This window comes from Marmota monax, unplaced genomic scaffold, assembly GCF_021218885.2.
Source record: "Marmota monax isolate L192 unplaced genomic scaffold, Marmota_monax_Labrador192_F-V1.1 WCK01_AAM20220418_F8-fsc00102, whole genome shotgun sequence".
Taxonomy (NCBI): Eukaryota; Metazoa; Chordata; class Mammalia; order Rodentia; family Sciuridae; genus Marmota; species Marmota monax.
The window spans coordinates 722071-1010428 of record NW_026692494.1 but is presented as its reverse complement, the minus strand read 5'-3'; the positions used below and the strand labels follow the sequence as shown (position 1 = coordinate 1010428).

Genomic DNA, 288358 nt, shown 5'->3' with positions numbered 1-288358 from the left:
CATGGCAAGCTCAATATGTAAAAAGTAAAGTCTACTTTCCTCTGGAGCCTCTTCTTTCCACGAATGGAATCCCCATCCTTCCGACACCCACACTGGAAACTGCAGCCTTTCTTCCCTCCTTACTTCCTTGGCCAAAGTCGATGAGTTGCTCTGTTCTGCACGAGTTGGACGATCTCTATAGTCGTTCCCACCCACTCCTCTTCCATTTCTGAATTCACAGGTCTTTAGCGAGTGCTCACAGATCCTTTCCCTTTCCTCCACTAGTTTCATCTTCTTGAAGGTTAGTATGTAGCATGTTGTTCTCATTCAGTTACTCATTAGCTCCTGTACACGATGAACACCTAATCATGACTACCCCAGAACAGGACCTGGGCTTAGTAGTGGGGACAATGATGTGAAAACACACAGAGAATCGAAATCAAGGGTTATTTGCTCATGTTTGTGGCCAGTGCCTTGTCTGGGATGTAATGACACACACAGTTTTTCAATGCATGCATGAGAAAACAATGGTTCTCTTTTTCCTACTTGCCTTCTCCAGTGACAGCCACTGTTCTTAGTTCTTTGCTAACTTGCTAGTCACAGTCACCCAAAGAGGTTGGTGCTGCTTCACATTAGAAGAAATGGAGGCACCATGAGACTCATAAAAATCAGATGACACTTCCAATAGGGTAGGTGACAAAATTCACCAAAGGAGTCCGAATCCAGAGCATGTATTCCTCACCTGTGCATTTCATGAATCATGAATGAACAAATCCATTTGTGGTTTAGGGAGGGAGATGAACTCTAAGGGTCATTTCTTTAATTATGCAGACGTGGTCTTAATAACGAATCACCCTGAGGATTACAGAATCACTCAGGAAACACAGTCAGGCACTGATTTTCAGAAATTCTGGGGTCTACATGATATCCTTGAGTTGCTCCCTATTTCCCACTGATCAAGGTCCAAATATTGAACTCTACCTTCAAAAGTCTCCTGGATCTTTGGCAAGTCTATACTTGGCGACTACCCTTCCCCTCTCAGTGTTCCTCCAGCTGCTTGGGAGCAGATGCTGATTCTCTTCAGGGTCCATTCTTTTCTGCTATTTCCACCTTACATTCTATAATATTTAATAGTGTCCTAACATGTGCCAATTACTGCAGTTGGCACTTTACATATATAGCATATCATCCTAACAACAAATTGTGATCCCTGATTTGCAGAAGAGGTGCCCGGGGCTTTAAGAGGAGACAGGATGAGTCTGAACTCCCACAGATTTTTCAGGGGTTGAGCTTGGATCCTAATGCATGTCTGCCTGGGTCCACAGCCCACAGCCTTTTCCCTGAACCATGCAGCCGCCTCGTGGTCTCTCTCCTGGAATTCCTGTCTCGGACCCTTCTCCCTCAAATCCTTCTACAGGTCAATGTCAAAGGGAGTTTCTTATTCTGTGTTCTGACGTCACATTAGAAGTTTATGTCATGCTGTGGTAACACGATGTGAAAACATCCTTTTGACCAAAAGAACATTTTAATATCCAAAGACGTTTTTAATAACCAAAGAAGAGCCAGTAAATATCCTTTTATTAAATTACTAACTGAACCAATCAGCTGATCTGACTTCCTCCCTCCCTGACACCCGAGTTTTTGCCCACTCACTCTGTCCCTCCTCATTCTTTCAAAGCTCTTAGGAAAAGTCTGGGGAGCTGGAAGATGCAGGTGTTGCCTTCGTCTTCTCAGTGAGTCTCCACTCAAGGAAGCACCACTCCAATCCCATCTGGTGCCCTAGACTCTAAGGGCACTCAGCCTGGAGAGATCAGAAATCTCCAAGGCTTTCACAGACTCAGTGTTGGGAAGAGCCCAACTCTGGTCTCGGGAGCTATGGCTGACAGAACCCTTCTGTTCTCTGCTTGGAAAAGATGGCCCAGTTACTAAAAAGAACAATGTGACAAAGCATGTTTTTTTGGAAAAGGTTTGGTAGCATCGCCACTGGAGGAGGCCAAGCTGAATGGATGAGTGGCCCCTGGGATAGAATCTTGTGGCCTCTCGAAAATTCTGTGAACCCCTCTCCAGTCTCCCTCCCTGACTACTTACTGGGCTCTCTTCTTTCTTCCAGACACCACCACTCAGGCATTCGTTAAACTGGCTGGGTTTCCTCTCTTGTGAGGGACGGCAAAGAGGCTGCCTCTTTGGGCCAGAAGGATGCCTCGTGGGTGCACGAATTGGAATCCTCCTGGCCCGAAGAAGGGAAGCAAAGGTGGGGAATAAATTGTAGGAACTGAGGGAATATTTACAATTTCTGAGCCAGCAAAAGTCAATTCCCGAGATGCCTTGTTAGACAAATTGTCCAATTTCACCTCGAGTCCCTGAATAGTTGCTTCCTGTGGGGCTGAACTTGGCAGCCAAAAGACTACATGGACCATCTTAGGTCTTCAGGAGGTGACTTATGGACAAGTTGCCAACTTTCTCTGCACCCTCTCCTCTGGGAACAAACTCTGCTCCATTCCTAAACTCCCTTTCTAAGGCTCAGTCCTGTCATCCGAAAAACTCCTTTCTTATTTGCAACCTCTGCCCCATCCCATCACTTAAAGAACAGGAAGCAATCCACACATCTCCCAGCGGCCTGTCACCCAGCAACCAGGCTGCCTGTCCTCACTTGGCCTCTGCAGTGGCCTCTCTGTAAAGGCATCGGGGCTTCCTTGCAGTTCTGCTGAAGCAGGAAGTAGGTTCTACCTGATGGGATCCCACAGAGGGGCCTGGCTGCCTGAGTGCAGCCGGATGCTCCCTGGGCATTGCTACCATGGGACATTCTGGGCGTCTCTGCTTTTGCAGGTTTAGGAACTCAGATTTATGAAGTCACCCAGGAATCATAGGGTTCTGTGCTCATTCAATGAACACTCTTAGAAGTAGTCAACACATGAATCACTAGTTTTTAAAAGGCTTTAGTTACGTAAATACCCCAATATAGACAGAAATAAAGCACAGTACTAGTTTGAGCCCTATAAAATTGCCCATATTCTTCTATCATTTTGGGCCAACAATATTCACAATTTTTCACATAATCCACTTAATATAATGAAATTCCACATGCTCTTCACTCAGTTTTAATGCATAGCTCTTATGAATTTCACTGGAATTTTCTTACACTTTATATTCACCCGTCATGTTTGTCTGCGTCACTCTTTCTAGAACCTCCTGTTTGTAACATTGCAGTGCATCTCCTTCCAGATCCTCGCTCTTCCCGACAAGGCATCCACCCAGCCTGTAAGTCCACATTTATTCTCACCTAGGACACCTCATTTGTCACACTCTCTGGGCCATCAGATGCATCATGCCTGCAATCGTGGAAAATGAGGATCTTTTTATCCTACCTTTGTTTATTAGCTAGAATATTTCTACCAAAAGAAACTTCCATTTATTAACTCATTGCTCTGAAATCTGATTTTCTTGTAGTACTGGGGATTGAACTCAGGGCCCTCTGCATGCTGGGCAGGTGGTTTACCCCCCGAGTCACGCCCCCAGCCCACTCTGCCTGCTTTGAGGGACTGTTTATATGGGACAACAGCACAAGTGCTCTTATATGGGACAACAGCACAAGTGCTCTCTCTCCTCTCCGGACTCTTTCCCTTTGCCTGATGGCTTTCAAAACAATGATTTGGTTCCCCAGCCTCTCTCAAGCATGACCAATGAGTGAGCTTCCTTTTCTCTTTTTTAAGCTCATTATTATAAACTCATTAGTTTGAACCATTGATCACTTGTCCTGCTGGTTCTCATATTGTCTTGTAGTTTTTCAGTAAGAGTTTTTCAAGCTGCCCCCACCCCCGGAATTCTTTAAAGAGCTCCAGATCTAAAAAAAAAAAAAAATCATATTTCAAAACCACAATGTGGCTTCCAGTTATGTTTCTTGCTTCTTGGTTGATCATTATTTCTAGGCTTTAAAATAGACAAAGTCAGGAAATAGATATTTAAAGACAAAATATATCAAGTGTTCAGGAGATCATTTTAATTCAAATTAGGGGTTATAGGGCCTTTTTCTGAGACAAGATTTTGCCATGTTGTCCAGGCCAGTTTCAAACTCTTGGGCTCAAGTGATCCTGCTGCTTCATCCTGCTGCGTAGCTGGGACAGCTGTGCCAGCATAACTACTTGGCCATATATATGCATTTTTTGCAGTGCTGGGAATTGAACCCAGGGTCTGGAGCCTGCTACGTAAGCACCTGCCATGACCTGCATCTCCAGTTCCTGGGATTATTGGTTTTTAATTTAAAAATTGCTTTTTTATTCAAACTGGAAATCCTTTGGATGTTCTTAAATTCTTAGTTCCCAAGACAACAAATTAGCAGCATTATTTTATAATTTCCCTAAGTCGGTTGCAGCAAAACAACATCAGCATTCTCACCAAAAATAGACTGCTAAAAAAATAGATTTATTTGGGAAGATTAAAAACATTCTAAAAAGAATGTATCCCACTAAGAATATTCAGTTAAGTTATGATAGTTTTAAAGTATCTAAAGAAATTTCCTTTCTATTATAAAGCCTCCAATGAAACATACAGGTTACTTGTTTCATTTTGACTTTTATGTTTAAGTGAATTGAATCTAATAAATGTATAAAAACCTAGCAGGTTTCCCAAATTACATTCACAAAAAGAAGAATTCAGAGATGTCTAGATTATCCCTCTTCCATTATATTCTATCCTCCTCCTCAGTTCAGTTCTTCATAAGTAACAATTTTTATTTTTTCTGGTTTCTTCCATGATTGTATTCTCAATAAAAGCAAATTTGTAATATTGTTTGGATCCTTGGTACATTTAAAAATTAAGTGATTTTCTTACTGTTGAGTTTTAAAAGCTCTTTATATATTTTGGATAGCAGTTCTTTCATCAGGCATATATTTTTTTTGAAGATATTTTCTCTCAATCTGGCTAGTTTGCTCACTCTATTGCATTGTGTGTGTGTGCATGTGTGTGTGTGTGTGTGTGTGTGTGTGTGTGTATGTGTGGTACTGGGGATTGAACCCAGGGGTGCTCTACCACTGAGCTTCATCCCCAGTCCTTTCTGTTTCTTTATTTTGAGACAGGGTCTCACCTAAATTGGCCAGGTTGGCCTTGAATTTTGTGATCCTCCTGCCTCAGCCTCCTGAATTGTTGGGATTATAAGTGTGCACTACCAAACCAGGTATGGACCTGACTTGACAGCAAGTTTTGTAAAGCAGAAACTTTTATTTCTTGATTTTAAAAATTATTATAATTCTGAATACATATTATTCAAAATAATGAAATTCTCTGTGCTCTTGCTATATACATATGCTGATCGTATCCACCCATCCTTCTCTCCCCTCTCATTCCTTCCCCATCTCACCCTCCTCTAAGCCCCCTACCTGGTGTCGGATAATCCCTCTTCTACTTTCAGGATGTCAAATTTTTAAAGTTCTTCGGTCCTCACACATGAGAGAGAACAGGCTACACCAGCTTTCGGGGTCTGGCTTATTTCACTTAACATGATGTCCTCCAGTTCTACCCACTTTTCTGCAAATGACAAGATTTCATGCTTCTTTATAGCTGAATGCTATTCCATTGTGCATCGATGCTGCATTTTCTTTATCCATTCCTCTGTTGATTAGCACCTGAGCTGATTCCATATCTTGGCTGTTGTGAATAGTTTTTCACGTGAGTAAGCAGGCATCCCTTTCACACACTGACTTCATTTCTTCATTTCCTTCAGCTTTATACCCAGTGCTGGGATATTTGGATCAGAGAGTGGCTCTGTCTTCAGTCTTTTGAGACCTCTGTGCTCTTTTACACAGTGCCTATACTAATGTACACTCCTACCAACAGTGTAACACGGTTCCTTCTGCACTTTACCAGCATTTGTTGCTATTATTATTTTTTGATAGTAGGGATTTAACTGGGTTGGGATGGTATTTCATTGTGATTTTGATTTGCATTTCTCTGATGACTACAGACATTGAGCATATTTTTCATCTTTTTTTTTTTTGGAAAATGTCTATGCAGATTACTTGAACATTTTAAAACTTGTATTATGTGTATTTTTGTTGTTGAGATTTTTTGAGTACCTTATATATTACGGTTATTAATCCTTTGTTAGAAGGATAATTAACAAATATTTCTCCCATTATGTAGTTTGTCTCTTAAGATTTTTTTATTAGTGCATTATATTTATCCATGATATTGGGTTTCATTTTGACATATCTTTACCAGCACGGGATGTAATTTGCTCCAATTCTGTCCCCAGTTCTTCCTCTTTCCCTCCCCCTCCCTCCCCCATTGCCTTTCCTCTACTATTCTGATATTTCTTTTATAGTTTTTTAAATTAGTGCATTATGGGTATATATAAAAGTGAATTCACTGTGGTATATTCATATTGAGTATATATAGTTGGATTATCCCACCATTCCTCCCTTTTCTTGTCTCTCCTCCCTCCCCCTCAATCCCTATCCTTTGCTCCATTGACTTCTATTTTTTAAAAGATGTATTTATTTATTTTGAGAGAGAGAGAGAGAGAGAGAGAGAGAGAGAGAGAGAGAGAATGAATTTTTATGATATTCATTTTTTAGTTTTTGGTGGACACAACATCTTTATTTTATTTTTATGTGGTGCTGAGGGTCGAACCCAGCGCCCTACGAATGCCAGGCAAGCATGTTACCGCTTGAGCCACCTCCCCAGCCCATGACTTCTATTTTTAATGCTTCCTCTGGGTACAGAAGCTTTTCAGTTTGATTTTAACCCCATTTGTCTCCTTTTGCTTTTGTTCCCAGTTCCCTTGGGTATCACATCCCAAAACCATTGCCTATATTAAAGTCTTGAAGTGTCTCCCCTAAGTTTTCTTCTAGTGGTTTCATGGCAGGTTATATGATTCTGTATGTCGAAAACCAAATGCTTCACCAGATTGTGTAAGTGAATCCCATAGAGTTGCAGAATACAAATCAGCACACAAAGCAAATGCACTTTTGTACACCAATCACAAGACTGCCAAGGAAGACCTCAGGAAAGCCCTCCCATTCACATTGGCTACAAAATTAAAATACTGAATAAAAAATTTAACCAAGGAAGTAAAAGATCTCTACAAAGAAAATGACACAACACTGATGAAAGAAATCAGAGCTGTCATATGAGCCACAGTAACCAAAGCAGCACAGGGCTAGCATAAAAACAAGACACGTGGATAGAACAGAATAGAGATCCCAGAAATAAACCCGCACATGCGCACCATCTTATTCTTGATAAAGATGTCAGTGACTTAATCTGGAGCAAGAACAGAGCTTCCAATACAGGGTTCTGGGCCAATGATCTCCATAGGTCAAAGGCTGGAAATGAACACTTCTCTCTTGCTGTACAAAAATCGGCACAACATTGATCAAAGACCTAAATGTAAGGCATGAATATCTGGAAGTACTAGACAAAAACTTAGGGGTGTGGATAATAATAGTGTGGATACGACCCCTGCCATAGTTAATATGAATTTTCAAATTGATTGGATTAATACATGGAGAAGACTAAGAGGCTTCAGGTGTGTCATTGAGGGTGTGTCTAGAATGATTGGCATGTGGGATAGCCAATTGAAGTGGACACCCTCCCTAAGTGTGGGCGGCACCATTCAATAGGCTGGAGGCTTGGATGGACAAGTCGAAAAACAAGGAAGCAGCAGCAGATAGCAGCTCAATTCTTCCTGCGGGTTCTTGATTGCTGTTGCTGTCACCTGAGGACATCAGACTCTTGTTCCTTCACTCTTCCAGAGGACTCTGCCAGTGATTCTCCAGTGAGTTTCCAGAATCCTTCAGTCTCGGGCTGGGGTAGAATTATTGATCTTACTCTGAGGCTTCAGCCTGTTAGACTACTCAGCTACTGGTTCCTCCAGCTGTCCAGCCTGTAGACGGCTACTGTGGACTAGCCAGCTTCTGGTTGTGTAAGCCAATCTAATAAATCCCCTTGTTATAATCAGACCTCCCATCGGTTCTGTTCCTCTATAGAACCCTGACTAATACGACCCCCCAAAGCACAGGAAACAGAAGTAAAAACAGACAAAGGGATTGCATCAAACTAAAAAGTTTCTGGACGATGCCCGTGTATTTATAATTTGAAGTCAGCAGCATTAAAGAAACAGATTAGAATGTTCTGGGCAAAATGTAGAGAACAAAAAATCAAGATTCAACAAACAATCGATGACAATTTGGAAGAGACACGTTGAATGTTTGCCGTTTTCCATCCTAGCCATCTCTATCATTGTATTATGTATTCTCAAGTGCCTGGGCCTTATTTTCACCCCCAAATTGAATCAGTTTTTCTAATATCATGACATAGGTAGAGATGCTTTTGTTTATAGCCAAAAGGGAACACTGTCATTTCTTAGTGTAGTGCCATGCGTTACGAGTGCAAGGTCTCAGAAATTATGAGCATGAACCACGGAGAGAGCTGGGGGAGGTACTGGACATCTGGGGTCAGGAAATCTGTCCCTTGGTATTCTTTACTTTCATAGTCTGGGTCTTTAAGGATGTGTCCTCCTGGGAGGAGAATGATAATGAAATAGCTGCTCTAATGAGGAGCTCTGGATATTGAACCCCAGGGATAAGAACTGCAGGAGTCCTCCTGGGAAGCCAGGAAGCAGCACCTGCACCGCCTCCTCCCAGAGATGGGCCTTCCTGACCGGGAGCCTGCTGCCTCAGTCGACCTGTTGACCTGTGCTGAGAGCAGACCTTCCATCTTCAGCAGCCAGGTGAGATGCTGAGTGTCATCAGCTCTAAACACAATGTGGGAAAAAGTGTTGCTGTCCAGTAAAGAGCATGGGAAGGAGAGTAGGTATGAACACCGAGGATAGGACAGAAATAGGAAGCAGAGGTGAGCACTGAATGTTGTCTTGGCCTCAGAGTATACAGGAAGGATAATCTTTCTTTTTTGTTTAAAGAGCTGGACATGAAATTTATCTGCAGTGCTTGTTCAGACACGTCTTGCTGGTCCACAGCTTCAGATCTTATCATCAGGAAGGTCTGGGTCATTCCAAGATTTTTCATTTCTACCAAGTCACCATCTGATACTCTTTTTGGTTGTATAGACACCATTCATCTTATTTTATTTTTGCCCCATATTTTTCATAACATTCACCAGCAACATGGAACCCAGAAACCACACAGCTGTTTCAGAATTCCTTCTCCTGGGACTGACAGAGGACCCAGCCCTGCAGCCCCTCATCTTCAGCCTGTTCCTGTCCATGTACCTGGTCACCATCCTGGGAAACCTGCTCATCATCCTGGCTGTCAGCTCTGACTCCCACCTCCACACCCCCATGTACTTCTTCCTCTCCAACCTGTCCTTCAATGACATCTGTATGGGTACTACCACGATCCCCAAGGTGCTGGTGAACATCCAAACTCAGGATCAAAGCATCTCATACACAGGCTGCTTCTCCCAGACCTGCTTTGTCTTGATTTTTGGTAGTTTAGAAAATTTTCTCCTTGCAGTGATGGCCTATGATCGCTTTGTGGCCATCTGTCACCCCCTGAGGTACACAGTCATCATGAACCCCTGCCTGTGTGTCCTGCTGTGTCTCCTCTGCCTGCTCCTTAGCATTGTGCATGGCCTACTCCACACTCTGACGTTGCTGCGACTGTCCTTCTGCACAGACCTGGAGATCCCCCACTTCTTCTGTGAACTTTCTCAGGTCATCAAGCTGGCCTGTTCTGACACCCTCATCAATAACCTCCTGGTGTATTTAGTGAGTATCATATTTTTTGGTGTCCCTCTCTCTGGGATTATTTTCTCTTATATCCAAATTGTCTCCTCTATTTTGAGGATCCCATCAGTGGGTGCAAGGTATAAAGCCTTTTCCACCTGTGGGTCTCACCTCTCAGTTGTGTCCTTATTCTACGGGACAGGTTTTGGTGTGTACATGAGTTCTGCAGTGACTGACACTTCCATGAAGACTGCAGTGGCTTCAATAATGTACATTGTGGTCCCTCAAATGCTGAACCCCTTCATCTACAGCTTGAGGAACAGGGAAATGAAGGGAGCTCTGAGACATCTCATCAGTGGGAGTCCTTCTCTGGGATTGTGTCATGGCTTTAGGTTTGGGTCTCCGGAATGAGCTAAAGTGACAGGATGCCTGCTCTTGCATCATCAAGTTCCTCCAAAATGACAAGCTAATATGGTGTCTAAATACATGGCAACTTGGATTTCAAACCTGACTGCCATTTGTCCAGGTCTGTGATATCTGTTTGGCAAATGATTTCAATCTCATCTCTAAACTGCATTGTGTTGTTCTGACTCCACAGAAGGAGAGCCCAAGTTGGGTGTTCAATTTTTAGCAATTATTGATGGATCAGTTTTGGAAGGAGGAACACTGGAGGAGTAGGAGAATAGGGCAGGGAGAGGTCTCAGGAGGGCTGTGTTACTATCTGAAGAACAACTTATGCCTGATCCCACGGTTAGGGCCAGGTGGGTCGCCCCCCCCCACAGATGGACCTAATGTGAAGCAAATGTACTATTTCACAATCTACTAAGAGGTTACTGAGACTCATCCTGGACTATGGTATCCACATGATGGAGAGATTCACAGTGGGACGTTCATATATGTACATAGGAACGTTATTTCAGATCCCTTCCACTGTCTTTCCTATTCCTATCCCCCCTCTTCCGTTTATTCCCCTTTGTCTGATCCACAGAACTTCTAATCTTCCCCCTGCCTTGTTGTGTTTAACAAATTTATGTATTGAAACTACTATTGTGAAATTAGGAAAACTAGGAAATTTCTAAAAAAGACAATGAAACTTTCTTACAGTACACTCTTAGTCCATAGTCATTACAGGTATTGTTTTAGAAACATCTTAATATAACATTAAAGATGTATTTGTTCTCCCTGACCTATACATAGAATTGGGACTTTAGTATCTATATTTTGGAGTACATTCTCTTTATTATCACTTGTTTTTATACAGGATATGGACAAATAGATATCTTTAGAATTAAGTTGTATTTTTTTGAGTGAAATTGGTGTCATTCTTCCCCAGATTTTTTTTTTTTGCGGGGCACTCAACCTCTGAGCCACATCCCCAGCCCTATTTTGTATTTTATTTAGAGGCAGGGTCTCACTGAGTTGCTTAGCACCTCACCGTTGCCGAGGCAGGCTTTGAACTCGTGATCCTCCTGTCTCAGCCTCCCGAGTTGCTGGGATTACAGGCATGTGGCATTGCGCCCGGTCCCCACAATGTGTGTTAGGATAATGGGACTTGTGAAGAAAGCACAGTCCAGTACAGAGGAGAGGCGTCTCTATATGTGATTAGCACTTGAGACAGGTGTGAGCAGGAAGGGTGGAGGGAGAACAGTGGCACACTTCCGTGTCTCAGGCAGAGGACATCAGCCAGTACTAGTTGAAGGGAGTAAGGGACTTGTCCAATTCAAGGCCTTTTCCTCAACTCTCTATCCTGATAATCTTTCATAACAGGGACATCACACTCGCCAAGTGTGAGTTTCCTGCTAAGCCCTTTGTATTGACTCAATGTGTTAAGCCCCTGCCTCCAACGTGATTGACATATGCAGGTGGGCTTTGCTCAGCCTCCTGCTCGTCTCTGCCGTCTTCTTCAGCCTTCTACTGCAGCTGCACCCTGAACCCGGCTGTCAGGGGCTTGTGTCTTGCTCATCCTAAGACCCATTTTAGGATATACACTAACAAACTGTCATTTTTCCTTTAGTTCTCCCCCACAAAAACCCTGCATATTTTATTTTCTCATTTCTCTGTTTGGAAAAAAAAATATGTGCAACACATCAGCTTAAAAGATAACGGTTTGCAGAAGGTACAGAGGAAAAAGGAAAACAAAAACCTCCTAAAAATCAAAGGGAAATCCATAGAGGAAAGGGAACATGGAGTGGGAGGTGAGGAAGGAGGGGGAAGTGATGGGGAGTGATATTGGCTAAACTGTGTTGTTACATCCTGTGCACGTACAAATACGTAATGCCAACTGTCATCAGTATGTGCAACTATAATGCACCAATGCGAAGATGGAAAACATACACATAACTGTGAAATGTTGAAAGTCAAATAAAAATGTTTTTTTTTTTTGTGAAATAAAAAAAAGATAATGGTTTAATCTTCAAGCAATATTTGAAATATTCAAAATCGTAGTCAGACAGCAGTTTTGGCTTCAGGAGGTATGTTCTCAGATCAGGAGCGTGGGTCCTGCTTCCACACTCCACCTGGCTTCATCCTACCCACGTGGCCACAGAGCTGGACGCCTTGGATGTTAAAGGAGGCTTAAAGGTGTTTCATTCCAGGTGGGAGTTTTCAGAAGGCTCTTGATGGAGTCCTGTTGACACCTGAGTATTCCTGATCTGGCACTAGCATAGCTTACTTCAGAAGGCCACCGTGAGGTGTGATATCGTTGCTTCAAACGCCCACGAATCTTTCCTAAATGCAAAACCCTTTGTAGACCCCTCATCTTGCTCTAGCTATAGTCTCAGAGAGATCTCTGTATTTGTTCTACCCATTCTTCTACCATATTTTTCTGAGGTCATTCCAATCGGGCTTTGGTCTAATTACTTATGTGGCACGTCCTGGGTTGTCCTCACCCATCAGCAGTCAGCTCTGTGCTCCTTAACTCAGCGTACTGACATCGGTGCTTCATATTATGGAAAGCATCACAATCCCATCCACCAAACCAACAGTGATCTTGGTTAAATTGTTTCTTTGGGACTTTCTTGAAACATTGAGGTGCTGTAAGTCCACAGTCCTGGTTTTGGCAGTGCTCAACTCTTGAGTTCACTCATATTTTTCAAGTAAAAAGCACTGTGCAGAAGAATAAAACTAGACACTTATATGTGATTGGTTACAAATACCCACTCAAAATGGATTAGCCACTTAAGTGTAAGTCTCAAAGCTATCAAATTACTAGCAGGAAATGTAGTAGAAATCCTTTAGGACGTTGGAAATAAAACCCCTATGTGTCATCAGTTGAAATATTCACTCAAAATGGATTAGGCACTTAAGTGTAAGACCCAAAGCTCTCAAATTATTAGAAGGAAACAGAGTAGAAACCCTACAGGACATTGGCCTGGGCAATAATATTTTTTTAAGTCTCCAAATGTACAGGTTACAGAACAAAAATTGACAAATTGGACAAAGTGAACCACAGAGTGGGAGAAAATATTTGTAAACTACATGTCTGGCAAGGTGTTAATATCCAGAATGCGTATGGAGCTCAAACAACTTGACAGTAAAGACACCAATAACCCAATTAAACAATGGTCCTATGTATATATCTGGCAGTCCGCATCAATCACATGGATTAAAATCTTCCGTGGAAAATATAAAAAGCAATCTTAAGGGTCAGTCGACATCAATCTTACATGAAAAGGCTGAGCATTTGCCTTTTTGCCTTACATTAGCTAATATTAATTATAGTATTTACATCCACATATGCTACATATTTTCACTCCTAAAATAGCTACAAGTCTTCCTGATATCAGTAGTTATGTGGAGATGATTTCATTTGTAGTTTAAAAGGACCACTTTAGGGGCTGGAGAAGTCTCCCAAGCGGTAGCACGCTCTCCTGGCATGTGCAGGGCACTGGGTTCTATCCTCAGCACCACATAAAAATAAAATAAAGATGCTGTGTCCACCAAAAACTAAAAATAAATATTAAAAAAAGGAGAACTTTACTTATTAGAGAAGTGGCATGTGTTATGTAAGCAAGGGCCAAGAAACGGAGATGAGCAGACACCATGGTGACAGCTGGATGGCTGGATGCCTGGCCCAGGGGTCAGGAAATCAGCCTGAACTCCTCACTGTATATTCTTGGTCTTTAAGGATGTGCACATCTGGGATCAGGATGATAGTAACATAGCTGGTCTAATGAGGAGCTCTGGATATTGGGCCCCAGGGAAAGAGAGGCTGCAGGAGTCACATATGACTGCCTCCCTCAAAAAGCCCTGCCCAGCCAGGAAGCAGCCTCTGAGCTCCTCCCAGAGATGAGCCTTCCTGACCAGGACCTGTTGAGTTGGTCGGGCTGTCTGCATTTCCTGTGGGCACATCCTCCATCTTCAATATCCCAGGTGAAATATTGATCACTATTGCTTTTTAAAAATGTTTTTATTAGTGTGTTACAATCATACATAATAGTGAGGTTCATTTTGACATCATCCCATACTGAAAGTCCCTTATTTTTGTCACCAAAAGCTTATCCTTGTCCCCGATGCCAATCCAATAACAAGGACTAGATTTTGAGAAAAAGGAGGAAGTTTTATTGCTTTGCTAGCAAAGGAGAAACAGGACACTCTTGTCCCAGAGACTGTGTTTCTGCATCAGGGGGGACAGGGGGTTTTTAAAGAAGCTATTCAAAGGCTGCATTTCAGGTGTTTCCTGTCCGGGGGTTTGTAATTTAGGAGATAGTCATTTCTTTTTTGAATTTAATTTTATTTGTTCTTTTTAGATATAGTTGACCAGGGAGATAGTCATTCTTAGATCTTCTGGTGCCATCCCTAGCGTCTGAATTCCTTGGTTCCTGTGTGTGTCACGGGGGTGTGCTCAAGGACAGAGAACTGGGCCTAGGATGGGAAAAGGTGATCCTGCTTCCTGCGAGGGTAGGGAGGGGGAAGAGGGAGAAGAGGAATAGAAAACACAACATCCATTTAAATAAAGCCTCAGGGGCAGAGCAGACAGTCAGGCAGGACGCTGCAGTTGGTCAATGTTACTCTGTCACAGTTAGTGCTGGTATCATTGATGTTTCCTTCTGATTATTCTCCATGACCAGCATTTCCAGAGGTAGTTCCAGTGCGTTACATGCTTCCTGATATTTTCATTTGTCGTATTGGGGATGTTTTCTTTCTTTCCTCTTCCCTCAACCTCCCCAACATGTTACTTCTTTTTGAGGAATAAATAGCCATGCCATCATTTGTGACAGGGGGAGAAAAAAAAGAACCCAATAGGAAAAGTCAGTGTGAGGGTGGCGAGGATGTGGCGAGCACTGTGGTGAGCACTGCTTTTGTTCAATTCATTTCTTATCATGAAAAATCCCCAGGTTTTTTCCAGCTTCACTGAAATATGATTAAATATGATTTTATTTGTTTGAGGTGCACAGTGTGATGCTGTACCAACCTTGCAAAGTCATAGTCAAGCCAATTAACACGTCCTGTTGGGTCATCCAGGTTCCTCGCTCAGCTGGAGACTCTTCCCCATGCACAGACACAGGCTGGAGCTTGGATCACACTCGGACTGTGTGAGTCCAGTGTCACATTTAATGGTAAGTGCTACTGCAGCCAGACACTTCGGTCTCCCCTAAAGGCCACGACTCTAAGTGACTCTCCTAGTAGGGCTCTGATTATCTTCTAAGTCTCTTATAAAGGTAGGTTATTTTATAATCTGTGTTCTGAATACCAGCATATGGCTATTAGTTTTATCTGTTTTCTTAGAAAATTATGCTTATCACTTTTTATTATTTAGCTGACCCCCTCCCTTTTTTAAAATGATACGCTACTTATTACCTCATGGGAAGAACTCTCTTAGGATGCAACAGAGTCTCATAGATAGAGTTGCTCAGCTTCTCCTAGAATTAATTGCTAAAAGAGGTGGCTTACATTTCTAAGGGGAAGTCTTAAGAGCAACACATCTAGAGGCAACTTTTTCTAATCCTTGTTCAGTTCCATTGGGCTGGATGCTATCTACCTGCCATAAGTTACTTTGTGTTTTGAATATAACCCTTGCTGCTCGGTCACTGCAATTTATTTTTTAGAGGGGCATGTTTCTTTCTCTTCTCTCCCTGCTCCTCCCTAATCTCTCCCTTTCCCTAATCTCAGGGAAACAGGATTACCTTTTTGAGCCATCCTAGGCACAGCTATCTGTCCTTGAGCACATACCCACAACAGGAACAAAGTAATCCAGACTTTGGGGATATACCAGAAGATCTCAGAAATGACTGTCTCCCAAATTAACAAGTGAATTACAACTCCAATGAGAATAAGAACCTCTTTAAAAGTCCCCTATTCCTGCAGATGGACAGAATCACAGTCTTTGGGACAGGAGTCCCCCCAGTTTCAATAAACTTTCTTTTTCCTTTTCCTCAAAACCATGTCCTCGTTATTGGATTGGCATTGTGGATCAAGGACCAATCTTTCAACAATAGTGCTAGACACACCTTTGCAATCCAGGGAAAGACTTAGAGGCTTTGGTTAGAAAGGAAATATTAAAATTGCAAAGGTAAATTATGAGATCTGAGTGATCATTTAGTAATGCTAATTCTGTGCTATCCAGGGCATTAACAGGTTGATCAATAAAATCAACTCATCAGTGAACACATCTGAGTTCAAATCCAGTGTTTGCCAAGTACTCACTGTTTATTTCACATTCATGATGAAGCCTCACCTTGAGTCCCTTGTGGGTAAATGGGGGTGATAGTAAGAAGTAACACATCTGCTCTTTGACATAAGCTTCAGAGATTCCGAAGGCAAGGAAAAGTGTGGGAACCATTGCTTTAGAAGATAGATTTCGTGATTTTATTCTCATCTTTTCATTTAAGGCAAAGAATAATTCTAATTGAAAAGCCATGTCTTATGTTTTGTTTAATTCTCAGTTCTTAGCACAATACATGAGACAGTTGATGTCAATAAACCTGTGCTTCAAGGGAGTGGAGGAAGAGGAGTGAGGGAAGGAGGGAAGGAGCATGGAGGAAGAATTAGAAAATAAAAATATTTGAATATTCACTTGGCATCATAAGAAGGTTCTGCACTGAATATACATATTCTCAAAAGTCAATATATATCAAAACTCCCAGAGGGGCTTTTTAAAGTGTAGAAGTGGGTCCTTATCCTCAGAGTTCATGAGGAGTCAGTCTGATTAGGGAACAAAAAACCTGTACTTTTAACATGTTTTCAAATGCTGCTGCTGCTGGTTCATACATTTTAATCCACTCAATATTTCCCTCCATCAGATTCATCAACAACATGGGGGCTAGAAATGAAACAGATGTTTCCAACTTCCTCCTCCTGGGACTGACAGAGGACCCAGCCCTGCAGCCCCTCATCTTCAGCCTGTTCCTGTCCATGTACCTGGTCACCATCCTGGGGAACCTGCTCATCATCCTGGCCATCAGCTGTGACTCCCGCCGTCACACCCCCATGTACTTCTTCCTCTCCAACCTGTCCTTGGCTGACATGTGTTTAAGCACAAGCACGATTCCAAAGATGCTGGTGAACATCCAAGCACAGCAGCACAGCATCACCTATGCAGGGTGTCTCTCCCAGGCCTGCTTCGTTTTGGATTTTGCAGGCTTGGAAAATTGTCTTCTTGCAGCAATGGCCTATGACCGCTATGTAGCCATTTGTCACCCTCTGAGCTACACAGTCATCATGAATGCCCGCCTCTGTGGTCTGCTGATTGTATTATCCCTGGTCATGAGCCTTGTGAATGCCCTGCTGCTCAGTCTGACGGTCCTACAGCTGTCCTTCTGCACAGCCCTGGAGATCCCCCACTTCTTCTGTGAACTCGCTCAGGTCATCAAGCTGGCCTGTTCTGACACCCTCGTCAATAACCTCCTGATATATGTTGCAGCTGTCCTATTTGGAGGAATTCCTCTCTCTGGAATAATTTTCTCTTATATTCAAATTGTCTCCTCTGTTTTGAAAATCCCATCAGTTAGAGGAAGGTATAAAGCCTTTTCCACCTGTGGGTCTCACCTATTTGTTGTCTCCCTGTTCTATGGGACAGGTTTGGGGGTGTACATTAGCTCTGCAGTGACTGACTCCCCCAGGAAGACTGCAGTGGCTTCAGTGATGTACTCTGTGGTCCCTCAAATGCTGAACCCCTTCATCTACAGCTTGAGAAACAGGGACATGAAGGAGGCCTTGAGGAAACTCTTTGGTAGGATAGGTTCTCTGCTATGATGTGCCATTTTCTTTGGATTTGGGTTTTAGAGTAAGGTCAAGTGACAGGAATCCTGGTGAGCCAGAATGCCTGACTCTTTTTTTTTTTTTTTTGTCAAATGGCCAGATGAAATAAAAGCTAAATATATTCCATCTTGGGTTTGTTACCTAACCCTGATTTTCTTTCTAGATCAGGGTGTTTGACAAATGTCTCGACTCTTTAAACTCCATTTCTTTGTTCAGGTCATAGAGTCAGAGGCTGAGCTAGGTGTTCCAGCTTTAGTGGTTTTAATAGATACAAAATATTTACTAACATGTAAATTTTTCTTGACAAATAGCAAAGACACAACTTATAGGTTTCACTGTGATGTGTAATCAGAACAAGTCAACTGGGATATCAACCACATTCCTTTTGTTGGGGACATTCAGAATCTTCTCATTTTGAAATATCTATCCATCATTGTCAACCACAGTTGTTCTACTTTGCTATGGAACAGTAAAGAAGTCATTTTTCCTGTCCCACTGTGCCTCTGTACCTGCTAACCCTCCCTTTCTCCCACATCTTCTGAAACTCTGGTCACCACCAAACTCTGGTCATGAGCTTTAAGCACCCACATATAAGTGAGAATGTGTGGTATTTTTCTTTATGGGCCTGACTTCTGTTCACCCAATCTCTTCTGGTTTCATTCATGGTGCTGCAAATGATAGAATTCCACCTTTTAATGTCAAAATAATAGTCTACTCTGCATTCCACTTACTTTGTCCATTCACCCATTGATGGGTGCCTGGTTTGATTTCCTCTCCAGTCTACTGTGAAGAGTGCTGTAATACACAGGGAGTGAGATGTCTCTTGTATGTTCAGATAAAATCACCGCTGAATACATACCCAGTAATGGGATTGCTGAATCCAATGGAAGTTGTTTATACATTTTCTAGGGAAGTTGCACACTGCATGCTATAAGGAGTGTAGCAATTGACAGTCCAACCAACAGTGCATAAGAGTTCCCCTTTCTCTGCATTCTCACCAGCATTTGTTATTTTTTGTCTTTTTAATAATAGTCATTCTGAGGTGAGATGATATTGTTGTGTTTTGATTTGGGTTTCCCTGATGATTGGTGAAATGGAACTTTTTTTCTCATACAGTTGTTGTTCATTTATATATCTTCTTTGAGAGATGCCTTGTCAGGTCATTTGTACATTTTTAAATGGGAATTTTTTTTTGATGAGGAGGAGCTGTGGAATTTGTTCTATATTCTGGAGAGTCTTAGGGATGCTTTTATGGGTCAGTCTCAGAGGCAGGAATGTAGTAGAGGGAGGATAGGTCAGAAGAAGGCCAAAGAGGCTGTTGTCATATCTGGAGGCTGGCTTCTGTCTTTATTGCATGTCTATGGTCTCATCCATTGAACCCCAGGAGAGGCCCATAGTGCAGAGAAAGAGCTACATTCTGAACCCTGTTTCATAAATATTGGGACCAGTTACTAGTGGACCATATTCTTCTGAGGGTAATATCAGCATCTAATGTACTCAGTTAGATAATTAGATTATCTCAGAATTTGAGATAATGTTAAGAATCTGAATATATCAGTGAGGACACTAAAGTTTCCAATAAAAAGGGAACCTGACTCAAACACTATAGAGAGCTCATACTAAAGAGAACTGACTGGTGATTGTTGACCACCACTGATGAATGGCCACATGAGAACCTCAGAGTGGGCATATACTTGAATAGTCGTTCAGTCTACCATAATGTGGGTCTTCCTAGGACTTGCTCTTCCAGGGTCACCTGGTGGTTGCAGCAGATACTGGTGTTACACCTAGATGTGGCTGCCAGAGACAGAAACCTGAGCGCCCTTCGCTGGGTCAGTTGATAATAACATTTCCATCGTGTCAACCAGATGACATCTCTTTTATGAATCATTTTACGTCACTTAAAATGATATGTGTAGGTTCTAATTCCCTCAGTAACTTAAATGATGAGAAGGTGAATGTTGCATACATAGGAGGAGTGTCTTGGGGAGTGGTGGCTTGTCCTTGACTATCTGGGTGGGCCTGGAACTCATTCCATTACAACCCTGCTGGGATCATTAGGTGCTGTTTATAGTCATTTGGTGATTCTCTGTGCTTTGCTTGGGAACTTGGGCCTTGACAGGGAACTCGTGGCTTACAGAACTGTGGCACAAGGTATTTCTCTTCTTTATAAATGAAACTTCTCTGTGGTATTCTGTTATAGCAGCACATAATAGACAAAAAACACTGTTTCAGGATTTTTTCTCTTCTGTGTTTAAATTTTGATTTGCAGATCTTATGTGAGTGAGAATGAAGTTCTCTTCTTATTTCTGTCTGTGAGCTCATATTTTTCTAATATAGAAGGCTCTCAGTGGTTTCTACCAATCATCAATCACCTCTCTTGTCCTTCATTAAGTTTAATGATTCCTTTTCTTGTAATTTTTTTTTTTTTTTGATACCAGGGATTGAATTCAGGAGCACTCGGCCTGAGCTACATTCCCAGCCCTATTTTGTATTTTATTTAGAGACAGGGTCTCACTGAGTTGCTTAGTACCTCACTTTGCTGAGGCTGGCTTTGAACTTGTGATCCCCCTGCTTCAGCCTCCAAGCCACTGGGATTAGGTGTGAGCCACTGCGCCCAGCATGATTTTAATAATAAAAAATCCAGCCAAGAGGCAGCAAGGTAGCATGGCTCACTTGCTTCCTGGTAGATTTTCTGAAATCTTTAGCTATTCTATTATAATCCAGACATTTTAATAATTTCTGTTTAGCCACATTTCTCCAATATGGAAGTTCCACTTTTGCTCCAGGCTTCAACCACCTAATCTCTTTGAGAATGTTTTGCCCTATTACATGGAGGCAGTAATATTTTTTCCATAATTTGTTGAGCACTTTGATCATCCCAATCATTTTTTTGGTATGCAGAAAAATTTGTAAGTTGTTTTATGGGAACTAGCTATATCTTTTAAAAATTTATCGATTATTTCATGTGTTCGAAATTACTGGTGGTAGTAAGGTGTAGACTGACATAATAATGCCATCTTGTCTCACGTCATTTTGAAATAATATATCAAAGCACCACTGATTAAAAAATCAGTTCAAATAGAAAGGGTTAACATGCAATGAAATGTATGATAAACTGAGAAAATGATGTGACTCCATTTTTGAAAACCCAGCTTCTACCTCAAGGCCTGTCCAAAGGGAGGGGGCATGGCCCTTGTCCTTGGAAAAACCCACAGAGCACTCCTAGACACATAGCCATCCTGCCGAGTTGTTTGTCTGTAAATTGCAGGAGAGATCTGTGGCACCAGGTGTCACTGACTCAGTTACGCTAGATGAGGACCCATAGCATCCCCCTAACAACCACCAATCAGCGAAGACAGGGAAAATACCTGAAATTCCAGGTGACTCCCCCCCCCCCGCCCCGCCCAGTAGTCTTGGTGATTGATAACATGTTAGGAAACCTTGTGGATTAGCGCATACAAACCAATCAGTTAAAATGTATCCACCTCTTGAACTCACCAATTACCCTTACTCAACTTGTTCCCGCCAGTGAATGTGCTAATCAATGTTAAGAATTGTTGTTTGATTTCCCGTGGTATGAAATGATTTGCTGTGTGATGTTGTGACACATAGAGTATCCCCCCAAAACGTATAAATCCTCACTGAACTAAGGGCCGCGACTCACTCCCTGGGACTGCTGCATTGGAAATGGTTGTGAGTCCAGGCTCGAGCTTGCAATAAAGACTCTTGTGGGATTGCATCGGATTTGGCTCCTGGAGGTCTGTTGGGGTCCCACTAATCTGGCATTACAAAACACGTGAAAATATTGAACTCTTTAAAGTGAAAATTTGTAATTAAGTTTCAAAATGGAGAAGTGTCTTCACCTAACTGTGGTTGAAACCTGACAGTGTTTACTGGATAAACTGTCTTGCCTGTGATGTAATTTCCCAAAACTTTATAAAAATCAAGTCATGAGTTCATGGGTTGAATTAATTTATTTCCCCTGATGTGAAATAAAATGTAAACTAGCACTATTGTGATGAAAATTATATCCACATTAGTTACAGATTGTAGATTGGAATCTGATGAATTAATTGCTCAGAATATAGATTAAGTCTCAGGAAACATTCAATGATACTTAAGAAAAAAAGGAATGTTTCCATATTTACATTATATATATAGCTATATCTTAGCTATATTTACAAATGTATTTTACATACACACATAGAAGAGCTATGCTCTGCACATAAAACTAGAATTAGTATTCAGAGAGGCCATTCCTTCTACTGAGAATGAAAAAGGGAGACTGGGATACAGACGAGGGTGGCATGTGATGAGACTGGCAGGCGGTGAGAAGTGGATGAGTCACTTGGTTTTGCAGAGTGAGGGACTCAGCCATATTGAATTCTGTTTGTAGAGTCTTGGCCTTTAAGGATTTCCAGTGCCATAGGATTCAAAAACTAATAACAGCCTTCGTGTAATAGGGAGCTTTGGATATTAGGTCCCCAGGGATACAGAAACTGCAAATTCCCTGTGACCAGTCAGGAGACAAGAGCTGGGAATCCCCTCAGAATTCATCTATTTGGCTTGAGCTCAGAGTCTCACTCTGTCCCTCTGCCTTCCTGAGGACAGATCTTCTGTGTCCATCCACCATCCAAGGGAGATGACCAGCACCACTGCACAATGATGCCAGCCAGGTAACCTGAAGTCCCTTAGGCAATGGGAAGGAAGCAGGAATTGAGTACAGTTTGATCCTGGTGATGCTGCTGTGAGGAAAATACCTGAGTCTGATCCAGACCAAGTCTCCCAGGGCTCTTGTGCCTGGCTGTCTTTCACCACTGTGATATGTTCTTTGCTACCTTTGTAAACTCATTCAACACAGCTCTCAATCTGGTGGTCTTCTCTATGTACATAATGACAAGAACCATTTTCTTCTTGAGCATAAACCCTCCTTTTTCAAAATGGATGAATGTGACCAAATTCTTCACCATTTTCTTTGCTCTTTGGGTGGTGGAGGGGAGATGTGTCAGTCAGCTTCACCTTGTCTCTATCACCTGTCCTACATCTTTTGGTGGAGGAACTTGGGTGTTGTCTCTGTTTTTTGGCTGTGAGGACATGGAGGGGGGATGCAGAGACCTAGGCAGACTCAGTAAGCTACTGCTCTTATCTACTTGTTTGTCATTTTAAAACCATAGACTATTTTTAATTGTAACAGTGACACAGAGTGTGTAATAATAATTTAAAATATACCACCATTCACCCTTTCCCAGAACTCATAAATGCTGATGTTCTACTAGTATCAATTTAATCATTTTTATTTAAAAATTATATGTACTGGGGTTGGGGTCGTGGCTCAGTGGAGGAGCACTTGCCTAGCATGTGTGAGGCACTAGGTTTGATTCTCAGCAACCCATGTAAATAAATAAAATAAAGGTCCATTGACAACTAAAAAAAATTTAGAAAAAATAATATGTACTGAAGGGCTCATTACACATTTCACTGTATTCATTGTCTCAGAAGCAAGATCAATGCAACAAATTTCCTTGTGCATTTTTTCAGATTTTATATGTGTCCATCCGTATATGTAGGGTAAAAGGAAAACTGTATAACATCAATGAGGCAGAAAATGGAGAAATGAACTTAGATGTAAAAATATAGCAGAACACCATGTGGTAGTTAAAGTTAATAAAATTATGAACAGCAATTTTTAAAAATCACATAAGGAAGTCAATTGTAAAATGACATGAACAATAAGATGCTTATAATATAGACCTTTGTAAAACAAAATACTATAAAATTGCTTGTGGAAGAATAGTATGAAATACAATAAAAATATGAGGAAATCACATGTATGTGTTTGTTAAGTTATAACTCTTTACCCTGTGAACAAAAGGAAATATAATGGTATGAACACATTCCTCCACATACATGTTTTATTTATTGCAATGATAAACCCTAAAATGAAAATGGAAAAAGGTTCAAATTTGATAATCAACTGGTGGATACTCAGACCTGTGTGTTATTTTGTGTACTTTTTGTTATGGTAACATTTTCTACAATGGACCAAAAGAAAAATTCTCTGTAGAGGTTTGTTAAATATTTAAACATTATTTTCATGAAGGACCCTGTGTATCATCCGTGTTCTACTCTCTTGTAACTTTTCAATGTTTATATTGATTTATACATCTAATTTGTTTTCATCATTTAAATCATTTTATTTGTATTATGTCCATGCCAAATTAAGAGTGATGCTATTAATACTGATTTCCTTTCCTCTGGACATGACCAAGACTCCCATGAGGAAGTTAGCACATGAAATATGCTGCCCTTCAAATTTGCAGTTATAATTCCAGGGATGTTCTGTTTCTCTGTCCTCTTTTTCTCATGTGTCCCAGGGACAACTTTCTTCCTAGGCAGAAAATATGCATGTGTCATGGAACACAAAATGTCCCAATGGGAAGTGTCATGGTGAGGTCCCCAGGTGCAGTATGAGTGCTGGCCCACTGGGTCTGTCCATTTCTCATCACTGTAATAACAACTCTGTGAGTTTTATGACAGGCCCTGTGATAGGATGAGGGCATTGGGGCTATTTAAACAGCTGAAGAATTTTCTTCTATTTACAAAGCAAATGCCAGAGTATGGGTTTCATTTAGAGTGTGTGAGTCCAAGAATTAACTGGGCTGAATTAATGTGTCCAAGGAAGGAGGTGAGGGACAGAGAGGATGAAAGGAGAGATAAGGAGAGGGAAGGATTTCAATATTCATCTAGGTTAAAAATACAGAAGAGAGTTTTTCCAGAGCCCCATTCTCCAATGTGGCCATGTGTGGGAGGGAGAGCTTGTTAAATGGCGGATAGCTGGACTTCATCCCTGGAGCTAGTTGTCGTAGGTATGGAATGGGGTCCAAATATTTCTAACAAGTACCTGGGTGATGCTCCTAATGCTGTGACCCTGAACTAAGGATTTTATTGTCCTGTCACCCATCTTTTACATCAGATTCATCAGTGACACCAAACTCAGAAACCAAACAGCTGTTTCAGAATTCCTGCTCCTGGAACTGACAGATGATCCGGCACTGCAGCCGCTTCTCTTCAGCCTCTTGCTCTCCATGTACCTGGTCACAGTGCTTGGGAACCTGCTCATCATCCTGGCCATCAGCTCTGACTCCCACCTCCATACCCCCATGTACTTCTTCCTCTCCAACCTGTCCTTTACTGACATCTGTATAAGCACAAGCACCATCCCCAAGATATTGGTGAATATCCAAGCACAGAGTTGGAGTGTCTCCTACACAGGCTGCCTCTCCCAGATATTCTTCCTCATGGCTCTTCTTGTCTTGGAAAATTGTCTCCTCACAGCCATGGCCTATGACCGCTATGTGGCCATTTGTCACCCCCTGATGTACACCATCATCATGAATCCTTCTCTCTGTGTGATGCTGGTTCTGATCTCCCTCTTCATCAGCACTGTGAATAGCCTCCTCCACACTCTGATGGTGCTGCGTCTTTCCTTCTGCACAGACCTGGAGATCCCTGACTTCTTCTGTGAACTTTCTCAAGTCATTAAACCTGCCTGTTCTGATACCCTCATCAATCATATTTTGATTTATTTTTCCTCTGTCATATTGGGTGGTAGTGCTGTCTTTGGGATCATTTTTTCTTATGCTCAAATTGTCTCTTGTCTTTTGAGAATGCCATCAGCTGGCAGAAAATATAAAGCCCTTTCCACCTGTGGGTCTCATCTCTTTGTTGTTTTCTTGTTCTATGGGACAGCTTTTGGGGTGTACATTAGCTCTGCAGTGACTGAGTCATCCAGGAAGACAGCAGTGGCTTCAATGATGTACTCTGTGGTCCCTCAAATGCTGAATCCCTTTATATACAGCCTGAGGAACAGGGACATGAAGGAAGCATTGGAAAAAATATTTAGTAGAATAAAGTTTTTAAGGTAATATTCATCATATTTAAACATGGTTTATGAATGCAGGTAAATGATCATTTAGCACTCTCATGTAAAACTTTAATTCTTTCCCTATGAGTTAAACCATTTTCATATGGAGAAAGGTTTCCATTTTTTTTGAGCACTGTTAGGTTTGAAAAATAAAGACTGAGCAAGAGAAAATAGAAACAGGAAAGATTAATGGCCATCATTTTCTAAGGTGAAATGTTGTCTGTATGTCAGAATGATCTCTCCATGTATAGAGTGTAAACAATGAATTCTTACAGGAGAATCTGAGAGCCTGGGGCAGAGCTGGTAGTTGGGCAAAGGAAAAGTGTTCAGCACCACCATCCCTGGACAGCTCCAAGCCTGGATTCCATGATGTCTTCAAGTGTAGAGGTTTTCAGTCTACATAGCACCTGTGGGGGTGAGTCACCTGAGGAGTACATGCACACTGCAGGTTCATAGGCATCCCCCCAAAAAGTACTAAGTTTGAATCTTTGGGGGATTGTTGCAAGTATGTGCTTTGTAAGTAAGTTTTGGTTGAGATTCTGATACTGTTTCAAGTTGGAGCATATAGAAATTAATATTTCAAGAACATGACAATGTATTCGTAATATGCAACATAAAAGACCCTGGTTTCAATTTCTTGTTCATACATTATATACTTGGTATGTAAAACTTATCAGTAGCTTAAAAATCGTTGTAGTATAATAAAAACATACATGCAAATCAATGGATTAAGAGGAATCATGAAGTATTTTTGGAGAGTTCTCCACTCATATTTCTTTGTGGTCTCTAATATTAATAGTTTTTCTGAATTTTCTTTTCATTATTTAAAAAATATTCTTTAGGAGAACAGTAGAAAATAAGAGAAGACAAACTAAAAAGTTTTTTCTCAGCAAAAGAAACAATAAGAGAGGTAAATAGGGAGCCTACATCCTGGGAACAAATCTTTACTCCTCACACTTCAGATAGAGCCCTAATATCCAGAGTATACAAAGAACTCAAAAAATTAGACAATCAAATAACAAACAACCCAATCAACAAATGGGCCAAGGACCTAAACAGACACTTCTCAGAGGAGGACATACAATCAATCAACAAGTACATGAAAAAATGCTCACCATCTCTAGCAGTCAGAGAAATGCAAATCAAAACCACCCTAAGATACCATCTCACTCCAATAAGATTGGCAGCCATTATGAAGTCAAACAACAACAAGTGCTGGTGAGGATGTGGGGAAAAGGGTACACTTGTACATTGCTGGTGGGACTGCAAATTGGTGCAGCCAATTTGGAAAGCAGTATGGAGATTTCTTGGAAAGCTGGGAATGGAGCCACCATTTGACCCAGCTATTCCCCTTCTCGGTCTATTCCCTAAAGACCTAAAAAGAGCATGCTACAAGGACACTGCTACATCGATGTTCATAGCAGCACAATTCACAATAGCAAGACTGTGGAACCAACCTAGATGCCCTTCAATAGACGAATGGATAAAAAAAATGTGGCATTTATACACAATGGAGTATTACTCTGCATTAAAAAATGACAAAATCATAGAATTTGCAGGTAAATGGATGGCATTAGAGCAGATTATGCTAAGTGAAGCTAGCCAATCCCTAAAAAACAAATGCCAACTGTCTTCTTTGATATAAGGAGAGTAACTAAGAACAGAGTAGGGACGAAGAGCAGGAGAAGAAGATTAACATTAAACAGGGATGAGAGGTGGGAGGGAAAGGGAGAGAGAAGGGGAAATTGCATGGAAATGGAAGGAGACCCTCAGGGTTATACAAAAGTACATACAAGAGGAAGTGAGGGGAAAGGGAAAAATAATACAAGGGGGACAAATGAATGACAGTAGAGGGGGCAGAGAGAGAAGAGGGGAGGGGAGGGGGGATAGTAGAGGATAGGAAAGGCAGCAGAACACAACAGACACTAGTATGGCAATATGTAAATCAATGGATGTGTAACTGATGTGATTCTGCAATCTGTATATGGGGTAAAAATGGGAGCTCATAACCCACTTGAATCAAAGTGTGAAATATGATATATCAAGAACTATGTAATGTTTTGAACAACCAACAATAAAAAATTAAAAAAAAATAAAATAAAGAAATTGAAATAAAAAAAAAAGAAAATAAGAGAAGAAGTTGGGGTCAGGGAAAGGAAGGAACATATCAAAAGGGTGTATACTTGGAAACAAAACTGAGCAAATTATATTATGTTCTTCTAAAATATATTACAATGAATCCCAATATTATTTATAATTATAATGTACCAATCAAACTGAATAAAAAGAGAAGTAAAGCATTGTTAAATTACTCTGAGTCTTATGAAATTGCCCATAGTTCATTGTGCATCATCCCTATCATTTTTGTGGGAGTCATTTGCTTGTTTTAAAAATGTTTTTGTTAATGGATGGTAGTTATACACCATGATGACATTCACTGGGACATATTTGTACATGAATATAATAGTTCTGGTTGTTTGTCTGTCTGTCTGTCTGTCTGTCTCTCTCTCTCTCTTTCTTTCCTTTGCATGGGATGCTGTGGATTGAATCCCAGGCCTCATGCATGCTGGGTCAGTGCTCTACCACTGAGCTGCACCCCAGCCCTCAATTGCATATTTTTTTCATGCTTTCATGTAAACTTGCAACATTTATGAGATAGTTTTACTAAAGAAATTGCCTCATTTTGAACTAAAGACTTTAATCTTTGTGTATGAATTCTGTTTATGATTGTTTTTGCATCATTGTGCTTTGAGATTCAAACTTGCTGTTCATTGAGACACCAGTTAATTTCTTTGAATGGAATATAGTTTTACACTGTATATGTTAAAATATGTTCATCCTAGGCTGGGGTTGTGGCTCAGTGGTAGAGCACTTGCCTACCATGTCTGAGGCATTGGATTCAATACTCAGCACCACATAAAAACACATTTAAAAAAGCAGTATTGTGTCCATCTATAACTAAAAATATTTTAAAAATACAGTTATCTTGTTTGGTGTTGATGCAATTTTCATTGGGTAGTTTTCTTCTCTTTGTGGATTTTGAAAAATATGGGCCTTGTACATGCTCTACAAATGCTACCACTGAGCTATATCTTTAGTCCAAATTTTTGACTATTGTGAATTAACATATTTGAATAATCTTGCACATGTCCCCTTCTGGAAATAAGCAAGAGTCTTACTGTTGGAGTGGAGTTATTTTGTATATGGGAGCCTCTCCTCTCCTTTGGGTAGTTCCAAAGTGCTTTCCTAAGTAATAGAACCAATTTATATTCCTAATAGAATATTTTTGTGTTCCAGATAATTACGAGCACACAAAGTTGCTGGTGAGCATTTAAGTACATGATCAGAGATGCTGGAGAACAAAACTGACAAATTTATACTTTGTGCCTGTAAAACATATCACAATGAAGGCTGAGGATATAGCTTAGCTGGTAGAATGCTTGCCTTGCATGCACAAGGCTCTGGGTTTAATCCCAGCACCACACACACACACACAAAATCACAATGAATCTCAATATTATGTATAATTATAAGTGCTAATAAAACTCAATAAAAAGAAAAGTAAAACATCGTTCAATTACTTTGAATCCAATGAAATTGCCCGAAGTTGATTGTGCAACATCTCCATCAGTTTTGTAGGTCTCCCATGCTTGTTTTCAAATGTTTTTATTAGTGAATTATAGTTATACACAATGATGGGTTTCACTGGGTCATATTCATACATGGATATGATAATTTTGCTCTGTGTGTATGTGTGTGTGTGTGTGTGTGTGTGTGTGTTGTGGGGGGTGCTTGGGATTGAATCTCAGGCAAGTGCTGTACTACTGAACTACACCCACAGCACAGATCAGGCATCACCTACTCAGGATGTCCCTCCCAGATCTCCTTTGTTTTCAATTTTGCTGGCTTGGAAAACTGTCTTCTTGCAGCAATGGCCTATGACCGCTATGTAGCCATTTGTCACCCTCTGAGCTACACAGTCATCATGAATGCCCGCCTCTGTGGTCGGCTGATTGTATTTTCCCTGGTCATTAGCCTTGCAAATGCCCTGCTGCTCAGTCTGATGGTCCTACGTCTGTCCTTCTGCACAGACCTGGAGATCCCCCACTTCTTCTGTGAACTCGCTCAGGTCATCGAGCTGGCCTGTTCTGACACCCTCGTCAATAACCTCCTGATATATGTTGCAGCTGTCCTATTTGGTGGAATTCCTCTCCCTGGAATAATTTTCTCTTATATTCAAATCGTCTCCTTTGTTTTGAAAATCCCACCAATAAGAAGAAAGTATAAAGCCTTTTCCACCTGTGGGTCTCACCTGTCTGTTGTCTCCCTGTTCTATGGGACAGGTTTGGGGGTGTACATTACCTCTGAGGTGACTGACTCCCCCAGGAAGACTGCAGTGGCTTCTGTGATGTACTCTGTGGTCCCTCAGATGCTGAACCCCTTTATCTACAGCCTGAGGAACAGGGACATGAAGGAGGCCTTGAGGAAGCTCTTTGATAGGACGGATTTTAGAGTAAGATAAAGTGACAGGAATCCTGGTGAGCCAGAATGCCTGACTCTTTTTTGTCAAATGACCAGATGAAATAAAAATTATATATGCCATCTTGGGTTAATTACCTAACTTTGCTTTTCTTTCTAGACCTGTGAGGTTTGACAAATGGTTTCAACTCTTTAAACTCTATTTCTTTGTTCAGGTCATAGAGTTAGAGGCTGAGCTAGGTGTTCTAGTTTTAGTGACTTTAATGATATAAAGTATTTGTATATAATTTTTCTTGACAAATAGCAATCACACATTTTTATAGACTTTAGTGTGATTATAAACAGATTAGGTGAAATGGTATATCAACCACCTCGAATATTTTGTTTTCAAATATTTATTATTTCTTTTTGTTGGGAAAATTCAGAATCTTTCATTTTGAAATATCTATCAATTGTTGTCAACCATAGTTATTCTACGTCACCATAGAACATTAGAAGTCATTTCTCTCATCCCACTGTACTCTGTACCTGTTGACCCTACCCTTCCTTCCACATCTTCTGAAGCTCTGGTAACCACTTTCTGCTCTCTCCTCCTATGAGACTAGCATTAGCACACACACATGTAAGTGAGAATGTGTGGCATTTTCCTTCTGCTCCTGACTTCTTTTCACCTAGCATCTTCTGGTTCCACATGCTGCTGTAAATGACAGAAATCCACTTTTTAATGTCTGAATAATACTGCACTCTGTATTCCACTTCCTTTCTCCGCTCACCCGTGACTGGCACCTCATTTGATTTCTCTCTTGGCTACTGTGAAGAGTGCTGCAATATTCAGGGAGTGTGATGTCTCTTGTATGTACTGATAAAATCACCTCTGGATCCACAGCCAGTAGTGAGATTGCCGAATTGTGTGGATTTTCTATTTACAGTTTTTTAAGGAGGTTGCACACTGTATTCTGTAATGGGTGTGATGGTGACAGTTCCACCAACAGTGTATAAGAGTTCCCTTTTTTTCTACATCCTCACAAACACTCTTTATTTATTTCCTGTGAAATAATAATCATTCTGGGGTAAAAATAATATCTCTATATGGTTTTGATTTGGGTTTCCCTGATGATTAGTGAAATGGAACACGTTTTTCATGCAGTTGTTGTTTATATGTATATATTCTTTGAGAAATATCTAATCATGTCTTTTGTACATTTTAAAATTGGATTTTTTTGAGGGGGAGGATTTGTTCTATATTCTGATAAGTCTTAGGATGTTTTTATGGCTCATTCTCAGAGGAGAGATGTAGAGAGGGTGGATAGGTCAGAAGAAGGCCAAAGAGGCTGTTGTCATATCTGGAGGCTGGCTTCTGTCCTCATTGCAGGTCTTGGGTCTCATCCACTGAACCTCAGGATAGGCTCAAAGGGCAGAATGGGAGCCACATTTTGTACAAAATTTAATAATTATTGGGACCAGTCACTAGTTGGTCATATTCTTCTGGGGGTAATATTAGCATCTATAATACTGAGCTAATTAAGATATTTGAACTTTGTCAATGAGGACACTCCAGGTTCCAATAAAAAGGAAGCCTGACTCTAATGTGCTCAAACACTATAGAGAGTTTATACTGAAGAGACTGGTGATTGGTGAAAACCAAGGAGAACTGGCCACATGATAACCTCATTATGAGAATCTCAGAGTTAGGGCAAGTACCTGAATAGGGAGCAGACTGTCATTCAGTCTACCATAATGTAGGTCTTCCTAGGACTTTCGCTTCCAGGGACACCAGGTGGTTGTAGCAGATTCAGGTGTCACCATTCAGGTGGTTCCCAGGGAGAGAAACCCAAGCATCCTTCACTGGGTCAGTTGATAATAACATTTCCATTTAGTCAATCAGATGACATCTCTTTCATGAATTGAATTATGTCACTCAAAATGGGATGTCTGAGTTCAAATTCTCTCACTTGTGCCATTAGCTTAAATGACAGAAGGGTAACTGTTGCATACATAGGTAAATTATCTTTGAGGAGGGGTACCTTTCCTTGACAATCTGGGTGAGCCTATAAATCATTCCATTAGAATACTGATGGGATGATAAGGTACTAATTAGTCATTTGGTGATTCGACCTTTCAAAGGTCATATTGAAATGCAAATGTCATTGTAGTAGTTTTGAGAACTGGGGACCTTAGAGGTGCTTAGGCCAAGAGAGGTCTGCCCTCATCAAAAGATCAATGATGCCATACAAAGGGCTTTCAGGGGGGTTTGTCTTCATGTGCTGTGTTTCCATGTGAGAACACATTGGTGTCTTCTGCAGGATGCCACATTCAAGGCACCAACTTGTAGGAAGAGACAGGACCCTTAGCCAGACTCTAAACTTCATTTTCTTTCTATTTTATGGAATAGTGAAGCATTGATATTAGCTCTTCCTTTAAAATCTGGAGAAATTCTACAGTGAGTCTGTCCAGCCTTGGGCTTTTCTTGGTGGGGAAACATTATATTACTGGTTCAAGCTCATTATATGTTATACCCCTATTTATGCTTTTCTGTCCTCTTTGTTCCATCTGGTAGGTCATACATGTCCAAAAATTAATCAATTTCTTCAAGATTTTTCATCATGTCCAGGATTTAGAAAATTTTGTATTTTCTCACTGAGTATCTATGCCATTAGCATGTAACTCAAATCCCTCATCTAATCCTATGATTCAGGCATTTGGTCTTCTAATGTTTTCCCAGAGATCCCCATATCATTTTATCAAAGTTTCTTTTCTATGTTCAATACTGTCTGAAGTCATAGATCATCTACCTTTTCTTCAATACCTGATATTCTTTCTTTCACTTGATCTAGCCCACTGGCAATACATTCAATTGAGGTTTCTTTGTTTGTTTGTTTATACTGGGGATTGAACTCAGGGGCACTTGACCACTGAGCCACATCCCCAGCCCTATTTTATATTTTATTTAGAGACAGATCTCACTGAGTCACTAAGTATTTTCTTTAAAATCAGGACTAAGACAAGGATGGCCACTCTCATCACCTCTAATCAATATAATTCTCAAAACTCAGTTAGAATGGCAATCATCAAGAATTTAAATAATAAAAAATACTCGTGAGAATATGGAGGGAAAAGTACACTCATATATTGTTGGTGAGACTGCAAATTAGTTCAACCAATTTGGAAAGCAATATAGGAATTCTTGAAAGGCTAGGAATGGAACTACCATATGACCCAGCTGTTGTAACCCACAGTATTTATCCAAAAAAACTAAAATCAACATAATATCATGATATAGACACATCAGTGCTTATAAATGTACAATTCACAATAGCCAAATTATGGAATCAGGCCAATTGTCTGTCCACAGATTAATAGAGAATAAAATTTTGTATATATACACAATGGTATCTAAGCCATGAAAAGGAAGTAATGGCATTTGCTGATAAATTATAGAAGAGGGAAACATCAGGATAAATGAAATAAGTGAGACCCAGAAAGTCAAGGGTCAAATGTTTTCTCTCATATGTGAAAGCTACAGCAAAATAAGGAGAAAAGTGTGGTGGGCAGTTACATGAAAATATAAGACAGATCAGTGGAGTAGAGAAAGAGAATTCAGGAGGCAGGAGGAGGGATGGGAAAGGGAGGGAACTTCAGAATAAAATTGATCAAATTATGCTCTGTACACATATAACTATACCACAGGGAGTTCCACATTTATGTATATCTTCAAAGAACTAATTTTGAAACAATCAAGAAATACAAGACGGACCAGAAGAGTAGAGGGGAAGGAGGAAAGGAGAGGAGGCGGAAGTACTGGGAACTGAAATGTTGCAAATCTTGATCCATGTATGTGTGATTATGTCAAAATAAACCCTAATATCATGTGTAAGTATCATGTACTAATAAAAATATTTTAAAAGACATTAAAGAATTTAACAAGTTCAAAATGACACAATTTATTTAATGAATTTTGCTTGCTTACCTAATAAAGGTGACAAAATCATGCAGCTGAATCCTGTGAAAAAGCCAGTGTGTTGGCACACATGACCCATGACTATCCATTTCAAAGGATTCAGGGAAATCAAAAAATATTGAAAATAATAAATATAAATTTCAGTGGAGCTGTTTCCTGGAAGAGGAGAGAGGAAGATGGAACTGCAGGATTCCTTACACATATTCTATCTTTATTTTTAACCTGATTTTCTGTATGGTTTTTTGTTTTGTTTTGTTTTTTGTTTTGGTGGTGCTGGGGATTGAACCAGGGCCTTGTGTGTGCTAGGCAAGCACTCTACCAACTGAGCTATAACCCCAGCCCCTTTACGTTTTTATTACATTACAACACAGTTAAGCCTGCAGGTAAGTTTTATACAGTAAGTGTATAATACTTGATGGTATGTTAATTGAGGCACATAGGAATGCGTTCTCTTTTGTGCTGGAAACATTAATACCGGTCTTCCCACACTTGAGAGCCTCAGAACCTCACAAAGGGCTTATTTATGAATCACTACTTTAGACATCTCCACAAAGATTCAAGCTCAACAGTTCTTGAGTGAGATCAGTATGAACATGGTCCTCAGGCGACACCCCTGAAGGTGCTCTGTGGTCACCAGGGGAGGAAGCTCTGCTCTGGAAGAGACCACAGGGATGGCAGGGAGCTGTCCACCGATGGTGGTGCTGAACACTCTTCATGTGCCTCACCTCTTGCACCAATGACAGGATCTCACATTCTCCTGTGAGATTTCATTTCCACACCTGGAGAGATGGCTCTGAGAAGCCTTTTCTGTTTGTTGGGAAGTAATGATCTTTAATCCTACCTGCTTGTTTTCTCTTTCACTGCTTTTTTTTTTTAAAAAACACCTAATATCTCCTCTAAAATGAACATCTTTCTCCACAGAAAAAAATGGTTTTCCTCATGAATACAACATTAAAAAGTTTTGCATGACAGTCCTAAATGTTCACTGGATGCACTTTGGAAATCTGGCTTAAATCTGATGAAAATCACCTGAAGAATGTTAGTCTACTTAATTTTTTCCTCAAAGCTTCCCTCATATCCCTGTTTCTCAGGCTGTAGATAAAGGGGTTCAGCATTTGAGGGACCACAGTGTACATCATGGAAGCCACAGCAGTATTCCTGGATGACTCAGTCACTGCAGAGCTAAAATACACGCCAAAACCTGTGCCATAGAACAAGGAGACCACTAAGAGATGAGAGCCACAGGTGGAAAAGGCTTTATATTTTCTGCCAGCTGAAGGCATTCTCAACAGAGAAGAGACAATTTGAGCATATGAGAAAATGATTCCAAACAGAGAACTACCAGCCAAAATAATAGAGAAAAAATAAATCAAAATGTTATTGATGAGGGTGTCAGAACAGGCAGGCTTGATGACCTGAGCAAGTTCACAGAAGAAGTGGGGGATCTCCAGGTCTGTGCAGAAGGATAGATGCAGCACCATCAGTGTGTGCAGCAGGGCATCCACAGTGCTGATGAAGAGAGAGATCAGAACCAGCATCACACAGAGAGAAGGATTCATGATGATGGTGTACATCAGGGGGTGACAAATGGCCACATAGCGGTCATAGGCCATTGCTGTGAGGAGACAATTCTCTAAGACAAGAAAACCCAAGACAAAGAAGACCTGGGAGAGGCAGCCTGTGTAGGAGATGCTCGGATTCTGTGCTTGGATGTTCACCAGCATCTTGGGGATGGTGCTTGTGCTCAAGCAGATATCAGTAAAGGACAGGTTGGACAGAAGGAAGTACATGGGGCTGTGGAGGTGAAGATCAGAGTTCACAGTCAGGATGATGAGCAGGTTCCCCAGGATGGTGACCAGGTACATGGCCAGGAACAGGCTGAAGATGAGGGGCCGCAGTGCTGGGTCCTCTGTCAGTCCCAGGAGGAGGAATTCTGAAACAGCTGTTTGGTTTCTTGGTTCCATGCTAACAATGAATCTAAAGCAAAAGATGGGTGACATGACAGGTAAAGTTCTGATTCCTGGGCTCATGCAGCAACAGCATGACCTAGAGACTTGTTAGAAATGCTGATATGTGGATCCCTCAGCAGGACTACAGAGAATGACTCTGGGGATGAGGAACAGCAGTGCATGATTTAACAGACTCCCTCGCGTGCTAATGTTTGAGGATTGCTGTCCAAGCTTCTCTCTTTTAAATGAAAATCTAAATGAATTCAGAAATCCTTCCCTTTTCTATCTCCTTCCTTACCTTCTTCCCTGTACACATTTATTCACCCTAGTTTTTATTGGGAATTAACTTTCTCACACCTGGTGAAGAGTGATGAGAATGTAATAAATAGAGATGACTCTTCTGTTTCAGAACTATTGTATGCTTTCAAAATATATATACACAAAATTACGAAGTCTGTCACATCCTTAGTGAATTTATCTCTGTATGGCGGTAGGTGGCATATGATTGAAAGAAACAAAAATAACGAGGGTAGAACCGAAGATGTGTGGGCTTGTATAAATGCACAGAAAGCAACAATTTGTGCTCAGAAGACAACAACATAAAAGAGCTTTAGCTTTGGTTTTTCTTATGGGAACTCCCTGTAGAACGTGGATCTTCTTTCAGAGAGGAGTAGCCATCAGAGCGTAGATAATTTGGGGGAATTATTAGATTCACACATGCTGAATTATTTTTATCCTCTAGCATTTGTTTTGTAAGAGAAACAAATTCTTTAATTGGAGGTAGAGGACCTGCAGTCTATGATTCAACAATCCCTCTGAATGTCTTTGATGTATGATGATTTTTTTAAAAAAAATTTTGGTACCAGGGGTTGAACCCAGAAAGCTTAGCCATCGAGCCACATCTGAAGCTGTTTTTATTTTTTATTTAGAGACAGAGTCTTACTAAGTTGCTTAGGGCCCCTCTAAGTTGTTGAGGCTGGCCTTAAACTTGCAATCCTCCTGCCTCAGCCTCCCAATCCACTGGGATCAGAGTCATGCACCATCCAGGCAATGTATGATGCATTTTAAGAACCACTTCCTTAAAAAGTAAAATAAATAAATAAATAAATAAATAAACCCAAATCATGGGTACTGTGTACTCAAGTAAATTTTATGATATTTTCCTCTGCTGTTTTCTCCCTCCATCCGTTTTCAATCATTCCTCTTTTCCCTCCACTCTCTTTAATAATGTAAATTTGATTGTTTGCCAGCCCTCTTTAATGTGCAAAATGCTGAGAATGAAACAAAAGACAAGGCATAACTTTTCAATCAAAATTATTCAAAGATATTTTTAAAAGGCCAGAATGAAATTTTGAATTATTTTCTATAGCATTTGTTCCCTTTGGCTTGCTTCAGACTATCTGTAGGTCTTGTCAGATTACACATGTGTTAGTTAGTATCGTCCTCATTAATCCACGAGGACACTACGGTCAGGTGAGTTTACAGCTTGAATGTGAGATCCACAGAGACCAAGACTGGCTTGGGCTCAGACTACTGCATTGATCCTGTCTTAAAGGGGAAGATGCTATACAGCATTTACCATTGGGTGTCACATTGGTCTCACACACTCTGAAGGTAATCAAGACTCTCTCACATGCTTGTGAAGGGGGAAATCAACAATTATGAGAAGCCTGGATGTTGTATTTGTACAAGGCAAACTATGTGGTGGATGTGTTAATTAACTTGACCGTGGCCACTAACTAACTAACTAACTATATATATAAAATCTCCAAACATCACTTTGTACACCTTGAATATATGCAAATTTGATTCAATTATGCTTAAATGAAACTGGAAAATCTTTGGGGGATGTTTCAAGATGAGAAATGGATAGAACAAAGTGCCTGGAGCAGTGCTTCACTTATCAGACTCTCATACTGACATTTTCTGTTGGGTTCTTTATGGAAAGTCATGAACAGGTGGCACTATTCATTCATCAGAAATGGGCCATGTGTCAGGGAAGTTGAAGAAAGAGCAAAAAAAGGGACCATCCCTAGTCTCATGAATGCAAATATCAGGGAAGCATTTAAAGTACCGGTAAAACTACCTCTGGGAATGATGGTCAGGTAGAAACAAAAAATCAAGGAAGCATGATTGATATCAATATTCGTTTAGTATGAACATATGATGAAATCCATATGAATTCAAATTTATCAGACAGGTCTGGGGTTGTGGCTCAGTGGTAGAGCACTTACCTTGCATGTGTGGGGCATTACGTTCCATCCTCAGCACCACATAAAAAATAAATAAACAAAATAAATGTATTCTATTTACAACTAAAAAAATATTTAAAAAAATTTTAAAAATTATCGGATAAGATAGATACATGAATAACATTTTCCAAATATTAAAGGACTTTAGTTACATGATTGGCTTCAAGAGAATGTGGTTCAACATCTCACCTGGATATTAAAGATGGAAGATGTGTCCTCAGTAAACGCAGGCAGACTGAAGAAGTCAATGGAATCCTAGTTAGGAAGAGTTACTGGGAAGAGCTCAGCTGTAGCCTCCTGACTGGGGCAGGGAGGTTGAGTGAGGTGGTCCCAGGCTGACTTCTATAGTCTCTGTATCCCTGGGGCTCAATATCCAAAGTTCCTCATTAGACCACATATTTTACTAAGCATCCTGATCCCAAGAGTGAATGTCCTTAAAGACCAACTCTGCAGAAGTGAGGGATCCAGGATGGCTGACTCTTGACCCCCGAGGCCATGTTCACACTACTCAATCCTCTCCACTGTGTCTGCTCAACTCCATCTTGCAGACCATGCTCACCTAACATGGGGCATTCCTCTAATGAATTCAAGATCTCCTTTTAGGTCATAATCAAAGTCATCTCTATTTAATTAATGCTTTTAGGAATCTTGGCTCCATTTTAGCTGTGACTATGTCATTTATATGTGTGTATAAATAACATATTTATAAATATTTTCTAAATTTCTTTTAGTCACATTTCTGTTGCTGTAGCAAAAACACGAGGTAGATCATTGAAACAAGGAAAGGCTTATTTTTGCTCATGGTTTTGTGTTTGTTTCATGGTTGTTTTGGCTATTGTTTTGTGCCCATAACAACCCTGTATATCATAGAATAAGTGTATGGTAGAGGAGGTGTTTGGTTTGGATTTGGAATGTCCTCCTCTAAATCTCCTGTGTTGAAATCCTCCTGCCTCAGCAAGGTTCAGAGGTGGCACTTTTAGACAATGGTTGGTAAAAGAGGACTTTGACCTCATTAGTGGATACTCTATTTGACAGATTAATTTGTTAATAACTGGACGGATTACTGGGAAGCAGGATATAGCTGGAGGAAGTGAGTCACTATTGGCATTCCCTGGGAGGGATTATTCTCCCTCTGCCGTCCCTGCTGCCCGGATGTCACAAACTGAGCACTTTTCCTCTTTCAGACCCTTCCAGCATGAAATGTTTGCTTTGGAGCCAGCTGACTATGTACTGAACCCCCTACACTGTGAGGCCAAATAAACCTTTACTTGTCAAACTTGTTCATGTCAGGTATTATGTCCACAACAATGACAATCTGACGAACACAGATGTTGGAGTCATTGCTGTGACTATACCTGACCCTATTGTACACAAGCTTTTGGAACTCGTGAAAAGAGTTTGTAAAATGTTGGAGGTGCAGGATAGAGAAGCTGTAGAATGTAGTGAACAGAGTTTAATAGGAATTTCTGTGGGAGCTCAGAAGATGAGAGTCTCTTTAGAAATGTGAACAGTGAAGAATATGCTCACAGTGTTTCAGATGGAAATGAGGATTCTAAAGGGAATTGGACTGAAGTCCATTTATGTTACATTCTGTCAAAGAACTTGTCTACATTTTGTTTATGTCCTGAGACTTGAGGACACATGAGGCTAAATTTAAAAGTGTTGGACTAATTAAGCTGAAGGAGGAAATGACAAGACATCACAGGATTCAGGCAGTTGCATGAGTATTGTTGGGTGCTTTAGTCAAGTTTAACATTAGAAGCAGGAATTAAAGAGAACAAAAAGGTTTGAAAATTGTGTTTGGACCCAAAAGCATGTATAAAATTGGGGCTCAGGAATGTGATGCTGCTGAAGACATTACTGCCACTACAGAGAAGTTAAGTACTTTGCATCCTGACAATAGGCAAGATGTTTTCAGAGAATCTCAGAATCGCCCATACACTGCTCATCTCAGGCTCAAGAGTACAAAAATAAAACTCACTTGAAATTTTTGCTGTAAGAGGAGATTGGCAGCAGCCTGTTCACACAGGGTCACCTAACAAGTTTTCCATTCAGGATTCATTTTCCCATGCACTTGAGCTGCCCAGGCACTCAAGTCCACTGCAGCTGTGATCCAAGGTAGCTACTCCTCAAGCTGATGACAAAAGCCACATGGTGTCTTGAAGGAGACTTTGGATTTGGACTTTTTTATTTTTTTAAGCAATGTTGGAACTCTGAAATCTATGGGGACTCTGGGAGATAGAGTGAATGCATTTTACATTGTGAATTGGTCATGAACATTTGGGGACAAGAGGTAGAATATAAGGTTTGTATTTCAAATGTCTTGTCTACAACCCAGTTGTGCCAGGTCAGTGGGGTAGATTGAAGAAAGGCCAAAGACAGTGCATGGAGGTGGCATGGGAGACACATGATCTATGAAGGAAAGCTTACAAGAGATCAATGACTGCGCAAAGAGGAGTTCAGTATTAGCAGACTGAACCAGAAGCACCTCTGTGCCTTACAGTGCTTACCAAGCAGCACCTCCTCTCCCTCATTGGGAGATTCTGAAGAAGCAGCTGCTGGACAAGTGACACATTTCATCTCCACAGTGGCCCAAGTTCCACCCAGGTCCCCACTGTTAGTACAGAAGCAGCAATATCACTAGAATTTAGTTTATTGAGTGACCAGCACTCCGAGGAGCAAATGTCCCTGTTTACATGCAAGAAAGCAGCTTCTCCAAATAATACTCACTTCCTCTTGTTCCCAATGTGCATAAGAGAAACCCAGTGTCCTTCAAGATAGAATGTGACTGGACATTCAATCCCACTCTTGCTCTCTTGTTTCTTTATCTTGTCTAGGTTTGGGGGAAGAAAAAGGGAGCATACAGGAACATTGGGTTTTGTGGAGCCCCATTTCTTTGATATTATGCATACCCAAAACTCAGGCATTGAAAGGCTGGTCCCCAATGCAGCCATGTATAGAGATGGGACTTTTAGATAATAATGGATCATAAGGGCTCTGACCTCATCTGTGCATTGATTGGTCCAATAGCCAGAGGAATCATAGTTGAGGATTACTGGGAGGTGGGACTGAGTTGGAGGAAGCAGCTCACTAACAATAAACATTTTTAAAAAGGGCTGAGGATGTAGTTCTGTGACAGAGCACCCTCAGTTTCAATTCCTAGTACCATAGAAGAAAAAGGCAAGGGTGATGAATTGATTCTGCATCTTGGTTGTTATTTCCATCATTGCGTTTCTGAGAGTCCATGTTTCAAGGTTCTGCACCTGTATTTTATTTCCAGTGCTCTCTGAGTTTACATGATATGTGCTTACCATCAAAAACAGTCTTTCTGATGTGGATAAAATTTGAGTAGCTGTTTCTGCTATTGTAAATGACACTTAGTATGTGCTTCCTTATTTCCTGGTGAAAATGATGATCAGTTGTATCTTTCAGAGTAACTGATTAGCCACGAGGGTCTAGCTTTCTTCATGTGAGTTAGAGGGATATAGAATTTTTCAAATTCAAGTTTATCTCCTCCACCCCATAGTGTGATGACCTTACATTCACTTGGTGACATCACCCTTACCAAGCATGAGCTGCTACCTGAGCCTTTTGTACTGATTAAATGTTTTAATTCCTGCAAGTCCAACAGCTTTTGAACTATTTAGACATATTTGCCGAGTGTCCTTCTATCTGTCTTTGAAATATTCCTTTTCTATTGACTCCCATAGGTGCACAAGCAGCCTGGACACTGGTGTTGGGAAATTTGTTTTTTTTTTAATCCTAATAGTTGGTATAAGACACAATAGCAAGTTGATATTATTTTTGTCAGTTTTTTCCCAAATGTTTGCTTATTTTATGTTTCCTTTGATTCCCCTGTTTGAGTTTAAAAATGTGCAACCTATGTTCAATATCATTAGCTCTTGGGAAAATGTAAATAAAACCCACAATAGGATGCTCCAGGGAGAATGAAAATTGTGAAAAAAAAAGAGAGATAGGAAGTGTTGGTGAGGATATGAAGAAAGAAGACTTGTATCCTGTTGAAGAGAATGTGAACTAATACAGTCATTATGGAGACCAGCAGGAGGCTCCTCAAAAAGCTAGAGATACAGCCAACATGCACTGGTGTATTTCCCCTGTGTTTTCCTCTAGCAGTTGTAAAAATTTCTGGCCTAATTGCTTTGATCTATTTTAAGTTGACTTTTTTGCTGATTGAGAGACAGGAGCTGGGTTTACTCTTCTATATACAATTATCCATTCTCCCCACCACCATTTGTTTAAAAGGCTGTCTTTCACTCATGTATGTTTTTGACGCCTTTGTCAAGGATTAGATAACTGTATATGTGTTGGTTTATCTCCTTGCCTTCTATGGTTTTCCGTTGGTCTGCATGTCTGTTTCTGTGCCTGTACCATGCTGTTTGTATTACTATCACTCTGTAGTACAATTCCAGGTTGGGTATTGTGGTACTTCAGCATTGGTCTCTTTGGTCAGAATTGCTTTGGCTACTCTGGGTCTTTAATTCCTTTTATTAATTTTAGAATTGAATTCCTAATTCTCTGTAGAAGGCTCTTGGCAGTTTGCTGGGATTACATTGAATCTGTAGTTTGCTTTTGGTAGTATGGCATTTTGAGAATATTAATTTTGCCTACTGAAACATCTTCTTGTGACCTCTTTAATCTCTTTTTCTAGTGTTCTGTAATTTTTCTTGTAGAGGTCTTTACCCTCTTTGGCTAGTTTTATTCCTAGGTATTTTTTAAGGTCATCTTGAATGTAATTCTTTCCCTTGTTTCTTTCTAAATGGGTTTATTGATTTGGGGTAGGAAAACAATTAATTTCCAATATAAATATTGTGTCCTGCTCCTTTGCCAAATTTGTTTATCAGATATTCTGTTGGATTTTTTAGTGTCTTTTAAGTATAGGACGACCACTATAAATAGGGATAATTTGACTTATTCCTGTCCTATTTGTGTACATTTTATGTCTTTTTCTTGTCTGGATAAAATTTCAAGTACTGTATTGAGTAGATGTAGTGAGATTGGACATTGGTTTTCTTCCTGATTTTAGAGGAAATGTTTGTAGTTCTTCTGCATTTAATATGATGCTGGGTTTGGGTTTGTTATATCAGCCTTTGTTATGTTGAGGTGAATCCCTTCTTTTCCTATTTTTTTCCGGCTTTTTATCAGCAAGGTGTTAAATTTTTTAATTAAATTATTTATTTATTCTAATTTGTTATACATGATGGAAGAATGCAATTCATTTTATATTACACATATAGAGCACAAGTTTTCAAGTCACTGATTGTACACTTTGTGTCTTCATACATGTTCTTAGGGTAATGATGTCTAACTCATCCCACCATCATTTCTATCCCTCCACTGCCTCCTTTCCCCTCCCTCCCCTTTGCCCTATCTAAAGTTTCTCTCATGCTCGGCACTCATTGCCATTATGAGTCAGCATCCTCATATCAAAGAAAACATTCGGCCTTTGGTTTTTTGGGATTGGCTTGCTTTACTTAGTATTATATTCTCTAATTCATCCATTTATCTGCAAATGCCATGATTTTATTCTGTTTTAATGCTGAGAATGTTCCAATGTGTGTGTATATATATATATATATATATATATATATATATATATACCAAAGTTTCCCTACTCATTCATCTACTGAAGGGCATCTAGGTTGGTTCCATAATTTAATTATTGTGAATGGTGCTGCTATAAACATCACTATGGCTGTGTCCCTGTAGTATGCTGTTTTTAAGTCCTTTGGATACAGACCAAGGAGTGAGATAGCTGGGTCAAATGGTGGTTCCATTCCAAGTTTACCAAGGAATCTCCATACTGCTTTCCATATTGGCTGCACCAATTTGCAGTCCCACTAGCAATGTATGAGTGTGCCTTTCCCCCCACATCCTTTATGTTATTTGTATTCTTGAAAGCTGCCATTCTGACAGGAGTGAGATGAAATCTTAAAGTAGTTTTGATTTTCATTTCTCTAATTGCTAGAGAAGTTGAACATTTTTTCATATGTTTGTTGATTGATTGTATATCCTCTTCTGAGAAGTGTCTGTTCAGTTCCTTGACTCATTTATTGATTGGGTTATTTGATTTTTTGGTGTTAAGGTTTGTGAGTGCTTTACATATCCTAGAGATTAGTGCTCTATCTGATGTGCTTGTGGTAAAGATTTTCTCCCATTCTGTAGGCTCTCTATTCACCTCACTGATGATTTCTTTTGTTGAGAAGAAGCTTTTTAATTTGAATCCATCCCATTTAATGATTCTTGGTTTTAATTCTTGCACTATCGGAGTCTTGTTAAAAAGGTTGGGGCCTACTCCAACATCATACAGATTTAAGCCTACTTTTTCTTCCATTAGACGCAAAGTCTCTGGTTTAATTCCTACGTCTTTGATCCACTTTGAGTTGAGTTTTGTGCATGGTAAGAGATAGAGATTTAATTTCATTTTGTTACATGTGGACTTTCAGTTTTCCCAGCACCATTTGTTGAAGAAGCTATCTTTTCTTCAAAGTATGTTTTTGGCATCTTTGTATAATATAATATAACTGTAGTCATGTGGGTTAGACTCTGTGTCCTCTATTCTGTATCGTTGGTTTACAGGTCTACTTTGGTGCCAATACCATGCTGTTCTTATTAGTATTGCTCTGTAGCATAATTTAAGGTCTGGAATAGTAATGACACCTGCTTCACTCTTCTTGCTAAGGATTGATTTGGCTATTCTGGGTCTCTTATTTTTCCAGATGAATTTCATGATTGCCATTTTCATTTCTATAAGGAATGTCATTGGGATTTTGATTGGGATTGCATTGAATCTGTATAGTGTTTTTGGTAGTATGTCATTTTGACAATATTAATTCTGCATATCCAAGAACAAGGTAGATCTTTTCATCTTCTAAGGTCTTCCCTAATTTCTTTCTTTAGCATGTTGTAGTTTTCATCGTAAAGGTCTTTCACCTCTTTTGTTAAGTTTATTCCTAAGTGTTTTTTTTTGGAGGCTATTGTAAATGGGGTGATTTTCCTAGTTTCTCTTTCAATGGATTTGTCACCGATGTACAGAAATGCCTTTGCTCTATGGATGTTGATTTTTATATCCAGCTATTTTGCTGAATTCATTTATTAGTTCTAGAAGATTTCTGGTGGAATGTTTTGGGTCTTCTTGGTATAGACTCATATCGTCTGCAAATAGTGATAATTTGAGTTCTTCTTTTCCTATCCATATTCTTTAATTTCTTTTATCTGTCTGATTGCTCTGGCTAGAGTTTCAAGAACTATTTTAAATAGAAGTGGTGACAGAGGGCATCTCTGTCTTGTTCCAGTTTTAAGAGAGAATGCTTTCAATTTTTCTCCTTTTAGAATGATGTTGGCCTGGGTCTTAGCATAGATAGCCTTTACAATGTTGAGGTATATTCCTGTTATACCTAGTTTTTCTAGCGTTTTGAACATAAAGGGATGCTGTATTTTATCAAATGCTTTCTCTGCATCTGTTGAGATGATCATATGATTTTTGTCTTTGAGTCTATTGGATTGATGAATTACATTTAATGATTTCCATATGTTAAAACAACCTTGCATTCCTGGGATGAACCCTACTTGATCATGATGCACTGTCTTTTTGATATGTTTTTGTATTCAATTTGCCATAATTTTATTGAGAACTTTTGCATCTATATTCCTTAGAGATATTCCCCTGAAGTTTTCTTTCTATGATGTGTCTGGTTTTGGAATCAGGGTGATATTGGCCTCATAGAATGTGTTTGGAAGTGTTCACTCTTTTTCTATTTCATGAAATAGTGTGAGAAGTATTGGTGTTAGCTCTTTTTTTTTTAAAGTCTCGTAGAACTCAGTTGTGTATCCATCTGGTCCTGGGCTTTTCTTGGTTGGTGGGCTTCTGATGGCATCCTCTATTTCCTTGCTTGAAATTGATCTGTTCAAATTGCTTATATCATCCTGATTTAGTTTGGGCATATTATATACCTCTAGAAGTTTGTCGATGCCTTTAATATTATCCATTTTATTGGAGTACAAATTTTCAAAATAATTTCTAATTATCTTCTGTGTTTCTGTAATGTCTGTCACAATATTTCCCTTTTCATCACAGATGGTTGTAATTTGAGTTTTTTCTCTCCTTCTCTTGTTAGCCTGGCTAATGCTTAACAATTTTATTTATTTTCTCAAAGAATCAAATTTTTGTTTTGTCAATTTTTTCAATTGTTTCTTTTGTTTCAATTTCATTGATTTGAGTTCTGATTTTAATTATTTCCTGTCTCCTACTGCTTTTGGGGTTGATTTGTTCTTCTCTTTCTAGGGCTTTGAGATGTAATGTTAGGTCATTTATTTGTTGACTTTTTCTTCTTTGAAGGAATGAACTCCATGCAATGAACTTTCCTCTTAGAACTGCCTTTATAGTGTCCCAGAGATTTTGATATGTTTTATCAGAGTTCTCATTTACCTCTAAGAATTTTTAATCTCCTCCTTGATAGCTTTTGCAACCCATTGTTCATTCAATAGCATATTATTTATAGTCTCCAGGTGTTGGAGTAGCCTTTATTTTTTAATTTTAGTATTGATTTCTAATCTCATTCCGTTGTGGTCTGATAGAATTCAGGATAGTATCTGTACTTTTTTGTATTTACTAATATTTGCTTTGTGGCATATGATATGGTCTATTTTAGAGAAAGATCCATGTGCTGCTGAGAAGAAAGTGTATTCCCTCGTTGATGGATAATATACTCTATATATGTCAGTTGAGTCTACATTATTGATTGTATTATTGAGTTCTATAGTTTCTTTGTTTATCTTTTGTTTGGAAGATCTATCCAGTGGTGAAAGAGGGTGTTGAATTTCATTAAAAGTTTCTCTGCACCTATTGAGATGATCACATATTTTTTTCCTGATACTATTCATGGGGTGTATTCCATTTATTGATTTCCAACTTCCTGCATCCCTGGATGGAAATTGTGTTGATCATGATGTATAATATTATTGATGTGCTTCTGAATTTGATTTTCAGATATTTTGTTAAGGATTTTTGCATCTATGTTTGTTAACAGTGGTCTACTTTATGCTACTCTATCCTGAACTGATTTTTAAAATGGACATGTATGTTTCGTTCATGTTCATCAAGGACATTGTTTCATAGTTTCTTTCTTTGATGACTCCTTCTGGTTTAGGTATCAGTATGATACTGGCTTTCTAGTGTTAATTTCTATGGAATAATTTCAGGAATGCTGGTGTTCATTTTTCTTTAAATGATCTCGTAAAATTCAGCTGTGAATCCATCCGGTCTTCAGCTCTTCTATGATGGAACTTTATTTTAATTACTGCTTCAATCTAATTGCTTGTTATTGGACTTTTCAGAATAATATTTCCTTGATTTAATTTGGTAGGTCATATATGTTTAGAAATTTATCCATTTTTGGCAGATTTTTCCAATATTTTGGTATATAAGTTTTCAAAATAGTTCCTACAGATCTTCTGGATTTCAGTGTTGTCTGTTGTAATATCTCCTTTTTCATCTCTAATTTTATTAATTTGAGACTTCCTTCTCTTTCTTTTGGTTGGTTTGCCTAAGAGTTTATCAATCTTGTCCATCTTTCAAAAAGCTAACCCTTTATTACATTGATCCTCTGTACTGTTTCCTTCTTTTCTATTTAAATTTGGCCCTTATCTTTATTGTTTTTATCTTGATTTATCGAAATTATTTATCACAGCAGCTACAAATCAACTCACACAATATCTTATCTAATATTTACAAATACATCATACTCACATGCAAAGGGAATATCTTTATACCTAAAATTTAATAAGGCTTTCTGAAATCATTAATATAAAAGAGATGCTTTTGTTTGTAACTTAAAAGGAAGACTGGAAAAATGCCTGGTCTTGCATGATCAGGGCCCGTGCAATGCAGCTGAGCAGAGACAGTGCAGAGAGCTGAGTGGTGCAATCATGGCCCCACGGGGTCAGGAACCAGCCACCCTGAATCCCTCACTCCTGCAGAGTTGGTCTTCAAGGACCTGCACTCTTGGGATCAGATTGTTTGTAAAATAGCTATTTTAATGAGGAGCTCCGGATGTTGATCTCCAGAGATACAGAGACTCTAGGAGTGACTGTGGGACCGCCTCATTCAGCATCCCTGCCCAGCCAGGAAGCAGCACCTGGGCTTCCTCCCAGAGATGAGCCTTCCTGACCAGGGTTCCACTGCCTCATTCAGTCTGTCCTCATTTCCTGGGGACCCATCTTTCATCTTCAATATCCAGGTGAAGTCCTGAACCACATTCTTCTTGAATCCAGCAAGGTAATGGTAGCTCCTTTAGTTAATGCTTTGGAAGTGTGATTCATATATTTAATTAATTCACTTTCATTTTTTAAAATTGTTACACTATAATTATTTCACATTCATATATGCACACAATAGAAATTTTAATTTAGTTATGATTTAGTTCATTTTATTGATGCATATCCATTATACAGAATGGTGGATTCCTTTGTTGCTCATTCAGACATACATGAAAACACTGTTTGATCAGTTTTCTTTCCCAACACCTCCCCACACTCTCTCCTCCTCCCTCCCTGTGACACCCTTCTTCTACCTTAACGGCCACCCTTCTACTTTCATGATACATTCCTTTCTTCTCTCTACTTTATCCACATGAGAGAAAACATGACACTTTTTCTCTGAGTGTGATGTTTTATCTTAATTGTTACCTGATTGGATTGAGAGACACATGGGAAACGTCGAGGATTCAGGGACTTCTGGGAGTGCCAATAGCATTTGCAGTAACAACCGACCTGTGGGCGGGCAAACTCAGGGGGGACACCAGTCCTGAAGGAGGGCAGCACTGTCCAGTAGGCTGGAAGCCCAGATGGAACACAAAAGGAAGAAGGAGGAAGCTGCGTGAATATAAGCTCCATCATTTGGGGACCTCAGACTCCGCTCCTTCACTCTTCCAGCACAGACTCCCACCCGCGTTTCTCCAGGAATCCTCAGAGATTCAGCCTGCTCCTGTGTCATTGGTCCCTCTTAATCTGAGGCTCGAGCTTCCTGGATTGAGTAGCTACTTTTCCCTCTGGCTCTCCAGCATGCAGATGGCCACTGTGGGACTATCTCGCTTCTGTGTAAGCCAATCTGATAAATCCCCTTTATGATTAAACATGTCTATATCCAGTTGGTTCTATTCCTGACTAGAACACCCTGACTAATACCCTGTCTGATTTATTTTGCTCAAAGTCACTTCATTTTAATTTGTATGTATTTTGTCATTTGCCCACGCCAAATAAATATCGTAATCTCTCATGTTTCCCCCCTATTTTTCTAAATGACCATTAAGCCAGAGGGAATTTTACCCATTAAGCACCTCCCTGATATTTGTGTTTCTTGTGCTAGTTTTGTTTCCTTGCTTTCTGCCTTTCTCAGCTTCCCAGACACATTGTTTCTCTCTGAGAAATGGATACTTCCAAGGTCAATAGTTTATGACAGTCAAGAGAAACCAATAGAAGATATCAGTATGAGAGTCCCATGTGGAGATCACTGTGCTGGGTACTTTTGTTCTATGTGTTTCTCATCATGAAATATTCCCAGTTTTTTTCCCACATTCATAGAGCAAAATTGAATAAAATTTGTGTGTGTTCATGGTGTACAATGTGATGATCAGGTGCACATTGTATATTTTGCAAAATGCTGACCACCGTCAAGTTAATTAGCATATCCAACGTGCAGTCCCTATCATAGAAACAGAACCTCAGGCTTCTCATAGAGTTGATGACTTTGCCCTTCACAAAGCATGTGATGAAATCTGGATGGCATTCAAAGTGTGTAGGACCAAGATTGCACCACACGGTAAATGCTGTCATAGCATCTTTTGTCTCCCTCAGAGGACAGAGACCATGGCTCTGTAGTAAGCTCCTAGTTGGACCCTGATGTTCTTATAATTATATTTATTTTATAAGGTTCTTTTCTCTGAGTATCATAAAATCATTATATTTTGATCTGTCTTCTTAGATGTCCATTTTCACTTTTCAGTCCTTTTGTGTGTGTGTGTGTGTAAAATTTATATGTCACCTATCAGTTTAAGAGAATTCCCTTAGGATGAGATAGAGAATTTAAGAGATTAAGGAGCCTCTCTGCCCTTAGAATTAATGGCCCAAAACAATGACATTCAGTGCTGTGGAATAGTTCATCGAGCTCAAGAATAGAGACTGAATTTTCTGTCTTCCTCAGGTAACAGGGCTGGGTACCATCCACCTCAGAGATGGACATACTTTGAAGACAAGGGAAAGACTAGAGAATTTGATCAAGAAGAAAATGTTAAAATTGCAAAGAAAAATTATTAGACCTGACTGAGCATGCAGGAATTCTAGCATTCTGTACTGTCCAAAAGCATTTACAGAGATTGATTCAGAGTCCACCCAGCATTCGGACTATCTGGGCTTGGCCCCTGTCTGAGCCAAGCACCCAGTGTGGGTCTTACATCCATGATATAACCTCACCTTGCCTAAGGGTCCTCAGGGGTAAGTGGAGAAGATATTAAGGAATGAGACATCTACAACCAAAAACTCCTGAGACAATTCTGAAGCAAGCCACAGCCATGGAACCATTTCTTTAGAAGACAGATTTCAAAATTCCATTCTTTTTTATATGGCTTAGAAAAATCTTGAATTGAAACTATATATTTTTCTTGGCTTCATTCTCTGCACTTGGGATGATGCATGAAGCGGTGTTGGTGGTCAATAAAAGTTTATTTAAATAAAGGGCATGGAGGGAAAAGGAGGGATGAGTGAAGAAGAGGAGATGGAGAAGCGGTAGAGGAGACATGTGAACACTGAGTTCACAGTAACTATCAGAAAGGCTTTTTTTTTTTTAAGGTACTCATTCTCAAAATTCAGCATACATCAGAGCTGTTTAGAGGGCTTGTTGAAATATATACCACCATCCTCCTCCTCAGCATGTATAATTAGTAAATCTGGAGTGGGGACAAAGTAGGGACAAAGAAAGTGCCTTCATTCCTATAATCTTTCCAAATACTGTTCCTGCTCTGCACATTTGTGTGTGTGTGTGTGTGTGCGCAAGTGAAAGATCTTCATTTTTTTGGTTCTAATTAGTTATACATGACAGTAGAATGCACTTTGGCACATGATAAATAAATGGAGTATAACTTCTAATTCTCCTGGTTGTACATTTGAAGAATCACACTGGTCGTGTAATCATGTATGTCCAGTTAACTCTACTATCCTTCCTACCCCCTCCCTTCATTCCCCTCTGCCTAATCCAAAGTACTTCTGTTTTTCCCTAGGCCCCTCCCTACTGTTAATTAGTATCCACATATCATAGAAAACCTTAGGCCTTTGTTTTTGGGGAGATTGGTTCATTTCACTTAGCATGATGTTCTCCAACTCCATCCATTTACTGGCAATTGCCATAATTTCATTCTTCTTTAAAGATGAGTAGTATTCCAGTGTGCACATATACCATAGTTTCTTTATCCATTCATCTGTTGAAGGACACCTAGGTTGGTTCCACAGTTGAGCTATTGTGAATTGAGCTCTGCACACATTTTTTATCCGTCTGCTTCATTCTTCAGATTCACCAGTGACATGGGACCCACAAACCAAACAGCTGTTTCAGAATTCCTTCTCCTGGGACTGACAGATGACCCAGCCCTGCAGCCCCTCATCTTCAGCCTGTTCCTGTCCATGTACCTGGTCACCATCCTGGGGAACCTGCTCATCATCCTGGTGGTCAGCTCTGACCCCCGCCTCCACACCCCCATGTACTTCTTCCTCTGTAATCTTTCCTTTAATGACATCTGCTTAAGCACCACCACAGTCCCCCAAATGCTGCAAAATATCCACACACAGGACCAGAGCGTCACTTACGCAGGCTGTCTCTCCCAAGCCTGCTTTGTCATAATTTTTGCACTCATGGAAAATTGTCTGCTTGCAGTGATGGCTTATGACCGCTATGTGGCCATTTGTCATCCCCTGAGGTACACAGTCATCATGAACCCCTGCCTCTGTGTCTTGCTGGTCCTGGTCTCTCTGCCCATGAGCATGGTGGACGGCCTCCTGCAGAGTCTGATGGTGCTGCGGCTGTCCTTCTGCACAGACCTGGAGGTCCCCCACTTCTTCTGTGAACTCGCTCAGGTCATCAAGCTGGCCTGTTCTGACACCCTAGTGGATAACATTCTGATCTATGTTGCAATATGCATCTTTGCTGGTGTTCCTCTCTCTGGGATCGTTTTCTCTTACGTTCACATTGTGTCCTCTGTCTTGAGAATGCCATCAGCAGAAGGAAAGCACAAAGCCTTTTCCACCTGTGGGTCTCACTTGTGTGTTGTTTCTTTGTACTATGGGACAGGTTTGGGGGTGTACATTAGTTCTGTAGTTAATGACTCCCCCAGGAAGACAGCAGTGGCTTCAGTGATGTACTCTGTGGTCCCTCAAATGATGAATCCCTTTATCTACAGCTTGAGGAACAGGGACATGAAGAAGGCCTTGAAGAACCTCATAGGAAAACTGGCTTCTTTTCTATGATTTGCTTGAGACTCGTGTTTCCAGAGTCAGCCAAAGTGAGGGGATTCATGGTGAGCCGATGCCTGATGCTTCTGTCTCCACTTTCTTCTAAAATGACAAGAAAATATAGTGACAGCTGCTTTTCAACTTCTCTTTCAACTTCCCACTGCTTTTTGTCTTGCTCTCTGATGTTTGACTCAGGATTTCAATTCTCCAAACACGAATGCTTTGCATTGGTTTAAAAAAAGCAGACCCTGAAGGAGGGGTCTAATTTTAGCAAATCATAAATATTTTTAGCGAATGTGGTGCCTTCTGTAAAGTAGGGAAGTTGGAGGAGGTGAATGGTGTCACATGGAGAGTGCAGCTTCCCCAGATCCTGTGGATGTGAGGAAAAGATATTGAAGTGCATTTGTACTCAGAATTCGTATTTCTCATTGTTTATGATGTTTGCAAAATGATTTCAGTCTTGAATCTCTGTGTAATTGCTCTGAGTCCATCAAATGCTGCCTGGGTCAGGGGTTGAATATTAGTGATATTTTATGGATCAGTCTCAGAATAAGGAGAGTTGTTGAAGGCTGGTAGGGCAGGAGAAGATGTATGCAAGGTCAAGGTCATGTCTAGAGACTATCTTCAGCCTGATCCCATGGTTAGGGCCACGTGTGTTGCACCTCTCACAATTAGACTGACCCTAAGGCAAATGATGTGGCTATTCATACTCAGGTAGGTAATCACTGAGATGTTCCCTGGAAGGCTGCATCCTGATAAGGTCACACCCCATCACCCTTCTCAGTTTCAATATTTATAAAATTCACATCAATTGAATATGTCAGTGTCTTGAAGTTGTTTTGTGGTACTTGGACACTGTGTGAAATGTCATCGCTTCTCATAGAAAAAGAAACCCTAACTCTGATACACTGAGACAAGGAGGAGAAATATTGTTCATGTAGAGAATTTCCGATGTAGGATTATGTAGCTCTGGAGATGACTGCTTCATTGTATCCCACGTGGGGTGGTCTCTGTGATGGGCTTTTTCTCCTCTGTTTTCCAAGTTGGTTGCAGCTTTGCAAAATCCCACAGAAGCCATCTATGTCACCGAATGAGTAAGTGAGGACCCTCAAAATGATAACTTTCTGTCCCAAATCTCCTCACTTGTTCAATGTACATACGTGATAGGAGCATTTCATGTTGAAATGGATTTTATTTTTTGCAGAGAATCATCTTATTCCAGATAATATAGATGAGCCTTAACTGTAATTTCGTATATCATTGTAAGATACACAGAAGTGGGAATAGAAACTGGATTAAGGCAGGCTGTTTTGATTGCTTATAATTTAAAAAAAATTTAAATTTGTTTTAATTAGTTAGACATGATGGTAGAATGTACCATCTATGTGTGATAGTTCACACATAGATGAGACATAATTTCTCATTTTTCTGAGTTTACATGTTGCAGAATCATGTTGGTCATGCAGCCACATATATACATACAGTAAGGATTTATGTTTCATTCTACTGTCTTTCCTATCCCCACATCCCCTTCCCTCCCCTCCCTTCACTTCTCTCTACCTAATCTAAGGTAACACTATTCTTCCCTAGTGCCCTCCCCAACCCCCGTGAATTAGTATCTGCATATTAGAGAAAACATTCGGCCTTTGGTTTTTTGGAATTGGCTTATCTTATTTCACTTAACTTTTTGACCTTCAATGTTATAAATGGATTCTGGGTCTTGGTGGCACTTCTGGGGGGTCCCTTATCTTACTGGGTTTAGCAGGTGTTCATTCCTTTTCAGTCCCATTCTTAAATGATGTGAGGTTACAACAAAAAATAATTTTGCATAGTCATTATTGATAGTTTGAATAAAGCTGGTTGAGCATTCTCTTGCATGTTTCCCGATGGAGTTTTGACATGGTTTTGTTCCTGCTGATGGAATTATTGTCTGTAAGGGTATAAATTACCGCTTTGTGCTGTTAGGTGGAATTTTCTTCAGGCAAGTGGTTGAACTAACTTGCCTGGCCACTAGGTGACGCTGGTGTTCCACATAATCAGTGAACTTCCATCTCCCAGACCATCTTAGTGGTGTGAAAAATGGTTTTGCTAATTTACTTTTTTTCTGCCGCTACTCATTTATTTTTGCTTTTCCATGTATTAAATGAGCCACTTTCGCCATTTTGGATGAAGATATTTCCTTGAGGTGTTTGTCTTTCCTGTTAATATACCGAAGGTCTTTATTTGACTAGAGTCAACCCCTTTTAGTCATGTGACTGCCAAGTCTTAGTTCATCTGTTTGACTCATTTACACCAGCGTTACAGTGAGCAGTGGAGGCCAGGTGTTCCCTTTACTAGGGTTGAATATGCCTGTATTTCCTCCAATGCTGTGGGCTTGTTATCTCGGTCCTTGTTTCTGATGCCAATCCAGTAGTGAGAACATGGTATTGGGAAAAAGGTTTTGTGCTTTAATAGCAAGGAGAAATACAGATAACTCCTGTCCCAAAGGCTGTGATTCTCTCCATCAAAGGGAGCAGGGGACTTTTAAAGAGGTGATTCAAAGGCCACATTCCATGCCTTCTCTGTCAGATTGTAATTCATTCGTTAATTTGGGAGATGGTCTTTTTTGAGATCTTCTGGTGCCATCCCCAAACTCTGAATTATTTGGTTCCTGTGGTGGGTGTGGGTCAAGGACAGAGAACTCTGTCTGAAATGGGGAGGAAAGGTAATACTGTTTTCCTGAGATTAGGCAGTGGAGAGATTAGGAGGAGGAAGAAGAGAAAGAGAAAGAAACATGTCCTTTTAAACATAAGTCTCAGTGGCAGAGCAGCAAGGGCTATGTTCAAGGTATAAAATGGACCAGTGCTACAGGCTTAATAATTATAGGAAACAAAAGCTGCAATTCTACATTATAAAAGGTTTAGAGTTTCACACGTAGTTTAAAGGTGTGGACTTTTCTAGTGTAGCAGCGGGTCCACTTCACCTTTAGGATAGAGTCCTCCCTGCTCTCAGGTGATTTTAAAGGGGCTTGTTTTTATTTTCCTCTCCTCCCTCTCCCCCTCCCTAACCTGGGGGCAGGGAACAAGATTACCTTGCCTTTCCTAGGCCTCCTTATCACTTCTTGAGCACACACCCACTACAGGAAGGAGAAGTCACTGGAAAATCTAGGACAGGACTGTCTCCCAAATTAACAGGTGAATTTCAAGGTACCATCAGGGCGCACCTGAAATGTAGCCTTTGCACCGTTTCTTTGAAAGTCCTCAGTTTTCCCTGATGGGCAGAATCTCCGCCTCTGAGACAGGAGTCCCCTTGTTTCTCCTTTGCTAGTAAAGCAATAAACCTTCTTTTTTCTTTTTCTCAAAACTGTGTCCTCCTTATTAAATTGGCACTGGGGACAAAGACTGAGCTTTCAGTGACACTAGAATTTGTTTTGTTTGTTTGTTTGTTTGTTTGACATCGGGTACAAATCCACAGATTTTTTTTTCCAATTCATCAATAAATAAGTTGTTTATTTATGTGCTCATATTTTTCTGCATTCTCTTGTTGGAATAATATCTCTCTGTAAGGATGGTCTTAGCCTAACTGTTAGGATAGCCTTAGCCTAAGCAACTCCATTTTAAAATAAACCTGCAGTCCCACCAGGCATAAGCCTTCAGAGCCTCCAATATGTCAATCAGGCATAGCCTGATAAAGACAAGTCACTTTCCACAACCCAGATATTAGTCAGGGTGAAGTCACAGGTGACTTGCCTTTGCCCTGATAAGAGTCAGAGGTGCAAGTTCAGGGTGGAAATCACCAAGCCATATGTCCTGGCTCTAAAATATAAGACACCACTAAGAACCCTGGTAACAGCTGATAGGGACCTAAAGGGTGAGAAGAAGCCCCCAAATTTAGTATAAATGATGGAGCAAATGAACACACATTAGAGCCACCTGAGAGCCTGATGAGGACCTGGACTGACATCCAACTCTTTTCATCATCTGCCTGATCCTCTGCGTCATCCTCACAGCTCTCAAACTCTGCAGTAGCCTCCTGACCCTAGTGAGAAGAGCGACTTCTCCTACAACCATCTCCTCAGCCAGCTGTCAACTCCACCCCAGGAGAAGCCTCCATCGGTGCCTGACCTGATAACTGGTCTGAGTGAGGGTGCATCTGCTGGATTGAAGACCTAAGACTTGAGACTTGAGTTTAGCACACAGAGGGAATGTCTGTAATGAGTCTGTCATGATTAAGTGTGTTTGCAGTGCTTAGAATTAGAATTGTTTGCTTTGAATTGATTCTATTGCAGTGCCCAGCATTAAAGATTGTCACTGATTATATTGAGTGATTTCAGTGAATAAAATACTGAAAGAGCAGAACCATCGACATTCTTTATTTCTCCCCTCGACTGTGTAAGTTGCACCTTTGCCCACTGCGACACTCTCCGTACCCTAATGTCTTACATCTTTTATTATATTTTGTATTATAGTATGCCAACCTCCCAAAATTAAGGTGACTGTGGTAACAATCCTTTGACATTCTTTTCCTTACAACCACAAATGTAGCTTTTACCACAGGTTAACAAATTTTCTGTTAGTATGCAATTTCATACAACAATAGTGAACACTGATAATTTAAATCTGGGGTCTGTAGTCTTTAGGAAACATGTATATTGAAGATAAGGCCATGAAACTGGGAACAGTTGGTAGAGTCACTTTAAAAAGGCAATGGAACATAGTTATATGGCATACTTAGTTCAGATGATCACACAGAATATTTTAGAAATTGTTAAGGATAATAATAAAAATGGATCAATGTCCACCATCTCATACATATGATTATCACTTTAAATTTCTGAATTTGTTAGAAGGATTATATTCTCTATATTGTCACTTGCAATTATAAAGGGAATAGGTAATTGCTATTTTTTAAAATACATTGCTTTTATTTTTAAAATACATTACAGCGGAATGTATCCCAATTCTTATTACACATATAGAACAATTTTTCATATCTCTGTATATAAAGTATGTTCACACCAATTCATGTCTTCATACATGTACTTTGGATAACAATGACCATCACATTCCATCATCATTGCTAACTTCCTGCCCCCTCCCTTCCCCTCTCACCCCTCTGCCCAATCTAGAGTTCATCTATTCCTCCCATGTTCCCCCTCCCTACCCCACTATGAGTCAGTCACCTTATATCAGAGAAAACATTTGCCATTTGTTTTTTGGGGATTGGCTGACTTCACTTAGCATTACCTTCTCCAATGCCATCCATTGATCTGCAAATGCCATGATTTTATTCTCTTTTATTGCTGAGTAATATTTCATTGTGTATATATGCCACATTTTAAAAATCCAGTCATCTACTGAAGGGCATCTAGGTTGGTTCCACAGTTTAGCTATTATGAATTGTGGTGCTAAAAACATTGTTGTGGCTGTGTCCCTGTAGTATGCTGTTTTTAAGTTCTTTGGGTATAGACTGAGGCAAGGGATAGCTGGGTCAAATGGTGGTTCCATTCCCAGATTTACAAGGAATCTCCATACTGCTTTCCATGTTGGCTGCACCAATTTGCAGTCCCACCAGCAATGTATGAGTGTGCCTTTCCCCCAGATCCTCGCCAACACTTATTATTGTTTGTCTTCATAATAGCTGCCATTCTGACTGGAGTGAGATAGTATCTTAGAGTAGTTTTGATTTGTATTTCCCTAATTGCTAGAGATGATGAACATTTTTTCATATATTTGTTGATTGACTGGATATCCTTTTCTGAGAAGTGTCTGTTCAGGTCCTTGGCCCATTTATTGATTGGGTTATTTGTGGGGGTTTTTTGGTGTTTCCTTTTTGAGTTCTTTATATACTCTAGAGATTAGTGCTCTATCTGATGTGTGAGGAGTAAAAATTTGCTCCCAATATGTAGGCTCTCTGTTCACCTCACAGATTGTTTCTTTTGCTGAGAAGAAACTTTTTAGTTTGAGCCCATTACATTTATTGATTCTTGGTTTTAATTTTTGCACTATAGGAGTCTTATTAAGGAAGTTGGGGTCTAATCCCACATGATGAAGATTAGGACCAAATTTTTCTTCTATTAGACGCAGAGTCTCTGGTTTAATTCCTAGGTCCCTGGTCCATTTTGAGTTGAGTTTTGTGCATGGTGAGAGATAGGGGAGGTTTAATTTCATTTTGTTGCATATGGATTTCCACTTTTCCCAGCACCATTTGTTGAAGAGGCCATCTTTTCTCTAGTGCATGTTTTTGGCACCTTTGTCTAATATAAGATAATTGTAATTTTGTGAGTTAGTCTCTGTGTCCTCTATTCTGTACCATTGATCTACCAGTCTGTTTTGGTGCCAATACCATGCTGGTTTTGTTACTGTAACTCTGTAATATAATTTAATGTCTGGGATAGTGATGCCACCTGCTTTACTCTTCCTGCTAAGGATTGCTTAGCTATTCTGGGTCTCTTATTTTCCCAGATGAATTTCATGATTGCTTTTTCTATTTCTATGAAAATGCCATTGAGGTTTTGATCAGAATTGCATTAAATCTGTATAATGTTTTTGGTAGTATGGTCATTTTGATAATATTAATTCTGCCTATCCAAGAACAAGGTAGATCTTTCCATCTTCTAAGGTCTTCTTTGATTTCTTTCTTTAGCATGTTGTAGTTTTCATTGTAGAGGTCTTTCACTTCTTTTGTTAAGTTTATTCCCAAGTATTTTTTTGAGACTATTGTAAATGAGGTAGTTTTCCTCATTTCCTCTCAGAGGATTTGTCATGATATACAGAATGCCTTAGATTTGTGGGTGTTGATTTTATAACCTGCTACTTTGCTGAATTCATTTACTGGTTCTAGAAGTTTTCTGGTGGAGCTTTTTGGGTCTTCTAGGTATAGAATCATATTGTCATCAAATACTGCTAATTTAAGTTCTTCTTTTCCTATACATATCTCTTTAATTTCTTTCATCTGTCTAATTGCTCTGGCCAGTGTTTCAAGATGTTAAATAGAAGTGGTGAGAGAGGGTATCCCTGTCTTGTTCCAGTTTTTAGAGGGAATGCCTTCAATTTTTCTCCGTTTAGAATGATGTTGGCCTGGGGCTTAGCATAGATAGCCTTTACAATGTTGAGGTATGGTCCTCTTATCCTTAGTTTTTCTAGTGTTTTGAAGGGGTGCTGTATTTTGTTAAATGCTTTTTCTGCATCTATTGAGATGATCATATAACTCTTATATTTGAGTCTATTGATGTGATAAATTATGTTTATTGATTTCCTTATGTTGAACCAACCTTGCATCCTTGGGATGAATCCCACTTGATCATGGTGCATGATCTTTTTGATATGTTTTGTATTCAATTTGCCAGAATTTTATTGAGAATTTTTCCATCTATGTTCATTAGAGATATTGGTCTGAAGTTTTCTTTCTTTGATGTGTCTTTGTCTTCTTTGGGGATCAGGGTGATAATGGTCTCATAGAACGAGTTTGGAAGTGCTGCCTGTTTTTCTATTTCCTGAATAAATTGAAGAGTATTGGTATTAGTTCTTCTTTAAAGGTCTTGTAGAACTCGGCTGTGTATCCATTGGGTCCTGGGCATTTCTTGGTTGGTAGGTTTCTGATGGCGTCTTCTATTTCATCACTTGATATTGGTCTGTTTAAATTGTGTATATCTTCCTGATTCAATCTGGACAGTTGTATGACTTAAGAAATTTGTTGATGCCTTCAATATCTTCTATTTTATTGGAGTGTAAGTTTTCAAAATAATTTCTAATTATCCTTTGTATTTCTGTAGTATCTGTTTTGATATTACCTTTTTCATCACGTATGCTGATAATTTGAGTTCTCTCTCTCTTACTCTTTGTTAGGGTAGCTAAGAGTCTGTCAATTTTATTTTATTTTTTTCAATGAACCAACTTTTTGTTTTGTCAATTTTTTCAATTGTCTCTTTTGTTTCAATTTCATTGATTTCTGCTCTAATTTTAATTATTTCTTGCCTTCTACTGCTTTTACTATTGATTTATTCTTCTAAGGCTTTGAGACGTAGTGTGAGGTCATTTATTTTTGACTTTTTCTTCTTTTAAGGAACGAACTCCATTCAATGAACTTTCCTTTTATAACTGCTTTTACTTTCATAGTGTCCCAGAGATTTTGATATGTTGTTTCTATGTTCTCATTTACCTCTAAGAATTTTTTAATCTCCTCCTTGATGTCTTCTGTAACCCATTGTTCATTTAGTAACATATTGTTTAGTCTCCAGGTGATGGAGAAATTTTTATTTTTTATTTTGTCATTGATTTACAATTTCATTCCATTATGATCTGATAAAATGCATGGTAGTATCTCCACTTGTTTGTATTTGCTAAGAGTTACTTTGTGGCATAGTTTGTGGTCTATTTTAGAGAAGGATATATGTGCTGCTGAAGAAAGTGTTTCCGCTTGATGCAGGTTGAAATATTCTATAAATGTCAGTTAAGTCTAAGTTATTGATTGTGTTATTGAGTTCTATAATTTCTTTATGCAACTTTTGTTTGGAAGATCTGTCCAGTGGTGAGAGAGGTGTGTTAAAGTCACCCAAGATTATTGTGTTGTGTTCAATTTGGCTCTTGAACTTGAGAAGAATTCGTTTGATGAACATAGCTGCACCATTGTTTGGGGCATATATGTTTATGATTGTTATGTCTTGTTGGTGTATGGTTCCCTTGAGCAGTATGTAGTGTCCTTCTTTATCCATTTTGATTAACTTTGGCTTGAAGTTTCCTTTATTTGATATGAGGATGGAAACCCCTGCTTGCTTCTGCAGTCCATGTGAGTGGTATGATTTTTCCCAACCTTTCACCTTCAGTCTGTGGATGTCTCTTTCTATCAGATGAGTCTTCTTAGGCAGCATATTGTTGGGTCTTTTTAAAAAATCCAATCTGCTAGCCTATGTCTTTTGATTGGTGAGTTTAATCCATTAACATTTAGGGTTACTATTGAGACATGGTTTGTATTTCCAGTCATGTTTGTTTATTTTTGTTATTTAACTTGACTTGATTTTCTTCTTTGATAGAAGTTTTTCCTTTAGGGTACTACCTCCTTCTGCTGATTTTCTTTGGTGTTTTTCATTTCCTCTTCATGGAATATTTTTCCAAGGATGTTTTGTAGTGTCTCTTTTCTCACTATAAATTCTTTTAACTTTTGTTTATCATGGAAGGTTTTTATTTAATCTTCAAATCTAAAGCTTAATTTTGCTGGATACAAGATTTTGGTTGGCACCATTATCTTTCAGAGCTTGATATGTGTTGTTCCAGGATCTTCTAGCTTTCAGGGTCTGTGTTAAAAAATCTGCTGTTATTCTAATTGATTTCCCCCTATCTGTAATCTGATTCCTTTCTGTTGTGGTTTTTAAAATTCTCTCCTTATTCTATATGTTTGGCATTTTCATTATAATGTGCTTTGCTGTGGGTCTGTTGTGATTTTGTACATTTGGCGCTCTGCAGTCTTCTTGAATTTGAATTTCCAATTCATTCTTCATGTTTGGAAAGTTTTCTCACATTATTTCATTGAATAGATTGTTCATTCCTTTGATTTGGACCTCTATGTCTTCCTCTATACCAAGAACTCTTAAATTTGGTCTTTTATGCTATCCCATATTTCTTGAATGTTCTGCTCATGGTTTCTTACCTTTATCACTGTGTGGTCATTCTTTACCCTATAGGTTTGTAGTGCTCTTGTAGGGTTCCAAGACCTCTCCTTTGTGGGGAAGGACAATTGGAACATATATATTTATGTTAACAGATCACAATATCAACAATATACCACCTATGAACAATTTGTTGTTATTAAGACGTTTTCAATTTAGTCTTAATGTACAGAAATGTTGGATTCAATCATTATTTAAAATATAATCAGTATTTTTGTAAAAAGGTTTACAATTTCTGAGAGTGGACAATGAACTGGGGGTGGGGCATAGGACGATGTGCTGAGGAGGTAGGATGTGATGATATAGAGTTAATACATCTTAGGAAGTGTGGAAGGGAAATCTAGTGTAGAGGGTTAGTAGCAAGAGAACAGACTGGAAGTAATTTAGGGTAGGCACGTATGTAGGACGACAGTAGAGCACATAAAACAGACACATATGTATTTAGAAAAATACAGGATGTTAAAACAGTAAAAAGGGGAAAGAAAAATGAAAGAAGAAAAAGGAAAAGAAAAAAAATGACATATACAACACCTCTATATTATACTATTCAGATGACTCAGTCCTCAAAGCCGTGTTTCATGCAAAGTTCTTGGCTTCACATATGTTGGGGTGTGAGGGCCGGAGGATAGAGGGGGAGAAGCCAGGGTTGTAGCTAGCTTTAGAGCTCCATGTCTGTCCTGCTTCTCTTCTCCTCCAGTAGGTGGTGTCGTCTTCTGTAAGCTGGTGTCTCTGCCCTTGGGATGGTGGAGGTAACCAGGTGGGAAGCCTGGTTCTGGTGCAGGGCACCTGGGACAAGGAGTGGCACCGTCAGCCCTGCAGGGAGACTGCACCTCACAGGTCTCTTTCTGGTACCGCTGATATAACTTGAGTGTCCAGTCCTATCTCCCTCTCTACCTGGAGGTTTCCCAGCTCCTGGTCTCTCTGATGGGCTCCAGACTTTAGCCCCATCTCCCTCTCCCCTGGCAGTTCCCAATTGAGGAACCTCTCACCCCATGGCTCCCGTGGGTGGCTCCTTGGTCGCACTGCACACCTGTGTTGGGCAGCTACTGTGTTGGGTCACCACCGCTGGGGAGGGGGGAAGGTTGGAAGCCTGGTACCTGGCCACTGGAGATCCGATCTGGGAACTGCCCCCAGCTAATATGGCGAGAATGTGGAGCCAAGATGGCGGCGGCCTGCTTTCAGCACCGGGGTGTCTGGGGAGGTGGGGGGAGCCTGGGGAGGTGGGGGAGCTTGGGGAGGTGGGGGAGCCTGGGGAGGTGGGGGAGAGACTGATGAGGTGGGGGAGCCGGGGATGGCGTTGTGCTGTGGGTAGGGAGCAGCTGAGTGACCTGCGTGGGAGCCGAGAGAGGTCTTGGCCATCTGCAGATGTGCTGATAGGTGATTCTGCTATGGCACTCACCGAGCCTTGTGTGGGCTAGAACTTCGGGCTTTGGGTCCTGCTTGAATGCCAGGCATCCTAGTTAAACTCTGAGGCCCAGAGCCCTGCTCAGGGTCACAGTGTTGGTGATTTATGCGGAGTGGACAGGGGTCCTCTACCACTCTCAGAGATGCAGTATTCGACAAGGTGAGATCTGGATCATGGAGCAGATACAGAATGCTGCCTCCCTCTGTCCCGCCATCTTGAGAAAATAGCGTGACTTCAATTCTCTAACCACAATTTCTTAGCTGGGGTCCAGTGACACAGAGCCTGTAGCAGGGGTTATAGTGACAGCATCTTTCTTCATGGTGTGGTCTCAGAGAATAACAAGTTGAGATGTCAGTCAGGGCAGGGATAATATTCAAACAAAGCAGAGAGAAAGGAAAAATGGAGAGTTCAATCAACAGGTGCAAAGGTATTGTTTGATAGGAAGAATCACTTCTTGTGTATTATGGCACAGCCAGGCAAATATAATTAACAGCAATGTATTATTTGTTGGGATAGAAAAATGTATAAATACCATTCTAAATGAGGAGTAACAGTCCTGCCTCTAATTTCTGCATTCAGCAGTTACCAGAGAGGATTGACTAGGTCTTCTATGCAAAATTGTAAAGAATGAAAATTCTGAATATATAGCACATATACAATGAATTTTAGGATGCAGAAACATGAATATTTGCATTTTTTAGCATGATTGCTATATATTTATGTTTCTATTACTTATCTGAATATGTAGAATGTACACACTTGAATTGGAATCATCCTTTGTGATGTTATGGCATGATATCACAAAAAAGAGATGCTTTTGTGTAAAGATGAAGTGCAAGTTGGGAATTCATTGGAAAAGTGCCATGTAAAATGTGTGCCAGTCCATCTAACAGCTATGGCAAGCAAAAATGGAAAGAAGGGGATGTTGTGTGCTGGGCCTCAGGGGTCAGGAAACAAGCCACCCTCAATTCCCCATCTGTGAGGACGTATGGAGTTTGTCTTGAAGGATGTTCTCTCCTGGGATCAGAATGAGAGTATGACTGCTGGTCTAATGAGCAGCTTTGAATTTGAGCCTTAGGGACACAGAGATTGCAGAAGTCAGGCTAGGGCCACCTCACTTGACAGCCCTGCATCAGTCAGGACACAACATCTGGGCCTCTTCCTAGAGATGATTCCTCTTGAACAGGAGCCTGTTGACTCAGTTAGCCTCTCTGCATTTCCTGAGGACAGACCATCAGTCTTCTATATTCAGGTGAGAGGCTGAAGTCTTTCCTTTCGAAGTCAACCAGGTAGCAGAGTCCTTTAGCAAATGCTTTGGACTTGAGGGCAAGAATGACATTCAAATTTCATCTTGGGAAACAGGAAGGGAAAATAAAAAACAAGGGAGAGAGAAAAGAGTCCCCTATGCATCTTGTGTCAACTGTGTGTCATCCTCTTGCCACATTCTCATAGATATGTGCACGAAGTGCTTTTCTGCTGGTCTGAAATTCAGCACAGTGATGATGATGGTTATGGAATATTCTGAAATTTGCTGAATTCTTGTAGGGATATTGGAGAGGGGGGTTTATGGTGTTCTAGTTGCTAGGGCTGCCATAATCCAGTACCGTAGACTAAGCGGCACAACATAAAATTATTTTCTCTAAGTTCTGAAGTCTAGAAGTCCAAAGTTCAAGGTATCTGCAGGTGTAGTTTGCTAACACATTACCAAGTTTTGCTGCTGCCATCTATACATTTTATTACCTTTATACCCTATTTTTGTCTTCAGATTTTTCAAAAACATGGCAACTACAAACCACACAGCTGTTTCAGAATTCCTTCTCCTGGGACTGACAGATGACCCAGCACTGCAGCCCCTCATCTTCAGCCTGTTTCTGTCCATGTACCTGGTCACCATCCTGGGGAACCTGCTCATCATCCTGGCTGTCAGCAATGACTCCCACCTCCACACCCCCATGTACTTCTTCCTCTCCAACCTGTCCTTCAATGACATTTGCTTGATCACCAGCACAATCCCCAAGATGCTGGTGAACATCCTGAGACAGGATCAGAGCATCACCTATGCAGGCTGCCTCTCCCAGATCTGCTTTGTCTTGATTTTTGGTGGTTTAGAAAATTGCCTGCTTGCAGTGATGGCCTATGATCGCTATGTGGCCATTTGTCACCCCCTGACATACACTGTCATCATGAATCCCCACCTCCGTGTCCTGCTGGTTCTACTCTCCCTGCTCATTAGTGTTGTGCACGCCCTCCTCCACACTCTGATGGTGCTGTGGCTGTCCTTCTGCTCAGATGTGGAGATCCCTCACTTCTTCTGTGAACTTGCTCAGGTCATCAAGGTGGCCTGCTCTGATACCCTCATCAATAATGTCCTGGTATATCTGGTGGCTGGTCTATTTGCTGGTGTTCCTCTCTGCGGTATCATTTTCTCTTATGTTAACATTGTGTCCTCTGTCTTGAGAATGCCCTCATCCAAAGGAAAGCAGAAAGCCTTTTCCACCTGTGGGTCTCACCTGTCTGTTGTCTCCTTGTTCTATGGGACAGGTTTTGGGGTGTACATTAGCTCTGAGGTGACTGACTCTCCCAGGAAGACTGCAGTGGCTTCAGTTATGTACTCTGTGGTCACTCAGATGCTGAACCCCTTTATCTACAGCCTGAGGAACAGGGACATGAAGGAAGCCCTGAGGAAGCTCATAGGAAGGACAGCTTCTCTATGACGTGTTGTCAGTTTCTTTTGACTTGTGTTTCTAGAATACATAAAAAGAAAAGAAAACAAACAAACAAACAAACAAACAACAACAACAAAAACAGTATTCTGGGAGAACCAGAAGCCTAATCCTTTTGTCCCTACATTTTTCTAAATGACTATATCATGTAATGACCAGGTACATTGAACTTGGATTGAATCTTGATATTGCTTCATGCTAAGTCTGTTAGGAGACATGATTCCAAGTCTCTTAACACAGTTCCTTTTCTGAGGTCTGCAGCAGCAGTGTCTGATTTTAAAAAGAGTTTTGTGGTGCAGTAAATTGAAGAGGCAGACAGAGCAGTGATAGTATTTAAACCAAGCCCTAGTCAAGGCTTGCTAACTGTTCCTGTGCTTGGGGTCATATGAATTGCTGCCTGAAGTTAATCCTAATATTCATAGCCTATCAGTCAATTTCTGGGACTTGTTATTGATAGTCCATATCATTTAAGACAATGATAGCATCTACCATATTAAGGTCATTATCTATAAGTTTTCATAATTTAATGATATAAGTGGGTTGAGATGATTATTTGATTTATGAACCTGATACAGTTCATTTGATTGCTTTATCAAGATTCCTTTAATCCTCAGAATAAGATTACCTAACAGTCACACTCAGACATCGAGCCACACTAGAACCCCAGTGCCTTTTCCTGCTCATACTGATACTTAACGTCTCCCTGGGTCATCCAGGCTACACTTCTGCAGTGGACTGGATGGTGGCCTTCAGCACGGGAGCAGTCCTGTACCGCTGAAAGGTAGTTATATAAGAAAATGGGCCAATGCTACTTTTTTGGAGAGGGGATTTGCAGAGGAGGAGTATTTCCTGGATTGTCTCTGTGAGCCAAAAATGTGACCATGTTTCCTTTTAAGGTAGACAAAAGAGTAGAAGACACTGAGACAAAAAGTAGGCAGGTTAATCATGGACACTGATTTTGGATTGATGTGGCTTGGATTTGATTGATGGGCAGTAGTTGATCATGTTTTAATCTACAAAACTGACTTTTTCATAGGACATGAATGCATTCTTTTTATGACCCCTGGAGCTATCCCTATACAATTTATTACATAAAAGTACTTCTATATGACCTCAATAAATTCAGACTTGATGAATGGATTGCATGTCTTCCTGTTACCCTCATCACTGTCTTTCAGAACCGATCATGTCCAGCAGTTAGTTGTTTATTATCAATGCTCCACAGTGCTCACTGTGCCTGGGGACATTAAGAGTAAGCAGAATTCCTGAGGTTGGTGAATTTGGGTGTCTATTTTTTTGCTATTGTGAATAAAGCTGATTGAATATTCTCCATGGCTTATGAAGGAAATCAAAGGTAGCTTTTCACTTGGGGTGGAATTGTCAGCTGTAATAGGGCAGTTCATCATGTTTTAGTTTTTCCAAAGAGTTTTCCTAAAGGGTTGAACCAGTTACTTTCCCATTAGATATTCCTGGCATTTCACATCATCCTCAAAACATTTTCATTTACTCTGATAATCTAGTGTGTGTAAAATACTGTTGAATTTAATATTTATCTTATTGTGTTTTGAGAATAATTTTACATTTTATGTGCCACTTATTTTCTCTTATGTGGTACAGGCATCATGATATTTCCATGTGCTAGATTTTCTAATTTAAATGTTTTTATTGGTGCATTATATTTCTACACAAATAGTGGGGTTCATTTTGGCATAATCATGCATGCGTGGAATAATTGGCTCCATTTCAGTCCATAGTATTTTTTCTTACCCTTCCCTCCTTCCTCCCCCTGTCCCCTTCCTCTTCTCCACTGATCTTCAATCCTATTTTTAAAAATTAATTTATATTTTAGTGCATTTGGGATGGTGCATTAAAATATAATACATTGCTATTTAAATACATTGCTATTTAATTTTTAGTATTGAGTCTCCTTTTCATGGGTGTATGGTATTTGAGATGCACACAAGTGGTGAGTTTCAACAGGTTTAATTTGTCAATATTGTCCCTCCTGGTTTGTGCCTCTTTGGTCTTGATTTTGAAACCCTTGCTTGCCTCAGTACAGGATTTAAATTCTTGTTTTTCCAGTTGAGACTGAAACCACCTGAAATTTATTATTACCTTATGTGAAATAAAGATGGAAATTCATTTTTATTCCTTTGCATCTTTCACTAAGCAGTTCAACCATTCATTGTAATGCCAGTTAACCAATAAAGCAACTGTATACTTATGAACTGACATCTGTCCAGACTCTCTTTTCTGAATTATAGGATTGTCATATTTTCCTCTGTGCTATATTCCCAGGCCTCAATGACAGCAACACCTCAGGTATTTTTAGTTACAATCACAAAGGTACATCGTATCACAGATTAGTGGCTTTTATCACATGAAAAAGAGACTTAATACTAAAAATTAATAGCAATGTATACCAATCCAAATGTTTTATTCTAAAAAATTTTTAGTTACAATCACAAAGATACATGGTATCACAGATTAGTGGCTTTCCTGATGATTTGAAATTTTTTGCAAAAATATTTATAACAAGGACTTGTAATTTATGATATGTGTGCTCATAGGTGTATATACATATGTACAAATACAAATATATAGTATGAATTTATATATATAAAATTTATATACATATGAAATTCACTATGCTGAGTGTTTAGAATTGGCAGTAGAATTCTAAACAAGTTGGTTTAACATTTAGTACAGTTTGAGTAAAGAGAATATATTGTGTTATTGCATATTATAAAGCTGCTCTTTATAATATGCAATAACACACTCAAGTTTCATGGAACCATGCACAGAATCCCCTAAATGCTTACCTTTTTATGGTACATTGATGATATTTTATGAATTTGTCATATGTATACATATCCATCTATCCACCTGATATTTTGAGATGAAATGTGACAATACTGTGTGTAAGGATAGTTGTGACTCTAAAGACACCTAGGAAAGAGGATAGAATCCAGTGGAGCTGGAAGGAATGTCTGTGTGTGTGGAAAGACTTGTGATGGGCAAGAGCAGAGGAGGTGGAGGGAAGAGGGTGACACTGTCTGGCAGGTTAGGATGGAGGATCAGCCAATACCAAGCTGGGAAAGGTCAGGAATTCCCCAGATTAATGCCTCCTTTCCTCAACCAGTTATGCCACTAGTGTTATGTGAGATCATGGGTAAAATGGGGCACACAGGCATACCTGACTCATATTTTTAGATTCGAAATAACTTTTATTACAGTATTTTAATTCTTCTATGTTATTGTTAACATCTTAGCATGTCTAATTTATAAATTAAATTTTATCATAGGTATGCATGTCTAGGAAACAAAATATATGTTTGTTTTAAATTATTATTATTATTTTTTTGCAGAGATATCTGCAGTGCCATTGCCACTGGGCGTCTTGAAGTGCATTTACCCTGCATGATAGGGGACTAGTATATCTGTCATGTGAATTGAAAAGATGATCTCTACTAGGACAGTTTCCAGCAAGTGACTATGTAGGCTGACTCCTGAGCTTTGCCTTCCCTTTTCCCCACACAGACGTTCAAAGAGGAGGCTGGCTGTCCACTGCTGGCCCATGTGTAAGCGGAGCCCTCCCTCTGCAGCTGGCATAGTAGGGGGTGCCATCCCCCTTCCTATATTTGAAATTGCCAAGGAAAATGGCATCTTTTGTGTAGATTGCTTGAACTGTTCCCACTGGTCCCTGCTCGCACTGTGTTTTCACCTGTGTGCTCCTGAATGGCTGTCCTGGGCTGGATAAATCTCTTCTGTGAAATGACACAGCTCAGTGGGAAGAATCAGCCCCACATATGCATGGTCTGTTGTTGATCCCTGATGCAAAAAAGAAAGAAAAAAAGACCACTGACTCCAATTTTAAATCAAATTAAAGCATGGTTGTATTTGTGTACACATAGAGAGCTGATCAGCGGCTCTCTACTAACACGGGCTAGAGACCAGCAACCCCAGCTGTCCAGCAATGAGGTTTTATGGCACAAAACATTGAAAAGGGGGGTGTCTTGAGAACTTACACATGACAGGATTTTGATAAGCATAATACAAAGACAGATGGTAGGTTAATGATCCATATAGCTTAACATTTCAAGATAGGGAATAAATTTAGATCCCAACATCAGAATTCATGAGGCACCACTGAGGTTTCAGATAGGGTTGTTATCTAGTCAGGGGGAGCCAGAATTTATGAGGAACCACTAAGGTTTTAGAGAGGGTTATTATCTGGTCAGGGAAAGCCAGGCATGGGTGAGTTCAAGGCACAGGCAGGAATTCCAAACAAGTTTAGAAATCACAGTAATTTATAGTAAAACAGAAATTACCTTTTCATGACTTTGTGATGAGATGGATCCCAATCTTAAGATGAAATTAGGCTGTGTTCATCACACTATGGTCCCTCATGTCTCTTAGGAACACGGATGCCAGAGAAACCTTGTGGAGAATATTGAGCAAAATAAAATTCTTCAGGTGATTGATTTAAGGCAGTTTCCCAGAGGGCATCAAGTCAGCATGTAAATTACTCATTTAAAAATTGTAAATGTGTGCTTATGAGGAAAACCATTTTCTGTGGAGAAATGTTCCCATTATTGGAGGAGATATGTGGTGTAAAAAAGAAAACAGCCAAAGAGAAGACAGAAGTCTGATGAATTTCCAACAAATAGAAAAAAGTTCCCATAGTCATGTCTCCAGGTGCACTGTTGAAACCAATGAAATTCTCACAGAAGAATCCGAGAGGTTTTCTTTGATGCAGGAGGTGTTCGTCTATCACTAGGAAAAGCATTCAGCACCATGATTAGTGGACAGCTCCCACCTCCACTGGTGCCCACAGAGCAAATGCAGGGGTGAGTCACCTATGGACTTTGTTCACACTGCAGTTTCATTAATCTCACCTAAAACTGCTGAGTCTGAATCTTTGGGGCAATGTCTGAAATAGTGATTCATAAGCATTTTGTGTGATTTTTGAGGCTGTCTCAAGTCTGGGAAGATAGGTAACAGCATTTCAAGAAGAGAAAAGAATGCATTTCTGATATACAATATGCCTCAAATGTACCTAATCAAATAACATATGTTTAATGTATAAACTTATCTGTAGTCTTTAAATTGTAGTACCTTAATGAGAACATACCTACAGACCACTGGTTTAAGAATAAACATAGAATATTCTTGCAGCATCCTCTAGCTGTTAGCATCTCTATCAAATTTTATATTGATCATTTTTTTATATTCTTTAATTAGTTTGAATCCTTTGATACTGTGTGTTGCTGATCATGTTTGTCCAACAACTCTGTCATTTTATAGGATTCAACCACATGTTTTTATCACCCTGTTGGGGAATGCACGGATTCATTTTCTTTTAATGCTGTGTAAAACACATAATATGTGGTGAAAATTAACTTGTCATCCTTTCTGATGTTGATGCTAGTGGTCTGTTCTTGTGTGAATGTTTTCTTTATTTTTGTTTTTGCTGCTTGGTATCATACACAGGGTCTTGTGTGTATTGAGCTTCATCAGAATTGCAAGCTAAGTTTTCTGCCATTGTGAGCAAAGGTGTTTGAATGATCTTGTGCATGTTCCCTGGTAGAAACGAGTGAGTGTTTTCTATCTGGATGGAATTATTTGGTACACAGGAGCATCCATTATTTTGGGGCAGTTTCAAAGCATTTTCTAAGTGGTTGAATAAATTTATAGGCTTTAAGAAATATCTTTTATTTCAAATAATTAGCATTTTGACTGCCTTCCAATGTGGTGCATGTAAGATATTAGTTAAATTTTTGTTTTTCTTATGAGTTTGAGCAACTTCTCATGTAATAGAGGATTTACTTTTCCTCTGTAAAATATCTACCTGTGTTATTTCTGCTCAATTGCCTGTCATTCTTAGTAGTTCATTAGAGTTCTTTATTTTATTTGGATTAATTTTTTCATTATGTTATAGTTAAAGCTTCGTCCCGGGGTTTCATAAACTGACTTCCAGACCACTCACGTATAATCGAATCAAGCCTTTACTGAAGCACACTGGTGGCGACTGACCAGAACATAAAGCTGTTCCCCTGATCAGCCCCGAACAATTACAAGGGCGCTCCTTATAAGCCTGAAAACCGCAAAAGGGATGTTTGGGGGTCTAACCAATGCAAGCAAGCCAGGTTACAGAAGCAGGAGAGTGCAGTCAGACGTGGGCTGGAATGGTGACGTCTTGACCAATGATAAGCTGCATAAATGATCACGGTCTCTTAGGGTTATAATGCAGCTGAAGACTTCCTGTCCCCCTGATGTCACTGCTGTGTCACATTGTAGTGCAATGCATTCCTCACGTTCTCGTGGTGATGCTGCTGTCAACAAATCCACGCTGCTGTCAGTTGAATAAAAGTTGTGCACCACAGAGAAGCATGTACTCTGTGATGCTTGATCATGGTGGTAATTGGATATGTTACTGGTTTAGGCAATTATTATAATCTACTTTTTAATCAGTGCATATTAAGAATACAGAATAAGGGGTTTCACTGAAGCATAGCTGATTGTGCCTAGGACATCTTTTGTGCATTTCCAAGCCATGTACTCCTCCCTCTGATTCCTTTCCTCTTCTGCCATAGTGTCCCTTCTACTTTTATGCCATCTTTGTGTGTATGCGTGTGTGTGTGTGTGTGTGTGTGTGTGTGTGTTCCACATATAAGAGAAAAATTAAATACTTGACTTTCGGAGTCAGACTCACTTCGTATCGTTATTTTAGAGTGTACTATTTCTGCTTACAAAGATCATTTACTCTAAGACCATGTACTCTATTGTGCTGGCAGGAGCCTTGTCGACCTGAGCTTACTGCATCTCTTGATTGCATACTTTCCTCTTGGGCTTGATTTTATCTCCCATTGTTTGTCCATCATGGCCATGGGAGCGACAGGCTAGGCCATGTGGCCTTGTGCATATAGGCCATGTCATCTGGTCTTGCACAAGTGCACCCCATGATGTTCACACAATGAAATTATTGAATGATGCATTTTTCAGAATGTGTCCCCATCATTAAGGGGCACTTGACTACATTTGGGTAGATTTGAAAGACTCCCCACTATCATAGAGGATGCCCCCAGGAGCAATCAGACAAGAATCTCGACTCTTTTCCAGTGTTTGCTACAATGCTCATTTCTCCTGAGGAAGAGTTCAGAGACAGGGTGGTCCAGGGAGAAACCTAGCGGGTAACGTCTCACTCCCCTGCTGACTTCTTCCTCACAGTGTCCCTGAGGCCTGAAGGTCATCAATGGCTACATCAGTGCAGGACCAAGTTGCACACAACAAGAAACAGGACTCACTGCCTCTCTCTGCTCTTCATGAAGCACAGATGATCTTTACAAGTTGTCATCCTAAAATCTTTTTTTGTAGTTTCATCATTCCCCTGGTCCTTCTTTCATTGGTGCATATGAATTGCACAGAACAACGGGTTGCACTGTGGCATATTTGTGCAAGTGTCTAACAAACTTAAGAACACGCAATATTTGTGCAGATCTCTTCAGTACAGTGTGGTAATTCAATATATTACACAACATATAGGGACCATATCAGGGTAATTAAAATGTTATCTTCTTAATCATTAGTCAATTCTGTGTCGTGGGAATGTCTGAACTCCTCTCTTGGCCTATATGTATTTTGAAATATGTACTACTTGTTCTAGACTATTGTTATTTTACCGTATTTTACTACAGATTATTAGAACTTAATCCTCCGATCCAACTGTTTTTTGGTATCCATGATACAACCTCCCTACTTCCCCTCCTTCCTACCCTTCTTGGCCTCTGTGACCACTAGCATACTTTGTGCTTCCATCAGACCAACTCGGTTAACTTCTGCAACACATGAGTGACAATATGTGCGATTTGTCTTTCTATACCTGGCTTATTTCACTTAACATGCTGGACTTCATTATTTCTCTGGCTGAGAATATTCCATTTTATACAGAGGTCACAATTTCTGTTTCCATTAATCTTTCAGTGGACACCTTTTAAAAAAATATTTTGTTTTAGTTGTAGTTGGACGCAATACCTTTATTTTATTTTTATGTGATGCTGAGGATTGAACCCAGTGCCTCATGCATGCTGGGCAAACGCTCTACCACTGAGCCACAACCCCAGCTCCTATGGACACCTTTTTTGAGTCTGTACCTTAGCTATTGTAAATAGTGTGGTAAAAACAAGGAAATGCAGGTATCTCTTTGATATTATGATTTTATTTCCAATATATACATATACTACTGTATATATCTCTTTATATTTTTATGCACATGTATGTACATATATACACATATGATATTATATATCATATAACATTCATAATAAAAATACAATTATAGGTTACATATCATTATATGTATATATATAATTAAAATGAGCTAGGTTAATGGGTCATATGTAGGTTATATATTAATATACATAACATTGTAGCTTATTTAAATCTTATATTATAACTGGTAGAATACACATAGTATTAAAATAATTTAAATATATGTAAATTTAAATTTAAAATAATATTATCATTCACCCCAGAAATGGATAGGAAAAGTCATTCCTCTTGAAATGTTTCTTGTGACATTTCTGAGATGTTTTTTGGGTTGGAACTGTAACTTACTAGTAGAGTATTTGCTTAGCATATGTGAGGCCTTGGGTTCAATCCCCAGCATTGCATAAATAAATAATGAAAATTAAAATATCTTATTTCCATTCATGTGTATACCAGATTGAATAGAATCCCTTACCCTTTGTCCCCAAATTATGTTTGCCCCGGCCCTCAGAAGCTGACCTTTTGGGAAACAGAATCTTTGTGGATATTTTATTTTTTCTTTTGGATTAATAATAATTTCTGCACTGATTACTGAATCTTTTCATGGAGTGCCACGTGGTAATCAATACACTGTCTGAAGCCTCTATCCTGATTAAAATCTTTATATTGGTACTAGTATAAAGGGGAAATGCCAATTTCCTCTCCTGGTGCTAGCACACATCATGGGCACTGCTCCTCTCCACCACGTCTTGACATCTGGGAAGTCAGAAGGGAAGACCCAGAGCAGCCCAGCAACCCTGGCCAGGAGAGCCACGGTGCAGGCACCTCAACAGCCAACTGCAAGGTGTGCGACAAGGCAGTGATGATGATGCCAGCTTGGTCCTTGTGTAGAAATAGACACGAAGACCAGTGAGAGAGCAGAAGACAAGGAGTGAGCCCGCATGGCTACAGCATCTGATCTTTGACAAAGGGGACCAAAGAAGGCACTGGAGGAAAGACAGAATCTTAAACAAATGGCACTGGGAGAACTGGATATCCATATGTAGAAGAGCGAAACTAGGTCTCCTCTCTATCCCTCTGTGAAAATCAATTGAAAGTAGATCAAAGAACTAAGTATAAGACCTGAAACTTTGAAACTGCTAGAAGAAAACATAGAGGAAATGCTTCCAGATATTGGCAGGCAATGACTTCCTGAGTAGGACTGGATAGCCCAGGCAACAACAGCAAGAATGGACGATGAGGCTGCATCAGGTTAAAAAGCTCGACTTGTTTTGATCAAACTCTGTTATAAGCTCGTGCAAACAGGCAGTTATGAAACCAAAACTGAATAATAGTTAATATGCACCTGTAAAAAGAAAATGTGGTTTATATACACAATGGAGTTGTACATTACGCTTAAAGAGCAATGAAATCATGCCATTGGGTGGAAAATGGATGGAACTGTAGTTCATCATGTTAAGCAAAATAATCCAAACTCAAAAAGGCTGGGATCACGTGTTTTCTCTCAAACATGGCAACCACAAAAAAGACGATATGAAAATAGTAGGGAGATTATTAGAGATGAGAAAGGGGGTTTGGGGAGGGGAAGGAGGGAAAGGTGAGGTAGAGATGATTAAAATAGGTTATGTTTACGTATGAATATGCCACAATGAAATCCAACATTCTGTAAATTCCATATAATTCCTGTGTACTAATAAAAGCAGAAAAGTAAAAAAGGAAGATTCCCAACATGGTTCCAAGATGATTCTCTTTCATTTGTCTCTGTTTGGAGGGAAACGTGTCCAGCCATGTACGTACTCTGTCAAGACCCAACACCTCTACCTTGTGTAGAACACCTTTACTCCTTCTTAGCCAGGTCCCCGGCTTCGGAAAAAATCCCATCTCTTTTTTGCATGATTCATTTTCCTATTTGACGACTGCACTTACAGTACCATCTGCTGTCCACAAATTTCTCTTGAAATCAAACCTCAAATCCTCTCCAGACCCCTCATGCTGCTCTGCTCCAGTCTGATCCTCTTGTCCCTTTGTCACAAAATTCTCCCAAGGTCTCTATACTGATGCTCGGTATTTCTCTCCTCCTATGTTTTTGTGGGTTCAATCCAGTGAGGCTTTGTCCTGATTTCTCATCTGGCAGGTTTGCAGCTCCCTCATCTGTGACCAGTCAAGTCTCTACTTCTGAGTGCACTTCACTGACTTCTGGTGCTTGATGAGGTAGAGAATGTCCCAGGCCCATCCATCAAGCCAGGAGTGAGCCAGGCTACTTTCTTCCTTGGAGGCTCCAAGTCCACAGTCACGCGTCTAGGCAGCAATCAACTCTCAATTTCACCATATTTCTCAAATAAGGAAGTCCTTTCTATGCCCTTGGGGACTAGTTTAAGTCATGTAGTACTCATTGCCTGCAAAGAGGAAGGAGATGAATCTGTGGAGTCCCTTGGCTCCTGCCTATCCCCTCCATCACGTTGGAGTTATACTTCAGTGTCTGCAAAATTCTTGTCTTTACATCTTCTCTTTCTGGTGCCTGGAATAGTTGATCTTATTCTGTAAGGCAGTGGGTGTCTTTGTATATTTTATCTCTTACACATATTTTTGTCAAGTGAGTATAAGCTTAAGAAGGACACCACAATACCATATGGCATAAAATGCCATAATTTTAAAATAATATATCTTATAAATCCATAAGAAGATAACATGTTGTGAAATAAATTGACCAAAATGTGAAAACAAGCCCTCAAATGTGAAAGATTTTAAAATGTAAATTCACACAAAGCACCATCGGCACCTATTAAATGTTGGCTGAAACCTGACCATGCTCTTGGTGACTTTGTCATTGAAGCAACACCTTAATTGAAAATGCAGAACCACAGTCTCAACTCACAATTCCCCAGTGGGAGGAAAATTACACTGAAGTATTGTGATGGAATTGGAAAAGGTATTCATAAAACTCTAGGGAGTAATCGCCCTATCTCTAATGTCTGCACTCGGGTTTCATCAGAGCAAATAGATGAAAATCTTCCATAAGAAACAATGACAATGAAATTTATAGGTCAGCAAATACTCAGTGACTTTTAAATAGAGACACCTCGTTTGTATTTTTACAATACCTTAGCTATTATTTTTATTTACTATTTCTAATTACACAGGACATGGTTTCATTTTATTTCTATTTCTGCAGCTCTGAGTAAAGACACATTTTTGATGATGTGCAGAGAATGTTTGTAATGTCTGCATATCACTTTCTGGTAGCAAAAGCAGGGTCTGTGTGTCAGGAACCATTTTAGACTATAATTGTACTCAGGAGACATTGATCTAAAAATCTAAACAGAAATTTTAAAATAGTTTGCAATTACCGTGAAGGCAGTTAACATCATGTTGGCTACGTGCCCAGCCCAAATCTACTTTGTAGTGCAAATGATGAAATAGATTGTACATATTCCATTACACACACTTGTACAATAGTTCAAAATGACGGAGTCTTTGGAAAAGTTGCATTTTATATTAGTCAGATAATTTGAACATTCTCTCTGCTGTTGAAATCACAAGAGTGATATCAGAAGTTCAATATTGGATACCGCAGATGACGACTGTTATTTTTTCCTCAGTGAACAAGTCATTGAAACTTTTCTTGAACCATTACCAATATGTAGAGAGGTGAGTCTACCTTATCAAGTCCGCTAATATAAATATTAAGCTACAGATTTTCATTTTTCACCCTATAGTGGAAAAAAAGACAGGGTGAAACGATCATAAAATACATAGCCCAGCATCATCAGCATCACATGGGAACATGTTAGACAATCACCCTGACTTATACCTTGGCTTTCAGAGTTGTGAGGGAATAAATTTCTGTTAAGTCTCCCAGTCTCTGGTTCTTGGTTGTGGCAGGACTAGCGACTCATACTCACAAACCACTTCCCCAATATCTCTACCAGTATCAAAATAGATTTCAGAATATTTTGTAAGTGCCATCATGTTTGGGAAGAATCAGGTTTCTGTGCTGCAGCAAATGGAACCAGGCAATGGCAGCTGTGCTGCTAATTGGGGCCACGGATGTATATTTTTCCTTTTTATAAGGAGAAGTGTCTTTCCGCATGCTACACGAGCCACTTTTTTTTCCCCTTCCGGAAACTATGTAATTGAAATATTTCTACTGAGGTGTCTATTGTTTGCCAATTTATCAAAATTCTTTAACTAGGTTGATCCTTGGAGTTGCCAATTTGTCACTTAGGGCTCAGGCCTGTTTTGCATCAGCTGTGCACCATTTGGTGGATGTACACAGTGCTCAGTTAGAATGAATAGCGAGGCTCTATTTTCCCTGATGATTTGCCTCAATGATTCTTGATGGTGAAAGAATTACTTACACCAATTTGAAAAATTTTGAGCATTGCCTTTTAAACCACAAAACCTCTTAGAGTTTCTTTTTGCCTTTGAAGCGGCAGAACTTCACATTTCTCTCTTCTTTCCAATTCAGCAGTATGTCAAGTGTCCGCTTATGTGGTGGTGTTTTTCTGGCCTGCCTTGCTGGTACAGGAGAGTTGTTGCATCTTTCCCAGTACCAATGGCTCACACATTCACTGTAACACACCAGCCCCTAAAATCAACCTGTTTGTGGTAATAAAACTAAGATTTTTCTGTTACAACTTCAAAGCAGCTAGTGCCTCAGGATGACAGCTTTTCTGTTAATTTGCAATTTTCTACAACAATGTTGATGAGAGACACTCAGTTCACATCTGTGACCCGTACTGTTTACAAATACATGCACTGAAGCAAAGACCCTGAGATGGGGTAAGGTTGGTACAGGAATTCTACAAAAATAATGAAGCATGCTTACCTGGCATGCTAGGTCCTCATTGGTTACACATAGCACTTTCAAATTGTTCAATATCCTAGAAAACACGTAACCATATTTATGGAGCCGGTCCTATAATTGCCCCTTTGTATTTGTGCATTTGGGGGGAAATTACCGTCTCTATAATAGCACTTGCATTTATGCAGGAAATTGGTAGACAAAGTTGATATAACAAAGCTTGTGTTTCTATCACAAATGTTTAGTTTCACCTCAAGCTGGCTTGTTTGTTTGTCGTGATGGGTTTTCTTTAGAAATGCTTAGAAAGAGATGTGTGACTCCACTACAGAGAGGTGTGTCCATGCCTGAGTGCGCTGGAGTAAGGTGAGAGCCGAAAAGGGGAGGGGAGAGCTGGCTCCTCAGGTGTCTCAGGGTGAGAAAGGAGACAGGGATCTGTGGAACTCTGGCCCTTTCCACAGCAGCCACCGATGATCATGGCTCACCACGCTCCCCGCTGAGTGTGCATCAGGAAAGTCTCGGGTTCCTAGCCCCAGGGGCCTTTGCTCCCCGTTCCTTTAGGGAGAAGTATTTCATGGTTAAGTGGAAACTGTTCAGGATGCCTCAACAACTAAGAGCCGTCACGCCTAAGGCCTCAACACCACGCGCTCTGCTCTTGACCGTGGGTCCTGCTTTGACACTGCTGCTGGCGAAGCGCCACTTTGGTGGACAGAGAACGGAAGGTCTTGAGAACCGAGAAGGTCACTGTGGCTGTTTGTGGGTGGGAGTTTTCAGGAGTCACGTGCTATTTGGGAACTCATCAGAAGTCACCTCACATCGGGGTAGATGTTCCTCTTGGGAGTCTGATATCTTGACTTCAAAGAATACGAATTTCTCTTCAAAAAATGGCTCTGTGGCTGGGTCTGTCGCTCAGTGTTAGAGTGCGGGCCTCCCCTGTGGAAGGCCTGGTATTATCCCCAGAACTGCAAAAGTAAAACCCTGCCTGACATCTCCTCTTGCCCTCACCACAGCATCAATGTCTTCTCCCTTATTCAAGACTCCTCCAAGTGACCCTTGCACTCACTCCCCACAGCTGTTCTCCTCTCAGGTTTCCTAAGGTCAATCCAATGACAGCTTTAGCGTGATTTCTCCTGTGGCAGGTTCTCAGTTGGTCTCACCCAATAACTTCTCCACCCCTACATGGAGTCCCCTGCCTCTGCTCAGTGGTGGGCAGACTGCCAGATATCCACAGACAGTCAGCAGCAAGCTCAGTGAGGTTCTTCCTTGGAGGCTTTTCTGAAACTTTCAGGTGCTCCACTCCACAGCCATGGGTGCAGGAAAAGCTCACGTTCACCACGTTGCTCAGGTATGGAGACGGCCTCTGCTCTGGCACACTACTGTCCTCCTGGGACACTGTGTCCTCAATACCATCAAAGATGAATCCACAGAATTCCTTGGCTTCTGCTCACTTACCTTAGTATATTTGATTTTTTTTTGGTCTCTTGAAAGCTTTATCTTGCTTTTACATATTGCTGTTTTGGGGGGCTGTCAGTATAAACATTGACCCTTTTGAAATAACTCCACTGATATCTTTTATATACTATTCCCATTTTTTAAAGTGGATGAGGTTAACATGGTGAAGAACGTCTTCATATAGTCATCCATTTAAATAATACATCTTGCAAATTGTAAATTGTTATGTAAATACTTAATATAGTCTAAGTTTCATTCAATGTGAAAATATTGAAGCCTTTATATATAGAATGTTTTAAAAAGAAAACTAACACGGAGCTCCACCTCCACCTGTAAAATGATGAAATCCCGTCCAGTGTGCTGAATATCTGGGCACAGCTCATGGTCCTGCCTTGTGTTAGTTTTTGTGATTGTTTCTGTATTAAAAGCAATAAGCCGTAATTGTACCTCAAAGTTGTGTAATGTGAAGGAACAGAAACTGAAATTATTTGGATGGGATTGAAAACGACATTAATGAAATGGTGAGCAGGGAGTAACAGCTAAGTCTGTATTTTTGGCCATCAGCAGTGATGAAAGAGAATATATTAGAAGCTTCTTTGAAAATTTTAAGAAACAAAAATTATAGTCCAGCAAAGAGCTGTCTGAGCTGGGGGAACACCCTGGGTGTTGGCAGTGGTGCAAAGTTACAGTTGGGTATTCGTCCCCTAAAGGCCCCTGTGTTAAGGCTTGGTCTTCGTGATGTGGCACTACAGGGAGGCGTTGGGGCCTTTTAGCTGTGGGACATAGTGGAAGGAAGTTGGGTCCCTGGGCACTGCCCTTGAAGAGGATGTTGGGACGCCAGCCCCTCTTCTTGCCCTCTTTTCACATCCTGGCTGCCATGAGTGGACAGGCCTCCTCCGCCCTGCTCTCCTCTATGATGTCCTGTGCTGTCACTGGCTGAGAGCAACAGGCCCAGTGACCTTGGAATGATATTCTCAAACCATGATCCACAATGAACCTCACGTAGGTGTTTGTTACAGCAACAGAAAGCTGACTGTGAGAATGCCTTAGCTAGTATCTTAGAAAGTGTCATCTACACCCACACAGAGGAAATGTCTTCAAATGATCGAAGCAAGACTCTTGAAATGATTACTTAAAATGATGACTTTGTAATTTAAAGGAGCCCTGGACATTTTTAGAGAGAGGCCAGGCCCAAGCAATGCAGCTGAGCAGACACAGTGCAGAGAGCTGAGAGGGGCAAACATGGCCTCAGGGGTCAGGAATCAGCCGCCCTGAGTCCTTCCCTCCTGCAGAGTTGGTCTTCAAGGACGTGCCCTCTTGGGATCAGAGCATTAGTAAAATAGGTGATCTAATGAGGACGTTTGGATGAGCCTCCAGAGGAACAGAGACTATAGACGTCAGTATGGAACCACCTCACTGAACAGGAAGCAGCACCTGAGCCTCCTCCTGAGATGAGCCTTCCTGTCCAGGACCCTCTGACTCCTAGGTCTGCCTGCATTTCCTGAAGACCCATCTTCCAGCTTCAATATCCAGGTGAGGCTTTTGGACAGCATTCCTATTTAAACTAACCCGGCATCTAACATCCATATTTAATGTTTTGGAAGTGTAATCCATGCGTCTCGTTCATTCATTGCTGAAGTCATTTGAGTTCCTATTCATGTCATCACATGTCCTCGCCTCATGTGTATATGCCCGGCCCAGGTCTCTGATCTCCACCCTCCTCCATCTCACAGTGCATACTCCACGTTCCCTTCTTATTCCTCCACCCGACCATCAATTCCAGCATTTGTTGCATCACAGTAAAAGCTTCCCTGATTTTTGCAAGTATGGTGTCAACCATATTTTCTCTGTCCTCGCTCATCAGTTACTCTGACCCACTCTTCCTTCTGAGGAATGAAGAGGGTGCTGAGCCACAGTTCAGGACTGTAAACCCGGAAACACAAAGGAAATATCAGAATGGGGGACCCACGTGGCGATAGTGTGCAGGGTGCTTTTGTTGGATACATTTCATCACGAAACAGGACCGTGGTATTTTTACAGATTCATTGGAGGATAATTCAGTAAGATTTGTATAAATGCAAGGTGTTCAATGTGATGGTTGGATCCATGTGTGCACTCCCAAATGATTTCCACAAGCAAAGCAACTAACACATTCAACAGGCAGCTGGTTTCTGTTCAGGTGGTGATTTCCCCCTCCACAGCTTTTCTAGAGCCTGGATCACATTCAGAGAGTGTGCTTTCCATCCTGCACCTGATGGTAAATGCCGTCAGACCCAGTTCTGTCCCACTCTGCAGACGAAGGCCATTGCCCCACCGTGACACACCAGGTAGGTCCCAGGTTGTCCTGTGAGGATGTGTGGACTTGTGTGTTAGGAGAACCCCAAAATTGTTTCTATATGCATCACTTTTGTTAGGAGCATATACATTTACTTTTATCTCATTTTAATGTTTTAAAAATTTCTTATGTTGTCTATTAACTTAAGAAAGACCTCCTTTAGGATAAGGTAGAGAATCTCCTGGTTTCCCTTAGAATTAGTTGCTAACGGGGCTGACTTACATTCCTGGGGTGGTGTCTTCTGAGTTTCGAGTGTAGAGGCAACATTTCCTAATCTTTGCTCAGGTCCACCAGGAAGGATGCCGTCCACCTTCTGTAACTATTTTTGTGGGTAGAACTGGACATATATTGAAGGCAAGGGAAAGATCAAAGGCTTTAGATAGGGGAAAGAATAAAATTACAAATGAAATGATGAGATCTGAGTGGCCAATTAGCAATGTTAGTCCTGTACTATCCAGAGGCATTGACAGATTGCTTGAGAATCAACTCAACAGTCAGAATATCTGAGCCCCAATCCAGGCTTGGCCTAACCTGCACTGTGGATCTGACATCCGTGATATAAACTCACCTTCCCTGATTGTCCTCCTGGGTCAATCAGGACGATAATAAAGCACACGAAATCGACAAGATGATTTTGAAGCAAGCCCAAATTAGGGGGCCTTTGCTTTAGAAAACAGATTTCCAGATTTTCAATGACTTTTAGAGTAAAGGCATGAAAAATTCGAATTCAAAAGTAATATCTCATACTTTATTTCATTTGTAGCACTTAGCACAGTGCCTGAAACAGCATTGGTGTCTAGTAACCACTTATTTCAATGAAAAAAGTGGAGGGGGAGGGGGAGTGTGTAAAGAAATGGGAAAAAAAAATCAGAGTATTCACTTGGGTTCACGGTAACAATGAGGAAGCTTTTGTTTTTAAGTTTTGTTCTCAAACTACATCAAACATCCCAAGGGCTTACTGAAGCACAAACTGCTTGTGCTTATCCTCAGGGTGATTCAGCAGATAACTGGGGCTGGGGACGAGGGATGTGCATTTCTGTCATCTTCCCAAGTGCTGCTGCTGTCCGTACTGTTGAGATGTCTTCTCTCATATTTTCCATAAGATTCACCAGAAACATGGAACCCGTAAACTACACAGCTATTTCAGAATTCCTTCTCCTGGGACTGACAGAGGACCTGGCTCTGCAGCCTCTCATCTTCAGCCTGTTCCTGTCCATGTACCTGGTCACCGTCCTGGGGAACCTGCTCATCATCCTGGCTGTCAGCTCTGACTCCCGCCTGCACACCCCCATGTATGCCTTTCTGTGCAGTCTGTCCTTTAATGACATCTGTTTAAGCACAAGCACAGTCCCCAAGATGCTGGGGAACCTCCAGACGCAGGATCCGAGCATCACCTACACAGGATGTCTCTGCCAGATGTTTTTTGTCTTAGTTTTTGCATATTTGGAGAATTTTCTCCTTGCAGTGATGGCCTATGACCGCTATGTGGCCATTTGTCACCCCCTGAGGTACACAGTCATCATGCTGCCCCACTTCTGTGTCCTGCTGGTTCTGGTCTCCGTGTCCATCAGCACTGTGGACGCCCTCCTCCACACTCTGATGGTGCTGCGGCTGTCCTTCTGCACAGACCTGGGGATCCCCCACTTCTTCTGTGAACTCGCTCAGGTCGTCAAGCTGGCCTGTTCTGACACCTCAGTTGATAATGTCCTCATCTATGTTGCAACTTGCATATTTGGTGGCGTTCCTCTCTCTGGGATCATTTTCTCTTATGTTCACATTGTGTCCTCTGTCTTGAGAATGCCATCAGCCGAAGGAAAGCATAAAGCCTTTTCCACCTGTGGGTCTCACCTGTCAGTTGTGGCCTTATTCTACGGGACAGGTGCAGGGTTGTACATGAGTTCTGCATTTACTGACTCCCCCAGGAATTCTGCTGTGGCTTCGGTGATGTACACTGTGGTCCCTCAGATGCTGAACCCCTTCATCTACAGCCTGAGGAACAGGGACTTGAACGAGGCTTTGAGGAGTCTCATCGGAAGGATAACTTCTTTTCTGTGACGTGATGACTTCTATTTCCACGCCTTCATGGTCTTTCTCCATGGTCTAGGGTCTCAAGTAAGTCAAAATGACAGGATTCCCATTGGGCCCAAATGTGTCAAACTTGTCTTTTTTTTTTTTTTAAAGAGAGAGAGAGAGAGAGAGAGAGAGAGAGAGAGAGAGAGAGAATTTTACTATTTATTTTTTTTTTTAGTTTTCGGCGGACACAACATCTTTGTTTGTATGTGGTGCTGAGGATCGAACCCGGGCCGCACGCACGCCAGGCGAGCGCGCTACCGCTTGAGCCACATCCCCAGCCCTCAAACTTGTCTTAATGCATATTTCTCAAAGGGTGAGGTCAATAATCATTATGACTTGTCTTGAACCCTCACTTTTTCAATTTTTGTCTAACTTTGTGAGATTTGTCTCATGATTCCAATGAACAGAACACACTTCGTTTGCTAATGTTTCACAGAAACGATGCCTGAAGCCCTGGGCTGCTGGTTTTTGACAATTTCGATGTGGTGCCCTCCAAGAAAAAGGCAAACTGTAGAAGATGATCAGCCAGGAATCTACTGAATCTTACCTGTGGTCATATGTGGCGAATTGGCTCCAGCAATTCTTACGGTTGAGGTCACATGAATCACCTTCAGATTTAGTCTCATGTGAGGCAAAACGCTGCCCATTCTCAGTCTAAGAAGCAACTAGTGAGAGCTTTTACTGATCCACAGCAACCTTGAGATAACAATAGCATCCTCAACATTCAGTGCCTTCTTCTGTGAACTTGGCATAATTAGATGCTATCAGTGGTTTGAGATGATTTTGACATAGCCAAGACTCATCAGTGAAGTGACCCTCGGTCCCAATAGGAAAAGAGAAGGCTAATAGCAAAATGCTCTATCAATTGAGTTACCTTTCCTCATAAGGATGTCTGAAGTATGGAATGTTCTGGAAGTGTAGGGCTCTCTTCAGTCCTCCTTGAGGTGGCATCTTCCTAGGACTGGTTCCCTTCCAGGTCACCAGGTGGTAGCATCACCTGAACAAGAGGCTATGAGACAGAAAATGGAGAGTACTTCCTGAGGTCCACACATAAGTCATTTCCCCCATGAACCAACTAGGCTGATTGAAACTCTCCAGTAGACGGGATGATGGCCTCAAACTGGTTCCAGAGCCTGTCCCACTGATCTGTGATTGACTTATATGATAATCAAGTGAATGTTGTGTGTTTGGGAGAAAAGGATTTGTGGGGGAGGAGTTTTTCTTGATTATTTGGGTGGGCTTTGAGTGTAATCACTCATCTCACTATGAAATAGAGCAAAGTGGAGAGGAAGAAGAGAAAAGGGGGCACATAACACTGGAGATACAAAGGGATTGGTGCAGCCAGTAGCTGATCATTTTGCCCTACAAAAAATTCATTTTTATAAGATTATAGTGTGTTGTAATCACTGCTTTAGAGATCCCTATACTAAAAAGAATGCTTCCTTTTGACCTTGTTAAAGTTGAAATCTGATAAATGAATTCCATGCCTCATGGTTGCTATCACCCTGCTTTGCATAATCAATCATGTTGGGTTTCATGGTTATCCATTCATTTTCAAAATCCCTATTTATGTATTGTGACATTAAAAATCAGAGACACTGTGGTGTTGAAATATTAGCATATATTTTTCTGCTCCTGTGAATCAGGTTGTTTTAATCTTCTCTATGGCTTATAAAGGAAATAAAAAATTTATAAACCTGGGATGAACCTATTGGCTTTAACAGTAACTACTCACCTTTGGTTAGTTCCAAAGGTTTTTTCAAAGTGTTGCTCCATTTTACTTACCAAGCAGATATTCCTGCCCTTCCACATCATTCCGCAAATATTTTTACTTAATCTGACAACCTAAATGGTGTAGAGAATCAGATGTGACTGCGAGCTTGAAAACGTAATGCTTACTGTCCTTGATGGGGCTGGCCTGCAAATGGGAGGTTCCTTCAAGGTTTAGATAAGGTAACAAGCAGACATGCTTGAAAACAAGGTGTCTGCTGTCCTTGGGAGGACTTGCCCACAAACGGGATGTTCTGCTAAGTGGGCTACCAGGGTGCTGAGAAAATTTTTTATCTGTTCTTAACCAAGGGCAGAGGTCAGTATGCTCCAAGCCAAGAGTAGATTAAGCCATGAGAAGTGAGTCACTTCTGATTAGAAAGGAAGACTTCTGTATGCTATGTTTAATTAGCTGAAAGACCTGACTTATTGCTGTTGGAAGGCTGCCTTCTTTGTTCACAATACTATAAAAAAACTGCTGTATACAAAAAAAGGGGCTTTTTTCTTTGGCTTCTTCGGCTTCTTCTTTCTTCCTCATGGTGACCTGCGAGTAAGTTATTTGCAACAAAATGGTGTACAGTATAATTTAAATAAGTTAAATTTCTCTTACACAGGGAATCAGTGTCACTTCTGATAGAACTGGACTTGTTTTCTGTCTTGTGAAAACTGTGTACTATGTTTCCATTGAGCTTTTTATCTTTTTAAAAAATTAATTCCTGATAGTTCTTTAAGTAATCTGTAATAGCAGTCCTCTTCATTTTTCTCTTTATATATCACAATTTATTCTTTAGACCTGTCTCCTTTATCATATGTGTTAGTGTAGTTAGTAGATACACAAAGGTGTTTTGATTTAATTTGTCATTTTTTTGTTCATATATTTACTTTTTAAAAAAATTATGTTTTAAATTAGTTTTATATGACAGTAGAATGCATTTATGCACTTTGATGTGTCATACATAGATGGGATATCATTTCTCATTTTTCTGAGTGTACATGTTGGTCATGCAGTCACATATATACAAACAGTAACAAGGTCTGTTTTATTCTACTGTCTTTCCTATCCCCAATTTCCCTCCCCTCCCTGCCCATCACTTCCCTCTTTATTTTATTTTTCTGACAGTATTTTTCTGGACCTCACTGCTCAGGAGGTGTTGGTACTGAAACGCCTACTTTGAGAACACAGTAGTCGTCTTGCCTTTCCCACTTGAAGCTGAAGCCATGGAAATTTACTTTTCCCTTTGGTGTGAGAAGGGAATGACATTCATTTTCATTACTGAGCACCCTTCATCAGACAGCCCAGCCTTCACTGTAACTCCAATTCAGCATGAAGAAGCGCCGTGCTCAGGTGTTCATGTCTCCTGGACTCTCTTTTCTAAAAAGGGGCTCTGCTGGATCTCTCCCTGCATAACCTCACATCCTTGATGACTGCAGCTAACAGTCAGCAAAGCTGAGTTCCCTATGGCAACAAACAATCCCTAGAGATTTTTAGTTACAATCACAGAGGTAACTTGTCCTCATATCAAAGTATTTTCTGTTAATTTGCATTTTTGGCAACAATATTGATAATTAAGACTCTTAATTTACATCTATGATCTCTAATTATTACTTGCAATGTTTTCATGTGCTACGACTCTGAAGTTGCAAAAGTGCAGGGGTAAAATTCTAAAAAGGAAGTGAAATGTCTATAATAGTCCATTCTGACTATGGACAATATATTAGAAGCTTTTGCTTATGGAATGCAAAAGAAGTTCCAATTTCACAGAGCCATACATAGGCTCAGCCTTAAAAGGTGGGTATTTTTATGGTTCTTTCAGTACCCAATCAGTTACTAGACAATTAGATATTAAGACAAATAGTCTCCTAAGTATCTCTCCCAAATGTCCATTTGGCATCCTCGTATAAATGCCTAATAGACATTTTAAAAAATTAATGATTTTAAGATATTTAGTCTTAAAATCAGCATTTATATGGGAATCATGGTGTTGACCTTCCAGTGTGCTGTGCTCACACAATTTCTGGTCCTCTTTGATGGCAATTCCATTCTTCCAGATGCTGAGCAGTTTCTTCACTGAGCATCAGCCCCCAGTCCTCTCTTTCTTGAATGCCCTAAGCACCATCATTGGGAAACCCCATTGTCCACACTGTTGAAATGTACCTGCATTCAGCGAAAGGCCTCATCTCCACAACTGCTGCTCTCTCTCCGTCCCTCGGGTGCGCCCCCTCAGGGTTTGTGCAGGAGGCCAAAAGAGTTGGCTAATGAGGAGCTTTGGATATTGAAGCCCCAAGGGCCACGGAGATGACAGTCTGCCTGTGACCACCCACTCCACGCTGGCCCAGGTGAATATGTAGTCCCCTGGCCCTGGGCTCAGCCGCATCCTTTCCGCACAGGAGGCAGGTGCTGCACTGTGTCCATGTCCCTGAGAACAGAGCTTCCACCTTTCTCCTTCACTGCAGAGAAGAGCCATGTCAGTGCTCAGTGTTGGCACCAGGTAATCTGAAGCCTCCTGGTTTATGTGTCCCTGTGGGGACAGGTCTTTGTCTGTCAGTCCATCTGGGGCAGTGGTGAGGTAAAGACCTGAGGAGGAGGAGCAGAACTAGGTCACCTGCAGGGTGTCGCCCTGACTGTGCCTCCTCTGCACAGGTTTGCCACCTCTTGTGCCCCAGCACCCAGCGGCTTTCCTCCCACTAACACCTCACTCTGCCCTGAGTCCAGCGCTGCCTTCCACACCCACAGCACTCTGCTCCTGCAGTGGTTGTGATTTGTTCTCGAATTCTCTAACCTTTTCTTTCATTTACTTTACTAAGGGCAAAGGTCTGTGGCCAGCTTCTAGTAACTTTTTCCTTCCTGGCTCATAATTCCCTTATCAGACCAGGTCTTGACCAGCACTGCCTCCTGTTCATGAAAATACTGTGGAAGAGCAGGTGGAGAACACGGGCCATCCCAAGGGTGATTCAGCTTTATCTTGGCATTAACCTATGAAATGTTAAAAAACAGAGAAGCACAGCGTAACCTGAGAACTAAGCATGCATGTATGATTCAACAGTGTGGATGTCCCGCCACCCATGATCTTTTCATAAAATAACAAAATAGCAGGCTTCAGTGTAACAAAGAATCTGTGTTCCACTCCATTCTCTTTCCTTTTTCAGAGACAAAAACTGTTTTTAATTAAATTGTCCTTAACGTGTTATTTTAAATTCACTTTTTCTTTGCACTTTTTAATGTGTGTATCTTTATATGGATGTGTGTGTATATGAATATAATGTTCAATAATTAAAATGACCATCGGTCAGAGAAAGGAAAATTAAATTGTGATTTAATAAGGCATTGGTAAGGTAGATAAGGTCTTGAACAAGAGAAAATTGTACCAACACTGAGAAGTGATTAAACATGTTATTTTTTTCCAAATAAGAAAAGATCATGTGATTTACATGAAGTTTCTGTGATTCTAAAATGCTTTTGTTAGTGCGTTGTAGTTAAACATAAGAGTGAGATTCATTTTGACATAGTGTTACACGCATGGATTATGATTTGCTCCATTTCAAGACCCAGTACTTCCTTTGTTCTGCAAGAACAGAGAATAATGTATATCAATTTCACTATTCTGATTCTCTTGGGGAAGAGAAATGTACATCCTTCTATTATTAAGGATATGGAAAATGAATACATGTTACTTATTTTTCAACAATAATAATACAAATAAGGCAATATCTATTAATTAAATGTGTATGGTGCACACCCAGTTCCTCATTCATAATAATCTGGATTTTGAATATGTGAGATGTTTTCATAATTAAAGAACAGAGTCTCTGAGTTGGAATCTTTTTTTAAATCCATTACAATTTATTTTATTCTTTTTAATTATACCTGACAGTAGAATGTATTTTGACATCATATGTACATTGAGTTGAAATCTTGATTGAAGGAGTTATTATGGATCTAGGTATAATGTTGTTTTTTTATTCATTTACTGTTCATTTAAGGATTGGAGAATTTTCAAGGAAAAAGCTACTTTTTAGTTGCATGTTTACTCCTATTAGTTGGGTAGAATAGGGATGGAGGTGGTATTTAAGAAATAAACTTTGAACAGGCAGATAGTTGGGAGAGTGGAAGTGAGAAAGACAGGAGACTGAGAGGGAAGGGAGCAGATCACAGGAGGTGAGAAGACTATCACCTTTACTTCACCCCATAACACAGACTCTGTACTTTCCTAATACAGAGGCTCATGCATCCATTATCTGTCCCATCACCTGTATCTTCCCTGTCAGTCTCTCCAACAGCACGGAATCAGAAAAGCATGCGGGCACAGTAGAATTCCTCCTCCTGGGTCTCTCAGAGGACACAGACCTGCAGCCCACCATCTTTGGACTGTTCCTGTTCATGTACCTGGTCACATTGGTTGGCAACCTGCTCATCATCCTGGTCATCATCTGTGACTCCCACCTCCACACCCCCATGTACTTCTTCCTCTCCAACCTGTCCTTCAGTGACATGTGTTTCATCTCCACCACGGTCCCAAAGATGCTGGTGAACATCCAGAGACACAACAAGATCATCAGTTACACAGGCTGCCTCGCCCAGGTCTGCTTTGTCCTGGTTTTTGCTGGAATAGAAAACTGTCTTCTTGCAGCAATGGCTTATGACCGTTACGTGGCCGTCTGCCATCCCCTCAGGTACACAGTCATTATGAACCCCCGCCTGTGTGTCCTGCTGATTCTCTTGTCCTTGACCATCAGCATTACGTATGCCCTGCTCCAAAGTTTGATGCTACTGAGGCTGTCTTTCTGCACAAACCTGGAGATCCCCCACTTCTTCTGTGAAATTGGTCAGGTCATCAAGCTGGCCTGTTCTGACAACCTCATCAATAACATCCTGGTATATGTGATGACTAGCCTGCTGGGTGGTCTTCCTCTCTTTGGGATTCTTTTCTCTTATGTTAAAATTGTGTCCTCTGTTCTGAAAATGCTGTCATCTGGGATAAAGTCTAAAGCCTTTTTCACGTGTGGGTCTCATCTCTCAGTGGTCTCCTTGTTCTATGGGACAGGTCTTGGTGTGTACGTTAGCTCTGCAGTCACAGACTTACCCAAAAAGAGTGCAATAGCCTCCGTGATGTATTGTGTGGTCCCTCCAATGCTGAACCCCTTTATCTACAGCCTGAGGAACAGGGACATGAAGGAGGCCTTAAAGAAACTCATTCAAATGTCTTCCTTATGATTGATTAGTTCTGTGCTTTGTGCTTTCACTTCAAAAGTGAGTCCGTGTCCAAGAGCACTGGATGAGCCACAGAGATGTCTTCTACCACTAGCCCCTTCTCTGCTCTGTGTATTTCTGCTAGTATTTAGAAATTGATTTGGGTCTTCAATAGTTTGGAATTTTGAAAACTCATGTGACCTTTTAGAGTTTAATTTCATGGTCAGCTTCCATAGAGGCAGAATATAAGCAAAGGGTTCTTGCTATAGCGATTTTGGGGTATTTTTTAGGAGGATGTGAGTGACAGCAGAGAATTAGGACAAAGGATGGAGCTAAGTAAGCATCTCAGTACAGGAGGAGGACTAGCCTCTACTCAACCCATGTACACGGCCATTTATGGCTTCCCCAAATGATTGCAATCTGAGTTCCTGTTTTATAACTCATGATATTCTAAACTTTGTCTCCAAGGGTGATAATTACTCTGCCAGTTTCTGTTAAGCTGATAAGAGGTAACTCTACAGAGAATACAGGAGCTATGCAGTGTCCGTCAACAGTGACAGCAGGTCAGTTCCGTGTCCTCAACATGCTACTTACAGAGCAAAACCACACCCACTAACCTTGGCTTCCTCTTTCACCAATTTGGCCTAAATTCCAAGTAGCAGAATTTGACCTAATGATGGAATGTTTGAATTTCATGAATGAGGATGGCTCTATTAGCTCACACCATGAAGCTGATCATCCCAAGTTAATGAAATTTCACAAGCTGAACCTCCACACACAGTGCAACCCCTTCATTCACTCCACCTCCTGTTAGTTTCACCCTAACCCTGCACCTCTGGTCATTGAAAGCCTGGCTCAGTTCCAGGGGTCATATCCCAACATTTTCCAGAAAACAGAATGCAGACTCTGTTTTCCTTAGGTTATGATGCAACAGAGAGCCAACCATCTCATGGAGTTATTCAGAAAACATCCTTTCCCATATCCACAATCCAGAATCAGGACCTTTGCTCCTTTGTAAACTAATCACAGTTTGGTGAATAGGGTGGTATTCTGGGGTCCCTACAATGACAAACTCACCCATTTATCTACAGCCTGTGAAACAGGACATGGAGGAGGCCCAAACTCACCAAGGCATAAATCAATACATGAATAATATTAATATTAATAATAATAATTACTAATAATAAATAGAAGATCAGTAGAGTAGAATGAGCAGATCAGGAGAAGGAAGAAAGGAAAGGGAAGCTACTAGGAAATGAACTGAATCACGTTATACTTGGTGCATGTCTGAATATGGCATAATGAATCTCACTACTGGGTATTATTTTAATGCACCAATAAAAATGGTGAAACACTCATCAGAACATCTTCTACCTTGTTGTTCTTGTGTCACTTGATTTGTACGTTGGCTTCTTATTGATTGCTTTCTTCTGTACTCATGAATGAATGTCAGCATCAGTCAACGGGGGCTGCTATTGCACAACACCGTAGCCCGGGAAGGTTCAATAGTGGACATTTATTTCTCTAAGGACTGGGTGTTGTTTTCCAAGATCCAGGTATCAGATGATCCAGACCCTGGTGATGACTTCTTGTGGTTTGCACACTGCTACCTGTTTGTGGTGTCTTCTCTTAGCAAGGACAGGAATTTCTGCTCTCATCTTCTTGTTACAAGGACATGGATCTCAGGGTGAAGTTCCATGACTTCACAAAAACCTTATTAATCTAACAAGTCCCACCCCTATGGCTATCAATGTGGGAATAAACCTAAATGATCAGAAAAGCTCTTACCTGTTGTAAAAGTCCATTTGTGATTAAGAATAAAAAAGGTTTCAGAGCTTTATATTACCACGGCAAACTTAGTTTCAGCTGACTGATGTTCTACAGTGACAAAGGGTTGTGATTTTGGAGCACGACAAGGTATAACAGTACTATTGCTCAGAAAAGACATTCCACAAAACATCGACCTCTAAATGAAGTTTATTTCTGAATTGAAATTACAGTGGACAGATGGATTATGTGGTCAAAGGTGCTAAGAAATAAAAATGAATTTGATTCCTTTCTTGGGTCAAAGGCAAAAATAAATTTCATGTGGTTTCAGCCTAAACTGAAAAAGGTGAAACTAAAAATTCCTTATTGGGAAAAGCAGAAGTTTCAAAATTGAGACCTTCTGACCACAGAGCATGAGGGGAAGTATTCACTAATTAAACCATGGGAACGTTGCACACTGTGGCCAGCTAGTGAATACCACGAGGTACAAGCACAACACCACGCTGTCCTAAGTAAGTAACTGCAATCTTCTATGTTTATGTATGTGATACATATATAGGATGACTCTTCCAATTATATAAAGAACAATTTCAAATTGCTTTTTAAGATAGATGAACAATTCAGTGGATATATCATAGATACATACTCCCCAAGAGAGAAAAATAAATGGACACTAATATGTGAATGCACTCTAAGCCTCTTAATGAGATAAACAAATTAATCAACTCCCATTTGCAACCTTTAGATTATCAGGGTAATTTAACTATTAGAGAATAATATGGAAAATCAGGAATATTTATTGAGAAGATAAATTGATTCAACTACTTAGCAGATCCTTTGGAACTATGCAAAAATGAAAATCCACTCCACTACAACCCACAAATCCACCCCTCTATAAAACCACCTTTTTTCCCCATGTCAGACATGGAGAAGAATATTGAAAAGACTTTATTTACAAGAGAAGAAAATAGATAAAACATTCATCACCATCAAAAATATTCCTCAGTTTTAATGTCACCATAACGGGCATAATCTTATGGAATATTTGGAATAAGAGAGTAACTGCCACACCCAAGAGCACAATAGATTCTGAGGCGAAGTGATGAGAGTAACAGGGAGATATGGAATCCATCCACTAAGTTTGAATTGAGACACATGAAATGGAAGCACTTTTATGTAATAAATTGTACAGTTATATCTGCACTGGAGATGCAAAGGCATTAGAGGTCTATGGGAATGACAGTTGTGTAAGGGAAAAACAATCAAATACCAACCACATCAATTCCATCATGACCTGTGTGGTTACCACATGTTCTTTCCTGTGCTTTCTCCCTTCTGGAATCACTTGATTACTGAGAGCCCAGATCATCCACTAATGCTCCTCCTCCACAGATTCCCCTATTGCAAACAAGTGCCTTGCACCAATTTGTCATGTAAGTTAGTCACAGTGACTGAGACAGCAGCTGGACACTGAGGGCCACAACTCTATGCACCTCAGAGATGTGATCTGCTTCACCCATGGGAAGGTTTCCCACCAGTGGACCTACGGAAGGACACTCAGTTTCCTGTCTCTGAGATCATGTCCAGGTGTGACACCTGATGGCGGCACGTTCTGCAATAACCTGGGGACCAAGAGAACCAGTCCCAGGACGTAGCCCCTTCGTGGAGAGAATCACTCTGTTCCAGTGTGTTCCCTGTCTCTGAGTCATTGCAGGAAAACTCGAGTTATTGTTTGAGCTTTTTAACAATTAGGTTTTCTCTTCCTTATTAGGACTGAAGACATCTTCACTGATGAGCTTCATGACCTATCACCACTGACATCATCTAATTATGCAAATGTTATCAACAATGAAGCTGAGGGTGGTGGATGCTAGTTCCACCTCAGGTGGGCGAGGTTTGCCAGGACAGGGCTCAGTGTTTATTTCCCAGGTTGTGAATGTTTACTACTTTGCCTCACATTACACTAGAATGTACTTCTATTAGCCCTAAACACATAAGCAGGCAGAAGTTATATATAAAATATAACAATAACTTTGTTTAAATTTTCCTTGCCATCTCTGAACCTCACATTGCCTACAGCTGAGGATGCAAAAAAAAAATGTTTAAATTGGAGCCTCTTCCACAGGTTCTGCATCTACAGAAGCCAAGCAAGGAAAGATTATTTGGAGAATCGAGTCAGAGAGCAGGACAAGAGCAAAATTAGTTTTAAGCCAATTTAAAATGGACCTAGTCATTATTTGATCATTATAGAAAACTATGGTTTCACAGAAGGTTCACAAAGAAAATTGTCAATTAGATTTGCTGTAGAAACCCAAATTCAATTCAAATAAAGCATAATAGAAAAGAAGATGTCCTACTAATGAGCTTCCTCAAGGCCTCTTTCATGTCTCTGTTCCTCAGGCTGTATATAAAAGGGTTCAGCATTTGAGGAACCACCGAATACATCACTGAAGCCACTGCAGTCTTTCTGGGGGAGTCAGTGACCTCAGAGCTAATGTACACCCCAAAAGCTGTCCCATAGAACAGGGAGACAACTGACAGGTGAGACCCACAGGTGGAAAAGGCTTTATACTTTCCCCCAGATGATGGCATTCTCAAGACAGAAGTTGCAATGTGAGTGTAAGAGAAAATGATCCCTGAGAGAGGAACACCACCAAATATGACAGCTGTAATATAGATAAGGATGTTGTCAATGAATGTATCCGAACAGGCCAGCTTAATCATCTGAGCGAGTTCACAGAAGAAGTGGGGGATCTCTAGGTCTGTGCAGAAGGACAGTCTCAGCACCATCAGAGTGTGCAGCAGGGCGTCCACAGTGCTGATGCACAAAGAGGACAGAATCATAAGGACACAGAGGCGCAGATTCATGATGACTGTGTACCTGAGTGGATGGCAGATGGCCACATAACGGTCAAAAGCCATTGCTGCCAGGAGAAAGTTTTCCATTCCAACAAAAACCAGAGCAAAGTAGACCTGGGTGAGGCAGCCTGCGTAACTGATGGTCTTGCTCTGTCTCTGGATGTTCACCAGCATCTTGGGGACCGTGATGGTGCTTAAAGAGATGTCAGTGAGGGACAGGTTGGAGAGGAAGAAGTACATGGGGGTGTGGAGGTGGGAGTCACAGCTGATGGCCAGGATGATGAGCAGGTTCCCCAGGATGGTGACCAGGTACATGGACAGGAACAGGCTGAAGACGAGGGGCTGCAGTGCTGGGTCCTCTGTCAGGCCAAGGAGCAGGAATTCTGAAACCGTTGTTTGGTTTCTGGGCTCATGTTGTTGGTGAATCTCAAGGAAAAGATGGGATGAAAAGATCATAAAACATATGGACTGCATTAGGAATATTATTTGGGAAGATGATAGCAATGCAAATTCTCAGTCCCTCCATCAGACTCACTGCCAATAAACCCTGTGGATGAGGACTGGCAGTCTAAGTTTCAACAAGCCCTCTGGGTGACTTTGATGTGTGCTGAATTCTGAGAACCATTTATTTTTTAAAAAAGCTTTATCATTAATACTGTGAACACAAATGAATGTTCAAACATTCTCCTCTGCCACTCTCTCCTCCCTTCCCCGGTCACTCACTTCTCTTTTTCTTACCTCATTTACTGAAACAATTGTTTTACTGAACCCCTACCGTTGCACATACTGAATTAAGTGCTGAGAATAAAGCAATGCGTAAGGCGTGGCTTTTCCCTTAGAATTAGTCTGTGCCTTCAAGCAAACAGTAAGACAGGAATGGTGGTGTGATCTCTCTCCTCTTTATCCAAAGTTCACCAACTTTGGATTCTCTCTGAGTCATGTGATGATCTTGTCAAACTGCTGACATGTTAGTCCTCACTGCCACTCCATCTTACCTACCCATGAAGACCCTTGAGTAACGGGAGGTCATCTTGGGATGTGGGATGTGAAATGGGTGCTTGGCTAAGACGAGGACTGAGCTCAGGTCGTCTGAGTGAGGGGTTGACTCTCCACTAAGCTCTGCTAGTGCTCTGGATAGCACAGAACTTGTATTCCTACGTAGTCACTCAGATCTCATAATCTACCTTTGTAATTTTAATATTTCTTCCAATGCAAAGCCTTTAGACATTACCTGCCCTCAGTGTTTGGCCACCTGTACCCAAGAAATTAGTTGTGGCAGGTGGATGGCATCCATCCAGGTGGGCATGAGCAAAGGCTAGAGAAGCCCGCATCTATACCAGAAGCTCAGAAGACTCACCCATGGAATTGCAAGTTCTCTCCTTTGCAAATAGTTCTGTGAGAATTTGGGCAAATGTTCATGAGATTCTTGTTCTCATTTTAAGGTTCTTTGCCTTAAAGTAAAAAACATCAAAATGAGAGACATTTGGAATCCATAGACTCCTAAGAAAAGAGTAAGACTACATACAGCTTGTTCTTTGGAAAACAGAGACCAGATAACACAGACATATTTATTAGATACTCTTAGGATATCAGGTTGCTCCTAGGATTGTGCTGGTAGGTAGACCTATTGTCTCTGTCTACACGAGGAGACAGACATGTCTGACTGATTTATCATTAGGTGACACATTGGTGTAAGTCACACACTCTGAATATGATCCAAGTTTCTGAACCTGCTTTTTGAATGGGAAAAAGCTTCAACTGCATGAGCATCCTGGATGTTCCATTTGTACAATGGGGACTGTGATGGCTGTGTTCATTAGCTTGATTGTATTCATAGGTTATTAACCATCATCTTGAACATCGTAAATATCTGCCATTCAGTCATGTTTCAGTGACGCTTGAGGAAAAACAAAAACTGGGGAAGAGAAGTGAATAGAAAGAAAGCACACAGCTTAGTGTACAGCAGTGGGAACTTCACACCCCCACTTTTCGTGGGCCCTTTATTGTTTTTTTAATATTTATTTTTTAGTTATAGTTGGACACAATACCTTTATATTACCTATGTATTTTTATGTGGTGCTAAGGATCGAACCCAGGGTCTTGTAAATGTGAGGCGAGTGCTCAACCGCTGAGCCACAACCCTAGCCCCCTTTACTGTTTCTGGCCTGAACATTGGAACAGGGCACCTTTTTTTAAAAAAAAAAAAAAAAACAATTTTAGTTGTTAACGGATCTTTATTCAATTCATTTATTTATATGCAGTGCTGAGAATCAAACCTAGTACCTCACACTTACAAGGCAAGTGCTCTACCCCTGAGCCACAATACCAGCCCGAACACAGCACCTTTTACTGCTCAGAAGGAAGCAATGTGTCAGGGCATGTGAGGATAGAAGAGAGAAGGAAACCATGCCTTACGTGGTAAATGCAAACCCAGCATAGTGCTGCTGTGGAAGGTTGGTCATGGAGGAGCAAGAAACCAATATCCATTGGCATTGCACTTGGGATGAAATATATAACAAATTAAATGAACTAAACAATAAAGGATATGGGTATGTGAGCCACACCTAAATTCATTTTCCAGTGTATGAACAAAGGTCTGCATATTACCTGGTTGGCTTCAAGAGGAACCATGTTCAACACCTCATCTGTGTATTGGTGGTGGGCGATGCACACCCAGGAAGTGCGGACAGACTGACTGGGTCCACAGGTCCTGGTCAGGAAGGGTCATGTCTCTAGAAGGAGGCTCCAGTGTTGCTTCTCCACTGGGCAGGGCTGTGGAGTGGGGTGGCCACAAGCCGACTCTCTGCAGTCTCCCCACCCCTGGGGCTCAATATGCAAGCTCCTTGTTAGACTAGCAATTTCACTACCATTCTGATCCCTGGGGTGCATATCCTTGAAGACCAAGGAAACAGAAGGGAGGCTTTCAGGCTGGCTTGTCCCCTGGCCCCAGAAGCCAGGTGCAGATCACCCAGTTCTCTCCACTGTTTCTTCTCTCCTCCATCATGGTGCTTTGATTGTGAGGCCCATGGCAGTTTTCTAGAAAACCCCAAATATATACTTACCAGCAAAGAAAATGTAGCTATTGCATATCATGTAGCCCATTTTTCTTTTAGATGTGAAAATATAGTTTATGAATATGGGTATTACAACCCTGATCAAAAATACAACTAAGAGGTTATAATAAAAAAAATACTCAGAGGCATCTTTTTAATGTCATTGATGATTCCTGATCATTAATTTTCATTTTCTATATATTGACCAGAAGATTCTAACCTGTGATTAATAATGATAAAAAATGATTTTTTAATCATTATTCATTGTAGCAAGTATAGACAAGGATACTATTTCCTATAGGCATTTTACAAAATCCTTTTCTAATTGAATTACAAAGTATACTTTTATTCACATTAAAGGACTGTAAGATAAAATTACGGTCTTCAACTTAAAATGAGATGTTAATTCAGCTACAGAATCTCTAAAAGTCAACAATAAGCAGATGTGTCCAGATGCTCAGTAGATTTGAATATATATGCACCATCACTTAATAGGTGGGGACGGAGCACCACAGTAGTGTACATTTTTAAACCATTTACACTTAAGCACCTCAATATTTTTATATGTTTATCAATTTATTTTGCTGCAGGTTTCTTGCTTCTCAATGAGTCTATAAAACCTTGTCCTGTGGTGTCTTTTTTCACTCTCCTAATTACTTTCCCTTAAAAATATAAAAAATAGATGAGATTTTCAAAGACATCAGTGACATTATTAAGAAAGGTGAATTTTTCCACGTATCTTACAGAGAACAGTAATAGGTAAAAATATACTGAAATTTCCAGGTCACAACAAAAATTTTTTTTTTCGTCTTGTGGTGAGCAGCCAAAGCCAAAGGGTCCTATAGATTATGTCCTTTAGTGAGAAAATTCTTCCTCCTTCCAGGCATTGAGGACACAGTGTCCTAGAGGACCTGAGTGGCCCGGGCATGGGCAGAGCTGCTTTGTGGGAGAAACACGGCTCCACTCCAGAGAGGAGCACTGCCAGACCTAGGACCGCAGACTTGGATCACATGACAGTTTCAGGACAACCTTCAAGGAGGGCCCTAACCCAGCCCAGTGGGGCTCGGTGGGTGGGGTCGTGACCTTCTCCACCAGCAGGAAGCAGAGTCAGCAAACCCAACTGAGGAGCAGAGACCTGACTGGAGACCGGCTGTGGCCCTGTGAGAGGAGAAGCCAGGACAGAGCCTCTTTGGACAAATTCAAGACAAATCTTGAAATCTAGGAGGAAAAATATACCCTCTACCCACACAAGTGCCCCTGTAGCTGGTGCAGCTGGTGAGGACACCATTGAGGAAGAAGGGGAATGGACGGCTGCACACCTCAACACCTTTGAGTTGAGGAGGAGTTTTAAATATTTAAACACAAGTTACATAGCAGGGGCTCACTCGTTGACAGTGAAGTCCTTGCACCGTAAGGTGGGAGCCAGGATTGACTCAGGAATTGAGACATTGGAGAATGTTGTCTTCTTTCCCAACCTGATGCTGGTTGATCCCTCATCCTGAGAAACCCTGGTTCCGGTATTTTTCCTCCCCCTCTTTTCGTTCATGTCTGTCCTGAGGAACTCTCACGCATAGGTACACCTTTTATTTGTACATGATTCTTATCTTTTTTCCTTAGGTTGCTTTAGAGTCACAACAACCTTTACACAATATCAGGAAGACTGACACACCCTTCAACTCAAAACTAAAATGTAGCTATAGAAGACAGTTACAGTATATAGTTTTAGTTATACATAGTATATATAGATATTGTTACAACTAGTTTTTGCACAGTTATACATGAGTTACATGTATACATGTGAGTTATACAAATAGTTATAGGTAACTATAACCTAATGCTATAATTTGTATTTATAATAAATAATAAAAGTAGAAAAGGTGACACAATAAAATGCAACCATAGTGGGTTATTCTAAGTACGGCTAAGTATGGCTAAAAGTATGATTTTGGATATTAAAAGAAGAGTTTCTAACATATTCCCTCTAACCAAATTGACTAAAAAGCATACATTTCACCCCTTTTTTTGGAATTTTTGAATTTCTCTATCAAGTATTCATTCTAAGTAATAATTTATACATTTACACATATGTACACAAACACATTGGCACACACACACACACACACACATACCCAGAAGGTCCTACACCCAAATTTTGGGTCTCGGTTATTAATTTTGTTGCACAAAATTGCAAAGTATCAGAAAAGCCATTAACCTGGGGTACAAGGCACACTTGTGATTGTAACTAAAAAGATGATTTATTTGTTACCTTGTTAAAATCGGTTTTATCTGGCACAGTGGTGCTTGGTGGCACACGCCTGTAATCCCAGTGGCTTGGGAGGATGAGGCAGGAGGATCACAAGTCCAAAGCCAGCCTCAGCAATTTAATGAGGCCCAAAGCAAAATATTTAGAGACAGGTCTCTAAATAAAAAGTATAAAAAGGGCTGGGGATGTGGCTCAGTGGTTGAACATCTCTGGATTCAATCTCCAATACCAAAATAAAAAAAAAATAAAATAAGATAGTTTTACCTGTCTGAGGTGCGGCAGCAATGAAAGCCTGTGATATTAGGGAAGAGAAAGATATAATCCTATTGTTCAGGAAATAGTGTCCAGAAAAACATTAACTGATAAGTGAACAGATAGAGCATATAATGGGAGTATATGGAAATTAAAAGAAAAATTTGATGCGGTCTCACAGCAAAAGCAACAATAAATTTTAGGTGGTTTTAGCCTCAATTGCAAAGGGCAAGACTAAAAATCCCTTACTGAGGCTATTGTTGCTTTCAGTGCTAAAAATGAAAAATTAAACTGAAAAATTAAACTCTAATTACACTGAGCACTGGGGGCACCTACTAAACACTATGAAGCACAATTCTAAAGAATAAATTTGCAGAATGTATTTAAAGACAAAGGACTGTTATTCCAATTACTTACATGAATATTGTGAATTAACGATAGATATGCAGCATGATGGACATATCGCTCACGTGTATTACTTCAGAGAGGAATCCAATGGCCCATAATACATGGAAAGGCTCATAACCTCCTAACATTAAACTGTAGGTGAACAGTTACACCCTTTGAATTGTCAAAGCAAATGGAAGTGTTTGGGGGATGGTGCAGAACCCCAGAATACCTAAGGGGAGGGTAAGTTGGTTCAATTCTTTGAAACTACCCAAACATGAAAACTGTTCTGCTACAGCCAGCACTTCCACACCAAGTATGTGTCCCAGGGCGTGGGGTTCAATCTGAGGGCACTGGCCACGTGTGCCTGTACAATACCACTGAGCTACGTCCCCAGCCCTAAAACTATTTTTTATTCACTTTGAGAGTCATGGTAGAGAATATTCAAGAAGTTTATCCAAATAGCAGAAAAATGGACACCAAACCTTGTTCCACATCAGAAAAGCTACGTATGTTTAATGTCACCATATATAATGTGTAAAAAATACAGAGCACCCAAATCAAGAAATAACTCTGAAACAAATGAAAGGGTCATTTCTGAAGCACGAAGATGAGACTTGCATGAAAAAATTGGAATTCATTATGTGACATGTTGTGCAGGGTTGTCATGAGGGTGATGAATATGGATTGGATTGCTGTAAAAATGACAGTTTTTCCAGGCAAAAGTGACCCAATACTGGCAATCAGATACTGACTTCATCAAATCAGTTTTCCACGGTCACAGAGCCTCCTCCTGGGTTCTGTCTTCTCCACTCCTGTCTTAGGAAGAGACATGGGATTACATTTAGATCCCTCCCAGATGGTCCACTAAGTGCTCCTGCTCTGCCAACCCCCTTGTTCCCAACAAGCAACACTCGTCATTCATCCCACACTTGGATCACAAGTTGACATAGTTTGAAGACCACCATGGAGTCCACCCCAGAGATGCCACTGGTTGGTACATGGGGAATTCCCTACCCAAGACACCCAGGAGTGGGCTCCCAGATTGCTGTCTGTGGCATCGGGTCCAGGTATGACAACTTCATTGGGAATTGAATGAATGAAGTTCTGCTCTCTGTGCCAGCTTATTTCCTACCTCCGATATCTTTGGAATGAAAGGTTTTTCTCCTTATTGTCACAGTATATTAAAGTCATGTTTTTTTAAACTAGGAATGAAGATATCTTCATTGATGGACTTCAAGTATGTCACAGTCATCTCAAACCACTGATCTGATCCAATCATGACAATTTTATAGACAAGACGTTGAGTATGGTCAATGCTATTTTTTCCACAGAAGCATATGGATGCCAGTAGCAGATCTCAATTTTTGCTTCTCAGGATATGAATGTCCACCCCTTTGCTTGCATTAGCTTGACACTAGGATACAATTCTAATGGCCCCAGCTGTGATCAGTGGAAGCGATTCTCTTAATATGGCCAAGCGTTGCTTAAATACCACCCTTATCCTGCCATCCTTCACTAACTTGCCTTCTTCTGAGACTTCAACGCAAAGAAAATTCTAAGACTGGAATCCTTGCTTCAGGGTCCACTTCTGTGGAATCAAAGCAACAAAGTTATCTTTGGGGAGAGAAATCATGTGGCAAATACCACAGAACTAGACAAAAAGCAACGCCAGGTTTCAGGACGATTTAAAATCTGTCGCAGTCTGGCTGGGCACAAATCACGAGCCACTGAAAATCCACTTGGCCATTATGTGAGTTCAGTAATTTAGAAGAGTATAGTGACAGAAGAGTCAGGAATTATAGCTCATCACACATGTTTTCACTGTTAACTATTCTAGAAAGCCAGTTTTAAAAAAAAGGGCAAACAACACATCATAGAACAGCTCTCCCACTGATGAGTTTCCCCAAGGCCTCCTTCATGTCCTTGTTCCTCAAACCATAGATAAATGAATTCATCAACTGAGGGACCACTGTGTACATCACTGAAGCCATTGCTGTCTTCCTGGGGGAGTCAGAAACTGCGGAGCTTATGTACACCCCAAAAGCTGTTCCATAGAACAGGGAGACAACAGACAGGTGAGACCCACAGGTGGAAAAGGCTTTGTGTTTTCCTTCTGATGATGGCATCCTCAAGACAGAGGACACAATGTGAATATAAGAGAAAATGATCCCAGAGAAAGGAATACCACCAAATAGGCAAGCTACAACATATATCAGGATGTTATCAACGAAGATATCTGAACAGGCCAGCTTGATGATCTGAGCAAGTTCACAGAAGAAGTGAGGGATCTCCAGGTCTGTGCAGAAGGACAGACGCAGCACCATCAGAGTGTGCAGTAGGCCGTCCACAAGACTAATCAACAAGGAAAACAGCATCAGCAGTCCACACAGCCAGGGGTTCATGAGGACTGTGTACCTGAGTGGATGGCAGATGGCCACGTAGCGGTCATAGGCCATCACTGCAAGCAGTCAATTTTCCAAGCCACCGAAGACTAAGACAAAGCAGACCTGGGTGAGGCAGGCCGTGTAGGTGATACTCTTATTCTGTGTTAGGATGTTCACCAGCATCTTGGGGATGGTGCTTGAGCTTAAACAGATGTCAGTGAGGGAAAGATTGGCAAGAAAGAAGTACATGGGGGTGTGGAGGTGGGAGTCATTGCTGATGGCCAGGATGATGAGCAGGTTCCCCAGGATGGTGACCAGGTACATGCACAGGGATAGTACAAAGAGGATGGGCTGCAGGTCTGGATCCTCTGTCAGTCCCAGGAGAAGGAATTCTAAAACAGCTGTATGGTTTCTAGCTTCCATGTTGGTGATGAATCTGAAGGAAAAGAAAGAGTCAAGGGCTGGGGTGTGGCTCAGTGGGAGAGCGCTGCCCAGCATGCGTGGGTTCAATCCTCAGCACCACATGAGAATAAAATAAAGATATTGTGTCCACCTACAACTAAAAAATAAATATTAAACAAAGAAAAGAGCCAAGATATAATAAGATATAAGGACTCCAGTGAATGGAATCTGTTACTGCAGAGAGATTGAGGCAGGAAGAATGAAAGCTGGGCGCGTCTTGGTGCTGACCCATGAGAACATGCCTGGGAAGATGACATTCCACAGGAGCCGAGTGGGCCACTGCTTTCTCTTCATCTCACTTATGTTCTTTCTTGTTGCTTCTGCAGGATGAGATTTTCATAAAACACTGCACTCACTTCCTGACCATTAATTAGGGGGCCCTGTGCTCCCTGATTGGCCCCAAGAGCAATGAGGTCGAGCATCCTACCTGTATACTGAAGATGGAAGATGTGTCCTCCAGACGCGCAGACACACTCAGTGAGACACTGGGATCTTGGTCTGAAGGTTCACCTCTGGGAGGAGGCTCCGGAGCTGCTTCCTGACTGGGGCAGGGCCGTCCAGTGACATCACAGTCCAGCTCCTATTGTCTCCATATCCCTGGGGGCTCAAAATCCAAGGTCCTCATTCAACAGCTATTTTACTGTCATTCTAATCCCAGGAGTTCATGTCCCCAAAGACCAAGACTTTGGAGGTGAGGAGTTCAGGACGGCTGATTTCCTGACCTCAAGGCCAAGTGTTCCCATGTTTCTGCACACCTAACACACACCTCTTCTATGACACAGTCCCGTGTTCCTTGTAAGTTACAAACTAAGTCACATCTATCTATCACATTTTATCTCAAAATCAGTTGCCCATTTTAGGTGTGAGAATGTCTTATAGATTCAGGTATAAATAGTGTCATTTTAAATGTTATCTAAATATTTAAAAATACAGGAACTTAGGCACGTCTTTTCTTAATTACAATTGGTGTTGACTGAACCTTAATTTTTGCACAGAGAATTATAATCTGTTTTCTATGATCACAGCTAATGGTCCAAAATACAGACAGACCATGACAGCTTGTTCAGAATTTAACGTTTTCACAATGGTTTCAACAGTCTTTTTGACAGAAAGAGACTGTGAGTTGAAATTATAATTCTTCATTTCTTAATGAAGTAATATGTTAGTTAATTACTAAATTACCAAAAGAAAAAACTATGCAAATGTGTCCATAAACTCAGCACATTTGTTTAGATTTTGGACATCTTTTAAAGGGTGAATGAGTTATTCATATTAGTGTTCACTCCAAGGGCTGGGGATATAGTTCAGTTGGTAGAGTGCTTGCCTCGCATGCATAAGGCCCAGGGTTCAATCCCCAGCAACACACACATACAAAAAAAAAAAATCAAGCTTCCTTAGTGTTCACTCCAAAGACATTTTTAGTTAAGGGTTTTGATATTTTCATGTGTTATTAACACATTTTACACCATGTTAACTCATTCCATATAAATTTCTAATTTTCAAGTAGCTGATTTTGTTTTTACAAGATAGCATTGTGATTTTTTTTTATTTTATTTTTTGTACTAGGTGTTGAACCTAGGGGCATTCAATCACTGAGCCACATCCCCTGCCCTTTTTATTTTTTTAATTTGCAGATGGGGTCTCACTACGTTGCTTAGGGCCTTACTAAATTGCTGAAGCTGGTCTGGAACTTGTGGTCCTCCTGCCTCAGCCTCCTGAGTCTTTGGGATTACAGGAGTGCGCCAATGTATCCTGTGCATTGTGATATCTTTCTTTACCGTCTTAACCCCATCAATATTTACACCAATGAGTCATAGTTAAAATGAACAAAGACATCGATGGAATTTAAAAAGGTCATTTTTTTCTATGTACCGCACAAAGAGAACAGCAAATATTAAAAGAGGATAATGTTTTACAGGTACCAATAAAGAACTTGACACAATTTGTCAAGAATAGAAGTAAAAGGGGCCGTGGATGTTTCCCCATAAACAAGAAATATTTCTTCTTTCTAGATATTGAAACCTCAGTGTTCCAGGGGACTAGTTGCTAAGGGCAGAGGTAGAGCTTTCTTTGTTCCAGAAGTATGGGCTAACCCAAGAGTCAGGCATTGCCTAAACCCATGGCTGTGGACGTAGACCACCTTATGGTTGCAGAAAAATCTCCAAGGAAGAACATAACCAAGCTTGCTATTGACTTGGTGGATGGATTTATGATATGGTGTTCTTCATATCTTCAAATATCCAAACTCAGTTAACTGAATTCAGGAGTAGAGACCCCATTGGTGAGGATGAGGCAACTATGACCCTGCCAGTTAAGAAATCAGGTCAAAGCCTTATTGTATTGATGGATTAACTGATGCATCATAGTTATACATAATGTTGGAGTTCATTTTGACATAATTATAAAAGCATGGACTATAATTTGCTCCACTTCAGGCCTCAGTACTTTCTCTTTCCCTTCCCTCCTTCCTCCTTCTCTTCCCCTTCCACTGCTCCACTGGTCTTCCTTCTACTTACTTATGGCTTCTTAAATTTGTGCTTTATAGATACACATCAAAGTGCAGTTCACTATGGTATAATCATACATGTACATAGTATAATTTGGTCCATTTCATTTCCCACTTCTTCCCTTTCCCCATCCCTCCTTCCTCCTCCTCCACCCCCTTCCTCAGCCCCACTGACATCTCTTCTTTTCATGGGTTTCCTTCTCTTTTCCCCTTGGTTTGCTCGGGTGTCAGCATATGAAAGAAACATTTTTGCGTTTCTGAGACCAGCCTGTTTCACTCAGCATGATGCTCTCCAGCTCCATCCATTTACCAGTGAATGACATAATTCCATTCTTCTTTATGGCTGAGTAAGACTCCATTTCTTTATCTAACCATCTTTTGAGGGACACCTAGGCTGGCTTCATAAACTGGCTACTGTGAATCGCGTTGCTATAAACATTGGTATGCATATATCACTGTAGTATGCTGATTTTAGTTCCTTAGGATGAATACCAAGGAGTGGGATAGCTGGGTCATGTGGTGGTTCCATTCCTTGTCTTTTGAGGAATTTCCATACCATTTTTCAGAGTGGTTGTAGTGATTTGCAGTCCCACCAACAACATGTAAGAGAACCTTTCTCCCACATCTTCAGCACTTATTATTATTTGTATTTTGATACTTGCCACCAGAACTGGAGTGAGATGAAGTCTTGGTATAGTTTGGATTGGCATCTTCCTGATTGACCTCAGGAGATGAACATTTCTTCATGTATTTGTTGGACACTTGCATTTCTTCTTGTGAGAAATGTCTCTGCTCATGTTCATCAAAGCACCACTGACATATGGGCACCCTTCCTTCTGTACTAGCTTCTGCTTTTCTTTCAAGGTATCTTTAGAGTCACAACTATACTCACAGGTGAAATCAGGAAATATGACATTGCAATTCAACTCAAAATAAGACATGCATGAAGGTATCAGCATATAAATACAAGTGGTAATGCACAGAGAGTACCATAATAATGCAACCCCATCAGGCTCATTCTATTTATTGCTCAGTGAAATTTTAATTTGTTTTTGAATATTATAGGCAGACTTTTCTAATCATAATGGACTAAGCATTTAATCAATATTTTGCTTCCTTTTTAGAATTTTACTACCAAGTTTTCCAAATTTCATAGTATTGGTGCATGTATGTGCTGGTTCGCGTACACACACACACACACACAGTCACAGAGTAAAACTGTGTCTTGTTTATCTGCATTTTTACAGAAAATTCCAAACTCTCAGAAAAGAACTTAATTTGTGATACAAAGCCATTTTATGATTGTATGTAAGAAACTTGAGGGCTTGTTTTTTACCACAATGAACTAGATATAATTGATTGATGTGTTGAGATCAGTAAGACAAGAGATATTGTTGCAAGAATGCATAGTCATCTTATTATTCAAAAAAAGAGAGTCCAGGAAAACACTAACTCATGAATGAATGGCTTCTTTATTGCCAAATTGGCATTACAGTGAATGGAATGACTATTTCATAAATCATGCTAAAATAAAAATGAATTTGGATATCTTTACTCTTATCAAAGACAAATAAATTTCAGGTGGTTTCAGCCTCAATTGCAAAAGGAAAGAGAATAATTTATTTGTTGAGGTGATTAGTCATTTCAATGTCAAGACTTGCTGTGTACAGACCAAGAGAGAAAATACTGACAAATTAAAACCTGCTAAAACCAAGCACTTTGGGACATCCATGATATAGTATAAAGCCCATGGCAAAGGAGGCACACTCCCCCAAAATAAAATTTTACTATTACAAACTACAAAGAATCGCTATTCCACATGCATAAATAATTTGTCTATTTGGAAAAGAAAACGACAGGCAGTTCAATGGAAATATCATAAACATTTATTTAACAAGGGAAGAAAATAAATGGCTCATAATATGTGAGAAGACTCTCAATGTCATAGTAAGAAATGTAAATTAATTAATGTTTTACATCCATTAGATTGTCGAAGTAAATAAAATATTCTGCACGTGATGTAAAACACAAGGAACATCTAATTAGAACTTAAATTCACTATACCATTTAGAAATATTCTTCATCCAACCCCAAAGTTACTATGCAATAGCTCGTAATTTCACGATGTATGTCAAAATACATTTATTTCCTCCAGAAGACACAGAGGAGAATATTGACACAGCTTTGATCACAACATAAGAAAAACAGATACCCAAATTATGTCCACATCAAAAAAATGCCCCTGACCTTCAAGGTCTCAATACACAACTCAAACATAGAGCACTGAAAATAGATGGATAACTGCTAAATGGACAACAGCAGGATTGATGGAGAAGCTCAATGACGAGAAGAATGTGACACGTGATTAATCTATTCATTACCAGCGGTGGACATTGGCACATGATTTCTATTCTCTAAACGTATTCTCTCTGCCTGTGTTCCACAGAAGCAGACCCTAAGGCAGAGTTTCTAGTTTCAGCAATTTTTCTGTGGTACATTCTCAGAAAAGGCAAGGTCAAAATGAAACAAATTTATGAAATGAAAAGTATAGGAATATCTGCAAGGGTGATAAAAATGCCCTAGAGTGGAAATCACAATGGTGCACTTAAAAAAATAATTGAATACTGGAGGTCAGTACTGGCTGGCTCAATACAGATTCCGTCTCCATGGATACAATGCGTCCCACTTTTCTCGGTGTCTTCTCCACTTTTATCTTGTAAAGAGACATCATTACACTGAAGGCCACCCAGGTGAACCAGGATACATTTCTCTTCTGCAAATCCTCTTTCCCCCATTATCATATGAGTAACATTCACACCTTTATCACATAAGATAAGCACAAGTTATTGGGACAGGATCTGGGTGCATTTAGAGGGCAACCATTCAGTCCACTACAGAGATGCAATTTGGTAGGTTCACAGAAAAAAGGACCAAGGGGAGGACCCTCAGCATTCCATCTCAGGCATCATGCCCAAATGCAACACCTCAACTTATTCCTACTCCTGGGTTTCTGAGGGAGAACCAGCCCTGGGATGAGCTCACGTTGGGGAGGACTGAAGGAAGCCCTGCTCTCTGTCCCTGTAGATTCTCTGCTCACACGTCCTTGATGTGAACGATAACTCTCTTTGTTGTTTCAGTTTATTGTCATTGGATTTTACTTCTTATTAGGAATGAGGGCATCTCCCTTGATGAGTTTAAAAGATCTCGCAATCATTTCAAAACAGTAATATGGAATTAAGCCATTTTAATTATAGAAATTAAAATGGAGATGGTAGATGCTATTACTACCCGAGAAAGATATTTGCTGCCAGTAACTTGTTTCAGTAATTGCGTTATGTAATCCCTTTACCTCCCATTAGTATTAAGTCTAAGGAGGAAATTCACTTCAACCTAATTAAGTCATCAGGTGAAAACTATTGTAGGGGTTCTGTGTTTGGGAGCGGGATCCCTGATGACTTCATGGCTGTGGCATGTTTGGTGTGCCTGAGAAAGTTTCTATGCAAAGGCATAGGTTACCTGGTTGCTATGGCAATGCTAGAGTCTTATCAGCATCAACCTTAACCTTAGGCACATAACTCCTGGGATAGAGGAACTTGCTTGCTAGATAACTACAAGGTTTCCCCAAGCTCCTGGAGCTGCCCAACTAACAGTGGACCTTCTTGAGAGTTGCACAAAGCTCCTGACACTGCATATTGTAACTATGAAATGTAACTGCAGAATAAGCAGCCTTCCTGATATACTCTAAACAATAATGTGGTTGTGGTACTAATAACCTAATGTAACCTATTGGTATAAATAAAGGTGGCCGCTTGGACAAAGAGCTACTCTTAAATACAAGTGATAATGCACAGAGAGTACCATAATAATGCAACCCTATAGGATTCATTCTATTTATTGCTCAGTGAAATTTGAATTTGTTTTTGAATATTATAGGCAGACTTTTCTAATACATTCTCTGTGATCATAATGGACTAAACATTTAGTAATCCTGTCATTTTGACTTAGTGGAGAAATCCTAGTGCAAAGCAAATGACTCATTATAGATGAGCCAATATCCTGCCAGTGAGTTTCCTCAAGGCCCCCTTCATGTCCCTGTTCCTCAGGCTGTAGATAAAGGGGTTCAGCATTGGAGGGACCACAGTGTACATCACTGAAGCCACTGCAGTCTTTCTGGGGGAGTCACTAAATACAGAGGTAATATACACCCCAAAAGATGTCCCATAAAACAAGAAAACAATAGACAGGTGAGACCCACAGGTGGAAAAGGCTTTGTGCTTTCCTCCTGATGATGACATTTTTAAGACAGAGGATACAATGTGAATGTAAGAAAAAATTATTCCAGAGAAAGGAATACCAACAAATATGCAAGCTGCCAAATATACCAGGATGTTGTGAATAAGGGTGTCAGAACAGGCCAGCTTGATGAGCTGAGCAAGTTCACAGAAGAAGTCGGGGATCCCCAGGTCTGTGCAGAAGGACAGTCGCAGCACCATCAGACTGTGCAGCAGGCCATCCCCAGTGCTGATGATCAGAGAGACCTGGACAAGCACAACACAGAGGCAGGGGTTCATGATGACCATGTAGCTCAGGGGGTGGCAAATGGCCACATAGCGGTCATAGGCCATCACTGCAAGGAGAAAATTTTCTAAGAGACTAAAAACCAAGACAAAGCAGAGCTGCGAGATGCATTCTGCATAAGAGATGCTCTGATTCTGTGTCTGGATGTTCACCAGCATCTTTGGAATCATGCTTGTGCTTAAGCAGATGTCATTCAAGGACAGATTACAGAGGAAGAAGTACATGGGGGTGTGGAGGTGGGAGTCTGAGCTGATGGCCAGGATGATGAGCAGGTTCCCCAGGATGGTGACCAGGTACATGGACAGGAACAGTCTGAAGACGAGGGGCTGCAGGGCCGGGTCCTCTGTCAGTCCCAGGAGAAGGAATTCTGAAACAGCTGTGTGGTTTCTAGTTTCCATGTTGTTGACAAATCATATGAAATTGATAGGGTGAAAGCTAAAAATTAATGGACCAGCAGGTGCAGCATCACCTGGGAATAGGTTAGGACCACCTGGTAGACTCCTTAATCTTTAGATTTTTAATACTATTAGTATGGGAATTTCTATTAAGACACCCAGTCCAAGGTAATTGTTTACGATACTCCTACCAACTAATATACTCACCACAATCCCTGCTCAACACGCACAAGAACACAAACACATTTCAGAATATTTTGTAGGTCATTATGTTTAAGAAGCAGCAGATTTATGCTGTGTAGCAAAAGTGACGTCTCCTTGAGGAAAGTAGGAGACTGCAACATTGAGAACTGGGTGGGTATCAGTTCACACGTCGGGGAATTTGTCCAGAAGACGACAGTTGACAGGAGTGGGCTAGGGAGACTGGCTTCTCATCATCAGGGTGTCCTCTCCTCCCTGCTTCCCCAGGAAAACATCTGCTCTGCTTTCCAAAGCTTGATTAAGGCTGTGTGTTCCCCGTTTGGGTGGAAGAGGGGTGGTGTTGAACATCTTACTGAATGTTTTCTGTGGTGCTGGGGATGGAACCCAGGGCTCACAAGGGTTTAAGTGCTCTACCACTGAGCCACATCCACAGCCCATCTTACCTGAATGTTGCAGATATGTGTCCTCAGGAAATACAGACTGATTAATGAGTGGATGAGATCCTTATCAGGAAGGCTCATCTCTGGGAGGAGGCTCAGGTGCTGCTTCCCAGATTGGGAAGGACCTTTGTGGGGAGTGGTCACAGGCTCTAGTCTCTGTGTCCCTGGGGCTCAATATCCAAAGCTCCTCATTAGACCAGTTATATCACTAGTATTCTAATCTCAGGAGAGCATGTCCTTAAAGACCAAGAATGGAGGCGAGGAGTTTGGGACAGGCCAGATGTTCCCATTCAGTTCTCCCCATTTTTCCTGCCCATCTTCATTTCTGAGTCCTTGAACATGTAACACACACCACTTATTATACATTCCAATGTTCCTTTTGACTTACAAACTAAACCATCAAGCCTGGTTCTTATTTTAGGTATCATAATATGTCTTATATATGTGGGTCTAAATGGTGTCATTCTGTTATCTAAATATTATAAAATACAGACCCTCAGGGATGGCTCTTCTTAGCTATCATTGATGTTAATTTTTGCTTTCATATTGAACACAGAGGATTATAATCTATTTTCTAGGATCACTGCTAATGGCCAAAATTATAGACAGGACCATGACTCTTCATTTAGAATTTAATGAACACCTGCTTCAATTTTATCACAATAGTTTTCTCCACATACAGAGAGGATAGTTAAACTTATGGTTCTTCATCTATACATGAAGTTCTAATTCAAATTACAAAATCTTCCCAAGGTAGTGTGTCCATATATTTAGCTCATCGGGTTGGATTTCAACCATCGCTTAATGGAGTTGGTGTTCTACATTGGTGTTTATTTTAAAAAAAAACTTTCATATTTGGGGATTTCTCTATGATTATATGTTTATCAAGTTACTTTACATTTAACCTCTTTTCATGTGAACTTATAATTCACTGGATATATTTTTTTGCAATTTGTGAAGAGAGAGATTGTGATGGTTTTCTTCAATGTCTCAACTCTATTAATTTTAAAAGGAGAAAGAGTAAAAAAAACTGTAATAGGTCTTCAATAAACTTTGGTTTAATTTTTAAGAGAAACTCATATACATTGGATGCTACTATACATGATCTCATCAAATCAGAAAAATATGATGCAGAAGAGAGATGAAGGGATTTCTAGAACTATGTCTTAGAATGAGTGAGTTCAATGCAAGATGGGAGTATTGGATTTAATTAAGTGCACACATTTCTCTCAATAAAATACAGAAAGCAATTTGTCCTGGGAACAAAAAATAATTTAACGTTTATCAATAATACAACTCTCCATGGAACATCACCAGCCTCACAAAATTTTATACAGACGTTCTTCCCAACATTCAGGAGAACTGATTTCAATTAAAGGGCAATTTCAGAAAATATGGGTAAGGAATATGCTCTATATTATCCTCAATTTGAATGTCATATATAGACAAGTTTAATACACAAAAGGGAAACCCAAATGTACTCTGACTGCAGATTTTCTGGCAGAATATTAGAAATAGGAGTCTGGCAAAGATAGAGAGTGCGACCATTTTTCATTTGTTTTTCTATCAAGGAATGCGAGGTTGGTTCTATCTCTACATAACTACATCATGTGCTCTTGACTACAGAAGGTCTTTTATCAAACATCATCTTTTCAGTGAAGCATCTCATTGTCATCCTGTTTAAAATTAGAATAACTTTCACATCATCATATTTCCTAACACATATAATCCATAGCGTCTCTCAGCACTGAAAAGAATGTGATTTTCATATGAAAACAGGTTTGGCTACCAAGAATAAAACAGAAACAAAGTTTTATACTGACAGGTTATTAGGATGTGTAACTGGGATGAGACCCTGTAGAAGAGAAGTGATTGAAAATTGACTAGGCTGAGGGATAAATTGTGCTGGGATAACCAGCATCTCCCAATAAGTGTCCTCTGACCTGCCAGGGGATAGAAAATGGAGATGAACCTTCAGATTTGTCCCAAATTAGGGCAACTGAGTCAGGTCCTTAAACTGCACAATATTACCATGGATGCAATTTGGGAAGGGGAAGTAATCTTGGTTGCAATCTCTTTTATTTTATAAAATTAATTAATTAATTTATTTATTGGTGCTAGGGATTGAACCTAGGGGCACTTAACAACTGAGCCACATCCCTAGCCCTTTTTTGTTTTAGCAAAATAGGGTCTTGCTAAGTTGCTCAGGATCTCCTGATCCTCCAGCCTCAACCTCCCAAGGGTCTGGGATTTCAGGTGTGTGCCACGGTGCCCGGCGCAGTCAATCTCTGCTATGGAGGCATTCCCAGAGGGGTGTAAGAGGAAGGGCTTTCTGCTAGCAGCACCCAGCTGTTGTGGTGATAAGTCCATCTCTCCTGACAGGACATCCAGATGTCTCATGTCATGACCGTCATGCTTGTTTTCCTTGTGCATTGCCTATTTCTCCTCTCATGGACGAATCAGGATGTTTGGATGAGGGCACTGGATAGATGGGCTTGATGATCCGATCTGGGTGAGTTTGCAGAAAAGGGCATCTCCAGGTCTGTTCAAAGGGCAGTCACAGCCCCATCTGACACATCAGGCTGTCTGCAATGCTAGCCAACAAAGGCCAGAACCAGCAGGACTCAGACAGGCAGGGGTTCATGGTAACTGTGTACCCAAGGGGTGACTGATGGCTATGTAGTCATCACCATGTAGACATGACTGCAAGGAGAACATTTTCTAAGGCAGTTGAAATCAAGACAAAGCCTGACTGGGAGAGAAATCATGCTTATGTGTTGCTTAGACCCTGTGCTTGGGTGTTCCCAGCATCTTTGGCATTGTGCGGGGGCTTAAATGCTCATGTAACTGGTGGTCTTGCTCTGTCTCTGGATGTTCACCAGCATCTTGGGGGACCGTGGTGGAGATGAAACAGATGTCAGTGAAGGACAGGATGGAGAGGAAGAAGTACTTGGGGGTGTGGAGGTGGGGGTCAGAGCTGTTGGCTAGGATGAAGCTGTTGTCAGGTTCCCAAGCACCGTGACCAGGTACACAGACAGGAAGAGTCCAAAGAGAAGGGGCTGCAGTTCTTGGTCCTCTGAGAGTCCCAGGAGGAGGAACTCTACTGCACCTGTTTGGCCTTCTGGTTTCATGTTGCTGAGGAGGAGGATGGGGAAAGTAAAGGTCATGTACCAGAATGAGTGTTCAAGTTCCCTTATTTTGAAAACTTTTCATATATATTTTGGGAAGAGAATATTACTAGTCTCTCTCTCTCTCTCTCTCTCTCTCTCTCTCTCTCTCCCTCTTTTTCTCTATCCCTCTCCCTCTTTCTCCCTCCCTCTCTTTTCTCTTTCTATCCACAAGTAGTGTCTACACTACTTGATTGCCCAAAACTTTTAATGGAATGCCCACTCTTTTTCACATTGTACAAATGACTAGAAGAGAATGAAACTGTAGCTAGACCAGGAGGTATAGTACACATAAGGTTTATTCTTTGCTTTTCTAAAGAGAAAATTCTGACTATTTGACATCATATCAGACTTTGGAGTTGACACTCTTTTCTTTCTGTGATACATGGGAAGATTGACTTCTAAAAATCATCTCAATGATATCTCTGCACATTTTATGTAAGATTAACTTGTTATCATATTTAATGAGTTTAATATAGTGAAGAAAGATGCCATCTTGCCAAAAATCTCAAAGAACATACCGTGAAAATTAGAAATTCATACAGAATGAGTGAACATGGGGTAACATGATAACACATGAAGGTATTGAATCCTTCAGTAAAATGTTACAAAATGAACATTGATGTGGAGCTCCACCTCTGACCACATGTACTGAGTATGTGCAGATTGGCACAGTCTGCCTTTTGGGTTCTATTTAGTTATACATAACATTGGCATTTATTTTGACATACTTATAAAGGCATGAAATATAATTTCCCCATTTCCCTCCCCTTTTCTCCTAGCCTGTTCCCTTTCATTTTTCTGGTATTTCTTTTTATTTTTTTCTTCTAGTTTTTAGTTATTTTGTATTTTTTTAAATTTTATTTTTTATTTTTTAGTTAGTGTTTTGTGAATATACATGATGATGAGATTCATTGTGGCATGCATATATGTATACATAGGAAAGTTAGATCAGATTAATTCCCTGATTCTTAGTTCACATTTAAAATGTCATAATTTATACCTGTATATATGAGGATAAAAATATGTGTGTGTGTACACACACTCACACACACACATATATATATGTATGACATTTATAAATATGTGTGTGTGTGTGTATATATATATATATATATATATATATATATTCTCATATCTAAAATAGAAACCAGGCTTTAGGAGTAATTAAATAGATAGCTGTGCCTTAGTTTTTAACTTGGATGGAACACTGGGATTTATTATAGAGGAGGTAGGCATTACAAGTTCAAGGTCTGGGAAGTGGGGATGGGCAGGAACCATGGGGAGAACTGAATGATGAACAGTTTCCCTCAGGGGTCAGGAAATCAGCCATCCTGAACTCCCCACCACCAGAGTCTTGGTCTTTAAGGACCTGCACTCCTGGGGTGAGAATGACTGTGAAATAGCTGGTCTAATGAGGAGCTTTGCATATTGAGACCCCAGGGAAATAGCATCAGGATGCAGCATCTGACCTCACTCCCAAGCCCTGCCCTGCTCAGGAAGCAACACCCGAGCCTCCTCCCAGAGACGACCTTTCCTGACCAGGATCCCATTATCCCTCTGGTCTGTCTGCACATCCTGAAACAGATTTTCCATCTTCAATATTCAGGTAAGATGTTCAGCTTCTTTCCTCTTGAAACCAGAAAGGGAACACAAAGTCCCCTAGATAATGCTGTAGGAATGAGGGAAGACGTGTTTTGAGAATTTCATCCTGGGGAAGCAGGAGAAAGCATGTGCAGGAGACGATGAGAAACAAGATCCATGCCCAGCAAGTCAGTCTACACCCCTTAACCCTTCCCATAGGCCCTCACATGATGTCACACAGCTCCTGTTCTTCCACTGGGTGCACAAGCACATGGGCCATTTCCTTCAGGCAGGAAATCTTCCCTTTCTCAATGGTGATGACTCTCACAAAGCACTCTGACATTTACTCAAAGTCTTATTTGGTGTTGGGAATATTAGCTGTCAGGAATGCCATAACCACCTACCACAGACTAGTGGCTTTGCAACAGAAGCTGATGTTCTCAGAGTTCTAGATGCTGACGTGCAGAGATCAAAGTGTCTCAGGAGTGGTGTTCAGACACATCCCCACGTTGGGCTGCTGCCACAGATCTATGTATATTCACCACCTTGTTTGCAACAGATTGATCAACATCATGGAATCCAGAAACCACACAGCTGTTTCAGAATTCCTTCTCCTAGGACTGACAGAGGACCCAGCCCTGCAGCCCCTCATCTTCAGCCTGTTCCTGTCCATGTACCTGGTCACCATCCTGGGGAACCTGCTCATCATCCTGGCTGTCAGCTCTGACTCCCACCTCCACACCCCCATGTACTTCTTCCTCTGCAGCCTGTCTATTAATGACATCTCCTTAAGCACAACCATCATCCCCAAGATGTTAGTGAACATCCTGAGACAGGATCAGAGCATCTCCTACATGGGATGCCTCTCCCAGGTCTGCTTTGTAATAGTTTTTGTTGGTATGGAGAATTGTCTCCTTGCAGTGATGGCCTATGACCGCTATGTGGCCATTTGCCATCCACTCAGGTACACAGTTCTGATGAACCCCTGCCTGTGTGTCCTGCTGGTTCTGGTCTCCTTGTCCATCAGCACTGTGGACGCCCTACTGCACAGTCTGATGGTGCTACAGCTGTCCTTCTGCTCAGACCTGGAGATGCCCCACTTCTTCTGTGAACTTGCTCAGATCATCAAGCTGGCCTGTTCTGACACCTTCATTGAGAACATCTTGATTTATATTTCATTTTGCATCTTTGCTGGTGTTCCTCTCTCTGGGATCATTTTCTCTTACATTTACATTGTGTCCTCTGTCTTGAGAATTCCATCAATAGAAGGAAAGCATAAAGCCTTTTCCACCTGTGGGTCTCACCTGTGTGTTGTCTCCTTGTTCTATGGGACAGCATTTGGGGTGTACATTAGCTCTTCATTGACTGACTCACCCAGGAATTCTGCTGTGGCTTCAGTGATGTACACTGTGGTCCCTCAGATGCTGAACCCCTTTATCTACAGCCTGAGGAACAGGGACATGAAGGAGGCCTTCAGAAAACTCCTTTGACATACAACTTCTCATCTATGACATGGGGTCTCCAGAGTAAGTCACAGTGAAGTGTTCCTGCTTAGCTAGAATACCTGACACTTTTGTCATTACATCCTTCTGAGATGTCGAGATAACACAATGACCACTTGCATTTCGACTTGGTTGAAACCTTACTTTTCAGGTGGTCTAGGTTGGTGATGTTTGACTTATGTTTTCTATTCTCTAAACTCATTTTCCTTGTTCAGGTTTCACAGAAGTGGAGTCTAAAACAGGGGTTCCAGTTGTAGTGAATTTCTCTGTGTTGCACCCTCAGTAGATGGCACATTAGTGAAGCAGAACAGGGAAAGGATGGACACAGGAAAGCGTGGTCACATCTGCAGAACAGCTTCCCCTGGAGATCTTGTCCAGGGCCATCCCAGCTGCCTTCCACTGTCGAACCTGCTGTGAGACAAAGGGTGCAAATTTGTAACCCAGGAAGCAATTCCTTGGATCTCTTAGTGGTAACTCATATCTGTGTGAGGCAAAAGAGCATCAACACACACATTGTCTATCTGAGAAACTGGCATAATTAAATGATGTCAGTGGTTTGAGATGACTGTGACGTAGTAGAACATTTAAATGAAGATGATTTCTTTGCTAATAAGAAAAGAATACCATGCATATGACAGCTCTACCAATGAAGAGAGTCACCTTCCATTCCTAGATCCTCAGAGTCTGGGAATGTACTGGGACAGATGTGGAGCTTCATTCAGATCCCCATGAAGTGGCCTCATCCTAGCACTTGTTCTGTTCCTGTCCCCAGGCCATAACTGCATGGGCGATGTCACATCTGGACGGGATGCCTGAGGTGACACTCTGAGAGTCTGCTCCTGGTGACTTAACTAGGAAGTCATGGATCATGGGTCAGCCACATTGTATCCTTGAAGTGGACTGAATAACGGCCCTCAGAATATCTCCAGATCCTGTCCTGTTAACATGCAATATATGTGGGATAAATGGTGACTGTTACTTGCTTATAGAGCAGGAGATTTTACCTGATTCTGTGGACAGGCTGTAAATGCAATCCTGTGTTTCCCTATAGCAGAGCAGAGGACACACAGCACACAGGAGGCACTGTGACCAGAGGTGGGAGTTGGATGGATGGAGTCACTATTGATGCCAGTATTTGATCACTTAGGCCCCACAGAGCTGTCGATTACTAGACTCTTATGGATTTGTAAAAATCAGTCCTTTAGGTATCCCTCTTATTAAATAAATTAACTACTATTGAAGTTCAGATTTAATACGTGAATTCCATGACTTCTTGTTAGTCCTGTGATTTTGCTTCAGAATCAGTCATGCTGTTGGGTGTGGCAGTGATTCATATATTTTCAATGCTCTGTAGTTGCATATTATGTGTGATGAGATTAAAATATGGAGCATTTCTGGCATTGATGAAGTTTCGGTGACTTTTTTTTCTTTTATAATAAAGCTTATTTAACATTCTCCTCTATGTCCTTTGAAGGAATTAAAAGATAATTTTGTTATTGGGGTAAAATTATCAGATCTAAAAGAGGAGCTTTTCAATTTGGGTTAGTTCCAAAAAGTTTTAAGAGCTTAAATCTGTTTACCCCACACTTGAAAATTCCTGGTGATCCACATCCTCCCTGAAGCATTCCTTTACCCTGACAGTCTAATGGGTCTAAAATAGCATTCAATTAATTTACATTTTTCTTATTCTGTGGCTGAGAATTCTTGTATACATTAAGGTCTATTTATTTTCTTTTCTTGTGAGATAGATGTCTATGATATTTCCAATGTTCTGCTTAATATCTCATTCAAAGGAGTTCTTTATGCAATATCATAAAGAATTATATATTATTGTATATATTATACATATTATTATTATCACATATATAAGGTATATATTGCTATGTAGAATGGCAAGTGGATTGCTTGGTTGTATGTGATAGTATTTGTAGATACTTACCCCTATCTAGTTTTAACAGGGTTTAATTTGTCAGTATATGCCCTCATTATCTCTGCTCACTATGTAGTGATCTTGAAAACCTTACTTCCTTTTCAACTTAAAACTTCTACCATAAACCCTGCTGAGATTTTCATTGCAATTTCACTGAATGTACTTATCAATTTAGGGCAATTGACATTTGACAAAGCTGAGTCTTCCAATCTGTGCATTTATTATATGTGTCCTTATTTTTAGACTTTCTTTAATGTTCTCCAACAGTTTTTATAGCTATCAGGGTACAAACCTTTCACATGTTTTTCAAATATATCCTTAAGTATTTCATATCTACAAAAAAATTTAAAAACTAATCCAACATCCATACCTGTCTGAAATAAACAAAATCCCCAAACAAACACCCCTCAGAAAAACAGAAATAGGAGAGATCTTCCTCAGTCTGATAAGCTCACATATGAAATCCTTCAGCTACCGTCACACTTACGGAAGTTCTCTGCACCCCTCTGCTCAGCAGCGTTGCCTGAGCCCTGCTCACACAGCACACGGCATCTCTCTAATGAATTCCTGGGCTCCTCTTCAGTAAAAAGACATCTCTAATAACGATTTCAGGAAGCCTTATTCCATTTCAGATGTGAAGAAATATACTGTATATAACTGCATGGATAATTTATGTATATAACTGCATGGATAATAATAACTGCATGCTGATAAATATTATATTAGATATTGTGTTATCAGCCTTTATGGGTTATCCAAAACTTCAGATAAATCAGTCTAAAATGAGGAAAGGTTTATTTTATCTCATTTCAAAGGTTTTATTTTATTGTCATTTCTCCTGTTACTTTGAGCCTGGGATCATGCAGGACATCATGGAGGGAATGTGAAACAGAGGAGGCCACCAGGAAGAGAGAGAGAGAGAGAGAGAGAGAGAGAGAGAGAGAGAGAGAGAGAGAGAGAGAGAGAGAGAGACCTAACTACCTTCTGCTATACCCCACCTCTGAATGGTCCCACCACCTCCCAAGAGCACCACAGTGTGAAGAACAATCCTTTAACAAACTGGCTTTTGTTGGACCAATATCCAAACTATCACATGGTAAAAATGCAAATGCTCAGGGTGTTTCTTCTTGACCTTCATTGAATATTTGATGAACTGTAATTTTTCTACCCTATATTTTACAAATATTCCAATATATTTTCATTGATCATTGCTAATGGTGAAAAACATCAACAGGCTGTCTCTCCCCATGCATGGTTTTAAGAACACCATTTGCAATTCCATCATAAATTGCATTATTTAGTTTCATTTTTGTTTTATTATGCTTTTCTTCATATTAGGGGATTGTGAGGTGAAATTATGGTTCTGTATGTCTGTTTGTCTTTTTTGACTCTCTAATATGTTTGTCTGTCTTTTAAAACTGCTGCATTATGACAAGATATACCAGTGGGATTCACTGTGATACATTTGACACACAGAGAACATGTGATCAGTTTCATTCCCCAGGATCTGCCCTTCCCCTTCCCTTCTCCCTCCTCCAATCCTCTTTCTCGGTTCTGCGGGTTTCCTTTCTATTTTCAAGTAGTTTCTTTTTTTAATTAAATTTTTAATTTTTTAAATTAGTTATATGTGACAGTAGAATGCATTTATGCACTGTGGTAGATCATACATAGATGAGATATAATTTATCATTTTTCTAGTGTACATGTTGCAGAATCACATTGGTCATGCAGCCACATACACACAAATAGTTTCATTCTACTGTCTTCCCTATCCACATCCCCTCCTCTCCTCTCCCTTCACTTCCCTTTACCTAATCTAACACTATTTATCATAAAGTTCCTTTTTATGCTTTTTTCTTGATAGTGTCCACATGTGGAGGAAAACACATGACCCTTGCCTTTCTGTGTCTGGCTTATTTCACCTAACAAAGTTCCTGACATTTTCTTGCAATGAGACAATTTCTTCTTCTGTATTGCTGACTTAAACTCCATTCTGTATATACATGAAATTTTCTTAGCCCATTTTTTTCTTTCATTTTTCATTTATTTACTTATTTATTTTTATTTTTAGTGATTTATAGTTATTCAAATAGCAGGGTTCATTTTGACATAATCACGAATGCATATTACATAGTTTTATCCATTTCAATCCCCAATACTACAGCCTTCCCTGCCCTCCTTCCTCTGACCTCCTCTGACTGCCCCCCTCTACTCTATTCATCTTCCATTTAATTTGTTTTAATTAGTTATACGTGATAGTAGAATGCATTTATGCACTGTGATATATCATACATATTATATTCCATATTTTTTGATTATGTCAAAATGTATCCTAACGTTATTTTTAATTGATGCATTATTTTATATATAAACTTGAAATGCATCGTGGCATATTCATACATTCACTTAGTATAATTTGGTCAAATTCATTCTCTAGTTCTTGGTCCCCCACTTCTAGTCTATTGATCTCTCTTCTATTTTTGTGAGATCCTCCTTCTTATTCCTTTTTTTCTTTAAATTCCACAAGTAAGAGAAAGCATTTGACCCTTGACTTTCTGAGTGGCTGACTTCACTTATTTGATGTTCTCTAGTTCCATCCATTTATCAGAAAATAACAGAATCTCTTCTTAATGGCTGAGTAGAACTCCGTTGTGTGTATATACCACCGTTTAAAAATCCATTCGCCTATTGATTGGCATCTTGGCTGGTTCCACAACTTGGCTATTGTGTATTGTGCTGCTATAAACATTGGTATGCACCCATTAATATAGCATGCTGATTTTAATTACTTTGGATGATTATTGAGGAGTGGGATAGCTGGGTCACATGGTGCCATTTCTAATCTCTTGAAGAATCCCCATACTGCATCCAAAGTGGTTGTACTAACTTGCATTCCCTTAAAAAATGTATTAGAGTATCCTTTCCCCCACATCATCACCAGCATTTATTTATTATTATTTGTATATTTGATTATTGCCAATCTGACAGGAGTGAATGGGATGAAATCTCAATATAGTATTGATTAACATTTTCTTGATTGCTAGAGATTTTGAACATTTTTTCTTATATGTGTTGCTATTTGTGTTTCTTCTTTTGAAAAATCTGTTTAGTTTGTTTGCCTGATTACTCATTGAGTTAATTTTTTTCTTTTAGTGTTATGTTTTTTGAGTTCTTTATATGTTCTGGATATTAATCCCTTGGCAGAGAAGCAGATGGCAAAGATCTTCTCCCATTCTGCAGGCTCTCTCTTTGCATTCCCAATCATTTCCTTTGCTGTGAAGAGCTTTTAAATTTGATAGCATCCCACTTACTCATTTGTGGTTTTATTTCTTGAACTTCAGGGGTCTTGTTAAGAAAGTTGACGTCTGTAACAGTAGGACGGAGTGTTGACCCTTTGAGAAATTGCTCTTTGTAAAATGAAAAATCAGTTTCAAGTTTCAGCAAGATCAAATTTGTCTACAAGACACCGATAAAATAAAACTATAAATAACTTGCAGAAAAAATTAGTAGAGAAGAGGGAACGGAGCAGAGGGCAAGGTGGGCAAAGGAGGAAATGTTGGGAACTGAATTAGAGAAAATTATATTCTATGTTTTTGTGATTATGTCAAAATGTATCCTAATGTTATATATAACTGAAAAGAATCAATTAAAAATTTTAGTGAGTTACACTGGAATTTGCCTTTATTAAAAAGTTGTATTTTAATGGCATATTTACAGAATTATCACTCACTTTATCTCTTGCATTAATTATCTATATTAATAAATATAAATTATAGTTATAAATATGTGCCTATATTAATATGTGTAAATAGACACTCTTTACATGTACCTTCAGATGTCTATATTACTGTATATAACTATAGAAACTATCTTTTATAGTTTGTTTTTGAGAGGAAAGGCAATAGTTTTCCTGAGGTTGTGTTTTAGCTTTGACTGCAGTGATGCCTGGGGACAGAGGACTAGGATCCACGCAGAAGGAAGCGTGTCCATGTAGCTCAGGATGTGGGATCAGCCAACACCATGCTGGGAAAGGTCAGGAATCCCTCAACCAAATACCACCTAGCGAGGGTCTCACAGGCAGCAAGTGACTACCAGGCTCAGCAGCTGGTGCCTATGAGCTATTTCAAGTTCCTGGAGGTGAAGGTTGTGGAGGTGTCGAGGCACATCCTGCTGGAGGCCTGTTTTGTGTCGAGGTCTAAGTGCTGGGCAGTCTTCCTCCCCCTTGTCCTCTCCCAGCTGCATCAGCTGCCTGGACTCCCGTCCTGGGAGACTCTGCTTTCGACCTCCTAAGAGCTGGTCTAGGATGCAGTTACAAATATCATTATTTCTTCAGATTTTCAATTCTCTGCATATTTATCTTTCCTCTTATTCCTCTGTTTTGGAAAAAAAATGTGAAACCTGTCACCTGAACTCATAGAGACTTGATCTTCAAGAAATTACTGAAAATAATGTCTGACCAAAATAGTAGTCATGAGTCCTAAGGTTTTGGAAGCAAGTCCTCTGACCCAGAGTGTGGGTGCTGTCTGGACGCTGCCCCTTGGTGGACAGGTCCTACGAGGACAGCGAACTAGAGACCTTGAGAGCTGAGTGTACCTGTGTCTCAACTCAGGTGAAAGTTTTCAGTGACGCTTCAGTTTTCCTAATCTAGTACTTCTCAGAGATCAGTGAAGCCTGACATCCTTACTCCAAATGCATATGAACTTCCCCTAAAAATAAACAAAGAGATCTCAAACTCTCATTCTGCTCCAGCTGAAGTCTCTCCTCTCTTTGTAACACAACTCCTCAAAGGAGATTTCTCTACTCACCATCCTTCGCTAAGTGGCTGAGGCTGGATTTGAACTTGCAATCCTCCTGCCTCAGCCTCCCAAGCCACTGGGATTAGAGGCATGCACCACCACAATTGGCTTATTATTCATTCTTTTTTAAGTGAATGGAATTGGAATGAGGAAAAATAATATTACAAGTCCATCTTGTCATAAACATCAAATATGTATCTTTTTTTTTTGTACTGGGAATTGAAACCAGGGGCAATTAATCACTGAGCCACATCCCCATACCCTTTTGTAAAAATATTTTATTTAGACACAGGGTCTCATTGAGTTGCCTAGGGTTCCACTCATTTGCTGAGGCTGGCTTTGAACTCACAATCCTCCTGCCTTAGTCTCCCAAACCTCTGGGATTACAGGTGTGTGCCGTTGCACCCAACGCAAATAATGTATCTTCAAAATTTTAAATTCATGTAGAAACAGGAAACAAGTGATAAAACAAGTTGATAAGCTTAGGGAAATACTGCTGTCCTGAAATATGAAAGGTTTTAAATGAACACTAACATGGAACTCCGTCTCTGCCTAGTAGAACATGCTTGAGATCCAGCCAATTCCACTGAGTGTATGGACGCATCTGCCTACTGCTGACTTGTGCTGAGTTTGTATTTGAATTAACACCCCATTTTAAATTGAAGGACCGTAATCTCAGTTCACAGCTTCCTTATGTGAAGAAAAGTGAACCGTGATGACACAGCTATGATTAAAGAAATAGATGAGAATGTGCTAGTGCCCCTCAACAGATGGACAGATAAAGAAAGTGTGGTACATATACACAGGGGAGTTGGACTCCACCATAAAGAAGAATGAAATTATGACACTTGCTGGTCAACGGATGGAACCCGAGAACATCGTGCTAAGTGAGATCAGCCAGACTGAGAAGGTCAAGGGTGGAATGCTTACTCTAATGTGGGGGAGCTAGAGCAAAGTAAAGAAAAAGGTGGGGGAACCCCAAGAAAATAGAAGAGGGACCAGTGAAGCAGAGGAAGGTGATGGAGATGGAGGAGGAGGGAGAGAGAAAGCAGGGGCTTCAGAATGACATGGACCAAATTATACTATGTGCAATAGGAATATATCACAGTGAGCTTCACTTTATGTAATCTATAAAGCACAAATTAAAAATAACAGACGGAATGATCATTAGAATGGAGGAAGTCGAGCAGGAGGAGAGAGGAGACAGGGGAAGAGAAGTACTGGGGAGTGAAGTGTCGCAGATGTGTGTATAATTATGTGAACATGAACCCCAATATTGTGTAACTAACTATAATGCAGCTGTAAAAATATAAAAAAGATTGTGAGAAAAAACATTAAGGCTCAAGTATCATCAATGACAATAATAGAAGCCTATTTTTGTATTTTAAAACCTCTCAGCTATATTTGTAGTCGTGTCGTTTATACTCCGTGTATATTTTCACACCTAAAAGCAAATCAGGCTTCCAGATATCATGAATAGATAGAGACACTTCTTTAAAGCTAAAGCAGAAGTTTCCAATTTATTAGAAAATGCTTTGTGTTGTGTTCACAGGCTACAATAAATGGAGGGAGGGAGAATCAGTGCAGAGAACTGGGTGATCTGCACCTGGCTTCTGGGGCCAGGGGACAAGCCAGCCTGAAAGCCTCCCTTCTGTTTCCTTGGTCTTTAAGGATATGCACCCCAGGGATCAGAATGGTAGTGAAATTGCTAGTTTAACAAGGAGCTTGCATATTGAGCCCCAGGGGTGGGGAGACTGCAGAGAGTAGGCTTGTGGCCACCCCACTCCACAGCCCTGCCCAGTGGAGAAGCATCACTGGAGCCTCCTCCTAGAGACATGACCCTTCCTGACCAGGACCTGTGGACTCAGTCAGTCTGTCTGCACTTCTTTGGTATGTACCTTCCACCACCAATACACAGATGAGGCGTTGAACATGGTTCCTCTTGAAGCCAACCATGTAACATGAAGTCCCTTTGTTAACACACTGGACACAAGATTTGGTGAGATTCATATATGTAATTCTTTTATTACTTAACTCAGTTTCATATGTTTCAGGATATAATCCTGCCAAAAGAATATTGGAATTATTAATGTTTCTTCACTCACTTTTCTCCATGACCAGCATTCCCAGAGGGGAGTTCCGCAAATAAATACTTCCCTGACATGTGCATTTATCAACTATGTTCTCATACTTCTTTCCTCATCTGTCCCTACACCTTGTTTTTTCTGAGGAATGGGAGGTGTCAGGAATAAATATTTATGACAGAAAAAAATAGCCCACTAGGAAATATGTTAGGGTCCCACATGCCGTACACTGAGCTGACAGCTTTAGTTATATTCATTTAACATCATCCTCCAATTTTTTCAGCGTATTCATGCATAACTTAATGAAAAACATATATTTCAGATGTACAGTGTTGGGATCCCATATACAAATATACTTCAAAATGGTTAGCACGATCCAGCTAATTAGCATGGCCATTGAACATGGAGAACACCGGGTCTTCTCTTACAGTGAAGATGTTTTCCCTTCACAAAGTGTGTTCTGGAGCATAGATTAGAATGTATGAGCCCAATATTATGTCTAATTATAACAATCTTGTTTCACCCTGTAGAGAGACCACTGGTCTACAGGGACATTCCTGGTAGCACACCAATTATATGTATCTCATAGATATGTAATAATTCTGTGTTATGAGGTCTCTGTTTTCTGAAGAACATAGAATCAGAAATTTATTTTTATCATTTATTTTCATCTGTTTTCTTTCTTTTTTTCATATTTTATTTAGAGATAGGCTCTCATTAAGGAACTTAGGGCCTCACTAAGGTGCTGAGGCTGACTTTGAACTTGTGGTCCTTCTGCCTCGGTCTCCTGAGACGCTGGGATTACAGGGTATGCCACTGTGCTCTTCTGTTTTCTTAGGAGTTGTGCACATCAGTCTTTCTCTCATTTAGTTGCTCTATTTTAAAAATCCTATGTTCCTATTACCTTAAGGGAAGAATTCCCTTGGGATGACACAGAATCCCATGGATGGAGTTCCACAGCTCCTCTTAGAATTAATGCTAAAGGAGAATGACTCGCTGTTCCACGGGTCAGTCTTCTGAGCTCCAGGCCTAGAGGCAACATTTCCTTGTGTCCACCTGGATCCATGCCACCCACTAATTTCATGGGGGAGAAGTCAAAAACCCTTGAAGGCCAGGGACTGTCTTTACGCTTTGCTCAGGAAGTAGATGTTAAAAGGACAAAGGTAAATTGTGAGGTTGGAATGATCATCAGGAATGCTGCTTCCTGCCACCCAGAGTCATTGGCAGAGCCTGGTCAAGATCTAGCTCCTCAGGGAGATATTCTGAGTTTGTCCCAGTCCTTGAAGGCACTCACTGGGTGTCACACATCCAAGACACAGCCTCACCTTACCTAGGAGTATTCACGGGTAGATCTGGCAAGGTCTTCAGATGATTTTGAGAGACTCCAGACTTTGTGAACCACGGATCAAGTAGACGGAGCTAATGAAGTCATTATCATCTTTTTGTTTATTTGAAGGCATGGGCAATTCTGTCTGAAAGCCTTATCCTTTTCTTTATTCTCAACATTGAGCACAATTCATGAGAAAGAATTGGTACCCAGTCCAGAGTGGCTTGTATAAAGGGATTCCAGGGGAAAGGAAGGCTGAGCAGAAGGGAGCAAATGAGAAAGGAGAAGGAACTACTTGGATACCCGTGAGAGCTCATGATACAGATGATGAAGTGTTTGTTTTTAATGAACTGTTTCTCAATGTTCAGCTTATATCAAAACCATCTGGAGGGCTGGTCCTCATCTCCAGAATTTATCGCCCATAACTCTGGAGGGGGGCTAAATCTTTACATTTTTTTACACCTTCACTGATGTTGCTGCTGCCGTCCATTCATGTTATTATTTTTTAACTGTATCTTATCCGTCAGATTATTCAACTACTTGAAAGCTAGAAACATGTCTGTTTTCTCAAAAATTCTTCTCCTGGGACTGATAGATGACCCAACCCTGCAACGAATCCTCTTTGGACTGTTCCTGTCCATGTACCTGGTCACAGTGCTTGGGACCTGCTCATCATCCTGGCCATCAGCTCTGACCCCCACCTCCACACCCCCATGTACTTCTTCCTCTGCAGCCTCTCCTGCACTGACATTGGCTATACAACATGCACCACCCCACAGATGCTGGTCAACATCCAAATGCAGGATCAGACCATCACCCATGTATGCTGCTTCACCCAGGTTGGCTTTATCATAATTTTTTAAACTCATGGAAAATTTTCTCCTTGCAGTAATGGCCTATGACCGCTATGTGGCCATTTGTCACCCCTTGAGATACACAGCCATTATGAACCCCTGCCTATGTGTCCTGCTGGTTCTGGTCTCCTTGTCCATCAGCACTGTGGACGCCCTGCTGCATAGTCTGATGGTGCTACAGCTGTCCTTCTGCTCAGACCTGGAGAAGCCCCACTGGAACATGCATATTATCCTCATTTATGAATCTACCTGAGAATATTCTAAGGAAATATAATCAGGAAATACACTTAAAATTATGATGGGAACAATGATATTCCAAGCATGTAAGGAAATTTCAATGTGTTTCCTTGTATTAATATATCAAAAAAGAAAACGATATGATGTTGACCACCTATGACTGATACTAACTTTAAAAATGCATAGTAAAATATACATGAACCTTACTTATAGTCCCATATATGTCTTTGTAGAATTTAACTATTATTTCTCTTTTTAAAAGTGAAGAAGTTTATCATGGTGAGGAAAATCACTATGATGCTATCTTCTCATAGATTTCAGATGATTCCTGTTTGTAGGTTGTTCTCTTATCTGGCAAGCTTTCTATATTCTTTTATCAGTTCTAACAGATTGGGGGTTAATTCTGATTTTTCCTAGGTAAATGGTTATGTAACCTCAAATAATGACAAATTTAAGGTTTTATTTTCATAACTTCTAAACATGATGTATTAGACACTAGCTAGTCAGTCTCACCAGCAAAGCATTAAAAGAGATCCTACTGGTAGAATGACACAGACATGGTTACCTTATGTACATATATGACTGCATGACCAATGTGATTCTATAACATGTACCATCAGAAAAATGAGAAATTATACACCATCTATGGAGGATGTATCAAAGTGCATAAATGCACTCCACTGTCAGGCATAACTAGTTAAAACAAAATAATTTTTTTTAAAAAGAGATCCTACTAAAATCAAGGAAAAAAAAGAAGCACATCCATTATCATCATTTAGTACTTTTCTGGAAGAACTAAAACTGGACAATAAAAGCAATAAGAGCACAAAAGCTGGAAAAAGAGGCAAACTATATCACTTACAGTGGATATGGATGTACACATAGATAGCAGTCTCAAGAAATCATCTTTTTTTTTTTGACTTAAAAGAGTTCTGGAAATCCTCCTGGTTCATTCCACTGATAGGATCTGAAAGTGGGCTAAGTAATCTGAACCCAACTGCCTCTGCCCGAGTCAATTCTTGGAAAGACCAGGAATTTTTCCATAAAAAGGAGACCAGCAGAGTAGAGGGAAAGCCCTAGAGAAGGGAGGCGGGGATAGACAGGGGCGGTAGTAGGGCATGACATTGACCAACTTAAGTCGTTACCTTGTGTGCATGAAGAAATATGGAACAACAACCCCGCTGTTACATATAATTGTAATGCAGCAATGAAAATTTGAGAAAAATAAATTTAAAAAATAAATTGAAAAATTAAAAGGGTCTTTTCCCAAAATAAAGAATTTATACATTACAAATGAATCAGTCAACATATGCAATGCTAAAGCCTTTAAACGTAAAAGAGTTTAAAATGAACACTCACCTGGAATGCCACCTGCGCTGATTAAGTGATGGATGAAATCTAGCCCAGTGTACTGAGTGACTGGAACATCTCTGTAGCACTCAGTCTCACTGATTTTGTCATGAAGTATCAATTTTTCAAAAAAACATAATTTCAAGGTTACCTAATACAAAAAATGTATCGAAAATGTCATGATGGAATTGTAATGGTGCTACTTATACTCCATGCAGAAAATAACAGCTCTGTCTACATTTTGATAGTCAGCAGTGATAAAAGAGAGTATATTAGAATCTTTGTAAAGTATGAGAAAAAATAGTTCAACAAATATTTCATAATGATTCACACGTGTGTTAAGTATATCCCCTTGTTACCGGAAGTAGCTTTACACCTAAAACTGAATCAGGCATGCTGAAATCATTGATTAAAATGTGATGGTTTCCTTTGTAGTTTAAAGGAGGACTGTAATTCTTTAGAGTGAGGCCACCTGCTGTGTGAGTAGGGGCGGGGCAATGAGCTGAGCAGAGACAGTGCTGAGGGCTGAGTGGGGCAAACAGGGCCTCAGGGGTCAGGAATCAGCACCCTGAATCCCTCACTCCTGCAGAGTTGGTCTTCAAGGACCCCGCACCCTTGGGATCAGAATGATAGTCAAGTAGCTGCTTTAATGAGGAGCTCGGGATATTGAGCCCCTGGGACACAGAGACTATAGGAGTCAGGGTGGGGCACCCCACTCAGCAGCTCTGCCCCAGCCAGGAAGCAGCACCTGAGCCTCCTCCCGGAGATGAACCTTCCTGACCAGGTACCACTGAGTCATTCAGTGTGTCCTCACTTCCTGTGGACACATCTTCCATCTTCGATAGCCAGGTGAGATGCTGAACGACATTCATACATAAGCCAAACAGGTATGTGAAGTCTCTTAATGCTTTGGGAGAGTGATCCATGTTTCAATTCATTTAGTATTTACTTCATCTTAATACCTATGTATTTAAACATATTCCAGTGCCAAATGAATATTGGTCTCATTGGTGTTTCCTTATTTTTTAATCTGACAATTCCCAGAGGGAGTTTTAGAATATTAAATAATTCCCTGATATTTTCATTTACCATTCGCCTTCTTTTCTGTTTTGTTTGTTTGTTTTGTACTGGAGATTTAACCCAGGATCTCACTGAGTTGCTTAGGGCCTTGCTATGTTGCTGAGGCTAGCTTAGAACCTGTGATCCTCCTGCCTCAGCTTCCCAAGTCACTGGGATGACAGGCATGCACCACCACACCTGGCTCTTTCTGAGGAATGAATAAACACCATTTGTGATTGTTCACAATAAAAAGAAACCAAGAGGAAATGTCAGCGTGAGGGTCCCCTAAGACAAGCAGCATTTGGGTGCTTTCCTTTTAGTCTTTCCTCATCATGAACTGTACCCACTATTGTCCTTCTAGCTTCATTGTAGTAAAATTGAAAAAAAAAATAATGGACATGTGAGGAGTACAAATAATGGTTAGATATATTTATGCACTGGAAATAATGAGCACAATCAAGTAATGAACACCTCCCTGATCCAGTTTCCAGCACACAGGTACCTACAGGTAGAACATCCAGGCTGTCCACAAAGTTGATGTCGGTTGCTCCTCACAAAGGACATTCTAGAGCCTCAGTAACATTTGGAGTGTGTGACTGCAATATTGCACCAAGTGGTAAGTGCTGACATGCCCAGTTTTCTTCACATCCTGAAGGCAGAGACATTGCTCTACAGGGACATTCCTGGTAGTACCATGACAATGTCCATGAACAAGTGTGTGTTATCTTGCAAGCTTCTGATTTCTGAATATCAGGGAATGTATTTTATTTTTGTCTGTTTTCTTACATGTCTATGCATTTCACTTTTTCTCTAAAAATGACGTGACACCTATAGAATTAAGGCCACAACTCCCTTAATGAGACAGAGGATCTCAAAGACAGAGTCCCCCAACTTCCCTTAGAATCAATTGCTAAAGGAGACAATGGGTGTTTCTATGGGGAGTCTTCAGGGCTTCAAATATGGAGGCAACATTTTCTGATATTCACTCAGATACTATCCACCTGCTCTAATTAATTTCACTGGTAGCAATCGCTACTTTGAAAGCAAGGGAAAGACCAAAGGCTTTGGTAAGGAAGAAGTCATTAAAATGTCCAAGGAGAATCATGAGAACTGAGTGATCATGGAGGCATGCTAGTTCTGAGGCTTTGCTGGCAGTGACTCAAGAATCAACTAGGCAGTCAGAGTATCTGAGTTCCAACCCAGTTTTGACCAGCATGCACCGGGGATCTCATATCCATGATATAACCTCACCTTACCTAAGTGTCCTCGTGTGTAAATGGAGATGATAGTTGAGAATTAACACATCCTCGGTTTGGAAATATCTTTAGATGATCTGAAGCAAGACAAAGCCAGAGAATCTTTGCTTTAGAAGGATTTCAAAATTCCATTCTCACTTTTTAATTTTTACTGTCATGAAATGATTTTGAAACCTGACACCTTCTACTTTGTTTCATCTCTATACTTAGCACAGAAACAGTGTGTATTCAGTAAATTTTATTTTGATAGAGGGTGTGGACAGAAAAAAGAGGAATGAGTAAAGAGATGTGGAGGGAAACATTTTCAGAGGGATACACCTGAACAATCACTTGAATTCAAATTGCCCACTGGAAAGCTTTTTTTAATTGGTTTGCAAAATTCAACATGAATAAACCACCCAGAGAGCTTGCTGCTATTCCTTATCCCTGGAGGGTACCAGTAGTAAGTTTGGAGTGAACCAAGCATCTGCATTTCTGTCATCTTCCCAAGGGCTGCTGCTGTCCATAAAATTTATTATCTTTTCACACATCTTTTCTATCAGATTCATTAAGTACATGGAACCAGCAAACCACACAGCTGTTTCAGAATTCCTTCTCCTGGGACTGACAGATGACCCAGCCCTGCAGCCCCTCATCTTCAGCCTGTTCCTGACCATGTACCTGGTCACCATCCTGGGGAACCTGCTCATCATCCTGGCTGTCAGCTCTGACCCCCACCTCTACACCCCCATGTACTTCTTCCTCTCTGCTCTTTCCTTTAATGACATCTGTTTGAGCTCAAGCACAATCCCAAAGATGCTGGTGAACATCCAAAGACAGGATCGGAGCATCACCTACACAGGCTGCCTCGCCCAGGCCTGCTCTGTCATCCTTTTTGTAGTCTTGGAAAATTTCCTCCTTGCAATGATGGCCTATGACCGCTATGTGGCCATCTGCTACCCCCTGAGGTACACAGCCATCATGAACCCTCGCCTCTGTGTCCTGATGGTTCTGCTCTCTGCGTTCATCAGTACCATGGATTCCCTGTTCCACACTCTGATGGTGCTGCGGCTGTCCTTCTGCTCAGACATGGAAATCCCCCAGTTCTTCTGTGAGCTTGCTCAGGTCCTCAAGCTCTCCTGTACCCAAACCCTCATTGATAACATCCTGATCTATGCTGCATCTTTCCTATTTCTTGGAGTTCCCCTCTCTGGAATCATTTTCTCTTACGTTCACATTGTGTCCTCTGTCTTGAGGATGCCATCATCAGGAGGAAAACACAAAGCCTTTTCCACCTGTGGGTCTCACCTGTGTGTTGTCTCCCTGTTCTATGGGACAGGTTTGGGGGTGTACTTTAGCTCTGCAGTGACTGCCTCTCCCAGGAAGATTGCAGTGGCTTCAGTGATGTACTCTGTGGTCCCTCAGATGATGAACCCCTTTATCTACAGCCTGAGGAACAAGGACGTGAAAGAGGCCTTGAGGAAGCTCATGGGTAGGATGGCTTCTTTTCTGTGATGGGTCCTTGCTTTGGATATAGGTTTGTAGTGTAAATCAAAGTGACAGAATTTCTGGTGAACCAGAATGCCTCTCTCCTCCATCAATACAGTTTTTTAAAATAATGAGACAAAATCCTGACCATATGTACTTTAAACTGCCTCGAAACCTGAATTTTCTTTTATGAAGAAGATTTCAATTGTCTGAACACATTTCCCTTTCTTGGAGCTGTGGACTTTTCCGATTCTGTGTGGCACACACTTAGAAAAAGGCAAGCTGGAAGACACGAGTGTTTTGGGAAATAATGAAGCGCCCCGTGGTGGGATGCAGAGTCTGTTTCCCGTTATCATATGGTTGGGAGGATAGATGACAGCTAAGTGCATTTCTACTTGGACTTCAAACTTGTCTTTGGATTTTGAACAGTTCTGCAGTGTTTCCAAAATAATTCAGTCTCTTAACTTCAACATCATTTCTTTGATTCCACCCAGCAGAGCCTGAGTTGGGTAATTTCTTTTACTTTTGTGATATTTTATGGAGCAGTCTCGGAGGACAGAGAGTCGTAGAAGGTAGACAGGGCATGGAAAGGTTTGCACAAGTCAAGATCATATCTGGAGACTGTCTTCAACCTGATCTCATGGGTCGGGAGGGCTACATACATTGTATCTCACAGGTAGATCAAATGTGAGGCAAGAGAACCGCACATTCATACTCAATTACATAATTACTGAGGCATTCCCTAAAAAAGCGCATCATTATAAGGTCATGCTTAGTTTCATTATTTATAAAATCCACGTTATTTATAAAATCCACATAATAAGATTATCTCAGTGACTTGAGATGGTTTTGTAATTTGGGGAAGCTGTCATTTTACAAAGAAAACGAAACTCTGATAAACCTAGACAATGGAGGGAATTATTGTTCCTTACCAAGAATTCAGAAGTAGAAATGTGTAGTTTCAGGCATTTGGGCTTCACTGAGCCCTACATGAGGTGACCTCCTGCCAGGACACGTGCTCCTCAGAGTCTCCAGGTGGTTGCGCAAATGCGGATGCTGTGCCTGGACATGGGGCCAGAGCCAGAAAGATGAGTGCCCGTCCCTCTGTGTTTTGGTAACAGCTTTCTCTATGGAGTCACACAGAAGACATCTGTGTCCTCAGTGAATGGTGGCCTCCAAAATGATGCTTCCTTTTGCTAAAGCCTCTTATTCTTGCATATAGACCTATATGGCAAGTGGGTGAGTATTACTTATTTGGAAGTGAAGGTTTATAGAAAATGATCTTTTCCAGATTATGTGTCTGGGCCTTCATGTAATTTCATGCATTCTTACAATACTTACAGAGGTAAAGAGAAATTTCATTAGTGGAGCCAGAGTTTTTCTAAGTGCTGGGGAATCCAGGGCTCCTTTTATATAGGCTGCATCTGTGAGTTTTAAACAGTTCTGCAGTGTTTCCAAAATAATTCAGTCTCTAACTTTAACCTCCTTTCTTTGATTCCATCTAGCAGAGCCTGAGTTGGGTAATTGGGAAATCAAAAGGCTGCTTTTGTATAAACTCAGTGCATTAGTATCACCCATATTTATCTGCCTGTAGAATTGGTTATATCCATTTGCTTTTTGACTTTGCTATAGTTTCAAGGTCATGAATGATTTCTGGGTCTTTGTTGCCATTTTCATCATTGCATTTCTGAGAGTTCATCATATTTGGGGTTTAGTCCATTCATTTTCATTATAAGGTCATGCTTAGTTTCATTATTTATAAAATCCACATAATAAAATCATCTCAGTGACTGGAGATGGTTTTGTAATTTTATGTGATATGTAGTAACAATAAAAATAATGTTAATGATGAAATTTAGACAGTCACTTTTCTGCTGTTGTGGATAGAGTTGAGTCAATATTCTCTTTCATGTTTCCTGGTAGAAATGTAAGATGGTTTTATTTGCGGGTGGGTTTATTGAATACAAGTTTGCAAACTTCCTCCTTAGAGTAGTTCTAGTGAGTTTTCCACAACTGTGATAATAAATGTTTGTGGTTTAAGTCACCTAGTCCAAGATATTTTGTGAGAGCAATTCCAGCTGATTGATAAATATACTCACCCATGAATAGAAAAAAATCAATCCCAGAGAGATATGTGTGGAGAGGACAATGTGATGTGCTGATTGAATTCCAGAAGTACTGAGAATAATTATTTTCCTAGAAGTTATTTTTATTATTCATTCATTCATCCACAAAAAAATCATAATATAGCCAGGTCCTATTCTGGACACTGAGGACATAACAAAACTTGGTACAAATCCTTGTTCTCAGGGAGAGTTCATTCATCTATGAAGGCAAGAGCTGGCAGGTGACATGGACACTAATATACACCAGGATCTGCTGTCAGGGGGAGGGAATTACTGCCCCACCCTGGGAGTGCACCTGGCAGACAGCCGTTCATTGGCAGCCCAGTTCTTGGACTGCCTCAGTAGAAGAGAGAGACTGCACCCAAGTTCTGCAACCAATGACTAATCAATGAAACATTAAAGGCCTGGCCCATTTGCCACAAGTTGGGAAACTTCAGAAGGTACCTCTCATCTCCATAATTCCAGTGGGCACTGACACTGAGAGAATGTCACAGTTCAATTTCTCCCTTTCATTGTTATTATTATAGAATTTTTATTGTATAGATTTTATAAAAATTCCATTGGTTCATAATAGCTATACATATCATTATAATTTATTTTGACATAATTATAAATGCACATAGTAGAGTTTTCTGCAATTAAGTCCCCTGTACTTTCCCTTACCCTTCCATTTCTCCTCCCCCTATTTCCTTTCCTCTACTTTTATATTTCTATTTATTTACTTTGGGAAAAAAATAGTACCTGTGGATATACATAATGGTGAAATTCACTATAATATATTCATACATATACATTGGAAAGCTGTTTTCCTGTTATCCTATCCCTTCTTCCTCCCCTAAATTCTCTTCTATTCCCTTGATCATTCTTTCATTTTGATGTCATTCTTCCCTGCATTTCTTCCCTCTCTTGGTCTCTCTATCCCCATCCATCAAAGTTTAGACTAGCTTCTTCATGTTGGAGAAAACATTTGACCCTTGACTTTGTGAGTCTGGCTTACTTCACTTAGCATCATAATCTTCAGTTCTATCTATTTACCAGCAAATGTGTTAATTTCATTGGTTTATCCCTTTCCTAATCTTGATTGCATCCTGTTTCTTCCATAGGAATAGAATTCATGTACACACCCTAATATATTTCCCCAATAGCCCAAGAAAATTATAGTCTGTTAGATGCTGACTAATGCATCAGGAAGTAGGATAAGAACATATTAAAGTATTGTACTTTTTGTAAAGTGATGGCGTAGGGGAAGCTTCATTGAGAGGCTGATGTTTGAGCAGAACTGAAAAGGGTTCAGTGATGACTGATGTGATTCTGTAGAGAACGAACCAAACTTGCATTCCTGGAGCAAAACCAAACTTGAAAGAATCCATTATCCCTTTTCATTCCTTGCTGGATTTTATTTTCTGAAGTCATTTTAATAATTTTTAGGAGGCAGGGTACTTTGGTTTATTACCTCAGCGTATTAATCTTGTCTGAATTGGGCATCCATCTTACAGTGACCTAATAAAACAATTTGCATGCAACTTGGCTTTGTAGTGATATTATGAATGAATTCACACCTGAGTTTAATGGATAGAACCATACTTTCAGCTTACAGTCCCCAAAGGTGAAGAAAACTACCCATTGAAAATATTGGGACTGAATTGGAAAAGTATTCATAAATGATAATTAGGAAACAATAGTCCTTTTTAATGCAGCCAGAAGTATCAAACAAAACCAGATGAGAATCTTCTGTACAAAATAAGCAGAACAAAAATTAAGGTTTAAGAAGAATTAATACACTTAAGAATAGATATCTTTTTATGCAATTTTGCAACATCTTAGACCTATTTACAATTCTATTGTGTGTGCCTATGTATATGGAAATTATATTTCACACCTAAAATTTAATTACGCTTCCTGATAAGATGAAATGGATGGGGATATGTAAAATGGGAGGTGGATATTCATCATAAAATTCAATGTGTTTGGTATTCAAGGTATGTGAAATGGAGGTGAGCAGAATCATTGGAGAAAACTGGATGATGTATGCCTGGCCTCGTGGGTCAGAAAATCAGCCATCCTGATTTCCTCTCTTCAACAGACTTGGTCTTTAAGGACATTCACTCCTGGGATCAAAATAATAGTAACATTTCTGGTATAATGAGGAGCTGTGGATATTGAGTCCTGAGGGACACTGAGACTGCAGGTGTCAGCGGTGAAAACCTCGCTCAGAAGCCATGGGAATCAGGAGGCAGCAGCTGTGCCTTCTCCCAATGATGGTCCTCCCTGATCTGGAGCCCACAGGCTCAGAGTGTATCTTCCATCCTGAGGACACGTTTCTGTCTCCACATGCAGGTGAGGTGCTGGGTCCTTCTCAGGGAAGTCACCCAGGAGCTCACTGTCCCTGAAGGCTTTGGACACTAGGGCAGGTGTTTTGCTCCACTTTCCTCCCAGGGAAGCAATGAGGAGCATGCAGGCAGAGGATGAGGAGAAGCAGGTCCCCGGGAGGCTGCTGCCTGACTCCAGCTTCCTGAAACATTCTCTTCACCAATATCCAAGCAGTGCCCATTCTGCTGGGCACTTGCTCTCTCTGGACAGCTGCAGGAACATTTTCCTCCAAAGCAAAATCTGTCACTTCTTGGTGATGGTTCTTTCAAAATATTTTCACTTTTTTATTTTTTATTTTTGTGTGGTAGGTGGGTTTTTGTCAGTGTACCAGTTTGTGAGGGCTGCCATAAGAAAATGCCCCAGACTGGGTGGATGAACGAGAGAGATTTATTTTCTCACAGTCTGGAGACTAGAAGTATGAAGATCAGGGTGTCAGCACGGTTGGCTCCTCCCGAGGCCTCTCTCCTCACCTGGTAGCTGACTGTCTTCTCCCTGTGTCTTCACGTGGACTTCTCTGTGTGTGTGTCTGTGTCCTAATCTCTTGGGAGGACAGCAGTCATATTGGATTAGGGACACCCTGTGACTTTGTGTGAACTGATTGTTTCAATGCATTATCTCCAAATACAGTCACATCTTCTCTAAATGGGAATTAATATTTCAACATTTGAGTTCTAAGAATAGAGAGTTTAGCCCATAGCAATTATTCCCTTTGCTGGTTCTTGGTGCTTTAATGTACAGAGAGCTTTTGTTCTATCCCTCTAGCAGGACTATGAGGGCTCTAGGCTCTGAGGTGTAGACACAGAGGGGCTCAACAAGAAGCTTTCTAGTCCTTATGGTTTGCTTTCCAGATCTGCCAAATATTTTGAATTGGAATTGCAGAGAGAGTTCAATTAACACCACTGCAAACATGGCCACTCATCTCCTTTTTTTCACAAAAATCCAATGTTAACATTATGTTCTATCCTTTCAGATCTTTTTAAAAATGAAATAATAAATTAAGAAGCATATCAAATTCACCACCTTGGTCCCCCAACCCCCCATTTCATCTTTTTCCCTTCTCAGGAGTGCCATCTTGAATGTGGGCGTGTCCACTGCACATGGCTTTATATTATATATGTAGTCATGAATACACGTAGTAACCAGGACACCTGTCAGTTAAAGAATGTAAAAGTAAATTAAGTTGTAAAAATGTAGTGGAATATATAACAAGTCTGTTATGTTGTAAGTCTCTGTCGTTTGAAGGGCAAATGTTTTTATTTCCGTCTGTCTTCATAGGTGCCTCTGAATTTCATTTGTCATTTAGCTATTATTGTTTGCTCTCTTGTTTTAGATAGTGATACATTACCCAGCTCCTTCAGGGAAGAAGTTCTCTTAGGAGAGATAGAGAATGCATCAAAATGTACCACTTCTCTTAGAATTTATTGCTAGAACACACTGCTTGTGTTTCCAATGGAGAATCTCATGAGCTGCACGCTTGAAGGGGACATTGTCTCATCTTTGCTCCTGTCCACCTGGTTGGACATCCTCCACCTGCTAAAATTAACCCTGTGTACAACAGGACACACCTTGAAAGGAAAGGATGCTTGGTCTTTTTTCAACAAGAAACAGCTATGATTCTAAAGAAAAATCGTGAGACCCATGGGAACAGTTTGGAGCTAATCTTGTACTGTCCAGGGGCACTAGACAGACTAGTTAAGAGAGTCATTTTTGCAGATGACTGGAGTGTGACCCTGTCCTTGTCCCTGCCAAATGTTCTATGTACTTTGTACATGTCCTCACCGGCCCCTGAGGCTGAAGCATGAACTAACTCATCTGTAATTTGGTGAGCTGTTTGGTGAGCTGTTTGAATGATTCTGAGGCATGCCCAAGTTAGGGACTGTGGTTCTAGAAGATAGATTCGATGTTTGTCCTCATCTTTCTTTTTGATTCAATGCATGGACTAATTCTGAAGGAACAACCATGTCTTATGGTTCTTACAGTCTAAGCACTTGACACATGTGCAAAAAAGGTTACTTATGAATGTAGGTATTAGAGGGGAAGATGGAAGAGAAATGGAAGCAGAAAGAGGCCAAAGGAAAGATCAGAATATCCATGTAGGTTCACAATGGAAATCAGAATTTTTTCTTTACTTTTAAGGCACTGTTTTAAAAAAATCAAAAAAACTTAGAAATATCGAATTCATGTACACTGTGTGATAAAACATAGACCACTGCTCCTCATCCTCAGGTCTTTTCAAACATTCTCTCCAGAGTGGCATGGAGAGTGTTCTACCATTCACCAGGTGATACCATTTCTGCTTCTCCAGGAGGTATTCCCTTTATTCTTACTCATCTTTTCCATAAGATTCATATCTAACATGGAACCCATAAACCAAACAGCCATTTCAGAATTCCTTCTCCTGGGACTGACAGAGGATCCAGCCCTGCAGCTCCTCGTCTTCAGCCTGTTCCTGTCCATGTACCTGGTCATCATCCTGGGAAATCTGCTCATCATCCTGGCCGTCAGCAATGACTCCCACCTCCACACCCCCATGTACTTCTTCCTCTCCAACCTGTCCCTCACTGACATCTGTATGGGTACAACCACGATCCCCAAGATGCTGGTGAACATCCAAACACACACTCAGGGCATCTCATACACAGGTTGCCTCTCCCAACTGTGCTTTGTCTTGATTTTCAGTGGTTTAGAAAACTGTGTCCTTGCCGTGATGGCCTATGACCGCTATGTGGCCATTTGTTACCCGCTGAGGTACATGGTCATCATGAACCCGTGCCTCTGTGTCCTGCTGGTTCTGGTCTCCCTGCTCATCAGCATTTTGTATGGTCTACTTCACACCCTCATGGTGCTGCGGCTGTCCTTCTGCACAGACCTGGAGATCCCCCACTTCTTCTGTGAACTCGTTCAGGTCATTGGGCTCTCCTGCTCTGATACTCTGGTCAATAACCTCCTGAAATATTCAGTGGGTATTATATTTTTTGGTGTCCCTCTCTCAGGGATTATTTTTTCTTATGTTCAAATTGTCTCCTCTATCTTGAGAATGCCATCAGGGAGTGGAAGATCTAAAGCCTTTTCCACCTGCGGGTCTCACCTCTCGGTTGTGTCCTTATTCTATGGGACAGGTTTTGGAGTTTATTGCAGCTCTGCAGTAAGTGACTCTTCCATTAAGAATGCAGTGGCTTCAGTGATGTACAATGTGGTCCCTCAAATGCTGAACCCCTTCATCTACAGCTTGAGGAACAGAGAAATGAAGGGAGCCCTGGGTCAGCTCTTCACTGGGATACCTTTGCTGTGACTTTGGGCTTAGGACTAGAGAATGTGTTAAAGGGACAGGAATACTGTGAGCCAGAATGCCTGATGCTTCTGTTACTGCGTTCTTCCACCACGACTAGATAATGTGATGTGTAAGTTCATTCCACTTGTACTTTAAACCTGACTGATTTTGTTCACATGTGATTTTGTCAAATGATTTCCATCTCAAGGTTCCATTTTGTTGCTGTGCCATTATGGAAGCAGAGTCCGAGTCTGTGGTTCAATGTTAGTAATTGCTGAGGATCAGTTTCAGAAGAAAGAGTGCTGGACCAGTGGGTGGGTCAAGGGCGGGTTACAGAAGGCTGTGTGAGCGTCTGCAGACTAGCTTCCTGACCTGAGCTCATGGTCAGGGCCAGGTGGGCGTCATCCCACATGTAGACCTACAGTGAGGACAAAAACTGACATTAAATACTCCATTAAATAACAAGTGAGGTTTGCCCTGGAAAACTGTGTCTTTCTGATGTAGTGTTACCAGCCTCCCTACTCAGTTTCATTATTTACAAAAATTACACAGTTTTGAGATATTTGAGATTTTGGACTTTATCTGTGAGTTGACCTTCTGTTGACATAAGATTCTGTTGTCATAGGAAAATGAGACCCTCACTCTAATAAGGTGAGACCATGAAGAGAACTACTGTTCATTGCAATGAGTTGAGATAGAGGGAACGCATAGTGTCAGGGATTAGTGCTTCATTGAGTTCTACACGAGGTAGACATTTCCTAGGACCCATCTCCTCAGAGTCCCCAGCTGCTATAATTTGGGTCTGAAATGTGCTCAATGGCCAATGTATTAAAGGCTTGGTCCCCAGACTCTGATGCTTTCTTGGTGTCATGATTTAAGAGGTGGAACCTAGTTGGAAGAAGTTGGGTCACTTACCTGTGCTCTTGAAGGGGAGAGAGGGATGCCACACCTTCTTCCTTTTTAGCCTCCTGCCGTTTGCTTTACCAGATGCTCCCAACGTGATGTGCAGCCTCATCACAGGTCTGTTTTGTCTTAGTTTTCGTTGACATGGAAAATTGTCTCCCTACAGTGATGGTCTATGACTGCTACATGGCCATTTGTCCTCCCCTTAGGTACACAGTCATCATGAACCCCTGGCTGTGTGTCCTGCTGTTTCTGGTATCACCATCAGCATGGTGGATGCCCTGTTGCACTGTCTGATGGTGCTGTGTCTGTCCTTCTGCACAGCCTGGAGATGCCCCACTTCTGTGAACTCACGCAGGTCATCAAGCTGACCTGTTCTGACACCCTCATTAATAACATCTGGATACATGCTCCACCTTGCATATTTGTTGGTATTCCACTCTCTGGGATAATTTTCTCTTACGTTCACATTGTGTCCTCTGTCTTGAGAATGCCATCATTGGAAGGAAAGCATAAAGCCTTTTTCACCTGTGGGTTTCACCTGTCAGTTGTCTCCTTGTTCTATGGGACAGGTTTGGGGTGACTGACGCCCCTAGGAAGACTGCAGTGGCTTCTGTGATGTACTCTGTGGTCCCTCAGATGCTGAACCCCTTTATCTACAGCCTGAGGAACAGGGACATAAAGCAGGCCTTGAGGAAGCTCGTCAGAAGGACTGTTTCTCTTCTCTGACACGTCATTTGTTGGTTTGTAAAAGAAGTCACAATGACAAGGTTCCTGATTTCCAGAATATCTGACTTTTCTCACTACATTCTTTTAACATGATAAGGTAACTTAATAACCAGGTACATTTTAACTTGACTTGAGCCCTGGCTTTTCTCTCTGTCTCATTTTGTGAAGTTAGATGCAGAATTTTAATCATCTGAACATAACTTGTTTCACAGAAGAAATTGGTCAGCTCTCATAGAAAGAGTACCTGCAGAAGGGGTTCTAGTTTTAGTGAATATATTATATTGTTGCCCTCTAAGAAAAAAGCAAGTTTGAGGAGAAGGGCCAGGTAGATGCTAAATCAGAGCTGGGATCATATCTAGAGAAGAGACCCCACGTGATCATGTGCTTGGGGTTGTGTGCATTAACTCCTAATTTTAGTCCTACTGTGAAGCAAAGCGGTGGCTATTCCCAGCCGACAAAACAATTCTGAGACCTTTTCAGAGGCAAAAATAGAATGTTGATTATCATCTTCTACAAGCTCAACATAATTAGATGATCTCAGTGGTTTGAGATCACTGTGAAATGGTTGAAACCCACCAATGAAGTTTTCTTCAGTCCTAATTTTTTTTAAAAAAAGGAAGTCTAAGATGAGTATGCTCTGATAGTAAAGAGAATTATCCTTCCTTACAGAGACTTCTGAGGTATGGAATGTACCCAAAGAATGTACAACTTTCATCACTCTCCATGAGGTGGTCTTTTCCTAGGCTTCATTCTCTTTCAGGTCAACAACTGATAGCAGGAAATTCAGGTGTTGCACCTGGACCTGATTCTAGAAATAGTTAACCAAGTGTTCTTCCTTGGATCAATGGATGGGTAACATTTCCATGGACCAACCATACTGCATCTCTGCAGTGAACTGAATGCTGGTCCTCAAAATATGTTCAGATTCTGTCCCAATAATTTAACTTTAACTTATATGATAATTGGGTAAACATTACTTGTTTGAGGAAAGAGGATTTGCTGGGAAGGAGTTTCTCCTGGATCACATTAAGTGTAATCCCGTGTTTTCTTCTAAGACGAGTGGTGAAGACATGAGAAAAGGAGGAGGCGTGGTCACCATGGGATAGCATCAATACAGCCAGGACTCGATGGCCAGTATTTAGTCACTATTGCTCTATACACTGACATTTTCACAGGACTCTACTGCATTTTGTCACCCCGATAGATCTCCTAGTACAATGTATTACATAAATGTGCTCCTTTTTGATCCTGTTAAACTTCAAATTTAGTACATGAATTCCATGTCTATAGTTACTCTCATCCTGTATTTCAGAATCAAAAAAATTATGTTTATCAAATATTTATTCATTTTCAAGCACCATTTCTTAAGTTTTTATTGTGACATTGAAAATAAGAAGTCCCTCCTGGGTTGTAGAAATTTTGATTATTATTATTATTTTTTGCTATTGTAAATCAAGCTAGTTAAATATTCTCTCTCTGTCTTCTGAAGGTAAGAAAAGTCAGTTATATACCTTGTGTGGAATTATTGATGATAGGAGAATACGTATTAAACTATTCACTATCAGGCAGGTCCAAAGTGGTTGAACTGTTTTACCTCACCAGTAGATATTTTGGGTGTTTCTCTTCATCACCACAACTTTGTCACTTTTCCTGACAATCTAATGTGTATGAAACTACAATTAATTTCCATTTCTCTTTTGATGAAGTTCAGAGTTGTTTTATATAGAATGGGTCATGTTTCTCGCTTATTAAAAATGTGTATTTATTCTTTTTTTTCCATTGAGCTTCTTATCCATCTTAAAACTAATTGCTAATGTTTCCTTTATAATTGTAATTATAGTCATTTTTATTCGTGTATATTGCAAACTTATTCTTCATGTGCATGTCTCCTTTTGCATGTGTTTAGTAGATGCCTACAAATGCTTAGATTTAATGTGATTTATTTCAGATTCCCAGTTATATTCCCAGTTATATTTCCCAGATATATTCACTATTCAGTTGACACTTCTGAATTCATTTTAATGTATTCTGTTTGTGATATTAATAATACCATGAATACCATCAATCCAGCCAGAAGTCTGTTGCTTCTGAGTGGCTTTTCTGAAATCTTCAGCTCTTTTAAGTCCACATATGTGAGTTCAGGCTGTGTCTAACACCTCTGTTCACACACTTCCCTAACCCTGAAGCAACCCTTTGGCTTTGCCTTTAAGCACCTAAGCTCTTCCTGTGCATTTAGACTTTATTGCCTGGACATGGTAACTTCTTCCTTCTGGGCATAAATCTGTTGAGTTCCTTGGCTTCAACCTAAGCACCCTTTATGTCATAGTGAATTTTGTGGCATACAGGAGATTTTGTCTTGCTTTATGAAATAAATTATCTCTTTTTACATTTTTTCTTTCATGAATTTGATGTAAATGGGGGTAAGGGGTAGTCTGACATAACAATGCCATTTTAAAAAAAATGATGTTAAACTTTAATAAGTTAACATGGTTACTCTGTAAAAGGCACTTTTAAGAAAATGAAAAGACAAGAAGCTGTCTGAGATAAAATATTTGTAAAACACATATTTTACAAAGGATTCATGTTCAAATACACAAATGAGTCTCTAATTATAACAAGGCAAAAACTAAAATAGGTAAGTGGTTTGATTTGACACTTCACAAAAGAAGCTTTAAGGGTGATGAATGAGCATATGTAAAGATGCTAAACATTATTACCAACATGGAAATAAATACTGAAACCACAATGAGACAGTACTATATACCTATAAAAATTGACATCAATATCAGCTGCTGGTAAGGATATAAGACATCAGGAATTATGATACATTTCAGATGAGAATGAAAACAAATATCATTACTTTTGTAAACAAGCAATTCTTTACAAAATGATGAATACAACTATCATAAAACCAAAAAATACTGCTCTGAAGTATTTGCTTGAGAAAATGAAAGTAAATGTCCATTTAAAGATCAATGTACAAAAGTAACAGTAGCTGTAATCAGCTGGAATAATATAGTGCCCTTCAACCCATAAATAAAAAAACTATGGTGCTACAGTATAAGGGAAATGCCACTTTACAAATCAAACCAATAAAAAGCAACAAACTACCAATTCCCGCAATATCATAGACAAATCTGAAATGCATTATTTAAATGAAATAAGCTAGACTTAAAAAGATATATAGTATATACTTAAAAAGATATATAATATATAATTGTATTTAGGTAACATTCTGGAAAAGGACAGATAAAATGTTGCCAGTGTCTGAGTTTGGGTAACAGGATAATAGACATATTCTCTATCTCAACAATACTGATGGAAAATTCATGCAATTATACATCTAAAAAGGTCTATTTCACTGCATGTAAATTATACCTGCATAAATATGATTTAGAACAAACTTATTAGAAAAGAATAAGGAGAAAACCCTGAGAGTTGAGCAAAAATGTGTTTTGTTTTATTTGTCATTGTTTTGTTTTTTGACTATGGTATATTGCTTAAAAAATTTCATTTGTTGAAATTTTGAAATAGTAAAACTGGGACTTCACATAAATAATTCTAAAATACATCCTCTCTCTCTCTCTCTCTCTCTCATCTATAGAGAATTCTAGTGATCATGTTGAAACACAGGTTTCATTTTCAAAATTCAAGTTCAGTAATAATGCCATTTTGACACAACTGGTGTGAGATTATATATATATATATATATATATATATATATATATATATATGTCATATGACATTTTTATAATCTTAGCTACATATGCAAATATATTTGTATACCACGTGTAAGGCTGCTACACCTCAAGATAGCACCAGGCTTAATATATGCCATTGATTGTGTCATATGATTATATATATATATATATATATATATATATATATATATATATATATATGAAATTTTAAAAGTTCTTAAAGAAAGATTTAGCATGCAGCAAAAGATATCTATAAATGCAAGATAATATTGAATTCATTTAATATAACATTTTTAAGTATTAGCACAGAGTACTGTCTTCACTTGTTAATTATGATTGAAATCTTATTGTGTGATCTGGGAGATGGATAAACAGCCAGCAGACAACTGCTTGGCCATTGTTGTCATAATGTCTCATAACTACAGTAAAAATCAAGTCCTAAGGTTCACCTATGATCACCTGATATGAAGAAAAGTTTTTTCCAAAACTATTGTGTTGAAATTTGAAAAGGCAGTTATGAAACTAAACAGGGATTACACACATATCTCTCTTAATCACAGTCAGAACTGACTACAGAGAGTAGATTAGAATCCGCTGCACCAAATACACAGAATGAAGATGCATTCTCAGTAAACAATCAGTAGCTTTGAGGTAGAAATTCCTTTGAGTGTTGGCATTTTTACAATCTTAGCTATATATGTAAATATATTTGTATATCCATGTGTAAGATTAGGCTGCTACACCTCAAGATACCATCAGGCTTCAGATATGCCATTGATTGTGTCTAAAAATGATCTCTGAAATTGAGTTAGAGAAGGGTGGGACATGCATGGGACATGAAGTAGAAGTCAACAGACAGGTGACAAGAGGGGGAGAGGAGTGCCTTGGCTTGGCAAAGCAAGAGATCAGCCATCCTGAATTTCCCTTCTAGATTATTAGTCTTGAAGGAATTGCATTTGCTTAGGATCCAAATCACAGTATCAACATTTCCCTTAGGAGGAGCTTTGGAATTTGAGGCCCCTGAGAAACAGGAACTACAGATACCCTGTGTGTGACCAGTTAGGAAACAACAGCTGAGGGTCCCTCAGAGATTATGCTGCAGCACAGAGATCAGCGCTGCACTGTCCCTCTGCCCTTGAGAGGACATATCCTCTGTGACCACCCAGGAGAGGACAAACATCTTCCATCAATAATACCAGCAAAGTCCCAAGGTCTCTTAGACTGTACTTTGGAAATAAGGCAGGAGTCACTAAAGTTCCATACTGGTGAAGCTGGGAGGGAAATACAAGCAGAAGATGGTCAAAACCGAGTCCTCCTTAGGGCCCTTTCCTAGCTGTCATCATTGAGAAGCTTCTTTGGCTCATCACAAAATTCCTCAGTGCAGCTGTAATTCTGCTAGTGTCCTCTGTCTGTACAAGGGCAGCAATCTTTTTGTTCTTGAGCATGAATTCTGCCTCTCAAATAGAATTACAAAATTGTGGTGTGGAGGAGAGGTGTTGGTCAGCTTCCCCTTATCTTTCCTCCCCAAACCCCTCCCTGCAGGACTGGGATGTCCTCTGTGTGTGCTGGAGATGAGGAATCTGGGAAGGAAGCACAGGCCTGGGCTGACCCAGGAGCTACCTTCCTTGTCTTAACAGTTCCTCTTTATGAAAACAGAAAATTTTAAATGAAACTATTGCACAGAGTGTAAAAATAACTTTTATTTTTAAGATATGATCACTTACCCTTTTCCAGTTTAACCAATTTGGAGGTTCTACTACCTGAGCTTCACGTATTTTCATGTTATATATTTATATTTATTGAAGGCACAATTACATATTTCCCTTCACTCCTCTCCATCACTTCCTTGACGCAAGAACAACCTGGTAAATTTCCCTGTACAAGGTTTCTTATTGTGTATGTATCTATGTATAAAGAGAACTGGCAAACACCATAATATCAATCAGAAGTGGATAAATTAATGGTGAAGTAACAGCACTGTGTAACAGTCTTTGGTAGTTAATATTAATGAAGTAAAGAAAACATTAAAAATAAAATACATATTAAGTAAAAAAATCTATAATAAAATGAAGTGAATAGGATGATACTGTTTCTTTGCAGCTTTTTAACATGAAATATGCAATTACTTGTGGATGAATAATACCACAACCCACAAAGTCCTGGGGGAATTATGTACACCAACGTAATACCCTGGTTCTGCTGTTGGATGTCAAGAAGCAAAATAGTTTAAAAAAAAGACTTCAGGTCTACATCTGCTATTGATTGCAGTAGTGATACTTGAAGTGAGGATGATGAAGCTGTAAGTTTAATAATTTGGTAGGTACCTCACCAGTCAATATTATTTTCTGTTCTTTTCTATGCTTGAACAATCCATTAGAGACATAGAGTACTTGAGCAGGTTTGCTAAATATTTAAAAGAATCTCAAAAATCATAACTTTTGTAATACACTTCTCTTCTTCTATAGATTTTCACCACTTGCAGAGATGCCTTTGCTTATTTTTCGTCACAAGAAATCCACTGCTCCCATAATCTGCAGCTATAATTTTATAGTTGTTTCTCTCTTTCTCTCCTGGTTTTTGTTTGCTCCAGTGACCACTGCTTCCCTAGGCAGGACACACAGATTCCCAACAGGAAATGTCACGATGTCGTCCCCAGGTGTCGAGCACTGTGCTGGCTGACTTGGGCCTGCCCATTTCTCATTGCGACAACCCCAGCATGTGTTATGAGAGCTGTGAGGACGCTGTGGCCATTGAAACCCTGGAAGGAAGCTGGGTCACTGGGAGCCTGCCCTTAAAGGGGGCATTTGGATTCCATTCCTTCCCTTTCCCTGATTTTGTGTTCCCTGAACCTGGCCATGCTCTCCCTCCACGAGGAACCCTTGTCACTGGCTGAAAGGAACAGGCCAAATAAGCATGAAACAACACCTCTGAAGCCAGCTGCCAAAATAAACCTCTCAGGTATGTGATAAGGCAACAGAGAGCAGATTACCACGTACCCCAGATAATATTTTAAAATGTGCTGTTTATGTCCTCGTGCATAGGACACACCTTCATGTTTACAACTGAAGCAGTTGCCTAATGTCTTTAGTTAAAAAGTGATGACTTTGTTTATACCTTAAAAAGAGCACTGGAATTTACAGAGTGTCATAGAATAGTGAGCCAAGCCCAGGCAAGGAAGCTGAGCAGAAAAGGTGGTGCAAACATGACCTCAGAGGTCAGGAATCAGCCACCCTGAATCCCTCCTCCTGTAGTTGGTCTTCAAGGACATGCCCCCTTGGGGTCAGATTGTTAGTGCCATTGCTGGTCTAATGAGAAGCTTTGGGTATTGATCCCCAGGGACACCGAGACTGCAGGAATCATCCTGGGACCACCTCCCACAGCTGCCCTGCCCCAGCCAGGAAGCAGCATCTGGGCCTCCTCCACAGATGAGCCTTCTTGACCATGGTCTACTGCCTCATTAGGTCAGCCTGCATTTCCTGAAGCCACACCTTCTATCCTCAATATCCAGCTGAGATGTTGAATAACAGTCCTCTCCAATCCAGCCAGGTAAGTAAAGTCCCAAATTTAATACTTTGCATGTGCCATGTGTCTATCAAATCCATTTATTATTGAGTTCAATTTAATTATATTTTAAAATATGCCTCAAACCATAAAATGTACTTATTGAAGTTTCCTTCTTATTTTTCTTCATCATCCCTAGTGGTCATTTCAGCACATTAAACACTTTCCTGATATTTGCATTTATCACAGTAGGAAGGTTCTCTTTCTTTTGTCTTTCCTTAATTGCCCTGACAAAACCTTTTCTTATCAAAGAATAAATAGTGCTACCTATGATAGTCCATGAGAGTGAACTATCCCATAGGCCAGCACTGTACAGGTGACAGATGGCACTCTTGATTTTAAAAGAAAAAACAATCAGCTCAATTAGAACAATAAGTGAAATATATAGACATCTAAGAAAACAGGAATATAGAAATACTTCCCTAAAATATAAACCTATAAGTGAAATATATGTGCTAGGTGTCTTTGTTTTGTACATTTCTCAACATGAAACGTCCCTCAAGTTCTTTCCAGGTTCACTGAAGTGTATCTGAGTATTCTCCATATAGATTTAACGTGTTCCATGTGATGGTTGTTTATATGTATATATCACCAAATGAAAACCCCGATCAAGTGATTTAAGGCATCCATCATGCAGTTCCAGTGGTAGAAATAGAATATCCAGCTTCTCTGTAGTTGACTGTTCCATTCTCAGTGCATGTGGAGGAGTCTGGATGAAGTTGAGAGTGCTTGACACCAACACCCCACTAAAAGGTAAATGGTGTCTCAGAATCTTCTGCCTCTCCCTGTAGACAAAGACCATTGTACCATGGGGACACTCCTAGCAGGACCCTGACTGTCTTGTAAGTGTGTGTTTCTTATAATTGTACATTTTAGGGAAGTATTTCTATTTTCATGTGTTCTTGGATATCTATATATTTCACCTAGTCCTCTTATTGAGTTAATTGTCTTTTCTTTAAAAATTAATAATGCCACCTGTCATCTTAAGGGGAGAACTCCCTGAGATGGAGAGAATGTCACATATAGAGTTGCCCAGTTTCCCTTAGAATCCGACGCTATACAGGAGGACTTGCATTTCCATGGGGAGCTCTTATAACCTTCAAGCATGGAGGCAGCACTTTGATGTTTTTTTCTCAGATTCACATTAATGAATGCAGCCCATCAGCTACAAGAAATGTCATGAGTAGAGAAGAAAGCATTTTGTTATAGATTTAAGAGACATAGGGCTGGGGATGTGGCTCAGGGCTGGGGATGTGGCTCAAGGGCAGGGGATGTAGCGCAAGGGCTAGGGAAGTGGCTCAAGCGGTAACGCACTCACCTGGCATGCGTGGGGCGCTAGGTTTGATCCTCAGCACCACATAAAAATAAAATAAAGACGTTGTGTCCAACGGAAACTGAAAAATAAATATTTAAAAATTCTCTCTTTCTCTCTCTCTCTTCTCTCTCTTTTAAAAAAATAGACATGAATTTTTGAGTCTGGGTTCTGCTGTGCTAGTCAGGCTGGCCTCTGAGCTATAATCCTCCTGCCCTAGCCTGTCCACTAGCTGGGATCACAAGATGTAGCACGGCAGCTGGCTGAGATGGACACACTTTGAAGGCAAGGAAAAGACAAGAAGCTTTGGTCAGGAAGAAAATATTACGATTATAAAGGAAAGTTATGAGATCTGAGTGGTCATTTCACAGTGCTGGTTATGTACTGTCCAAAGGTATTGAGAGATCTTGGTCTAGAATGAACTCAGCATTTAATTGGAGGTCAAACCCAGTCTGGGCTAAGCACTCACTGTGAATCCCACATCCATGACATAACCTTACCTTTCCTAGGTGCCCTCGTGAGTATACAGTAAGAACTAATCCATCTGCAATTGAAAAAGACTTCCAGGTGATTTTGAACCAAGCCAAGGTTAGGGAACCCTCACTTTGGAAGACAGATTTCTAAGTCACATTCATGACTTGGTAAAGGCAGAGGGTGATTCAGACTGAATAACATGTCTTTTGACCTTTTTTCCATCTAAGCACTTAGCACAGCACGTGAAACAGAGTTCGTGTTCACTAAAAATGTTTTACATAAAGGGAGTGGAGACAGAGGAGGAGTTAGTGGAGGACTGGGGAAGAGAGGAAAACATCAGAATACTCGCTGGATTCCAGAACTGGACACAAGAAAGGTTTTGTGTATAATGAATGGGTTCTCAACACTCTGCACACATCCCAGCTATCCAGAGGGCTTGCTGAAGCACAGACCACTGGTCCTCTAGCCCAGGGTTTCTCTCCTTCTATCTTTAAGTCAAATGAGACTGCAGCTATCCCAACATTTTATGATCTTTTCACCTCATTCTTTGCATCAGAATCTTCAGCAACATGGAATCCAGAAACCACACAGCTATTTCAGAATTCCTTCTCCTGGGACTGACAGAGGACCCATCCCTGCAGCCCCTCATCTTCAGCCTGTTCCTTTCCATGTACCTGGTTACCATCCTGGGGAACCTGCTCATCATCCTGGCTGTCAGCTGTGACCCCCACCTCCACACCCCCATGTACTTCTTCCTCTGCAGTCTGTCTTTCAATGACATCTGTTTAAGTACAAGCACCATCCCCAAGATGCTGTCAGATATCCACACCCAGCACCAGAGTATCACCTACACAGCTTGCCTCTCCCAGGCCTGCTTTGTCATAGTTTTTGCTGTCTTGGAAAATTTTCTCCTTGCAGTGATGGCCTATGACCGCTATGTGGCCATTTGCCACCCCCTGGCTTATACAACCATAATGAACCCCACCCTCTGTGTCCTGCTGCTGCTGATATCTCTGTCCATTAGCACTGTGGATGCCATGTTCAACACACTGATGATTCTACGGCTGTCCTTCTGCACAGACCTGGAGATCCCCAACTTCTTCTGTGAACTTCCTCAGATCATCAGGCTGGCCTGTTCTGACACTCTCATTGATGACAACCTGATATACGTTGAAACTTGCATATTTGGTGGCTTTCCTCTTTCCGGGATCATTTTCTCTTATGTTAACATTGTGTCCTCTGTCTTGAGGATGCCATCATCAGGAGGAAAACACAAAGCCTTTTCCACCTGTGGGTCTCACCTGTCAGTAGTCTCCTTGTTCTATGGGACAGCTTTTGGGGTGTACATTAGCTCTGTAGTGACTGACTCCCCCAGGAAGACTGCAGTGGCTTCTGTGATGTACACTGTGGTCCCTTCGATGATGAACCCTTTTATCTACAGTCTGAGGAACAGGGACATGAAAGAGGCCTTGAGGAAGCTCATCAGTAGAGTAGCTTCTCTTTTGTGATTAGTTATTTGCTTTATACTTAGGTTTCTAAAGTGGCAGGATTCCTAGGGAGCCATCAATGCTTGATATTCTGGCCTAACATTTGTCTAAGATCATGAAATAATGTAATGTCTAGGTACATTTTAGCTTGACCTGAAACCTGATTTTGCCTTTTGTCTAAGTTTTTGGGTTGAACCCATTATTTCCATTGCTGAAACACAATTTCTTCCCTGGGTTTCACAGAAGTAGAGACTGAAGGAGGGGTACTAGTTTTAGCAGATTTTGTTCTGGTTCACTCTTAGAAATCTAGGTGAAGGTTAAATGGGTCAGGAAGATATTTAAGCAAATTCATGGTGAGAAAACCTAATAGTTTACAGGTAATTGTTTGATTGAAGCCATGAGAATTTCCTCTGCGTATTACCCCTGCTGTCTTTCTGAGTGATGGGCTTTCATAACCTCCGAAGTAAAGAGAAAGAAAAATTCTTCAGAGACTAAAACAGTGCCCACCACACTCATATTCATTGTCTACAAACTTGCATAAGTAGACAATATCAGTTTTTTAAAATGATGGTGAGATAGTTGAGTCTCATCTTTGAAGGTGTGTTCAGTGTTACTAAGACAAAGAAAGTCTATCACTAACATGCTGTAACAATGAAGAGAGTTGGTTACTTTTCTTGCAAGGACTTCCAAAGTAGGAAATGTACAGAGCAGAATAGGGCTTGCATCTGTCCTCCATGGGTGGCCTCCTCCTGGGACTAGTTGCCTTCTAAGATACCAGGTGGTAGCAGCAAATGCAGGTGTTGTTCCTGGACTTCATTCTTGCTCCTTGAGAAACCATTTATTTCATCCAATTCTCACTCTATCTTTCCATACTATTCACCAGCAACATGGAACCCACAAACCACACACCTGTTTCAGAATTCCTTCTCCTGGACTGACAGCCCAGCACTGCAGCCCCTCATCTTCAGCCTGTTCCTGTCCATGTACCTGGTCACCATCCTGGGAAACCTGCTCATCATCCTGGCCATCAGCTCTGACTCTCACCTCCACACCCCCATGTACTTCTTCCTCTCCAACCTGTCCTTCAGTGACATCTCCTTAAGCACAACCATCACCCCCAAGACGCTGGTGAACATCCTGAGACAGGATCCGAGCATCTCCTACACAGGCTGCCTCTCCCAGGTTGTCTTTGTCATTCTTTCTGCATACTGGGAAATTTTCTTGCAGTGATGGCCTATGAACACTATGTGGCCATTTGTACCTTGAGGTACACAGTCATCGTGAAGCCCTGCCTCTGTGTCCTGCTGGTTCTGGTCTCCCTGTTTGTTGGTAGTGTGGATGCCCTCCTGCACACTCTGCTGTTGCTGTGGCTGTCCTGCAGAGAACCAGAGGTCCCCCACTTCTTCTATGAATTGGCTCAGATTATTGAGCTCTCCAGTTCTGACACCTTCACTGCTAACGTCATAATACTTACTGCAGTGTGTGTATTTGCTGGTGTTCCTCTCTCTAGGATCATTTCTCCTATGTTCATATAGTGTCCTCTGTCTAGAGAATATCATCATCAGAGGGAAAGCATAAAGCCTGTGGGTCTCACTTGCCAGTTGTCCCCTTGTTCAAGGGAGAGATGGGGGTGTGCACATTAGCTCTGCTGTGACTGACTCACCCAGGAAGACTGCAGTGGCCTCAGTGATGGACTCTGGTCCCTCCAATGCTGAACCCCTTCATTTGCAGCCTGAGGGAAAGGGACATTAAGGAAGCCTTGAGGAATCTCATGGGTAGGACAGCTTCTCTCCAGTGACGTGTCATTTGCTTTGGATTTAAGTTTCTAGAATACGAAAAGGTGTCAAAATTCCTTCTGAGCCAGAAAGCCTCCCAGATCCATCACAATTTTTTTCTAAAAGGTTGAGACAAAATAATGTCCATGTGTACAACTTGTCTTGAAACCTGACTTTTCTTTTTATCTTTCTCTGTGATAGTGACACTTGATTTCAATTCTTTCAACACAGTTTCTTTCCTTGAGTTTCACAGAAGCAGAGCCAGTGAGCCTGGTTCTTGCTTTAGGAAATTGAGTTCTGGTGCACTCTTAGAAAAAGGCAAGTTGGAGAAGGTGAACAGGGGGAAACCATCCCATCAACATTGTGTTCACAGGTAGGGCGCAGCTTTCCCCTGGTCCTGTGGTGGTGAGGATATGCTAGATAAGAGCATTTCTGCTGAGACTCCACTTTGATTCTGCACAGTCCTGTGGTGTTAGATAAATGATGAAATCTCTAACGTCCAGCTCATTGCATTGGTTTGGGGTTCTATTTTAGTGAGCATTTATGAATAAATCTCAGAAAAGGAGCATTGTATAAGTTGGACAGAACAGGGAAAGGTTTGTGTAAGTTCAAGTTCAGACGTGGAGACTATATTTAGCCTAATTCCATGGTTAGAGCTGTGTGTCTTGCATCTCAGAGGTAGACAAACTGTGAACACTGTGTCAAATGAGCTGAAATGTCCTGTGTGACATAGATATAAATGAATAATTCCCTGGAAAGCTGTATCCATATAAGGTCACGTTAGCATTCACTCCTCTCTATTATTGATAAAATTCACATAACTAGTTACCTGAGTGGCTTGAGATGGTTCTGTGATATTGGAACCATCTCAAGACATTATGAAACACAGTTCTCAAGGAAAAGGATCTCTAATTCTTACTGACAGAAGGAAGAGAACCAATGTTCATTACAAGGATTCAAAAATGAGGTGCATAGTTCTTGGGATTAGGGCGTCACCGATTCTTATATGAGGTAGCCTCTTCCAAGGACCTATTCTCCTAAGAGTTCTCAGGTGGTTGCAGCAGATGCAGGTGTTTTGCCTGGACATATGATGCCAGAGACAGTCAACTTAGTGTCCTCTCCTTGCTCTATCTATGGTCCACCTCTCCATCGAGACACACAGCAGACAGCTGTGTCATGAGTTGAATTGAGAGGCTGGGATGATATTCTATATCTGAATCACCCTCCCTTTTTAATATGAGCAGATATGATAAGATGGTGAATATTGTTCAATTTCCAAGAGGACTTTTGCCTAGGATGATCTTATTCCCAACTACCTGGGTGGGCTGAACTGTAATTGCATAACGTCTTAGAATACACACAGAAGTAAGGACAGAAAGTTTATTAATGCAAGCAGTTTTTGATTGCCAATATTTATATATTTTTCTTTTAGGATAGTATTTTGGAGGACCCCAATGAATATTTACCACCACTTAATAAATGCCTGTCCAATTTGTTATATGAATTTGCTCGGTTTTGACCTTGACATGGTTTTAAGGACATGACTGAGTTCTGGGTCCTCGTTTTTATTTCATCACTGAGCATCTGAGAGTCGGTCCTATTGTTGGGTTAGCCGATGCTGGCTCATTTTCAGTCCTGTTTCACATGATGTAAGGTAACAACAAAACACAGGGTGTCTTTCTGATCTTGATAAACTTTGCGTAGTTATTTTCTGTTATTGTGAATAAAGATGATGGTATTTTCTGCTTCATGATTTCTGGAGGAAATGTAAGGTTGTTTCAATCTTGTGGTGGGTGCCTTGGCTATGAGGGTATCAATGTCCTCTTTTGTGTAGTTCCATTGAACTGACCTGCTCACTAGATGATTTTCTGATGTTCCGAATCATCACAATTCATTTTCATTTACATAACCTGATGGTGGGAAATAATGTTTTGCTAATTGATATTTCTCTTTTAATGAAGTGGTGTCCTTCCCACATATTATATAAGTCACTTCCTTTTCTTCTTTTCGGAAATGGGTGTTTGCAATATTTCCATTGAGGTGTTTGTCTTTTTTTTTTTAAATGTATAACAGCTCTTTATTTATTTGGAAATTCAATCCTTTATAATAATGTCCAAGTCATTAAAGGACATGTTAACACAAGAAACTATATTAAACCTGAACACCAGCGCATTTACTAAACACTATAAAGCTGATAAAACATAAGCCAAACACACCAAAAGTGAATTGTCATAAATACAGCTGTTATTTTTATTTCAGTGGCATCAAACCTACTGGGTTTAATTAGAATTTGAACTGACATAGAAATCCACATTTCTTTTTATCTCCAATTCAGCAAAAAATAATGGCTCCTTCATGGGTCACTAGTTTTCTGGTCTGTCTCATCTGACCAAGTTTTTGTATCTCTCCCTGAACTAGTAACTTATGTCTTCATTAATGAAATAAACTGACAGCTAAAATCAAGTTGCTTGGGTTACCAATCACCAAACCCTCCTTTCATGAACCATATGCATATTACATACTTATTCCATGTTGGTTGCATGGAATATTTTAGAAACAGCTAAATCTTAAAAAAATGATAAACTTTTGCTAACTCATACCTAGAATCATCTCTTTCTTTGGGGAGGGTATTCTCTGTATTATCACGTTTTTTTATACAGGAAATAGGGAGATTTCATTAAAATGAAGTTTATATGACTTTTTTCCCTCACATGGTTTGTTTCTAATATTACTTCTTAGGCTAAAACAACTTTCAAAGGCAGCTAGCCTGAGATATGATGAATTCAGTAGAGAGGAAGGGAGTTTCCCTGTGGGATGGGCTGTAAAGTTAGGTATGGGAAGAAAAGGGAGAAGGAAAAGGTGGCATAATCATGTTATCTCAGCTCAGAGCAAAGCCAGTGCCAGACTGAGAAAGGAGAGGAGTCTGTCAGAGTAGTCATCCCCTCCGTTGTCATTGTCCCGATTAAGAGGACATGACTCGACTCGTTGCACGTGAGTTCCTGCTGAAGTAGCCATGTTGATGGGATGCTAGAGATGCCCTCCACTGTGACCTTCAGCCAGGCACCCAGGGGACTGCTCTCAGTGTCCTCCGCCTTCCCTTGCAGTGCTCCTCCTCCTCTTCCTCATCCGGCAGCTGCACAAGCAATCTGGAAACTTGGGATGGGACATCGTGTGTCTCTTACCCTAAGATGCAGCCTAAAACAAACTGCACCTTTTTTCTTCTCTTTTTTTTAAGTCGCTGCAAATATCATCTTTCCTCTAATTCCTGTGTTTTGGAAAAAAACACATGAAATACTGCACATTAATGACAGTGATTTAATCATAGAGCTAAAACTTGAGACCACCTTATTAAAATATGTGTCGATACCTGAGATTTCAGGAAGCACATTCTCTGCTCCTGAATGTGGCTCCTATTTTGATGCTGCCTCTAGCTATACACCACCTCTGTGGATGGGGAATTGAAGACCTTGATGACCAGGGGAGTCTCTGTGGCTGTTCTCAGGTGGACATTTTCAGAAGGCTCATAATGGAATCCAGCTGGCACTTAAGTGGTTCTATCACAGTACTGATGCTCAGAGGTCTCCTCATGTGATGGTAGATGGCACACTCCAAATTCTGATATCCTGAGTTCAAATGTTCCAGAATGTCCTTGTACAGATCCCTGAGAGGGACAGTGGTGAGGCACACTGTTAGACCTGGAGTGGGTTCAATACCAATATTTCTGACAAATGCTCAGGTGATGCCACCACTGCTGTGGGCCAAGGAGTTGTCTGTATTATTGTGATGTCACCCACAATTTACACAGGATTCCTTAGCACCACGAAACCCAGAAACCAAAGAAACATTTCAGAATTCCTTCTCCTGGGACTGACAGATGACCCAGCACTGCAGCCCCTCATCTTCAGCCTGTTCCTGTCCATGTACCTGGTCACCGTCCTGGGGAACCTGCTCATCATCCTGGCTGTCAATTCTGACTCCCACTCCCACGGCTCCATATTTTTTTTCTCCAATCTGCCCTTCTCTGATATCAGCTTAATCTGGCATGTTGCCAAAGATCATTGTAAAAATTGAAATACAGGATGAGAATATCACATATGCAAAAACTGTCTCCCAGGCCTGCTTAGTCTTGATCATTGGTGGTTTAGGAATTTGTCTCTTTGCAGTGATGACCTGGGACCACTATGTGGCCATTTGTCAGCCTGGAGATAGAGGATCCTCAAGAACCCTGCCCGTGAGCCCCACTGGCTCTGCTCTCTCTGTCCCTTGGCACTGTGGATGCCCTCCTCCACACTCTGGTGGTGCTGTGGCTGTCCTGCACAGACCTGGACATTCCCTGATTCCACTGTGAACTTGCTCAGGTGATTAAACCATCTGTTCCGAGATACTTCTCTCTTTGCCCCTGGGATCATTTCTCAAAAACTTGAATTGTCTGCTCTTTTTTGAGAATGCCATCAGCTGGCAGAAAGTGCAAATCCCTTTCCCCTGTGGGTCTCACCTGTCTGTTGTCTCCTTGTTCTATGGGACAGGTTTTGGGGTGTGCATTAGCTCTGCAGTGACTGACTTCTCCAGGGAGACTGCAGTGGCCCCCGTGATCTACACTTGTTCTATCAAGTGCTGAACCCCTTTATCTACAACCTGAGGAACTGGGACATGAAGGAAGCCCTGAGGAAAGTAATTAATAGGATAATTTTTTTTTTTTGGTGATTGCCATAATATATAAAACAGGTGTCTAGAATACATCCAAATGCCCATTTAGGGCTGTCCTGTAAACTTTTTAATGTGTTTTTATGAGAAAACATACTTCTGGATAAATAATTTACTTTTGGAGCAGGTGTTTGGTGTAAAAGAAAGAGCAGCATGATCAAGGGGAAACTGGCAATGTATTAAGGTTCATCAGCTTCCCACAATCAATACATAGGCACGCTAACCAAAAAAAAAAAATTCTCAAAGAAGAAATACAAATGGCCAACAAATGTGTGAAAAATGTCCAGCTCCTTAGCAATAAGAAAATGCAAATGAACACTGTACTGAAATTTCAGCTCACTCCAGTTCAAACGGCAATTATCTAGAATACAAATAATTTAAAATGCTCATGAGGATTTATAATGAGAGGAGCACAAATACATTTTTGGTGTGACTTTACATAAGTACAATCAAGATGGAAAGAAAGGACTGGGTTTGTGGCTCAGTGGTAGAGCGCTCACTTAGCACATGTGAGGCGCTGGGTTCTATCCTCAGCACCACATAGGAATAAATAAGTAAAATAAAGATATTTTGTCCAACTACAACTAAAAAATATTTTTAAAAAAGATGGAAAAAATATGAAAATTCCTCAAAACACCAGAAATCTATTATTGGTTAAAAATAAGAATCTCAATGGAAATATCATAAACAATTTCTTTCACAAAAAGGGAAAATAAATGACCCATAATATTTGAAACCACTATCAATCTCATAGGATAAATGGGAATTAATTAAATGCCATTATGTACCCACTAGATTGTCAGGCCAAAGGCTGTGTTCAGGGGATGATGTGGAACCCAGGAATGTCTAATGGTAAGGCACATTGATTTCACCACTTAGGAAAACTCTTTGGAAGTTCCCCAAACTGAGAAGCTACTTTGTGATATTCAATAATTATATTCAAAGTATAAAACTGTTTTGAATTCCTTCAGAGCACATGGAGGAGAACACTAAAATAGATTTATTATAATAGCATAAAAATAGATGTTGATGACTTTCTGTCATCAACATCAGAAAGTCTCCTTATTGTTAAGCCCTTCACACATAATGTAAAATTACAGAGATTGGCCCTAACAAGTAACTGTTAAATGAAATGATTGATTTTTGATCAAGGATAAGAATGACAAGATGTGGAATTCATCCACTAAGTCTGACTTTTAACAAGGCCAAATGGAAGAACATTTGTGGCATAAATACTGTCATTGATGAATTTCTGAAATGTCACCACCAATGTCAAACCAGCAATGTCATCTAATTGCTCCAATTTTCCAGATATTGACACTAGTGTGGTAGATGGTATTACTACATGGGAAGGATGTGGCTTGGCAGTGAGGGTTCAGTATTTATTCATAGGACATGAGCGCCCACCCTGTGCCTCCATCTAGAATGCAATTCTAGTGGCTCTACTCACATGATCTGGTAGAAGTTTTGTCTAAATATGACCACAACTCTTTAAATACTTTCTTTGTGTTCTTTCTCTAATTTTCCTTCTTAGAGATTACCACAGAAGAATTGCTAAAACAGAGTCTCTGCTCTAAGATTAGATTATATGGCACCCAACCAAAGAAATTATGCTTGGAGAATTGAAGTTTTATTAGCAGGACAAGGCATAGATATGAGTCAAGTAAAATGCAGCTGGTCATCGTGTTAGTCATTGTATTTATTTTATATTTTATTTTTGCAGTGCTGGGCTCCAACCAAGGGTCTTACACAGGCTCAGCAACTGCTCCAACACATACCCACCCTGTTTAGGCATTTACAAAAAGGTAGGGGTAGGAAAGTCAGGTGTTCTGCTCACCAGGAATCTGGTAGCTCTGGTTTACTCCAGTGCAAAACAAATGATCCATCACAGAAGAGAAGTGACCCCACCCAGGAGCTTCCTCAAGGCCCCCTTCATGTCCCTGTTCCTCAGGCTGTAGATAAAGGGGTTCAGCATCTGAGGGACCACAGAGTACATCACTGAGGCCACTGCACCTTTTCTCTGTGAGTCAGTCACTGCAGAGCTAATGTACACCCCAAAAATTGTCCCATAGAACAAGCAGACCACAGACAGGTGAGAGCCACAGGTGGAAAAGGCTTTATACACTCCTCCTGGTGATGGCATTCTCAAGACAGAGGACACAATGTGAAGGTAAGAGAAGATGATTCCAGAGAGAGGAACACCAGCAAATATCCCAGCTGTGACATATATCAGGAGGTTATTGATGAGGGTGTCAGAACAGGCCAGTGTGATCACCTGATCAAGTTCACAGAAGAAGTGGGGGATCTCCAGGTCTGAGCAGAAGGACAGCCTCAGCACCATCAGACTGTGCAGCAGGGCGTCCCCAGTGCTGATGGACAAGGAGACCAGAACCAGCAGGACACACAGGTGGGGGTTCATGATGGCCGTGTACCTGAGGGGATGGCAGATGGCTGCGTAACGGTCATAAGCCATTGCTGCAAGGAGAAAGTTCTCTGATCCAGCAAAGATCAGGACAAAGCAGACCTGGGTGAGGCAGCCTGCGTAACTGATGGTCTTTCTCTTTCTCTGGATGTTCACCAGCATCTGGGGGATCGTGGTTGTGCTGATGCAGATGTCGGCCAAGGACAGGTTGGAGAGGAAGAAGTACATGGGGGTGTGGAGGTGGGGGTCAGAGCTGACGGACAGGATGATGAGCAGGTTCCCCAGGATGGTGACCAGGTACATGGACAGGAACAGGCTAAAGATGAGGGGCTGCAGGGCTGGGTCATCTGTCAGTCCCAGGAGAAGGAATTCTGAGGAAACGGACATGTTTCTGGCTTTCATATTGTTGAATAATCTGACGGATAAGATACAGTTAAAAAATAATAACATGAATGGACGGTGGCAGCAGCATCAGTTGGGAAGGAGTTAAAAATGTAAAGATTAAGTCCCACTCCAGAGTTATGGGTGATAAATTCTGGGGATGAGGACCAACCCTCCAGATGGTTTTGATATGTGCTGAACTTTGAGAACCAGTTCATTAAAAACAAACACTTCATCACCTGTATCATGAGCTCTCACGAGTATCCAAATAGTTCCCCCTTCTCCTTTCTCGTTTGCTCCCTTCTGCTCAGCCTTCCTTTTCCTTGGAATCCCTTTATACAAGCCACTCTAGATGAGTACCAATTCTTTCTCATGGATTGTGCTCAGTGTTGAGAATAAAGAAAAGGATAAGGCTTTCAGACAGAATTGCCCATGCCTTCAAATAAACAAAAAGATGATAATGACTTCATTAGCTCCGTCTACTTGATCCGTGGTTCACAAAGTCTGGAGTCTCTCAAAATCATCTGAAGACCTTGCCAGATCTACCCGTGAATACTCCTAGGTAAGGTGAGGCTGTGTCTTGGATGTGCGACACCCATGAGTGCTTGCAAGGACTGGGACAAACTCAGAATGTCTCCCTGAGGAGCTAGATCTTGACCAGGCTCTGCCAATGACTCTGGGTGGCAGGAAGCAGCATTCCTGATGATCATTCCAACCTCACAATTTACCTTTGTCCTTTTAATATCTACTTCCTGAGCAAAGCGTAAACACATCCCTGGCCTTCAAGGGTTTTTGACTTCTCCCTGATGAAATTAGTGGGTGGCATAAATCCAGGTGGACACAAGGAAATGTTGCCTCTAAGCTTGGAGCTCAGAAGACTGACCCGTGGAGCGGCGAGTCATTCTCCTCTAGCATTAATTCTAAGAGGAGCTGGAGAACTCCATCCATGGGATTCTGTGTCATCCCAAAGGAATTCTTCCCTGAAGGTAATAGGAACTTAGGATTTTTAAAATAGATTTTTAAAATGACAGAAAGACTGATGTGCACAAACTACTGTCAATGGAAACAAAAAACGATTCTCTGTTCTTCAGAAAACAGAGACCTCATAACACAGAATTATCACGTTTATGAGATACATATAATTAGGGTGCTACTAGGAGTGTCCCTCTAGAATAGTGGTCTCTCTACAGGGTAAAACAAGGTTGTCAATGACAGAGATTTTTATTAGATGTAATATGGGCTCAGACATTCTAATCTATGCTCCAGAACACACTTTGTGAAGGGGAAACATCTTCACTGTATGAGAAGTCCCGGGTGTCCTCCTTGTTCAATGGGAACTGCATGAGGCCATGATAATTAGTTGGATCATGCTAATCATTTTGCAGTACATGTGTATAGGGGATCCCCACATTGTACATCTGAATATATGTTTTTTATTAAATTATGCTTCAAAAAGCTGAAAAAATTGGGGGATGACGATAAATGAACATAACAAAAGCTGTCAGCTCAGTGTACAGCATGTGGGAGCCTAATACATTTCCTATTGGGCTATTTTTTTCTGTCATAAATATTTATTCCTGACACCTCCAATTCCTCAGAAAAAGCAAGGCGTAGGGTCAGATGGGGAAAAAAGTAAGAAAACATAATTAATATGATAAATGTACATGTCAGGGAAGCATTTATTTGCGGAACTCCCCTCTGGGAATGCTGGTCATGGAGAAAAGTGAATAAAGAAACATCAATAATTCCAATATACTTTTGGCAGAGTTATGTCCTGAAACATGAAATTGAGTTAAGAAATAAATGAATTACATATATGAATCTCACCAAATCTTGTGTCCAGTGTGTTAACCAAGGGACTTCATGTTACCTGGTTAGCTTCTAGAGGAACCATGTTCAATACCTCATCTGTGTATTGGTGGTGGAAGGTACATACCAAAGAAGTGCAGACAGACTGACTGGGTCCACAGGTCCTGGTCAGGAAGGGGGTTCTGGGAGTGTTGCTTCTCCACTGGGCAGGGCTGTGGAGTGGGGTGGCCACAAGCCGACTCTATGCAGTCTCCATACCCCTGGGGCTCAATATGCAAGCTCCTTGTTAGACTAGCAATTTCACTACCATTCTGATCCCTGGGGTGCATATCCTTGAAGACCAAGGAAACAGAAGGGAGGCTTTCAGGCTGGCTTGTCCCCTGGCCCCAGAAGCCAGGTGGAGATCACCCGGTTCTCTCCACTGATTCTCCCTCCCTCCATTTATTGTAGCCTGTGAACACAACACAAAGCATTTTCTAATAAATTGGAAACTTCTGCTTTAGCTTTAAAGAAGTGTCTCTATCTATTATGAAATCAAGGAGCCTGATTTACTTTTAGTGTGAAATATACCTCATACAGAGGGTATAAATAACACGACCACAAATATAGCTAAGAGGTTTTAAAATAAAAATCCAATTTTCTCTTCTTGTCATTGATGATACCTGAGTCTTAATTTCTTTTCCTCAAGGCCTTTTTTGTGTTGTCAATCGTGTGTTATAGTTAGTTACACAACATACGGGGGTTTGTGTTGACAAGTCACGCACACATGGCTTACGATTTGCTCCACTTGGGTCCCTGGTACTTCTTTCCCTCCCTCCTCTCTGCTCCTCTTCTACTTCTCTACTTTACTCATCTTTCCCTCTCTTTATTGATAGTTTTTGAGCTTTATAGATACACATAAAGTATACAACCAGAGACATGAAAAGTTGTGCTGTGTATGTGTAATAAGAATTGTAATACGTTCTGCTGGCATTCATTTTTAAAAAAATCAAATTTAAAAGATATCCATAAAGTGAAGCTCACTGTGATATATTCCTATTGCACATAGTATAATTTGGTCCATGTCATTCTGAAGCCCCTGCTTTCTCTCTCCCTCCTCCTCCATCTCCATCACCTCCCTCTGCTTCACTGGTCCCTCTTCTATTTTCTTGGGGTTCCCCCACCTTTTTCTTTACTTTGCTCTAGCTCCCCCACATTAGAGTAAACATTCCACCCTTGACCTTCTCAGTCTGGCTGATCTCACTTAGCACGATGTTCTCGGGTTCTATCCGTTGACCAGCAAGTGTCATAATTTCATTCTTCTTTATGTGGAGTCCAACTCCCCTGTGTATATGTACCACACTTTCTTTATCTGTCCATCTGTTGAGGGGCACTAGCACATTCTCATCTATTTCTTTAATCATCGCTGTGTCATCACGGTTCACTTTTCTTCACATAAGGAAGCTGTGAACTGAGATTATGGTCCTTCAATTTAAAATTGAATTGAGGTGTTAATTCAAATACAAACTCAGCACAAGTCAGCAGTAGGCAGATGCGTCCATACACTCAGTAGATTTGGCTGGATCTCAAGCATGCTCTACAGGGAAGAGACGGAGTTCCATGTTAGTGTTCATTTAAAACCTTTCATATTTCAGGACAGCAATATTTCCCTATCCTTATCAACATGATTTATCACTTGTTTCCTGTTTCTACATGAATTTAACATTTTAAAAATGCATTATTTTAGTCAGGTGCTATGATGCACACCTGTAATCCTGGTGGTTTGGGAGGCTGAGGCAGGAGGATTGCAAGTTTAAATACAGTCTCAGCCACTTAGCGAGGGATGGTGAGTAGAGAGATCTCCTTTGAGGAGTAGTGATACAAAGAGAGGAGAGACTGCAGCTAGAGCAGGATGAGAGTGTAAAATCACTTCCTCTTATTTTTTAGAGGAAGTTCATATGCATTTGGAGTAAGGATGTCAGGCTTCACTGATCTCTGAGAAGTACTAGATTAGGAAAACTGAAGGGTCACTGAAAACTTTCACCTGAGTTGAGACACAGGTACACTCAGCTCTGAAGGTCTCCAGTTCTCTGGCCTCATAGGTCCTATCCACCAAGGGGCAGCGTCCAGACAGCACCCACACTCTGGGTCAGAGGACTTGCTTCCAAAACCTTAGGACTCATGACTACTATTTTGGTGAGACATTATTTTCAGTAATTTGTTGAAGATCAAATCTCTATGAGTTCAGGTGACAGGTTGCTCAATTTTTTTTTCCAAAACAGAGGAATAAGAGGAAAGATAAATATGCAGAGAATTGAAAATCTGAAGAAATAGCCATGTTTGTAAATGCATCCTAGACCAACTCATAGGAGGTCGAACGCAGAGTCTCCCAGGACAGGAGTCCAGGCAGCTGATGCAGCTGGGAGAGGACAAGGGGGAGGAAGACTGCCCAGCACTTAGACCTCGACACAAAACAGGCCTCCAGCAGGACGTGCCTCGACACCTCCATAAACTTCACCTCCAGGAACTTGAAATATCTCATCGGCACCAGCTGCTGAGCCGGGTAGTCACTTGCTGCCTGTGAGACCCTCGCTAGGTGGTATTTGGTTGAGGGATTCCTGACCTTTCCCAGCATGGTGTTGGCTGATCCCACATCCTGTCAGGCATTCCTTCACCTCCTTCTCTTCAGGTCCATCACAAGGACCTTTCACACATGGACATGGCTTCCATCTGTATGGATCTAGTCTTCTGTCCCCAAATATTGCTGCAGCTCCACCTAACACACAACCTCAGGAAAACTATTGCCTTTCATCTCCAAAATAAACTATAGAAGATAGTTTCTATAGTTATGTACAGTAATATAGACAGCTGTAGGTACAAGTAAAGAGCGTCTATTTACAGATATTAATATATGCATATATTTATAACTATAATTTATATTTATTAATATAAATAATTAATGCAAGAAATAAATATGAGTGATAATTCTGTGAATATGTCATTAAAATCCAACTTTTTAATAAAGGCAAATTCCAGTGTAACTCACTGAAAATTTTTTATTGATACTTTTCAGTCATATTTAACTTTAGGATACATTTTTACAGAATTACACAAACATGGAGTATAATTTTCTCTAATTCAGTTCCCGACATTCCCCCCTTCCCCCACCTTCCACTCTACTCCCCTTCCTCTTCTCCACTGATTTTTTGTAAGTTATTTAGAGTTCTTTTTTAAATTAATGTCTTGTGGATAAACTTGAACTTGCTGAAACTTGAAACTGAGTTTTCATATTAAAAGACGCAGTTTCCCAAAGGGTCACCTTTCCTTCCTGGAGCAGGAACCTACTTCCTTAACAAGTCCCCTAAAGCTCAAGAAATAAAACTAAGAATCAATAAGTGGAATGCCATCAAATTAAAAAGCTTATTCACAGCAAAGGAAATGATTAATAATGCAAAGAGGGGGCCTCAGAATGGGAGATGATCATTGCTAGCTGCTTCTCTGACAGGGGCTTAATATCCAGAATACATAAGACCTCAAAAAATAACACTAAGAAAAACAAGTAACCCCATGAGTAGATGGGCAAACAAACTAATCAGACATTTTTCAAAAAGAACAGATGCTTCACATCTGAAAAAGAACGTTTAAAAAATGTTCAAAATTTCTAGCAGTCAGGGAAATGTAAATCAAAACTACATTGAGAGATTTCATTTCATCTCACAGTTCATCAAATATTCGACAAAGGTCAAGAAGAAACACCCTGAGCATTTACATTTTTACCATGTGAGAGTTCGGATATTGGTCTGGGGTGCTCTTGGGAGGGGTGCTCTTGGGAGGTAGTGGGACCATTCAGAGATGGGGTGTAGCAGAAGGTAGTTAGGTCACTGGGGACCGTGCACTTGAAGGGGAGAGTGAGACCCCCTCCTCCCTCCCCCCCCCTCTCCTGGTGGTATCCTCTGCCTGACATTCCCTCCATGACGTTCTTCATGATCCCAGGCCCAAAGCAACAGAAGAAATGATGATAAAATAAAACCTCAGAAATGAGCCAAAATAAACCTTTCCTCTTTTGAGACTGATTTATCTGAAGTATTTGTAAAGCCATAAAGGCTGATGACACAATATCTTATCTAATATTTGTTAGCAAATTATTCGTGCCCATATATACAGAATATTGCTTCACATCTGAAATGGAACAAGGCTTCCTATAATCGTTACTAGAGATGCCTTTGTACTGAAGAGGAGCCCAGGAATTCATTAGAGAGATGCCGTGTGCTGTGTGAGCAGGGCCCAGGCAACGCTGCTGAGCAGAGGTGAGCAGAGAACTTCCGTAAGGGCAACGGTAGCCGAAGGATTTCATAGGTGAGCTTATCAGACTGAGGAAGATCTCTCCTATTTCTACTTTACTGAGGGGTGTTTGTTTGGGGATTTTGTTTATTTCAAATATTTTTGTAAATATGAAATACTTAAGGATATATTTGAAAAACATGTGAAGGGTTTGTACCCTGATAGCTATAAAAACTGTTGGAGAAAATTAAAGAAAGTCTAAAAATATGGACACATATAATATATGCACAGATTGGAAGACTGTGCTTATATTATATGTCAATTGCCCCTGAATTGATATGAAATCCCAACGAAAATCCCAGCAGGCTATTTGGGAGGAGTTTAAAGTTGAAATGGAATGTGTAAGACTTAGGAGAGCCAAAACAATTTTGAAAAAGAAGAGTAAAGTCAGAGGACTCATGCCACCTGAATGATAAAGCTACAATAATTAAAGCAGCTTGAGGTTGGTTTCAATGCAAACAGATCAACAGGGTCCCCCACAAATGGACAGCTGAGCTTGATATGAGATGCACCTTCAGACGTGTCTCCAGGTGCACCAGGTGGACCAGGTGTTAATCTTTGCTTTGACCAGTCTTTGGTTGCAACCTCGAGAAGGGTCATGAGCAGTAGCTCCCACTCACAGATGCGGTCCCAGGAAGGGCTGACAGCCAATGCTGTGTGCCACCAGCACTCCTGCAAGCTGGGTGAGAATTTAGGTCCTGGGGGCACACCACAGTGTCCACCACACACGCCTCTGTTGGACTGCCCATGTCGTTCCTCCTGGAGGGATGGCCCCTTGAATAAGGGTCTACTTCAGTTTGGGTACAGTTGTCTCAGCATCTAGAACAGAGCAGGGCTCCACTCACGTTCATTAAGATTTGGTGGAATGATGAATGATTAAACAATAAGTAAGTAGCTGTTAAGGAAGTGGATCTTCCCATTGCCACTGGAAATCCAATCGCACATTGGATGGCCTCCAGACTTATATTTTGCTGTTGTCTCTACACGTAGACAAATGGGATTCTCAGTCAATGGGGGCTACTATAATGAAACTGCAGAGAGTGGGTGGGTTCAACAACAGATGTTCGTCTCTCAGACTGCTGCATGTTGCAAAGTCCAAAACTGAAGTGCTACAAATTCACTGGAAATGGTGGGTCATCTTTGTGTTTTTTCACATGGCTCTCTTCTCTTGGCAGAGAGGGAATCTCTGGTGTCTTTTATTCTCCTTACAAGGATATGAATCCCATCATGTGGCTCTACACATATGACCTCATATAAATCTAAGTACCTCCACACTACCACCTCCTAAATCACCACATTTAGAGAAATCTGTAAAATATAATAAAAGTTGTTGGGCTGGCAAAAGTTACCTTCACAACTGTAAACAAAAAAACTTAACACTGAAAAAAACAAATAACCCAATCAATAAATGAGCTAAGGAAATGAACAGACACTTCACAGAAGAAGAAATACAATTGATCAATAAATACATGAAAAAGTGTTCAGCATCTCTAGCAATTAGAGAAATGCAAATCAAAACTACTCTAAGATTTCATCTCACTCCTGTCAGAATGGCAATCATCAAGAATACAGGCAACAATAAATGTTGGTGAGGATGTGGGGAAAAAGGTACACTCATATATTGCTGGTGGGACTGCAAATTAGTGCAACCACTATGGAAAGCAGTTTGGAGATTCCTCAGAAAGTTGGGAATGGAACCACCATTTGACTCAGCTGTCCGACTCCTTGGTTTATACCCAAAGGACTTGAAATCAGCATACTATAGTGACACAGCCACATCATTCTAGACAAGCTCAATTCTAGACTATGGAATATAGCTAGACTATGGAACCAACTTAGGTGTCCCTCAATAGATGAATGAATAAAGAAAATGTGGTATATATACTCAATGGAATATTACTCAGCTTTAAAGAAGAGTAAAATTGTGGCATTTACCAGTAAATGGTTGGAGTTGGAGAATATCACACTAAGTGAAATAAGCCAATCCTATAAAACCAAAGGCCGAATGTTTTCTCTAATATGCAGATTCCAATTCACAATAAGATGGGAGGGCACTAGGGAAGAATAGTGTTACCTAAGATTAGGTAGAGGGAAGTGTGGTGGTGGGGGATGTGGGGATAGGAAAGACAGTGGAATGAAACAGCCATTATTACTGTATGTATATATATGGCTGCATGACCAACGTGATTCTGCAACATGGACACTCAGAAAAATGAGAAATTATATTCCATCTATGTGTGATATATCAAAGTGCATAAATGCATTCTCCTGTCATGTATAACTAATTTAAACAAATATAAAAATAAAAGTATACTAAATTTGGGGAAAAAAAGCTGTATGGCTTATTACCACATCAAAATTAGTGTCAGCCAACAGCTATTCTGTAATCACAGAGACGTGATATTAGAGCAGGATATGACAATCACACTGTTTAGGAAAGAGAGTCCAGAAAAGCATCAACACATAAATGAAGAGTTCCTTCCTTGGCGATTTTGTTTTACAGTGATGGACTACGAAATATAAGGTGTGCTGAGAAATAAAACTGAGTTTAGATTCCTGCCTGAAATCAAAGGCAAAAATAAATTTTGTAATTTCATCTTTGGTTGCAAAAGGTAACAACAACAACAACAACAACAAATGCTTTCTGAGTGCAAGTAGGCTTTTCAGATCACTACGTAGTGAGCAGAGACAATCAGGGCATATACTGACAAATTAAACCCTGTTAAAACCAAGCAGGAGTAGGTATCTACAAATACGCAAATGAGCAATCCATTCCATTCAGACATAGGCAATATATACTTTATATATGTGATAATAATATGTACAATAATATATAATTCATTGTGGTATTATCTAATGAACTACTTTGAATAAGATTCAGAGAACATGGAAATATCATAGACATGTATCTCATAAGAAAGGAAAACAATTACACCATAATGTATAAAAGAACTCTCAGCTTCAATATAAGAAAAAGGTAAATTAACTGAATGCTATTTTAAACCATTAGACTGTCAGGGAAAAGGAATGCTTCAGGGAAGATGTGGACCACCAGGAATTTCCAAGGGTGGGGGTAAATAGATTTAAGCACTTAAAACTTTTTGGAACTAACCCAAAGTGAAAAGATCCTGTTTTGTATCCAATAATTTTACCCCAATAACAAAATTATGTTTTCATTCCTTCAGAGGACATAGAGGAGAATGTTAAAGTAGCTTTATTGTAAGAGGAAAAAAAATTACTGAAATTACATCAATGCCAGAAATGCTCCATATTTTAATAGCATCACACATAATATTCAACTACAGAGCACTGAAAATAGATGAATCACTGCCACACCCAACAGCATGACTGATTCTGAAGCAAAATCACAGGACTAACAAGAAGTCATGGAATTCACGTATTAAATCTGAACTTCAATAGTAGTTAATTTATTTAATAAGAGGGATACATAAAGGATTGATTTTTACAAATCCATAAGAGTCTAAGAAAATGACAGCTCTGTGGGGCTAAGTGATCACACACTGGCATCAATAGTGACTCCATCCATCCAACTCCCACCTCTGGTCACAGTGCCTCCCGTGTGCAGTGTGTGCTCTGCTTCCGCTATAAGGAAACACAGGATTGCATTTACAGCCTGTCCACAGAATCAGGTAAAAGCTCCTGCTCTACAAATCCCCTTCTTCCAAGCAAGTAACAGTCACCTTTATCCCAAATATATTGCATGTTAACAGGACAGGATCGAGGATATTTTGATGGCCACCATTCAGTCCACTTCAAGGATACAATGTGGCTGACCCATAACCCATGACTTCCTAGTTAAGTCACCAGGAGCAGACTCTCAGAGTGTCACCTCAGGCATCCTGTCCAGATGTGACATCACCCATGCAGTTATGGCCTGGGGACAGGAACAGAACAAGTGCTAGGATGAGGCCACTTCATGGGGATCTGAATGAAGCTCCACATCTGTCCCAGTGCATTCCCAGACTCTGATGATCTAGGAATGGAAGGTGACTCTCTTCATTGGTAGAGCTGTCATATGCATGGTATTCTTTTCTTATTAGCATAGAAATCATCTTCATTTAAATGTTCTACTACGTCACAGTCATCTCAAACCACTGATCATTTAATTATGCCAGTTACTCAGATAGACAATGTGTGTGTTGAAGCTCACTAAGGCCCATTAGATTGTCAGGGTAAAGGAATACTTCAGGGAAGATGTGGACCACCAGGAATTTACGAGGGTGGGGTAAGTTTACTAAAAGGTCCAAGGAATTGCTTCCTGGGTTACGAATTTGCACCCCTTTGTCTCACAGCAGGTTCGACAGTGGAAGGCAGCTGGGATGGCCCTGGACAAGATCTCCAGGGGAAGCTGTTCTGCAGATGTGACCACGCTTTCCTGTGTCCATTCTTTCCCTGTTCTGCTTCACTAATGTGCCATCTACTGAGGGTACAACACAGAGAAATTCACTACAACTGGAACCCCTGTTTTAGACTCCACTTCTGTGAAACCTGAACAAGGAAATGTGTTTAGAGAATGGAAAAGATAAGTCAAACATCACCAACCTAGACCACCTGAAAAGTAAGGTTTCAACCAAGTTAAAATGCAAGTGGTCATTGTGTTATCTCAACATCTTAGAAGGACATAGTGACAAAGCGTCAGGTATTCGAGCTAAGCAGGAACACTGTCACTTGACTTCCTCTGGAGACCCCATGTCATAGATGAGAAACTGTCTGTCAAAGGAGTTTTCTGAAGGCCTCCTTCATGTCCCTGTTCCTCAGGCTGTAGATAAAGGGGTTCAGCATCTGAGGGACCAGAGTGTACATCATTGAAGCCACAGCAGAATTCCTGGGTGAGTCGGTTAATGAAGAGCTAACGTAGACCCCAAATCCTGTCCCATAGAACAAGGAGACAACACACAGGTGAGACCCACAAGTGGAAAAGGCTTTATGCTTTCCTTCTGATGATGGAATTCTCAAGACAGAGGACACAATGTAAATGTAAGAGAAAATGATCCCAGAGAGAGGAACACCAGCAAAGATGCAAAATGAAATATAAATCAAGATGTTCTCAATGAAGGTATCAGAACAGGCCAGCTTGATGATAGGAGCAAGTTCACAAAAGAAGTGGGGGATCTTTAAGTCTGTGCAGAAGGACAGCCGTAGGATCATCAGACTGTGCAGCAGGGCATCCACAGTGCTGAGGAATAAGGAAAACAGCAAAAGCAGTCCACACAGGCAGGGGTTCATGATGACTGTGTACCTCAGGGGATTGCAGATGGCCACATAGCGGTCATAGGCCATTACTGCAAGGAGACAATTCTCCATACCAACAAACACTAATACAAAGCAGACCTGGGAGAGGCATCCCGTGTAGGAGATGCTCTGATCCTGTCTCAGGATGTTCACCAACATCTTGGGGATGATGGTTGTGCTTAAGGAGATGTCATTAAAGGACAGGCTGCAGAGGAAGAAGTACATGGGGGTGTGGAGGTGAGAGTCAGAGCTGACCACCAAGATGATAAGCAGGTTCCCCAGGATGGTGACCAGGTACATGGACAAGAACAGGCTGAAGAGAAGGGGCTGCAGGGCTGGGTCGTCTGTCAGTCCCAGGAGAAGGAATTCTGAAACAGCTGTGTGGTTTCTAGCTTCCATGATGTTGATCAATCTGTTGCAAACAAGGTGGTGAATATACATAGATCTGTGGCAGCAGCCCAACGTGGGAATGTGTTTGAACACCATTCCTGAGACACTTTGACCTCTGCGCAATAGCATCTAGAACTCTGAGAATATCAGCTTCTGTTGCAAAGCCACTAGTCTGTGGTAGGTGGTTATGTGTACCTCAGGGGATTGCAGATGGCCACATAGCGGACATAGGCTAATACACCCAACACCAAATAAGACTTTGAGTAAATGTCAGAGTGCTTTGTAAGAGTCATCACCTTTGAGAAAGGGAAGATTTCCTGCCTGAAGGAAATGGCCCATGTGCTTGTGCACCCAGTGGAAGAACAGGCGCTTCATGACATCATGTGAGGGCCTATGGGAAGGGTTAAGGGGTGGATACTGACTTGCTGGGCATGGATCCTGTTTCTCATCGTCTCCTGCACATGCTTTCTCCTGCTTCCCCAGGATGAAATTCTCAAAACACGTCTTCCCTCATTCCTACAGCATTAACTAGGGGACTTTGTGCTCCCTTTCTGGTTTCAAGAGGAAAGAAGCTGAACATCTTACCTGAATACTGAAGATGGAAAATCTGTTTCAGGACGTGCAGACAGACCAGAGGGATAATGGATCCTGGTCAGGGAAGATTGTCTCTGGGAGGAGGCTTGGGTGTTGCTTCCTGAGCAGGGCAGGGCTGGGGAGTGAGGTCAGATGCTGCATCCTGATGCTATTTCTCTGGGGTCTCAATATGCAAAGCTCCTCATTAGACCAGCTATTTCACAGTCATTCTCACCCCAGGAGTGCAGGTCCTTAAAGACCAAGACTCTGGAGGTGGGGAGTTCTGGATGGCTGACTTCCTGATCCCTGAGGAAAACTGTTCATCATTCAGTTCTCCCCATGGTTCCTGCCCATCCCCAATTCCCAGACCTTGAACTTGCAATGCCTACTTCCTCTACAATAGATCCCAGTGTTCCATCCAAGTTAAAAACTAAGGCACAGCTGTCTATTTAATTACCTCCCAAAGCCTGGTTCCTATTTTAGATGTGAGAATATGTCATATATACATATATACCTTCATATATATGTAGGTATAAATTATTACATTTTTAATGTGATCTAAGAAACATGGAATTAATCTAACCCAGCTTTCTTATGTACATATGTAAATATGCAGCAGTCATTATGTATATTCACAAAACGCTAACTAAAAACTAAAAAATAACCTAAAAATAAATACCAGTAACATAGGTAACAAGAGGAAAGGGAAGAAGGTAGGAGAACAGGGGAGGGAAAGGGATATACTGGCGAAATTATATTTCATGCCTTTTTAATTATGTCAGAGGAATCCCAATGTTATGTATAACTAAAAAGAACCAATAAAACAGAAAATATGTCAGCTAATCACCAAAAAGCAGACTGTGCCAATGTCCATACTCTCAGTACATGTGGTCAGAACTTAACCTTTTGCTTAAAAAGCAGAGGTGGAGCTCCACATCAGTGTTCATTTAAAACATTTTACTTAAGGCTTCTATATCTTCATGTGTTATCAAAACATTTTACCCCATGTTCACTCATTCTGTATGAATTTCTAATTTTCAAGGTATGTTATTTGAGATTTTTGCCATGATGGCATCTTTCTTCACCACTTTAACCTCATTAAGTTTTATAACACATTAATCATAGATAAAATTTGCAAAGATATCATTGAGATAATAAAAGAAGACCAATCTTCCATGTATCGCACAAAGAGAACGGTTAATCTAAATAAAAGTAAGTTCAAGTTTTCCACACATTTACAAAGGAACTCCGAGAAAGCATGTTTAATGGGTAGAAGCCAAGGATCTCTGGATTTATCCCTGTAAGCTGGAAAGGAGTTTCCCTTTCCTGGTAATGAGGACTAAATGCCCCAGGAGAAGATGTATTCCAGTGGCTAAGCTAGAGCTTCTTTATCTGAGAAATGTGGATGAACTGCAGAGTGAAGCCCAGCCTAGACCCAGGACTTGGGCTTGGTGCCCCTCAAAGTGTCAGAAAATCCTCCAAGAGTCTAACCAAGCTCACTGTCCACCAGGTGGACAGATCTGTGACAGTGTCCACATCGTCAAGCAGCAGAAGTCAGTGATGTGAGTCAGGTGGATGGACCTGCCTGGTGACTGGTGAGGGCAACTGTGACCTGCAGAGGACAAATGTGGCTACGACCTCATTGGATGGACCTCAGAAAAATATGAGTGGAGAAGAGCTGGAGAGAGCTTCTTGAGGAGTTTTGCTATTAACAAAGAAGAGAATGTGACTGTAGCTAGACCAGGACGTGTGGTACACATAAGGTTTATTGTTCACTTTTCTTTTCCAAACCATTTTTGTTGTGTTATAATTATACCTCATGGGATTTGTCTGTACATACAACATGGTTAGATTGGTCTTAATTCCTTTCTCTCCATCCTCACTCTCTCTGATCCACTTGCTCTACTCTAGCGATGTCACTCCTATTTTGTTGTTATTTTCATTAGTGTATTAAAATCATATGTAAAAATGGGTTCGTTGTATATGTTGGTACACGGACAGATCATAATCATTCGGTCTCATTCCCCAGTTTATCCCCACGCTGTCCTCTCATCCTTCTCTCTCCATCCCTCTGCTACTCTATTGGTCTCTCATCAGTTTTCATGTAATCATTCTATTTACCCTTTCTTGTTCTTACTTCCACCTATGAGAGAAAACATTAGACCACTGATTTTTCTGAGTTTGACTTATTTAACTCAGTATGATATTTCCGAGTTCCATGCATTTGCCAGCAAATGATGTGATTTCATTGTTCTTTGCTTTTCTAAAGAGAAATTCCCGACCATTTGACATCATGATATCAGACTCTGGAGTTCATTCTTTGCCATCATGTAAGGTGACCTATTATGCTACTGGATGAACGAATCTGAAGTCGCTAAGAATCCATCGCCCGCCTCCTGATATCTACCTGAACAGAGCATCAGAGATGTCCCTCAGCTCTCAAGGTCTCCAGCCCTCTGCACACACAGTTGTATTGAGCATGTGGCTGCATCAAAACAAGCCAGAGCAACTTCCCCAAACTTCCAGGTGCCATGGCTACTGTTTTCATGAGCCAAGGCTTTTAATTATCCATTTAGAATGAAACATTATTTCTTGTGATGTGTTGCACACAATTTCTTTCCAAACCAGAGGAGAGAAAGAATATGATATGCAGGGATTTGAAAAAGCTGGAGAAAAGAAGTAAACATTTGTTGTTGTATCCTGAGCTGAATGTTAGGATAATAGAGGCACACTCTCCCAAGACAAGCGTCTAGGCTGCTTTTGAAGTTGAAAGCAAAAAAAGAGTGGATTTCAAAGACAGAAGAAAACATTGAGCCGAGTATGTATGGGCACATCAGTAGGTGTAATGGTTGAGGGACTTCCAATACTTAATCCAGTGTCTTATCGGGGAACTCACTCACTGACAGTGAAATCATTGCAATGTAAGATTATTGAGACAGTCGTTTGAGACATGAGACACATCGATTCCTTTCCTAACACATCTTTCTTAACTTGGTGTCGGCCAAATCCTCATCCTGAGATACAATGAGTATGTCTTTATGTCCCTCCCATCTTTCTGCTCATGTCCATCACAAGCACCACTTGCAAGTGGACATGATTCCTTCTGTACTAGGTTCTGCCTCCCTTCAGTAGGTATCTTTAGAGTCACACATGAAATCAGGAAGTTTGACACCATGGCTCACATCAAAAATAAGATAGGCACACATACAAATATGTATTTTTATATATATATATATATATATATATTAATACAAGTGGCAATACATACAATATATTATGAAATGCAACCATGGAGGTTTAATGTTATTTAGGATTCAGTGAAATTTGAGTCTGCATATTTTAAACATGATTTTCTAATATAGTCCTCATAATCATAATGCACTAATCATTTTGCTGAGATTTTATTTTATTTTTAGAATTTCACTGCGAAGTTTTCCAAACATCAGAGTTTGTCCCTTTCTCTCTCTTTCTCTCCCTCAAAACACACACACACACACACTTCAGTTTATAGATTGAAATCTTGTATTTTGGTTATCAATATTTTTACAGAAAAGTGTAAATTAACAGCAAAGCAGCTGTTCCTGTCATACAAGGAACCTCAATGCCATCTACAATGATGATGAAAATGTACAATAGTCCATTGAAAGTGTGAGTGTTGCAGGAAAATGATCAGACACTCACAATCCATACTATCTGCATCTCCAGGGTTACAGTGCCTCCCACGTTTCTCTGGGTCTTCTCTCCTCTGTCTATCTTATAAGGAAACGTGAGTTTACATTTAGGGTCCACTAAGACACTCCAGGAAAAACTCCTATTCTGAAAATCACTTTCCCCCTTCATCCTAGAGGTTACATTTGCCCATTTATCATATTAGATAAGTGTAAGTGAGTGCAACCAGATCTGGTCTTAATTGAAGGGCCACCATCCCCTCCACCACAGAAATGCAGTCTGGTTGATGCATGGAAATATTAAATATCAGCACATGAAGTGGGAGGAATCTCGATTTTTTGCCTCTGGCATCATGTCCAAAATGACACCTGAATTTGTTCCTATCACTGTGGGAACTCAAGGAGAACCAGTCCTGGGTGAGCTCAGGAGGGGTAAAACCCTTCCCCCTTCATCACTCATCCCCCTACAGTGTTCGCTCCATTGGCTCACAATAGCATGCTATCTAGGATGAGATTCCCTTAGACCTAACTACATGATCTGGTGAAAACCCCTTTCTAGATATGACTACAGTTTGTGTTACCTGTCCCAAAATCAGTGTGTCAAAAACATTGCTAAAACTAGAAACCCTGCTTTAAACTCTTCTTCCTGTGAACCCAAGAAAGAAATTGTATTTAAGGACAGATAAATGACTTTTAAAAATCACAAAGCTTGATACAAAGTAAACTCAGGTTTCAACCAAGTTAAAATGTACCTACTCATTGTGTCATTACTTTAGAAGAATGTAGCGATAGAGAAAATAGGCATTCTGGATCACCAGGAATCCTGTCACTACAACTTTCTCTAAAAGTCAAGTCCAAAGCAGATGACACATCTTGGAGGAAATGCTACCCTACCAATGAGCTTCCTCAAGGCCTCCTTCATGTCCCTGTTCCTCAGGCTGTAAATAAAGGGATTCAGCATCTGAGGGACCACAGAGTACATCACTGAAGCCACGGCAGTCTTCCTGGGGGAGTCAGTCACTGCAGAGCTAATGTACACTCCAAATCCTGTCCCATAGAACAGGGAGACAACAGACAGGTGAGACCCACAGGTGGAAAAGGCTTTATGCTTTCCTCCTGATGATGGCATCCTCAAGACAGAGGATACAATGTGAATGTATGAAAAAATGATCCCCAAGAGAGGGACACCAGCAAATACACAGGCTGCAACAAACACCAGGATGTTGTTAATAAGGATGTCAGAACAGGCCAGCTGGAGGACTTCAGCTAGTTCACAGAAGAAATGGGGGATCTCCAGGTCTGTGCAGAAGGACAGCCGCAGCACCATCAGAGTGTGGAAGAGGGCATCCACAGTGCTGATGAGCAGAGAGAATTGAAGAAGGAAGATATAGAGGTGGGGGTCCATGATGGCTGTGTACTTCAGGGGGTGACAAATGGCCACATAGCGGTCAAAGGCCATCACTGCAAGGAGAAAATTTTCCAAGACAGTAAAAATCAGGACAAAGCAGACCTGGGAGAGGCAGCCTGTGTAAGATATGCTTTGATCTCGTGCTTGGATGTTCACCAGCGTCTTGGGGACTGTGGTGGTGCTTAAACAGATGTCAGTGCAGGAGAGATTGGAGAGGAAGAAGTACATAGGGGTGTGGAGGTGGGAGTCAGAGCTGATGGCCAGGATGATGAGCAGGTTCCCCAGGATGGTGACCAGGTACATGGACAGGAACAGGCTGAAGATGAGGGGCTGCAGGGCTGGGTCATCTGTCAGTCCCAGGAGAAGGAATTCTGAAACAGCTGTTTGGTTTCTGAATTTCATGATGTTGATGAATCTGATGGAAAAGAAGTGGTGAAAAGATGAGAAAAATATTAGACCACCAGCATCTGTGTAACATGGGGATGTGTTAGGGAAACACCACAGTGGACACCCCGGTCTCTGAAAATCACCTCCCCATACATCGAGAAAATAAATTCTTTTAAAAATGTATCCAGTTGGGGTACTTGATTATGATAGCCTTTGCAACTATCCCACTCACAAGACTTCCAGCCAAATAAAGCCTGAGAATACAAGAAAATATCCAAATCCTTTGTAATAGTCATTATGTTTGATGAGGCGTAGCCTTCTGCTCTGAAGGAAGCATGATCTCTTCTTATGGAGAATATGAAACTGGAGGAATAGGACCTGGGTAAGTATCAGTCTGAATGTATGTGGCAGGGGGTCATGGCGAAAACAGACAGGTGACAAGAGTGGCCCAGGGCACTGGTTTCTCAAAATCTTATGCATACGCTGACTTCACTGCTTCCATAGAATAAAATTTTCATGAAATCTCGGTCCTCATTTCCAAGGTGCTTTCTGAGAGGCCTTCTGTTCCATTATTGGCTTTGAGAAGGATAATGTTGAGCATCCTACCTGAATACAGAACACAGAAAGTATGTCCTCAAGAAATGGGGGCAGACTGAATGAGCCAGTGGAACCCTGCTCAGGGAGGCTCATCTCTGGGTGGAGTCTCAGGTACTGCTTCCTGGATGGGCAGGACTGTTGACTGAGGTCACAGGTTGACTTTTGCAGTCTCTGTGTCCCTGGGGCTCAATATCCAAAGCTCCTCATTAGACCAGCTATTTAATCCCAGGAGTATGTGTCTTCAAAGAACAAGACCATGGAGGCCTGCCTCTGACTTCTGAGCATCAACAAAGTGTTGCTATTCTCAATTTTATAATCCTATGCTTTTCAGTTTTTCTCCCACTAGGTTATTGTTCTCTTTTAATTGTATGCACCTTCAACCTCAGGGAACATACCTTCCTAATGATGAGACCCTGTTAAGTGATTTCATTGTTGCATTTTTTCTGCTTGCTTGAAAGTGTAAAATAATTATGAAAGAATGAAGACATGCCTTTTTATTAACTTCTCAAAATTTGGTACAACATGTAAGGGTGTTAATACTGAACAAAAAAATGCTGAGGTTTGTACTGAGAAAAAATGAGGGAGAAAAAGGATGAAAAGAGATAAGCAGAGGGAAGGATTTAAAGGTTCACTTGAATTCACAATATAGATGAGATAGTGTTTGTAAACCAGCAATTCTCCAACTTTAGCATGTGGGAGAGAGGTGAAGTGACAGATTGTTGATCTAATCTCTGGAAATTACTATCAGTAGATTGAGTGGGTTACAATGATCAGCACCCATTACAAGTCCCCAGGTGATGCTGTTACTGCTATGGGCTGAGGTATCACTGAGTTTATTGTCATTTTGCCCACCTATGCTTTTGATTCATCAGTAGCATAGAACCCAGATACCAAAAAGCTGTTTCAGAATTCCTTCTCATGGAACTGAAAGAATATCCAGAAATGTAGCTGCTCTTCTTCATTATATTCCTGTTCATGGACCTTCTTGCCCTGGGAAGCCTGATCATCATCCTGGTTCTAAGTTCTGACTCTCATCTGCAAACCCCCGTGCAACCTCTTCTGTACTGGCATCTGCTTAAGCACATGCATCATCTCAAAGATGCTGGTGAACAAGCAAGCACACTCAGACAATTACCTACCCAGGGTGTCTCAATCAGATCTTCCTTGTTTGGTTTTCCTGTCTTGGTAAATTGTCTCCTCACAGCAATGGCCCATGACTACTATGAGACCTTCTGTTGCTCACTAATGTGCACGTTCATTATGAACTTCTCACTCTGTATACAAATGCCTAGTCTCTCTGACTACTAGTTCCTCAGATTCCATGCTGCTCAGTCTGATGATGTTGTGGCTGTCCTTCTGTACAGATATGGATATCCCCCACTTCTTCTTAGGCCTGATTATTCTGATACCCTCATCAGTAACATTTTGTTCTTTTTTTTAATTTTTGATTTTTATTTATTTATTTATTTTTGCCTTTCATATCAATTGGTAGTTCCTGGATCATTTTCTTATGTACTCAAATTGTCTGTTCTCTTTTAACAATGTCATCATCTTACAAAACATACAAAGATTTTTCCACCTAAATGTCTCCTCTCTTAGTTTTGTTTTGTTTTTCTTACTCCATGGAAAACTTTTGGGATTTACTTTTGCTTTTTACATACTTATTCATCCAGGAGAGCTGCAGTGGCCTCAGTGCTATATTCTATGGTCCCTCATCTCATTATCTACAGCCTGAGAAACAGAGACACAAATGAAGCCTGAGGAGAATATTTAGTAGAGTAACATTTTTGGATGATTGTAAGCATATTTAAATTAGATTTCTAGACTGTATCTTAGTGATCACTGGAGCTTTCATGTAAACCTTTTTAATTTGTCTTTTTGAGGAAGACCAATTTCTGTAAAGAAAGACTTTACTTTTTGGAGTAAGTGTTCAGTATGGAAAAACATGGAAGAAAATGAAAGCTGGAAGGATTAAGGGTCATGAGTTTTTTTACAAGCAAAAGAAGACCATCCGTAAGTCTAACCATCTCTGTAGGTGTGGAAATGAAAATAATGGAATTGTTACATCTCACAGGAGAATCCGGAGAGTACCCAGATAGACCATCACTGGAGCAGGTGCCGGGAGAGCAAAGGGAAAAGTGTTCAGCACCACCGTTGGTGGACAGCTCCATGCTTAGCTCCCATTCTGTCTTACAGAGCAGAACTTCTCAACTGGTGTCCCGAGAGCTCCTGCAGAGGTGGATCATCTGAGGACTACATTCAGGTTCCTTGATCTCACCCCAAAACTATTGAATTTGGATCTTTGCTGAGTCTTCTGAAGCATGTGCTTTATAAAGAAGTACTTCTCAAATCTTAACAGATAGGTGTTAATTAATATTTAAAGAACAAATAGTATAAGAACAGGAAAGAATAGTTAGTGATAAATATTTAGCTCCTTCCAAATCAGTTAAACATATCTCTATCTCATGACTCATTCATTTCGCTGCTCAGTATTTACCTAGGAGAAATGAAAACACATGTCTACAAAAGGATGTGTACACGAATGTTCATAACAGTGCTGTTTGTAATCATCCCAATCATTTATGGAGAGGTGAATGAATAAGCAAAGCATGCAACATTCAAACAATGGAATATTGCTCAGGAAAGTAAGCAACAAACTAGAGATATAAGAAAGATGTTGTGTCAAAAAACCAAGTATGATGTAGGAAAAACAGAAATGAGTTTTACAAAGGAATATTGGAACTGGAGATGTAACTCAGTGATACAATACTTATCTAGGATGTGAGAGCCATGGGATCAATTTTTAGCATGGAAAAATTGACAAAGAGACAGAAAGAAAGTTTTTCTGTAGATGGATGCATCATTATTGATTTTGGTGTCCATCAAATCTATTTTTATCTATCTATCTATCTATCTATCTATCTATGCATATATATAGAGAGAGAGACATGTATCTGCATGTCTATATCTATATATACTAAATTCTGTTTACAGGCGTATAAATAAAAGTACATACTTTAAATATATGTACCTTATTGTATATCAGTCACACTTCAATAAAGTTGTGAATAATAACAAAAATGCCTTTTTGCATTTGATTGCATGTAATATATTAGTAACTGTTTGATATAAAATGCAAAATAATAAGCATAATCAATGTTCCATGGGCCATACTATTGCTTCTCAGAGTTTGAATTTTTATCATACCTTCATTATTTTATCACATGAATTTACACAAGTAAAGTATATGTCTACACATGTAAATGCGCTATATTTACCAACGTGAATGTTGCATTTTTGTAGTATTGTTATTAGGTCAGTGTTGCCTTGAATATACAAAAATAAGAAGAATAGAATACAACCAAAGAAGGGAGGTGTGTTGAGGTGTGCAAGGTGCTTGAAGTGGAGGTGAGCCTGAACAGGTAGAGGGAAGAAGGCATCTGGTTGGGCTCTCCATGTGGGAGAATCAGCCAAAGCAAAGCTCTCCATCACTCAGGTTTGCTCATTAAAGATTTCTGCAGCCCTATGATTGCATAAGACTAAACAGAGTTTGACTAATTAGGAGCTTTGGATATTGAAGCCCCATGTGTCACAGAAATGGCAAACATTTTGCCCATGACCACCCACTCAACACCTTGCCCAGGGGAGAAACAGCTCACCCGGCTCTGGTCTCAGGACCATCATATCTGCACAGGAGGCAGGTACTGCACTATCTCTCTGTGTTCCTTGAGAAGAGAGAGCTCATCTTTCTCCTTCATATCCAGGGAGGAACAGGATGTCATTCCTCAGTGTTGTCACCCAGGTAATAAGAAGTCTACTGGCTTGTGCTTTCCCATAATGGCAGGTTTTTGTCTGTCAACTAATATCAGAACTGGGTCATTTGTTGCCGCAGTCTGGCTGGGCACAATCAGGAGCCACTTGTCAAAAGAAACTAACTTTATTTTTAGAACCACACACGACAAACAAAATAGTCTCTCAGGAAAAACCCTCAGAGCCTCAACTGCCACCACCGGCTTTCCCCAAGCCTCCCTCTCCCACACAAGCTTCTCCCCACCTCCCACAATCCTCCTGCTCTTGAGGCCGATTGGCTGGGTCACGTGGGCGGAGCCAAAAAAGTCCCCCAATGAGCAGCTCCGTGGTCTGAAAGGGCAGGGAAACAGTCCAATGAGCATCACCGCAGAGGAGCCAATCAGCTAGATGTTGCTGGGGCCGAGGAGCCAATCAGCTAGATGTTGCTGGGGCCGCTGTGAGCCAATCATCAGCCAGCAGCTGGAAGTTTGCTGGCAGCTGGAAGTTTGCTGGGGCCCCTTTGGCTGTGGCTCTCAACAATTTGTGGGTTGTCTTCCTGATTCTCTGTCATCTCCATGTTTCCTTCTACTCATGCACCATTATCTGAGTAAGTTTCATTCTACTAATGCCCTACTCTGACCTTAAAGTCCAGCCACTCTTGCTCAGTTTTGAAGGATGTTTTAGAATTTCCCAATCTTTCCTTTAATTTATCTGACAAGTGTCAAAAGTACATGGCCAGTTTCTTCTTACTTTTTTCCTTCCTGGATCGTAATACCCCTGTTGTAGAGCAAATACCTGGCTGACACTACTTCCTGTTTGATGATACTCTAATAGACAGCCACATAGAAGAATGAATTTATGGCATTTTCTAAAAAATGGGTGGAACTGAAGAACATTATGATAAGTGAAATAAGCCAGGCTCAAAAGATCAAGGATGGAATGTTTTCTCTAGTACATCAAAGCTAGAGAGAATAAAAAGGAATAAAAAAAGGAAACTCAAAAAAATATAAAGACCAATGGAGTAGAGAAAAGGTATGTAGAGACAGGGTGAAGGAAAGGAGAATGGAAAGTACTGGGGAATGAAATGTACCAAACTATGCCATGTCCATGTATGAAAATACCACAATTAATTCCACATCTTTAGTTGATAACTGCAAATTTCTGGGAAGAGTGAGTTTATGAAATCTCCCCCTGAGAATCTCACACATATGCACAAGCAGGAAAAGCAAACCACTCAATGAACACCAATGATATTTAATGATTATATCCCATATCTCATGTATATATAACAATAAGTCTAGATAAAAAATAAATAAACCTGGATATAGCAACACAAATACAAATTGAATAAGAGAAAACTTTCCTAAAAGACACATGTACCATAATAAAATTCAAGTAAGTTCAAAAATAGCAATGATAATAACTTTTTGATTTTTTTATAATATATATATTATACATTTGTCATCTTATACATTTGTCCCAACCATCACTTCTCATCTACTATGACTGGTGCAGGCAGTCTGGTCATGTCCACAGCAGAAGCAAGTAACAATACCAAGATCCAGAGTGTCTCATGCCCAGCCCTGTCCCTGAAGCTTTCCTCAGCGCACATCCTCACAATATTCCCACCAAGCTTCATCGTGGCTCCCGTTATACAGATGAGGAGCCTGTATAATCACACAGTGGAAAACTTATTGTTGATTGTGAACCTAGCACTAAAACCAGAATCTAACTCGGGTGTGTGAAATCCTGACAGACATGGTTTGGGTTACCTAGAGTTAATATAGTTTGTTATTGGTTTCCTGCTGGTTTGAGGCTTGGGATATTTTCAGGGTTTAAGGCCAATAATGACTGTCTGTTTTGTTTCTAGTCATTGCTACAATGTGGAAAAGAATGGGCAATTAAAATTTTTGGACAATCAACTAGTGTAGTAGAGAGTAGGACAGAAAGAAAAAAGAGGGAGGGAGGGAGAGAAGGAGGGAGGGGGGTAATACTCCCTTCACAAAGTATATGTGAAAGCCTTTCAAAATAAGGGATCCTTACACACCCATTTGGTTTCATGACCTTTACTTTCCCCATCCTCCTCCTCAGAACGTGAAACCAGAAAACCAATCAGGTGTCTCAGAATTCCTCCTCCTGGGACTCTCAGAGGACCAAGAACTGCAGCCCCTTCTCTTTGGACTGTTCCTGTCCGTGTACCTGGTCACAGTGCTTGGGAACCTGCTCATCATCGTGGCTGTCAGCTCTGACCCCCACCTCCACACCCCCATGTACTTCTTCCTCTCCAACCTGTCCCTCACTGACATTGGTTTCAGCACCAGCACAGTCCCTAGGATGCTGAGGAACATCCAGAGACAGAGCAAGATCATCAGTTATGCAGGCTGCCTCACCCAGGTCTGCTTTGTCCAGATCTTTGCTGGAATGGAAAACTTTCTCCTTGCAGCAATGGCTTATGACCGTTATGTGGCCATCTGCCATCCCCTCAGGTACACAGCCATCATGAACCCCCGCCTGTGTGTCCTGCTGATTCTCTTGTCCTTGACCATCAGCATTGCAGATGGCCTCCTGCACACTCTGATGTTGCTGCGACTGTCCTTCTGCACAGACCTGGAGATCCCCCACTTCTTCTGTGAACTTGATCAGGTCATCAAGCTGGCCTGTTCTGACACCCTCATTAACAACATCCTGGTGTATGTAGTGACTAGCGTGTAAGGTGGTGTTCCTCTCTTTGGAATTATTTACTCTTACATCAAAATAGTCTCCTCTATTCTGAGGATGCCATCATCTGGGGGAAAGCATAAAGCCTTTTCCACCTGTGGGTCTCATCTGTCTGTTGTCTCCTTGTTCTATGGGACAGCTTTTGGGGTCTACATTAGCTCTGCAGTGACGGATTCAACCAGAAAGACTGCAGTAGCTTCACTGATGTACACTGTGATCCCTCAGATGCTGAACCCCTTTATCTACAGCCTGAGGAACAGGGACATGAAGGGGGCCTTGAGGAAACTCACTGGAACATCTCCTTTCTTGAGACTGTAGAATGAGTCAAATGAAAGAACACCAGGTAAGACTAATGGTGAGTTCTTCCAACATCACATCCCTATGCTACCATAATTAAACTCCCTTATGCTGTGGATATTTCATCTTTGATCTGAAATCTGACTTGTCTTTTATTGAAAACACCTGTGATCTTTCTGACCTTGATCCACTGGTTGTCTTTCTCAGTAGCAGAACATAAACAAAGGATTCTTCCTATAGTGTTTGGGGGGTATTTCTCAGGTGAAGGTTTGAGAGAGCAGGTCCAAGGGAGGAGTGAAGGAAAGATCTTGGTGTCGCCGAAGGACTAGATTTCATCTCAACCCATGTAGAGCTCTGTGTCTGTGGCTTCCTGACATTATTACCAGTTTAATATCCAATTACATTTTGGCCTTTCTCACTGGGGCTCTGAAGACTGATTATCCAGAAGGAATTCTGTTGAGTTCTCCACAGAACGGAGCAGCTGTGCATTGCTGCCTGTCAACCCTCTCTGAGGCCACAGCTCAGAGGCTCATAAGTATTCTGCCTGCACAGTACCAAGAGCACGTAGTACTGCACTTAGCTTCTCATCCAGGAAATTGGGCTGAGTTGTCTACTCACAGATTTGAGGTAGCTATAAAATTTTAGAATTCTATCCAGGAGGATGGCTTTATCTCAAATAAGAAAAAAAAATGCCACTCAACTTTGATCAAACAAGATAATCATCTTGAATAAATTAGAGTTAATTATGGATCTCCATGCCCAGCACCCTGGAGTCCATCTATCTCTGTGTGAGCCAGTTTCATCCTCCTGCTGGCTCCCCACGTGGTCACTGGATGTCTGGACTGCTTGCAGGTGCCATATTCTGACCCGATACCTCTCCCAGAGTGTCCACTCTTAAAATTCAATTGTGTATTAGCTGCTGTGTATTGCAGCATTTCATGTGTTTGACCTATGATATGATTCACAATTTTACCTGCATTTTAGCTTGTTACAAGTTTAATTCTGCCAGGCACAGTGGTACACAGCCTGTAATGCCTACAACTCAGGAGTCTGAGGCAGAAGCATTTCAAATGTTCTAGGTCAGCCTGGGCCACTTGATGAGGCCCTGTCTCAAAATAAAAAAAAATATAAAATGGCCAGGGGTGTAGCTCAGTGGAAGAGCACACCCTGAGTTCAATCCTCTTAGTACCAAAAATTGAATTATATCTTATGTACTGTGCCTTCTATTACTCATCCTGATGTATTTGAGATTTACTGACATTATTGTGTGTCAAGAGTTCATTTTCAATGCTGTATATATTTGCAAGACACATGATGATTTCACAATGTAATTATCTCTTAAGTATGTGAGTAGCCCTTTCACTTACTTTTGTTGTGTGTATTTAAAGTATGCAATGTGAAATGATTATTATAGTCATCAAGTAAATTATCATGTCTGCCATTTCATATATGTTAAAAGCACAGTAGTCCAGAGCTCTTTATCTGTGGTTTCTCTGCAATTACCCATAGACAAATGCAATCTGAAAAGTTTACATGGAGGATATTTTTTAAAAATATTCTCATCACATTTAAATTATGCTGCATTTTCAAATTCAATGCACATGATGTATAGTGACTGAACTTTTATTTTGATCTGTGAAAATGAAAAACTATGAGATGAATTTAAACACAGTTATAAATATGGTAATACATGCTCTCTGCTTTCAAAGACCCTACTATGAAATATAGCATGTAATATTATTGATCACAGTCACCATATTGCAATAGGACACCAGAACTTGTTCCTTCTCTCCACCTGAAACCTTGCACCTGTTGACTGACACTTCCTCACCTTTCCCTCCTCCCTGCCATCCCCAGAGTCTGGCAAGCACTATTCCACTCTCTATTTCTATGAGATCAATGTTTTAGATTTCCCCATGAATGATTTGATCATTATACAATGTACACATGTAATAAATTATCAGACTGCACTGTGTAAAGATGTACAATTGTGTCCTTTAAAATAAAACTTATAAAACAAAGACTTTGACAATGCACCAGGAAGAAATTATTTTTAACTAATGATAGACAGTGCTTTGCTCAATTCACATGGACACAGGAACTTTTATACATAAGCAAATTTTGTGTAAATTCCAGGAAGCCTGAATTAGGGATCCAAAAGAAAGTAAAACAAGAATAAATATGTTTCCTTTTTGTAATATAATTGAGATGGTTTCATGCTACATCAGACTTTAATGAAAGATAATTATGAAAACTGTTAAATGGTCACTTATAGGGAGCAATGGTCAGCATCTCCTTGGGGAGTTCTTCCTGCTGAGGAGGGTGGAAGCCACCTGAGAACTTAAAGCCTAAAATAAATAGTGAAGAACAAAAGACAGAGTCAGAAATATATTTTCAAAAGTGGAGTCCCTGATAGATCCAGTCCACATAAGAGTTGGAGCTAGACAAAAGAAGATGGCTCTAGTGGTTTATTTAAGGGGGTACATCACAGGCAGGGATAAAGTTTCAAGTGCAGAGTCTTGCTTCCTGATATTTTGCAGTCAGCAGTTGATCGACATCTTGGCAGGTTACACCCATCTCAGGTGCTGTGTGGGACATGGCAGAGTGGGATAGGAATTCACAATGTGTCATGGCAGTTAACCAGAGGAAATGTCCACTGGTCATTCCCAGACACCAGATGATCCTATCCACTAGGCTTGATGTGTGGTGGCCCACACACATCCCCTGGATGGTTCATGATAGTTACTCACAGAATGAAGTGAAAATTATTTTAACAATGCATGGTAGAAGACTCCCCTCCTCATACCCAGCTGTGCTTCATCTTAACTGGCATCTGTTTGAAGACAAGCATAATTCCAGAGATGCTGGGAACATCCGAGCACAGGACCTCAGCATCACTTAAGCATGATGTCTCTTCCAGTCATGGTCTGTCTTCATTTTTACTGCCTTAGAACTAAGTTTCCTTGCAGTCATGTCCTGTGATGGCTACATGGCTGTCAGTCACCCCTTGGGTATGCAGTTATTATGAACCCCCGCCTCTCTGAGTCTTGCTGATTCTGGCTTCTCTGTTCACCAGCATTGAAGATGGCCTGATGTATCAGATGGTGCTGTGACTGCCCTTCTGCACAGACCCAGAAAGCCTCACTTCTGTAGACTCATTTGGATCATCAACCCCATCTATCCAGTGCCCTCTTCCGCGATGTCCTGATTCATCCATGAGAGAAGAAATAGGCAATGCACAAGGAAAACAAGCATGTGATGAGCCATCCGGATGTCCTGCCAGGACAGATGGACTTATCAGCACAGCAGCTGAGTGCTGCTAGCAGACAACCCTTTACTCTCAGACTCCTTCAGGGAATGCCTCAAACTCTCCTCAAGGAGACATTACTTTTCCTACACAGCAGAAATCTGCTGCTTCTTAAACTTAATGACCTACAAAATATTCTGAAATGTGTTTGTGTTCTTGTGTGTGTTGAGCAGGGATTGTGGTGAGTATATTAGTTGGTAGGAGTATCATAACCAATTACCTTGGACTGGGTGTCTTAATAGAAATGTCCATACTCATACTTCTGGAGGCTTGAAATATAAAGATTGAGGAGTCTACCAGGGTGATTCTAATCTATTCCTAGGTGATGCTGCACCTGCTGGTCCATTGATTTTTGCCTTTCATCCCATCAATTTCACAAGATTCATCTACAACATGGAACCCACAAACCAAACAGCTGTTTCAGAATTCTTTCTCCCAGGCCTGACAGAGGACCAGCCCTGCAGCCCCTCCCCTTCAGCCTGTTCCTGTCCATGTACCTGGTCACCATCCTGGGAAACCTGCTCATCATCCTGGCCATCAGTTCTGACTCCCACCTCTGCACCCTCATGTACTTCTTCCTTTCTAACCTCTCATTTAATGACATCTGCTTAAGCATAAGCATGATTCCAAAGTTGCTGGTAGACATCCAAGCACAGAATAAGACCATCACTTACACACAATGCATCTCGCAGCTCTGCTTTGTCTTGGTTTTTACTGTCTTAGAAAATTTTCTCCTTGCAGTGATGGTCTTGACTGCTATGTGGCCATTTGCCAACCCCTTAGCTACATGGTCATCATGAATCCCTGAGATACAGAGGTATGTGCTTGTCCAGGTCTCTCAGTCTACAAGATATAAAAGAGGTACATTTTCTTTGTTGGTAAGTATATATTTGGGGTTTACTAGAAAACTGCCATGAGTCTCACTTGCAAAGCACCATGAATGGAGGAGAGAAGAAACAGTGGAGAGAACTGGGTGATCTGAACCTGGCTTCTGGGGCCAGGGGACAAGCCAGCCTGAAAGCCTCCCTTCTGTTTCCTTGGTCTTTAAGGATATTCACCCCATGGATCAGAATGGTAGTGAAATTGCTAGTCTAACCGGGAGCTTGCATATTGAGCCCCAGGGGTGTGGAGACTGCATAGAGTCGGCTTGTGACCACCCCACTCCACAGCCCTGCCCAGTGGAGAAGCAACACTGGAGCCTCCTGCTAGAACCCCCTTCCTGACCAGGACCTGTGGGCTCAGTTGGTCTGCCTGCACTTCCTGGATGTGCACCTTCCACCACCATTTTAAACATTTTTTTGCATGCTCAGAAGAAGGCAATATGAGGTTCAGAAATGACAGGAAATATTTGAATAAAGTCATTGTTGTATTTTACATATAACTTCTGCTTGTCTATGTGTATAGGGCCAATAGAAGTACATTCTAGTGTAGTGCGAATGTGAGGCAAAGTAGTAAACCTTCATGACCTGGGAAATAAACACTGAGCCCTGTCCTGGCAAACCATGCCCACCTGAGGTGGAACTAGCATCCACCACCCTCAGCTTCATTGTTGATAACATTTGCATAATTAGATGATGTCAGTGGTGTGATAGGTCATGAAGCTCATCAGTGAAGATGTCTTCAGTCCTAGTAAGGAAGAGAAAACCTAATTGTTAAAGAGCTCAAACAATAACTCGAGTTTTCCTGCAATGACTCAGAGACAGGAAACACACTGGAACAGAGAGTGATTCTCTCCACGAAGGGGCCACGTCCTGGGACTGGTTCTCTTTGTCCCCAGGTTTTTGCAGAACATGCTGCCATCAGGTGTCACCTGGACATGATCTCAGAGACAGGAAACTGAGTGTCCTTCCGTGGGACCACTGGTGGGTGACCTTCCCATGGGTGAAGCAGATTACATCTCTGAAGTGCATTGAGTTGTGGCTCTCAGGTGTCCAGCTGCTGTCTCAGTCACTGTGACTAACTTATATGACAAATTGCTGCAAGGCAATTGTTTCCAATAGGGGATCTGTGGAGGAGGAGCATTAGTGGATGATCTGGGCTCTCAGGTAATCAAATGATTTCAGAAGGGAGAAAACACAGGAAAAAAAATGGGGTAGTCACGCAGGTCATGATGGAATTGATGTGGTCGGTATTTGATTGTTTTTCCCTTACACAACTGTCATTCCCACAGACCTCTAATGCCTTTGCATCTCCAGTGCAGATATAATTGTACAATTTATTACATAACAGTGCTTCCATTTCACGTGTCTCAATTCAAACTTAGTGGATGGATTCCTTGTCTCCCTGTTACTCTCATCACTTTGCCCCAGAATCTATTGTGCTCTTGGGTGTGGCAGTTACTCTCTTATTCCAAATATTCCCATTATGGTGCCAGTAGAACTGAGGAATATTTTTGATGGTGATAAAATGTTTTATCTATTTTATTTTCTTATAAATAAAGTCATTTCCATATTCTCCTCTATGTCTAATGTAGGAAATAAAAGGTGGTTTTATAGAGGGGTGGATTTGTGGGTTGTAGTGGAGTGGATTTTCATTTTTGCATAGTTCCAAAGGATCTGCTAAGTAGTTGAATCAATTTACCTTCTCAATAAATATTCCTGATTTTCCAAATTATCTCTAATACTTAAATTACTCTGATAATATAAAGGATGCAAAATGGCAGTTGATTAATTTGTTTATCTCATTAAGAGGTTTAGAGTGCATTCACATATTATTGTCCATTTATTTTTCTGTCTTGTGAAGTATGTATCTGTGATACATCTACTGAATTTTTCATATATCCTAAAAAAGGCAATTCATAATTGTTCTTTTATAATTGGTATAGCCATCCTATATATGTATAGCATACATACATATTTAATATTGTCTTATTTTGCTTGTGCCTCATGGTATTCACTAGTTGGCCACAGTGTGCAGAATTCCCATGGTTTAATTAGTAAGTACCTCCCCTCATGGTCTGTGCTCAGGAGGTCTCTATATTGAAACTTGTACTTTCTTCAATAAAGGATTTTTTGTTTTACCTTTCCCAGTTTAGGTTGAAACCACATGAAATTTATTTTTGCCTTGACACAAGACATGTGTCAAATTCATTTTCTTTTTCTTAGGGCGTTTGACTAAATGATCCATCCGTTTCCTGTAAGGTCAATTCAGAAATAAACTGTTCATTTACAGGTGAATGTTTTCTGGAATTCCTTTTCTAAACAATACTATTGTTGTATCTTTCTTGCTCTAATATCACACCTTTTAACGTCTGTAGACCATCAGTCAGCCAAAACTGTTGCTGTGGTAATAAAAAGCTCTAAAACCTTTTTTAAATTCTTACTTACAAGTATAATTTTTACAACAGGTAAATGCTTTTCTGATTATTTAAATTTGTGCCCATATTTAATAGTGATAGGAGGTGGAACTTGTCATATTAATTAGGTTTTTCTGAAGTCATGGAGCTTCACCCTGAGATCCATGGCCTTGTAACAAGAGGAAGAGTGGAGAAATTCCTGTCCTTGCTAAGAGAAGAAACCACAAACAGATAGCAGTGTGCAAACCACATGAAGAGTCATCACCAGGGTCTGGATCATCTGTCACCTGGATCTTGGAATTTGCAACACCCAGTCCTTAGAGAAATAAATGTCCACTATTGAACCTTCCCAGGCTACGGTGTTGTGCAATAGCAGCCCCCGTTGACTGAGGCTGACATTCATTCATGAGTACAGAAGAAAGCAATCAATAAGAAGCCAAGAACAAATCAGATGATACAATAGCAACAGGGTAGAAGACGTTCTGATGAGTGTTTCACCATTTTTATTGGTGCATTATAATAATACACAGTAGTGAGATTCATTATGCCATATTCAGACATGCACCAAGTATAACGTGATTCAGTTCATTTCCTAGTAGCTTCCCTTTCCTTTCTTCCTTCTCCTGATCTGCTCATTCTACTCTACTGATCTTCTATTTATTATTATTAATTATTATTACTAATATTACTATTATTCATGTATTGATTTATGCCTTGGTGAGTTTGAGCCTTCTCCATGTCCTGTTTCACAGGCTGTAGATAAATGGGTGAGTTTTTTATCATAGGGACCTAGAATACCACCCCATTCATCTCACAGTGATTAGTTTACAAAGGAGCAAAGGTCCTGATTCTGGACTGTGATATGTGAAAGGATGTTTTCTTAATAACTCCATGAGATGGCTGGCTCTCTGTTGCAACAAAACCTAAGGAAAATAGAGTCTGCATTCTGTTTTCTGGAAAATGTTGGGATATGACCCCTGGAACTGAGCCAGGCTTTCAATGACCAGTGGGGCAGCATTAGGGTGAAACTAACAGGAGGAGGAGTGAATAAGGGGCTTGCACTGTGTGTGGAGGTTCAGCTTGTGAAATTTAATTAACTCGGGATCATCAGCTTCATGGTGCGAGCTAACTCAGTTAATAGTGTTTTCCATGTTTTGAGCTAGAACCCATTCTCCTTCATGAAATTCAAACATTCCATAATTATGTCAAATTCTGCAATATAGAATTTAGGTCAAATGCATGAAAGAGGAAGCCAAGTTTAGTGGGTGTGGTTTTGCTATGTAAATGGCATAGTGATAACCCCTGAGCTGACCGCCACCTACTGTCATGGTTGACTGTCATTGCACAGCTCCTATAATCTCTGAGAATTACCTCAGATCAACATAAAATGGCAGGGTAATTATCAGCCTTGGAGACAAAGTTTAGAATATCATGAGTTATAAAACAGGAACTAAGATTGCAATAATTTGGGGAAGCCATAAATGGCCATGTACATGGGTTGAAGTAGAGGCTAATCCTCCTCCTATACTGAGATGCTTACTTATCTTCATCCTTTGTCCTAATGTCCTACTGTCACTCACATTCCTCCGAGAAATACCCCCAAATCTCTATAGCTAGAACCCTTTGTTTATGTTTTGCCTCTATGGAATCTGATCACAGAATTAAACTCAAAAAGGTTGCGTGAGTTTTCAAAATCCCAAACAATTGAAGACCCCAGTCAGTTTCCAAGTCTAAGTGGAAATACCCAGAACAGAAAAGGGCCTAAGCATTGCACCCTAAGAGCTTAATGGTAGAAGAGAACTCTTTGGCTCAATATCCAACTCTTTGGACACTGATTCATTTTAGAAATGAAAGCACAAAGCACAGAACTAATCAATCATAAGGAAGACATTTGAATGAGTTTCTTTAAGGCCTCCTTCATGTCCCTGTTCCTCAGGCTGTAGATAAAGGGGTTCAGCATTGGAGGAACCACAGAATACATCACGGAGGCTATTGCACTCTTTCTGGATAAGTCTGTGACTGCAGAGCTAATGTACACCCCAAATCCTGTCCCATAGAACAAGGAGACCACTGAGAGATGAGATCCACATGTGAAAAAGGCTTTAGACTTTATCCCAGATGATGGCATTTTCAGAACAGAGGACACAATTTTAACATAAGAAAAAATAATCCCCCAAAGAGGAAGACCACCCAGCAGGCTAGTCATCACATATACCAGGATGTTATTGAAGAGGGTGTCAGAACAGGCCAGCTTGATGACCTGAACAAGTTCACAGAAGAAGTGGGGGATCTCCAGGTTTGTGCAGAAAGACAGCCTCAGTAGCATCAAACTTTGGAGCAGGGCATACATAATGCTGATGGTCAATGACAAGAGAATCAGCAGGACACACAGGCGGGGGTTCATGATGACTGTGTACCTGAGTGGATGGCAGATGGCCACGTAACGGTCATAAGCCATTGCTGCAAGGAGAAAGTTTTCCAATCCAGCAAAACCTGCACCAAAGCAGACCTGGGTGAGGCAGCCTGTGTAACTGATGCTCTTGCTTTGTCTCTGGATGTTCACCAGCATCTTAGGGACCGTGGTGGAGATGAAATAGATGTCAGTGAAAGACAGGTTGGAGAGGAAGAAGTACATGGGGGTGTGGAGGTGGGAGTCAGAGATGATGGCCAGGATGATGAGCAGGTTCCCAAGCACTGTGACCAGGTACATGAACAGGAACAGTCCAAAGAGGACGGGCTGCAGATCTGGGTCCTCTGAGAGACCCAGGAGGAGAAATTCTACTGTGCCCGCTTGGTTTTCTGAATCCGTGCTGTTGGAGAGCCTGATGGGAAAGATACAATTGATGGGACAGATAATGGATACACAAACCTCCTTATTAGGAAATTTCAGTGTCTGCATCATGAGGTGAAGTAAATGTTACACTCTTCTCACCTCCTGCTCACAGCCTCCTGTCCTTCTCACTTCCACTCTCCCAACTATCTGACTGTTCTAATTTTATTTCTTTAATACCGCCCCCATTCCTACTCTGTCCTACTAATGGGAACAAACAAGCAACTGATATGTGGCTTTTTTCTTGACAATTCTCCAATCCTTAAATAAACAGTAGATGAATAAACAAACAATATTACAGCTAAATCAATAACAGCTTTAATCAACATTTCAACTCCATGTATGTATGGTATGTCAAAATATGTTCTACTGTCATGTATACTTAAAAAGGTCCAATAAAATAAATTGTAATAGATTAAAAATAAAGATTTCAACTCATAGACACGTGGCTTTCATTCTGGCTTCAATGCTTGGTTGGTAAACAAGGAAAGTTCATGATTTATGCAAGAAGCATCAGACTCCTTATTTGTATTTTGGGGAACGACTATAAAACCAAATTGGAGTAATGGGTGAGTAATGGGAAGTCAAGTCTTCAACAATAGTGGCTGAGATCCATGACACTATTAGTATTTCTGTTGTGATTTGCTCTTGGCACAGATATAATTAGGACACCAGGCACAGTTCATTATAGGAGGGAAGAGAGGAGTGGAACAAATATGGGGAGATGAAAGATAAACAAAATATCCTTATTTGATAAATGAAAACATCAGGGAAGCCTCAGCGTACTGAGATGCTCACCAGCAACCTGCAAGCTTGCATAGAGAGTCAGGAAGAGTGGACACCTGAACAAAGCTCATAACGTTCCTGTGTGTTTCTCATGGACATGCAGTAAAGTGTCTTGAAATGAAAACAAACACAACAGCAGTGCAAGTGTTAACTGAAATAATTTAAAAACTAAAAGAGAAAACTGACTTTTCCTAACAATGCATCCAAAGAATGATAAAAATTTGAAGTGTTGAATTATCACAGATATGAAAATTTTAATTATATAAACATCTCAGGTACTCAAAAGTCAGATCAAAAAGAATAAAGAACTGGGTGTGGGCCATTCAACACTTAATTAAAAGTTATTGCCATTTTTGCATTATTATTTGAAAACAATAAGTAATACATATTCATTTTCCATATCCTTAATAATATGAGGATCGTACATTTGTCTTCCTCAAGAGAATCAGATTAGTGAAGTTGATATACATTATTCCTCTGTGCTTTCAATACAGAGGAAGTCCTGGGGAAGGAAATGGAGCAAATCATAATCCATGCATTATGTGAAAATGGACCCCCACTGTTATGTATAACCACAAGGCACTAAGAAGACATTTTATATACACAAAAACGTCATGTACATAACATGGAATTTTCTTATTTTGAAAAAAAAAACATGTTTAATCACCTCTTAGTTTTGGTACAATTTTCTTTTGTTCATTAATCTTAACTACCCTACTTTGTCCCAATGTCTTATTATATCACAATTTATTTTTCCTTTCTCTAACTGCCGGTCATGTTTAATTACTGGAAAAAAAAATATATATATATATATATATATATATATATATATATATATATATATATATTGATAGACCCAACCTGATCTTTTCTTAAAATTGGGAGCAATCTCGTCACAAAGAAAAGATAATTTCGGCTTTACTATAAATTACTGCAAATTCTGAACCTGCTTGGAATGCCTGCCCATGCCTTGACCTCACCCATGCCTGGCTCTCTGACCAGAGAGCAACCCTCTCTGAAACTTTAGTGACACCTCATAAATATTGGCATTCCCTGGCCAGACAACGACCCTCTCTGAGGCTCTAATGGTCCTCATAAATTCTGATGTTGGGGCCAGCAAAAAATGTAAACTACCATTAGTGTGATGCTTGTCAGAGTTCTGTTATCTGTAACCCCCCTTTGTGTAACTTTCTGGGCTATAAAGCTGGGCTGCAGGAAAGCTGCTGCTGCTGTCTTGTTTCCGCCATTTTGGGAGGGAGAGGCAGCCCGGCCGGTCGAAATAATAAGCTTGCTTTAATTTGATTTTAATTGGAGTCAGTGGTCTTTTCTTGCGTCCTGGTCTAAAAATATATATATATATCTCCATACAAACACACACACACACATAAAATGAGCAAAGTTTAAGTAAACTTAAAATAACATGTTAAGAAAAATTTAATTAAAACCTGGTTTAGCCTCTGCAAAAGGAAGGAGAATGGAGTGGAACACAAAGTCTTTGTTATATTCATGCCTCCGAGGTTATGCTGTGCTGTTTTTTTAACAGTTCCTAGCTTAGCACCAAGATAAAGCTGAATCAATGGGATTCAGCCTTGGGATGGCCCTTGTTCTCCACCTGCTCCTCCACAGTATTTTCATGAACAGGAGGCAGTGCTGGTCAAGACCTGGTCTGATAAGGGAATTATGAGCCAGGAAGGAAAAAGTTACTAGAAGCTGGCCACAGAACTTTGCCCTTAGTAAAGTAAATGAAAGAAAAGGTTAGAGAATTCTAGAACAAATCACAACCATTGCAGGAGCAGAGTGCTGTGGGTGTGGAAGGCAGCGCTGGACTCGGGGCAGAGTGAGGTGTTAGTGGGAGGAAAGCCGCTGGGTGCTGGGGCACAAGAGGTGGCAAACCTGTGCAGAGGAGGCACAGTCAGGCCGACACCCTGCAGGTGACCTAGTTCTGCTTCTCCTCCTCAGGTCTTTACCTCACCACTGCCCCAGATGGACTGACAGACAAAGACCTGTCCCCACAGGGACACATAAACCAGGAGGCTTCAGATTACCTGGTGCCAACACTGAGCACTGACATGGCTCTTCTCTGCAGTGAAGGAGAAAGGTGGAAGCTCTGTTCTCAGGGACACGGACACAGTGCAGCACCTGCCTCCTGTGCGGAAAGGATGCGGCTGAGCCCAGGGCCAGGGGACTACATATTCACCTGGGCCAGCGTGGAGTGGGTGGTCACAGGCAGACTGTCATCTCCGTGGCCCTTGGGGCTTCAATATCCAAAGCTCCTCATTAGCCAACTCTTTTGGTCTCCTGCACAAACCCTGAGGGGGCGCACCCGAGGGACGGAGAGAGAGCAGCAGTTGTGGAGATGAGGCCTTTCGCTGAATGCAGGTACATTTCAACAGTGTGGACAACGGGGTTTCCCAATGATGGTGCTTAGGGCATTCAAGAAAGAGAGGACTGGGGGCTGATGCTCAGTGAAGAAACTGCTCAGCACCTGGAAGAACGGAGTCGCCATCAAAGAGGACCAGAAATTGTGTGGGCATAGCACACGGGAAGGTCAACACCATGATTCCCATATAAATGCTGATTTTAAGATGTCTATTAGGCATTCACAGGAGGATGCCAAATGGACATTTGGATGTACTTTGGGAATTCTAGAGAGACACTTAGGAGACTAGTAACTGATTAGGTACTGAAAGAACCATAAAAATACCCACCTTTTAAGGCTGAGCCTATGTATGGCTCTGTGAAATTTGAATTTCTTTTGCATTCCATAAGCAAAAGCTTCTAATATATTGTCCGTAATCAGAATGGACTTTCACAGACATTTCACATCCTTTTTAGAATTTTACCACTGCACTTTTGCAACTTCAGAGTAGTAGCACATAAACACATTGCAAGTAACAATTAGAGGTCATAGGTGTAAATTAAGAGTCTTAATTATCAATATTGTTGCCAAAAATGCAAATTAATAGAAAATACTTTGATATGAGGACAAGGTACCTCTGTGATTGTAAGTAGAAATCTCTAGGGATTGTTTGTTGCCATAGGAAACTCAGCTTTGCTGACTGTCAGCTGCAGTCGTCAAGGATGTGAGGTTATGCAGGGAGAGATCCAGCAGAGCCCCTTTAGAAAAGAGAGTCCAGGAGACATGAACACCTGAGCACGGTGCTTCTTCATGCTGAATTGGAGTTACAGTGAAGGCTGGGCTGTCTGATGAAGGGTGCTCAGTAATGAAAATGAATGTCATTCCCTTCTCACACCAAAGGGAAAAGTAAATTTCCATGGCTTCAGCTTCAAGTGGGAAAGGCAAGACGACTACTGTGTTCTCAAAGTAGGCGTTTCAGTACCAACACCTCCTGAGCAGTGAGGTCCAGAAACATGCTGTCAGAAAAATAAAATAAAGAGGGAAGTGATGGGAGGGGAGGGGAGGGGACGGGAGATAGGAAGGACCGCAGAATAAAATAGACACTAGTATTGCTGTATGTATATATGTGGCTGCATGACCAATGTGATTCTGCAACATGTACACTCAGAAAAATGAGAAATGATATCCCAACTATGTATGATATATCACAGTGCAGAAATGCATCCTACTGTCATGTATAATTAACTAAAACATATTTTTTTAAAAAAAGTAAATACATGAACAAAAAAATTGACAAACCAAAACACCTTAGTGTATCTACTAACTACACTAATACATATGATAAAGGAGACATATGTATAAAGAATAAATTGTGATGTATAAAGAGAAAAATGGAGAGGACTGATATTACAGATTACTTAAAGAACTATCAGGAGTTAATTTTTCAAAAAGATGAAAATCTCAATGGAAACATAATACACAGTTTTCACAAGACACAAAACAAGTCCAGTTCTATGTGAAGTAACACTGATTTCCTTTGTAAGAGAAATTTAAGTTAATTAAATTATACTGTACACCCTTTAGATTATCAGACTAAGTAAAAGTGTTTGGGGAATTATATGGAAGGGCAGGAATATCTGCTTCTTAAGTAAAATGGTTCAACACTTAAAAAAAAAAAACCTTTAGAACTAACCAAAGGTGAGTAGTTACTGATACAGTCAATAGGTTCACCCCAAGTTTATAAATCTTTTATTTCCTTCACAATTCTTAGAAAAGATTCAACAACCTGATTCACAGAAGCAAAAAACATATATGCTAATATTTCAACACCACAGTATCTCTGATTTTTAATGTCACAATACATAAATAGGGATTTTGAAAATGAATGGATAACCATGAAACACAATATGATTGATTCTGCAAAGCAGGGTGATAGCAACCATGAGGCATGGATTCATTTATCAGATTTCAACTCTAACAAAGTCAAAAGGAAGCACTTATATGATAATAGTACAGGGATCTCTAAACAGTGATTACAACACACTATAATCTTATAAAAATGAATTTTTATCGGGCAAAAATGATCAGCTACTGGCTGCACCACTACCCCAACTGCAAACACCCAGGGTGTCCCCCAGGTCAGACAGCTCTTTGCTGGACCATATTTTTTTATTCTTAAAATTTTCAAAAAATCTTCTATACATTCTCTTTCATCACTGCTGACAGTCAAAAATACAGACTTAGCAGTTACTCCCTGCTCACCATTTCATCAATGCCATTTTCAATTCCATCCCAATAGTTTCAGTTTTTTTTTTCCTTCACATTAGATGAATTTGAGGAACGATGATGGCTTGTTGATTCTAATAGAGAAACAATTAGGAAATCCATACAAGGCAGAACCATGCTGCTGCTCCCAGACACTCCGCACACTGGACGGGATTTCATCAGTCATTTGATAGGTGGAGATGGAGCTCCGTGTTAGTTTTCTTTTTAAAACAGCTTCCCTTAGAATCCATCGCTCTACAGGAGGTCTTGCATTTCCATAAGAGTCCATGCTGCTTATTCAGCTGCTAGAGGAGGAAGAAGAGAAGCCCAGCAGAGAAGAGGAACGGGGAGCCAAGGAGTCCTGGGGCAGCCGTGCCCAGCCAGGAGGCAGCACCTGAGCCTCCTCCCTCAGATGAGCCATCCTGACCAGGGTTCCACTGCCTCATTGGGTCAGCCTACATTTCCTGAAGGCACACCTTCTAGATCAATATCCAGCTGAGATGTTGAACAACCGTCCTCTTGAATTCAGCCAGGTAAATAAAGTCAAATATTTAATATTTTGCATATATTATGTATCTATTGAATTTATTATGTAATTCAATTTAATTCTGATGTTTTAAAATATGCCTCAGCCAAAAAAAATGGTGGGACTCATTAAAGTTTTCTTCTTATTTTTCCACATGACCATCATTCCCAGTGATCATTTCAGCACATTAAGCACTACCCTGATATTTGCATTTATCACACTAGGAAGGTTCTCTTTCTTTTGTCTTTCCTCAAGTGCCCTGACACATCCTTTCCATCAAGGAATATAGAGTGCTACCACTGACACTCCATAAGAATTAAAAAGGAGACAAATATTAGGCTCCTATAGGCCAACATGGTGCTGGTTGCCTTTGTATTTTGTTTCTCAACATGAGACATCCCCCAAGTTCTTTCCAGGTTAATTGAAGTAAAATTGAATAAAATCCATATAGATTCAAATGTTCAAAGTGAGGATTGGAGGTATGTATACATTACCAAATGAAAACCCCAATCTGGTAAGTTAAAATATCAATCACGCAGTTCCAGTGGTAGAAATAGATCATCCAGCTTCTCTTGAATTGAGTATCTGTTCCATTCACAAAGCATGTGGTGGAGTCTGGATAAAGTTAAGTCTTGATGTCAACACCCTACCAAAAGGTAAATGCTGTCCCAGCATCTTCTGCCTCTCCCTGTGGACAAAGGCCATTGTACCACAGAGACACTCCTAGCAGGACCCTGACTGTCTTGTAAGTGTGTGTTTCTTATAAGTGTGCATTTTAGGGAAGTGTTTCTATTTTCGTGTGTTCTTGGATGTCTCTATATTTCACTTAGTCCTTCTTTTGAGCTGATTGTCTTTTCTTTAAAATCGATAATGCCACCTGTCATCTTAAGGGAAGAACTCCCTGAGAATGAGAGAGAAGGTCACACTTGGAGTTGCCCAGCTTCTCTTAGAATCCATCGCTATACAGGAGGACTTGTGTTTCCAGGGGGAGGACTTATAACCTTCAAGCATGGAGGCAGCACTTTGATGTTTTCTCAGGTCCACCGTAATGGATGCAGCCCATCAGCTACAAGAAATGTCATGTATAGAGATGAAGGCGTTTTAGAATATATTTAAGAAACATGAGTTCTTGAGACTGGGTTCCACTGAGCTGGCCAGGCTGGCCTCCAAGCTACAATCCTCCTGCCCTAGCCTGTCCAGTAGCTGGGATCACCTGCATGTAGCATGGCAGCTGGCTGAGGTGGACACACTGTGAAGGCAAGGAAAAGACAAGAAGCTTTGGTCAGGAAGAAAATACTACAATTATAAAGGAAAGTTATGAGTTCTGAGTGATCGTTTCACAGTGCTGGTTCTGTACTGTCCAGAGGTATTGGGAGATCTTGGTCTAGAATGAACTCAGCATCAAGAATATCAGAGCTCAAACCCAGTCTGGGCCAAGCACTCACTGAGAATCCCACATCCATGACATAACCTCACCTTACTAGGTGTCCTTGTGAGTAAACGGGGACGCTCATAAGAACTAACATATCTGCAATTGGAAAAGACTTCTGGGTGATTCTAAAGTAAGCCAAGTTAGGGAACCATCACTTTAGGAGACAGATTTCAAAACTGCATTCATGACATTTTTAAGGCAGGGGTGATTCTGACTGAATAGCATGTATCTGAGCTTGTTTCCATCTAAGCATTTAGCACAGCACATGAAACAGAGTTGGTGTTCAGTTAAAAATATGTTTTATAAAGGGAGTGGACGCAAAGGAGGAGCAAGTGAAGAAGGACTGAGAGAGAGAGAAAGGACAGGGGAAAACATCAGAATATTCATGGATTCCACAACCAGCCACAAGAAAGGTTTTGTATATAATGAACGGGTTCTCAACACTCTGCATACATCTGAGCCATCCACAGGGCTTGCTGAAGCACAGACCGCTGGTCCTCTAGCCCAGAGTTGCTCGGCATTTCTATCATCAACTCAATGAGGCTGCAGCTATACAAACATTCTGTCATCTTTTCACCTCCAACTTTTCCATCAGAATCTTCAACTACATGGAACCCATAAACCACACAGCTGTTTCAGAATTCCTTCTCCTGGGACTGACAGAGGACCCAGCCCTGCAGCCCCTCCTCTTCAGCCTGTTCCTGTCCATGTACCTGGTCACCATCCTGGGAAACCTGCTCATCATCCTGGCTGTCAGTTCTGACCCCCACCTCTACACCCCCATGTACTTCTTCCTCTGCAGTCTTTCAATGACATCTGTTTAAGTACAAGCACCATCCCCAAGATGCTGTCAAATATCCACACCCAGCACCAGAGCATCACCTACCCAGGCCGCCTCTCCCAGGTCTGCTTTGTCATCGTTTTTGCTGTCTTGGAAAATTTTCTCCTTGCAGTGATGGCCTATGACGGCTATGTGGCCATTTGCCATCCCCTGAGTTACACAACCATCATAAACCACACCTTCTGTGTCTTCCTGGTGCTGACATCTCTGTCCATCTGTCCATCAGCACTGTGGATGCCCTGTTTGACACTCTGATGATACTGAGGCTGTCCTTGTGCACAGACCTGGAGACCCCCACTTCTTCTGGGAACTTCCTCAGATCATCAGGCTGGACTGTTCTGATACTCTCATTGATGACAACCATATATATATACCGCAGTCCGGCTGCAGCAAAATAACCCCAGGGGTGATGAACAACTTGTGTACGTTGATACAGCAGGAGTGGGAGCCGTTTATTGTAGGACAACAGAGGTATTTATACATTCCACATAGCTTATCTAATTAACATACAGCAGTCAACCAATAAGGAATCTCCACACTTAATGGCTCAATGGCATTACTTCACAAACCACTCCCTCTGGCATTTTGCCAGGTGCCATCCAGAATTGTTTACAGACTCTAACATTTCTCTGGCAAAATGCCAGGCGCCATCCTGACTTGTTTACAGACCCTAACATATATATATTGAAACTCGCATATTTGGTGGTATTCTTCTCTCTGGTATCATTTATTCTTATATTCACATTGTGTCCTCTGTCTTGAGCATGCCATCATCAGAAGGAAAACATAAAGCCTTTCCTCATATGGGTCTCACTTGTCTGTTGTCTCCTTGTTCCATGGGACAGGTTTTGGGGTGTACATTAGCTCTGTAGTGACTGACTCCCCCAGGAAGACTGCAGTGGCTTCAGTGATGTACTCTGTGGTCCCTTCAATGCTGAACCCCATTATCTACAGTCTGAGGAACAGAGACACAAAGTAAGTCTTGAGGAAACTCATCAGTAAACCAGCTTCTCATTTATGATTAGTCATTTACTTTGTACTTAGGTGTCTAGAGTCAGCTGAAGTGACAGGAGTCCTGGGGAGTCATCAATGCCTGATACTCTGGCCCAACATTCATCTAAATCATGAAACAATGCAATGACAAGGTACATCTAACTTGACTTGAAACCTGATTTTGCTCTTTCTGTAGCTCTTTGGTTTGGACCCATGATTTCCATTGCTGAAACACCATTTCCTTTCTGGGATACACAGAAGTAGTGCCTGAAGGAGGGGTAGCAAATTTTGTTCTGGTTCACTCTTAGAAAACTTGGTGAAGGCTGAAAGGGCCAGGAAAATATTTACGCGAATCTGTGGTGACACGAGCTAATAGTCTCCACCTAATTGTTTGATTGGAGCCCTGAGAATTTCATCTCCATGGTCATCTTACTGACGGACTTGCAAAGCCTCGGAAGGAAATACAAAGACAAGTTTTTTGAAAAGTATATTCTTCTGAGATAAAAATATTATCCACCCCACTCATATTCCTTGTCTATAAAGTTGGCATAATTAGATAATATCAGTCTTTTAAGATGATTGAGAGATATTTGATACTCATCAATGAAGTATCAGTCCTACTAACATAAGGAAAGTCTAACACTAATATAATCTAACTATGAGGATTACCTTTTCTTACAAGGTAAGAAATGTACAGAGCAGAGTAGGACTTATATATATCTCCTTACTTGGATATGTCCAGAGGTGGCCTCCTCCTAGGTCTAGTTGCATTCCAAGACACCACGGAAGCAGCAAATTTAGGTGTTGTTCCTGAACTTGATGAATACAGAAGACTCACTTTTCCTTTCCTGTGTCAATAAACATGGACCTTTTACATGAATCTACCAGTCTGCATCTCTGTAGTGGGCTAAATCATGCCCCTCAAAATATGCCTAGATTCTGCCTCATGAACTTCTGATTAACTTATGCTATACATGCATGAACATTAACTTTTGGGGAAATGAGGATCTGCTGAGTTTTTCTTGGATGTATGGGTGGGAATTCAATATAATCTCATGCTTCTTGTGAGAGGAAGAATTGAACGGGAGAAAAGGAGGAGGTGTAGTAACCATGGAGATAGCACACACTGACACAAGAAAAAGAACCAATGTTCATTACAAGGATTCAGAAGTTGAGTGCATAGTTCTGGGGATTAGGGCTTCCCTGACCCCTATATGAGGTGGCCTCTTCCAAGGACCTGTTCTCCTCAGAGTCCCCAGGTGTTTGCTGCAGATGTAGGTATTGTGACTGGACATATGATGCCAGGAACAGTCAACAGATGAATGGTCTATTAATGGTCCACCTCTCCATGGAGACACATAGCAGACAGCAGTGTTGTGAGTTGAATTGAATCTCTGGAAAGATATTCTATAGCCTAATCCCCCTCACTTGTTAATATGACCATATATGGTGAGAGGGTGAATACTGTTCATTCTCCAAGAGGGTTTTTGCATTGGATGATCTTATTCCCGATTATCTAGCTGGCCTGGACTGTAATTATATAATTTCTTGAAATATAGACAAAAATAAAGACATAGATTAATGTAAGCAGTTTTTTTTATTGCCAATAGGTACATATTTTTCTGAAAAATCTTATTTTGTAGGACTCTAATGAGTAGTTATCACCCCTTAATATATGCCTGTATAATTTATTGCATCAATTTGTTTGTTTCTGACCTTGATATGGCTTTAAGGTCACGACTGACTTCTGGGTCCTGGTTGTCATTTCACTTTGCATCTGAGTGTCCATCCTGTTGTCAGGTGTAGTGGGTACTCATTCATTTTCAATCTTATTTTTATGATGTAAGGTGACAAACACAGGTGTCTTTCTGATATTGAGGAAGGTTCATTAGTTATTTTCTGTTACTGTGAATAAAGCTGATGGCATATTCTCTTTCATGCTTCCCAGAGGAAATATAGGATAGTTTTAATCTTTTGGTGGGTTTCTTGGCTACAAGGGTGTAAATATCCTCCTTTAAATGGTTGCTCATTAGATGATTCTGATGCTCCAAATCATCACAGTACATTTTCTTTTACCCAATCAGTCTGGTAGCTTGAAATCTGATGGTGTTTTGTTAGTTTGTATTTCTCTTTTTATGAGGTGGTAATATTCCACATATCATATAAGGTACTTATTTTTATTTTTGTGGGAAATGGTGTTTGAGATATTTCCATTGAGCTGTTTGTCTTTTTGTCAATGAATAGCAGTTTTTTTTATTTTAGTCCTTTCTAGCTATGTTTATGACACTTCCTTTTTGTGTTTGACTCACTTTTTATCAGCTGTACAGTGTTTAGTGTGTGTGCAGGTGTTGATTTGGACTTTATTATGTTTGACAATGAAAGCTTTACTTACTTCAGTGCAAGGTATTTTGAGTTAGGACTTTTAGTTTAGTGGCACGAAACATTTTGGATTTACTTAGAACTTCGATTTGACACAGTAATCCACATTTCTTTTTACCTCGAATTCAGCAATAAATCAAATGCTTATTTATTATTTTTCTGGACTGTCTCACCTGAACATCTTTCATCTTTCTCAGAGTTAGTATCTTATGTCTTCATTAAACTAACAAACCCACTCCTAAAATTAAGTGTCTTCTGTTAACGATCTCCAAGCCCTCCTTTCATGAACCATAAGCATATTGCATACTTATTCCATGTTGGTTGCAAAGAATATTTTAGAGAGAGGTAGAGTTTTAAAAAGGATCAACTTTTACTGAGTTATAGCTAGAACAATTCCTTTTGTGGGGTAGATATTCATTCTCTGTTATTATCACTTTTTATGCAGGAAGAGGTAGATATCCTTAAAATAAAATTTATTTTAGTGGTGTTTTTCTCACATGATTTTTATCTACTATTGCCTCTTAGGAGAAGATTACCTTCAAAGTTACCTGGCTTGAAATATTGTAAACGCAATAGAGAGGAAGGGTGTGTCCCCGTGAGATGGGCTGTAAAGTTAGGTATGAGAAGAAAAAGGGAGAAGGAAGAGGTGGCAGCCCGTGGTATCTCAGCTCAGAGAAAAGCCAAACCCAGAGGAATTTGTCAACCATCATTTCCTCAGTCATCGTCCTGATCAAGAGGACATGACTCTCACCACAGGTGAATCCCTGCTGAGCTAGCTGTGTTGATGGGATGCTAGAGATGCCCTCTCTGTGACCTTCACCCAGGCACTCAAGTGACTTGGCTCAGTGTCCCCCTCCTCCCCTTGCAGTGCTCCTCCTCTTCCTCATCCGGCAGCTGCACAAGCAGTCTGGAAACTGTAGCTTAGGACCCACTAACAAACTCCAGCTGTTTTCTCCTCTTTTCTCAAGTCCCTATATATATCATCTTTCCTCTAATTCCTGTGTTTTGGAAAAAACACACATGCTACACGGCACATTAATGACAGTAATTTAATCATAGTTGAAATGTTGAGACCACCTTATCAAAATTACGTCAACACTGAGATTTCAGGAAGCACATTCTCTGCTCCTGAACGTGGCTCCTATTTTGATGCTGCCTCTAGCTACACACCACCTATGTGGACGAGGAATTGAAGACCTTGATGACCAGGGGAGTCTCTGTGGCTGTTCTCAGGTGGACATTTTCAGAAGGCTCATAATGGAATCCTGCCGGCATTTCAGTGTCCTTTCACAGCACTGATGCTGAGAGGTCACCTCATGTGATGGTAGATGGCACATTCCAAATTATGACATCCCGAATTCAAATGTACAAAGAGTTTCTTTATACAAACCCCCTGTGGGGCAGTGGGAAAGCACAGTGTTAGAGTGTGTGTCCAGCATGTGTAGGCCTGGGGTCAATCCCAGCACTCAAAGGGAGGTGGGGGTGGGGATCTCTCTCCCTGGACCTCTCGAGTGTCCACCTTTTGCAACCCTATAATTTAGATTTTTGTCCTGCTAGGTCCCATCCATTAAAACCTTGGTCACCAGCCTTCAACACTACAGGCAGTGGTGGCGCCATTCAGAGGTGGGTGCAGTGGAAGGCAGGTAGGCTACTGGGGGGTGGAACCCCAGACTCCTCTCTGTCTTCATTTCCTGGCCGCCTCCTCTGCCACATACTCCCTCCATCATGTATGGCCTTGTTAAGGTCCCAGAGTGACAGAGGAGGAGACAATGATGGGAAACATCCAAAGTCCTAAACAAAAACAAACTTTTCCACCTTTTATGTTGATTCATCTAAAATGTTCATTCAGCAAGAGAAATCTGAATAACACAAGATCTTATCTATATATAGTTATTTGATGGAGTCTCACATCTAAAGGACAGATCGTTTTTTAAAAAATTTAGTTGTAGATGGACACAATACCTCTATTTGTCTTTATGTGGTGCTGAGGATCGAACCCAGGGCCTTACACATGCTAGGCAAATGCTCTACCACTGAGCCCCAACCCCAGCCCTACAGGACAGATCTTTACACAGAAAATAGAATCAGGCCCTGAAACAGTCAGTTAAATAGGCATCCCTTTGTTTGAGACTGGAAAGGAGCCCTGGGATTCTTTAGAGAGATGTCACATGTTGTGTGATCAGGGCCCTTGCCACACAGCTGTGCAGAGAATTGAGTGGGGCAAACATGGCCTCAGGGGTCAGGAATCAGCCACCCTGAACCCCTCAGTTCTGCAGAGTTGGTTTTCAAGGACGTGCCTTCTTGGGATCAGAATGTCAGTAAAATATCTAGTCTAATGAGAAGCTCTGGGTATAGAGCCCCAGGGACAGAGAGACTGCAGGAGTCCTCCTGTGACCACCTCCTTCAGCAGCCCTGCTCCAGCCAGGAAGCAGCACCTGTGCCTCCTCCCAGAGATGAGACTTCCTCAGGATCCTCCGACTCACTATGTCTGCTGCCTTTCCTGAGGACACGTCCTCCACCTGCAGTCTCCAGGTGAGATGTGGAACAACATTCCTCATGAAGCCAACTAGACCTCAAATGACCCTCAGCTAGGGCTTTGGAAGAGCAGTTCAGGTTTACCTAATTCATGGATGACTTCATTCATTTTATCTCCTGTTTCAGCAGAGGCCAGGTGGAATGAACCCTGGTCTCACTGAGGTCTCCTTATTTTCCTACTTGACTTTCTTAGCCAGAGGGAGTTTCAGCACATTAACCCTCCCTGATGTTTGCATTTATCATGCTAGAGATGATCTCTTATGGTTCTCTTTTTTCATTTGTCATTACATTGCTTCTTTCTGAAAACTGAACAGCGTTTCATGTGATGCTTCATGACAGTGATAAAAGAAACCAACAGGAATTGTCAGTATCATGGTAACTATTTGGAGAGTTACTGTACTGGGTACTTTTGATTTATTAATTCCTCATTGTGAAACATTCCCACATATTTTTACAACCTTATTATGATTGGATAAAAATCATATGCATACTATGTGCACACTGGGATGTTGGGAAATACCATGTACTGCAAAATAATGACCATAATCAAGTTAATAAACCATGTGGTTCCCAGATGGGGTGGGTCTGGGTCACATTCAGATTCTGTTAGTCTACTATTACAACAGATGGAAATGGTGTCATGGAAACCTCTGTCTCCCCTTGAAGACAAGATCTTGGTATTCAGGGACACTCCTAATAGGACTCAAATTATCTGATAACTTTGAGTACCTTGTACTTTCTGATTTCAGGGATTTTAAATTTTTTCATATCTTTTTTTATATGCCTGCACATTTCAATTTTTCTCTTTTAATCGATTTTTCTCAATTAAACTCACTTTTTAAAAAATCAACAAAATTTGTCAACACCAGGGTTGAACTCCTTTCACATGAGAGAGAGAATCGCATAGACAGAGTCACTCAGTTCCCTTCAGATGTAATTGCTAAGGGGGTGACCTATGTTTCCAAGGGGGATCTCCTAAGCTTCAAGTATAGAAGCAATTTGTTCCAATCTTTGCTTGGGTACGTCTGCATGGATATGATCAACTTACTATGATTAATTTCCTGGGTAAGATGGACATACACTTTTTAATAGATTAAAGAAAAAAATTTTAGGCAGTATCTTGGAATGTTGCCCAGGATGGCCTCAAATTCATGCTTTCTGCTGCCTCCTGAGTAGCAGGGATTCCAGGCATGCATCATCACTCTTGGCTCTGTTAGATACATTTTCAAGGCAAAGGGAAAGCCTAAGAGGCTTTGATCGGGAGGAAGATATTAGAATTGCAAAGCCCAGTGATGAGATTGGAGTGATCTCTGAGGAATGCCAGCTCTGTACCATGCAGAAGCATTTGCAGAGACTGGTTATGAATCAACACAGCAGTCAGAATATGGAGCCCCAACCCCGTTCTGACCAGCAAGCACCGTGGATCCCACACCCGTGATCGAAGCTCACCTCACCCCCATGTCCTCATATGTAAATGGGGGTGTAGTCAACTACACACCTGCAGATCTGTAAGTCTCTCAGAGGATTCCGAAGGCAGCCAAAGGTACAAAACTTCCTTCTCATCTTGAGTGTGAAGGCCTGGGATATCTGACCGCAAAGCACCCTGTGCTTCCTGCTCAGCACTTAGCACAAGACAGGACACCCGATGGTGCTCCATAAAAATTATGGCAATCAAGGAAGTTGAGGGGAAAGGACAATGAGTGTGCAGACCAGGGAGGAGGGAGAGGGGAAAACTTCTGAGTATTGGCTTGAGCTCAAAGTGCCCATGAAGACTTCCTGTACTAACTGACTCTCAAAACTGAGCACACATGAACGCCATGCAGAGGGTCTGTTGGAGCACAGGCTCCTGGTCCTCATTATCAGAGGGTATCGGCAACAGGACTGTTGTGGGGGCAAGACTTTGTGTTTCTATCGTCTTCCTAAAGCTGCTGTTGGCTATTCATTTATGGTGTGTCACCCCGTCTTTTCCATCAGAGCCATCAACACCATGGAACCCATAAACCACACAGCGGCTTCAGAATTCCTTCTCCTGGGACTGACAGAGGACCCAAACCTGCAGCCCCTCATCTTCAGCCTGTTCCTGTCCATGTACCTGGTCACCATCCTGGGAAACCTGCTCATCATCCTGGCCGTCAGCTCTGACCCCCACCTCCACACCCCCATGTACTTCTTCCTCTGCAGCCTCTCCTGCACTGACATTGGCTATACAACATGCACCATCCCACAGATGCTGGTCAACATCCAAATGCAGGATCAGACCATCACCCACACACGCTGCCTCACCCAGGTTGGCTTTGTCATAATTTTTGCACTTGTGGAAAGTTTTCTCCTTGCAGTGATGGCCTATGACCGCTATGTGGCCATTTGTCACCCCCTGAGGTACGCAGTCATCATGAACCCCCGCCTGTGTGTCCTGCTGGTCCTGGTCTCCCTGCTCGTTAGTGTGGCTGACGCCTTCCTCCACACACTGCTCTTGCTGCGGCTGTCCTTCTGCACACACCTGGAGATGCCCCACTTCTTCTGTGAACTTGCTCATGTCATCGAGCTCTCCTGTTCTGACACCCTCACTGATAACATCACAGTATTTGTTGCAGCATGTATATTTGCTGGTGTTCCTCTCTGCGGGATCATTTTCTCTTACGTTCACATTGTGTCCTCTGTCTTGAGAATGCCTTCATCAGAAGGAAAGCATAAAGCCTTTTCCACCTGTGGGTCTCACCTGTGTGTTGTCTCTTTGTTCTATGGGACATCTTTTGGGGTGTACATTAGCTCTGCAGTGACTGATTCCCCCAAGAATTCTGCAGTGGCTTCAGTGATGTATGCTATTGTCCCTCAAATGCTGAACCCCTTTATCTACAGTCTCAGGAACAGGGACATGAAGCAGGCCTTGAGGAAACTCTTGGGTAGGACCGGTTCTCTGCTATGATGCATCATTGGCACGGACCTGGCTTTCTAGGGTAAGATAAAGGAACCTTTGGAACCAGAATCCCTGACTCTTCTGTCACTATATATTTTTCTAAACTGATGAGACCAACTAATGTACATGTGCATTATAACTTGTTTTAAAACCTGATTTTTCTTTTTATCTCATTTGTAATATTTGACACATGATTTCCATTCTTCAAGCACAATTTCTTTCCTTGAGCTTCATAGAAGAGGAGGCTGAAGGAGGGATTCTGGCTTCAGACACTTTGCTCTGGCACACTTAGAAAAAGTCTCTCAAAACGACACATCCATACCCTATCCCTCCTCACTTGTTAATAGAACTTATATGATAAGAGGTTGAATGTTATTCATATAATTTTTTTTGCAAAGAATGATGTCATCACAGATTATTTCCCTGGGGCCGTAAGTGTAATTTCACATAATCTTATAAGGAAAGCAAGTACACATTTGTCTAGAAAGTTTATTTTATGTGACTCTAATGAATAGTTATCATTCCTGTACACACACCTGCCCTATTTATTACATCAATTTGTTCCTTTTGACCTTGACATGGTTTCAAGGTCAGGACTGATTTCTGGGTCCTGGTTGTCATTCACCACTGAACATCTGAAAGTCTGTCCTGTTGTTGGATTTAGCAGGTGTACATTCATTTTCTGCCCTATTTTTGCATAATGTAGGGTAGCAATAAAACACAGAGAGTCTCTCTGATATTGAGAAAAGTCAGTCATTTTCTGTTCTTTTGTGCACAAAGCCGATGGCACATTCTCTTTCACACTTCTTGGAGGAAATGTAAGATAGCTCTACTCTTGTGGTGGGTTGATTGGCTGTGAGGGTGTAACTCCATCCAGGTTGCTTACATGGTGAAACTAACTTACGTGCCCATCAGGTGACCCTGGTATTCCACATCATCAGGAAATACTTTCCTTTACCTAAACAATCTGGTGACATGGAATAATGTTTTCCTAATTTGCATTCCTCCTTTTATAAGGTGGAGTATTTTTTCAAACATTATTTGAGTCACTCCCTTTTCCCCTTTTTTGAAAGTATGTGTTTGAGATATTTCCATTGAGGTGTTTGTCTTTGTGTTAATATGCAAAAGTAGTTTATTTACCTGGAAAGACAATCCTTTTTAGTTATTACATTTGCCAATTTACTATTCACGTATTTGTTGCATTTAGCTTTAAGGTTACAGTGGATACACACAAGTGGTTAATTTTAATATATATTAACATGTGCATATATTCCCCAATAACTTGAGCTCAATATGTGTTGATGTTGGAGGCTGTTCTTACTTGAGTCCAAAGGATTTAAGTGTTTTTTTCCATTAATACAGAGTCATGAAACCTCCTGAGATTTATTTTTTGTGTCAGAGTTGATACAGAAATCCACATTCCCTTTTAACTATAATTTGACAGTAAATAAGCTTTTATTCCTGAGCTATTATTTCTCTGGACTCTCTTGTCTAAACAATTGGTTCTCTGCACCTTTCCCGGAAATAGCTTATGTATTCTGTTGACATTATTGTAGCTCCATAAATCATGTAGCTGCAGATAACAATTCCCAATCCTGTTTATTACAACCATAAAGGTTCCTTTTCCATAAGTTACATCTTTTATGCTCATTTGCAGTTTTCTATAAAATACTGATAAGAAACATGCATACTTGAAATCTGCGACATGTAGTACTTGGAAAGTATACATATTGAAGCTAAGACCACGAAATTGGGAAGGCTGGGAGGAAACCTCTACAAAGAGCCATGATTTCAGAGTTAGTCTACGTGAGGAGCCTTCCATGAACTGTGTGTGAATTAAAATGATGTGGGATACATTGTACAAGACAGTCTGGTATAAGGAACTCCCAGCAGTAGCCCTGGTTTGAGAACTCCTGGTTCATGTGGCTTCCTACCCAGCTCCATCACAAGTTCAGCACAGCACCAGAGATGAAATGACCCATTAAGAACCAAACAGCCTGCTAACCCCCACCCCATCCTATTTTTTGTGAAGAAGCTCCTATCCCTCCCTTTTGATCTGTACTGCTATAAACAAAGCAAGCACAAGCGCCTTCCTTTTGTTAGAAGCTGTACCCTGCTGGTTGGCTTAGCCTATCGCCGTCTCCGCTTTGAAAACCTATTTCTGGTCTCTTGTGTTTATTTCATGGTACTATTTCCCTAGCTTTTATTTCAAAGCCAGCCCGTCCTTCCAACGGGATGGTAGACACTGTCTATGTGTTTCCCTTGCCTGCACAGGACATGAGCAAGAAGTCTGTATACATTACAGAAACCATTTTAGAAACAGATAAAAATACTCATCAATAATGAGTCAACCTTCACACAAGCAGTGTTTTGGGTATTTTTGTACTTTCTGTTATCACTTGTGTTTTACTGCGTAGATAGGAGGAAGCCTTAGGATATGGTTACAAGCAATCTGGAACCTTGTGGTGGGACTTTGGGTCTCTTTTAACCAAAATTCAGATAAGGACACTTGAACAAACTGCTGCTCTTTGATTCTGGTTTCGTTTGTCCTTTCAAATGCCTGCACATTCTTCTCTCCTCTAATTTCTTTTGTTTTGGAGAAAACATGGGCAACGCAGCACTTTAACGATAGTGATTTCACCATCCTATTGTATTTGCCATGAATTCTGCATCAAAATAATAATCATAACTCCTGCAGTGTCAGGAAACAACCTCTGGTCCTGAGGGTACGTCCTTTTCAATACTGCCACCATGATAGCCACCTCTTGGACAGAGAACCAGAATCCCGTGGAAATTGTGGGACATCCTTGTGGCTCTTTGCAGGTGGGAGGTTTCAGACCTAAGTGGGGGACCCTTGCTGATGTTTCTCTGCGTTGCCGGTCTGGTGTTTCTCAGAGGTCACCTCACCGGACGGCATGTGGGCCACTCTGAAGTCCTTCAGAATTCAAAACATAGGAATTTCTCCTACAGAATCGCTCTCTGGGGCTGAGGATGTAGGTCTGTGGTTGGGCAGTAGCCTAGTGTGTGTCAGGCCCTGGGTTCGATCCCCAGCACCTCAAAATAAACATATGGGTAGCCAAGCGACTCAAAGGAGATCTCCATGTCATTACCCACAATCTGCTCCTCTCCTACCTTCCTGAGGTTTGTCCCACAAGGCTTTGGCCTTCTGTCTAGCAGATCAGGACGCACATTCTCTGGGTCCTCTATTGATGCTGTCCTCCACTGATGGTAGACACTGTCTATGTGTTCCGAGATTTGAAGACTGAAAGCTAAAGGACACAGGTGGCTTTGTCCAGGTGGTCGCTTTCAGCAGGCAAGTGATGGCATCTTGCTGACACTGCGGTGACCCCAGTGGGGTGCTATCCAGAGGTCACTTCAGGTGGCAGTTTAAGGTCAACCTAAACTCAAACATGCTCATTTCAAATGCCCCCGAATTTCTCCTAAATAAAAACAACCAAACAACAGAACAGAACAAAACCTGTGCAGATCCTCGTCCTGCTGTTGGGTACAATCCCATCTCCTTCCCCCTTTCCAGCCACACTCCCTGTGGAGCTCTCTAGGCCACTGCTCCCAATTCTCCTCCCACCCTGCTCTGGGCCACCCCAGCCTGGCCTGGGTCCAACCGCTCCTCTGCAGGTTCACAGGTCCCTCTCCCCTCGCCAGCCAGGTCTGTCCTCCTGAATGTAGCTCCTGACTTCTGCTGCACCCTGATGTGGACACTGTCCACGCCCTCACCAAGCCAGCAGTGAGCTTGGTTAGGGTCTTCCTTGGAGGATTTTCACATACTTTGGGGAGTTCTCCGATCACAGTCTTGGGTTTAGGCAGAGCTCACCTCTTAGTTCACCAGGATTGTTCAAGTAAGGAAGCTCCACTTCTGCCCTTGGAAAATAACCTCCTAAAAAAGATGTTTTCTGAGGCTGAAGCTTGGAAGCGCTTCCTTGCTCCTGGAGGCGAACCCATAGAGTCTCTTGAGGTCTCACTCCCATCTCCTGATTAGGTTCTGTTCTTCCTACTGGGAAAACGTCATCTTGGTTGACACATTCCTGTTCTCTTCATGCTGTACTGGGAACACCAATGTGGCTTAAAACCCTTTTGATTTCTTGGTATCTTTTATCTATGGTTCCTATTGCTAACAGTGAATGGAGTAACAGGAAAAATGTGCCGCCGTAATGCTGTCTTGTTTTACATTTGAAGTAACATATCATATAAATTACCTATTCATGTTCCAAGAATGAATATATTATAAATTCAGACAGTAAACATGGAAAATTATTGAACACTTAAATATAAAAGTTTTCAGAAGCACATGAACTTGGACCCACCCTCTATGGATTGGTGGTTGAATCTAACCCAGTGCTCTGAGTGTGTGGACACATCACAGAGCTCTGCCTTCGGTGATTTTGTAGTTGAAACAATAGCTAGGAAATCCCACTATGTCTCATCATCTGAGAAGTGGAACACCTATAAAAACTTAAAGAGCATAAAACAGAATCACATCACATGTGACATAATTTTAAACAATGATTATAGTACAATGTGATAGTTATAATAACATTAATGAATACTTTAATATATGTTAAGTTCTAGATTATTATTTCTAACCTGTTTTAAGGGACTTGGGTCAATTTCATTGAACTATGTGCAGAATTGAAATATTGGGAGTTAATAGCTTAAAAGTAAAGAACTATAATATAACTCCATCAGAGCTACCAAATGTGAAGAAAGATGTATATTTAAACTATTGAGATGGAATTGAAAATGTTGCTCACAAAATGAAACAGGGAGTAAAAGCCCTGTCTATGATTTTGACTCTCAAACAGTGAACAAAGGGAATATTATAAAATAATAACAAGATCTTTATAAAGTACTTGAGAAACTATTTCATTTGGGCAAACACCCCCTGATGACTAACTAGGAACACACTGAGCATTTTTACAAGATCACAGCTTTTTTATTTGCCCCTAATGTCCAGGCATTAAATGCCTCATGGCTAGCCTGTAGGGCTTCAGGGAAATAGTGGAACCTTCCCAGCCAAAGTTAAAGGGAATCGGGTTACTGGGGAAGGCCATAGAGTTGGTTTTTCCTATCTCTTTTTATTTTCTGGTGGTCCCCAAGGCCACATACTACAATGGTGAACTACACTATCACAGGCCCAAGGCAATAGGTCAAGTGACTATGAATCAACCCCTAAATTATGAGCCAGAAGACCCTTCCCATTAATTAAGCTGAATGACCTTGGGTGTTTGTTACAGCGATTGAAAGCTGACAATCACAGTATCTTAGCTAAATCTATAAACATTATTTAAACTGACCCATGCAGGACTTATCCTCACATCTAAAATGGAATGATACTTTCTGAAATCATTAATTAAATAGGGATGGCTTTGTTCATGACTGAAAAGGAGCCCTGGAATTCATTAGAGAGTTGCACTGTGTTACATGAGCAGGGCCCCTGCAAAGAAGCTGAGCAGAGACTGCAGAGAGCTGAGTGGTGCAAACATGGCCTCAGGGGTCAGGAATCAGCACCCTGAATCCCTCTGTTCTGCAGAGTTGGTCTTCAAGGACGAGTGCTCTTGGGATTAGAAGGTTAGTACAATAGATGGTCTAATGAGGAGCTTTGAATATTGATCCCCAAGTTTACAAAGACTTTAGGAGTCAGCACAGAACCACCTCCCTCAGCAGCCCTGCTTCAGACAGGAAGCAGCACCTGGGCTTCCTCCCAGAGATGAGCCTTCCTCGGGATCTTCTGCAACATTAAGTCTGATGCATTTCCTGAGGACATGTCTTGCTTCTTCAATATCAAGGTGAGATTTTGAACCAGATTCTAATTGAAGCCAACCAGGTAATTAAAGTTCCTTAATTAATGCTTCATACTATCTCATTCAGTAATTCCAAATTGATTTTAATTACTGTACATTTTCTCATATCCTTTGCCAAACAAATATTGATGTAATGGGTGATTCCTTCTTGATTTTTAATTATCCATCCCAGAGGTCATTTCAGCCCATTAAACACTTCCCAGATCTTTGCATTTTCTATGCTGGGGATGCTTCCCCTTGTTCCTCAACTGCCCTGACACATTCTTCTTTCTGTGGAGTGAAGACAGCTCTGTGCAGGGCACATGGCAGTAAAGAAGAAACCAGTAGGGGGAGGTCAGTTTGAGGTCCCTATCTCAAACCCACACTGGATGCTTTTGTTCTTATTGCTCATCATGAAATACACAACAGTCTTTTCTTTGTTCATTGGGGATAACTTAATAAAATCTGTATATGTTCAAGGTGTGCAGTGTGATGGTGGGATGCGGGTATACCGTGCAATATGGCGGCCATGATGGCATGGATTGACACATCTCCTGCAATTCTCTTTTTACAAATGGGGCATCCAGGCTGCTCACAGAGTTGAGGGATTCCCCTTAACATAGGATATTCTAGAGCCTCTGTGACCTTCAGTGTGTGTGAGTTCAACATCATCCAAGTGGTGAAAACTATCATAGGCACTTCTGCTTCCCTCTGACTAGAAAGACCATTGCTGCAACAGACATGCCTGGCAGACCCTGCCTATCTTATCATTGGGTTATCTTGTGCTTGTTTTCTAAATATTAGGAAATTGTTTTAGTTTTCATCATTTTGAGATTTTTCTATGAACTTCACTGACATTTCTCTCATTAATTCATTTTTTTTTCAAAAATGCTATTCCAACCATCAAATAAATAGAAGAGCTACCTGAAGAGGAGACACAGAATTTCATGTGTAAAGTTGATGTTTAATTATTTGCTGAAGGAGATGACTGATGTTTCCTTGGGGGTTCTCCTGAGCTTCAAGGGTAGAGGCAACGTTATCTAGTCTTTGCTCAGGTCTTCCTGGATGGATGCCATCCAGCTGCTATTGTTAATTTCATGGATAAATATGGACATACTTTGAATCCAGGGACAAGGCTAGAGGCTTTGGTCAGAAAGAAAATGTTGAATTCACACAAAAAACTATGAGATCTTAATGATCATCTAGGAATGTTAGTTCTGTGCTATGCAGAGACATTAAGAGAGATTGTTCATGAGTCAATTCAGCTGTCAGAATGTCTGAGCTGTAACCCCGCCTTGTCCAAGCCCTCACTGAATATCCTACATCCATGATATAACCTCCCCTTACTTAAGTGTCCTCAGGCATAAATGTAGATGATGGTGAGAAATATGCTTGCTGACAAGTCTTTCAGGTGATTCTGAACCAAGCCGAAATCAGGGAATTATTGCTTTACAAGAAATATTTCAAAACTTCATTCTTCTCTCTTATATAGTGTCTTATGACATACCTGATTCAAAATACATGCCTTAGGCTTTGTTTCTTCTCATATTTAGCACAATAAGTGGAACACCATCAGCATTCAGTAAAAACTGATTTTTGTAGAGGTATTGGAGGAAAACAGGAATGAGTGAAGAGGATCCAAAGAGAAAAAGAGCAGAGAACATTGTCTGGATGTTCACTGAAGTTCACAGTGCCCAAGGGAAAGTTATTTGCTTTATGAACTTTTCAAAGTTCAGCACACACTGAAGTCATCCAGAGCCCTTGAAGCAGACTTGAGGTCCTCCCCAGAGTGCATTGGGAGTCTGTCTGGAATGGGGACCAAAGGTTTGCATTTCTGACATCTTCCCCATGCTGTACCTGCTGTCCACACATTTTTATGGTCTCCTCACCCTGTCTTTTCCACCAGAATCTTCACCAACATGGAACCCCACAACCACACAGCTGTTTCACAATTCCTACTCCTGGGACTTTCAGACGACCCAGACCTGCAGCCAGTGATATTCAGCCTGTTCCTGTCCATGTACCTGGTCACAATCCTGGGAAACCTGCTCATCATCGTGACGGTCAGCTCTGACTCCCACCTCCACACACCCATGTACTTCTTTATCTGCAATCTCTCCTTTAACGATATCTGTTTAAGCACTTGCACAATTCCAAGGATGCTGGTGAACCTCCAAACACAGAATCAGAGCATCACTTACACAGGATGTCTCTCCCAGGTCTGCTTTGTTATAGTTTTTGCATCTTTGGAAAATTGTCTGCTTGCAGTAATGGCCTGTGACCGCTATGTGGCCATTTGTCACCCACTGAGGTATACAGTCCTCATGCATCCCCGCCTCTGTGTCCTGCTGGTTTTGTTCTGTCTTCTCATTAGCGTTGTGATTGCCCTCCTCCACACACTGATGTTGCTGCGGCTGTCCTTCTGCACAGACCTGGGGATCCCCCACTTCTTCTGTGAACTTGCTCAGGTCAGCAAGGTGGCCTGTTCTGATTCCTTCATTGATAACATCCTGATATACGTTTCATCTTGTGTATTTGGCGGTGTTCCTCTCTCTGGGATCATTTTCTCTTACGTTCACATTGTGTTCTCTGTCTTGAGGATGCCTTCATCAGAAGGAAAGCATAAAGCCTTTTCCACCTGTGGGTCTCACCTGTGTGTTGTCTCCCTGTTCTATGGGACAGGACTTGGGGTGTACATTAGCTCTGCTATCTCTGACTCTTTAAGGAAGTCTGCTGTGGCTTCAGTGATGTACACTGTGGTTCCTCAAGTGCTGAACCCCTTTATCTACAGTCTGAAAAATGGGAACATGAAGGAGGCCTTGAGCAAACTTGTCAGTAGGTTAGCATCGACTTCATAATGGGTCAGTTGCTTTGGATTTTAGTTTCTAGAGTATGTCACAGTGACAGGGCCCTTGATATCTGAATCTACTGCCCATATATTCTCCAAAAATGATGATATACTGTAATGACCAGGTGCATTTTACCTCTGATTGAATTATTATATCGCTTTTGCCTATCCCTGTGATGTTGGACACATAATTTCAATAATCTAAACATAACATTTTATGTGCTCTCTCACAGAAGCTATGCCTGGAGTAAGGGACTCTAATTTTAGAGATATTTGTTGTGACACATTCTTACAAAAAGGCAAGTTTGAGTCTGGTGCAGTGGTGCCTGCCTGTAGTCCTAGTGGTTTAGGAGGTTGAGGACGGAGGACCACAAGTTCAAAGCCAGCCTCAGCATCTTAGTGAGGCCTTGTCTCAAAATAAAATATAAAAAGGGCTGGGGAGATTGCTCAGTTGTTGAGCACCCCTGATTCAAACTCTAGTACCAAAAAAAAAAAAAATCAAAAGAAGAAAAAGAAGGAGGAGGAAGTGGGATGTAAAGAAAGAAAAAGAAAATGAAAAAAGGAAAAGGCAAGTTCTAGAGGGTGAATAGACTGGGAATATTTTGAAACAGAGCTGCCTTTATATCTACAAAGTTGACTCCAGGTGACTATATGGCTGGGGCCATGTGAGTTGCATTCTAGAGGTAGTTTTACTGCGAGGCAAAGGGGTACCGTTTATATCTTGTGAACAAATATGGAACCATTTTAGTGGCCAAGTATAACTTTCTAAGATCACAATGGCATCCACCATGTCCTGTGCCATGTTGTTTAAAATTGGCGTGATTAGGTGATATCAGTGGTCTTAGATGGTTATGAGGACATTCAAACTCATCTGTAAAGATGCCTTTTGTCCTAATAAGAAAAGCAAAGTCTAACATTAATATGTTGCTCTAACAATAAGGAGACGTCACTTGCATTGCTAGGACTTCTGAGGTGGGGAATGGACCAGAGTGGAGTAGGACTTCCATTGGTTCTCCATGAGCTGGCCTCTTCCTAGGGCTGGTTTCCTCCCAAGTCACCAGGTGAGAGCAACAAATTCAGGTGAAGTGCTTACACATGATGATAGAGAAAGAAAACTGAGTGCTCTTCCTGGGTCAGCTGATAGGTGACTTGACCATGGAGCAGTCAGACTGCATCTCTTAGAGAATTTAACGGTGGCCCTCAGCACAGGCCCAGAGCATTTCCAGCTAGTTTTTTATTTACTTATATAATAACTGGATAATATTGCTTGTTTGAGGGAAGAGGACTTGAAAAGGCTTTCTGGAGTGGGTCTCAAATGCCATCCCATGTTTCAGTGTAAAATAGTCTGACTTATAGTAGAAATAGAGAAGGAGGCTGGTCAACCACAAAGACAGAAATTGGATTGATACAGCCAATGTTTGATCATTTATTCCATATAAAACTATCATTTTCATAAGGTTTCAATGAGTTTTTATCACCTCTGTAGAGATCCCTATATAATTTATTACATAAATGAGCTTCTTTTTGAACTTACCAAAGTTCAAGTTTAATAAATTTATCCCAAGTCTTATCATTAGTATCTCCCTGCTTTTCAGGATCATTCATGTTGAGTAAAGCAGTTTTACTCATTTTTGGTTTTTCAATGAAAATATTTTGCTTAATCATAGTCAAAACATTGAAAACAAAACAAAAAAAATTGAAAATTTCACCATAAAGATTCATTTTTGAAAATTCAAGGTTAGACACAGTTCCAATCTTGCAGATATTCAGAGCAAGAGTTGTATTCTTCTAGATATCCAATTATTAATAGCAATGTGGTGAACAACAACAACAAAATTTGTTAAAGTCTTCTTGTTTTATTAGTGAAATCTGTTAATGTACGTTCAAAGTCCACATTTTAAGCTCTGTATCGTGACATTAAAACTAAGAAGCACATCTGGTGTTGATGAAATACGACTTCTATTCCCAGAAAGGAGTCTGGTTTTCGATTGCTGTAAGAAAACCTGTTCGAGGATTCTCCTCCATGTCTTCTGAAGGAAATAAAAGAATCATCTACTTGGGCAGATGACTGGATATAGCAGAGTGACTGTTCACTTTTGGGTGTTCCCACAGAGCTGTCCTGAGTAGGTGCACCATCTAACCATCCCATTGGGTTTTCCTGGAGTTCCTCATCCTCCCCACAACACTGTCTCTTCTTCAGACAATGCAGTGGCTATACAATGAAATTTCATTAATTTACTTTACTTTCATGACGAGGTTCAGAGTCATTATAATACTATGTAACACTTTTTTCTCTTGTGAAATGTGTTTCCTTTATTTCCACTTAGATTCTCATTCTATTTAAAAGTGAATTCCTAATATTTCTTTATGTAATTGGGATAGTGATCCTTTATCCTTATTTATATTGTGAATTTCTTTTAGACAGGTGTCTCCTTTGCTGATCTGTCACAGTATGTACCACGCTGCCCTCTGGTCCTTGGTTTTAATGAGGTTTGTTTGCCAGCATTTTCCCTCAGGGCCTGTGCGCGGTAATTCTTGATCTTGAAACTCCAACTTTGGCTGAAAAGAGATTTGTAGTCCTGCCCTGTTCTGCCAAGGTTGAAGCCATGTGAAATTTGTTTTTGCTGTGGATGTGCTAAAGAGATGAAAATCACTTTTATTACTGAGCACCTTCTATTAAGGAGTCTATCCTTTGACCATAATGCCAATCCAGCAATAAAGAAGCCGTGGATTTAAGTGATCATGTTTTCTGGGCTCTCTTTCCTGGGCAGCAGGATTGCTGTATCTACCCCTGCACTATTACCTCCTGTCTGCAGGCTTGGGGCTCACTAGTCAGCCAGACTGACTCTCTTGTAACACAGACACCCTAGAAGATTTTTAGTTACAATCACAAATGATTATCTGTTTTCTGTTAATTTGCATTTTTGGGGGGCAGCAACATTGACAACTAGGACCCTTATTTTAAATCTCTGACCTCCACTTATTGCCTATGATGTGTGTATGTGACAACACTGTGATATTCAGAAAATGTGGCTGTGAAATTCTAAAAGGAAGTAAGATATATTTTGAAGAGTCCATTTTGATTGGAAAAACATATTAGAAATGGTTGTTTGTGATAGGCATAAGGTAAAATTTAACCAAGCCACATATTGAATTAGTTTTTTTGAAGTTATATGATATTTTCAATATGTTATCATTGGCATTAGATAGGTAGATTAGATAGATAGATATGATTACATAGATCAATAGATGCATAGATAGATATAGATGATTAGACAGATAGGATAATAATAGTTATACAGGAGGATAGGATTCCCAAATTTATAAATTCTGAGAGAACGTCACCTCTGAATTACCAAAGTGCATATCCAACTTCCTGCTTTACAATCCCGTGTGGATGTCTAATAGACATCACAAATTTAACATTTCCTTAATATTATGATACGAATCTCCCCATATTTTATACATATTCACTTTCCTGTCATAGCTGATGGCAACTCCATATTTCCAGGTACTGACCATTTTCTCTCATTAAGATAACCTGATTCCTCTTTTTCTTTTATAACCTGTGCACAATCATTCATAAAAGGCCCCGCCATTACTAATGATCCAAGCCATCATCCATATAGGTTTATTTAAATGCCATCATGCCTGGACTGTCCTGAGTCTGCCTTCTCATTGGCAGGTCTTCATGCTAACTACCAGACACTCCCTCTTTGTCACCTCTTTACTCTTGTCCCTGTAATTTATTCCCTTTCTCCCCTTCTGAACTCCTTATGCTGTGGATTTTCATGTTGGTGATTCTCTGGATTGTGGTTTGAAAGTTGCTCCTCTGCAAAACTTACATTGAAATGTAGTGCCCACTGTAAATGTGTGAAGATGTGTGACATTTAAGATGTTATTTGGCCACAAAGCTTCTTCCCTCATGAGTGATTTAATGATGACATAAAAATGACTAAGATGTGAGTTGGCTCATCTGATCTTCTTCCACATGAGAAGCAACACCATTCCATCTGCAGGATGAAACACTCAGGGTGCCATCTTGGTTTGGAGACCAGACCCTTAATCAAACACCATGTAGGTTATGGCCATGACTGTGGACTTCCAAGCCTCTAGAACTGTGCACTAATAAATCTCTCTTTTTGACAAATTTCCTATCTGTTGTAGTAATTTATAGCAGCAACAAAGGCTAAGATGATCTTTTTTCAGGATTATTGTCCTTCTTTTAAAAAAATCTTTATTAGTAGAATTTATGTAAATGAGTTTTTTCCTCTTTATTTTAATCTGTGGACTGTTTTTCATTTAGTAGATTACCAGTTACACTCACTAATCACTATTCAGTCTGCCCATCCTAAATTAATTTTAACAAATACTATGCTTCTGATTTTAACACCACCACCAATAAAGTTCTGAAGCCACCAGGATGCTTGTTTCAGTTGCTCTTTGGTGGAATATTCTGAAACTTACAACTGTTCTAGGGCCATATGCATGAGCCCAGACCATGTCTTGAAACTCTTTGTCCACATTTCCTAAATATTGAAGCTCCACGCTTGCCTTTGATGCTGATTTCTCATACTGCTATCAAAAATTCAATGATAATTTCCACCAATGATCTCCTAATGGGAAGAAAGCAGATCCTGAAACCACAACTAGACAATATGGTTATGAAACATAAAAGATTAATCCACACATGTGTGTTGAACCCAGAACTGGTTACATAGAGCAGGAAGACACAGCATTCAGCATGTCAGCAAAGCTGTGAGATGTAGATGAGACAAGGAAGTGGAGAAGAGAAGCATGGACAGCCTGGATTCCCAGGCAAGGGGACCAGCCACCCTGGTCCTGCCCTTCTGTATTGTTGGTCTTTAAGGATTTACACAGCCCCAGGACCCAAATAATGAGTTTTTGTCTAATGAGGATCTTAGGGTATTGCGTCCCCGGGGACACAGAAACTACAAACACTCTGTGACCTCCTCACTTAAGAATCTTTTGTAGTCAGAAAGAAACACCAGAGGATCCTGAAGAGACTATGTCTTTGGCTCAGAGTTCATTGCCCATGCAGTCCTTCTGGCTTTCCTGTGACAGATCCGTGTCATTCCAACATCCAGAAGAAATGACGATCATCCTTCCACAATGATGCAAGCCAGGTGATGCAGTCTCCTAGGCAATGCTTTGTAAACCAGGCAGGTGTTTACACATCATCCTGGAGAACCTGGGAGGGAAATTCATGCAGGAGATCATCATCAATAACACTAGACCCCTGCCTAACACAGTCATCACTGTGACAGGTTTTTTGGGACCTTTTGAAAACTCCTCATTTCTCATTCTGCTAGTCTCCTAGTCTGTCTATATAAGGGAACTACTTTCCTCTTGAGCTCAAATAATCCCATTTCTAAAAAAGATGACTGTATTAAGATGCTCTGTCACTTCCTGGCACCCTTGTGCAGGGCAGGGGAGGCATGGGTCACCTCCACCTTACCTTCTCATCACCTCTACATGCATCTTGGTGCAAAGAGCTTTGGTGCTATTTCTGTTTCCAAGAGGTGACGACTCTATGGAAGGACTACAGACCTAGGCAGATGCAGTAGGTCACCTCTCTTGTGTATTAGTTCTACTTTATAAAACTACAGAATATTTAGTGTAGTGACAACAGCAGAGATACTGTAATAATTTTTAAATTCTGTCATTTGCCCATTTCCAGAGTTAACAAATGCTGATTTTCTGCCATACCTCTTCAAAACTAACTTGGCATAATAAGTGTGTACAGGAAATAAGTTCAAGGTGAGAAAGTACTGAAGGAGAAATAAACACAAAGAGTTCAATATTCATTTGGGTTCAACATACAGAAGCATTTCATACAGCAGCAGTTCTCAGATTTTAGCATCTCTGAGAGATCCTGTTGAATCATATACTATTCATCTTTATCCCAGAAGTTCAAAAATCTGGAGTGGGGTCTGATTATCACTATTGCTAAGATCTTACAAGGATGCGTGTGTCCAGAGCAGCAACGGTGTCACCTGGGAACATATTAGAAATGCTGATGTTCTCATTATATTGTGGTGTTACCCACCTTTTATACTAGATTCATCAAGAGCATGGAATCCAGAAACCACACAGCTGTTCCAGAATTCCTTCTCCTGGGACTGACAGATGACCCAGCCCTGCAGCCCCTCATCTTCAGCCTGTTTCTGTGCATATATCTCGTCACTGTGCTTGGGAACCTGCTCATCATCCTGGCCATCTCCTCTGACCCCCAGTTCCACACCCCCATGTACTTCTTCCTCTCCAACCTGTCCTTCACTGACATCTCTTTAAGCACCATCACGGTCCCCAAGATGCTGGTGAACATCCAGAGACAGAGCAAGACCATCAGCTACACAGGCTGCCTCAGCCAGATTGGCTTTGTCCTGATTTTTGCTGGATTAGAAAACAGTCTCCTTGCTGTAATGGCTTATGACCGCTATGTGGCCATCTGCCATCCACTCAGGTATACGGTCATCATGAAGCCCCACTTTTGTCTCCTGCTGATTGTGTTGTCCTTGTCCATCAGCATTGTGGACGCCCTGCTGCACAGTCTGATGGTGCTGAGGCTGTCCTTCTGCACAGACCTGGAGATCCCCCAGTTTTTTTGTGAACTTGCTCAGGTGTTAAAGGTGGCCTGTTCTAACACCTTCATCAATAATGTCCTGATATATCTTGCAGCTTGCATATTTGGTGGTGTTCCTCTCTCTGGAGTCATTTTCTCTTATACTTATATTGTAATCTCTGTCTTAAAACTTCCATCATCAGAAGGAAAGTATAAAGCCTTTTCCACCTGTGGGTCTCATCTGTCTGTTGTCTCCTTGTTCTATGGGACATTGTTGGGTGTGTACATTAGCTCTTTAGTTACTGACTCCTCCAGGAAAACTGTAGTGGCTTCTGTGATGTACACTGTGGTCCCTCCAATGCTGAACCCCTTTATCTACAGCCTGAGGAACAGGGACATGAAGGAGGCCTTGAGGAAACTCATTGTTAGAACAGCTTCCCTTCATTGATATGTCATTTGATTTCAATTATGCTCTCTAAAATAAATCAACGTGATGGGATCCATGGTGAGTGAGAGAATCTGATCTTTAATTTACCACATTTTTATAAAATGTGTTTTAAAAGTTGATTTTTCTTTTTTCATCTCTGTAAAATTTGACAAGTGATTTCAATTCTCTAAACATAAACTTTCTACTCTGGTGCCACATAATCTGAGACTGAAGCAGAGATTCTGTCTTAGCAATTATTCCCTTGAAATCTGTCCGAAGAAGGTAAATTAGAGAAGGTGAATAACAAAAAGAAAACATTCAGACAACACTCTCTCATATAGAGATAACGACGTCTACCTGATCATGTTGTTAGAACCACTGGAATTGTATTCTAGACTAACACTGAGAGGCAAAAGAGTGGCACTCATGCCCCAAAAAGTAAATCCTGAGCCCTGTTACTGAAAAGCCACATCCTTCCCATGCCGCAGTGCCATGCACCACACTCAGTTTCAAAATCTACAAAATTGGCATGATTAGATGATAACAGTGTTCTGACATCATTGGGACATTTTAGAAAATCATCAGTGAATGTGTCCTCAGTCCTACTAAGAAAAAGAAACTCTAGTATTAATACACTCAAACCAGAAGAGCCACCTTTTATTTCAATGGCTTCAGAGGCCTGGGCTGTGCTGGAAGAGAGAATTCTCTTTACTGTCTCCATGTGTTGCCAAATGCTCGGTCCTTGTCCCCAATGCCAATCCATTAACAAGGACACACTTTTGAGAACAAGGAAAAAGAAGGTTTATTGCTTTGGTAGCAAAGGAGAAACACAGGAGACTCCTGTCCCAAAGGCTGTGATTCTGCTCATCAGCAGTAACAGGAAACTTTTATAGAGCTGATTCAGAGAAAATGAGATTAGGAAGGAGAGATCAGGAAGCAGAAGATCAGGGAAAAGATTGAGGAGGAGAAATTTAGGGAAAAGACGCTTGGGAAAAAGAAAAAAAAAAGGTCAGTTTCAAAGCCACAAAGTGAACCCCTGTTACAATTCCCCCCGCTGTCAATTTCTACATTCCATTTTTATGGAAAGTGGGCGAGGACATCTACAAGCTACTTCCTGCTGAGAGGAGGTAAAGTTGGGGGAAGTAACCCAAAGTCCTTGTTCTCTATTAGGTGGGTTTTGGACATTTAAGGGCATTCAGCATCAGAGAAGTCCAGAGGTCCACAGTGGCAGATGGCAGGTGACTGGACAAGGCATACACATAGGACAGGGATCATGCTAAGACAACAATAAAGACAGCAAAGCATTACTTTTTTTGTATAGTTAGAACAAAAACAATTAGCATTTCAGCCAGTCTCTGAAAACCATGGGGACAGTAATTTTTAATCTTATCAGTGAAAAAAAGATCATCAATGTAAGAGATTAGGAAAATTGGTAGGTCTACAAAATCAGACTCAAATTAACTATCTTAAAACTTGTTACCCACTCTTTAAGACTCAAAATCAGGACAAATTTGCAACTCTTGTGGTCATTACTTTTAGGCACTCTCGCCCAAGAACCCTTTCTTTATAGCCTCCAGCTTTACTTACTTTGGGTAGGGCTGATAAAAGTGAATATATTAAGTTACATAAAACAAACAAATTTTAAAAACCCAATATTTTTTCTGTTGAATGTTCATGTAGGAGGCTACACTCTCCTCTCAGGTGTCTAAGAGCAGGTTGGTCAAAACTGACCTTGTTCCTATCTATTCTTAAAAGTCAGCTGAGATTCCTAAGAGGTCATACTTGGGGACCCGTGGGAAGCTTCCTGGATCCTTTAGCTTTCCTCTACCAGTGGTGCCATTGGCCAGCAGTGTCCATCTTCAGTGACCCTTCTCTTCATAGAATGTGCACTGGTTGGCTTCCTGTCTTCTGGGGTCCTCTCAATCTCCTTGATCCACTGATTGGATGACTCACTACAGTTGCAGAACCCTGAGAGGGGTCCCATTGTCCTCCGGGTTCCAGCTGACATTAGAGGGCAAGGGCAAAAACATTGGCTGCTTTTTCCTTGACCCTTTTACTTCCTTGACTTTGGTCTTAGTTTTAAACACCCAGCAAGCCAGTTTCACAGTCTTAAAGAGTGAGTAACAAGTTTTAACATCAATATCTATAGCTTTACAGATGCCACTTTCATTTAATTGGGGTTAGTATTAGTACTGGAAATCAGCATTACATAATATCTGATGGCTTATTTTCTCAAATTAACCCCATTTTTTTTTAAACAGTAGTTTTGAAAAACACTAACAGACAACAGTTACAACATTCACAAGGAAAATACAAAACAAAATTAACAGAGCAAAAACATTCAGTTTGTGTAATAGCTGTGAACCAAGAAAAATGACTTTTATAATCTTGAATCTTTACTTAATTATATATTATACTTCCTGTTTGAGATTACAGGAATCTTTACAATAAAAATCAATCTTTTGAATACAACTTTAAATGAACCGAAGTCTAGCCTGTTTTGGAGCCATTCTAACATGAAATAAAGTGGGAGGCAGAGCTTTATCTCAGGTAAGGTGGGGCTCTTCACAAGTAACACACTATAACATTACATTGAAACTTGAATCAAAGGCTAAAAGAGGTTTTAACTTTCTTTCTTTTTCTTTTTCTTTTTCTTTTTTTTTGTGGAAAAAGTGGCAGAATGCTTCCAAGCTTTACAATATCACCTTTAAATAGATTGGACTTTTCTTAATACCTTGCAAAAATTCATTTAAATTCCAATTTCAATGTGAAGAGTAACAAAATTGTATATATAACTTATTAACAACAGGTTACTTTATCCAGCTATAAAACATCAAATACACAAATAAATACCAACCAAATTTATTATTTCCAGACTTTTGCTACACCTAATTTTGGTTGGGAGAACCCCAATTTGGCAAAGTGTTCTCTGAGCTTTACATTTAACTAAGCTTAACTTTTAAAGCACAATTTAGAATCCAGAGTCTACAGTAATGATAATCACAGGTCTGCCTGGGTTAATAGAAATCAAAGCATAGCCTTAAATGTCTTATAACTAAAGTATAATTTGGAATTCAGAGTGTAATATAACAATAATCACAGGACTGCATGGATTAACAAAATAAAATGGTAGCCTTAAATCTCTTATAACTTTTAGCAAACAGTGTTAGTTATCAGAAATTGACTTAACCAAAGCAAACAGATATAAGACAGGTCTTCAAATGACAGTGTGGCCTATCTATGTCAAGTACAATAAGAGAGCGCTTATTGGTTATCTTACCAGTAAACTTATATAAACTTTCATTTTATAAACTTTTACATATAAACACTTAGCCAAAGCTTAGACAGATATAGTTCTCAGATGCATACATATACCTAGTTGCATATATTTATGGTGTCAACTATATTGTTATAACCTAAATAACAGTTGTTTAACCAGCTACAAAGTAATCATTTAAGACTTTAAAAGATGTACAAACTCTAATTCCTTTAAGACTTGGTTTCCCCTAGTAATAAAACCTAAAAAAAACCAAGAAAATTATCTCAATACATAAGAGCAGATCAACATTTGGGTTTATAGAAATCAAAGCATGGCCTCAAATCTCTTATAACTAAAGTATAATCAATAGATAAGAGGAGATCAACATTTCAGACTTTGCTTCTTATCAGTCTATTAAAGTTCAAATAACCTTAACTTCTGTGCTAATTTTAGCTAAATTAATCACAAACACAAACTTTTTGAGATTTTCCTTCTTCAAACCTTCTGTGACTTAAACTTTCAAAACTTCTTTGCATCCTTAGTTTTTCCCAATTCCATCTTGGACTTTAGCCCAAGAATATTACCAGACAAAATAATTTCTCATTCAGGAATATTTCTTTAACCTTCTAATTTCCATACTAAAATATATTTCCATACCTATAATTTTTTTAATCTTTTCTAGTTTCAGATCCTTTTTAAAATTCACATTTGGAAACAGACCTTATAAATTTTATCTGTGCATTATTTACACAACAGATTTTATTCCAGGGAGATTTGGACAAGCCAGCATGTACAAAAACTGTGCCTTAATCTTTTTCCCCCAGGTTACATTTAAGGGGTTGGAGCACAGGATAGTTTTTGAGCCTGACCTGTCTCCATTATCCTTATCACAGTGCCATCAACTTTAAATGAGTTTTCCCACTGTCACTTGCACCCAGAGACTCCTTCAGGGTCTTTTTCTTATCTAAGCATAATGCTGTGCCCTGGAGGAGGCCCTTTCCACCCTTTTCTTTAATCTTCCTGGAACATCTCTTTGCAGAGGCTGCCTATTAAAAAACACAGGTGGGCCTGAATTTCTGTCTTTTTCTTTTCTGGGTGAAGTTATTAATTCTGCAGGCATTCAGTTTGATGGGATACTATTATAGCAAGAATTGCTTTGCCCCAGTGATGAATATCCCATGGCCAAATAGGGTCTCTTGTCGGATCTTAGAAGGGGAGACTATTTTTATCCCCATGTCATGAACTGACAGTGCTGGAACCTAGTACCATATCCTTTGTGGCCAGCAAACTCCACCTTGCAGGGGCAAAAGCGGCTGGAAGGCAGGGCAGAGGCCAGATTCTTTTTAATCACTTTTTTTTTTAACAGCCCAGACAGCTTTTCTGAGACCCCACCCCACCCCACCCCAGCTTAGGGCTGGTGTCCTTGATCACAGTGAGATGATCTGCAGCTTCCTGGGGCCAGGCTGAGAAACCGTAAGAGAAGTGCCAGCTCTGGGTTGAAAGATTTAAATCCCTTTCTTCTCATGTCCTGCTGTCCTTGAACACCAGAGGCATTGCCTTTTGGCACCTTCAACTTAGTTCCTGACATTCAGACCACGTATCACGCAACTGTATCAATGCCTGTACAGACAGAATCCCTTTCACATACTTTATCCCTGACGGACCAACTTCAACCCCAAGATTGTATAATAATTTAGAGAAAACATTCAAAGGCCAGATTGTGCTATAGCAAACCATCTTTCTCTTAGACAGGCTTATCCCTATAGATGGCCCATGTAGCCAAAATCTCTCTGCTCAAGAGACTACCAGTAAGATCAATGCAGCATGACTCATGTCTTAAAGGGCCAGTATCAGACAAAAAAAAATCAATAACAACAAAAATAGACAATAGAGAATCATGAAACCAAGGCTGACAGACAGGAACCTTTAAAATAGATGGACTTGCATGTACAAATTTCTCTCACTTACTTTACCTTTGACAGACCAACTCCAACTGCAAGATTGTACAATAATCTAGAAAGCTATTTAAAAGCCAGATCATTACATAAAAAAAAACATTATCTTAGACTTATAGGTGGCCCTTTCTTCAATTCACTTTACCTCTGACAGATCAATTTCAATTGCAAGATTGTACAAAAAGAAACAGAGACCAGCAGAGAGAAGCCCCCAAACCACGGTTGACAGAAATATTTAAATCGACCAGCCAAGAACTTCCCCAGCCAAGAGACCACTCATAGAGTCAATGCGGTACCTGCCAGGTCTCAAAAGCAGATACCAACAAAACAGACAGCAGAGGAATTCCCAAGCCCAAGGCCAACAAACAGAGGAGAACCCAGAACAGATCAGAAGGAGTACATATCCCTCGGTTCTCAAGTCCCACTTACGGGTGACTCCTATACCACTGGCACCAGAGATGTCCCCAGAAAGAGGGACCAGATGTTCCCACAAGGAGAAACTGGGTGTATGGAGTCAAGGGTCTCCACGTGCACACCTGTATGGAATTACCAAATGGACAAGGGTGTTGCGACTTGCCTGAGTTCAGTTTTCTTTTTCTCAAAGTAGAGCAACTGATGGGGCAACTTGTGCAGTTCAGGGAGAGAAGGAAGGAGTTCCTTGAAACAAAAGGAGCTTCCACAGCTGCTGGGAGGGTCCCTCTGATTCAGACTCCCAATTTCTCCAGCAGCTGGCGCTCAACAAACTCACCAGCACCATGAATCCTCAGCATGGAAGCAGGTTTCCCTGGAGAGCCAGGCTGGCCCAAGAAAACTGGAGTGGAGGGGTGCTGCTCTTGTGTTGCCAAATTTGTTGCCAAAAGCTGGGTACTTGTCCCAGATGTCTATCCATTAACAAGGACAAGGTTTTGAGTAAAGGGGGGGGGAAATCATTGCTCTGCTAGCAAAGGAGAAATACAGGGGACTCCTGTCCCATAGGCTGTGATTCTGCCCATCTGCAGGAAGAGGGGGCTTTTATAGAGGGGATTCAGAGAAAATGAGATTGGGAAGGAGAGATCTGGAAGGAGAAGATCAGGGAAAAAAGACGATTGGAGAGGAAAAGTTGAGGGAAAAGAATATCAGAGGAGACCAGGGAAAGAAGATCAGGGAGGAGATCAGGAAGGAGAGGGTTAGGAAAAAGAAGAAAGAACATGTAAGTTTCAAAGCCACAAAGGATATAGTCAAGGCATTAAGTGCACCCTGTTACCTGGTACACTCTAGAAGAACTTACGGGATATTCACAGATAAAACTCCAATGTTGCAAAATTATCTGAAGTCTCTAAGATAATCTAATTATGTAGATTTTACAATGATACTCAGGGGTGGATGGTAATGCGACTGCAGAAGGGTACAGCTTTCCAGGAATTGCCTCATTCCCCCCCCCCCCCCGTAATTGATCAGGGAAATTCAGTTCTTGGGCTTCTCAGGAGGTCCCCCTGTGAGATGGGCACATGTGCCCTAACACGGGGTCAGGCTGAAGAGAGTCTCTGAAAGCAAACCCAGCAGAAGGCGGGAGGACTACAACGGATCAGAAAGGCTTTATTCATTACACAGTGCAGGGGCACATTTTCCAGGAAAGAAAATGGGATCTGGTTACAAGAGGGGTCTGATTTTTATAGGGTTTAGTGAGAGTTCATCATAGCAAAATGTTTAGTGTGACTTAATCACTAAAGACAATTACAGCAGAATGTGTCAGTTGGGCAGTCAGGAAAATTTGTGGAAGTCATGGGAAATTTGTGAAGTTCAGTGACCTTTGTTTTCCTCCTCTCCCCCGGACCCATTGTCCTCCTTTCTCCCTGGGGTTGTTGTTCCCCCTTCCTCCCCAGAGGTGGTTGTTTTCCAAATCCTCAGTCTCCTTGTCCAGAGCTGCCTTTCTCAGAGAGTGCACCAGAGCACAGTTTGCTAACACGAGAAACAGGGCTTCGGTTTCTGCTTCTCTGAAGTCCAAGCAAAGAAAGTTACTTAAAGAACTTGAATTATGTGTCAAATATCTCAAGTTAAATAAAAATAATACTCAGGCTTAAAGCCAATTTAAAATGCACATGGTCAATATTTTGTCTCATTCTTTAAGAACAATGTAGTGATGGAAGAATAAGGTATTCTGGTGAACTAGGAGTTCTGTCACTGTGACTCACTGGATCCGGAAGCCCAAATCCAAGTCAGATAATACATCCTAGAAGAGAAGCTCTCCTTCCTATGAGCTTCCTCAAGGCCCCCTTCATGTCCCTGTTCCTCAGGCTGTAGATAAAGGGGTTAAACATTTGAGAGACCACAGTGTACATCACTGAGGCCACTGCAGAATTTCTGGGGGAGTCAGTCACTGCAGAGCTGATGTACACTCCAAAACCTGTCCCATAGAACAAGAAGACAACCGACAGGTGAGACCCACAGGTGGAAAAGGCTTTATACTTTCCTCCTGATGATGGCATCCTCAAGACAGAGGACACAATGTGAGTGTAAGAGAAAATGATCCCAGAGATGGAAGTAACAGCAAGGAGACCAGTGACCAGATAGACCAGGAGGTTATTGATGAGGGTGTCAGAACAGGCCAGTTTGATGACCTGAGCAAGTTCACAGAAGAAGTGGGGGAACTTCAGGGCTGTGCAGAAGGACAGTCTCAGCACCATCAGAGTGTGGAGGAGGGCATTCACAGAGCTAATGAGCAGGGAAAGTAGAATCAGCAGGACACACAGGCAGGGGTTCATGATAACATTGTACCTCAGCGGGTAACAAATGGCCACATAGCGATCATAGGCCATCACTGTTAGAAGACAATTTTCTAAAACAATAAAAATCAAGACAAAGCAGACCTGGGAGAGGCAGCCTGTGTAGGAGATGTGCTGATTCTGTGCTTGGATGTTCACCAGCATCTTGGGGACGGTGGTGGTGCTTAAACAGATGTCATTAAAGGACAGGTTGGAGAGGAAGAAGTACATGGGGGTGTGGAGGTGGGAGTCACAGCTGATGGCCAGGATGATGAGCAGGTTTCCCAGGATGGTGACTAGGTACATGAACAGGAACAGGCTGAAGATGAGGGGCTGCAGGGCTGGGTCCTCTGTCAGTCCCAGGAGAAGGAATTCTGAAACAGCTGTTTGGTTTCTAGTGTTCATGCTGTTGTTAAATCTGAAAGAAATATTGGGTAACAAGAAAATATATGGACAAAAGCAGAAACACACTTAAAAAACACACCTGCAGACACAATGGTCTTTTTATTTCTAGAACTCAGAACTGTATGAAAATGAAATTCTGCTTTTATGCCACCCTATCTCTGGTACTTGGCTAGGGCAGCCCTACCAATTAGTACACCCACAAATTAACTTCTCGACATCTGTACAATATTCAAGTGAATTTCAGAATATGTTAAAACATCATCATCGTTGTACAGAGTTCAAGATGAACTTCACGCAGAATGGGGACCTCTTGCAGACAGCTCACAAGAAAGGTGGGGGACCCTGTTCCTCCCTCCCATTTTGCTTGTTTCCCCAACCCCCCACTGTTTCCAAGGGTGAAATTCTAGTGACATACTTGCTTTCAATTCCAAAACATTTCCTAAGCCACTCTGCATTACCTGGTTGGCTTCAAGAGGAATGGTTTCAGCATCTCACCCAGATATTAACCTTAGAAGATATGTCCTCAGGAAATGCAGAGAAACTAAATGAGTCAACAGGCTCCTGTTCAAAGGAGTCGTCTCTGGGAAGAGGCCCAGTCACTGTGTCCTGATGAAGCAGGTCTGTTGAGAGAGGTGGTCACGGGCTGACTCCTATGCTCTCTATTTCCCTGGGGCTCTTGTTAGACCAGTAATTTTACAATCATTCAGATCCCAGGAGTGCATATGTTTAAAGACCAAGAGGATAGAAAAAAAAATTTGGAATGGCTGATTTTCTGACCCCAGAGGTCACATGGACACAATTTAGTTCTCCACAATTTTTTTTTCCTGATTGTCTCTGTTTTATGGATCTAGCCTTCAAAACTCAATGTTTTCCAGTGTAGTTACTAATACCAGGAACACTGATTCCTGTTGTAAATGTAACCATATGCTTTATATTTGTGGACATAAAGAATGTAATTAGCTAAGATGTCATGAAAATACAAACATTCAGGAAGTGTCTTTACCAATGTCACACTGATGTTGAATGAACCTTGAGTTTTATTTTTTATGATTGCACAGATTATCATACTGTATCCCAGCATATTGACCCTAATGATTGTATTGATTCTACTCAATGTTGATTGACAAAAATATGGATACAAAAATAGATTCATGATTATAATTCCATAAGTACTTAAGTCCATAAATATTTTTTATTCTTGTTGCAATATTTTGGAAAATTTTTGAGTTGAAGTAGAAAATTTTAATTAAAGTGTAATTACAAAAATCATCAAAAAGTAGCACAGTGCTGATGTGTCCGTATACTCAGAACATTTCTGCTCACTTTGAAACTTCTTATAATTAAGGACTTCAATATTTCCTGAGTTTATCATCACATTTTATAAACACAGCATCCAGTCATGTTAAAAATGTTTAAAATAGGGCTGGGGATGTGGCTCAAGCAGTAGCGTGCTCGCCTGGCATGCGTGCGGCCCAGATTCGATCCTCAGCACGACATACAAACAAAGATGTTGTGTCCGCCGAAAAACTAAAAAATAATAAATATAAAAATATTCTCTCTCTCTCTTTAAAAAAATGTTAAAAATCTTCCCCCCCAGGAAGAACTTACCTCAACTAAGCAAACAAACAAAAGCTTAGAGAGTCTACAGAATGGGAAAAGATATTTCCCACCTGATCCTCAGATGAGGCATTAACATCCAGAATAAATTTAAAAACTCAAAAATCATAAATGGAAAAAAATCAAATAACCCATTTAAAAATGGGAAAAAGAAGTAAATAAAAGAAGAAATACAGATGGACAAAAAGTATATGAAAAAGTATTCAATATCTTTAGCAATTAGAGAAATGCAAATCAAAACTACATTGAAATCCAGGCAGAATAGCAATTCTCAAGAATACAAATAATTATGAAGTATCAGTGAGGACTTGGGGGAACAGTACACTCATTATTGTTGGTGGGACTGCAAATTAATTCAATCACTCTTGAAAGCAGTATGGAGATTCCTCATAAAACTAAAAATGGAACCACCATAAGACCCAGCTATCCCCACTCCTTAGTATATATCCAAAAGATCTAAAATCAGCATGCCATAGAGACACAGCTGCATCAGTGTTCATTCTGTAACCCAATATATATGTACCCCAAAATATATGTAATATATACATCTAGTCCCACAACTTCTGCTTTGATGAGACAGACTTCATAATCACTACCTGCAGATTCAGTCAAAACTTTAAGCTGAGGGATTGTGCTTATTTTCTGTCAAGAGATAAGAAGAATGAGTGAAAAGATAGAAAATGCAAGGTGTTGGGAATAAAAGAAGAACCACAGCATCATGTTAATATATCGGAAACTGAATCTTATGATGATAATGACACAACCTCCCAACTTCAGTGTTCAGGCAGCCTGTGAGCCTTCAGGACTAGGAACATCCCAGGACACTGGGAAATGCATGCCATCACAGGTCAATAGCTGTTAGATTTGAGGAAACTGAAATATTGGCTCAATACAAGAGGCTTGGCAGGGATCTCAGACCTGTCAAATGCCATGTTCTTGTTATGTAAGATTAACATGATAAATGGTTGAGAAAATATGCTTAAATTTGATAAGCTCCTTATGTCTCTAACTTGGTTAAGGAAAGCTGTACAATTTGGCCTATAATTCCACTCCAAGATGCAACTCTTATTTGCACCAAGAAATTGAAAGAGATTATTCATTCAGCTTTATTCACAATGACATAAAATAGCAATCCAAGTTTCTTTCCTATGAGACAAGACTACTTATTTATTGGTGATTATCAGATACTATGTAAAAACAGAGGTCACTAAAAATAAAGGAATAGATGCTATGCATCCAAACATGGAATATCAGAACTACACTGATGATAGGAACAACATAGACACAGAATGAGTTCATTACCATTAAGCTCCATCAAGGTAGGAAAGAAGTATATCAATGTAATGAATTATACAGACATGTACATGTAGTGATAGTAATGCACTAGATTATTTTGAAATTAAATATTTTGGACAAAATTGTATAGTACAATTGAAAGCTGGTCATATTTATTGCATTGCTAATCTTCATCTATTAGAACATAATACATATTACATAATAAAGAATATTAGAATATAATACATATTATATATATATATATATATATATATATATATATATATATATATATATATATTTCAGGCCCATCCAAATGTTATCCAATAAATTTCTTCTAATGACCCCTTGGGGCATAAGTGTCACTCACTTTCTTATCATTGAAGGGCATACGCACAGCTGAGGGTTACAGGGCGTGGAGGCATTATTTGGGGGATGACCATTCCAATAAAAACAGAGGCATCTTCCTTGTGACTCCAAGGGATTGTCTGTAACAATGGACCCAGAGAAGGGAACTCTCATTACTGCCTCTGGCATCATGTCCACATGTGATGCCTGCTTCTGCTGTAACCATCTGGGGACTCAGAGTACATCAAGTCCTTGGAAGAGGCCACCTCATGTAGGGCTCAGAGATACCTTAATCTCTGAATCTACACCGAATTCAATGTAATGAACCATAGTTCTCTTTATTGCCTCCAGATATTAGCGTTAGGGTTTTTTTCCTTTCAAAACTAACAGTGGCATTACTGATGATGTCCTAATATCACAACACATCCCAAACAATGACAATGATCTAATGATGTGCATTTTGTAAATAATGAAGCTGGGTAGGGTGGATGCTAACATGACCCCATAAGGATACATTTTCCCAGGGAATGCCTCATTTATTCCTTAACCAAGTGTGGAAGGTCAGTGCATTTCCCTCCCCGGAGGTCAACCAGTGGGATGCAGCCCATGTGGCCCTAATAATAGGATCAGGATTAATCTAGTTTATAGGGATGACACTGGCCTTGATTCAACCTTACCTTGCCCTGTCCACCTTCTACAAATTTCCTTCTTCTGAAACAGATCCAAAAAAAATTTGTTAAAACAGGATAAAATCTGAGGAGATTAGTACTCTGTTTTTGGTTTACAAGACCAAAGTATTCTTTATCCTCCTAGGGCTCTTCATTGAAAGAGCTGGTTTTCAAGTAAGCTAATTGTAGCTATGATCAAGAAAATAGTGGAGAACAAGAGGATCAATGGTATTCTGCCAATAATAATTAAAGGGTGTTCAAGTGGTTCACCACCAATTCATGTGAATGTAAATAAGTCAGCTAGTCCTACTCAGGAAGGACCTTGTTTGAGGGGTTGAAAGATTATATTTCACTGGTTGGATAGTTGGAGCAAGGGAGACAGTGCTAGAATAAAAACTGAGACCACTAGTGCACGAACCTAATTTGTTAGGAATGAATTATAGAAGTAAGAATTAAAAATATCATTCTGTTTTGATCTGAGGTGGGATATTTAGAGGATTGGCAGGGATGTAGTTGCCTGAGTCTCCTAGTAAGTCATGGGAGAAGTGTACTATAGTTATTAAGAATATAATAAAAAATAATAATAACCCTACTATATCTAATTGTGTAGTAAGAGTGAATGGTATTTTAGCTGAGTCTGTTGTTATGTCTTGATGGAGTGTCAGACTCTGCTTTGTGTAGAAATAGCAGGTGAACTATTACAACAGCTGTAAGGATAAATGGGGAGATGAAATGAAGGGCAAAAATCAGAGTCACTTTTTCAACTGAAAATCCACCTCAAATTCATTCTACTAGATTAGTTCTGACACAAGGGATTGCTGAGAGGAGATTAGTGATTACCTTACCCCTCAGAAGGATATTTGTCCTTGTGGTAAGACACAGCCTATGAATGTTGTTGCTATGACTGCAAAGAGGGGTAGAATTCTAAAATTTCCTGTTTTAATAGAGGTACAGGATCCACTATAAGGACCTCTGCCTACATGAAAGAATAAGCGGAATAGAGAAGAATAGAGAGGCACCATTGACATGCATATAAGGCATTAGTCATGGGTGGCAGTGAACCTTTCCAACAGACATGTACAACAGAAGAAAATGCTGTCATTGTGCGTGACATATAGTGTATAGTAGGAAAGGTCCAGTAAGATTTTAGATGATTAGGGATATGCCATAAAGGGATTCAAAGTTTCCCCATGCTGAGATTTTGGATAAGGTTAGAAGGTCAATGAGTGAGCATTTAATTATTTTAATTAAAGGGTTGGTTTTGCTGATTTGGGTCATTATGGTTTCTGTAGTACAATAACAATGATGATTTTCATGTTATTAGTTATGGTTAAATTCCATATACAAATAATATCATATGCTGCATTTTTATTAAGTATGATTGTTGTTATAATTTTATTAAGTATAATTTAGACATGTAAATGCTAGGTGACACTGATTAACACCATTGACAACAATTATTAATCTGAGAGGCATGGAAGTGGAGGATGCAATCTTTTATTTTTAATGTCCTTCTGTGTCAGGGCACAGGGTAGCAAGATCTTATAGAATTTTCTTCAAAAGAGCCACATTTATGGTGGACTAGGTTTAATTGTTAGTGGAGGAATTGGATACGGAATTGTAAAATAGTTTGGTGGATTTTTCTTGGGGTTAATAGTTTAAAAAAATATTTATTTAGGTGACTGCAATAATCTTTGAGTATAATACAGCTATTGCTACAGAAGAATATCCTGAGACTTGAGGTTCTATTATGATTTGAAGTGCTTCATTGCTAGGACTTTTAATGGTATTATTATTGGTTCTCTTATGGATGTATATGATGACCTGGGAGATGTTATTCAGTTTAAGAATTTAGAACATTGGGTTATGTTTGATAGAGATGAGCTTGGTTTAATTCATGAAGTCTACAGTTATGATGGATTTATATAGTTATGGAAGTTGATTGATGATTGTAGCCAATCAACCCTTGCTTGGTAGCATTTTTCTTATAATTGAAAACACTTGTGGGAATTAAAGAATAATTCCTAGGAGTAAAATGATGGATGGGAGGAATGCTCAAAAATATACTTTGATTGGTCTTTTATGTTTAGAGGTGATAGTTGAAACTGTAATTTGAGTGTGGGCAATAGATCTCAAGGGTGTTTTTCCTAATCAAATTAGATGTAATAGAGTTGATGCTGATTTTGGACTAAAAGTAAATTTAGGTGGGGTGATGGTCAGTGTATAGGAATTGAAAACTATCTTAAAATGGTTGTAATTAAGGGAATTTTGAATAATATTTGTTAATAGATTCACCTGTACTGTGATGGTAAAGCTACCATGGTAGTCAAAGGGGCTGAAATTTTTAGGGGCAGTGGTGTGGTTATGAATGGGGTATTTATAGGGGGAAATATTGATAGAAAAGAGAAATCCTGGAAAAATGCTGCCAGTTGTAAGGTGTTTAATTGAATTAAATAATAAAGGTTTGTTTTCATTAATGCAGGTTAGCATCGAGATTCCTGGATATCCTAGTTGAGCTAAGGAAATTAAGGTGTGTACTGTAGACAGCAGTGAGGGACTTGGCAATGCATGTGATGAATAGCCTCAGAGGTGGGTACACAACATGTGTGCTGACTCCACAATTAGGTCTTCAGAGTAGAAACCTGTTAGAAGGACATTCCTGAGAGGGCCAGGCTTCTGCTGATAAGTGAGGATGAGTACATGGTAAGGCTAAAAATAGACCTCCTATTTTTGAATGTCCTCTTTGTCATTCAGGTTATGGATGATTATTCCAGAGCATATGAATAGTATAGCTTTAAAAAATGCATGGGTACAGACATATAGAAATGCTAGGTGACACTGATTAACACCAGTGACAACTATCATTAATCTGAGTGATATGGAAGTGGAGGATGCAAACTTTTATTTTTAATGTCCTTCAGTGTTAGGGCACAGGGTAGCAATAGCTCTTGATTGGATGAATTCTGGAAGCAGAGCAATGGAATGGAGCATAGAGATGAAAATCATAATCCTATGTCACAAAGCTGGGCAAATGCCAAGTCAGATCAGAGCCCAGGCTGACATGTATTTAGGTGTCCATCACAGCCATTCTCAAAGGTGTGGGGATGGAGGACCAGGCATTCTTACTCACCTGTACTCTGTCAGCTGATCTCCTGGTAGAGAACAAAGCTCACAGCCGGTGATAAAGTCACAGAGAAGAGGGTGACGCAGTGAAGAGATGCCCCAGGGCTCCTTTCATTTCCTTGTTCCTCAAGCTATAGATGAAGGGGTTCAGCATTTGAGGGACCACCATGTACATCATTGAAGCCACTACATTCTTAATGGAAGAGTCACTTACTGCAGAACTCATGTACACACCAAATCCTGTCCCATAAAATAAGGACACAACCGAGAGGTGAGACCCACAGGTGGAAAAGGCTTTATACCTTCCACCCACTGATGGGATCCTCAAAATAGAGGAGACAATTCGAGCATAAGAGAAAATAATCCCAGAGAGAGGGACACCAGCAAATAGAATTGATCCCCAAAACACCAGCAAGTTGTTGATGAGGATGTCAGAACAGGAGAGTGTGATGACTTGAGTCAGTTCACAGAAGAAGTGGGGGATCTCCAGGGCTGTGCAGAAGGACAGCCGCAGCACCATCAGAGTGTGCAGAAGGGCGTTCACAGTAGAGACCAGCAGGCAGAGTAGAACCAGCAGGACACAGAGGCGGGGATTCATGATGACCATATACCTCAGAGGGTGACAAATGGCCACATAGCGGTCATAGGCCATCACTGCAAGGAGGCAATTTTCTAAGCCACCGAAGATCAAGACAAAGCAGAGCTGGGAGAGGCAGCCTGTGTAGGTGATGCTCTGAGTGTGTGCTTGGATGTTCACCAGCGTCTTGGGGATGGTGGTTGTGCTTATACAGATGTCAGTGAGGGACAGGTTGGAGAGGAAGAAGTACATGGGGGTGTGGAGGTGGGCATCAGAGCTGACGGCCAGGATGATGAGCAGGTTTCCCAGGATGGTGACCAGGTACATGGACAGGAACAGGCTGAAGATGAGGGGCTGCAGGGCTGGGTCATCTGTCAGTCCCAGGAGAAGGAATTCTGAAACAGCTGTGTGGTTTCTGGGTTCCATGTCACTGATGAATCATACCAAAAAGGTCGGGTGAAAAAATGAATCAGGTGGCTTCTAGGGAAGCTACAGCCTGCATCACCTGAGTGTGCACTTGTAACTCCTTGGTAACACTCTGGGCTTACCTTTTATAGGGTCTGAAAATGAGGACAGTCCTGTATGTCTAAAAACTTTCTAGGTGAATTTTAAAACCCTAAACTTTGAGAATCAGTACTTTAAAAAAAAAGAAAAGAAAGAAAAAACATTTCTCTTGTGAGCAACATGAATATGTAACATTGTCTAGAAACTCTCCCCAGTGCTCTCCTCAGCTCCTCCAGTCCTTTCCCTGTACTGAGCACCAACACTTTTCCATGCTTTGTACCAGGTACTGAGACTGTAGCAAAAACTAAGACGCAGATTTCCTTTGAAAATATTTCCCTCCTTCAACAAAAACAAAGGTGAAGATAAATGTATCAAGCCCATTTCCAGTACAAGGCTCTCTGCCTTTACCATGACTCAGGATCCCCTGAAGGGCTTATCTAAGTTCAAATGCATCAGTTCCTGCTCCCAGGCCCCTGCACCCCAGAGAACAAGCCACAGACACCAGGAAGCAAGTTAGTGTGGCAACCACTTGGTCAGAGCTCAGGTCCTCTGACTCCTGAGGGGACTCTCTTGACCAATCTCTGCTAACATCTATGGACATACTGAATTGGCACCACCAAATGACCATGACCATGTCATAGTTTCCTTTTATAATTTTGATACTTTGTTTCTGAATATAACCCCAAATTTCCCCTGGATTTTTAGTTCTTCCCACTTCTATCAGTAAGTTAATTGTAGCAGGTAGAGTGATTTCAGAAGTGGACGTGAAAATATTCGATGAGGTTGCTCATAAATTGAAAGCTCATAAGGCTCCTGGAAACTCCAGCGATAGGCTTTAGTAACTCATGACATTTTAGTAACTCATGAGTAACCATGACAGTGACATTCTTTGTCTTATCTGAAGAGAATTTCTTCCCTCAGTGGGGTAACATGTCATTAAATTCAGTAAACCAGCAAACGACACAATAACTAAATGAGAGAGAAAATGAGGTGCAGAGTCTCCTGGAAATAGACAGAGCTTGTTGGACTTTAGTAGATAGAATTACAATATAATCGACTTGGGTAAACTGGTGTCTCAACACGTGTGTCCCTACACATCAATGGTCCTCTATTATGGGGCAAAGAATAGCAGTGTGACCGTCATGATTATTTGCAATGGTAGACACCACCTTATGAATTTAGTCCAGGCTGCTGCATTAGCTTTGTGAATGGGGACATTGTCACCTGGATGAGAAGACTGGGTGTCCTCATTGCATTATGGGTGTGTCAATTAGCTACAATGTGGTAATTGTTTCACAATGTGTGCCCCAAATGCACCACTGCATACCTGAAATGATTACAACTCTTCTTTGTGCAATTAAACCTGGAGGGGAGGCTTTTTAGGGGAAGTGGCAAATGATAAGGATTAAATTGAGCAAAAGCATCTAGGAAATGAAGAATCCTTGTCCTGGCATTGCCTATCGTGTGTGTGTGTGTGTGTGTGTGTGTGTGTTTGTGTTGAGACGGAGATGTGAGTGTGTCTTCCATGAGCAATAGCACACATTTTACCCTCTCAGAGGGAAGGAAGTAATTAGAGCAAACAGAGACGGTATCTTTATCAGGATGAAACCATATTTTGGGGAGGAATTTCTGTACTAGAACTACCAGTGGCAATATTATTAACATCGAAAATTAAAGGAGGAAAGAAATGTCAATTATAGCAACAATTAATTAGAACTGGACATAAGATGATAATGTACACAGCAATGAAAATGAATTAAATAGCAAATAAATTAGCTGCATCACAAAAATGATTGGTATCTCAATTAAGAAAAATTTTATATGAACATGTCTATACCCTGAAAATTTTTCAGTATTTTTGAGCCTGCACAGGTGCACGTTATTTTTTATGGGACATTTATGTGTAAAAGAAAACAAATAGTAAAGTAGAGTTGGACATCCAATAGGCATCATGAAAAATTCATACACATTCCTATCCTGAAGGGACTCTCTTGAGATATTTTCTTTTCATTCTTAAAAATATATTCTAATTAGTAATACATGAGAGTAGAATGCATTTTGACACATCCTACAAAAATGGGGTTCAACTTCTCATGCTTCTGATTATACATGTTGTAGGTCATACCAATCCTGTGAGCATATACATACTAGGTACTTTTTATCAAATAAAATAAGAGGCAGAAATGAAGTTCCCACCTGACATCATACATTTACACAAACTTGAATTTTTTACTACATTAATAAAATGAACATGCTAACAAGATATATGTTATTGTACCTTTATTTTTACTAATTTGGTAGTTATCTTACAAATAATCAATGATAATGTTCCACATTTTAAATATTTCTTTAATATTTTTTTAGTTGTTGATGGACACAATATCTTTATTTATTTATTTATTTATTTATATGTGGTTTTGAGGATGGAGCCCAGTAATTCACATGTGCTAGTCAAGAGCTCTGTCACTGAGCTACAGCCCCAGACCTTAAATCTTTATACAAAAAAGTCTAGTGTGTATGTTAGTTTTAATTGGCATTCTCTGGCATCTATTTTTTTTATTATTGATGACATATTAGTGCTTCTTTATTTAACTTAAATACATAGCATTCTGCTATATTGCCACAATTTATTTCCACATTCCTTGGCTGATGGTTGTTAAGGGGACTGCCTCTTTTTATTGACGATATGACTGTAAAATGAACATGGTGGGGAGAAGGTGGTCATCTATGATGACCATAAAGAACTGTCTCAGAGGAAACATCTCCTGCTGACACTGTGGTTGTTGGAAGTCTGGCCCCAGAACTGTGAGAAAATAAACTCCCACTGTCCTGTGTCCCTCTTGTGCTAGTTTGTGTAGAAAGATCAGGAGATGGACACACTGTCCAAGAGCCCTCCTCAGCACCCCACAGGAACTCAAGTCAACACCAGAAAATTTAGAAACAGCCACTGTGTTTGAGGGAGGGCTGATTTCTGCTCAGAAGGAGATGGGTCCTGTCCTTGAGGACAGTATGAGGCCAGCTGGTGAGCACTGGTGTGCACGCACTCGAGGGCTTGTCCAGAGCATGACGGACAGCGGACAGGGGAGTCAAGGGGCAGTTTCTCCTGATCTAAGCTCGTCCCCTCCTCACCGCTCCCCCAGGCTGAGAGCTCATGAAACACCTGCCCTCCCCCCAGCACTAACTGATCAGCCGTCCGTTACCTGGCTGACCTCACCAGTGATGCTCAGCCTCTCACCTGGAGGTAGAGAAGTCCTGGTCACCCAAAGGTGACATTCCTAGTGAGAAAGGCTCATCTTTGGGAGGAAGCCCAGGTGCTGCTGTCTGGCTGAGTCAGGGCTGTCAGTGGTCACAGGCTGACTCCTACAGTCTCTGTGTCCCTGGGGCTCAATATCCAAAGCTGCTCATTAGACAGCAGTCTTACTCTCATTCTGACCCCAGGAGAGAACATCCTTCAAGACAAACTCCATACCTCCTCACAGGTGGGGAGTGAGGAAGGTGATTTCCTGACCCCTGAGGCCCCACACACAACACCTCGTTCTCGCTGTTGCTCCTGCTCCCCGCTGTCAGATGGCCTGGCACACATTTCTTTCTTTTTTATTTATTTATTTTTTAGTTTTCAGCAGACACAACATCTTTGTTTGTATGTGGTGCTGAGGATCGAACCCAGTGCTGCGCACATGCCAGGCGAGCGTGCTACAGCTTGAGCCACATCCCCAGCCCCCGGGGCACACATTTCTTATGGTACTTTTCCAATAAATTCCCACCCTCCCTTCTATCTATACACAAAGGCATCTCTATATATGTCATGGTAACACAAAGTCTAATTCCAATATGAGTTTAAACATATGTCCTAAACATTAGTAAAATACTATAAATCTAGCAAGGATATTCTAGAAAAGAAAGCACACCTACTTTCTCCTTTTGAAAAATCATCACATATTTTCTAAATATTTGGAATTTTTACTCTGTATATTTTGCACAGTAGATTCTAGTTAATTCTCAGATGAATGTCGAGTGCAAATGTTTCAGACAGGGCTGTTACTCCCTATTGAAATTGCACTTATAACTTTTCCTATGCCACAATGTAATAAATTGTTGTTAATTATATTTGCCTTGATATGCCATTAAACACTACAATTGATTCTTCGTTTCAAATAACAAGATTGCACCTGTTGACATCCCCTTTCATCTTCCCTCTGCTTTGTTTAAATAATTATCCCTGCCCTGCCTGCTGCCTTCACTTGCTTTACTCTGAGATCACACCACAGAAAAAGATGCTGTAACTAGAAACCATGCTCCAAGCTTGGCCTTTTTAGTTTCAAGCACAGAAATTATGCTTAGAGAATTGAAGTCATGTGTCAGCCTTGCAGAGATGGTCATGAAACATTGGAAAGTTTCAAGAAAGTGAAATTGCAGCTGGTCATTACATTATCTTGTCCTTTTACAGAATGTGGTGGCAGAGAGTATCAGGCAATTGACTCACCAGGAATCCCCTCACTGTGAATCACTGCAGAAAACCAAGTCCAAAGCAATCACAGAGGAAACATTGTCCTACACATGAGCTTCCTCAAGGCCTCCTTCATGTCCCTGTTCATCACGCTGTAGATAAAGGGGTTCAGCATCTGTGGGACCACTGGATACATCACGGGGACCACTGCAGTCTCCCTGGTGGAGTCAGTCACTGCAGAGTTAGTGTACATCCCAAAACCTGTCCCATAGAACAAGGGGACAACAGACAGGTGAGACCCACAGGTGGAAAAGGCTTTAGGCTTTTCACCCAATGGTGACCTTTTTTTGGACAGAAGACACAATGTGAACCTAAGAGAAAATTATTACAGTGAGAGAAAAACCAGCAAATAGGTCAGCCACCAAAGATATCGGCAGGTTATTGATGAGGATATCAGAACGGGCCAGCCCAATGACCTGAACAAATTCCAGAGGAAGTGAGGGATCTCAGGGTCTATGTAGAAGGACAGCCGCAGCACATCAGACTGAAGTAGAGCATGCACAACACTAAGGAACAGGGGAGTAGACTCAGCAGTGCAACGAGGCCAGGGCTCTTGATGACCTTGTGCATCAGGGAATGTCAAATGGCCACATCGTGGTCAGAAGCCATCACAACAAGGAAATATTTTTTCAAACCAGTAAAAATAAGGAAAAAAACAAACTTGGAAGAAGTATGATGCTTGAAGAAGTATGATGAAGAAGTGTGATGTTCTGATCCTGTGTTTGGACGTTCATCATCTATGGGACTCTGGTGGTGGTTAAACTCATGTCCGTAGAGGACAGATTGGAGAAAAAATAATACACGGGACTGTGAAGGAGGCAGTCAGTGCTGAACGCTGGGATGATGAGCAGATCTCCCAGGAAGGACCAGGCACCTGCACCAGAAGAGGCTGAAGAGGAGGGGCTGATGCTCTAGATCATCTGTCAATCCAAGAAAAAGGGATTCTGCATCAGACGTTTGGTTCCTAGCTTCCGTGTTATGGAGGAGTCTGATAGACTAGGTAATATTTTAGTTAGCATTTTTACTGCTGTGACCAAAGTACCTGACAAGAAATGTGTAACGGAGAGGAAGTTTAAATAAACTCATGGTTTTGGTGGTCTCATTCCATAGACATCCTATTCCATTGCTCTGAGCAGAGGTGAGGTGGAACATCATGGCAGAAGATTGGCCAGAAGACGGAAGTTCAGGACATAGCAATCGGGAAGCAGAGAGAGAGCTCTGCTCATTAGGGATAAAATATAAACCCCAAAATCAAACCCCACGGTGTCCTACCTCAACCAGCCACACCCTACCTGCCTATGGTTACCACCCACTTAAACCATCAGTGGATTAATGCATTGATGAGGTTAGGGCTCGAGTAACCCAGTCATTTCACCACTAAGCTTTCCTGCATTGTTGTACACGTGAGATGTGGGGGAACACCTCATATCTAAACTGTTGATAAGCATGCGAGATACTGAGGTTTTTAAATGGACAAGGTTTTAAAATGAATACCCAGGTGGGGTGAAAAGATACTAAAGGTATGGACAGCAGCAGTATCACTTAGAATAGAATGTGAAAACCATCCCTGTGGACACATTAAGTTCAAACTTCTATATTCCAGAATTGTGAGAAAATAGATTTCTGTTGTGATGGTGCCCAGTCTGTGGTTTTTGGTTATGCCAGCCCTGGCAACGAAGAGATCACAAACCCCCCTCGCCAGCATATCTGTAAGAACTCAAGTGAATTTTGAAATGCTTTGTAACTGTCATCACACTGGAGAAGGGGCAGATTCCTGCACTGAAGGTTATGGGCTCTGTCCTTGAACAGGGTGAGACCAGACAATGAGAACTGGGTCAGACCTGGGAGAAACGGGATGGAGAACATGACATGGGGTCTCACAGTGGGCAGGAGAGGGGTGGGGCTGCTTCTCATCATGATTTTTCCCCCCTGATTCTTACTCTCCTACCTCTTCCCAGGATCTGATTGAAGTCATACACTCACCCCCTTCCAAGGCATTTGATAAGGGACTTTGTGTTACCTTGGTTGACTTCAGGAGGAGCAATGTCCAGCATCTCACCTGGAAATTGAGCGTGGAACCTCTGTCCTCAGGACGTACAGTCAGACTAAATGAGCCAAAGGGGGAGTGTTCTCTTCTATATCAATAATGTTTACTGAACCTTAATTCCAGTTTTTGTGTTTTTCACAGAAGACTCATCTAGTGTATGATCAACACTGAATGCCAAATATACAGACAGGACCACGACGCCCTGATTAGAACTTTATAAACAAGTTTTCAGTCTTGTCAAAGAGTCTTTTTCCTCACTAATGGAGACTGTGAATTGAAATCACAGTTCTTTCTTTTTCAAGGAAGGGTTGATTCAATTCCAAAATCATCAAAAAGTGGTAATACACAGATGGATTCACATGCTTAGCACACACGGACAGATTTCAGCTATCATTTGATGTGTGGAGATTCTGCTTCATGCGGGAATTCATTTTAAAACCTTGTCCATTGAAAAAGCTGAGTATCTGCGCGTGCTTATCAACACATTTCACCGTATGTTGATTCATTGCTTCTGTGTGGTGCCAAGGATGAAGCCCAGGGCCCTACAGGTGCTGGGCACACACTCTACCACTGAGCTCCACCCTCAGCCCACGTAACTCACTCTATATGAACTTTCAGTTTTCAAGATGCATGATTTAATATTTAGATCAAATAGCATCAGATATCTTCCTTCACATCTCAACCTCAGTCTCTTCTAAGAAGAGGAATGAGAGATAAAATATCTAAAGTTGTCAATGGGCTTATAAAACATGGGGAATTTTTCCTTAAAACACAAAAACAGTAGTAATGTGAAATAATAAAATTAGTACCGTTTCAAAAAGAATGAAAGGTAAACATGACATCGAAAGTAGACAAAAGGAAAGCCTCTATGGATGTATCTCTTCAAGCGAAAACACGATGCTGTGTCCAAGTAATGAAGACTGACTCTTCTAGGAGACTGTAGCCAAGAACAACTGTGAAAGTTGTCTTTAATCAACTAATTGATTTGGTTTTGACTTGATCAAAATATCTGTATGTATTTGTGAGGTATAAGGTGATGTTTTGTTTCTTTTGTGGATTGAGTAGTGATAACTCAGTTATAACTGAGTTTTATCTTTGTTTCCTTTGCTGGACAGAAGCTTTCATACTTTATAGGTGCATTATTTATAGCATATCCATCTCCTAAAATGTTATCTTTGCTCTTTGGTGAGCACATTCATATTTCTGTCTTCCATTTGGAGATATACATCTCTGTTAATTGTGTTTACTTTACTGGGCCAGAAAAGACCATAGCTCATTCTTCCTATCAAACCCTAACCTGTACCTAGTGATGGACCCCCCTTTCTCTGCCCTCCCTCCTCTGATCCCTGTATCTGGTGGCCACTATTCTGTTCCCACTTCTATGACATCAATTTTGTGAGATTCCTGCTCTGTGTGAGATCATGCTGTGTTTGTCTTTCAATTCTTGACTTATTTCACTTACCACAGTGTTCAAAGTTTCCTTCATTTTGTCACAAATGATAAAATTGCATGCTTCCTCATGGTAGAATAGTATTTATTCTGTGGTGTGTGTGTGTGTGTGTGTGTGTGTGTGTGTGTGTGTTTGATGCCTCTGGCATAACAGACTGGGAATATTGGTGGAGTATTTTTTCACCTGTTGATTTCATTTTCTTTGAGTAGATACTCAAGAAAGGAATTCCTGGGTTGAGTGGTAGCTCTAGTTTTAGTTTTGAGGGTAACCCCATAATATTTTCCATATGGCTGCAACAATTTAAATTCTCAACAAGAATATTCAAGTTCCTATCTCCACATCCTCATTAGAACTTGTTGTTATGTTTTATCTTTTTCATGGTGATCATTCTCACTGAGAATATGATATCTCATTGTGGTTTTGATTTGCACTACTCTAATGGTTAATGGTATGGAGCATTTTTCTATATATATGCAGTCTTTTTTTTCTTTGCTACTGGGGATTGAAAGTAGGGGCACATAACCACTGAGCCATATCCTCAGCCCTTTATTTTTTTATTTTTCATTTTAGGACAGTCTTTCTAATTCTCTGAGGCTGGCTTTGAACTTGAAATCCTCTTGCCTCAGCCTCCTCAGTTGCTGGGATTACAGGCACACACCACCATGACCAGCTTTAGCTGTCCATTTTTAAGAATCTTTTGATAAATAACTATGCAGACATTCAGTACATGTATAAACTGAGTTATTTGCTTTTTACTATTCAGTTGTCTTCTATATATATACATTTACATATATTGGGTATTAACCTTGTCAGATGTGTAATTTGCAAATATTTTCTCCCAATCTGTAGTTTGCCTCTCATATCTGTCCACTGTTTCCCTTGCTGGACAGAAGCTTTCATACTTTATAGGTGCATTATTTATATAGGTGCACTAATTGATAACACATTCTTTATATTTGTTAACTTGATGCTTAAATCATTATATTTAAGATGATGCACTTCTTTTGAAAAGGACTTGAAAAACCTGAAGGAAAAGAGCAACAACTTGTTAGCATGTCCTAAGGGTGCTTAGGACACTTGGTGACGTGACCTCCCAGCACTTAGGTCCAGGCTGCTTGCTTGTTCACCTGCAGAAGGAGGAAGACAAAGATGATCCAAACAGGAAAAAGACCCTGAATAAACACTCGGGGATCGCTGTGGGATCTGACAGCACTTAAACATGCCATCCTTATGAGCAGCTCCGCAGGGAACTCATGTTTAGTGGGCAGGTTGTGCTTGTATGCAGGGTTATCAAGGTACATGGTTGAAGAAATGGGTTTGTATTGTCAAATGCTTGCCCCTGTGAATTGGTTGAAGGGAGCTACACTCTTGCTGGTCACAGAGGTACAAGCCTGTGGTGTCAGCTACTTAGGAGACTGAGGCAGGAGGATCACAAATTCAAGGCCTTCCCAGACAACTTAGTGTGATCCATTCTCAAAACAACATAAAAAGGGCTGGGGGTACAGCTCAGTGTTAGTGGGTCTCTGATTTCAGTCCCCAGTGTATGAAAAAGGAAGAACAGAAAAGTAAGCAAGCTAGTCAGCAATGCCCAAATGAAGGAAGACCTTGAAGCCAATAATTACTTCCCAAGTATAGATATCTTTCATTTTGATGAAGAAACATGAAAGACAATATCCATTCAGCTTTATTCATAATGGCAATAAAACAAATATACAAATTTTATCAAAATTGTGAAGACTTTCTTTTTACTGTCACCAGACAGCATGCAAAATAAAGTACACTAAACCCCAAAAAGTGATGGTCTCTCAGAGCTACACCAATGAAAGTGACAACCAAGATGCAGAAATCATTTATGACCTTGACAATCAAGATGCAGAAATCATTTATCAAGGTCAAAGAGAAGAAAATGGTTGCAATCACTTGTTCAGCCTTGTAAGAATGAGTGATAAGAAGGCCTTACTGTTCTGAATAAGGTTTAGGGGGAAAGAGGGGGCATTAGTATTAAAAACTGACCACAGGGCTGGGAGGAGCTCAGTGGCAGGGTGTCTGCCTGGGGTGTTCTAAGCCATGATGTCACAAAAACAAACAGAAACAAAACTGGCTGCAGTAGTCAAATTTCTCTCTCTACTTCTCTGATGAGGATATATGTCATTACACTTACAGACTGTCATATCATCTGGATAGGATCATTCTCTGCAAAATCCTTTTTCAACATGAGTAACACCCATCCACATGTTCACATTCACAAGTGAAGAGGATCCGGGTATGGAAGTATCAATTTTAAAGCCACCATTCAGGGCTGGGGATGTAGCTCAGTTGGTAGAGTGCTTGCCTCACATACACAAGGCTCTGGGTTCAATCCCCAATACTACCAAAATAAATAAATAAAGCCACAGAAGACACAGATGTGTTCTACACAAATCCTTAGAGAGGTCTGTGATCTGTGGACCAAGTCAGGTCCCTCAGCTTTCTGCCTCTGGCACCATGTCCAGGCACAACACCTGGATCTGTGGCAACCACCTGGGGATGAGGAGAGCACCTCCTTAGAAGAATCTACCTCCTGTAGGACTCAGGGGAACCACAAGTCTGGAAACTACTCTTTCCTACTCCTGAAGTCCTTTTAAGAAAAAAATTCTCTTTGTCCAAAACCAATATTTTGAAACCATTACTGAGATAATCTAAACATCTGCATTTTATAACAGTGCAAATGAACAGGATAGATGCTGATGTGACCTCATAAGGACACAGTTTCCCAGGAGGCATCTCAGTAATTCCCTGAGTGTGAATGAGTATTTTTGCTTCACAGAGGGTCCACCAGTGAGATCAGTGCCCGTGGCCTTAACCATGGGACCAGGCTGAAGATGGTCTCCACACAAGGCCTTGACTTGGACAAATTGTTCCCAGCCCACTCCACCTTCTTATGTTACAGAACTGTCCAAAAACCAAAGAAGAGCTTGAAATCCAAGAGGAAATGCAGCTACCTTTCTATTCGCGCAGGCTTGTGATTGGGAGAGGTTGTGTTCTAGGTGATAGTAGCATTGCTTACATATTTCCCTAGCCTTTCCCGTCCTCCAACTTGCCTGTTTCTAAGACTGTGCCAACACAAGTTTTCTAGATCTAAACACTTCCTTCAGGCTACACTTCTACAAACCTGGGCGAAGAAACTGGTTTGCAATATTGAAAGTTTATGTCTAACGGCACAGACTTGGACAAAACTCAGTGTTACGTTTCAAGAGAAATTTACATGCACTTGTTTGTCACCTTTCCCCATCATTTTAGGAACATGGGGTGGCAGAATCACAGGGCATTCTGGGTCTTGAGGAAACCTGTCAATTTGTTTTCATCTAGAAATACAAGTCAAAAGCCAAAGACACAGCCTAAAGGAGCAGTTCTACTCATGAGCTTTCTCAAGGCCCCCTTCACGTCCCTGTTCAACATGTAAAGGACCAGAGTGGACATCACTGGGGCCACTACACTGTTTTTTTAATTACTTGAGTATATTAACATCAGGTCTCTTCGTTTTGTTAGGATGGAAGGCATCTTCACTAATCAAGTTCAACTATCACGGAATCTTCTCAATGACATCATCTAATTATGAAATTTTATGGATAATGACCCTAATGATGGTGGGTGTTCTTACTGCCTTGAAGGATATGGATTAGCAGTAACAGGTCCCAGCTGTGGCTTCACAGGGCATGAATACTCAGGCTTTTGCATTTATCCTCACAGTAGGATTAAGTTTAGGATGAAATGAACAAGATCCCAACCAGGGGGACAGCTGGAAACTATTCCATATTCAAAAACATCACTTTGTTTAAATACTATCCTGCCCTGTCTGTCTTCTCTACTTACCATCTTTTGAGAATGTACCAAAGAACATTTGCTTCAGACGGATCCTATGGGACCTGAGAAAAGCTGTTGTGTTTAGATCATTGAAGTCATGTGGAAACCCTCATAGAGATAACCATGAAGCAATGTCAGGATCTGAACCAAGTTCAATGCACCTGCTCATTATGTTGCTTAGTCATTTTGGGAAAATGCAGTGATAGCAGTACCAGGCATTCTGTTCTTTTATGAACACTAGAAACATAATTCCAAAAAACAATGTCAGTGCATCATAGGAGAGAACTTGTTCTATCAATGAGTTTTCTCAAGGCTCCCTTCATATCCCTGTTCCTCAGGCTGTAGATGAAGGGGTTCAGCATCTGAGGGACCACAGAGTACATCACCGAAGCCACTGCAGTCTTCCTAGGGGAGTCAGTCACTTCAGAGCTAATGTACACCCCAAAACCTGTCCCATAGAACAGGGAGACAACAGACAGGTGAGACCCACAGGTGGAAAAGGCTTTATACTTTCCTTGTGATGATGGCATTCTCAAGACAGAGGACACAATGTGAACATAAGAGAAAATGATCCCGGAGAGAAAAACACCAGCAAATACACCTGATACCAAATATACCAGGAGGTTATTGATGAGGGTGTCAGAACAGGCCAGTTTGATGACCTGAGCAAGTTCACAGAAGAAGTGGGGGATCTCCAGGGCGGTGCAGAAGGACAGTCGCAGCACCATCAGAGTGTGCAGCAGGGCATCCACAGTGCTGATGAGCAGGGAGATCAGAATCAGCTGGACACACAGGCAGGGGTTCATGATAACTGTGTACCTCAGGGGATGACAAATGGCCACATAGCGGTCATAGGCCATCACTGTTAGGAGGCAGTTCTCTAAACCACCAAATATCAAGACAAAGCAGACTTGGGAGAGGCAGTCCGTGTATGTGGTGCTCTGAACCTCTGTTAGGATGTTCACCAGCATCTTTGGAATGGTGCTTGTGCTGAAACAGACGTCATTAAAGGACAAGTTGGAGAGGAAGAAGTACATGGGGGTGTGGAGGCGGGGTTCAGAGATGACAGCCAGGATGATGAGCAGGTTTCCCAGGATGGTGACCAGGTACATGGACAGGAACAGGCTGAAGATGAGGGGCTGCAGGGCTGGGTCCTCTGTCAGTCCCAGGAGAAGGAATTCTGAAACAGCTGTGTGGTTTCTGGGTTCCATGGTGTTGAAGAATCTCTAATAAATGTTGGGTGAAGAAAAATTGTTTAGACTGCAGCAGTAAGGCTGTTAGAAAACCACAGCAGCAGACTTCTTAGGAATTTCAAACACTGGTTTTTTTTTTTTTTCTCTCTCCCTTTTTTCTTTTTCCCTTTATTGCTGCTCAGGATGAAATTCTAGTGACATCCTTGCCCTCAAGTTCAAAGCATTTGCTAAGGGACTCTGTTACCTGGTTCTCATCAAGAGGAATGATTTCAGCATCTCACCTGGATATTGAAGATGGAACGTCTGTCCTCAGGAAATGCAGACAGGCTAAACAAGTCCTCAGGCTCCTGTTCAAGAGGAGTCCTCTCTGGGAAGAGGCCCAGGTGCTGTGCCCTGACTGATGCAGGGCTCCTGAGTGAGCTGGTCACAGGTTGATTCCTATATTGTCTGTTTCCCTGGGGCCCAATATCCACAGCTCCTCCTGAGACCAGTTGCTTTAGTGTCATTCAGATCCCAACAGTGCATAGCTTTAAGGATGAAGAGTATAGAAGAGAGTAATTCAGGGCTGCTCAGTCCCTGACCTTGGAGGTCACATGTGCAGCATTCAGTTCTCCACATTCTTTATGCTCATCTCCATTTTACGGTAATGGCACAACATACATCTCAATAAATCCCATTATTCCTTTTCAATTACAAAAAGAGAAATCTACAAAATTACTAATATCAGGAACACTAATTCCTACCATAGATATGAAAATATGCCTTATATATGGGCACAAAGAATGCAGTTATAAGTATTAACTAAGATATGGTGAAAATACCCTCACAAGTGTCTTTTCCTATGTCACATTGCTATTTACTGAATTGTAATATTTGTTATTTATATTTTCATAGAGGGCCTTTAATCAGTTTATTTTTTTTTATCAGTGTTGCAAAAAATATAGGCAGGACCATAACTCCTGGGTTAGAATTTTATAGGTACTTTTTTCAATATTGTTACAATAGTCTTAGTCATATTCTTTAGAAATGGAGACTTTGAGTAGAAATTATGTTTCTTCATTTTTTTGAATGCATAGAAATTGTATCAAATTTTCTGAATATAAGATTAATATGTATCAGCAATTAACAAGTGAATTTTAACATTGAAACAAATATTATTCACATTAGTACAACAGTAAATAAAATAAGTAGGAATAAATCTATAAATATATACAAAATCTATATAAGGAAAATACAAATCTCTGTTAAACAAATCAATAAATAAATGAAGAGTATCATGAATGAGAAGAGTCAATATTTTCAAGATCTGAGTTCTTCCCAATATGATCTAAACAGTCAATACAATCCCAAACAAAGTTCTAGTAGATTATTTTATGCATATTGAGAAACTTATTCTAATCTCTGTAGAGAGCTAAAAGACTCAGAATAGACAGCATAATATTGCAGAAAAGAACAAATTTTAAAGGAATTACTCTTTCAAGATTTACTATGATATTATATTAATATTATAATATCAATGTTATATAGTAATATATTTGCTATGATGTTATATTACATATATAATGTTATATTAATTTATAGTATATGATGTTATATTAGTTACTCTGATGTTATATTAATAAAGACATTGTGATATGATGAAACAAAAGACAAATCAATGGAACAGTAGACAAATCAAAAGTACCTGCACAAATATAGTCAAATTATTTTGGGGAAAAGAGTAAGACAGTGAAATGCAGAAGGAAGTGATTTCAACAAATGAGCTGGAACACCTGGGCATCCACTTACAAAAAGTGAAAGACAAAAAATTAAAACAAAACCTAGACACAGACTTGTACCCTTCACAAAAATGAACCAAATTAACATAAAATTTGAAACTGCAAAACTCCTAGAATATAACATAGGAGAAAATGTAGATGGCCTTGATTTTGGTGATGACTTTGTAGATAATGACAACTAAAGGAATAAGCCATTTAAAACAGAATTAACAAAATGTACTTTTAAAATTAAAAAATTTATCTCTGTGAATACCATGTCACAGAATGAAAATAAGCCTCAGTATAGGAGAAAATATCTGATAAAATACTTTTTAAATATTTTTATGTTTTATTTATTTTATATTTTTTATTTTTTTAATTTAATTAGTTCTACATGACAGCAGAATGCATTTTGGTTCATCGAACACAAACGGAGCACAGCTTTTCATTTCTCTGGTAGTATACGATGGTATACTGATAGTATAGAGTTGCACCCCATGTGCAGTCATACATGTACCTAGGGTAATGATTTCCATCTCATTCCACCATCTTTCCTACCCCCATGTGCCCTTCCCTCCCTCTGTTGTGGGGCAGGTTGCTCAGAAAACACACCAAGTTTTATCCAAATTGAAGAGTCTTTATTTAGCCGGTGGGCCGGTGACTGCTCCCCAAAGGACTCATAACTATCTCTGCAAGGAACAGCCTCAAGCTTCAACATTTTAGGATATTTAAAGGCAAAAACCATTAAAACCACAACTGGGTTGATGTAGCTGCAAGAAAGCAGGGTTTCAGCAGCTGGACTGGGCAGTTAGCGAGACAATGCAGTGGGTACATTGGTATTTCCCACAGGACTTTCCAGAAAGCAGAAAGGAAATGGGTCAAAATGACCCTAGAGGAGTACAAGTTAGAGAATGGTTGCTAACATCTGGACAATCAATCTCTGACAAGGTACATTGCCCAAGAAAAATGGAAACCAAAGAGAACAATTTCACATTGTTTAAGAATTGCTATCTCTTGTTGCCAAGTATGCTATGCTAGGTAACTATTAGAGAGGTAGGACTTTCCCATGGGAGGAGCATTTCTTACATCATATGGAGTCTCAGGGTAAAATGGAGTCTGCTTGGTTATTGCCCATAGAGCCTGATCCATAACACCTCCCTTTGCCCAATCGAAGTTCCTCCATTCCTCCCATGCCTCACCCCCATGATTCTTCATTTTTAATTGAGGTGATAATTCAATTACAAAGTCACCAAAAGGTAGTGCCATTCAGATACACCCACATGCTCAGAGCATTTAGTCAGATTTCACCCATCATTTAGGAGGTAGAGAAGGTGCTCAATCAGTGTAGGTGTTCATTTAAAAAATGTTGTAATTAAGGGCTGAGCCAGTGAGACCCACCCTCTCTCAATTCCTGTATGCTTTTTATGGTATTTTAATTAATTAATCAGCATCTTCTGTTTTTCAACACATTTTACCCCATGTTAACTCATTCTGTAGGAATCTGTGATTTTCAAGACAGAATATTTGAAATTCATGATGTGATGTGTTTCTCCAACATCTTAAACAAATGTACTTTTAAAGATTTCCCTTTGCCTCCCCTCTTCCCTACTCCCACTCTCTTTCCTCCATTTCACTGCTCTTCTGTTTTTCATAGTTTTTAAACTAATGCATTATCGATATACATAAAGGTGAATTTCATGGTGGTGTATTCGTAAGTGTTCACAGAAGAGTTTGCTCAGTTTCATTCCACTGTTCTTCCCTTATTGCATTCCTCCTCCCTCTCCTTAATCCCCTTCTCTTATCCACTGATCTCTCTTCTGTAAACCTAATCACATTCCCCGCCCCCCCTGCCCCCTGCACCTGTGGTGCTGGGGATTGAACCAATGGCCTGGTGCATGGTAGGCATGCACTCTACCAACTGAGCTATATCCCCAACCTCAAACTCATTTACTATTTTTTTAATACCAGGGATTGAACTTAGGGGCACTTGACCACTGAGCCACATCCCCAGCTGTATTTTGTATTTATTTAGACACAGGGTCTCACTGAGTTGCTAAGAGCCCTGACATTGCTGAGACTGCTATCCTCCTCTTTTAGCCTTTTGAGCCACTGGGACTACAGGGTCCTGCCTCTCATTCACTCTTAAAAAGAGAAATAATAGGTATCATATAGAAAGTCATCAATGGAAGTATAAAATAAGATAAATGTTTCAATCAACCAAAACAACAGTACATGAAAAATAAACTAAAATACTTCTGGTTTCAAAAAACAATGCTAACATGATATATTGAGTGGGATAAAGCCAAAGTCCTTTGTGGATTTATCTCCATAATGAAGAATGTTTTTCCTTCTTCTTTCCAGAATACCAGAAATACATTGTTTGCCAAGGAAAAGTGTAGAACTCTGTTTTTCATAAGTGTTCCTTTGTGCTACGAATGACCTGTAAGTGTACATATCTAGGAAGAGTACTGTGTAGTTCTGATTCCTGTGTCCACTGGGAAGAGATCAAGTCAGGGTCATTAGCACATACCCATCTCTTCAAAGCTTTATCATTTTGTTTGTGAAGATTACATTCAAATTTCTCTCCTCTCTGTGTGATATACAATGCATTTCTGTTCATTATGTTTACCCTAGTATCCCAAACACCTAAGATTAATTCTTTCCAACAATAACATGTGTCTATGATTGAGCCATCCCTCACCCCCTTCTATACTATAACTATTCTATATAACTTTTCTAGTTTTAAACTTTTTCTTAAATTCATATTCTGAAACAATCCTTATGAAAATTTGAATTTAGACAAATTATTCCTTTTGTATAAGATAAAATACTGTATGCATTTTATGGTATTTTAATCTAAATGCAGCTGAATTTTTTTTTACTCTATTCATATTGAATTACACCTGTTAGAATTTTAACTCTTAGTATCCTTGCTTTTAGTGAAGTCACAGAAACAGTGCAATCTGAAATTATTTTTCCATTTACCAATCTATAAAAACACACTTACTAAACCCAAATATGTGGTTACCTTGTGGAATTCAGAATCCAAGTGTACTTAAAATTATATTTAGCAGTCGATGTTTATGTACTTTAATTTTATAAATAAATCAGATGTCCCCTCTAAAGAACATTTATAAAATTAATCTTATTATGTTAAATTTAATTTACTCAGTTTTAACTGTTAACTATGAGTTATCCATGAAAAACAAGCTTACTCAACATTATAAGCCATCTTTTCTCAACCAAAGACAAATCCTAAAAGCAATGGACATTATGATTTAAACATTTTATACTTCTCAGATTTTGCACAAAACAGTGCTCATCAGTGTGAGGTTTCACAACAGTAAGAATAAGCATGTAGTAGGGGGATTGACAAACCAAACCAATCTGTTTCAAGAATTTGTCCAGAGGAGAGACAATGGATCTCATAAAAGCCTTGCTCTTAAAGGGAGTATTTTTTTTTTCTTCCTGGGGCATGTTATTTCCTCCTTAAACAAAATCTTGGTTAAGATCACATGGATCATTCTCCCAGGGTCCCTTTAGCCCAAATGGCCTTATTCGCTTTTAGAAGACCTCCAGAGGAGAAAGCTTGTTTTTCCTTTTCCTGGGAGACACTTGCAAAAGCAATTGTTGCTGTTTGGGTGAGAATGTTATTTATGCATTTAACTTAAACAACAAATTTCACCCCTGGAGAAGGACTGGATAATCTGGTATATATACACACACATACAAAAGAAAAAACAAAACAAAACATTTCTCCACTGCCAGGTGCATTCCAGGGGTTGGAGCACAGGATATTTCTGAGCAGGACCTGTCTCCCTTATCATCATCATAAGGCCATTAATTTTGAGTGATCTCTGCACTATCAATTGAACCCAGAGGCTCTTTGGGCTTTTTTGGCATATTGATATTCAATGGAGGAGGCCCTTGACCATCCCTTTGAAGAGGCTGCCAATAAACCTCAGGATGGCTTTAGTTTCTGTTTTTTCTTTTCTGGGTACAGTTCTTTATCCCCTTGTTTTCCCCCATGCATTTAGTTTGGTGGGACACTGTCACAGCAAGAACCCAAAAACAACTCAGCAAGGTCCTAAGTCCCCCCAGACCCCACCTGCCAGCAGAAGCAATTAACCAAGTCCCATTCTCAAACTCTAGTTTTACTCCTGTGGGCAAAAAGGGGGCTCTAAGGCAGGGCAGAGGCCAGGTCCTCTTGTGACTGAACTCTCAGTCCTCGCCTCCAATGCCAACCCAGTAAGGAGGACATGATTTTGAGAATAAGGAAAAAAAAGTTTGATTGTTTTACTAACGGAGGAGAAACCCAAGGCACTGCTGTCCCAGAGGCTGTGATTCTGCCCATCAGCAGGAACAGGGGGCTTTCAGAGGTGATTCAAAGGTCACATTCTACATGCTTTCTGTAGGAGTTGTGATTTGCTGATTAAATTGTAAGAAATTCATTTTTGAGATTTTCTGGTGCCATCCCCAAAGCCTGGATTCCTTCCTTCCTGTAGGACTGTGCACTCAAGGGACAGATAAATCTGCATAAAATGGAGAAGAAAGGCCACCCTATTTCCCCTGAGATTAGGGAGGGAGAAAGATCTGGAGGAGCAGGGAGAGAGGAAGAAAAAGAAACATGTCTATTTTCAAAGTAAGTTGCAGGGGCAGAGCACAAGGGCTGTATTCCAAGCACAAACTCGACCACTGTTACACTCTTTGCCCTTTTTTTTCAACCCAAGCAAAAAAAAAGTCCCTTTTGGGACTTTTCCCCTCAGCCCAGGGCTGGTGTCCCTTACCCACACTGAGGTGACCTGTGACTTCTTGGAGACAGACTGAGAAGCAGTGCATTTTACATCATCGACTCGGTTTCTAGCTGTTCAGACTCCTCATGACTTGCTACCAAAAGCTCAGTCCTTGTCCTTGATGCCAATTGAATGATGAGGACATAGTTTTGAAAAGGGAAAATCAGTTTTATTGTTTTGCTAGCTAAGGAGAAACACAGGAGGCTCCTATCCCAGGGGCTGTGATTCTGCTCATCCAGGAGAACAAAAGGTTTTGAAAGAAATGATTCATTCCAGGTGTTCCCTATGGAGGATTGTGATCCACTTGTTATTTTGGGGACAGCCATTCCTTGGATTGCCATCCCTGAAGTCTGAATTATACTTGGTTCCTGTGGTGGCTGTGTGTTCAAGGACAGATAACTCAGCTTAGGGTTGGAAAAATATGATCCTGTTCCCTACCCCCAGGTTAGGGAGAAGGGGAGGGAGAAGAGGAAAGGAAAACAGGTCCATTTTAAAATAACCCTCGTGGCAGAGCAGCAAGGGCTGTATTCAAATCAGGAGGGGCACCACTGTCACATGACTACATAATAGGAAATAAGATCACTCTACAAAAAATCCTTTTCACCCTCTTATCATGCAGGTCCATCTTTATAAGTAAGAGGCGTTAAGATCTGGAAGCCTCATTCCAAGGGCCACCCTTCAATTTAGGACATGGATGTCTTCAGTGTGACTGTTAGAAATATCTGGGTGCTGTAGGAAATCAGCAAGGGAAACTTGACTTTTGCAGAAGAAGATCTGCCCAGGTTTTTTACCCTAACACAGCACAGCCCCTTGTTTTTAATAAGAGGAGTGTGGGGTCACAATCTACGTGATTGACTAATTAAATTGGGGAGGACCAGGAGAAGAGCTTGGTGATGACTGGATCACCCTCTACTCTCTAGGCATTATGATTGGAAGACTGAGGACAAAGGGAGATAGATTGGGGGCTCAATATGAGCATTTGGCAACCAAATAACAGAGGCAAGAAATGGGAAGCAAACCTCCGGTCAGCAAGCATTTCTTTCATCTGCAGTGAAGTCAGTGGACCAGGTACGGGAGGGCTCATTTTCTGGATATGGAAAATGCCCCCCTGGTTACAGAAGGAGTCTGGGTTTTACAGTTTACCATGAGAGCGAATGCACCATTGGAGACTGCAGATGTGCAGTTTGGACAGTCAGCGACCTAGTTGTGCAGGTGAAAATTTTAGCTCAGGAAGGCACGTGTAAAAAGTTTTAAATTTGTTGTCACTGGGAAAAGCCCACAACTCGGTGTCCACTGCTTGTCTCTGGGACACACTGGTACCTAGAGCTTCATTATTTGCTTTTCTCCATTTAGGACTCATCTGAAATGGAAAGGGTAAATGTTCAGGGCCCAGCACTTCAGTATTTGCCTCCTCCCTTCAGAACTGTGAGGTTAGTGCTTGGCTAGTTTCCTGTCCCTCCACCTGAGCTGCACCTTCTCTCCAGGATTCTTCAGGGGCTGGCTATCTTGCAGGAATATTATTTTCCATAACTCTTCACTCAAAATGCCTACATTCCAACCACATGGCCTGGTGACTGGAAAAGAGCTCTTCCTAAATATGCAGGATGAAATGTAGGTTTTAGATGGCAGCACGCACATTTTTGTTACATATTAGGAGACTTAGAGAACAGGTTTAATTTTGACATAAATTAATGTTCCACAGTCTCCACAGAAAGGGCAGTTACCAAAGCACAGAGGGACGGGCACTCAGCTTTCTGCCTCCAGCCCCATGTCCAGGTACAGCCTCTGCATCTCCTGCAACCTCCTGGGGACCCTGAGGAGCACAAGTCCTGGGGGGAGGCCACCTCAGGTAGGACTCAGTGAAGCCCAAATGACTGAAATGACCCATGTATGTCTGAAATCACTGCCATGAACAACAATTCTCTTTACTATCTCCGTGCACTAGAGTTAGGTTTCCTTTTTCTTGGAGAACTGATGGCATCTTTATAAATAAAAAGTCCAATATTGCAAAATGATCTGAAGCCTCTAAGATAATCTAATTGTGTAAATTTTGTAAATGATGAAACTGTGCAGGCTGGGTGATAATGTGACAGCATAAGGATACAGTTTTCTAGGAATTGCCTCATCCTCCTCCACAATTGATCATGAAAATTCAATTCTGTGCCTCACAGGAGGTCCTCCTCTGAGGTGGGCACATACTTTCCGTGTCCTCAGCTTGTGGTTCTCTCAGAGCACACAGCAGAGTTTGCTAGAGCTACAGACGCTCCTTCAGTTTCTGCTTCTCTGAAACCCAAGCAAAGAAAATTGTTTAAAGAACTTAAATTATGTGCCAAATATTTCAAATTGAATAAAAAATACTCAGGTTTCAAGCCACTTTAAAATGCACATGGTCATTATGTGGTCTCAGACATTCAGAACAAGGTAATGATGGAAGAATAAGGTATTCTGGTGAAGCAGGAGTCCCGTCACTGTGACTCACTCTGGAAGTCTAAATCCAAATCAGGTAATACCTCACAGAGGAGGAGCTGCCCTTCCTATGAGCTTCCTCAAGGCCTCCTTCATGTCCCTGTTCCTCAGGCTGTAGATGAAGGGGTTCAGCATCTGAGGGACCACAGAGTACATCACAGAAGCCACTGCAGTCTTCCTGGGGGAGTCGGTCACCTCAGAGCTAATGTACACCCCAAAACCTGTCCCATAGAACAGGGAGACAACAGACAGGTGAGACCCACAGGTGGAAAAGGCTTTGTGCTTTCCTCTGGATGATGGCATTCTCAAGACAGAGGACACAATGTGAACGTAAGAGAAAATGATCCCAGACATAGACGCAACAGCAAGGAGACCAGTGACCAGATATACCAGGATGTTATTGATGAGGGTATCAGAACAGGCCAGTTTGATGACCTGAGCAAGTTCACAGAAGAAGTGGGGGATCTCCAGGACTTCTGTGCAGAAGGACAGTCTCAGCACCATCAGAGTGTGCAGCAGGGCGTCCACAGTGCTGATGAGCAGGGAGATCAGAATCAGCTGGACACACAGGCAGGGGTTCATGATAACTGTGTACCTCAGGGGATGACAAATGGCCACATAGCGATCATAGGCCATCACTGTTAGGAGACAATTCTCTAAACCACCAAAAATCAAGGCAAAACAGACCTGGGAGAGGCAGTCAGTGTATGTGGTGCTCTGACCCTCTGTTAGGATGTTCACCAGCATCTTTGGGATGGTGCTTGTGCTGAAACAGATGTCATTAAAGGACAAGTTGGAGAGGAAGAAGTACATGGGGGTGTGGAGGTAGGAGTCAGAGCTGACAGCCAGGATGATGAACAGATTTCCCATCATAGTGACCAGGTACATGGACAGGAACAGGCTGAAGATGAGGGGCTGCAGGGCTGGGTCATCTGTCAGTCCCAGGAGAAGAATTTCTGAAATAACTGTTTGGTTTCTTGTTTCCATGTTGTTCAAATCTGAAAGAAATTTTGGGTGAGAAGAAAATATATGGATAGAAGCAGAAACACTTTCAAATAAAACCACACCTACAAAAACCATGGTCTGATTGTTTCTAGACTTGAGACCTCTGAGAAAAAAGTTCTTTTTTTATGTCACCCTATCTCTGGTACTTGGTTATGGCAGCCCTATAACTAGTACACTCACAAAATGACATTCTCAACATCTGTATGCAACATCTGTATACATATTCAAGGGGATTTCAGAATATGTTATAATATCATTGTTGTACTGAGTTCAAGATGAACTTCATGTAGAATGGGGACCTCTTGCTGACAGTTCACAGGAGAGGCGGAGGACCCCCTTTTTCTCCCTCCCATTTTGCTCATCCACCACCCCGCCCCCACTGTTTCCAAGGATGAAATTCTAGTACATACTTGCCCTTCAAGTCAAAGCATTTCCTAAGCCACTCTGTATTACCTGGTTGGCTTCAAGAGGAATGGTTTCAGCATCTCACCCAGATATTAACCTTAGAAGATTTGTCCTCAGGAAATGCAGAGAAACTAAATAAGTTATCTCTAGGAAGAGGCCCAGTTGCTGTGTCCCTACGAAGCAGGTCTTCTGAATGAGGTGGTCACAGGCTGACTCCTATGCTCTCTCTTTCCCTGGGGCTCAATATCCAAAGCTCCTCATTAAACCAGTTAGTTACAATCATTCAGATCTCAGGAGTGCACATCTTTTAAGACCAAGAGGACAGAAAATAGGAATTTGGAATGGCCGATTTCCTGACCCTGTAGGGCACATGTGCACTATTCAGTTCTCCACATTTTTAAAAATTTTTCTGCTCATCTTCATTTTATGAACCTAGCTTTCAAAACTTAATGACTTCCAGTATTCCTTTTAAATAATAAACAAAAAAATCCACGTAATTACTAATATCAGGAACACTGATTCCTGTTGTAGATGTAACCATATGCTTTATATTTGTGGGCATAAAGAATGTAATTATATTAGCTAAGATGTCATGAAAATACAAACATTCCAGGAAGTGTCTTTATCGATGTCACACTGATGTTTAATTAAACTTAATTTTTGTTTTTTTATGCTTGCACAGAACATCATGCTGTATCCCAACATATTGATCCTAATGATCATATTGATTCTAGTCACTGTTGATCAGCAAAATTACTGATAGTACAGCAAATTCATGATTATAACTCCATAAGTAGTTAAGTCCATAAGTACTTTTATTCAATCTTGTTACAATATTTTCATGAATTTTCTTCATGAATGGAAAATTTTTGAGTTGAAATAAAAAATTTCAATTAAAGTGTTAATTATAAAATCATCAAAATGTAGGACAGTGCAGATGGGTCCATATACTCAGAACATTTGGGCTCATTTTGAAACCTCTTACAATTAAGTTCAACATTTCCTGAGTTTATCTATCCATTTTATTAACATAGACTCCAGTTATGTTAAAAAATGCTTGAAAATCTAGTGATAGAAAGAACTTACATCAACAAAGAAAACAAACAAAAGCTTGAAGAGAGTCTACAGAATGGGAGATCATTGCCACCTGCTCCTCAGATGAGGCATTAATATCCAGAACATATTTAAAAAACCCTCAAAAATCGTAACAGCAAAAAATGAAATAAACCAATTTTAAAATGGGGAAAGGAACTAAATGAAAGAAGAAATAAAGATGGTTAAGAAGTATATGAAAAAATGTTTGATATCTTGAGCAATTAGAGAAATGCAGATCAAAAACTACATTGAGATTTTATCTCACTCCAGGCAGAATGGCAATTCTCAAGAATACAAATAATAGTAAATGTTAGTGAGGACTCGGGGGAAAGGCCCTCTCATTTATTGTTTGTGGGACTGCAAATTAGTGCCAATCACTCTTGAAAGCAGTATGGCGATTCCTCATCAAAACAGAAATGGAACCACCATAAGACCCAGCTATCCCCACTCCTTAGTATATATCCAAAAGATCTAAAATCAGCATGCCATTGAGATTCATCTGCATCAATGTTCATCCAGAAAAACATAAGGAAAAAAAAGTGTTAATATGCCCTAAACTGAATCCTATGATGATAATGACACAGTCTCCTAACTATAGTGTCCAGGAAGCCTGTGAGCCTGCAGGACTAGGAATATTGCATAGAGCAGAAAAAGACACTGGGCACTGTGTGCCGTCACAGGCCAATAGCTGTTAGATTTGAGGGAACTAAAATATTGGCGCAATACAAGAGGTTTGGCAGGGTATCTGGACTTGGCAAATGCCATGTTCTTGCTATGCAAGATTATTCATGATACGTGGTTGAGACAACGAACTTGAATTTGATAAACTCCGTATGTCTCTAACTTGGTTAGTTTGAATTCATCCTACTTATTAACTCTTGATTTTAATTCTTGTGCCATAGGAGTCTTATTAAGGAAGCTGCGACCTTATCCAACACGATGGAGATTTGGGCCTACTTTCTCAGAGTAGAAAACTATTAGAAAAGACATTCCTGAGAAGACCAAGCTTTCACTGATAAGTAAGGATGAGTGAATGGTAAGGATTAAAATAGACCTCCTATTTTTTGAACGTTCTCTTTGTCATTCAGGTTATGGATGATTTCTCCAGACAATATGAATAGTATAGCTTTAAAAATGCATGGGTACAGACACATATGTACAAATAATGCAATATGCTGCATTTTTATTAAATATAATTATTGTTCTAGGTCTTGTAGGATTTTCTTCAAAAGTGTCATATTTATGGCAGATTAGGTTTAATTGTTAGTAGAGGAATTGGATGTGAAATTGTACAATGTTTTGGTGAATTTCTCTGAGGGTTAGTTTTTAATTTATTTTTAATTTATTTGGGAGACTGCTGTAATGTTTGGGTATACTACAGCTATGGCTACAGAAGAATATCCTGAGACTTGAGGGCCTACAATTATTTGAAATACATTATTGTTAGGATTTTTAATGGAATTATTAATTGTTCTCTCATGAATGTACATTATGGGGTGGGGATTGCTATTAACTTTAAGAATTTAGAGGATTTGGTTAAATTGGATGGAGAGGAGCTTGGTTTAATTCATGAAGACTCGAGGTGTGGCTGCTTGATACAGTTATGGAAGTTGGCTTACGGTTGTAAACCATTGATCCTTGTGTGTTAGCATTTTTACTGTAATTCAAAGTACATGTGGGAATTCAATAATAATTCCTAGGTTAAAATAATGGATAGGAGCAATGCTAGAAAATGTTACTTGATCAGTGGTTTTGGATTAGATGAAACTATAACTTGAATGTGGACAATAGTTCAGGAGGGAGTTCTAATCAGATTACAACTACTAGAATTGGTACTGATTTGGGGCTTATAGTTAAATTTAGGTGGGGAGATAGTGTATAAAAATTGGGAAATATCCTAATATGTTTGCACATTTAGAAAAATTTAAATTATATTTGTTTTTGAGATTTAAAGTTAATAGATTAAGTTCTGCTGACATGGCAACACCTACATGGTAGTCAAGGGGCTGTTATTGTTAGGGGCAGTGGCATGGTTATGAGTGGGGTGTTAGTAAGTGGGATGTGGATAGAAGAATTCCTGCAAAAATGCCTCCAGTGGTAAGGTGTTTAATTAAATTAATAAACAGTCGTTTTCATTAATAAAGATTAGTGTTGAGAATCGTGGCTATCCTAGTAGAGCTAAGGATTTGCTGAAGGTGTGTACTGTAGACAGCAGTGAGGGACTTGGCAATGCATGTGATGAATAGGGCTCAGAGGTGGGCACACAACAGGTGTGCTGACACCACAATTAGGTCTCCAGAGTAGAAACCTGTTAGAAAAGACTTTCCTGAGAAGACCAAGATTTCTCTGATAAGTGAGGGTGGGTACGTGGTAAGGATTAAAGTAAACCTCCTATTTTTTGAATGTCCTTTTTGTCATTCAGGTTATGGATAATTATTCCAGAGCATATGAATAGAATAGCTTTAAAAATGCATGGGTACACACATATAGAAATGCTAGGTGACACTGATTAGCACCAGTGACAACTATCATTAATCTGAGTGATATGGAAGTGGAGGATGCAATCTTTTATTTTTAATGTCCTTCTGGGTTAGGGCACAGGGTAGCAGTAGCTCTTAAGCATACGGTGAGTGTTTGATTGGATGAATTCTGGAAGCAGAGCAATGGAATGGAGATAGAGATGAAAATCACCATCCTATGTCACAAAGCTGGGCAAATGGCAAGTCAGATCAGAGCCCAGAGTGACATGTATTTAGGCGACCCTCACAGCCATTGTCGAATGTGTGGGGATGGAGGACCAGGCATTCTAGCTCACCAGTACTCTGTCAGCTGATCTCCTGGTAGAGAACAAAGCTCACAGCCGGTGATAAAGTCACAGAGAAGAGGGTGACCCAGTGAAGAGGTGCCCCAGGGCTCCCTTCATTTCCCTGTTCCTCAAACTGTAGATAAAGGGGTTCAGCATTTGAGGGACCACCATGTACATCATTGAAGCCACTACATTCTTAATGGAAGAGTCACTTACTGCAGAACTCATGTACACACCAAAACCTGTCCCATAGAATAAGGACACAACCGAGAGGTGAGACCCACAGGTGGAAAAGGCTTTATACCTTCCACCCACTGATGGGATCCTCAAAATAGAGGAGACAATTTGAGCATAAGAGAAAATAATCCCAGAGACAGGGACACCAGCAAATAGGCTTGTTCCCCAAAATACCAGCAAGTTATTGATGAGGGTGTCAGAACAGGAGAGTGTGATGACTTGAGTCAGTTCACAGAAGAAGTGGGGGATCTCCAGGGCTGTGCAGAAGGACAGCCGCAGCACCATCAGAGTGTGCAGAAGGGCGTTCACAGTAGTGACCAGCAGGCAGAGTAGAACCAGCAGGACACAGAGGCGGGGATTCATGATGACCATATACCTCAGAGGGTGACAAATGGCCACATAGCGGTCATAGGCCATCACTGCAAGCAGACAATTTTCTAAGCCACCGAAGATCAAAACAGAGCAGAGCTGGGAGAGGCAGCCTGTGTAGGTGATGCTCTGAGTGTGTGCTTGGATGTTCACCAGCGTCTTGGGGATGGTGGTTGTGCTTATACAGATGTCAGTGAGGGACAGGTTGGAGAGGAAGAAGTACATGGGGGTGTGGAGGTGGGGGTCAGAGCTGACGGCCAGGATGATGAGCAGGTTCCCCAGGATGGTGACTAGGTACATGGACAGGAACAGGCTGAAGATGAGGGGCTGCAGGGCTGGGTCATCTGTCAGTCCCAGGAGAAGGAATTCTGAAACAGCTGTGTGGTTTCTGGGTTCCATGTCACTGGTGAATCATACCAAAATGGTAGGGTGAAAAAATGAATCAGGTGGTTTCTAGGGAAGCTACAGCCTGCATCCCCTGAGTGTGCACTTGTAACTCCTTGGTAACACTCTGGGCTTACCTTTTATAGGGTCTGGGAATGAGGACAGTACTGAATGTCTAACAAACACTCTAGGTGAATTTTAAATCCCTAAACTTTGAGAATCAATGCTTTAACAAAAAAGAAAGAAAGAAAGAAACATTTATATTGTGAGCAAAATGAGTATTTGACATTGTCTAGAAACTCTCCCCAGTGCTCTCCTCACTCCCCTTCAGTCCTTTCCCTGTGCTGAGCACCAACACTTTTTCATGCTTTGAACCAGGTACTGAGACTGTAGCAAAAAAAAAAAAAAAGAGGCAGATTTCCTTTGAAAATATTTCCCTCCTTCAACAAAAACTAGGTGAGGATAAATGTATCAAGCCCATTTTCAGTACAAGGCTCTCTGCCTTTACCATGACTCAGGATCCCCTGAAGGGCTTATCTAAGTACAAATGCATCAGTTCCTGCTCCCAGGCCCCTGCACCCCAGAGAACAAGCCACAGACACCAGGAAGCAAGTTAGTGTGGCAACCACTTGGTCAGAGCTCAGGTCCTCTGACTCCTGAGGGGACTCTCTTGACCAATCTCTGCTAACATCTATGGACATACTGAATTGGCACCACCAAATGACCATGGCCATGCCATAGTTTCCTTTTATAATTTTGATACTTTGTTTCTGAATATAACCCCAAATTTCCCCTGGATTTTTAGTTCTTCCCACTTCCATCAGTAAGTTGTTTGTAGCAGGTAGAGTGATTTCAGAAGTGGACGTGAAAATATTCAATGAGGTTGCTCATAAATTGAAAGCTCATAAGGCTCCTGGAAACTCCAGCGATAGGCTTTAGTAACTCATTCTAAGAGAAGTGGAGTAACCATGACAGTGACGTTCTTTGTCTTTTCTGAAGAGAATTTCTTCCCTCAGTGTGGTTGGTAGCATGTCATTAAATTCAATAAACCAGCAAATGACACAATAACTAAATGAGAGAGAAAATGAGGTGCAGAGTCTCCTGGAAATAGACTGAGCTTGTTGGACTTTGGTAGATACAATTACAACATAATAGACTTAGGTAAGCTGGTGTCCCAATGGGTGTGTCCCTACACATCAATGGTCCTCTATTATGGGGCAAAGAATAGCAGTGTGACCATGATGATTATTTGAAATGGTAGATGCCACATTCTGAATTTAGTCCAGGCTGCTGCATTAGGTTTTTGAATGGGAATATTGTCACCTGGATTAGAAGACTGGGTGTCCTCGTTGCATTATGGGTGTGTCACTTAGCTACAATGTGGTAATTACTTCACAATGTGTGCCCCAAATGCGCCACTGCATACCTGAAATGGTTACAACTTTTCTTTGTGCAATTAAACCTGGAGGGGAGGCTTTTTAGGGGAAGTGGCAAATGATAAGGATTGAATTGAGCGAAAGCATCCAGGAAATGAAGAATCCTTGTCCTGGCAGTGCCTATCGTGTGTGTGTGTGTGTGTGTGTGTGTGTATGTGTGTGTGTGTGTGTTGGGGGGGGGGGTGTGAGTGTGTCTTCTATGAGCAATAGCACACATTTTACCCTCTCAGAGGGAAGGAAGTAATTAGAGCAAACAGAGATGGTGTCTTTGTCAGGCTGAAACCATATTTTCGGGAGGAATTTCTGTACCGGAACTACCAGTGGCAATATTATTAACATAGAAAATTAAAGGAGGAAAGAAATGTCAATTATAGCAACAATTAATTAGGACTGGACATAAGATGATAATGTACACAGCAATGAAAATGAATTAAATAGCAAATGAATTAGCTGCATCACAAAAATGATTGGTATCTCAATTAAGAAAAATTTTATATGAACATGTCTATACCCTGAAAAATTTTCAGTATTTTTGAGCCTGCACAGGTTCACATTATTTTTTTATGGGACATTTATGTGTAAAAGAAAACAAAGGGTAAAATAGAGTTGGACATCCAATAGGCATCATGAAAAATTCATACACATTTCTATCCTGGCTTTAGATATTTCCCTTTCATTTTTAAAAATATATTCTAATTAGTAATACATGAGAGTAGAATGCATTTTGACACACCCTACAAAAATGGGGTTTAACTTATGCTTCTGATTGTACATGTTGTAGAATCATACCAATCCTCTGAACATATATGTACTAGGTACTTTTTATTAAATAAAATAAGAGGCAGAAATGAAGTCCCCACTTGACATCACACATTTGCACAAACTTGATTTTTTTACTACTTTAATAAAATGAACACGTTATCAAGATATATGTTATTGTCCCTTTATTTTTACTATATTTGGTAGTTATCTTCCAAATAATCACTGGGCAATGTTCCACATTTTAAATCTTTTTAAAATATTTTTTTAGTTGTCGATGGACACAATATCTTTATCTATTTATTTATTTTTATGTGGTGCTGAGGATGGAGCCCAGTATCTCACATGTGCATGGCAAGCGCTCTGCACTGAGCTGCAGCCCCCCCCCCAAATCTTTATACAAACAAGTCTAGTATGTATGTTAGTTGTAATTGGCATTCTCTGGGCATCTATTTTTTAATTATTGATGAGATATTTAGTGCTTCTTCATTTAACTTAAATACACACTATCCTGCTATATTACCACAATTTATTTCTACATTCCTTGGCTGGTAGTTGTTAAGGGGACTGCCTCTTTTTATTGATGATATGAGAGTAAAATGAACTGCCTCAGAGGAAACGTGTCCTGCTGACACTGTGGTGGTTGGAAGTCTGGCCCCAGAACTGTGAGAAAATAAACTCCCACTGTCCTGTGTCCCTCTTGTGCTAATTTGTGTAGAAAGCACAGGAGATGAACACACTGTCCAAGAGCCCTCCTCAGCACCCCACAGGAACTCAAGTCAACACCAGAACATTTAGAAATAGCCACTGTGTTTGAGGGAGGGCTGATTTCTGCTCAGAAGGAGCGGGGTCCTGTCCTTGAGGACAGTATGAGGCCAGCAGCGCTGGAGCCGGTGAGCACTGGTGTGCACGCACTCGAGGGCTTGTCCAGAGCATGACGGACAGCGGACAAGGGAGTCAAGGGGCAGTTTCTCCTGATCCAAGCTCATCCTCTCCTCACTGCTCCCCCAGGCTGAGCGCTCATGAAACACCTGCCCTCCCCCCAGCACTAACTGAGCAGCCGTCCGTTACCTGGCTGACCTCACCAGTGGTGCTCAGCCTCTCACCTGGAGGTAGAGAAGTCCTGGTCACCCAAAGGTGACATTCCTAGTGAGAAAGGCTCATCTTTGGGAGGAAGCCCAGGTGCTGCTGTCTGGCTGAGTCAGGGCTGTCAATGAGGTGGTCACAGGCTGACTCCTACAGTCTCTGTGTCCCTGGGGCTCAATATCCAAAGCTGCTCATTAGACAGCAGTCTTACTCTCATTCTGACCCCAGGAGAGAACATCCTTCAAGACAAACTCCATACCTCCTCACAGGTGGGGAGTGAGCAAGGTGATTTCCTGACCCCGAGGCCCCACACACAACACCTCGTTCTCGCTGTTGCTCCTGCTAGGCTCTGTTCCTTGGACTTGCCCACACTTCATGTGGCACTTTTTCACTTAATTCCCACCTTCCCTTTCACCTGTACACAAAAGCATCTCTATGCACCTCGTGATATCTGAAAGTATCATTCAAATTCAGGTGTGAACATGTGTCCTCTGTTTGCAAGTATAATTAATAGGAATATAAGCATCAGCAAAGACAATGCCAAATGCAAACACGGTTCCTCAAAAACCATTAATGTTTGCTGAATACTTGTAAATCCCATTCTCTCTTTTGTATAATAGATTCTCATTTAGTTGATGACTGCTGAATGCAGAAATTATAGGCACAGCTCATATTCTTTTTTGGAGGTTTAAAAATCACCTTTTGTAATTTCGTCACAATACTTTCAGTGTGAAGTTTTCCTCATTTTAGCAGAATGGGGGAGAAAACTGTGGTTCTTCATCCTCAATTAAGTTAATTCAATTATAAAACCTCCTGAAGATGGTGACATGCCAACGTGTTCATGCACTTGGCACACCTGGACGGACTCACTGTCATCCAATGAGTGTTGTTCTCTGTGTTAATGCCACTGTATACTTGAGATTCAAGAACTTCTACGTTTTGTATCTACATTGCCATATTTTACACCATGATCACTATTCTATATAAATACATAATTTCCAAAACAGGTTATTCTAGCATTTAGGGCCAGATGGTTCCATGATCGTCTTGCAGCACCATCTCAACTCCATTCCATTTTTTTTTTCTTTTTAGGAGTAATAGACAGTCATCACTGGGATTATAAAATAGGAAGAAAAAAAAGCAAACCTGGTATGGTGAGTGGGCTGAAGCCAAAGAAATCTCTGTTTTATCTCCATAAACAAGAATCTTCCTATTTCCAGATGGTAAGGATTCCATGTCTTGGACAGAGATTAGTTGCAAAGGACAGAGAAGGAGCATTTTTTTCCTGTCATTTTAAATTTATTTTCATTGGCTTAATATTTGCACATATTTATGAGGTACAATAGGATTATTTAATTCTCATATATACTGGGTGGTGATCATCTTAAACTTTACCATGTCTTTGTGATGACATTATACAAATGTTCTCTTCTAACTATTTTTGAGGTAAATATTACCGTTAATTATATTAACCTGTTTTGCCACAAAACACCAGAACTGGTTCATCATGTCAAACAATAACATCCCACCAACAGATTAAACGCTTCCTCTCCCACCTCCTTCTGAGTTCCCTTGTCCACCTTCTCAACTTGCCTTTCTCTGAGACTGTACCATAAAAATACGTGCTGATGGAAGAACCCCAGCATCAGTCTCTGCCTCTGTAGATCCAAGCAAGGAAATATTGTTGAGAAAATTTAAATCATATTTCAAACACACACAGAATTTTCCATGAGGCATTGAAAAGTATCACAGGAAGTTAAAATTCACCTGGTCATTAAGTTTTCTCTACATTTTAAAGAAGGGAGTGACAGAAGGATTAGGCATTCTGTCTCACACAAATCCTGTTACTGGGACTCACTCTATAAACCCCAGTCCAAAGCAAGTGGTACATCAGAGAGGAGAAGCTATCTTGCCAAAGAGCTTCCTCAAGGCCCCCTTCATGTCCCTGTTTCTCAAGCTGTAGATGAAGGGGTTCAGCATCTGAGTGACCACAGAGTACATCACTGAAGCCACTGCAGTCTTCCTGGATGAGTCAGTCACTGCAGAGCTAATGTACACCCCAAATCCTGTCCCATAGAACAAGGAGACAACAGACAGATGAGACCCACAGGTGGAAAAGGCTTTGTGCTTTCCTTCTGATGATGGCATCCTCAAGACAGAGGACACAATGTTAATATAAGAGAAAATTATTCCAGCGAGAGGAACACCAGCAAATAGACCAGCCACAAAATATACCAGCAGGTTATTGATGAGGGCATCGGAACAGGCCAGCTTGATGACCTGAGCGAGTTCACAGAAGAAGTGGGGGACCTCGAGGTCTGTGCAGAAGGACAGCCGCAGCACCATCAGAGTGTGGAGGAGGGCGTGCACGACACTAATGAGCAGGGAGAGTAGAACCAGCAGGATGCAGAGGCAGGGGTTCATGATGATTGTGTACCTCAGGGGGTGACAAATGGCCACATAGCGGTCATAGGCCATCATGGCAAGATGACAATTTTCCAAGCCAGTAAAAACCAAGAAGAAACAGACTTGAGAAAGACATCCTGTATAAGTGATTCTCTGAGTCTGTGTTTGGATGTTCACTAGCATCTTGGGGACTGCAATGTTGCTTAAGCAGATGTCAGTGAGGGACAGGTTGGAGAGGAAGAAGTACATGGGGGTGTGGAGGTGGGAGTCAGAGCTGATGGCCAGGATGATGAGCAGGTTCCCCAGGATGGTGACCAAGTACATGGACAGGAACAGGCTGAAGATGAGGGGCTGCAGGGCTGGGTCCTCTGTCAGTCCCAGGAGAAGGAATTCTGAAACAGCTGTGTGGTTTCTAGCTTCCATGTTGTTGAGCAATCTGATGGAAAAGATGGATGAAAAAATGCTAAATGTATGGACAGCAGCAGTACCACTTCGAATGCTGTTTGAAAACCACACCCGCAGACACCATGATTTTAGACGTCTAGGTTCCAGAATTATAAGAAAATAAATTTCTGTTGTGATGGTGCCCAGTCTGTGGTTCTCGGTTATGCCAGCCCTGGCAACTAAGAGACTCACAAACCCCCTCACCAGCATGTCTATAAGAATTCAAGTAAATTTCAGAATGTTTTATAATAGTCATCACACTGGAGAAGGGGCAGATTCCTACACTGAAGGTTATGGGCTCCATCCTTGAACAGATGAGACCAGACAATGGGAACTGGGTCAGTACTGGGAGAAACGTGATGGAGAACATGTCACGGGGTCCCACAGCGGGCAGGAGAGGGGTGGGGGCTGTTGTCCATCATGTTCTCTTTCCTGATTCTTACTCTCCTCACGGGTTCCCAGGGTCTGATTACAGTCATACACTCACACGCTTCCAAGGCATTTGCTAAGGGACTTGGTGTTACCTGGTTGACTTCAAGAAGAATGTTGTCCAGCTTCTCACCTGGAAATCGAGGGTGAAACCTCTGTCCTCCGATAGACTAAATGAGTCAGCAGCTCCTGGTCAAGAAGGGTGGACTGTGAGAAGAGGCTCAGGAGTTATTGCCTGACGGGGGCAGGGATGTCGAGTGAGGTACTCACAGACTGACTCCTATATCTCTTTCTCTCTGAGGCTCAATATCTAAAGCTCCTAATTAGAAGAGCTATTTCACTATCACTCTGATCCCAGGAGTGCATGTCCTTAAAGACCAACGTACAGGAGTGAGGAGTTCAGGACCGCTGATTTCCTAGTCCCTGAAGCAGGGTGTACAGCATCCAGTTCTCTCCATCTCCATGGCTCCTCTCCATTTAACGGCCCTTGCATGCAAAACCCACACCACTTCTCTAATAACCTCCAGTATTTTTATTAAGTTATACATAAAGGAATCTCTATGAAATTACTGATGTCAGAACACTGGTTCCTATTTTAGGTATGAATATATATTTTTATATGTAGGTATAAATTATGGAATTATAAATATTAACTAAGATATTATAAAAACACAAGCTTTCAGGGATGTCTTTTCTTATGTATCATTGATGTTTACTGAACGTTAATTTTTGTTCTTTATATTTTGCACAGAAGATTCTCACCTATTTATTTGGCGAATGCTGAATGCCAAATATATCGGCAGGACCATGACTCGGTGGTTAGAATTTTATGAAAATTTTTTCAATATTATCAAAAGAGTTTCAATAATTGAATTCACAGGTGGGGACAATGAGTAGAAATTATGGTTCTTTATTTTTAATTGAGGTGTTGACTCAATTACAAAATCACCAAAAGGCAGTAGTATACAAATGTGTCCTTATAGTTAGCACATTTGGGCAGATTTTGACGTTAATTCAAAAAGCAGTTCTGCTCCATGTTTGTGTTCACTTGTAAACCTTGCACGTTTAAGAACTTTAGGATATTCATCTGTTTGTCAACACATCTGACACCATGCTACCTCATTTCTTTTTGTGTGTGTGGTGCCAGGGATTGAACCCAGGGCCTTGTGCCTGCTAGTCAACACTCTACCATTGAGCTACACCCCCAACCCCATGTTAACTCATTCTATATGAATTGATAATTTTTAAGATGCACTAATTAAAATTCAGAGTAAGATGACACTGTCATATCTTCCTTCTCCACCTTAGCACCAGTCTTTTCCCAAAAGAGTAATACTAGATAAAATATTAAAAGTTGTCAACTATAAGTCAAGCTCAGTTTTCCACAAACCACAAAAAGAACAGTCACAGTAAATTTTAAAAAAATTATCCCAGTTTCAAAAAATATTAAAAATTCAAACACAATATGCTGAGTGGGATGAAGCCCAAGGGCTCTTGGATTTGTCTCCATAAGCAAGAAAATAGTTCATGTGTCAAGATCATGAAGACTAATTATCCAAAGAGGAGATTAGTTGCCAAGAAAAAATGTAAAACTTAGTTTCTTAATTCAAATAATTAATTTGGTTTTCATTTACTCATACTATTTGTATTTTTGAGGTACAACATGATGTTTTGATTGTTTTGTAGATTGAGTACAGATAATTCAGGGCAATTACATACCTGTCTCCTGAAATGCTATCATTTTTCTTTGGTGAGCACGTTCATGTTTCTCTCTTCTCACTATCTGGAGATATGCAATGCATTTTTGTGAATTGTGTTCGCTCTGATGTGTCGTGAAGCGTAACTCCTTTCTCCCGTCAAACGTTAGCACTGTACCTAGTGACTGACCTCCCTTTCTCCTCCCTCCCTACTGTGCTGCCTGTATCTGATGATCATTATTCTGCTCTCCGTGTCTATATCCACTTGGTTAAATTCCTGTAGTCGGTGAAATTGTTCTGTGTATGTTATTCTGTGCTTAACTAGATCTTAATCTTGCTTGGCATAACGTACTCCAGGTCCATCTACATTTCTGCAAATGACAGGATTTCATGGTTTTCATGGCTAAATAGTATCCCATGTTGTGTATACACATGTACATGCTGACAGCTGTGAGATCTAATAGCATTGTAACGTGTGATCCTTATGAACAGCTCAGCAGGGAACTCAGGTTTGGTGGGCAGGCTGTGCTTGTTATGTCGGGTTATCAAGATACATACACGGTTGAGAAAATGGGCATGATTTTTTTCAAATTCTTAATCTCTGTAAATCGGTTGAAGAAAATTCAACTCTTACCAGGCACTAGGGTGCATACCTGTGATGCCAACTACACGAGACTGAGGCAGAAAAATCACAGGTTTGAGGTCAGCCTGGGCATCTTGGCATGACTGTGTTTCAAAGTGAAATTAAAAAGACTGGGAGGATGGGGAGTAGCTCAGTGAGAGAGTACCCCTGGGTTCAATCCCCAGTGCTGAGAAAAGAAGCTACACACTTGTAACCAATAATTACATCCCAATAAAGAATTATCTTTAATTTTAACCAGGAAATGTGAAAGCAAATACTGTTAGCCTTTTTCACAATTACAGGAAACAGATATCCAAATTTCATTGACAGCAATTTCAATTTTTTTTTTGTCACCACTCATCATGTAAAATGGAGTGAACTGAAAATAAATAAATGGGTCCCAGACTTAAAAGTTGATGGAATCTAGAAGAGCAGAGGTGATGTGAATGCCGAGACACAGAACTCAATCAAGATCATTAAACTGTCCCTAACAGAGTCAGAAAGAAGTAAATTGCTCTAGTGTATACCGGGGCCAAATGCAGAGGGGTGATAACAATGAATTAGATTGCCATGGAGTTAGTTTTTTTTTTGTACAATACTGATAATGAAAAAAACCAGTCACATTAATCCAATTTCTCTATATATAAAAATAGATGATTACATGATCTGGGGTAAAATTCTCTGCAAAGATCCCCTTTGGACATAAGTACATTCATTCTATGGTTATGAAAAGTCAGGATCAAAAGGGGACCAAGGGCAGGACACTCTGTTTTCTGTCTCTGGCCCCATGTCCAGGCACAACACCTGCATCTGCTGAAACCACCTGGGGACTCTGAGGAGCACATGTCCTTGGAAGAGGCCACCCCATGCAGGACTCAGTGAAGCCCTAATATCTGAAACTATATGTTATCAACTTCTAAAGTTCTTATAATAAAAAATAGTTCTATTTCTTGCCCCAGTGTATTGTATATATAGTCATTTTTTTTTATTTTTCTTCAGATCTTCTTTACTAATGAAGTCCTGATACCACAAAACCATCTCAAATCCCTGACATAGTCTAATTATGTGAATTTTATAAATAATGAAACTGAGTAGGGTAGAAGCTAACATGACATTATAAGGATACAGCTTTCCGGGGAGTGTTTCAGTAATTACTTCCCAAGTATGAAAGTCGAGTTCTTTGACCTCATATAACATCCATCTACCTGTGGCTGTAACCCTTGTGGCCATAACCATGGACCTAGGCTGAATCTGGTCTCTATATGTTGCCATAGTCTTACCTAAAACTGTCCCTTCCCTATTCACCTCATACAACAGTCCTTATTCTGAGATTGATCTATACAGTAC

General features: G+C 40.7%; 27 protein-coding genes and 5 pseudogenes across 27 annotated transcripts; 18 read left to right on the top strand and 14 right to left on the bottom strand.

The window, feature by feature from the left end:
• The first annotated feature begins 9076 nt into the window (after positions 1–9076).
• LOC124092288 (olfactory receptor 7G2-like) lies at positions 9077–10069 on the top strand. Its single transcript, XM_046443747.1, has one exon. It carries the CDS (start codon positions 9098–9100, stop codon positions 10067–10069), a length of 972 nt encoding a protein of 323 aa, XP_046299703.1. The 5' UTR covers positions 9077–9097.
• A 6840-nt stretch (positions 10070–16909) lies between these two features.
• LOC124092200 (olfactory receptor 7G2-like) lies at positions 16910–17851 on the top strand. The gene has a single exon (XM_046443672.1). The coding sequence runs from the start codon at positions 16913–16915 to the stop codon at positions 17849–17851; it is 939 nt and encodes a 312-aa protein (XP_046299628.1). The 5' UTR covers positions 16910–16912.
• A 6832-nt stretch (positions 17852–24683) lies between these two features.
• LOC124092287 (olfactory receptor 7G2-like) lies at positions 24684–25785 on the top strand. The gene is made up of 2 exons (XM_046443746.1): positions 24684–24722; positions 24799–25785. The coding sequence occupies exons 1-2, from the start codon at positions 24684–24686 to the stop codon at positions 25783–25785; spliced, it is 1026 nt and encodes a 341-aa protein (XP_046299702.1).
• A 506-nt stretch (positions 25786–26291) lies between these two features.
• LOC124092286 (olfactory receptor 7G2-like) lies at positions 26292–30306 on the top strand. Its single transcript, XM_046443744.1, has 2 exons — positions 26292–26300; positions 29599–30306. The coding sequence occupies exons 1-2, from the start codon at positions 26292–26294 to the stop codon at positions 30304–30306; spliced, it is 717 nt and encodes a 238-aa protein (XP_046299700.1).
• Positions 30307–35246: 4940 nt separating this feature from the next.
• Positions 35247–36206, bottom strand: LOC124092285 (olfactory receptor 7G2-like). The gene has a single exon (XM_046443743.1). It carries the CDS (start codon positions 36183–36185, stop codon positions 35247–35249), a length of 939 nt encoding a protein of 312 aa, XP_046299699.1. The 5' UTR covers positions 36186–36206.
• A 15797-nt stretch (positions 36207–52003) lies between these two features.
• On the top strand, positions 52004–52951 carry LOC124092222 (olfactory receptor 7G2-like). The gene has a single exon (XM_046443694.1). The coding sequence runs from the start codon at positions 52013–52015 to the stop codon at positions 52949–52951; it is 939 nt and encodes a 312-aa protein (XP_046299650.1). The 5' UTR covers positions 52004–52012.
• Positions 52952–65762: 12811 nt separating this feature from the next.
• LOC124092215 (olfactory receptor 7G2-like) lies at positions 65763–66698 on the top strand. Its single transcript, XM_046443688.1, has one exon. It carries the CDS (start codon positions 65763–65765, stop codon positions 66696–66698), a length of 936 nt encoding a protein of 311 aa, XP_046299644.1.
• Positions 66699–84658: 17960 nt separating this feature from the next.
• Positions 84659–85618, top strand: LOC124092225 (olfactory receptor 7G2-like). The gene has a single exon (XM_046443696.1). It carries the CDS (start codon positions 84680–84682, stop codon positions 85616–85618), a length of 939 nt encoding a protein of 312 aa, XP_046299652.1. The 5' UTR covers positions 84659–84679.
• A 4248-nt stretch (positions 85619–89866) lies between these two features.
• Positions 89867–92615, top strand: LOC124092284 (putative gustatory receptor clone PTE03). Its single transcript, XM_046443742.1, has 2 exons — positions 89867–89892; positions 91670–92615. The coding sequence occupies exons 1-2, from the start codon at positions 89867–89869 to the stop codon at positions 92613–92615; spliced, it is 972 nt and encodes a 323-aa protein (XP_046299698.1).
• Positions 92616–96680: 4065 nt separating this feature from the next.
• LOC124092282 (olfactory receptor 7G2-like) lies at positions 96681–97651 on the bottom strand (annotated as a pseudogene).
• Positions 97652–105046: 7395 nt separating this feature from the next.
• LOC124092216 (olfactory receptor 7G2-like) lies at positions 105047–105982 on the bottom strand (annotated as a pseudogene).
• Positions 105983–112564: 6582 nt separating this feature from the next.
• LOC124092232 (olfactory receptor 7G2-like) lies at positions 112565–113506 on the bottom strand. Its single transcript, XM_046443701.1, has one exon. The coding sequence runs from the start codon at positions 113501–113503 to the stop codon at positions 112565–112567; it is 939 nt and encodes a 312-aa protein (XP_046299657.1). The 5' UTR covers positions 113504–113506.
• A 5955-nt stretch (positions 113507–119461) lies between these two features.
• On the top strand, positions 119462–120382 carry LOC124092221 (olfactory receptor 7G2-like). The gene has a single exon (XM_046443693.1). It carries the CDS (start codon positions 119465–119467, stop codon positions 120380–120382), a length of 918 nt encoding a protein of 305 aa, XP_046299649.1. The 5' UTR covers positions 119462–119464.
• Positions 120383–135821: 15439 nt separating this feature from the next.
• On the top strand, positions 135822–136781 carry LOC124092229 (olfactory receptor 7G2-like). Its single transcript, XM_046443699.1, has one exon. The coding sequence runs from the start codon at positions 135843–135845 to the stop codon at positions 136779–136781; it is 939 nt and encodes a 312-aa protein (XP_046299655.1). The 5' UTR covers positions 135822–135842.
• Positions 136782–143585: 6804 nt separating this feature from the next.
• On the top strand, positions 143586–144542 carry LOC124092281 (olfactory receptor 7G2-like). Its single transcript, XM_046443741.1, has one exon. It carries the CDS (start codon positions 143607–143609, stop codon positions 144540–144542), a length of 936 nt encoding a protein of 311 aa, XP_046299697.1. The 5' UTR covers positions 143586–143606.
• Positions 144543–145568: 1026 nt separating this feature from the next.
• LOC124092280 (olfactory receptor 7G2-like) lies at positions 145569–146153 on the top strand (annotated as a pseudogene).
• A 9617-nt stretch (positions 146154–155770) lies between these two features.
• Positions 155771–156709, top strand: LOC124092224 (olfactory receptor 7G2-like). The gene has a single exon (XM_046443695.1). It carries the CDS (start codon positions 155771–155773, stop codon positions 156707–156709), a length of 939 nt encoding a protein of 312 aa, XP_046299651.1.
• Positions 156710–165052: 8343 nt separating this feature from the next.
• On the bottom strand, positions 165053–166012 carry LOC124092218 (olfactory receptor 7G2-like). Its single transcript, XM_046443691.1, has one exon. The coding sequence runs from the start codon at positions 165989–165991 to the stop codon at positions 165053–165055; it is 939 nt and encodes a 312-aa protein (XP_046299647.1). The 5' UTR covers positions 165992–166012.
• A 10821-nt stretch (positions 166013–176833) lies between these two features.
• On the bottom strand, positions 176834–177754 carry LOC124092219 (olfactory receptor 7G2-like). The gene has a single exon (XM_046443692.1). The coding sequence runs from the start codon at positions 177749–177751 to the stop codon at positions 176834–176836; it is 918 nt and encodes a 305-aa protein (XP_046299648.1). The 5' UTR covers positions 177752–177754.
• A 4732-nt stretch (positions 177755–182486) lies between these two features.
• Positions 182487–183793, bottom strand: LOC124092279 (olfactory receptor 7G2-like). Its single transcript, XM_046443740.1, has 2 exons — positions 182873–183793; positions 182487–182564 (listed from the first exon to the last, which is right to left on the bottom strand). The coding sequence occupies exons 1-2, from the start codon at positions 183791–183793 to the stop codon at positions 182487–182489; spliced, it is 999 nt and encodes a 332-aa protein (XP_046299696.1).
• A 5472-nt stretch (positions 183794–189265) lies between these two features.
• LOC124092278 (olfactory receptor 7G2-like) lies at positions 189266–194207 on the top strand (annotated as a pseudogene).
• Positions 194208–199657: 5450 nt separating this feature from the next.
• On the bottom strand, positions 199658–200680 carry LOC124092277 (olfactory receptor 7G3-like). Its single transcript, XM_046443739.1, has one exon. It carries the CDS (start codon positions 200678–200680, stop codon positions 199658–199660), a length of 1023 nt encoding a protein of 340 aa, XP_046299695.1.
• An 8006-nt stretch (positions 200681–208686) lies between these two features.
• LOC124092276 (olfactory receptor 7G2-like) lies at positions 208687–209799 on the top strand (annotated as a pseudogene).
• A 6894-nt stretch (positions 209800–216693) lies between these two features.
• Positions 216694–217653, top strand: LOC124092329 (olfactory receptor 7G2-like). The gene has a single exon (XM_046443786.1). The coding sequence runs from the start codon at positions 216715–216717 to the stop codon at positions 217651–217653; it is 939 nt and encodes a 312-aa protein (XP_046299742.1). The 5' UTR covers positions 216694–216714.
• A 7687-nt stretch (positions 217654–225340) lies between these two features.
• LOC124092227 (olfactory receptor 7G2-like) lies at positions 225341–226300 on the top strand. The gene has a single exon (XM_046443698.1). It carries the CDS (start codon positions 225362–225364, stop codon positions 226298–226300), a length of 939 nt encoding a protein of 312 aa, XP_046299654.1. The 5' UTR covers positions 225341–225361.
• Positions 226301–232382: 6082 nt separating this feature from the next.
• On the top strand, positions 232383–233324 carry LOC124092275 (olfactory receptor 7G2-like). Its single transcript, XM_046443737.1, has one exon. The coding sequence runs from the start codon at positions 232386–232388 to the stop codon at positions 233322–233324; it is 939 nt and encodes a 312-aa protein (XP_046299693.1). The 5' UTR covers positions 232383–232385.
• A 7388-nt stretch (positions 233325–240712) lies between these two features.
• On the bottom strand, positions 240713–241663 carry LOC124092274 (olfactory receptor 7G2-like). The gene has a single exon (XM_046443736.1). It carries the CDS (start codon positions 241661–241663, stop codon positions 240713–240715), a length of 951 nt encoding a protein of 316 aa, XP_046299692.1.
• A 7095-nt stretch (positions 241664–248758) lies between these two features.
• LOC124092273 (olfactory receptor 7G2-like) lies at positions 248759–249700 on the bottom strand. Its single transcript, XM_046443735.1, has one exon. It carries the CDS (start codon positions 249695–249697, stop codon positions 248759–248761), a length of 939 nt encoding a protein of 312 aa, XP_046299691.1. The 5' UTR covers positions 249698–249700.
• A 12194-nt stretch (positions 249701–261894) lies between these two features.
• On the bottom strand, positions 261895–262833 carry LOC124092197 (olfactory receptor 7G2-like). Its single transcript, XM_046443668.1, has one exon. It carries the CDS (start codon positions 262831–262833, stop codon positions 261895–261897), a length of 939 nt encoding a protein of 312 aa, XP_046299624.1.
• A 9043-nt stretch (positions 262834–271876) lies between these two features.
• LOC124092198 (olfactory receptor 7G2-like) lies at positions 271877–272821 on the bottom strand. The gene has a single exon (XM_046443670.1). It carries the CDS (start codon positions 272816–272818, stop codon positions 271877–271879), a length of 942 nt encoding a protein of 313 aa, XP_046299626.1. The 5' UTR covers positions 272819–272821.
• Positions 272822–277208: 4387 nt separating this feature from the next.
• Positions 277209–278147, bottom strand: LOC124092271 (olfactory receptor 7G2-like). Its single transcript, XM_046443734.1, has one exon. It carries the CDS (start codon positions 278145–278147, stop codon positions 277209–277211), a length of 939 nt encoding a protein of 312 aa, XP_046299690.1.
• Positions 278148–283303: 5156 nt separating this feature from the next.
• LOC124092211 (olfactory receptor 7G2-like) lies at positions 283304–284263 on the bottom strand. The gene has a single exon (XM_046443685.1). It carries the CDS (start codon positions 284240–284242, stop codon positions 283304–283306), a length of 939 nt encoding a protein of 312 aa, XP_046299641.1. The 5' UTR covers positions 284243–284263.
• Between the last annotated feature and the right edge of the window lie 4095 nt (positions 284264–288358).

Coding starts and splice junctions, on each gene's coding strand:
- LOC124092279 (XM_046443740.1), bottom strand. CDS start 183,793: ATGAAATTCAGAAACCAAACAGCTGTTTCAGAATTCCTTCTCCTGGGA. Junction 182,565..182,872: donor TGAGGAAGCTCATTGGTAGG/GTAGCATTTCCT, acceptor ATTTTGGGACAG/GTAACACAAACTGTAGTCAT.
- LOC124092288 (XM_046443747.1), top strand. CDS start 9,098: ATGGAACCCAGAAACCACACAGCTGTTTCAGAATTCCTTCTCCTGGGA.
- LOC124092277 (XM_046443739.1), bottom strand. CDS start 200,680: ATGCAGACACTGAAATTTCCTAATAAGGAGGTTTGTGTATCCATTATC.
- LOC124092274 (XM_046443736.1), bottom strand. CDS start 241,663: ATGAACACTAGAAACCAAACAGCTGTTTCAGAATTCCTTCTCCTGGGA.
- LOC124092227 (XM_046443698.1), top strand. CDS start 225,362: ATGGAACCCCACAACCACACAGCTGTTTCACAATTCCTACTCCTGGGA.
- LOC124092275 (XM_046443737.1), top strand. CDS start 232,386: ATGGAATCCAGAAACCACACAGCTGTTCCAGAATTCCTTCTCCTGGGA.
- LOC124092197 (XM_046443668.1), bottom strand. CDS start 262,833: ATGGAACCCAGAAACCACACAGCTGTTTCAGAATTCCTTCTCCTGGGA.
- LOC124092211 (XM_046443685.1), bottom strand. CDS start 284,242: ATGGAAGCTAGAAACCACACAGCTGTTTCAGAATTCCTTCTCCTGGGA.
- LOC124092229 (XM_046443699.1), top strand. CDS start 135,843: ATGGAACCAGCAAACCACACAGCTGTTTCAGAATTCCTTCTCCTGGGA.
- LOC124092329 (XM_046443786.1), top strand. CDS start 216,715: ATGGAACCCATAAACCACACAGCGGCTTCAGAATTCCTTCTCCTGGGA.
- LOC124092287 (XM_046443746.1), top strand. CDS start 24,684: ATGGCGGATAGCTGGACTTCATCCCTGGAGCTAGTTGTC. Junction 24,723..24,798: donor CATCCCTGGAGCTAGTTGTC/GTAGGTATGGAA, acceptor CCCTGAACTAAG/GATTTTATTGTCCTGTCACC.
- LOC124092198 (XM_046443670.1), bottom strand. CDS start 272,818: ATGGAAACAAGAAACCAAACAGTTATTTCAGAAATTCTTCTCCTGGGA.
- LOC124092200 (XM_046443672.1), top strand. CDS start 16,913: ATGGGGGCTAGAAATGAAACAGATGTTTCCAACTTCCTCCTCCTGGGA.
- LOC124092221 (XM_046443693.1), top strand. CDS start 119,465: ATGGAATCCAGAAACCACACAGCTGTTTCAGAATTCCTTCTCCTAGGA.
- LOC124092271 (XM_046443734.1), bottom strand. CDS start 278,147: ATGGAACCCAGAAACCACACAGCTGTTTCAGAATTCCTTCTCCTGGGA.
- LOC124092215 (XM_046443688.1), top strand. CDS start 65,763: ATGGCAACTACAAACCACACAGCTGTTTCAGAATTCCTTCTCCTGGGA.
- LOC124092284 (XM_046443742.1), top strand. CDS start 89,867: ATGTCAGTGCTCAGTGTTGGCACCAG. Junction 89,893..91,669: donor GTGCTCAGTGTTGGCACCAG/GTAATCTGAAGC, acceptor CTTCCCTGTCAG/TCTCTCCAACAGCACGGAAT.
- LOC124092285 (XM_046443743.1), bottom strand. CDS start 36,185: ATGGAACCAAGAAACCAAACAGCTGTTTCAGAATTCCTCCTCCTGGGA.
- LOC124092218 (XM_046443691.1), bottom strand. CDS start 165,991: ATGAAAGCCAGAAACATGTCCGTTTCCTCAGAATTCCTTCTCCTGGGA.
- LOC124092281 (XM_046443741.1), top strand. CDS start 143,607: ATGGAACCCATAAACCAAACAGCCATTTCAGAATTCCTTCTCCTGGGA.
- LOC124092232 (XM_046443701.1), bottom strand. CDS start 113,503: ATGGAAACTAGAAACCACACAGCTGTTTCAGAATTCCTTCTCCTGGGA.
- LOC124092273 (XM_046443735.1), bottom strand. CDS start 249,697: ATGGAACCCAGAAACCACACAGCTGTTTCAGAATTCCTTCTCCTGGGA.
- LOC124092224 (XM_046443695.1), top strand. CDS start 155,771: ATGGAATCCAGAAACCACACAGCTATTTCAGAATTCCTTCTCCTGGGA.
- LOC124092225 (XM_046443696.1), top strand. CDS start 84,680: ATGGAACCCGTAAACTACACAGCTATTTCAGAATTCCTTCTCCTGGGA.
- LOC124092222 (XM_046443694.1), top strand. CDS start 52,013: ATGGGACCCACAAACCAAACAGCTGTTTCAGAATTCCTTCTCCTGGGA.
- LOC124092219 (XM_046443692.1), bottom strand. CDS start 177,751: ATGGAAGCTAGAAACCACACAGCTGTTTCAGAATTCCTTCTCCTGGGA.